This window comes from Neolamprologus brichardi, chromosome 13 (assembly GCF_056152115.1).
Source record: "Neolamprologus brichardi isolate AB-2024 chromosome 13, ASM5615211v1, whole genome shotgun sequence".
NCBI lineage: Eukaryota > Metazoa > Chordata > Actinopteri > Cichliformes > Cichlidae > Neolamprologus > Neolamprologus brichardi.
In genome coordinates, this window is record NC_142116.1 from 25014657 (window position 1) to 25278768 (window position 264112).

At 40.4% G+C, this 264112-nt stretch overlaps 5 protein-coding genes across 6 annotated transcripts; 3 read left to right on the forward strand and 2 right to left on the reverse strand.

Moving 5' to 3' along the window:
• Positions 1-1085: 1085 nt before the first annotated feature.
• On the reverse strand, positions 1086-6105 carry ccnj (cyclin J). Its single transcript, XM_006799050.3, has 6 exons — positions 5985-6105; positions 5645-5734; positions 5084-5294; positions 4692-4991; positions 2335-2494; positions 1086-2044 (listed from the first exon to the last, which is right to left on the reverse strand). The coding sequence occupies exons 2-6, from the start codon at positions 5711-5713 to the stop codon at positions 1720-1722; spliced, it is 1065 nt and encodes a 354-aa protein (XP_006799113.2). The 5' UTR covers positions 5714-5734; positions 5985-6105; the 3' UTR covers positions 1086-1719.
• Positions 6106-11022: 4917 nt separating this feature from the next.
• On the forward strand, positions 11023-16590 carry znf518a (zinc finger protein 518A). The gene is made up of 3 exons (XM_006799052.3): positions 11023-11134; positions 11940-14163; positions 14298-16590. The coding sequence occupies exons 2-3, from the start codon at positions 11967-11969 to the stop codon at positions 14960-14962; spliced, it is 2862 nt and encodes a 953-aa protein (XP_006799115.2). The 5' UTR covers positions 11023-11134; positions 11940-11966; the 3' UTR covers positions 14963-16590.
• blnk (B cell linker) lies at positions 16387-43231 on the reverse strand. Of its 2 annotated transcripts, XM_087850363.1 has the most exons (24): positions 43163-43231; positions 42872-42934; positions 35605-35651; positions 28107-28172; positions 27569-27615; positions 26633-26676; positions 26443-26554; positions 26083-26174; positions 25922-25985; positions 25700-25762; positions 23630-23655; positions 23509-23537; positions 22851-22907; positions 22706-22733; positions 22570-22621; positions 20761-20809; positions 20642-20669; positions 20450-20480; positions 19960-20035; positions 19847-19875; positions 19716-19750; positions 19552-19635; positions 19312-19467; positions 16387-17516 (listed from the first exon to the last, which is right to left on the reverse strand). In XM_087850363.1, exons 1-24 carry the CDS (start codon positions 43229-43231, stop codon positions 17400-17402), a joined length of 1464 nt encoding a protein of 487 aa, XP_087706489.1. In that variant the 3' UTR covers positions 16387-17399. The 2 variants fall into 2 exon arrangements, with proteins under 2 accessions (XP_087706489.1, XP_006799114.1); XM_006799051.2 differs by lacking the exons at positions 35605-35651; positions 42872-42934; positions 43163-43231 and adding an exon at positions 28548-28667.
• Positions 43232-46334: 3103 nt separating this feature from the next.
• On the forward strand, positions 46335-145369 carry dntt (deoxynucleotidyltransferase, terminal). Its single transcript, XM_006799053.3, has 11 exons — positions 46335-46528; positions 52648-52822; positions 55847-55957; positions 71753-71923; positions 77646-77717; positions 77920-78043; positions 80608-80740; positions 91127-91229; positions 105790-106038; positions 106383-106466; positions 145060-145369. Exons 1-11 carry the CDS (start codon positions 46335-46337, stop codon positions 145144-145146), a joined length of 1503 nt encoding a protein of 500 aa, XP_006799116.2. The 3' UTR covers positions 145147-145369.
• Positions 145370-205139: 59770 nt separating this feature from the next.
• Positions 205140-232242, forward strand: hs3st1l1 (heparan sulfate (glucosamine) 3-O-sulfotransferase 1-like1). The gene is made up of 2 exons (XM_006799054.3): positions 205140-205434; positions 230762-232242. The coding sequence occupies exon 2, from the start codon at positions 230931-230933 to the stop codon at positions 231861-231863; it is 933 nt and encodes a 310-aa protein (XP_006799117.1). The 5' UTR covers positions 205140-205434; positions 230762-230930; the 3' UTR covers positions 231864-232242.
• The last annotated feature ends 31870 nt before the right edge of the window (positions 232243-264112 follow it).

Genomic DNA, 264112 nt, shown 5'->3' on the forward strand with positions numbered 1-264112 from the left:
AGCAGTCAGCTGCTAGGGACAATCAGTATAATTAAGATAAAGCCACTTGACAATGACCTATAAATCATTCATTAACCTCTGTTGTTACTGACATCTTAGCAGAGAATCCGTTTTAAATAATTTTAGGCACTTTGTTACTTGAAACCTGTTACAAATTTGTTCCAATCTCTTTAGTTGAATCTTTGGAAAATGCCAAAGACACCAGTCTGATAGACATAAATAGGATTTTTGCAGGAACAAGATGATTCTCAAACAGCTATTACACTTCTGTTCATCCATCTACTGCTCACTGAAACCTCATCAGAGGCTTCATCAGGAAAACCGTCACCATGTTTCTCTTCTTAAGAAATGCCAAGGTATACAAAATTACACAAGAACTGCGCTGAGAACCAGTGTAAATACAAAACAGACTTACGGAGTGATGAATCTAGATTTGAAATTTTCCAATCAAATTAGGGTCATACATACAGAAGCTGTCAGGAGAGATACAATAATGAGTGTCTACAGCCGTAAAACATAGTAGAAGCTGTGTCATGGTTTGAGACCGCATTTGAACCAGTCTGTTGGGGATCTTATCAAAACTGATGAAATTAAGAATGGAGAAAAGTACCATCAGATTATAATCTAATTCAGTACCATCTGGAAATCATCTGATTGCCAACCGCTTCAATTTTTAGTACAACTACGATCCCCAAACAGTGCCAATACAATAAAAGCAATGCAACACCATCAACCATTGATGGGCCTCCTTAAAGCCCAGATTATTATAGCAGTGTAGGATCATCTTGACAAAGAACAGAATAAAAGGCAGCCAACACCCAAAGAAGAGCTTCTTCCAGAAGTGTGGAGAACTATTCCAAAAGAAATCACAAGGAGAGCTCAGAATGTGTTGAAGAATAAAGCTGGTCATATTTTTCTAGCAAAGTCAGAAATTAGTTTTTCCTAGATGATTACTACACCACATGTTGAACATTAAATCAGAGAATCAGAAGTGACGGTAAGTTGCAGTCATGCAAGCAGCAGATACACCTAATGATACATATTGCAACAAATCCGCTGGACTAGAATCACAGTTTAACACAGGTTTATATTTTATTTAAAACAGTCATTGTAGAATGCACTCTGTCCTCCATCCACATGAGAACATTTACTCTGCTAATACTGTACGTTGTGACATCTAGGGGGTATATTATTTCCTTGTCTTACAAATGACATTCATCCAAACAAACAAAAATAGTTTTTGTGGAAAAAACCCACAAAGCTACAGAAACATTAACTCTCACGTCAACTACAAAACAATGTCAATCCCCTTTTGTTACTGCAGTTTTAACTTATACTAATAGTCACGATGGCTAAAGGCACAAAGTAACTGTATATATAGTATTTCTGAAATACTTAGGCTTAACTGAATTCGAGACTTTTGGTCTGTAACGCAGTAACAGTGACAGTGGATACAGGGTGCAAACTGTGCCAATAGGCAATTCACGACTACATTCTTACTTGACCCATCTTGAAAAACAAATAAGAAAACTACAGCAGACTTGGCATATTGCACATTGTGTACTGTGATTCAAAGTGCTGCACCAATCTCATCAAGACTCTTCAAATTAAAAACAAGATTTTCTTTTTTCCTCCCTCTTCCTCTTGTTCTGATCCGGTGAAATGGATGGCAGTATCTTAACTCTACCTCTTCCAAAATGACTAAACCTTGGAAATCCATCATCTGTCAAAGCACGGAGCAGCGCAAGTATAGTGCATGCTGACTTGGAATGCCCTGTTGGGAATGTTAGACTTTGGCTCCAGCGACGTGGAGATGGTTTGGGTGTTGATGCTCTGGGGGCCGTTGGCAGTGGAGTGGCTGAGGTAGGAAGCAGGCAGGTGGTTAGGGGCTGTGACTGGCTGTGGAGCTTGCTGGGGGTACTGCGCATTTGTTCGGTTGAGGTACTGAGCTGAGGTGTGGTAAACTGTCTGACCCTGCTGCTGCTGCTGGTTGGGCTGCTGACACTTTTGCTTGTTGGCCTCTTTGACGTCACTGTCATGTGCACTGTGGAAAGAAGGGACAAAGAGTTGCACTGTTGATTAGCGAAAAGAGTCAATGCTAAACACCAAGTGCTGATGTAAATCTCTTGTATGTGTAAGGTGTGTGCTTCTGTTGTGCTTTGGCTTCTTTTGTTCTGCTGTGCCATTGTGAGGCATCAGTGTCAAAACACTCTCAAACCTGAAACGCAGCACCTAACTGTCCCAAGTCATTTTAATCAACCGTGTTGAGTGTTCACTTTCATATTCAGCACATATACAAGTCAACTTTGTGCGAGGTTATTGTTAGATACGCACATGAGTAGTTTCTCTGTACACGGGATTAGGTTCTCCCATGTGTAGCCCGTGAGGCGCTGCAGTCGGGGTGGCCATGTAGGTGACAGGTGAAGGATCAGGCGTGAGGCGGCCACACACGCAGCAGCCACCAGTGAAGGTGCAAAACACAAAAAGACATGATCTGAGGAGAAAAAAAAAAGCACCCCAGATTTAACACCCCAAAAACCCCAATCCTCATTTTTACATTTTTTTCTTCATGAAAACAGACATTATGTCCAAAATGAATTTAAAAACTGAGATCTACTACAGTAACTGCATTATGGCTTAACAGGAACTACACTAGTTTGCTAAACCGTCAGGCATCGATGCTACTTTCACAGACATTTCAAAAGACAAACAGATAAAGACCTAAAATATCTGTGCTAAGCTAAATACTGCGATAACCAGCATTTGCTAGCTTTAGCAATTGCTAGGACTGAGTTTTCTCAGTAACCCATTTATAACTTAAAATGCCAGACTGAAAAATTTAAATATACATAGAACCAACATGCTATAAAGTAAGTTTCTTATTCAAATAATCTAAATTAGCATGTAGAATCTAATTATGATAGATAAGATAAAACTAGCTAAATTGTTGCTAACGCTACATAGCCTTGGAAAGTAGAATTTAAACTGCTATTACTGCAGCTGTTATACTGTATTATTTTAGGATTCAAATTAATTTTAGAAGGATAAACACATAAAGAACAGTTATTTTCTCACTAGTCATGAATGACAATTAAAGTACATCTTCTCTTTAAAAAACTGGCCAAGCAAACTCAAAGATCAACTTTTGTGGGTGGACACTGTTATTTTCCACTTACATTTCCTTATTATTCAGAATGTGTAGGCATAAATGTGTTATTTTAAAAAAAAGCAGTTAGTGGAATTTCTTTAAAGGTAATATGGAAAGAGATGAGAAAGCAAACCTGTGATAAATAATTTAATTTAACTTTCCCTCAATGTTACAATACAACATTAAAAAAATTGTTAACTTTAAGTTTGAGATTTTAGTGCTATACAAATGTTAGATTTATGCTAAAATATTGATAAAACCTCAAAGTGTGATATCATTGCAGACATGGACAAGAAAACTAGGAGTACTGCACATTTGTCCAGTGTAGGCGCTGAGTTGGGGTGTGGTAAACAGTGGTGAATGTTTTTGAGCTGTTGTGGCTTGGGATGTGGCGTAATTGTTGGAATTGGTTCCAGACACACTGTACAGTATATTTTGGAAAATGCTGATGTACTGGGATTTTCACATGTGACCATCTCTAAGAGGCACCAGTAACTCAAATAACCGCTTGATACAACAAAGGCATGCAGAAGAGCATCTCTGAATGCAGAACACATTGAAACTGGAAACAGATGGACTACAGCAGCAGAAGACCCCACCGGGTGCCACTCCTGCTATCTGAGAACAGGAAACCAAGGCGAAGACTAAGAAAACATTCCCTTGGTTTAATGACACTGTTGTCGTTGCGGTGGTGATTTAATGGTGTTGCAGATATGTTCTTGGTGCAATTTGGTGCCCTTATTACTAATTTAGCATTGTTTTGCCTACTTGAGTAAAGTTGCTGACTGTACCCATGCCTTTATGGCTGCTCCCAGCTGGAAGCTCATAACAAACTGGTTTCTTGGACACGACAGTGAATTTATGGTATTTATATGACCTCCACAGTCACCAGATCAGACCAGAAGAGAATTAGAACACCTTAGGAATGTGGTGGAACAGGATATTTGCACCATGGAGTAACACTGTGATGCTATCATATCAACATATCAATAACCAAAATCTCAGAGGATTGTTTTCAGCACCATGTTGAAAGCGCCACAAAGATTTGTGGCAGTGCTGAAGCCATATAATCCTACATATGAAACAATGTAGGAGTGAATTCACCAAAAAGGACTTTAAACTAAACTTCCATAAAAAAAAAAAGAATAAACTCCTGCTTTAAAACAATGTAAAGTTATACATTGGTATTTACATGTTAAACCCTAATGTTTAAGGTTAGATATTTAATCTAATGTCTTCTGCAATACAATATTTGAAAATATTATTAGTAATTTGTTCTTTAATATCAGTTGAAATACCAGTGACGTCACACAGTGCTGTTTCAGTATTAACAGACGGTGCAAAACTGATAATCAACGTTGATTCAATTAAATGTAGGTTGACAGACGAATATTGATTTAACTGTTTCAACTACTGTTTGCTGTCTGGATAGGCTCTGAGGAGCTTCTGATAACTGGAAAATCAACGTTATCAGCTCCACTAGAAACTGATAATACTGATAAGCAAGACTGCACTGCACAAATACATCCAAAATGCATGGTACCTTGCAAGGAAACCTCAAGGAAGTAATCCACATATTTGGCCATGTATAGTTTAGTCTTTTCCAGGCATGTCATAGGCCAGCCATCATGCAGATCACCCTCATGGACCGCAATAGAGAGGTAGTAGTCTGTAAAATGGGCCGCCGTAGGGAGGTACAGGTTCCACTGGAAAGTTTCCAGCAGGAGCAGCTCCATATGCAGTAAGCCCTGCTTGGTCAGGACCAGGTTCATGGAGCTCATGCAACCCAGGTTGTTTAGTGTTTCCAGCTTCGGCACCCGGTCCTCCCTTTCCTCAAACTTACCTGTAAGCAAAGAATAATCACCCAATCTGTCACACCAGTGTGGACATTTACTAGTTAGATGTGTTGAAAAGTGAAGTCAGCTGCACACTTACTGGCCAGGAGAAGACACGAGAGCGAGACCATGTGAAGCTGCTGCACCGTGACGTCATAGCGGTCCATGAAGAGGTCCAACAAGTAGACGGCCAGGTGCCTGGCCGTAGGACAGAGCCTGAAGCGGTTGCTGACAATGGCTATGAGGTCTGCGAAGTATCGCCTCAAATTGAGCTGAGGGGACTGACCTTTGAAGGAAGGTAACTTGAGCTCCTATGGGACAACATGTGTTTTGAGATTTCAAAAAGACACATCTTTCATTGTAACTGAACTAGACTTTAGGTTTATTCTGCTGTAGTCCTATGAGATTACTCCAGCAGCAAGCAATTTAAAGCGAGCAAAGACAAGTTCATGCCTATTAAAATAAGGAATCAATTTCGTTTTCAAAAGTAACTCAGATTTCACTATTTACAGTTTTGCACTGCTGTTTCAGTATCAAAATGTGAAACAGCACGACAGAAGAAGTTACTGATGAATGTGAAGGATGACACTTCAGGTAACTTTTCTCATAGTTTTTGCATCATTTTTAGCAGCCACCACATAAATGACCCGGTGTGACTCACTTTGTATCGCAGCGCCTGGTATATATCTGCAGCAAGTTGTCCTTTCCACCATTGGTCCTCCAGCTCCATTTAATACAGTGCTTTGGAAACCTGGCAAAGACAAAACATCGGAAAGGCAGTTAATCAACTAAAACGTGTCTTAGAAAGAGCACAGGAAAAAAATGCCGCACAATGACACTAAATCTCCAAACACACAGCCATGTCACTTTTCACGATAGCGGATCAGAAGTGGGAACAGTGAAGTCAATCATCTTTCTCTCACTGCGTTTTTTCCTTCTTTTTCTGAGGTGAGAATGTGAAAAGAAACGCGACTCCTGTCCAACCCAAAGCGGAGACTCACCCAGAGAGCACATGTAGTGAAATATTACGGGCAGTTTCACTGAAGAAAACTTCAATTCAAACTAGCCAAACAAGCTCTGCTCGCACTCATTGTTGTAGCTGCTGAGAGTCGGCAACACGAGTCCAAACACTACTGGTGCGTTCAAGTGCTGTTCGAAAAGTCGCGATCCCTCGTGAACAACCAACCAACCGAGAGACAGCCGGGAAAACTGGAGGTGAAATATTACAACCACTACACTACACTACACTACACTACAACCAACATAGTAGCCGATAAAGTGCAACGGATGCGTGTTTTCAATTGAAAGATGTGCATTGTAAAACATTTTGGTGCAACATCTAGCTGTTTAACACAGTTTACCTGTGATATTTTGTTTTTGATTATCACTTGAAAGCATCATTCCATTGTCTTTACAAGTACTGCACAGGTTGCAACCAATTACGGATAAGCAACAACTGTCAACATCCAATCACTGCAAAGTCAGCTTAGCTGCTTTCCTATTGCAGCCAATGGTCAATGAATGGGAATGGCAACATCTAATTTGTGCCCACATCCCAATATTGCAGTTTCTATAGGCTATCTATATTGAATTGTAAAATGTTAAAACGGGCCAAACACAGCAAGCTAGTAAAAGAACAGTTTTCTAGCAGTTTCATTTTTTGTACTGCCCACATTTTCAGATAAACAATAAAGATGCATGGGAAGTGATTAGCTCATCATGCATTGCTTTGAAGCTGACAGCTGGTCCAGCTTGCCAACAGCCAAAAAAGGCAGGTGCTTGGGGCCCAACACCAGAAGAGGTCCCCCAAGTGCTGACAAACTTTAACCTACAGCAGTGGCAACCAGTGCCCTTGAATTAAAAGCAAACAAAAACAAAATTACAGAGACAGTCAAAGAGACTCGACCTCTTTAGGGGGGCCTGATGTGACTCCACTGACTCCCACTGCAAGCTGGCCACAAGGCAAGAGAGGTAACTGCTTGGTGGGCCATACTAGCAGGGTCTGGTTTACCCTACAGCATGGCGACATTGAAAGTTTGCAATTATACTCAGCACATTGGTCGTGTTGTGCACAAGCAGTGACGTCGCCACAACTCTTTACCATTTATATCAGTGCTGGAGCATGAGTACTCTGTGCAGTATTCTCCTGAACGATAGGTCTTGGCACAAAAACTCTACTTAAGTACTGGTATAAAAGAGGGGAAGAAGTTAAACTACCCTAACAACAACAACAGAAGACACTTGACAAATGAAGAGTAGTTAAACAATGAAGAAAAAAGGGAAGGTGGAGAAAACCGGCAAGACAGTTGTGAGTGGAGGAGATAATGAACCTAATGATGGTTAAATATAATGTGAAATAATTAATGCTGCTAGTCTAGCCTGAACAGTAGGGAGAGACACTTGAATAAAGTCAATTTTTTTGCCTAGGGCCCCTACAGATTCTAGCATCACCACTGTTTACTGCCAGGTCATAAGTCCATCAGTGGTATCCTGTGTCATTTACAGTAGCTTCAGTTAGTCACAAGTTGTTTGAGAACCCACCCACTTCTTGTCACTAATTTTTTTCTTATTCGTGTTCTCATAAATGTTTGACATGGGTTTACTTTCTCTGTTCTCAATTATTATATTATATTATATTATATTAGTTTTAGAGAAACTCATATCCGTCTTGTTTGTCTTGCTGTCTCACAGTAGTGCTGAGCCACTGTAACCATTCCTTCTAACCAGGTTGTTGGTTTCTAGGCTAGATGATACTGGTTTGTTCCATTGTCAATGGTTTGTTCCTTTCTCTCATGAAAGTGAAAATATCAAGTGAAAGTAAAAACTAAAATAGTGGGCCAATCCATCAGTGCGGCACATTCAATGAGTGAAATATGGTGAAAATCGAATAAAAAGAAAATGCTCATTAAATTTACATGTGCGTCACGTGTGTTTGTGTACACAGCTGTGATAACAAATGTGAAAGTGATTCTTTTCTTTGTGGCTACATTTACCTAACTGAGTTTTTTCTACTCCCAGGAGAGTGTGATGACCTCTAAAAACTTACAATAGAAGAATAATTGTTTTTCCAATATACATTTAAAAAAAATCCCTGTGCAGGCAAAGTAATTCAATCAGTCACTTTTTGTAATGCAACTCCAAAATGGGTCAGTTTGTCCCAGAGGCACAGGACCATTTCATTTAACCCAAATAGGTTAAAGTAACATCTGTTCCTCTATAACTTCAAGAGCAAGGGGAATTCTATGTAATGCACTTTTCCAGATTTTCCAGGTTAGCAGAAGAACACATTTTAGTGATGATGGTGAGGGAAATTGATTTGATATATATGTAAATGAGAGCATTCGGACAGCAGTGCAGATTTTTAGCTGGGGCTATGGAGGAATGTTGACTATTTTGAGCCACCAATGCTGGGGACAAGTTTTATCAGGTGACAAAGGAAGATCAAAGAAGTGTCGACTCCCCGGTGGCTTCCCGGGGGCTGTGATAAGGATGCCGGTACGACTGACTGAGCCACACCTAGTCCCTATCTTGCAACAATGGATCAGTAACTTGAAGATAACATTTTAAAGGTTAACATTAACATCACTTAAGACAACCTTTTTATTTTTTAAATATTGTCTGGCGCATAACAACTTTACATTTTACAAGAAAACACCACACTGCTTCCATGATGCATTTAAATAATGGAAAGAGCAGTCTGGGAGTGTAGCTGCATGCAGGGGGTGAGGGTTAAGAGGATTGTTAATGCTAACCACTCTGTGGTAGATATTGCTGAGGCGGTGGGAAGCCGTCTTTATAAAGGACTGAAACTGTCTGTCAGGGGAAACGAATGGTGTCCTGGGTGGAGGGAGCCAGTGGCTTTTTTCTTCTTCTTCTTCTTTGTTGTGTCATGCAGCTCCTACTTGGAGTGCAGCTGACAGCTATTGTCCGGCTCAGTAGTGTGACCAAGAGTCTGCAGAGTCTTTCAAAAAGCACATGGAGAGAAATGGCAGATGAATGTAAACAACCTTTAAGTTACTGATCCTATTTAAGGTTAGCATCATAAAGCTGTTTACTTCCTGGCATTGGTGTCTCAAAATAGGCAACATTCCTCTGGAGACCCAGCTAAAATCTGCAATGCTGCCCAGATGCATTCATTTAAACTCTGTTAGGGGGGCATTGTTCTGACAACTTTAAAATCTGAAAGTGATTTTTGTAAACTAATCATAAAGGACAGATGGCAAAGTTTGTAATTAAAAATCCATGGATAGGTTCATGTCGGTGGTTTAGAAAGTGTGGGTCAGCTCTGAAGAGTCAGCATTCTACTGTCTCATACTTGTAATACTTAAAAAGTCAGTCAGTAAAAGATGGCATACTAATTTGTATCTACATGAAGTCACTTATTAAAATCCCTATAGTGATTATGTCCATTTACAATTCAAATTAAAGAGTCTTATTAAAGATTGTCGAAAGGTCACAAGTGCGAATGAATCTACAGCCCATTAAGTAGCTGCAGTAAAGGGTGTCACATTTGCTCCACTCCAGGCCCAGTGGTCAAATTTTATAGCTGCTATTGAACTATACGAAGCCCTTCACTGTGTGTTAATTAAATTTGTGAAGTGCTCCACAAACCCAAAGGATATAGCAGGCAGAGCAGAGGCAACCTAAACTTTCACTTCTTCAGTGTTTTGCAGTATTATAAACTGCATTCAACGCTGTACCTGCCTGGAATAACAAATACAAACATATCCCTGCTTGAGTCTGACTGAGGCTATCAGCAGTTCAGATCTTTTTGTGTTGATTGACTACCACAGGGTTTTACTTCTTATACAAAACAAAACCGAAAGAAACAAAACCATCAGATTATACTTACATTGTGTAACATTCATAGATTTTTTTTTCAGTCACTGTTAATTGTATACACAGCACTTCATAGACATGTAGACTGTCTACTGGATACTCAGTAGAAGTTAAAATCATGAATGAATCAATAATTATGATCCAGTAACACACTATATATGATCGAAGAGACCTAAATACTTAAATAAAAAATATTAAGACACAAATTTCCTACATAGTTTTTATTTTTGTAATAATCCTCACCTTGCTTTTGGTCCATCCAAAAAAAATGATGTAGCTATCAATCAATAATTCTTAAAGTCCCATTTTAAAGACTTGAGTTGAGCATTTTCACAATTACCAACTTTCTATGTTGAAACTGGATGTGAGGAACAAGGTGTGGATGCGAGTGTGAAATTGAGGACATTACATAACTGTTATCTAACAACGCGTGGCTGTCGAATCCTTCTAAAAATGCACAAAATAAAGTTCATAGTATTTTCACTGTATTTGACACAGTATCCAAAACCAAGAGTAATATCCAAATTTTTCATTTTTTTGTTTCAAAAAGAAACATACATGCAAAAGTTGGCACCACACTTTTGGGGCTGAAATGTAAACAATCTTTAAAACTGTGAAATTTTGCTGTGACTAGCCTGGGATTATTTCTCAATTCCTAGGGTGTCCTTGGTTTGAGTGATGTAAATGTCTTCATTGGATGGTGAGCGTGAAGGTGTGTGGAGATTAGTTTTTTTGTGACCATGTGGACCAATCTGTGAAGGTCCTATTTGGGGGCAGTTTAACAATTTGCTTCACTTTAATCCACTCCTGTAGAAAAATAATTCTAGAAATGTTCATGTTGGAAAGGACATGAACAGCTTCCTTAAAAGTTTACATTCACATAGAAAGATATTGTATGAAAGCTCATAATACCATTTAAGACTACTCAGTGGAATTGTTACCGTCATACAAAACCCAGCATGCAAGCTGTGGGCTGCAGTAGTTAGCCGCGACCAGTTAATGTTGTTATTATTATTTTGCTAACAATTTTGGAAAATACGTGTTTTCATGTACGCCTTGTTATATTTCCACTATTTTCGGTTTTCTAGTCTTCTGCTAGCAGAAGTATTTTTTTTTTAAAACTACGCTACGTAGGCACATTGAGAGCTGTTTTCCCCATTAATCAGCTCGGCGTCTGTGCTTAGCTGTAGGCCCGGGACAGGACGGAGGCACTCGGCTAAAGGCTAAAAGCAGCTCAGAGGCTGTAATCCCCGGATGAAAAACCATCATGGCTGCCACTCGCTGAGCTGTCAAGCTCTCCACAAAAGAAAAGGTAAAAAAAAGAAAAAAAAAAGAAAAAAATTCAGAGACTACTAGTTAAACAGCTACGGCTTTATTAATGATTTATTCAACCGGTTGGGTCTTTGTGCAGTAAAAAGTCGACGCGAGATGAATAAACGGATGCGGTGTAACTTTGTTGGCACGCTTTGTATCCCTCAAGTTATTCCGTCTTTGTAAGCTCTTCTGCGTCACGTTAATTCAAATCACTTAAACGCCGCCTCAGTTTTAACAGTTAGCTTGGTCGCCAAATTAAAAACACTCCTGTTTGTGCGATAGCGGAGAGACTCGGGCGCTACGGTTTTGTCTAACTTTATTCCCGAGGCGGTCGTTGTCTCTCTACAAAGCGAGTCTTGTCACTTTGTTGTGGTCAAGTCAAACTGCACAATGGCCGCGCAGCACCCCTCTGTTTAATCTGCTAAAAAGTGCTAGCTCAGTCTATTCTTGTTTATGTGCGTCATTTATTTAATTTTTTGAGTCGAGAGGGATGTTTTTAGCTGCATCGCTTAGCATAGCACATATATGCTTGGTTTATGCAGCGCATGAAAGTTCATAAATGGAGCAGGTGGGTTTCCTGCACCTGGTAGTCGCAAATAGTTTATTATTATTGATATTATTATTGTACCATATGTGTAATTTTACATCCAGGTAGACACAGTTTGAACCATGGCCAGCAACAGGTGGACTTGTGTTAAATTAGGATGCAGAGCAGGACAGTGAATGCAGCAGCTGTAAAATGATGAAGCACAGAGAATAAAGTACAGTATGACCAAATTGCTTGTGTTTTTCTGCACTTTCAGAAATCTGGAAAAAAACAAAATAAAACCATGGATTCGGTGGGTATCTGCACAGCTACATCTGCAGGAGATAATAAACAGCGTACCAACAATAAGAACAGAGACCGCCACAAACAGCTCCACCTCAGGAAGAATGCCGTTCAGCCCCTAGCTATGCAAAATGAAGATAAGCGTGGACCAAAAAAGATATCAGAGGAGTGGGAGCAGAGCACGGTGCGGCCTTTATCAAAGAAGCCCTCACAGGAAGTGCCGCAAAGCCAGTGCGGGACAAATAACTGTGGGAATGCGCTCCGGTTCACCTGCTCTCAGTGCAGTGACAATTTGGAATATGTTCCCAAAGACTTAATGAGACACTTTGAGGAAAAACACAGAGGGATTGCCCCATTTTTTTCCTGTCATGTATGTAGTTTTAGCACAGACAAGTTCTCCTATCTTCAGGTCCACCTATTAAGCCACAAAGACACTTTTTCTAGCTGCAGCATATGCAATGATGACATTAGACGCACATGGCCTGAATTCAGTGCTCACCTGACTGCGTATCACTGCCCAAATGGCAAATACTCATGTGAAATGTGCCAGAAATTCTCCACAGGTGATGTTAGAGTATTTTTAGAGCATGTGTACGTACATAATTTGGACCTGGAAGGAGCCGATGATCTGTTGGTGCACACAAAGGACGTGAATCAGCTATCAACTACTCAAAGGTTACACTGTCATCTCTGTGGCTTTGAGGCATCTCAGAAATGGTTGATAACTAAGCACATTAAGACTGCCCATATGTGCCAGAATGGCAACCAGAAGAAAAAAAGGAAGGCGGTTCATTCTCTAGCAATACAACCAAATGATACAATCCCCAATGTGAAGCCCAGAACAAGAAGTGCAGTTAGGGAAATGCGCTGGCTGACGCCGGACTGCCTTTCTCTGCCCGGGAAAGAATTCTTGGATAAATACTGCCATCTGTCAGATCCACACACAACACTAGAGGAGACTCAACAGTTTCTGATGAAATCTGTCGCAGGAGAAACCGGTGACCAGAAATGGACCAAGGCCCTGAAAACTGTTCTGTCAAACATCCCGCAAGATATAAATCTTCTCCCCATGCAGGAGAACAGCATCGTGTCATCAGATCTTACTGTTCTGACGCTGAAGAACAAGATAACTGTAGCTCAGAACGGTGCTGCTTACGGCAAAAGGTTGAAAACGGTGGCATCGTCAGATAAGGAAGCTGAAAGTGCTGCTGGCGATGCTCAGTGCGTGGTCAACCAAAATGGATGTCACTCGACTTTGAACGAGTGTGCTCCGTGTCTGCATGCTGAAAATAAACTACATAATGATGTCTCGGCATCAGCCCACACTGAGCCAACGGAGTGCACTCGCATCCAGGAAAACCGAGAGAATCAGGAACTAAAGATTGTTCAGGAAACTGAAGAGCATATTAAAAAGCTGGAGGGGCCTGTTTATGGTGATGGCAATCATGTTTCCAGTGATCTGAAGTTGACAAAGGAGGCTGAGGAGCAAATGCCCAAATATAAAGTCATGCCAAAAAACAAGAGGAAATGTCGACGGCGTAAAAGGAAGACCAGGTTTAAAAAAGCAAATGAAAGGTCACCAGAGCTGTCGTTAAAGATAGTATTGAAAAAAAATCCTGTGAAGGACAAGCAGTGGGTGTCACAAACTTCTTTGTCTCCATCAGAGGGCAGTGGCCAGCATGGACTGCAATTTCCTAATACGGCAATGGAGGAGACTGTACAGATTGTCCAAACCGTGAGCCCATCAGAAGTACACCAGAAGAAATGGACCAAAGGTTCAGAGACTGAACTTTATGACCAATTTGAAGCCATTAGCTCAATTCAGCAATCAAAGCCAAAAGAGGACTTCACCCCAGGATGCACTGGAAAACCAACAAGTTCTAGAAATATGACTGCAAACACGCCAGATCTACGTGAATGTTTGATTCCGGCACATCAAGAACTGGAGGGTGATGCAGAGGAATTGCTGAACTTCAAGGAAGTTGACAAGAGCATTTCAGCCCTTTGGATAAGTCCAACAAATCCAAAGGCTGGGTCAGTGACTGAAGCAAGCCTTGAGAATGTAGGGCTTGGGCCATCGCAGAATGGCAGTCACTACCCTGAGTCGAATGATGAGATGAGTTCTGCTGCTGATGGAGTGACTCCTCAAATCAGCGCCCAGTCTTCCTCTATTTCCCGCCCGGCTCTTCCAACACGAGGTAAAATTAGAATTTCTACTTTCTCTACATAAAATGTCTGAAGATTTAATTTCCAATGGCATTTTATTCCCAATATTTGAACTTTGAGTTGTAATTTTAAGTATGCTGAGTGTTTTTTACTTTTTATTTTGCAGATAAGATGGGTTCCTGCTGTGGCCCATCTGCAAAGCTGAGTGATCGGAGCATTGAAGGGGTGAAATTTGGAGAAGTGCCTGTAGACTCCTTCACAAATATCCTCAACAAAAACCATTCACCTGCTGGTAAAGCCATCCAAGAAGAGCCCTCATCAGCCCCTGGCTGTCTGTGGCAGCCCGTTCCAAAAGATCTGGAGAGGACCTTGAAGTTGGTAGCCTTAAATCCCTCTCAGCTGGTAAAGCGTCCAACAGGAGACCAGCCTGTTGTAGTGCTAAATCATCCCGATGCTGACATTCCTGAGGTGGCCAGGATCATGGAGGTTGTGAACAGGTACAGAGGAGATGTGCAGAAGGTCATACTGTCACGCAGGACTCTGAACGCGCTCTCGGCTTTGAGCGGCGAGCTCCCTGCGGCAGACGACCTAACGGAAGCCGCGTGGAGCGGTAAAAACTCAGTGCAGGAAAGGTTCTCTTTGAAGTTCAAACTTCGCAGGCTGAGCAGGAAAAAGTACGAAATGGTGGGCATGATGTCTCCCAGCAGAGACGTCGTGACGAAGTTTCGCTGCTGGTTTTGCGGCAGGGTCTTCACCAGTCAGGAAATGTGGCTGGCCCACCGGCAGCGGCACCTGATGGAGTGGAATAGGCCAAACTGTGAAAACTCTTAAATGTCGCACACACTGGATTTAAAAAAAACAAAACAACCCAAAGCAAACTTAAAATAGTCTGGAAAAAGGTGAATTTGCAATAAGAGAACGCAATAATGGAAACCGTTTTTATTTTTACGTCTAAAAGGTTGTTGTTGTTTTTTTCTTCTTCTTTTCTTTGATAAGAATCAAGTCATGCTTCCTGGAGGGTTCACATTCTCAGGGTATTTTTACCTATTGTCTCTCCCAGTCTGAGTAGCTTGATGCACCTCTTTTTGGAGATGAGTGATTATTTGTAAAGCCACAAGGAAGTGGCGTTGATAATTTTGTTCTTTGTTTGTCTTATTGTCTACGCAATAGCTTTATTTAAGGTGACATAAGTACACTGTTGTATGAAATCTTTATAGAACACTGTAATATGTATATTTGCCATACCATCTGTTTTACGGATCAGTTTATGTACGGGTAGGCTATACAGTGTGGTAGCTGTAATATTTATGTTTTTTGGAAAGGGTCACAGGGACCCACAAGTTACTCAGATAAACCAAAACTGTGTGTTTAAAAAAAACAAACAAACAAAAAAACAAAACCCCAATAAGCTGTTTTATGAAACATTTATTTATGATACTTCGGTTTAGCCTTTATGTGCTTCCTATATGCGTTTCCTCCCCAGGCCATTAGCAAAATAAGCGTATTTGCCTTTTTTCTCCCTTTTGTATAAACTCCAAATTATGTTCAAATATAGTGTTAACTGCAAGAGAATATTTTGATGCGTTCGTTCATGCAGTGGGAGCTAATACACTGAGGACTACTTTCAAAACATACCTGTGTTGTCATGTTCAGTGACAAATTGAGTTCTTAAAAAAAATCAAACCTAGATTTTTGAACTTAAATAGGCCTCGATGATCTGATCATGGTTTTTATTTAATGAAATTTTTTTGATCCTCAGTACATTTCCTCTGTTTGACTTGAAATGATGATAATCTTATCCTTTGATTGCACTATGAAAGCAGGATATACATTTCCCGTTACCTCACCTTATCAGGCCGAAGCCTATGACAATCTCAACCGGTGTCCTACTGTGGCTCGACATTTCCTCATGCAGCCGTGATCCCTCAGTATTCACAGAGAGAAAGAGAGAAACGTGTGCCTGCTGTCTTGTTTGTTTGTGTCTGACTATTGAATGGATGTATGTATATAAATTGTGCATGAATCTCCGTTTCATAAGTGTGAATAATTCTTTTTCAGTTTAGCTTCTGAGATTTATAATTGTACATAGTCCCGCTAGAGGTACAAAATATTATATAACCTGAGAATTTTTCACAAAGTGCCTAGGAATTATTTTTATGCAACAAATGTACACGAGTGTGATAGCATTACATGTTGAAGAGAGAATAAATGGAAGACTTTGTAAGTTCCTGGTGGCATTTTGTTGTGACTGAATATACGAGACAAGAAAAGTTTTTTTTATTGAAACCAAATATACAACCTTGTAGAAATTGCTCCTTGAAGTATTGCTATCATAAGCCTACTGCTTCCTGTTTCTTTCTGCTTACAGCAAAGCTGTCTCATTCCTTGATTCATTTTAAAACACTGTTTACCAACTGAGCATTAAAAAAAAAAGTGAATAAAACATGAGTTTAAAAGTTCTCTGTGTCTGTGCTACTTCAGCTCTGCATGGCCAGCAGTGCAGGCAGGTCCAGTGTGCAGTCCTTCCACCATTGAAGAAGGGGAAAAGATAATGGGGCTGCTGCTCCTGCACAACATCCTAACCACAGATTAAGGGTTGGGATGGGTTTGAATTTGTGTTGTCTGGCTCACACGCTTATTGAAATCCCATTGCGTGCTCCTGCGGTTTATTCTGAACCTGGTTGGTGTCCCCTGTAGAGCTCAAAGTCCAGCTCTAGACACATTCTAATATTCTGTGTACATTATTTATGCCAATTCGGTAAGTTATAATTGTAGATTTACAGTTCGAGGTGTCATTGTGGACAGTAGAAAAAGGATTGCTTTTCACACACAGTTCTTAGTCAGTTTGGCAGAAATGCATACATAAAGTCATATACAGTGTATAGTGTCAGACCACTTGATACTGCATTAGGTCAAAAGGAAAAAAAAGAATTATCACAAGTGAGGAATTCTGTCAAGATAAGTTCTCAGAAAATTGGGGAAAGACGATTGATTATCAGTGTAACACTGATGTCACATCACTCGCCAGGGTGTCAATCTAAATAATCTTTAACATAACACGATGGAAGCTTCCGTGTTGGTGAGGTTCTCATGCACGTCTCATGCTTGTTTTGAAACAATCAAGCTCTGCACTCGGGTGTGTTTCCAACCTGCCTTTTTAAGTGACAGAGCAACAGCCCCAGTGACCTCTGTAAAGTCTGACAGCAAACACAGTGGACCGAGTCGCTCGGCACCAATCACTCTGCTGTTTGGAGTCACCGAGAGTCGCCTAGGGCTTCACTGGGTAGCATAGCTTGGTGGCTTCTTTGGCATTGCTCTGACTGTCAATCAGCACCAGGGGGTTTCTCTGGTGGTTCTCAATGATCTTAGAGATGCTGCTGAAGTGCTGCAATGAGAAAAAAAAAAACCCCACAAAGGAGAATATTCTGTTAGACTAAAGGAAAATGTTTACAGCATTAGGATGAGGCCTGAGATCATTTTAACCCTGTCCACCACTGTGTAGGTCTCTGTTTTAGGACATGGCCTTGTCTTTATGCGTGCATGTTGATGCCATTTTTGAAAACGTATTTGAATATGGCACATTTTACAACGATGCTGCCTAAAGACAAAAATATATCTATTCCCAAAATGCTGAAGTTTTTCATGTAGTTTTGTTACGTAAGTATAATGTGAAATGCTACATTTAATGGAATCGATTCCATTGATCAAGTGGAAGTAAAAGGTTCTTGAGGTTTGCTGGAGTTTTTTTTTTAAATCTCATGCTGTCCAGATCTCATGATGAGCATGATTTTGGAATTTTCATAAGACTCTCATATCATTGCTCTTTTTTGGCCACAGACTTGTGGCACTATAAATTAATGGTAAGGGTAAATGGACTGGTACTTATGTGTTGCCTTTCTACTCAATTTAAGCAATCAAAACACTTTCTACAAGTGTAATTCACTCAGTCACACACATTCATACAGCTCTTATCTATGTCTAAGACATTCACACACAAACCTGATGCTTTGACTAATGGACTAACCTACCAACCTTCTGATCGGTAAATACTACTATCTATCTATCTACTATCTAACCACAGTGGCCAACTTCACGAATCACTGGATGACCCTTTAGGTGAAAAAACAAGCTGATAGGTAGAAAGCGTTTTAATAATAATAATAATAATGTCTACAGTTTGTAGGCCCGGGGGCCAGGTGAGTTAAATTAACTTGTTAAAAAAGGCTTTAATATGGGACCTTTCATTTAGGAAGTTTATTCAAAAGGGAAATTTGCAAAAAGGTAAGAAAACAGTCATAGTGTTGTTGTTTCTTTAATATGAGTCTAATAATTATTAATAAAGCAGGGTACCTTTCTAATTCATAACACTACTGATTAAATTGGAAAATCTTTTTGGTTCATGTAGCTTGAAAAAGGAATAATTTCTCCTAGCTTTTGCCTGACACAGAAGAGCCCAAGAGGGCTCACAAGCCAATATACCTCTGTTGCTGGTCCTAAGCCCAGATGAAAGGGTAGGGTTTCATCATCAGGTAGGACAGCCAGCACAGAACCTGTGCCAAATCAGCTAGGCAGATCATTTGCTTGGGAAAATGATATCTTGGGTAAGACACAAACCTCAAGTTGCTCTCGATGCATCCATTAGAGCATAAATGTGTGTGAACATTAGATAAAAAACACTTACGTAGGAAAACGCACAGAAAAATATGCTTGTGTGAATGAGGCAAGTTGTATAAGGTGTTTAGGTAGTGTAGAAAAACACTATATAAAAAAATCTGTCCATTTACCGTAAACGCTGTAAGTAAGCAGAAAATTTCCAAACATTTTGAAAAGTAGACGTTTAAATAACAAAATGAATTCTAACCGAATTCCCAGCTATAGCCATATTTCTTTAGCATTTACTCTACTACTATTGTGCATGCTTACTATCCTCATCATATTTAGAATTTCTTAAATGTGGCTTAAATGAAGCATAAAGTATATCTGTTTTTATTTATTGTACCAAGTAGTGCAGTAAATAGTAAGTTTTGTGGTATTTGCCACACTAATGTGTTACCTGTAAAGTGTTGGGCACTTTTTGTGTCACAATTCTGACAAACAGCAGCCTAGACAGGCATAAAAGGGCTCTTACTAAAGTACAGATACACTTAAACTGAACAGACCTATCAAAGACATATATTTACCTCTTCCCCTTTCTTCTCTCTTCCCAGAGCATACTGCTGAGTGCTTGGTATATAGCGGATCGGGATGTTGTACACTCTGCCATTGTAAAACACCACTAACGTATACGGCTGCTGTGCGTCATGACCAGAGCTCTTTCTCACCATAAACGCTCCATCCTGAAACAGAAAAAGCTCAGAGTCAAACCCAGATTACAAAAATGACGGCTCAGCAGCTCTCTCTTCTCACAATAAGATTCTCACTTTATTCAAGCGAAACAAGGCATCGTCAGCAGTTTTTCGGTCGCACCCACCGGCATACCAGGGTTTCCTATAGATGTCTGCATCCTGAAATAAAGTGAAGGGAAATGAGGGTTACAAATGTATTACGAAAAATATCTTTGCAGTCTACTGTTTTAAGAGCACACCTTATCTTGATCTCCTGTGTCATTTTCATGAGGCTCTGCGAAAATAAACGGTAAGAATTTATGTCATTTTACATTGAAGTGCAAAATTCCCGTGTACGTGGATGTTAAACACAAGGGGGGCCCACACTTACTTGGGGAGGTAAACTGTGGAATAGGAATTCTGCAAGACAGAGTCCACAAACAGAGCAGACGTCAGTGAGTGCACAGTACAAAGCTGTGCTTAAAGATATTTTTTACCACTTACTTTGGTCGCTGAAAGTCCAGTGTAAAGGCTTTTGGAGGAGTCTTCTGTTCATTATGAGCCAAAGGCAGTGTTTTGCCTTGAAAAATACAGACATGCTGAAATTAGTCTGCTTACTGTTTAGGTATAAGTAGAAAATAAAGATAATTTTTCAGTAATCAGCAGTTTGTAAAATTTGTCAATATAGCATTTTCAGTCTGTATATTTAAGTCCTTATAACTGGAATAGATTTAATGTGAAAAATCTGTAAATGACTGTAAAATCTACGACAGTCCAACTCGTCTGTCACTCTTATGCACTGTCTGTACTGCTCGTGTGCTTCTGCAATTAAGTGATAATGGGAAAGCAAGTGGAAACCACAGAGGAAATGAGATGTGTGCTAAAGCTGTGCACACAATTATGGAAGCAGATTGCACTAATTGGCTGATTGTCCAGTGTTTATTAAAGGCTCAGTCAGGTGTGGCTAATAATGGGAGTTAATTAAAATACTTACTTTCAAAGTCCTTTGCTTTTAAATCTGGCCTCTGGAATGACAGTCATATTTAGTATTTCTTTCACTGTCATCAGTGAAAGTGAGTAATGTTGACAGGGATGAGTGTATTATATGGAAAAACTAGACATTTAATCAGATAATTATAATATTCTAGCATTGTGTGCATTGCTTTCATTTAAATTAAATTCCTACCGGTCCTAGAGGTGGTTTTGGTGACCTCCTGTGGAAAACAATGAAATGATCACTTATTCTATTCTTTGAGCTCATAGCTTTATGTTAACTGAAATAATGTTTGGGTAAGTGATGCTTACTCTCTGGGTATAGGCTTAGGTAGACGTGGAGGACGATTCCTCCCAGGACCTAGAAGAGCAAATACAAAGCAGTTATATGAGTGTATTACTGGGTACCCTATACAGTATAAATGCTAGTTATGTCAGTATTTTTGAAATTATAAATGAGTCATTCCATCGTAGAAAAGTGATTTGTCACTTGAGAGTGGCGTTCTTTACACCACTGCATCTGACGCTTTTTACTTGATCTTGACTAATACAAATGACCTGAACTGCAACCTTTGATCCTGTTTGTGGTGTAATGCCTTTTGTTGCAGTTCAATGGATTAACTTACAGATAGTAAGGATTACAGTGGTACTCCTTCAAAGGTTTGTGCTTCAACTTTGTTGAGTGAAAGTCTAGTATAATATCAGTATGTTATCGAGCACTGATCAACATTTATTTGCGTCTGTAACTGTAACATGTTTGGGTGTAGCTTTCTACTGAGCTTGCTAGTGTTAGCTTAGCACTCAAGCCACCTGTATATGGAAAGTTCTGGCCCTAAAAACCAACGTGGCAGCAGCCAAAATGCTAAAATAAAAAAATTTGTTCATAAAGGTCACAAAGACCTGAAAGCCCACTGATGACACCCAAAGTGCACATTGGGTCCATAGTTAAGAAGCACCCATTATTTACACTATGTGTAACATTGGAAAATTGTAAATTCAAGAGACACCTTCATTAATGCAAATACAGTGGGTTACAATAAAGTGCTAACCTTTGGCTATACTAAAGAACAAGAAGGCCAGATCATACTTGCCAGAAAACATCTAAAAGAGCCTGCATGGCACTAAAATCAGTTATTTGGACAGATTAAACTGCGATTAATTCGTATACGAAAGATCAGAAGAGAAAAGTATGAAGATGGAGAGAAACAGCTGGGATCCAAGCATGCCACATTATTTGTCATACTTGGTGGAGGCAATGTTATGGCATGGTCATGCATGGCTGCCAGTGGAAATGGGTCACTAGTGTTTTTTGATGATGTGACTATAGAAGTAACAGGATGATTGTGATGTGTAGAGGACTGGCTATACTCTCAGATTGAGCCAAATGCTAAAAACACCCCACAGTGCAAATGGATAATCACCCAAACCATACTGCAAACGCAACTCAAGAGGTTCTCAAGGCAAAAACGTGGTATATTCTTCGAATGTCAAGTGAGTTGCATGATCCCAACCTAATAAAGCATTTTTTTCAGTTACTGAAGATAGATCAGAGTGAAAAAATGAACAAATAGGCAACAAATTACAGTGGCAAAGCATCTTAAAGGAATAAACACAGCATTTGGTGATGTTTGTGGTTTCTAGCCTAATGGGAAAATTAAATTAAATATTTTAATCCAAGTATTGAAATCAATACTTGCATATAAAAAGAGTTTTTCCAAACAATTTTGGGTGCTTGAAAAAAATATTTATAAAAATTGCTCTAATTCTTAAATTCTTAGTTAATATATCTTTTTTGTAAAAAACCTTGAATGCACTTTAACATAATTATTGTTTGGTTTAAAATCCATTGTGGTGGCGTACAGAGGCAAAACTACAAAATGTGTTGCTCTGTCCAATAAGTTATATATACCTAACACAGTGTGCATACAGGCAGTTTGTTCGTAATGATACAGAGCAGGGGACCTTATCATAAAAGGGAACACCTAATCTAAAACTCCATCACTTTGATAACCAGTGAAACATTTCCAAGGTCTTTCAGGTGAACCCTGCCACAGCAATAGTACTAGTACATATTACTGGCCTTTCTGAACAAATAGTTCTTTTATTTCATTTCATACTCACTATCGTCTGGATCGCAAACTTCATATTCATCCCCATCAGTTGTCTCCTGGACCTGCATAATAACAACACCAATCCATTGGTATCCTTCTTAATGTCCAGTATTTTTTATGTGCCTTAAAAATTTGTAATCACTTACATGTGTGGGAGATTTCCTCATGTTCACTCTAAAAAACAACAAGAAGAAAAAGAAATCTCCAAAACATCACTATACGTCAAATATTAGAATAGAATGTAATGACAAAGAATTGGTCATGCCATAATTTGAGTTTTGGTAGTTGTACCTGGGGCTGGGTTTTGGTGGTAAAGATGATGAGTGTTTTGCTGGGGTTGGACATAATCTAAAAGAAAAATCCAAGGAAATCATTAATATTTGCAGTCAAAATAATTTCCAAATACTGTTATTTATTTGTTATTTATAACAAGTACTTTATAACAGCGTGCTCAGATAATTTACTCAAGTAAAAGTACCAATATTAAATAAAAGGGGAATTAATGCTCTATATTTAACATCATATTTAAGTAAAAGTACAAGTGTATTAGCCATACAGTTAAATTTAGTATAAACAATTCCTTGGAGAATTAGGCATTAGTGATACATACGCCTGGTTAGTTTTTGGAGTTGCAAAACAGTTTTATGTCTTTGGGGCTTGAAGGGTAGCAAGGTTAGGAACACTGATTTAACATTTAACCACTTGTTATAATATTAAATGCATGTTCTTAAATATATCAAGTCAATAACAAAGTACTGAAAAAGTAAAAGTGTTACAAAAAACTACTTTCTAAGAATCTTAATATTACACTTATATTTATTTATTTATTTATTTTTTATATAATATTACACTTATATACAGTACTTGAGTAAATTTACTTTGTTACATTCCACTGATTTGGACGTCTGTCTACATGAATGAATGTAACTCTGGAAAGTATTAAACTAACCTGCTTCCTGGATGAGCTGGAGAATTGTCCTGTGAGCATAAAATGCAAACAGTGTTCAGCTTCAAGTATTGAAGTATTCATGTAAAAAAAATGTGTAATTACATTTTACATAAACCTCTACCTCTTTGTCAGGAACTTCATAAAAATCTGAAAAATAACCACAGCATCAATTAGGCAGGCAGCAGAACCAAAAAAGCCACCTTTTGGTGCTGGTTTACATCGGCCTCTTCGGCTGCTTTTTAACTATCCTTTGCATTTGCATGCATTTACTAATAACCTGTTAAATACAAGAGTCACGACAGAGACTTCTTTTTTGTTCTTGCCTTTAGGCTGGAAAAGCAGATTGACGCAGTTGCGTGTAGTTTGCACGGAAGGTGCCAAATAAAACTGTGAAAAGTGTGACACTTAAGCCAGAAAAAGAATTTACCATTTACCACTGCTCAGCTACTCGTTCGCGTTTGCAGACAAATCGACTTCTTACATGCAAACTATGGGTCACCGCAGCAATCTGCTATCGACTAAATTACTCACAAGGTTTTTTGAGCAGCACTTTCTTTGTAACACCTATCTCATCTTTACCTTGTGGGGAGTGGTTTTATTAAAACCAATATTGTGGACAACTCTGAAGCAACTAAATAATGTGAGATACACGCCTCTATTCAAAGGGAATAGAGATGTGGTTGAGATGTGGTTGGTTCATTACCCTCTAAGATTTTATAACTTTTCGTCTGAATCCTCCCTTAGTTATGCTGCAATAGGTGTAGGCTGCTGGGGGATTCCCATGATGCATAGAGAGGTCTGTGCACTGAATCATACTTATTATCTCTGTCTCTCTTCCACAGCATGTCTTTTATCTTGTCTTCCTTCTCTCACCCCATCGGTCGCAGCAGATGGCCCCGCCCCTCCCTGAGCCTGGTTCTGCTGGAGGTTTCTTCCTGTTAAAAGGGAGTTTTTCCTTCCCATTGTTGCCAAAGTGCTTGCTCATAGGGGGTCATATGATTGTTGGGTTTTTCTCTGTATATATTATTGTAGGGGCTACCTTACAATATAAAACGCCTTGAGGTGACTGTTGTTGTGATTTGGCGCTGTATAAATAAAACTGAATTGAATTGAACTGAACTAAATCTAGTGCATAGTGAGGCTCTAATTTTAATAAACTTGATAATTTAGTTTACAAAACACATGCAAAATTTATTTACTACTAAAAATAACATAGTAAGATAGAATAACAAAGCAGCCTAGCCTCTAATCGCTAACGTTTCGACAAGTGCCCAAACTAATGTTTTTGCAACAAGAGGTAATAGCACACTACATGTTGTCAAGCTGACATTAGCGTTTAGCAGCAGATACTAATCAAGTACAAAATCATTTACACTTTTTGTTGCATCATCGTATGAGTAAAGTCCCATGACAATGAGGTGCACAGTTTGCACCGTTGCAACTTTACAGCTGGGCTTTGTTCACGATGTTAGTAAAGCCTAACTGCTTGCACATGTAAAATGTATTCACTCAGCAAAGAATGTACATTGCACTTGGCGCAAACCGTTTTAACCCATTAATCTTGCTTTGTAGTACAGTGGTCCCTCGGCATAAAGTGGTTCACCTTTTGCGGGTTCGCCGTTTCGCAGATTTTTTTTGTGTGTAATTTTGTACGTTTTTTTCTTTCTTTCTTTCTTTTTTTTTTTTTACAGCACATTTTATTCTGCGTTCTGATTGGCTGTAGACCATTGTCAGTCAATCTCGTGCCGTGTCTCCTGCACAGTACAGAATGTGTTCAGCTTGTCAAATTTACATAAATCTTAATAAGCTAGCAGTGTGACTTGGAAGTGCAGTACTGTATGTTTGTTTTCTCCCCAACAAACAACAATGTTGACGAGACGTTTTGCACCGTCAAAGCAACCGTGGGTGCCTTTGGTTTCATTCTATAATACTGGACTTATTGTTCTACCAAGGTTAAAACTTTGAAAGTGTTTAAACAAGAGAGAAAAGTGTGAAAATGTTCATGCCTGTGTGAGAAAAGTGTATAAAGTGTGTAGTGAGGGGTTTTACAGCCTTAAAACATCTATAATAATTGTAAAAAATAAAGCTGGCTACTTCGCAGATTTCACCGATCGCAAAATACGTTTAGAACGTAACCCCCGTGATAAACGATGGACCACTGCACACCCCTCTGGCCATGCGCTTTACCCACCGGGACTCGGAGTCCGCTGTGGTAACTTGGGAAGGTCTCTTGTAGCTTTCTTCCCACTGTTCACTGCGTATGAGGAAAAGCATAAAAAGGACTGTTATTATTTTTCCTGTAACTATTTGTATTTTATGTTGTTTTCAGGTTTAATTCAAATTCCAGCTGTTATTCAGCATATTGCAAAGCACAGATATTTTGTTTCTTCTCTATGTTTGACTTGTAGCTTACTGCTAGTAGAATTCTCTGAAGGTTCTATATAGTTGTCATTTTCCTCTGGATTTATGTAGTCCTCCTAAAAAGCAACAAAGGCAACATCCCCACATTCGTTGGAAGATATTTTAAAATATGTCGTGAAATGTAACTGAAATGACACATCAAAGTGGCCTTACTTCATCACTCCCCACGTTTCGGGGTTCAGGGGGTAGCTCTTTGAACTTAGTTGGGTGGAGGGGCTTCTTGGGTGGCCGCTTGGGCGGGCTGTCTGAAAAAGGAGAAGCAGAACCAGAAAAAGGGACATCATTTGCATGGAGACAGCTTGGTGTATTGCAACTCAATGTGTGCTTGTCACACTTCTGCAGAAATGTAGGGATGACTGCAAAAGAGTGAGTTTCAAGGCTATAGAAACTTTATAAAAAGAACTCAACATTGCGTAAATTTTCAAAAGCATCATCAGTGAAACAAACAAAAAAAAAGCAAAGAAAAAAAAAGCATGTATGTATAGTGACAAAAAAGGTCAAAGGACTACTGACCGACATACTCGCCCCTTGGGAAGGAACCAGAGAGAGGTGCGGTGAAGACTCTGTGGCTAGGAGGAGGTTCGTAGCTGTCATCATCACGTGGATCCTCATATGTGTCATTGTCCTGGAATAAACACGCTTTTAATAGCAAGCATATCAGCAAGTGTAAGAATCATTTAAAATGAGCATTTTTCTAACTTACGTAATCAGAATCCGACAGATGATCGTCGCTTTCCCAGTGGTCATCTGTAAACACAGAGGTTTAAGCCATTTTCGTAACAAAGAGGAAGAAATCAAGATGTGGAAACGCAATCTTTGCAATTGTTGCTGTTATTAAAGCCAAATTTCTAAAAACAGCAAAACCTGGCAACCAACGAAACTCAGCAGGTGTTAGAGCACAATTTTAGAGTAAAACCTCAAAACTCAGTGTTTCTGTTGTGGAGCCAGTGATGTGTGTCTCCTCACCTCTTGAACTGTAGACTAAAGTCTCTCAGTCGTTTAAAATGATGCAATTTTATCGTTCTGTATTTTTACACTTTACTGACGTTTTTGTGTAAGTTTTATGCAATTAAGCAAAGAGATTATCAAGCCAATATCTGAAAACAGGTGATTTGACTGAGCTGCAGTTTGTTTAATAGTAAATTTGTACCTTCAAGCATGGACACGGAGGCAAAAAAAATCAAAGATGTAAGTTAAAAAATAATAATCCAGCCTGATGACTTGTAATTCAAATGTAAACGTTTATGTCTATTGTGGTGATAGAGTCAAATTTGTGTTTCTAGAGTTAAAAATACACATGGCTGTATGTGTACAGATTGATTTCTTTAAGTTTCCCTTCCTACAGTTGCACAAAGGAGACACGTGGGACAAAGTCTGAAACCCCCACGCTGTACAAAAAATAAAAATCCCGTCCAAGATCATCAGAAGTCAAAAGAAACTTTGTGAGTCTTAATGAGATGAGTCAGAAAGGTCAAAGTTATTTTTTTTGTAGCAAGTGTCCCATTGATGTCTCTGTACTGGGATAGGAATAACACAAGGAGCCCCCCTCAGGTGAATCTTTGTACCCTGTACAGACATGTAGATTACAGTGACCTGTAATTCCTTCAGTGACTATATGGGCTAATGACTCAGTTCTTACCTCTGTAGTCTCTCGCTGGTACTGTGGGCACTGGTTTGCTTGTCAGCCTGTCTCACACACACACACACACACACACACACACACACACACACACACACACACACACGCAGAATCATTGACCACTTAAACTTAAGCAAATGTGTGTTCACTTCATGAAGGCTGTAAAACCACAAAAGGATGACACGCACAAATGCAGTTAGCAGTCTTTTGCAAACATAAGACACGAGTTTAATAAATGGTCTTTGTGTGTCAGTTTCTATCCTTGTGTGTTTTGAGGGGACTCATTTCAGGAAAGGAAAGTGAGAGAGATGCCATCTGTTTTAGTTATTTTTGCTTCGCGTCTCTTTTTCCAACGGTTGTGAAAGAGGAATCGACGTTCTCCACTGGTGCATGTACACAAACCGCATGGACTTTTTTTTTCTTTTGCTTTTAGATCACCAGGCTTTTTTTTTTCTTTGACTGAAGCAGGACAGATAAATTGAACAACTATGTAACTTTCTCAAGCAGAAAATCAAAGCTTTCATTCTAAGAAACTGACCTTTTTAGTTTATTCAGGAAGCTGCCATCATTTTTCTTGATATCTTGAACGATCTTCTGAAGCTGCCTGGAACGCAAACATAAGGTTTCATAAAGAAGTCATAAATAAATGCAGTTGTACATGCACATGTAATTTGTCTTGTTTCTCAGCTTAAAAAATTACTTTCCAAAGAAGCATTCACATAAGTTCCTCATTTCACTTTTCCAGCCACTTTTCCTACACTGAATACAAGTCTATTTGGACATTTCTGTAGTTTTACAATGTTTTGTAATGAATTGCAGGACATATTACCAAGCAGAACATAATAAAAATACATAAAAAAAATCATAGCTTTGTTTTTCTTTTTTTTTGTTGCTAATTGTACATTTGAAACAAACTAAAAAAAATTGGCTTAAAGCAACAACGCTCACGCAAAAGTTACAACAAAACCCATCTTCTTACCGGATCTTTGCTGTGGCAGGAGAAGCCAGTTTACCTAACGTATCCATGTTCATGTTTGATCCAAAAGTTTACATTTTTCGGGCCATATTCCTGTCATGCGGTAAAGGTCGACTGCCGAATTTTTCACAGAATTGTAAATGAACCCTGCCTTTGTTTAGTCACGTCCTTCTCACACAGGGGAGGGAATTTGCTCAAGCCACCTCTGTCAGACAAATCACTTCTCTTTTCCACTCCCCTCACACACACACACACACACACACGCACACACACACACACACACACACACACACACACACACACACACACACACACACGCACACACACACACACACTCTCAAAAATAGGTTTCAGTGGCCATACTTTCAGCAGCCCTCTTACATCACATCTGTCTTGACTCACTTCAATTCCACCCTTCCAAACACTGATATTTTACCAACTGTAGATAACTTCATATATAGGAAATTTCTAGAGAATGACTTCGAGTTATCGGTATGTTATACAACAGATTGAAAGGTGACTTGGAACTTGCCACAATTACACGTACAACTCTGCTAACTTCCTCTAACAGAGTGTTTTATTATTTAACACTCTGTTTCAACTAATATATCTTTGTTAATGCATGTCTAACTTATGCTTTTAGCATTAAAAATGATCTGTTGTTAAGGTCATCGTGTCATGGAAAGTACCATGTTGTAACCCTGTCCTATAAAGAAGGAGAAGAAAAATAACAAGTATGCCGCCTCTCATGTTAGCCTGGAAGGAAGTTGATTTACTACAGCATGTATGCGATCATCATGGGAATTTCTTTTCTCGGTTTTTGTTTTGCTAAAAAAACGTCTACTCTGCCTTTAATCATAGTCAGAGGAAGATGTAATATGAGGAAGTTGTGCATGGTAAAAAAATACCAAGAAGTAAAGAGACAACTTTGGACTTTTAAGGTAATATCTAAACAGATCTCGCAATGAGAACAGAAGTCAGCATACTGTATGAGGACAGTCATACCATAAGCCCCAAAGAAAATATCTGACATCATCATTACACCACCACCTCTCGGCTGAACAAGGCAGGACGGATCCATGACCTTACCATCTGAATGCACACCTTGCTTGGTACGATTTGTTAATTAAGTTACAGTTACCTTCCTATCAGCTCAAATCTCTGACCTCTGGCATTGAGTTGTTGAGTTTTCACCAAGAGAACGACCTGTCACACAGTTTCTTGCTTTTGGACCATTCTCTGTAAACCCTGAAGATGGTTGTGTGGGAAGATTGCAGTTGAGCAGCAGTTTCTCAGATAGTCAGACCCTCCTGATCTGACACCAACAACCACAGAAACACTCAAATAACATTTCTTCCCCATTTGAATACACTAGCTGAACTTCAGCAGGATATCTTGAATACCTAAATGCTTTGAGTTGCTGCCATGCGATTGGCTGTTTCAACATTTGTGGTAACACGCAGTTGTACCAGTGAGTGTATAAAAATACATGCGAACACAGTATGAGATATTTCGTCTGTCACTTTACCTTTGTCACTTTTTTCTTTCTATATACGGAAGCGTGTGTGCATTTCATGTTACATAACGTGTGAAAGTGTTGCAAAAAGTGGCTTTTCAGATTGGATTTCATGTACTCTGAATCATACTGTGCATAGTGTGGACCTACAAACTGCACGGTGCTGCTTTTTAAAGTAACTTTATGGTTTGACAAGTGAATGAGTGATGGGATAAAAGAAAATAAACGACCAAGTATGGAAGTTCAGGGCTTCCAGTTTTACATTTGAATTTGTAGTTGCTATTTTTACCAACTTTATTGGTAAATTGGTATTTACAGTGTGCAAATATCTGGAGACACTCTTCATTTCTTTATAGTTTGCAAGGAAAGAAGTGCACCCATTTATGGAAACAAGTGCAAACATATGGAAACACAGTATATAGGGCAAAGCAGTTTGAACAATTCTAATCAGTAATTGGTATGACCACCTTTATTTAAGAAAAAAAAAAAAGCAGGAACTCTCTTAGGAAAACTTGCATGTCATTCTTTTTAAGTAGTCTTCAAGAGTAGTTCTCCAGGTGTCTTGAAGGACATTCAAAGCTCTTCTTTGGCTGCTTCTTGTTTCGTTCTCTGTCAACATGATCCCACACTGTTTCAATAATGTTGAGGTCTCTGGGGAGGCCGATCCATGACTCATAGTGTGTTTTCTAACCCAGTGATGCTTCAGCGTTGGTGGACACACTGTACACTCACACAGAAATAAGCCAAGTTTTCTTTCTAGCTAATAAGTCTTTGTGAATCACCTTCTTGGTGCAAAAATACTATTTTAACCCTGTCAAACTGCGTTATTTTTATTTTTATTTTTATTATATTTCACTAAACAAATGGGAAGAAATTGTCTATTTTTTCTATTTTTCTAAAGAATATCTGAGAAGATGCAGATTTAAAGTGGTTATTTGGTAAGATGTGTTTTTTTTTCAGCTAATGACTTTTGTACATGCTGTCAAAATGATGAGATAAATATTTTTACATTTTACTCTAAGTACAATATGTTGTATTTATGTTACAATATTTGAATTTTCCACGCAAGAAAAGTTTCACTTAGATTTTAATAATGCATAATTTTCAAGAAACACGTAATAATTAATTTAATTTTTTATTTTCTAGTTTAATTTTTTTTTTACAGAGCATGCTGGTTGAAACGAGTAATTGTAGCTTAATGGTGTCTGTTTACACACGGGAATACATCAACGGGTACATACCATACAAACAAGAACACACATGCAGCCACATGTGCAGGTGCAGTCAGACACCTTAACTTCCCCAAACACATCTGTGCATGTACACAGATCCAGTGGAAACCAGCTGTACGCAAGCACACACACAAATATTGTAATTTCATTTCTGCTTCTTCTCTTATTTACATATGAGTACAAGCAGATCTGGGGCAGTCACACTTTATCACTTGGAGTCTACTGCTTCTATAGCTCAGTCTTCTAATGTCTAATTTTGGTTGGCCTGGGTGTAACCTTGGTTTCCTGTACTTACTTACAAGAGGGGCAACCAGTGTGGTTTTCTGCTAATGTAGCCCATCTGCAATAAGGTCTGATGTGCTCTGCGATCAGACACGCACTCCTGCACACTTTGTAATGAGTGCTTATATTGTTACTGTTAGCTTCCTTAATACAAATTTTATTTGTTGCATACACAGTACAACATTTATTGAACATGTAGTGAAATGCTTGTGTCCGAGCTGCAGACGTGGCCGCGCCATTCCAGGGCTTTTAGCATGGGGCTCTAGCCAGGACCCTTACTGGATACCGGGAGGGAACTGAACTTGTGTGGGAGTCACAAACAGAGATGGGCAGTAATCTGTAATCTGATTACTTTTTTCAAGTAACGAATAAAGTAAGGGATTACTATTGCAAAAAAGGTATTTAGATTACCGTTACTTTCCCGTAAGCACACTGTGTTACTGCGTTACTGCGTTACTAAAACCGGGATTCTTTTGTGAGTGTCTCATGACAGTGACGTAAGCTAGTGCGACGTTCGTGGCAACAGCTGTTTGCAGATCAAGAATGGATAATATATCAAGTGCAGGAGACAGTATGATACATTTTGAGATTATTATATCATCTTATGCCACGTTATACCCCTAATTAAAGATTGTGAAATTATTATGTAGTTTTAGTTTGCATTATTCTCCTGACTTAGAAGAAGGGGATAACTATTACAGTTATTAAAATGATTTGTGTTACATTAGACTGCTGATTTATTGTGAATGAGTGATATTGTTTTATGATGTATAATACTGCTGCATTATAAGAAATACTGTTTTCAGAGAATCATGGCCTTATTTGTCTGATTAGAAAAGAACAGAACATACTGCACAGGAAGCCAAGGTCATAACTTAGGCTCACTGAGAGAGAAAGAATGTGGATGTTTAGGTTTTATGACGTTGGAGGGGGGCTGAAGCTATAAGAATGTGAGAAATGGTCAGACACCTCGAGATCTGCTGTTACCCTCTTCGGCACATCTCCCATCCGGATGTATTGCGCAAAAGTGTTGTATGGAATAATGAGAATTGTATGGAATAAAATGACTGTTGATTGAGCATTTACACACCGAGTGTTGTTCTCCCTTCAGCCCAAAGATCAAAGAATTGGGAGGATTTAACACCATGCAGCGTTTAAAGCATGGAAGTACTGACCTTACTTTGAGTTTGATTCGTAAAAAGTGACAAAAACAGTAGCGTCCGCTGCTCACTGCGTGGGAAGAAAACTTCTTTTTACAGCGGAAAAACCCCTTAACTTCCGAGCAAGCACCGAGTGCGCTACCACGGAATGGTAAATTCACAAACTCTCGGATTCTTCCACTGACCGCTGTGGCACACCTGCACCAGGGCAAACCTCCGCCTGCCCCACTCCTGCTACAGGTAGATAGAGCAACAGAACCGCTAGTCTTTGATTTTATTTATTTTCTGCTGTGTTTTACTTGCATCTACAGTGGGGCAAAAAAGTATTTAGTCAGCCACCGATTGTGCAAGTTCCCCCACTTAAAATGATGACAGAGGTCAGTAATTTGCACCAGAGGTACACTTCAACTGTGAGAGACAGAATGTGAAAAAAAAATCCATGAATTCACATGGTAGGATTTGTAAAGAATTTATTCGTAAATCAGGGTGGAAAATAAGTATTTGGTCACCTCAAACAAGGAAAATCCCTGGCTCTCACAGACCTGTAACGTCTTCTGTAAGAAGCTTTTCTGTCCCCCACTCGTTACCTGTATGAATGGCACCTGTTTGACCTCATCATCTGTATAAAAGACACCTGTCCACAGCCTCAACCAGTCAGACTCCAAACTCCGCCATGGCCAAGACCAAAGAGCTTTCGAAGGACACCAGGAAAAGAATTGTAGACCTGCACCAGACTGGGAAGAGTGAATCTACAATAGGCAAGCAGCTTGGTGTGAAAAAATCAACTGTGGGAGCAATCATCAGAAAATGGAAGACATACAAGACCACTGATAATCTCCCTCGATCTGGGGCTCCACGCAAGATCTCATCCCGTGGGGTCAAAATGATCATGAGAACGGTGAGCAAAGATCCCAGAACCACACGGGGGGACCTGGTGAATGACCTGCAGAGAGCTGGGACCAAAGTAACAAAGGTCACCATCAGTAACACACTACAACGGCAGGGAATCAAATCCCGCAGTGCCAGACGTGTTCCGCTGCTGAAGCCAGTGCATGTCCAGGCCCGTCTGAAGTTTGCCAGAGAGCACATGGATGATACAGCAGAGGATTGGGAGAATGTCATGTGGTCAGATGAAACCAAAGTAGAACTTTTTGGTATAAACTCAACTCGTCGTGTTTGGAGGAAGAAGAATACTGAGTTGCATCCCAAGAACACCATACCTACTGTGAAGCATGGGGGTGGAAACATCATGCTATGGGGCTGTTTTTCTGCCAAGGGGACAGGACGACTGATCCGTGTTAAGGACAGAATGAATGGGGCCAAGTATCGTGAGATTTTGAGCCAAAACCTCCTTCCATCAGTGAGAACTTTGAAGATGAAACGAGGCTGGGTCTTCCAACATGACAATGATCCAAAACACACCGCCCGGGCAAGAAAGGAGTGGCTCCGTAAGAAGCATTTGAAAGTCCTGGAGTGGCCTAGCCAGTCTCCAGACCTCAACCCCATAGAAAATCTGTGGCGGGAGTTGAAAGTCCGTGTTGCTCGGCGACAGCCCCAAAACATCACTGCTCTTGAGAAGATCTGCATGGAGGAATGGGCCAAAATACCAGCTACTGTGTGTGCAAACCTGGTAAAGACCTATAGTAAACGTTTGACCTCTGTTATTGCCAACAAAGGTTATGTTACAAAGTATTGAGTTGTATTTTTGTTATTGACCAAATACTTATTTTCCACCCTGATTTACGAATAAATTCTTTACAAATCCTACCATGTGAATTCATGGATTTTTTTTTCACATTCTGTCTCTCACAGTTGAAGTGTACCTCTGGTGCAAATTACTGACCTCTGTCATCATTTTAAGTGGGGGAACTTGCACAATCGGTGGCTGACTAAATACTTTTTTGCCCCACTGTATTTGAAAGACTGAGTGTAAACACAAAAACCTATTTTATTTATTTTTATTTTTTATGTGCAGGAATGCACAGAAAATAGGTTTAAATGTTAAACAAATTTCTTCCAGTCAGAGAATGTTGCATATAATAATTTTTTTTGCTCAATGCATAAAGTTAAAAGATTAAAACTAATAAAACAAATTATAAAAAGAGACTTTTCCATTTGATTACATTTTATATGATGGATCAGGCAGAAAGTAGAATTGGGCATTGCTTTATCACCTATTCAGGTTGTAAATCATGTTTCTAAAAAGTAACTAAGTAACTAATTACTTTCGAAAATAAGTAAGTATAAATAAGTACTTTTTTGGGGAAGTAATCATTAATTAGTTACTGATTACTTTTTTCAAGTAACTTGACCAACACTGATCACAAACCTAGCCTTTAGCTGCATCTGTCCTCCAGGTGACGAGGTTATGAGGCTCAAACTCCTAACCTCGGCAACAGTACAGTGTTCTGTCATATAAGTACCGCGCGCTAACCGATTGCGCCACTGGAGCTTCCTGTCAGCTGAAAGCAGTCAGACCATTCTCCTCTGACCTCTGATGTCAAGAAGAGCTTTTCACTCAGAGAACATTCACTCACTGGATATTTTCTCTTTTTAAGAGAAAAAAATGCTTATGGTTTGCAGTTTGGCACCAGCTTCCATGGTGCTGCCCATGCAATCAGCTAATGAGATATTAGAGTTAATGAGCAGTCGAACAGGCGTACCTAATGAAATGGCCAGCTAGTGTTGTTGTGAAATGTTTTGTAGCTCTGGACAGAGAGATCAGTCAGCCTGTGGTTTGTTTTGTCAAACTGCAGCAGCAACAGTAAAAAAAATGAGAGAAAAGGAGAACTGAAGGACGGAGACGGGGGGAGAGAAAAGGAGGATATGATTGAGGGGTGTGATGACAGAGGTACGAGGGTGTTACTTACGGCTGGTGGATGAGACTAAACTTGCTCATGTCACTTTCACTCAGGTTCTGAAAGAACATCAGAGAAATCAACTGTTAACAAAAATGTGACAGGATGGGAGGAAAATAAGAGACTACAGAGATCACAGATCGCTGTGATTCCTCTCAGCAGAGATGATACGGCGAGGATGTCACCTTTACTGGAGCAGAAGAGACACGAATGCATTACCTCTTTAGAAACAAAAGATGGCAGCATCTCACTTAGGGCCTTTTTTGGAGGCACATGTGCTCAAACTTCACTGTAGCACAGGGCACAGTTTAGCCACATTCAGACACACTGACCTAAAAGCGCTGTTGGTAACATACTCCAGTAATTTCACAGGAAAGCTGTGGGCTGAGCGTCTTGCTTATGAGCCCAAATATCTACTAACACAGGAGTAACATATTTTTATTAACAGAGTGCTTTTATAAGAATGAATTCTAAACTAAAAGCTGATAGAAAATAATTTTGAAATCAACATTAAATGAACGTTGGCTGTTTTGTTTGTTGTCGCCCTTCAGGTTTGGCTCGCTCGTCTTAATACAAACAAATCCCAACCATATTATCATATTACCCAATTTTCTAAATGATCTCACATTAAAAAAAAGTTTAGCCGACTGCGCCTGTATTACAGTTTTTTTTTTGTCGTATTCATAATGTCTGTGTTGCAGTAAGGCGTTTGTGATTTGTAAATGAAAGGAAAATGATTACCATAAAATATGCAACAAATTCCACTAAATTATGTATTCCCCTCTTCATTCATAATTCATTGCTCCAGGTCGTTACTTGCTCTGTCTCTCTTCTGTTTTAAATTTGCTGTAATGTAATGAGGATCCACGGCCACAAATGTTTGGGAAAAGTTGGGAATTTTAGTTTGCGAGACGTCAAGTGACCCGACGGAGGCGTGTCATAACAGGCTGTAATATAAAGCGTCTGAATTTAACGTAAGAATGACGTATAATTGGTCCTTTATTCAATAAGTATGATGTGAAACTTGTGTAATGATATGCTGTTGAGCTGATTAAACAGTAGCTGTTTATTTATAAGAGAAATTAAACAGGGAGGGGAGTTAGTAATTCAGCTCACACTACCTTGATGTGTGTGTTTCGGTTGAACAAAAAGCCGCATCACCTCTAGGAATAAGCCCATAGCATAGTGGAAGCACTTTAAGACAGAGATTGGGATTTAATCATCTGTAAATTTAAAAGTGAGATCACTTAATATGAAAGACTGTGCCTCCTTCAAAGCACTGATCCTTGCCCTCGCAGTCTTGATCATCACGCAGTCTTACAGGAAGAAGAAAAAAAACATCTGTATAAAATCAGACTTAGCCTTTTGACACCGAATGAAATATCAAATAGTCTGCCCCAGTGGATACTCAGGCACAGCTCACACAGTGAATTATTTATAGGAGTGTCTGCGCTTGTTCAAATGAGACACAACAGCTCTACAAGGTGCATCCGTTCCCTTTTTCCAGTAGGCCCAGAGTCCACGTTTTATCATTTTAAAAATGCTCATGGTCACACTGCAATGCTTTACATGCTTTTAGATCTTCCGTCAGGCCTGTTAGTAAATGTGAATGGGGCATTTTTCCTTTTCCCAGTCTTCTTTTTAACCATTTTTTCATTGTCATGATGTGACATTTTTAACCTTGACGATACTGATAGTAGCATTAGCAAGATAAAGGCTATATCTGAAATTACTTCCCTGTGCAGTCATTCATGTGTATGTTATAACCCAAAGTGAGATTTTAGCTTTCATTTGTAGAAGTAGACAAGTATGTCACATGAACCAGGCAGCACACAACAGCATTCATAGTCTAACCTAGTTTGTAATGGCCCTCAAAATCAATACCATTCATATTCTATATAATAAATACACACATTAAAGAGGTGAAAGGGAAAAACTGCTAAAAAGGTGGAGAGCATGTTTAAAGCAAACAAGCCAAGCAGGCCTGGCAAAAACCAACCCTAGGGCGGGTTTTTTCTCGTAAGATAAATGAGGAAATTTTCCAACTGTTATTTAAATGTGACTCAAAACTATTGATGGTAATAAACACGTTAAAATCACAGAATATCCCATGGGAAAGTCTACATTGCGTCAGTGTGAAATCTCGGTTTCACCCTAAACCAGGTGCACAGACGACCACTATTCTTGTTTCTGTTCATGAGTGGTTTGCTGTCGGAGTGGCAAACAGCAAGGGCGAGGGTCTGACGCGCACAACATTTGTTAATACTTCTCGTTGAAACGAGTTTCATTTCACGATAGAGAGAACAGCTTCGCAGCTACACGGCCACAAAATTACCCCTCGGTTCTTTCACGGCAGCTGCTCAAGGTCTCATGACTGTCATTAGGTGAGAGACTTTCCACATGTTCACAAATCTTCACTGGATGTAGACAAGCTAATTCTGGTTTAAGGTGTTTTTCCTGCTTTGTGGCTCTGTTATCCATTACGAGGCAGCTGTGTCAAAATTCAAATTAGATTCAGTGAGGCTAAAGAATTACTGCTTATTACGCTGAGGATATATTATTGCAGAGTGCCAATGTAGATTTTTAAGGCCAACGGCAAAACAGAAATATACACTGCTTGCCCATATACAAGTCACTTTATTAGGTACACCCCACAGCTGCTCTATAACAGGTGGAAATGGGAGCATCGTATTACGGACACGAAGCTGTGATACTATCATGTCAGTATGGATTAAAATCTCTGAGGTATGTTTCCAGCACAAGACACTTCTGAATGCAAAAGGCAGTCCAACCCTGCACCTAATAAAGTGGCAACTATATGCAGATGTGCTATATGTGCTCCATAGGAAGCATCTGCAATGGAAGCATATGTGTTGTTTTTTTTTTTTTCGAGGGGCCTTTGTTTGTAATGTCAATGTGATACACAGAAGCTGAAAGTGGCTTCCCCACATAGCCGCCACACACAGGCGGCATCACAGAGATGGAAGCTGACAGTTCTTTTGATCTTCTGCTTCTACATATCGCTTTTAACCTGTCTACCTGTGTGAGCGAATGTGGCATCAAAAAGACAGAGATTACCTTTATCTGCGCTGCACTGACTGTCTGTCATTCCGCTCCGTACTGTATTATACAGCCATCCACCGCTCAGACGGAATAAAACTGTTTTTCTTTTCCCACCTTTCATTCTTACCGTTAAATCGTGACCGCGCGTTGTGGGTGCAATGGGAATAAGATGCATTCGAGCCAGGAGCTGACGATGACGTTGCCATATGAAAGCAGTTCAGATCTGTGTTGCATGCTTACACTTTTCTTTTTTTTAATGGATTTTATGACCTTTGCTCCAGCCGCTGTACATCACATGAATATGTAAAATAAGCCAAAGGCAATGCTCAGCAGAAGCATGCTCGCTGGATGACATTCAGATACCAAAGTGCAGGCCCTGCTCTGCTTCTGGACACACGCTGAGCTCCTGATGAGTCAAAAATAACTTACTACAAATGTTTCTTCTTCTTTGCTGAACTTTAAAAACCTGTAGAAGAGGCAAATAATGCCTTTAAAAATTCTCCGTTTATTAATAATTAGTTGTTTCAGTGATGTCGCTGGAGCGTTAAAAACACTGCAGTTGTTGTCAAATGTGATTTTAGGTCAACACAGGCAAACACAACCCCTTCAAACAATACAAAAACATATATTCGCATATTTTCAGAAGCACACTGATGATTCAACCACTGAATCTTTAAAAAAGGTTGCTCTTGTAAAATAAAGGAAGTGACATTACACTGCCAGGGGCGATTTCAGGATGTTTGTCAAAAATAGAAGAGGAACTGGATAGTTGCAATGAGCAGCGTCACTCGTAGTAGTAAAGAAAGTAAAGAGCACCATCTGCTGGATTTCGTCAACTGAAAATCCAAACAAAACCTTTCTCAAGAACACAAATGTCTTTACAGTAATGACTTTTTTCAGATATTTTCCAAATATATGTCTCTATGAAGCTATTCTGTCAAACACAGACAACTTTATACACTTTCTGTAAGCATGCTCATAAACACCAGTGAACATGTAGTGTCATAACTCTTCTGTAACTTTCCAGATCTGAAAAGTGAAGCTTCTGCATTCTTTATCATTACCATTAGGGGGCGACTTCTCTGGTTGTATGACAAAGACTGGTTGTCTATAGGAAAAGGATTCCACAAATAACTTCAGAAAACAGTTTCCTGACTGGGCTGTAGTATAAGTTGTGAGTTAGAAATCTTCTCAGTTACATCATGGTCGTTTTGTAAACAGTGTTGGGGAGTAACGGAATACATGTACCGCCGTTACGTATTTAAAATACAAAATATGAGTAACTGTATTCCGTTACAGTTACCGTTTAAAAAGGTGGTATTTAGAATACAGTTACTTTGTTAAAATAAATGGATTACACGGCGGTACTTTCCTGTTTCATACTGTGGCGGGTCAGGCCTGTTTGGGTTTTGTTTGACAGTAGTTTCAGGCGGCTGCGTTGCGGTTGCCATGGTTACAGGGTGACGCTCTCGCTCTGAGTGTTTCCTGGGTGAGAGAGCGCCTTTTCGTTGTTGTTGTGCTAAGCTAATCGCAGAATGCTACAAGCATAGCTCTAAAGAATGTAGCATCATGGGCGGTGTAGTCCGTGCTGCAGGGAATTCTCCCTGGACTGCCATACCCGTTATGTGTCTGTGAGCGAGGGAGGGAGAAAAAGGAGAGTCGAAAAGTACAAGTTGTCATCCAGCAAAAACGGGAGCTGGAAGCATGTAAATATAATAATAACCACTGCAGCCAAGAAGAGTGCCTGACGAGCCCAGTTGTAAGTAAGCTATTAAGACTTGACTGTACGCTTTGTTCGTGTTTTCCTCCTAAACAATAAGTTCCGTTGGAGCAGCCTTTCAACACCTCTCTCTGTCTCTTGCTAGCAAAGTTGACCCAGACAACAAAGTAAAGCTAGTTTTCGGCTACGAGCCCGACACAGAACCCACCGTATTAGTCAGAGGTCCCTTTACTACGGTTCAGAGCCGCGGACCTTCAGTAATCGTAATAAATCACACAGCAATAGTACATTCATGTAGTTGTAAAATGCATGATAATATATTAAGTAATCCAAAGTATTCAGAATACGTTACTCTCATTGAGTAACGTAACGGAATACGTTACAGAATACATTTTAGGGCATGTATTTTGTATTCTGTAATGGAATACATTTTAAAAGTAACCTTCCCAACACTGTTTGTAAGTTATGGCTACTTGTAGAGCCACTAATGCTTCAGGATCCACCTTGTGATTGACAAGAGAGCCCAGATTTTTCAGTCAAGGCCCTTGCTCATCACATCCCACTTCACTGTGACAGCCAACATGCTTAAAACCTTCACAAACTAGCAGGTGTCCATATTTTATATACAGTCATAACAGCCTAAATCAGCTAATGCTAATGTATTCCAGTGGCAATGCTAACAAGCTGATACTGATGGGAGCATTTGATTGGAGGAACAACCAGGAGGTAATCAAACCACAAATATCTGTACTGTAGAGCTTAAAATAGCAGATTATATAACATGAAGTATTATATACAGTCTATGATATGTGCAAATTGCTTGCATATGCTACACAATAGTTAAAAATGCCAACCTGCTTGTGGAGCAAATTATAAAGTCAAGAGCAAAACAAAGTCCTCTATTGACACAGAATATTTGCTGCAAATTTCATGCCCGTGCACCCAGTTGTTGCTGAGCCACTTTGCTCTGAACCACAAATGTCAACCTCCTCTTGCAGCACTGGAGAAAAAGTTAGACGTTTACAAAAGTCAGCATGATTAAGCCTCTGAGGACGCCGAACAGCAGAAGGAAATTTCATCCAAAAGCGATCCATCGAGAAGCTGGTTGGGGATTTTAGTTTATAGATCAAATCCCTTTGCTGCAGCAAAAATACTGGCTAAAAAAATAATCAACTAGACCGAAAAAAAAGCTTAAAAGTTTGACTGGGGAATGTCTGTCAGACACCGCAACCTTGAAGCTAGTTAAACTAAAAAGCTGGGCAGCCACTCAATAAAAGCATGGGTTTACTTAAGCGTGCACTGGCTGGATCCGTAGCTAAGGAGATCTATCAATCAATACACATACCGTATGTATATGTATATTTCAGATTGGTGATGTTAATGTGCACATCAAAGCCTCTGCTCTGAAGTATTAATCAATTTGACGGATAAAATCCGCATCTTTTTTTTTTTTTTAACTATGCAGGCCAAACACTTCAGTGATGCAATATCCCACCTAAAGTGGAGTTAGCTCAGGGTCATTGAATAATGAATAGGCGACTACGCCGCTGCTCTAATTTAGAGTGTGGCAAGAAGTGTGCATAAGCGTCCACTTAAAAGATGCATATGAGTGAAAGCTTCTTCAGGCTTGCCAGTGTGTGGGAGTTTTTTTACTGAAGTATTATGAAGATCCCCCAAAACACCAAATATTAGGGAGTTATAAACCCTCACTTCAGTTATTTGCTTCATAAAATCCTCTTTAAACAGCGTTCCCCCTCATGACTGAAGCAGATTTAGAGATACTTACTTAAGTAAGTGGGGATTACAGCTTTATTAGCCATGAGACTCATTTCACACTCCTTACTCTCTCCCGAACAGGGGCACTCAGCTGCGCTTAGTTTGGCAGCCTGCTTCTCGGTAGCTATGAGAAAGGCCTCAGAGATTGTACACACGGCGTGGATGATGGAGACAGAGCAGCGAGGGTGAAACCAAAGCAGAAGTTACAACAGATACACAGACTTCCACATTAGCAGGGCCACAGTTTACACAAAGAGCAAGTGTGGGAAGTAATGCAACCGGCTTTAGCCATGTTTCATATCCTGTGAACTCTCCTGTTTTTCAACTTAAAACGTGCTTTTAGATTCATAGTAAAAGTGTGTTCGTCAAGCAGTGACATTTTAACAAGAAAACAATTAAAAAAAAAAGTCTGCCAGAGTAACAGAGAGTGAGAGTGTTACAAATAAAACCAACCTCAACTGAATTTTTTTTTTTTTGTGTGTGTGTGTTTTCTAGCAAAATGGCATAAACAGCTCGAGGAAATGTAATTATTCTGCTGCTGTTAATGTCATAATCACAGTAATAACAACTGCTCGCCAGGATTTGACCATTTTAATTAGAATAACAAACTGAACACAACCACAACCCTGATATGATCCTGGGTGGATTAGTAGATTATGTAACTGCGTGGGAGAAAGAGCCATTTCTGGATTATTCAGGTACAAATGAGGAAAGACTCACCAGAAATCTCTGTCCATTAATGTTCAGTCTGTTTACGGTGACGGCGCATTCTTGCATATTATTCTGAGGAGAGTAAACATATCCATTCACTATTTTTAAATTACTAATTACACACACATATTAAAACAAGCAAACATTTAACTTCCAGTCATCTAATGTCCTGGTCTTACTTTAACACTTTAGCTGCTTATGTGCATTAACATTAACATTATACATGACCCTCAGAATGAACTGGTGAATGTTTAAAGTGCGACAAAACACAAGCATCTCTCCCATTTCCAGTGGACTCACCTTATACAGTAAGAAGGCTACTCTTGCCTGGTCCCACCCCTCGCACTCCTCTCTGGACGGCAGGTTCATTTCTGTCTCTACAGGGAACCTCTGAGTACAAGTGTGCTTTTGGAAGTACAGTAATAGACTGACCCGTCACGCACCGCGGCTCTAGCGCAACTTCAGCAGGGAGAAGTACACACAGCAAGGTCACCTCATTAAAACCAACACACGTTTCCCGTCTCTCTCTCTCTCTTAACCCATAAGTGGTGTGGCAATTCATGTCTCCATAAAGTTTTAAAGTTATCACATAGAATACAATGAGCCATTAATGAATAGGGAAGCGGGGACTTCCTCGTTCTATATCAATACTTCTGAAACAAAAGTTTCATAACAGTGGGACTTATTTTTTTTTACATCCTAGCTCATGCCTGCTTCATTTACAGTTAAAGGATGTAATCCACTCTGTGTTTATTTTGATTTCAGGGGGTGATCTTATTACACTCATGAGACTCTTTAGGCTTTTGGAAACTTTGATAAGTTTAAGTTAACCTAATTACATTTTTTGTTATATTTTTTTTTTGGGGGGGGGGGGGGGGGGGGGATGATACTTTCAGGTCAGACATCACTACTTGCCATCCTACCAATGCCATTTGAGTAGAGTGCAGTTACTCTTGCAATGCAAAGTGATATCAGATGAGGACATGGACAGAACAAGTGGTGGAATGTAACTTAATAGAGCCTGCTGATAATATTTGCTATTTGCATGATACACTGTATTGCCATATTTGTTCATCTGCCTTCACACACATATGAACTTCAGTAACATCCTATTTTTAAACCATAGGGTTTGCAGCTTTAACAGCTGACCACCAAACCCAGACTCGTCCTTCAGATTGCCAGATGGAGATACGTGATTCATCACTTTAGAGAACATCTCTCCACTGCTCTAGTGTCCATTGGTGGCGTTCTTTGTGCCATTGGGCTTGGTAATGTAAGGCTTGGATGCAGCTGCTCGGCCATCAAAACCCACTTCCTGGAATAAAAGTGGAGCTTCCATTCCACTGTTCTTGAGCTTTTAAAGACTTGTGTAGCTTTTTCAGTATGTTTTAACCATTTTTAACATTTTTTTGGAGCAGCAGAGCAGTGCAGTTAAAAAATTCTGGTAAACTGACTATACTGTCGTCTTACCAGAAAGAAGTTAAAACGAGTTTTAAGCTAAATGGAGCATGTATCCCATCCTGCCTTGTATCAAGGGCTCGGGGTGGTAGTGCAATGTTGTGGGGAATATTTTCCTGGTACTCTTTGGACCCTTTAGTGTCAACTGAGCATTGTTCAAAGGCCAAAGCCTACCTGGGTATTACTGCATACGCTGTCCATGCATGCACCCATGTTCTGATGGTTCTAACAATGCACATGTCACCACAAAGTGCATCATGTCAAACTGGTATCTTGAAACTTTATAAGTAAAAGTTGCAAAAGGTTTCTATCTACAAATTGTCTGTCTATCTATCCATCTATCTGTCTGTCTAATATGTGGAGGTCTGGCTACTTTTTTATTGTATTTCTTTTGATTCCAGTATTGTACGTGAACTTTCTTTGAGCACAGCGTGCGTTGTTTGAATATTTGTGTGCTTGTAGTGGCTTATTATAGTCTAACAAGACTATAAAACCCCAACACAAGAGTTGTGTTGGGGTAAATTAAAAAAAAAAAAAATCAAGATATGACTGTCACTTTGTCCTTTCTAAATGGAACTGAATATGCACCATAATTGTAATTATTAGACAATTTTCTCTTGCACCCACGGAGCTACACAAGAAAGGTGAAAGAGAAATTGGATTCATTGCTCGTGCAACGATTGCTGCTGGCAGTGTGAGAGCCATTTGTCTTAGTGATGTTAGAATTTCATCGCCCTCACGTTTGGATGGGGGCCAGCACCCTCATATACAACTGACTGATTGGGATGGCGGATGGGTGGGGGTAAACAGTCAAACAATTAGTGGCGTCTGCCCCGTGACACCCGTTAACCCCCAGAACTTGGCGGTAATGAGATCTGTGTAATAATTTCTGTGTAGCAGACAGAAACAAGGTGTGCTTATTAAAGTGACGAAATGAACAGAGCCTGTGGTAATTAGATGTAGAATAAAGGCCTGTAATGATTTCATCACCCTCGCCTAAATCAACAAATCATTGCTGTTTGGTCTACTGAAGCAGATCCATTATTGCAGATAATTACAGCAAAGACCCGCTGAAACCTTTTCTTTTACATTCCTCACCCCCATAGCACAGGAATCATAACAACAGGAGACAACGGCTCATGCTGTAATTACCTCTTTGGAAACAAAAGGAATAGATGAATTCAGCTGATTAAATCTATTTCAGTCTGCATTTCTGTCCAATCCATATGCAGCCGTATTCCCCAGATAAACACTCCTAATCATCAACGGCTTGCGTATAGAGTACCTGTATGTGTGCAAAGGCCGTGCATGAGCTTGCGGGCTCTCCGGGGAAATGCCCACATTTTTAGGCAGTAAGCTAATTAAAGCGGCAGAGCAGATGGTGCAGGCTTGGTCCGGACATAATGAGACGGTGAGTGGCGAGACGAACTGGACATGGCAGGACAGCTGTGAGGGGTTTGTGAGGTGACCAGAATTCAGGCGTCTCCCAGGAGCGAGAGGCCTCGCTGGCAGTCGAGAGGAGCAGAATTTAAAGTCCATAAAAACTTTATGAGCAGCTTTTTAAGAAGAAGAGGAAGAAGCAGCTACTGGATCAGTAATTGTTTACTTCCTCCAAGTGTGTGTTTGTAGAAAATACTCCACTGGAAATGAGTAATACCACGTCAGCACAGTGTTTTTCAAAAAAAAAGAAAAAAAAAAATTTTTTTTTTCTCTCGCTCACATCCTCAATCACTCGATCTTGGCAGGTGGTTTTTGGTAAACACCAAATCCTCAACACCTGTTGCCATTGGCTTTTTCTGTCTGCCAGCTCTCACCAACTCTGCTCCCAAATATAAAAAAAAAAAAAAGAGAGAGAGAGAGCCACAAGTGAAAAAAACAACAGCGCCATTACCAAAGTAGGTGTTTCTTTTTTTTCCTGGATGGAAGTTAAGTGGCGCACAACAACACCGACACAAACTCACAAAAGCGGCGATTCCTAGAGGTGCAGAAATACTTTGGAGAGCTCATCTCAGAGATGTTCCACACTCCTATTGTGCCTCGCGGGAGGAAGCGGTCAAGGCCGGCCGAAGCAAGCGCTCCCAGGCGTGAAGGGGTGAAGTTTGAGGATGTCAGGCTGTACCTGGTGGAGAGGAAAATGGGCCGCAGCAGGAGAAGCTTTCTGACCGAGCTGGCCAGGTCAAAGGGCTTTATTGTGGAAGACGTCCTCAGGTTTGGAAACCAAAAAAAAAAAGCTTGCCATTTGTGTCATTCACAGACTTAGCAGGGCTTGCCACCTAAAAGCTTTTCTCAATGTGAAGCTGAAAAGAGCTTTAGTGTAAGGGGAGGAGGGGAGTGGGTACACCTTTATTTTTTGGGTTTGTATTTCCTGGAAGCAAACAGAGTGGTTTGACCTGGCGGTTGACTTTTGAGGCCTCTAGTTTAACCCTAGAAGCATTCAGCAGAAGCATTTTCTGGCAGTCAAGCTTATGACTTCAAAATGAAATACTTTCCATGCCTACAAAACGTTTTATTATAGTCTGAAAAAAAAAAAACACAATTACAATTTTGTGGAATAATTGCCTGTTCACAGAATTTTTGACTGATTGGAGTGGGAAAAACATGCCAGGACTTCAACACTGAGACATCCAAAGTTACTTTTTGGCACTTTCCTGCAAACTTCTTTTTTTCTTAGAAGCTATGGCCCAATTAGCTAAATGGAGAGCGACTATTGTCTCATAAATAGTTAATTAAGAAGGGTTAGGGCATCCATCCTGCTTCCTCTACACCTTAGTGGATCCCCCCCCTAGCCATTACTCACAGCTCCACACATAAATACGTTAAAAGCAGGGGCAAGAAATTGGCTAAACCAGCTGCAGCTTGTTGGCAGCCAGAGAACTACAAACAATAGAAGAAAGGTAACAGAGCACACGCAAACTTTTTAATGAGTTTGGTGGAAGTTTTTTTTTTTTGTTAAGTCTCACTAAAGAAGAGATGTTCTGTGAGCTTGTTCCTTGGGATGATGATTCATGTATTGCACGGTAATTACAGACGCAGCGTGCCTCCGTCGTTTTTTCTGCCTCTAATTGAAAGTATCTTTTTAAAGTCCCAAACTGTGAGCACAGCAGAAGTCCTCCGCTTGACACCAGAGATGCTTTAGAGTCAGGCTTCTTTGTTAACGCAACATCCCGTTATTTAGAAGTCGACTTTGTTTTCAGTGCTGGGCGTTAAGCTCAGAGTTTGAGCTCCTCTGGTGAGCAGGTGTTTTTGTTTGTGTTTTTCACTGCTTTGCTTTCATGTAAAGTGAGGGCAATTTCTCCTTCTAAGTTAACATTAGCTCAAGGTTGAAAAATGGTTGAAGTTGAGCATATGATGTAGGGTGTATGTACAGGGTTTAGGCAAAGGGTCCCAATGAGTATGCTATAACCAGCGTAAGAGCCTGTGTGTGTTTGTGCGTGAGACAGAGAGAGAGTGTTTAAATGCGTGTCTAAGTGGGCCTGCCAGCCGTGCACCAGCTTGGCCATGGCAGCATTCCCAGAAACACAGCTTGAGCGCTCCTACGGTTACACTTGGCTTGATACAATTGTTTGAAACCAACGACAGGAAGTAGAGCGTGCCCGCCTCAAACTGACATTAATTCTGCAAGCCGACAAAACTGCTATCAGCTGCAGTTTGATAGCAACACCTCACGTGCCTAGTCTTACACACGTTATAGGCAGGCTGCCTCCAGCATATGGTCAGATGCGCTGCCTGCTTTCCTCCGAACATAAAGGAACACGCTCGTACACACACAGACACACACAATCACACGACGCACATACACAGAAGTTTCCACACTGTATGAATTTCAAGGCCTGCGCGCATGAACATGGATCAAAATATTGACATGTTTGTCCTGGGTGACTGATGAGCTGCATTACATGCTGTTTCGCAAATGGGAATATCACACCCACACACACACGTGCTTACCCCATAAGTTTAGGTCATAGGCACCATTTTCCAAACGCTTTGTTTTCTGAGGAATGATGTTTTATCCTTTAATTTGTCACAGCAGTTAGATATGATGTTGGATGTGACTGTGCACATGAGCCTTTGGTGCAGCTGCTGTAAAACAAAAATCAGTGGCAGAGAATTAAAAACATTTAGTTCAATATGCATCAATATTTATCGTATGCTCGTGTTCTAACATATGTTACCCGAGTTCCACTACTAACTATTCCCTCCCACTGAACCTTCATTCCCAATGAAAGCCGTACCTCGACACCCACGTCAATCTAGCAAGCTAGCAATCACTTCGCAGGCCACCTTCACATTCTTTTTGTTACTTTTTTGTGGACACTAACACACTTATTCATTTATTTGTTTTCACTGTACACTACCACACTGGATTTTAAATCAAACAATTTGTATGTAATTGAATTTGAGAATTTTTAACTTCAGGCAACAAAAGCGCTATATTAGCAGTGCTGTTTAAGACTTACCGCTACTTTCATAGGCTCAAAAGTAATTGGACAATGGTTTTGGCAGTTGCAACTGAGATTTACCAAAAATGGGAAAGGAGAAAGGTATGGAAAAGGAGAGAAACGTCTCATGATCTGAAGCATACCACATTATCTGTTAAAAATGGTAAGGGTATAGAAAGGGCATGTACGACTAGCATGTGGAACTGGGCCTCTAGTGTTTCTTGATGATGTGGCTGCTGATACGAGGAAGCAGGAGGAATTCTGCGGCTATACTGCAGTTTTGCAGTGCTTCCCAGTCTTTCTCTCTCCTCCTTGTGTCAAAACTACAAAAGTTGTGTCAACATCCAAAAAGATATGGACATAAACGAATGGCGGAGCATGGAGGTGGTGATGGCAGCTGGGTTGAGTGTAGTCTCTTTTTAAAAGTTATTGTCATACAACTACATATATCATGTTCTTGAAATGCACGTTGGAAGTCATGGCTTGGTCAATTACTATGCTTCTCTCCAGCTTTTATTTCAATAAGAGATATTTTTATTTATATAAAAAAAGTTGTCAGTTATTTGGAGTGATGGCAGGAGTTACTTTAGCAATACATTTAACATTTTTCACTAGTTTTTGTTTTAAGAGTAGGTCACACCTAGATCTACCGTTGGTTTTTAAATGTGCTCTATAAATAAAGTTATTGTATTGTATTGTAGATTTGCAACAAATAGTTCTTGAATAAATAAGCTGGATTGATGCCCTGCAGTTACTATATTACTGAGCACTGTGTTTTGGATGGTTATTATATTGTCAGCTGACATTTTCAGGCCATTTTGCCATCAGAGACAGACTAGGCAAAGAGCCTCGAACAACTGCCATTGCTTGAAAAGTACTATAAAAATATCTTCCTCTTATTGCTTCCTCTCCTCATGTGCATTTCCTACATTTAAAGGTTGACACCATTCTCATGGCGTCAGGGTCCCACAGGGAATACAGTGCACTGATCTAATCTATTTATACTTTATTTAAGACTAACCTTTCAGAGCTCCAGCTTTTTAAATGTGGATTAATAAAAGAAAAATTATTTTCCTTCCAGTAGCGATCATAATTAAGATATTTGGACTTTTGGATGGACAAAGCAAACACCGTAATGGTGTAATGGTGAACTCCAAGACTATTTTCAGATTTTATTACAGATAGTTCCTTTTAGGTGGGTACAGAGACCTGCTCTGTAACTATGCCTCTGTTCATTCAGTTAAAAATAACAGTTTGTATTTTAAAAAGCTTATTTAGGCTTCTTATCAACAAACAAGTTAGATAAAACTCTAAATCAAATTAGCCAAGTCCACAGCTTATCTCTTTGGTGCATTTATTTTATCATTATAATGAAAATATATTGCACTACTGATCATGTCTATGCAAACAAAAACCTCACTGTGGTGTAAAAGTCTGTTCCGGGCATTCGCAGTCTTTGATTAGCTTGTTTTCACTTTTGGAAAGGACAGAGGGAAGCTGCTGACAGGAACTGGGCACACAGATGACTCGAGAGAGTTCTCCATATCAAAGCCCATTGACTTTAGCCTGTCCTTGTGTCTGAGCTCAGAGTCCCAGTGATTTAGGGAAGAACAGTCTGGTTCTGGCTTTGCTTTCTTGCTCATTTGCATGTTAATCTGCCATTTCACATTCTGCTCAGCTACATATTAAGATAAGAATCTGAATTTTGGGGATATACAAACATATAGTTTGAAGGAAAAGAGTGTTTTTTTCTTCATAATTTTAAGTCTTGGTCCAAATAGACAATTCAAACCATTTTGATTTTTAAAAGAAAGCAACCCAAGAGCCAAATCTTGATGACTGTGGTTAGACAATCATTCACGTTGAGCCTTTGGAGATCATAGTTGTGCCGCTATAATGTGTCTGTTTGAGAAGCTCCTTCAGCATGTCTTTGCACTGAGGACAAGGAGGATTTTTCTGCAAAACACTAACAATCAGTGGCCAGACTGCCAGTGATTTGACCAATTAGGCTTCAGTCTGAGCTCTGCTGGGACCTCCCATAAGGAGTCTTTCCACCGTTTTATCCGTGCTAAGAGAGAAGAAGAAGAGGAGGAGCATGCCGAGCGTGATTATGCACAGCTGGGCAGCCTGATTGGGTTTGGTTGTTAGATTCTGAGGCAGGAAGCACAGGGGAGGAGGCCTTGATAAAAAGCCTGTTGAGATGGTCTCGGTGGAGATGCACTGGCTGAATGAGTTCAGCTATCAAACAATCGAGAGAGGCACAGGGGGTCTGTGGTGATTGTTGTTTACCCAGTGTCGATCCCCAAATGACACAAGTTAGACTGCAATGCTGACATCTGAGCTGCATTTCAAACGCTTTGCTTGCACCCCTTGCCCTTTCTAAAAGCTGCCGAGCCCTAGACGTGAACATTTTTTTGTTAAGACAAGCAGCGAAGGAAACCTTTCGATCAAATAAGATGAAGGCATCCCGTGAAGCAATCCTACTAATCCATAAAATGTCCCAGAAAGCTCCCGTGTCATTCAATTTTGACATTTGCTTTTGTGATTTTTGTTGTTGTTTGTGGTTAGAAAATGTTGGAAAATGTTTTATTTAATTTGTCAAAGATTAGCTAAAAATCATGAAAGATGATATGTCACTGGTTCTTGGTCAAATTTGGATAACATGCAAATTAGGGATATCTCAAAAACAAGCAGGATGCTGGCCCTCGAGGACCGGAGTTTGACACCCCTGGTTTAAAGTGTTGCAAAGGTCACCTGGTGGGAGGCAACCTTTCACCAAACAGCTGCCTGTTCAATTTGAACACACTGCAACCACTCTCAGACAGATTGGCAAAGGTTTCCAAATAACAGCTATTCAGTTTTTAAACAGAGAGGCAGATTGCAATCATGTTGCAATCAGTCTGAGGCAATCTGCACTGGTGCGATGTGCTTCTTTGTAGTAGGCAACTCGTTGGTTGTATTCTGGTTGTATTCCAGTATAAAAGAAAAGTTGCAGAGTGTCCATGCCATTCTGCAGTTAAACTATTGTTGCAAGGTATTTACGTTATATTTTATATTTAACTTACCAGAGTCACGACTTCATTAAACCTATGGTGGTGCTTAGCAATTGAATATGATGCTAAGCTAACCTTTAGTGAAGGAGAAGAAACTCAGAGGGGCAAAAGGGCAGACAGCAGGAGAAAGCTGCCAGTAGCGTGTTGTGTTAGTATCACATCTTGAGTTAATCTTTCCACGTCCAAAAATTCACAAAGTAGTGTTTCCACTTCAAAAATGTGAAAAAAGTTGTTCAGGTCAGTTCAGTTTTAGTTTGTCTATTTCAGTTTAGCTCTTATTGTTTCAGAGTGTTCAGTTTTAGTTGAGTTTTTATTAGTTCAGTGTTAGTTTTGGCTTTTGCTAATATGATATGTTTGATGACCTGATCTACAGAAAAATACTACACAGGATCCAACAGTTTATTAGTTTTAAAAACCCATTTTATTTTACATTTTTAGTCTTGAGTAAGGTGTTACTTCACTATAATAACCCTAAACACAAGAGGCTGCTTAGATTTTGATACAGTTTGCATTTCTGCATGTAATAACAGGATTTCTGCAGTTCCTCTCAGCTCTCAGCATTTTAGCTTGTTTTAAATGTTTCTTTTGGTTCTGTGGTGTTTCGTTCTCACCACCACCATTATACTATTTTCAACCAACCTGGGCAATGCAATCTAAAAAAAAAGGAAGAGATTTTAAGGTCTCTGAAATGAGAATATGAATATTCTTGGAGCAGAAATATATATATATGTATGTATATATATATATATATATATATATATATATTATTCCGGCATTCGCTGTATAGAATTTGCCAAACATGCTCTGAAACGGTTCTTTTTCCACTTCCCCACAGCGATGTGGTGACTCACGTGGTGTCGGAGGATAGCCAGGCCTCATCTCTTTGGGCGTGGCTAAAAGGGGGGCCTGTGAAGAATCTGCCCGTCATGCACGTTTTGGACATCAGCTGGTTCACTGACAGCATGAGAGAGGGGAAACCTGTTGCTGTGGAGACCAGACACCTTATACAGGTTTGTGTGTTGAAAATCAAGCACAATGGCTAATAAGTGTTTAGCACTAGATGGCACTACAAACAAAACAGGATATGATTACGTACTGAAAAATAACTTACCGGTCCGTTGCCATGCGTTGCCATGCGTTGCCATGGGTTACCGTCCGTTGCCATGTGTTGCCATGGGTTACCGGTCCGTTGCCATGCGTTGCCATGCGTTGCCATGGGTTACCGGTCCGTTGCCATGCGTTACCATGCATTGCCATGGGTTACCGGTCCGTTGCCATGCGTTACCATGGGTTACCAGTCCGTTGCCATGCGTTGCTATGCGTTGCCATGGGTTACCGGTCCGTTGCCATGCGTTGCCATGCGTTGCCATGCGTTGCCATGGGTTACCGGTCCGTTGTATGGGTTCAAAATGTGGTCATAAGTATTTTGTACTTGTAAATCAGTTTTGTACTTGTAAATCAGGATTTGTATGTGTAAAAAGAATTTGTGTGTGTGTAAAAAAGATTTGTGTGTGTGTAAAAAAGATTTTTGTGTGCGTAAAAAAGATTTGTGTGTGGACTAATGTGATACATTGAAAAAAAAAGAAAAGAAATACACTTATATTGTGAAGGTACACATTGGATATATTGCATTTAGGTTTTTCCTGCCACTGCAAATCTATAACGTCAACCCCCTAACAGGGAGCTCATATAAAAAGGACACTAACTCTCCCTCTGTCTCTGCTCATATTACTGCACTTCACCTCGCTGATAGCAAGAGAAACATCCTCCATATTGCGTAGGAGTGTCAAATGAACCCATCAGCTGGGTGTCAGGGCTCAGAGCAGCCCACTAACACAGACACATACACATGCTCGCAGACGCACATATTTTCCCCCTGTGAATGGCTCTACGAGAGCTTGGCAGCATATGTATCCAAAATAAAGAAATATGCTGTCTTCTTTTCCTTCCACCGTGGAGAAGGAGGGGTAAAAAACAAAACAAAGTGAAAAAAAACCCACAGTCAAGTTCTGCCAGTTTGCCAGGCTCCATCTATGCTTTCTCCTAACAGCCTGTGACGGCCTTAATGGTCACAATGAAATCTGCCGTGTTTGTGCCTCCACGTGAGAGACTGCTGTGGCAGTGTTTCCTCAGGGCCCACGTACGCGTGGCGCATCAATGGCACGACTCTTGTCTTGCTGCGTCATTAGGAGACGGGGCTAATGATGCCACGCTGACATTTATTGACCCATCTCCCCAGGTAACCGGCGAGGCCCCGTTCCTCTTGCTTGTTTTGTGATGCAGCTCCTCTCTGAAGCAAACGAGTTAACGCGCGGTGGCATTTATGCGTGTGGTGCTTCCAGAAGATTGTTTTTTATGAGTGATAAATCCATTTAAGGAGCTACCAGGAGGAGATAAAATATTCCCCAAACAGGCTACTTCTTGGGCACATTTGCCTGCGGCTCGTCATGATAGTCTGAAGATGCAATGTGTTTTTCGCTATCATAAATATTCTGCAGCAAGTCAGGGAGGAATTTTAAGTATTGAGCCCATTGAAATGTAATATTTTCTATTACTTCCTGGCTCGCAGAGAAGCTGTTTAGTGTGTTTGAGTGGAGATGTGGTAAGATGTGAGGATACTTTGCTTCAAAAGGAATAAAAGTGGAAGCAGGTGCTGGGGAGATTGTGAACGTGTGTCTGCCTTCATGCTTAGGAGATAGGTGGGCTGGGGATGATGTTTGGGGGATAGCGTGTGCGCAAAAGGCCAAGCAGTTTCCCTTATGATGTACGACCTCTGTGACCTTTGTGGTGCACGTTGGATCAAGTGGCTTTTATTAACTCACCCAAGTGGCCTCATCTGACCGTGTGACAGACGTTAACGTGGAGGGGAGGAGAAGGCCCGGAAGTGTCTCTACGCTTCACAGCGTAGAGGTTCTGCAATTCTTGCCGTACCTTTTCATCTCTGCAGATGGTGTGCGAAGAAATGAGGCCCCAGTGTGCAGACTGCACACATTAGTTTAGTAACATCTAAAGCCACACAGCAAAGGTGGAGAGAACGCTGGAGAGAAAGCCAGGAGGGGATACGGCGCCTCTGAGATCAGTGTGTGAGCTTTAACTTCCACACAGTTAAAGGCCTGTGTAATAACCGAGCCCAGATGGGAGGGGGGGAACCAACCTCTGCATGCTGATGCGGGTCTCCATGGACCCACAATCTCATATTGGATTAAACGAGCTGCAGCCGAGGTGGTAAAGTGATGAAGAACACCCGTGTTGTATTTAGAAGGAAAACAGTTAGAGAGTTTCACTTTTGATTGGCAGAAAATTTTCGCCGTGAAATATATTCAAAGTTATTCAATTTTTTTTTTTTGAAGAACAGGAAAGGCTCCTGGCAGAGAATAAATGATGAACGTTTTTTTTTTTAAAATCCCTTAGCTGTTGATGCAGCCCAGGCGTGTGAGAGGTACTACTCCTTTTCATTATCTGTTCAAGACGCCACTGTTCCTCCTGCAGCATCGGTACCAGTCAACGCTCTGTGGTGACAATCTCCTCCATCTTTCTCTTCCTCCTCTTCCTCCCCTCTCTGTGTCACTCTCCTGCCAAATCCACAGGCAATTTTATGGACACAATGTTCCCTTTTTGTGATGTCTAATTGTCTCCAAGAATATTAATATTACATTGGTAATCCTTTTGACACATATATTACAAATGGGAAACCATTTCTTATAGAATGAAAAGGCAATTTACAGGAGGCAAATTGGATGATGGCAAGCAGATTTGTAATGCCACGGGTTAGGCAGCATAATGGATTTGGATGCCACCAGACTGTGAGATGAGTGTCATTAGCCTGTTGCCCTGGAGACACAGTCATAAAAATAACTTCTCCAAGGCAAATGGCTACGTTTTTATGTAATTCAATTTGAACTCTTGGCTCTGCGCTCGTCAGGAATAGCCTCACATACATTTACACATTTAGCCTGTCAACAATTTGGGCTGAGAAATTAATGCACTTTATGTGTTTGGTTCATGCTTCTCCGGTTATTTTCTTTTGCACACAGGACACCTTGGCTGCATCGCCAGAAGCTACAACACCCACACCTGTGTCCACGGTGTCTCGATATGCCTGCCAGAGACGGACCACCACAAAGAACAACAACAAGATTTTCACGGTGGGAAATTGCTTCTCCAGCCTCACTCTGAACCACGCTTTTACATGTTGAGCCACCAGAGGCTCGTCGCTCTTACTTTGCAATGTAAAAAGCTCCCTAATCTGTTCTGCTCTAATTGGATGGCTGGCTCGCTTCACTCACGGGCGCTCTGACACAGCTCTCCCCCAAAATACATTAACCTGCAAATGAGTAGCATCTGCAGCTGCGGCACGTTCGAGGTGCAACAGCTGACATGCCTGCGAACCCTGGCACGGGGGCTGGCACGGACACGCCCAGAGGCGCTGCGTTACGCTGAAATGGGCAGCGGACGTGACACTCCTCACAAGCGATGATGGATCTATCCCTTCGCCATCTGGTGTGGGCGGGTGAAGGAGGGAAGGACAGAGGGGTGGGTAAATTGGGCTGCTGAAGAAGGGTTCACTCAGGGTACCCGACAGAATGGGAAAGTAGTTAATTGGCGTAAGTGTTGATGAGTGTGAAAGGAAGAAACGATGTTGCATTAATAACAGCAATGTAGCGGAGGGTGTTGAGAGCATCAGTCAGAAAACAGAAACAAGCCAGTGTCAGCAAACATTGCGTTTACCAAACTTCGTCAGCTATTGTCGAGTGGAACGCATTTGGGGTTCTGACCCTTGCTCAGAGAAAACAGTTTAAAGAGCTTGTGTTGGGGCCTTCTAACTTCTGAGCAACATTGTCTGACATTTTGTAGGCTAAACAATGAATCTCACAAGTAATTTGGCATGTAATGAACGGCAGATTAATCCATAATGAAAATAGCAATTACTTCTAAATTTAATAGTGCTACTGTGACCTGAAGGAACTTAAAAGAAGAAATGGAGAATGTATGCAGAAACACATCATTATTTATTTCCTCTTTTCTTTTTTTGGGCTGTCACAGAAGCACTTTTTTGTAACTAAAACTGGATGTGAATATGAATTTGAAGTTTTAAAATGTGCAATATTACCGTAAACTGAGTGGCTATGTGTGTGTTTATGTGGGACTGCGGAGACCCACTGATGAGTTTCCGTAAGACGTATTAAGCACAGCTCGCAGAGGGCCTGTGGAGCATCTGTTTCATAATGACTCTTTACTTCCCACTGATGGCAAATGGACATAAAAGATGCACACACGTGTATGGATATTGGCCCGCATGTACGTTCATGCGTGTGCTGCAACCTTCTAACACACACGCACAAAAGCACACGTGTTTTCCCACATGGACGAGCAATTACAGATGTGCATACCCACCTGCGTCTCACCTGGGGAGCGTTGCTGTTCAATTTCTTATCTCCCCAATTCTTTCCACAGCATTAACTGCATAATTAGCAATCCCACTCAATTTCCCTATCACAGGGATGAACTAATTATCTCTGCATAAGGAAGGCCGCATCAAAGCAGAATTTCTGATTAAAGTAAAAGGTTGTTCTAGCTGTGGACCGGAGAAAAACCACAGGTACAACTCCCCATAGTTAAGAAATATTTTAACTATCCAAATTGTAGAGAAATAATAATACTAATAATAAAATTTTGTCCTGTGACTGGAAACCAATCACCTGTAGTGACAGTGCTAAAGAGCAGCAAGCTATTGATCCACATTGGTGACGTAATCCTTGACCGGTCCTGCTGTCTGCCTGATTGCAAGGGGCAGTAATGATGTAACCTTGTGAATACCCATCTAATGAAAAAGCCTTTGAGTGTGTGAATTAGGGCTTCAGGGCTACGAACCTGACTGTGGTAACAACTACACCAATCAGACATGACATAATGCCCACTGACAGATGACGCGAATAACACTGATTATCTCTTAATCACAGCACCTGTTAGTGGGTGGGATATATTAGGGAGAAAGTGAACATTTTGCCCTGAAAGTTGATTTGTTAGAAGCAGGAAAAATGGACAAGCATGAGGATTTGAGCAAGTCTAATGAGAGCCAAACTGTGATGGCTAGACGACTGGGTCAGAGCATCTCCAAATCTCCAGCTCTTGTGGGGTGTTCCCGGTCTGCAGTGGTCAGTATTAGAGCAGGGCAATATGGCCAAAAATATTTATCACAATATATATATATTTGAAAATTTGCGATAACGATATAACTGACGATATAATTGGTGCGAGACAAAATACAACTCCACAACTTTACTAGCGCAAAAAACCCCCCTCCATCTATTTTCACTTAAACAAGCAGCTGTTATTTATGTGCATTAAAGCTATATAAAAATGTAACAGTGCAAATGCAAATTCCTTGCTGAAAGTTTAACCAAAAGGCATTTCAAGTAGAAATGGGCTGACATATCCTGAGCATAACCATGTTTAATATCCACTTGTTGTGTTTGCAGGCAATTTGGGCATCTTCGGTACAATCTGCTACCGAAGCAATTACAGGGAGGTTTTTTTGGTGAAACCTTGTTTACATTTTTGTGACCAAATTTACCTAGTGACTGCAAGCAACCTTGGGGAGTAAGGTTGGTGGAGTAATGCTTATTTTTTTTCCTATTTACTGGCTGTTACCAGGCAGTCACTAACCAGTCTCCATGCCTGTGTGACTGGTCACAAAGGGAGATTCCAATCTTCCAATCCTGAGAATCTGAGGTATTATGTTACTTAACATGTAACAATTTGCACAGTGGCATTTGTTGGTTGGCAGCCTTGGCATTAAATCGTCTGCCTTGCATTGATGGAAAGTGGCCAAATATGGATCAATGTTGCTCCTTCATGGACGTTTTCAATAACAAGTGCTTGAAAAGTTCACTCTTACTCATTAGCGAGTTCGATGTCAGCTGGCAGCACTGTGTTGTCAAATAGTCTCAGAGGAGAAGCTTGTATAAAGGCAAGGACAATTTGTAACTCTAAAGCTTTTGTAATGTTTCTTATAAAGGGATGTTAATATGCAGAACAGCTACAGAACACACTCACATTATTATCAGACGATAAAGCAGCCGGCATGGTGGCGCAGTGTTTTGCTCTGCAAGAAGGTCGCAGGAAGAAGGCCCTGGGTTCAAATCCAGTCTTGGGCCTTTCTATGTGGAATTAACTGTCAATTGACTGTCGTTGTGAATCCGAGTTATTGTGTTTGGTATATACACTGCTGTGTGCCATGGCTAGCCAGTGTTACCGTCACTCAGCAACATAATACCTTGTAACCAAAAATAAAAGTGAAAGACAGCCTCTACCAGTCAAGCATTTGCATGACTCTCAAAATCTGAGCTTCACTATGGCACTTTAGCAATTATTCAGAAGATTTGCATATTACATATAATATTTTAACATTATCTAACTTAATGTTTTTACCACTGTTCCCTTCAAGGTCATTTCCTTGCACAGGTTTAAACCAGTTCGAGTGCTGGTGCTATTTTCAGATCACTCCCTGGAGGTCAAGTTCTAAAGACTGTTACACACCTCCAACTTCTGCAAATATCAGTTTCAATCTGACCCGACCTTCGAGGATCGCAACTGGTGATAAGTGCCTGGTGTCCAGCTGTGACCCAGAGACCAAACAGCAGTAAAAGAGCCCAAAGTTACCAATCCTGAAGAAGGTTAGAAGGTTAGGATCGGGGGCATCACAGATTTCTGAACTGTCTACAGTCGGACTGCCAAACTCAGTTTTACTGAATGTCCTGAAAGGCCTCAAGAGGAACACTGAGAACAGAGGACCTGAACTGTGGCATGCTGTGCTTGCTCATGGTAGATATACTAGTTGCAGGATTGGATCCCTCACAGTTATCCTTCCCTAAGTTGACACAATGCAGGTGATAATGCCAAACGCGCCATTTGAAATGGTTATAAAGGGAATTCCTGGGAGTGATCTAAGGACTTTTTCCCACCTATAATTCATTTAATCTGGTCCAAAGGCGTTAATGAGTTTGTAAACTTGTAGCTTTTCCCCGTGTTTTTTTTTTTTTTTTTTTTTTTTTTTTTTTACACATGAATAAATCCAAGTGGCTCAAATTACATCACTAAAAGCCACATAAGAGTGTTCAGCCTGCTTATTGGCCAGATGCGTCTGGAGCAGGAGCAACAAAAGTAAATATAAGAAGAAGGTGGTGTGTAAGAAAACAGAGAGCTTGCATTCATTGTACGGCTAGTTGCCTTCCCGCACATCCCTTTGCACGTCCATAGTACCTTCTTGCATTGAGAATACAAAGCAGACGCTGTTACGGGATGTTTTTTAGCTCAAACTTGTAACATACACCTGGTAGTTAGTTTGGATCGGGGTCGGATCACGTTCACACTAAAAACAAACCACACTTGAGTTGTTCGGAACTGCACTGAGGCTACAACCCACAAGTTCTGGGTCTATAGGTTCAATTTTACTAGCTCCACAAAATGAAGCTAACAGGATGAAGCTAACAGGCTGCAACATATCTGCGTGGATGTTTAAAAATGTTTCTAAGACTTCTAAATTCCCCTCCTGATGCATACATGCCCGATAAGGGTTTTTCAAAAAGCAATCACTGAAAAACAGTCAGTACATTTTTCCTCACAAAGCATCCCAAAGTAGGTAAAACAAATCTTTCATTAAATTTGGTGGATTTGGTTCATTAAGGAAGAAAAGACATATGATTATTTAACCTCTGTAGTGCAAACCAATTATAAAGTCAATTATTCTTTGGATATTTGAAAAATGTTCCAAAAGCCCAGAAATGCAATTTTGTGATATCAGTACCCAGTGTAAAGTACAGACATACAGAGTATGAGGAATATAGGGCGAGTGGGTTTTCTAACTCAAATCTACAATAGGCCACACAACACAAAAGTAAACCTAGATACTGGTAAATTGTGGCTTTGGTGGGCAGTTTTCATTTAACTGAATGCATACTGTCTTTATGTCTGCCATCAGTTTGAGATATTAAATTAACCGTTCCAATCAAGCAGTAATCTGTAGGTATTAAAAAGATTAAGCATAGTGCTGAAAGCAGCAGGTGTTTGAGTGATCAGTTTAGTCTCCACAAGCAAGTCAGTCCACATAGACTACCCTGTTAAAATACCCAATTTTGCAGTGGAAACAAGTACTTTCCCAGCCTGGTACAGATGTGGTTTTGTCACAATAGGTATTTTAAAATGTTCACTTTTTTTTTTTGTTTTAATTAGAAAGGTTTACTCTTGTTGGGATTGTGGCTTCCTTGATAGACAGTTGGGTGCAGACACAAACTAGTACTTATAAAGCACTTGTCTTTTGAGCACTCAAAGGATTTTCCACTACAAGGTTCACTATCTTTTCCAAGGATACTTCAACACACAGACATGTGACGCTCCCCACTGTGTAGGGCAGCACGGCGGCATGGTGGTTAGCACTGTTGTTGTACCACAAGAAGGTCCTGAGTTCAATTCAGGCTGGGGTGTTTCTGTGTGGAGTTTGCATCTTTTGCGTGGGTACTCCGGCTTCCTCCCACAGTCCAAAGACATGCAGTTAGTGGCGATAGGTTAATTGATCAATCCAAATTGCCCATAGGGGTGAATGTGAGTGTGAATGGTTGTCTGTCTTTGTGTGTTAGCCCTGCGACAGACTGGCGATCTGTCCAGGGTGTACCCCGCCTCTTGCCCTATGACAGCTGGCATAGGCTCGAGTGCCCCCTGCAGCCCTGAAAAGTATAAGCAGAAGCAAATGGATGGATACATTAATAAGATGCCTGAATTGTTGAACATTTTTAGAAGGCATGACTTCTGTGAAGATATATTAGAGCAACAGGCAACATGACTGGCTGATATCTTGTTGTTGTTCCTTGGAAATTTTTAGGTGGAACCAAATATGGAAGTCTCCCATTAGTTCATTCTATTCAGGAATTGTGAGGTGTTGCATTACCACTAAATATAATGTGAAAAAATGGATAGGAAGCCATCATTTCACTTACAGATAAGTAACACCCCCCCCCCCCCCCCAATCATTTAAATCCCAGTTTCTGTGAGAGGGTGGGATTAATTTTTTTACTAAACTTTAAAACTATTGCTCACTACCCTTCTGACTACTGCAACACATGATGAGGCACACTGTGGGTGAACAACATCTGGATTTGTCTTAACATCCCCCTTTTGAAATAAAAACCCTTACTTTTTGTAGTAATACCCAAAAAATAACAGAAGAAAGTTGGTTATATTTCACTATTACACAAACTTTTTGTTTTCTTTTTTCTAATCAGACAAAACCAATTTATTTAGAAAAGTTACAATGTGGTGAAGCAAATAATCAACACCCATGGGCTTTAAATGATGCAGTTTCTTCTTACAGCTCTCTATATAGGGTAATCCGTTAGACAAACAAAGGAAGTGTGGGAAAACCTGCAGTGATCTCAGGAAGCAGGGATGAAGGAGCGTATCCGGAGGAGCAGTGTATGTGTTAGTGAAGCAGGAGGAAGTGGTGGTTCAGAGTGGTGTCAGAGTCATGAAGAGAGGATGAGCATCGTCCCAGCAACAGCACCCCAGTGAGGTGTCAACCACATGCTGGCAGCAAACGGCCCTTCATTCCACAGCCATGCACTATTGATTTATTCAACCCTGCTCCCTTTTTATCTCTCACCATCTCTGCCTCAAACTCTTTTATTCCCACATTACTTCTACATGCCCTTTTCTTATGTATAACACCACCCTAGCCACCTACCCATTCTTCCTGTGCTTTCTCCCACTCTCGCTGTCTTGCTGTGACTGGGAAATTCACAGCTTACTTACGCACATAAGTCAAGTTTACACTCTCTCTTTTTTCTATCTGCTTAGCCTCCAATTATCTGCTGTAATATGTCCACTATAAGTCTGATGCAGAGTGTTAAAAAAAATCAACACTTATGTCTTGGGTGAGCATCGGTTATTTTTTTTCTGATGGTAGCACACATACGTGCACTTATCGGCCCCTTTTGTGCATCGCTTGGATACTAATTGGATCGAGATATAGGGAGTTTTGGAAGCTGGATCAACACTTTGGGCTCTTTTTTGTGTTTTGGGAGCTGGTTCCCGGGCAATTTTTGTGATGTATGGGGTGAAGCTGCTGTTAAAGAGTACAGTTGCCATTTAATGCTCTGGTTGACTGGTGTATAACCTCAAGCAGATATATACCAGCAAACACAGGGGAAGAGAAGCAGGGAAACTAAACATCTTGACTTCTTTCTCTTGCAGTACAAGACCTCGAGTGCATTGATAACACTGACATGTCACAGATGAGGAGATGGTTGGAGGGGATATTGGAGCACTGAACCTTAAATGCATCACACTGAATACATCCTTTACCCGATGGAGTTCACAACTTACAGAGGAAACAAAGAAACGGCTCAGAGAGGATCAAAGCTGGAGCAAACAGCGAGGCCCTGTCTGTGCTTGGTTTTAGAGTTTTAGAGAGATTAAAGATAATAAATATTACAAAATGCCTTAAACGTCTCTTTCACAGCATGCATAAAAAGTAAATTCTTTTTTATTCATTGTTTGAACCATGAAACTTAATGTTACATGAAAAAAAAAGAAAAAGATGGAGGCATGTGCCCGCTACCCATTCATTAGATATGGGACAGATAAAATCCATCTCTTAGATGCTAATCGTGTTAAAACTCTTCTCAGTGGGTTCTCTGACCTTCTTTCATGGTTTCATTTTGAGCATGCGGTGAAGCGGGCTGCTGTGCGAACATGGTTTGCAGGCATGTTCATGATAGTCGGTGATGGGGGGTAAATCGGCGTGCTATATCAACGTCCCTGCACACCAAGTCTCCCTATCAGACTTAACTCCTCATTAATTAGATGAACACAATTGCAGGGTGGATTTTTAAGCCTGCAGTGCTGATTCCACACAGCTGCTTTGACAACATGACAGTTGACAGACTGGTGCCAAGGCTCCGTGCATGTTTATGTGTGTTTCTGTATATGACACTTTAAAGTTCTAGTTTTCCACAGGTGAGATTATTGTATATATAATGACTAGAAATTAGAGCCATTTTTATGCAGTTGTGGTCAAAACTTTATCATGGGCATGAATGGCTTTTTTTTTTTTTTTTGAACTAATCCTTTTCAAGGGTGGAATAATTACTAAGCATTCATCTTTGCAGGGCGATCGCGGCTCAAGAGTTCAGAGTTCGCCTTGTAATCGGAAGGTTGCCAGTTCGAGTCCCGGCTCGGACAGTCTTGGCCGTTGTGTCCTTGGGCAAGACACTTCACCCGTTGCCTACTGGTAGTGGTCAGAGGGCCTGGTGGCGCCAGTGTCCGACAGCCTCGCCTCTGTCAGTGCGCCCCAGGGTGGCTGTGGCTACAATGTAGCTTGCCATCACCAGTGTGTGAATGGGTGGATGACTGAATGTGTAAAGTGCTTTGGGGTCCTTAGGGACTAGTAAAGCACTATACAAATACAGGCCATTTACCATCTTTAATTCTTTTATTTGTTTTATTCGGTCTCGTTCCATTAAAATTAAACTACCATAAAAGTTAGAGACATGTTTATTTGTTTTTGCAAATTCAGCAGGAGATCAAATAATTGTACATAATCTACTTACTGTAGATACAGTGAGTAAATAAAGTTTATCATTAAAGCACTTTTCATTGACAAGTTGTCACAAGTGGTATACAACAAAAGAGAATAAAAGAAATTAGAAAAATGAAGTACTTTAATAGCAATACAAAGTAAAGTTAAGACATGGAATGACAGACATGAATGTACTTTTAAAAACAGTTTCAGTCAATAAAAAAACTTACACTAAAAAAATGGCTAAACACCAAAGTTTTAAACTAATATTTAAGATTTCACACAGTCAGCTAAATGCAGCTGTAGTGGGAGAACGTTCCAGTATCCTGTAACATTGATTAAAGACTTGTTCTTTGTAAAAGTCTTTGCAAGTACAAGTAGAGCCACTGCATTTTGTATCACTTGAAGATGTCAAATGGTCCTTTTCCACTAGTACCTGCTCAGGTCAACTCTGTGTGGCTCGACACAGTTGTCAGGATTTTCCATTAGGTGGCAGTACCTGGTACCTGGTACTTTTTTAGTACCTACTCGGCAAGAGTTCCAAGATGAACCGAAAATGTGATGTCAGCAGACGGCATAACACCAAATAGCAAGTCAGTGGCTACACTAGAGTATGTCCTTTACAAAAATCAAAGCAACATTTTTGAAATGTGGAAACAAGACAAATGGCTGCACAAAAACAACACCGTGATCCCAGAGTCTGACAAAAAGCCATACACCAAGCAGCAGGTATACCATCGCCACGATGTCCTCCTTTGTTGTGGTGTTCGTGTCACATAGAAATGATGTCATGCGACATTCAGCTGCATTGCTATAACAACCCCTCGCACATTAAGTGTAATGGAAAACGAGTCAAGCCCCATCGAGATTCTTCGAGCAGATCTAATGGAAACTAGGTACTAATGAAAAAGGGCTAAAAGAGATTGTTTAACTGAACACTACAGTAATATAAACACGATAACACAGATGCACTAATAACTTTCTTGAGTTCCTTGCATGAAGGAAAGAGAGAAGTAGATTTTACATGTGAATCAACGCCAATCAAATATTATGCAAATATCTCAAATGCTGGACATAGCAGTTGCATGAAAAAGAAGCAAGATCCTGACTGATTTTAGGATAAAAATTCAGGATCATTGTCTCAGTTTTGTTGGTGTTTAAGACAGGGAGCCAGTTCCTAATTTGGGTAAACAGTGGACTCAGGTAGACAACCTATCCAGCTGGTGAAGCTTAAAGACATATACAAGTGAATGTCATTGGCATAGAAATGTAAGAAAAACACTGAATAATGTCAAATGAAAAATGTAGAAAGAAAATAATAAGGGTCCCAGGACTGAACCTTGTGGAACTCCACAGATTATGGAGGCAAAGTCAGAGAAGAACTTGTTTATCCTAAGAGAGAAAGTCCTATCAGATACACATGAAGGAAAACAGTCTAATGGACAGTGACATACCAGCCAACCTCAACCCTGTTTAGTAAAATCGTATGGTTAACAGTATCAAAGACTGTGCTGAGGTCAAGTCGAATGATATATGATGAATGTTATAGACCTTCAAAATAATAGTCTCAATGAAGTACTGTTTTTGAAAACCAGACAAAATGGATACAAAATCTCCAATCTGTATAAGAAGGCTCTGAATTGACTTTCTACAATTTTTTACAATAATTTGCAGACAAATGGAAATTACAAAATATGGTGAAAATTACCAATAGCGCAGGGATCAAGATTACGTTTCTTTAGTAAAGGATTTACCTCAGCATGTTTAATATTGAAGGAAACACAGCCTTGCTTCAGGGAACTGTTAATAATAGACAGCAACAATGGACCAATGCTATTGAAAGTCCCGAAGGGAGGTAATTTCTCTAATGAGCATGATGAGGGTTTTATCTTGCCTATTACTGTGGTTAAGTCATTTAGTGCAATTAGAGAAAAAAGAAGTAAATGATTCAGGGCCCTGAGGACCATTTTCAAGCTCAAATATATACATACATCGCCACCAATATTTAGTTAAATGTCCCTTAGAGAGTTGCACCTCGATCAGATACTTTTGGTAACCAATAACAAGCTTCTGGCATTAATCTGGTGGAATATTTGACCATTCTTCTTGGTGAAATTGGTAAAGTTTATTTAAATTGGTTGATGTTGATGTTGCGAACATTTTTCTTATAATACAAAGGGGGGCCTAGTAAAAAAAGTTTGGGAACCACTGGTCTATGGTGAGCTAAAGCTCAATTCGCTGTGGACAGGGATGCAGGTATTTCAGCCATTTCCAGTTCATGACTGGTTTGAGACTTAGTAGTCCCTGGGCTGTTCCTCAACATTCTACCAAATTTCCTCTCGTCTGAGGGTGACAATTTGGATCTTCTTCCAGACCTTGGAAAGGTGGTTAAACAATTAAACAACTTATAACTTTTACTTATATACAAATGTTTGAACTGATGACTTTGGTATCTGCAGTTGTTCAGAAAATAGCTTTATAAGATCTTCCTTACTTATATAAATCTACAATTGTCCTTTATAGATCATCACTTTTCTTGACCTTACTCTTTGTGTACGTCGGTCCAGGGAGTTATTTTAAATAAATCCGTTTTATTCTAGCAAAGAGAATCTTCCACTTGTAGTCAATCATGGTGACTTACCAGAAGTTAATAGGTCTTGGCTGTGTCAAATTATGAGACACTGTGGAATCTTCAGCACCACTTGTCAGAAGATTTAAATGAGTGTACGTGTATATTTAAACCTGAATGTACTTTTGACTTCATGTGAACAATAAATTCAAACATGTAGACCCAATTTTAGTTTTTTCAAGACAATAAAAACGTGTGCTATACAACCATTCCACCCGCAAAAGTTTGCTCAAAAATCAGCTGAATTTGTCAAGAAATAAGAAGGGAACCTAAGGGAGCCTTTGAGTTAATCAACAATATTGATTGTTTGAAGTGGTGGTGTACAGAGGCAAAAGTACAGAAAAGTACCCTCTTTGTTTTTAGCTCTGTTTTGGTCGCCACCAACTAAATATTTGGAAATATTTGGCTCTTTAGCTGCTAAATATTTTCTGATTTAAGTCGTGTACATTTTTCCGACAATTATTGATCACTTTTTGATGCAAAATTCCTTCGAGATATTTGAAAGCTTTCTTTGAATCCTCCCTGCTTTTCATTTGATGATGAAATGAAGGAAGAGTCTTTTATAACTTTTGTTTACACTTTGGATAATCTGAAGTTTACACTGTGCGTTTTATGTCAAGTCTGATTCGGGTAGCCTCAGAGCACTGTTCCACACACATCTCCTGAAACTGCTAGTAACACATCCTTCTCACTAAACACTTGCACAATACCAACGTGCCCTTTCACCTATCCAGTAACAAGCTTGCTTTTCCAATTTGTCGCATGCTGTGAGGAGAACCTAGCTTCGTGTGTGTGTGTGTGTTTGTGTGCTGTAAAGGGTCATTCTTTTTCCATGTGCTGCAGTAAACGGGTCACTGCGTCTCCTGGGTGAGCTGGGCTTAAGTCTTGCTGCTCACTGATCTGATGCTGCATGTCTGCACAGAACTGCGGGTGATGCATTGACCTCAGATAGCGCCTTGACTAGAGGAGAGGAAATGAAGGTCTGCCCTGAGCTCTGATAACACTGAGCTGCATTAAAGTTCAGGTCTAGGATTTCAAATTCCTTACTTTTCAATATCTGTCCTTGGAGATGGTGGGTGGAAGATGGATAGGCTATATGATATTAAAGTGGCATCGGCTTTTATTATTATTCTTAAACATTATTGATTCATGCACCACATAAATGGCAGTATCACAACACATTAGAGTTAGTGTAATATGAAAAACTAACCTAAAATAACCCAGTTAAAAGCTTCTTATCAATGCTGAATTGAACAATGTAATATGAAAGGATAGATTTATGGGAGTGCATAAAAAAAAGGAAAACAGAAGCATCTGTGGTCCTTTTATTACACTACACACCTCTTCACAGCACTCAGAAGTGTTGTTGATAGTTCACAGGTCAGTAAAAAGAAAGATTCCAAAAGACACAGATATTTTTTTGTGTTTTTTTAAGATGCACATCAGATGGATGTGTGAGAAATTAGAAAAAAACAATGTGCTTAGAATGAAAAACAGAGTAAAAAAACTCCACGTGTGAATGTACTGAATAAAATATTCCTCTGTGCTTGCCAAGTGAATGGCATGGTGTCTGCATGCATCCTTCTTTTGAAACCTGTTTTACATAGAAAACAGCTTTGCAAGAGTTTGCCAAATTATAAATGCTACATTACATATTGTCCCAACTATACTGTTACAAGCCATTCATTATTTTTATCTAAACACACAATTTGATTTCCACCTTCCTACTTTCTCATGCAAGTAAAGTAAGTAAATTAATAACATAATTGACTGTAATGTAATACTGAATTTAGTAGCAATGAGTCAGATTACTTGTTGGTGACTGAATGGCTCTTTAGCAGTTACATATTGCAATTTCTAACAACCTTGTTTGCTTTATAGAGTAATTGGTCTAAGATATCCTGAATTGAACTTCTTTCTCACATTTGACTCTTTACAAATGTGTGAGTCACTTGGTGATAAATGAATTCAAAACTACAGGGCCCTGTCTGTCAAAAAGTGTGCCACTTTAGTCACGTGTAACCAGATCTTTTTAAGCAAACCTGGCCCTTGCTGTGGCGAAGAGAGTACTCAAATGGACAAATTTAATTGAGCACTCCAGTTTCACTCACAGTGTGCGTCAGTTCATTCAAGTCATTCGATTTGCCCTTTGTACATGCAGCTGGAAATGCATGCTGTGACATATAATAAAAGCGTTTTTTGTACAGGTAGCAGATTTGCACATTGTCTCAGTTTTGCATTACTGTCAATAGATAGACACTGACCTGATATCAAAACACAGCACTAGAGTTAGTGAGCAAGGCATTGTTTTTGGAGGTATGCACAGTAAAATAGTGACAGAACAGGGATGAGCTGAAAAACTAAACATTTTTTGTGATAACAAGGCAATTATCACATTTATATGATTTAGTAGCACATGCTTTGGGGTTTTGGCAGGAAGAATACTCAGAGGACTTTCATGCAGCAACACATTTCTATTTTGTATCTTCTGCTTCTATAAATGAGTTAATCGTGATAATTGCATCAAATTATGTTTCCTTGTCATTCTAGACAAGTTACATGATGCCTTTTTTGAGCAGCTTTAAAGCACACGGTGCTTTAAAGAATAATGCCATGTTGCGTCAATAAACTTATCTTATTTTTTCAGAAAAAGAGATGCATATTTGAAAGAAGAGTAATTCACACACAGTACTTTGAGTCCAGTCCTCAACTTGGGCTCTTTTCACTCCTCACTGCACCAAACCTGCTCCATCTCTGAGTCTTTTGACATGTTTTATCATAACCCACACAACAGCATTGCTTGTTTTAGCTAATGAATGACTGCAATAATGATGATGGTCCAACTTTTCTGTGGTGACATGTTTTCCTCTGCTTGGTTCCGCAATGGTAGCCCATCACTTCAAACTGTGAAGCGGTCCAGCTGAACATGTTGGCAAATGTACTGCCGCGTGCCAGTATACTCCAATATTAGAAAGTGTGACACTTGTTTCATGAGCTCTTTTCTCTCTCTCGTCATTCTGTTAATGTTAAGTAAAGGCTTAAATCTTGAGTGTGACTGATGTAGATCAAGTGTATTTTTCCTTTTCCACCTTTTCTTTCCCTTTTTTTAAAAACCACTATAGAGTTTCTGAGAGATTGAACCAATATAAATAATACTACTACTAATAATGAATGGCTATTTGGGATTTAGCAATGACTGTACCACCATGTGGCCATTTATTAACCACTTTCTAAGCTTTTTGAGTTAAGACGCCACAAAAAAAAAAAAAAAAACAATTCTTAAAGCCCACGCATGAGCTTAAGTACTATTGCTCCAGTCAGACGAGGCACCCTATTAGTTTTAAGTAAATTATATGTTGCACAGCAGTATTTGGAAGATCTGTTTCATTTCACTTTTGCTTTCTCTATGTAGTGCCAATTCAAAACATTTCCCTCAAGGTACATTAAATGGCAAAGTAAAGACCCTACAATACTAAAGAAAGCTGTACAATCAAATGATCCCCTATAAGGATCACCTGGTGACAGTGGAAAGGAAAAACTCCCTTTTATCAGGAAGAGATCTCGAACAGCACCAAGAGTCACGAAGAGTCAGACATCTGCAGCCACTGGTTGGCGGGTGATGGGAAAGAGAAGTGAGGCTTGTTAATGACACACCGTTTATAAATACAGATACAATGACTATGATTATGATTATTACTAGCAGTGATGTAATAGCACTGATAGCTGTATATGGTGTAACTATGTATAGGATGAATAAAATGCACTATTATGGATGAGTAATGATAAACAAATGATGAGTTATGCACATACTAATGCTTAATAGTGTGTGGCATTATTTTAAAGTGCTACGCCTTCACTCTCGTCAGTAATTGTTTCATTGACGTCTCTGTAACTGTAGCAAGATGATTAAGATTTCCTAATAAAGTGACCAGGTAGTGTATTTTAGTTTTAGTACAAAGTGGCCAATTATGGCATTAGAGTACTGTTGTTCCTTAAAACATTACCAGATTTTTTAAAACAGCTGTTAATAGTTTGTCTGTCTTTAAAGTGGATATGGCAAACTTGAGCATGTACAGTATATTTACCCATCATTTATGCACGTGCCTGCATCAGCCTTGTTTCCTGTGTCTGCGAACAATCCTCATGAGTAAAAAACAAAAAAAAAGACAACAAGATGAAAAACACTCATAGCCTCTTGATCAATTTGATTTTTAATGATGAAATAATGATTAAAGCAGCTTCTGATTTCAAAAATAGAGAGCTGTAAATGTGGTAGATTCTTCCTTTCTGTCAATCCAGGGTCCAAAAATCCTGCCTTTGTACAGAGAAAGTCTGGGGCTTGCCCCATGGGAGGCTGTGGTAAACAAGTGGAAAATAACAGGCTCCTGTCTGGTGTTTGCCAGCCTCTAATGTCTCTGTCCAGTCATCTAAAAGAAAAACAACATGCAGCAGGTTTCTACTGTACAGGGATGGTGACAGGGACAGGAGCAGAGACAGCCAGTACTGATAGAGGATGGGGGGAGGAAACCTCTCTCTCTGTCTGGTTTCCTTCTACGGGTCAATGCATCTCGCATGTGAATGCACACCTGACATATTTTTACTTGGCTTCTCTTTTTCTTCCCAGGTTTATATTCCTTTATTTGCAACAATATTGCCTTGTTATGCTTTTTAATCTACATCCTTTAGGTGTGCATAAGATCTGCTTTCTTAATTATTCCTTCACCTGTACTGCACCTGCAGGATGCATTTGAAGTGCTGGCAGAGAGCCATGAATTCAATGCCATGGAGGGTCCGTGCTTGGCCTTCAGGAGGGCTGCATCTGTGCTGAAGAGTCTGCCCTGGACGGTGCAGAATTTACGGGTCACAGAAGACCTGCCCTGCCTGGGGGAACACACTATGTGTGTCATAAAGGTAAGGCCCAGTTTCACTTAATCGACAGCAGTTCAGTTAATAGCCAATGCATTTTCCCTCTGTATTTTGGTTCTGGTGTCATGTGTCACTTAAAAACTAAATATAAACAAATGTCTAATGCCCTGAAAACTGAAACTGTTGCCCTCATTTTATCGTCTGGGTTGGATTTTCTGACAACACGTCTTTTGAATGTAACGTCGCAAAATCAAAGCTTTCAGATTAGGTGTGCAAACCATAACTCACGCACTTCCCGGACCCTATTTATACAGTTGTGCAATGATCTAAAAGAATTTGCTGCCATTAAGATACAGTTTAGTATTTTGGAAACACGCTTGGAAGACGTCGGCGATGATTCGAAACACACAGCATGTGATTTATGAGCTAAAGCGCTCAAAACCAGTGACCATTATTAATATTTATGCTTATGTGATATGACGTGACAGAATTAACTAACACCAGCGTAAAATATTGACACTGATTGATCCTTTGCAATAGCAAATAAGGGATCAATAAAGCCATTTGTATAAAACACCTAATTGAGTAGCGCATGTTGGCAACGGCCTCAAATGATTTCACTTCAAATACGATATGTTTTCTGGCACAACTATTACTACTCGTATTTTTTGCTCCTCTGCAAAGGAAGGCAAGAAAAAACCCAAGAATTTACTGCAGTGATCAAGACCGTGACCAACCCTCTGCATGGCCAATAGACTGTTTACATATTGACAATATCCCCACGGACCTGTGTGTGGGGGTTTGACAGTAGTTAGGCTCTAAGCATTTGAACTGTATAACGCACATGTGATCACTAAGTCCTTGTGAGCGTGAAGCGACAGCAGCTCACTGATGATGAGGACGAAAGCGTCGGCATTTCTTTTCCTTAATTGCAAACTTTCCAGGTTGAGTAGTTTGCTATAAATTCAATACATGGACGTGTTTTGGGGTTTGACATTACATTACTGTAAAATTAATGTTTTACCAAATGTCACCTCTGTAAACACCAGGCTCTGAAATAAATCAAAAATAAAATAAAGTAAGATGCAGCACATAACGGGGAGGGGGTGTAATTTCAGTGCCGATTGATGAGGACCCGTACGATAAATCACTATCTTTATTAATGTGCTGCTGGAAATAGTTTCCAACGAATGAACTTCTCCAGCTTCATTAGATTAAAATTCACATTAAGAAAAAAAGACACATCACATCAAGAGATGGACAAATACAAAACCTGGCAAACGCCACTCCTCATTACCTCCGCCGAGGAGGTTATATTTTTGGTTGCGTACGTGCGTGTCATTCTGTCTGTAAACACGATAGCTTGAAAAGTTTGGAATGAATTCAGGTCAAGCGTTGTAGTGGTGTGTAGTGGTGTCATGTTAACAATCTATTAAATCTGGCTATGCCCGCCAAGGTCTTCAAAGTCAACTTAATGGTTTAGTGGTTTGAAATGGACAAAAAGCCTTATAACTATGATTCTTGCAGTGTGGTGTGTATTGTCAACATATAGAAAGTACTGTATAAATATAAAAGATTTAATATCAAGGTCAATAGATTGAATTGAAGGTGAAAGTGATAATATTGCTATATAGAGCTATTTAAAACTGTGATCTCCAAACCTACAGTCTGAAATGCTGTCATGTTCCTGGGTCTGTTGACCCAGCGTTTTAAGTTTTGGTTTATTTGGATGTTGTTTATGTTTAAGTTCATTAGATTAGCGAAGTTCATTTGGTTATTAGACTTCTTGTGTTTTCTTCCCCTGTATTTAAGTTTCCCTCACCCTTTGTGTTTCATGCTGCGTGTCTTATGTTATCTCCAAAAGTTGATTCTGTTCATCTGGAGCGTAGCGTTTTCTGGGAGAAACGTTTCGTCACTCATCCAAGTGACTTCTTCAGTCTCAGCTGACTGCAGGTTTCCCAAAATCTTATAAACAGCGTCATTAGGACGCTACAACACAGAGCGAACACCATCCCCACTGACACAGCGGCCAGGGAGGCAGAAGAACAGCACATCAGAAGGCCCTGAGTAAATGTGGTTATCCCAGCTGGACTTTTGTCAAAGCTGGAAAGGCACCTAAAGAAAGCTCCAGCCGATCCAGGAGAGAAGGACAACTGCTGCCCAAGCGAAAACCTGTAGTGATCCCATATGTGTCAGGAGTATCGGAACAGTTGAGACGCATTTTTTCGAAACTGATCTCTGTGGCATTTAAACCCCAAAACACGCTGCGCCAACAATTGGTCCACCCCAAGGATCGGGTCCCCCGACACAAACAGAGTAACATAGTGTACGCTGTTAAGTGCCAGGAGGATTGCCAGGATTTATACATCGGGGAAACCAAACAACCTTTGGCGAAGCGGATGGCACAACACAGAAGAGCTACCTCGTCAGGCCAGGACTCTGCAGTATATTCACACCTACAGGTCAGTGGACTCTCTTTCAAGGATGAGGATGTAACATCCTGGACAGGGAGGAACGCTGGTTTGAGCATGGAGTCAAGGAGGCCATTTACGTGAAAAGGGAAAGACCATCTCTGAATCGAGGAGGGGGCCTAAGGGTACATCTTTTGCCATCTTACAATGCTGTGATTGCAGCCATTCTCCAACTCTCTGTGAATGGTACTCATGGCCATTGATCAGTGGTCTTTGATCTGTGGGTTTCGGTCAGTGGTTGTTGATCAATGGTCATGAGAATTTGCATAATTATGATTAAGGAACTGACCTCACAGCCCATTGTTCCTTCAGTGGGCTGGTTTCAGTCATTATGCAAATGTACTGTTTATAAGATTTGGGGAAACCTGCAGTCAGCTGAGACTGAAGAAGTCACTTGGATGAGTGACGAAACGTTTCTCCCAGAAAACGCTACGTCCAGATGAACAGAATCAACTTTTGGAGATTTATTTTCCTGGATGATTGAGAATGCATCAAGACGTCTTATGTTATCAAGTTTGTATTATCATGTCTGTCACATGTTTCCTGTTTTATTTTGAAGGAGTCGTGTGTTCTTTGTTCATTGTATTTAGTTTCACTTCCCTTGTCCTGTCATTAGGCTCATGTCAGTCAGCTGTTCCTCCATGTGTTCCCACTTCCCCTAATCACCTCCTGTGTATTTAAGTCCTCTGTTTTCAGTGTGTCATTGTCAGGTCGTCTGTTGTCCACGCCATGTTTCCTATGCCATGCCATGCCTCCAAGTTTCTTGTCTTGGTTTTTCTTATTGTTTGTTTAGATTTCCCAGTTTAGGTTTGTGTTAATTTCGCTTCAGTTTGTCTTGCCCTTTGTTTGTACCTTTTTTACCAGCCATATTAAACGGCTCACTTTTTGTTAACATTTCAAGTTCTGTTCCCTGTTCCTTGGAGTCTGCGTTTTGGGTCCTTTTGTCAACCTCTACAGTCTGCCCTCGCCAGACTGTGACAGATGCAAAGAAAATCAAATTTGAATTCCTCCATAAGACCTGTTGCCATCAATTGCCATTCCACTGCTTGTGTGATGTCACATCAAACAGCCTTTTCAGCCTGTTTCCCTTCCTTAAGATCACCATTTCTGGTGAGGCTTCAGTGAACAGTAGCTGGATCAGCTGAAGGGCCAGTTGGATCTCACAGGTCCTGTGTCAGGTCTTTTCTGTTCATCTGCTGTAGTTTGTTTTTCAGACCTGCACCTTATCGTTTACCCTCTGCTTGTCCATTCTCCTCAGTTTTCTTTTTCCAAGCACATACTGCACATCGTGCCAACACATTTACTGTGGACATTAAGAAATGAGGGATGGCTCAAGACTTTTGCACAGCGCTGTGTATTATTTCAGAAGGTTTTATTCCCTTTTTGTACGTATGTAGTGAGATCAGATGATCATTTTCAGAGACATAGCTCTGGTTGTGAGCAAAGAATCCCCACCCACCTGTCCAAACCTTTTGCTTGCGAGGGGCAGCGAATCAGAAAAAAGTTAACACAAAGGCTGATGAAAGGAAGTTAAAATGTCTGTTGAGAGGCTGCACCAAGGCACAGCATAGGTTTAATAAGGACTGTGAATCATGCAAAGCGTCTGCGGTGGAGTTCAAGAGTAAAAATATGGAGTTAAAAATGAATATAATAGGCCCACTTTAAATAAGGAGGCATTGATGTGACAGAAGTAGTTTAAACAGGCTGGCTCTATTGTATATGAAGCATTCCATTACTTAGAAATAGTTTTTTTTCTCTGTGCTAGCAAGAAGAATGTAGCTGAATCAGTAACCATCTGCACACATAAGCCTTTCTGGAGGAGATTCTCAATGCTGAGTTCAGTCTCTAAGAAATATATGAAAGAAAGACGTACAGACGTATGAATAAAAACTTTGCTGCACACATGCAGCACACGTTGATGGGTATCAGACAAATATATTTTGTCTCTGAGACAAAAAAAAAAAGTCTTATTGGGTCACTACATCTCCACATCTACACTCGAGCACAGGGCAGGAATCATGGCAGGTTGTCAGGGAAAGTGCGGATGCTCGCTCTGAGAGAACGCCAGGTCCCTGTAGGATAACAAGGTGAGCTCAGCAACCCGGCTCTCTCTGACACGTTAAACCTAACATACACGCTGCGCGACTCGCAGCGCGTTTCCGAATCTGTCAAAGCTGTCAGCGCCGAGTCAGATTCATTAAACAAAATAGCATAAATGTCCCGGAGAGACCAAATTAGACTGCCTGCAAGTGACCTCTCCTTCTCGTTCTCCTTGCACAATTCAGACGCACGCCTTTCGCTGGGGTTGTCTCTTTGAACAGTTTGCTGCTCAAAACACCAAAAATGACATGACACAAAAAACAAAGTGAAACCAAACAGAGTGAAAACAAAACGCTTGATGTGCCTGTGAACATCGGAGCGACACTCTGTCAGCAGCGACTGAACTGCTCACTGCTGACTGAACATCCAAAGTGGGGAAAAGATATAAACCTACTGACATGAAAGTCTGGGAGCACTGAGGCAGCGTTGGGGGATGAATAGTCAGTATATGTGTTTGCTGTATATGTGTGTGTGTGTTTGTGTGAGAGAGGGAGAGGAGCCGTGCATGTAAAGAAGCGTGTCTTTCCCAGAGCGTGTTGGAGCATTATCCGTGCGTTTTGAGGTTGGCCTTAGCTGGGGGCTTGAAAAGCAGAGGTGGACGGGTGGATGCATCACTGAGCAGTGAAGGCTGCTTCAAACTGCATTGTACTCACAGTGTGGATGTTAGGTTCACTGGCTCACCGATACAGGCTGTCATTCATTCATGCACAAGCTCAAAATGCACACGGATACGTATCCCAGAGCAAAAGCATCCAGGCTCATTTCCCCCTGGCCGATATTAACCAGATAGCTGCTACCTGATTCTTTTTACGCCTTCGCATAATGAAGACAGTTAAAATGTGACCAGCAAAATTGGCGGCACTCTCGCTGAGAGACGCAGGCAATTAAATGCAGAACAAAGCGGTTTTGGAGCAAACAACAGAATCTGGGGGAAAACATTACCTTGGGGTTTTTTTTATGATTGCCATAAAACAGGTATTAATCCTGGTTTCGCAACAACAAAGTCGTTATTTGTCAAAAGGAAAAGAAATGGAAATAAGGACGCCTGATATAAGTGGATGGTTTCTCAAATAAGCAGCGATTTGGGGCCCATTTGTTAATAGCCGGCTGGGGGGGAACCCAGGGGAAAAGACGCCGATGCTGACACAGACATTGCTTTCCTTGATGATAATATCATCCGCCTTTGTGCTTTGCAGGAGATCCTTCAACACGGCCGCTCGTTTGAAGTCGAGAAAATACTCTCGGATGAAAGGTATCAAATACTAAAGGTCAGTGGATGAATAACAACTCAGTCGATGGCTCGCTTTCTCCATTCTGGAGCTTTTAACTCGCTGTGGAAATGATGCGCTCTGTTGCTCCCTCTTAAGAACTCGGAGCTCTTGGAAACTTTGAATGCTTACCTCTTCTCAGAAGAACCTGTCATTTCAGAGCATGTCTCCTTGATTACATACTTACCTCGTTTCCTGCCAGCTGTTCACAAGTGTGTTTGGGGTTGGACCTAAGACAGCTGAGAAGTGGTACCGCAGAGGGCTGCGCTCATTCAGCGACGTTCTGGCGGAGCCCAGCATTCATCTCAACCGGATGCAACAAAGTGGTACATCAACATCTCACCATCCTCGCTCCGCCACTTTACAAATTATAGAGGAAAAATTTCAAGTCGAGCTCGCTTCCAAGAGAGACTCAAAGGCCTAATTGTTAAATCCCTCCGGGGGGGTGGGGCTGCGTGTCGTTTGGGACTTTATTTGTGCCTTTTTTTTTTGTTTACTCCCAAAGGATGTGAGCCTCTAGCGGTAATGTGTTTTCTCTAAAGTGAGATATGATCAGCAGGGAGTTTACTGTAAAAAAAAAAAAACACAACAGGAGAGTTTTTCTTACAAAAAAACCAACCTAAATCAATAAGTAGTGACTCTGAAGGGGAGGCATGGTGCAGACGTCTCACCACTCAGTCGTGCCAGAGCGGACCATCGAATTAAGTTGGTGCTAAAAAATTTTCAACAACATACAGCCCACGGCCACAAGAGTGGCTCTGTGAGGCTAAAAGAAAAGCAAACTGGACAAAAGCTGAAAATTCATTTTTCATTTGTGGTAGTTATTAGTTATTTTTGAGCCATTCTACAAAGATGCTTTTTCTGAGGGTGAGATATTTCATGCATTTATGCACAGAGGATGATTCTGAATGCGAGGACGCCCTGTTTTTGTTCGTAGCTCCAACAGCAGCTCAGATTCTTTACTTCTCCTGTGAAATACTTCATGGATTGACGCCTCGTCTTGTCTTGGTTTTCATAAAGCCCAGATGACGTGTTCTAAACAGTTTAACGACCACCAAACTTCACCTCCAGCAACTGTCGCCAGGCTGGTATTTGTGGTATAGCATAGCATAACAGCATAAATTTTAGCATATACCCCCACCTCCCCTCAATATTTATTCTGTCCACTAGTTTGGCTCGTTTGGCTTTTCAGTAAAATTACAACCGAGAGCATGTCACACATTATTGAGATGAACAACTCTTTTATGCCACTTAAAAATCAGCAAGCACGCAGCTGGGAGACACCGCTCCATCCTGCTGCTCACTTTGCAATTTACAACAACGTTTTTTTACGGCGCGCAGATGTGTGATGTTATGAGGATTTGCCGTGCTCTTCACACGATGAGGCCTCTCATCCATGATGAAAAAAACAGATGAAGCATCCAGGTTTTCCATGAAGGAGATAACATACACTTATTCGACCTCTAGTACTAGTAAGAGCTGTGAAATGAGCAAATTATTAGATGCTTCTGGTATTAGCGATCACACGAGGTCCCCTGGTAATTAAATATCTTGTGAATCTCCATCTTTGTGTTATAAAGCTAGCATTTGCTAATTAACATATAGAGCGCAGGTTTGTGTGGCCTTAGATGTTTTTCAGTTCAGGCGTGCTTCCACGACATGCCGTGACATGAACTCGGAGCCTCCGTGCAAATTTTCCGTGTGCCGTTGTCATTAATCTTAAATTCATTGTTTATTTTTGTCGGAGGAGTTTCTGACTACTAAACGCAGATTTGATGGATGCTTCACTCACAAGTGGGAGCTGAGGTCGGCCGAGGCTGATGAGAACGTCATTAATTTCCGCGGTCATAAACCGAAGTGCTCGGCGTAAAGTTTAAAATGATGACCTGATGAAAAGCGAGGGCCCGCATAAAATATAACAATCCACAGAGATGAAACCCACAAATGTGAACCTGTTGGTGGTGCTAAAGGAAAAAGTTTGCTTAGGCTTCATGCTTAAGAAACCATAAACAGACAGAATTAAAGGTGTTTGGAGTGCCTCTCTTAACAATATAAAAGAAACAGATGTGATCAAATGTGAAAGGAATACGTGAGTGAGAAATATGAAGAAATATACTAAGACAGAAGCAGCCAGACATGCAGATAGCATCAGCTTTCGACAGTGACATATACCCCACAGTGCTCTCACATATGAAAAACAAAATACTGATATTCAGCTTTTCATTCGTCTGCATCATTTCTCTGCTTCCTCTGCTGGATGGTAATTCAAAACACTGTATACTGCATCGCTCGCAGGTTTCCATTCACTTTCAAACTCCGTCCCATAATGTATTGCGCTGACAGACACCTTCATCAAACTGGTCGTAATCGATCACTCGGAACACTGCGGTGTCGACTCCGTGCGGAGAAATACCGTGTGAGTTTTTGACGTGGAAAATTTGTCTGAACCCTGAACCCTCCGTCGTGCTCGACGAGTCTTGAAAAAGAGCAGAAACACCAATAACCCCATTTAATTTACTTCATTGGAAGCAGAAATATCATTAAAGGTTTTCTAATTAATTGTTGGGGGAAGCTCCATTCTTCGGTGGGGGACAAAAAAAAGAAATGGATAATTAATGCTTTTCATGTAGCACAAAGACAGAAGAAAATACAAATCAATGAGATACCGATTGATCCACGAATTATAATTTTTGCACCGTTTCTGCGCACGCTGCAGTCGTTTTGTGTCTGCAGCGGTCGAACACCGGCGGCCGTCTTCTATCAGCCAGGAGAACACATCCCATTTTTACCGTACCTTTAATTCACTCTGACTCTCCAGTTCCCCGGAGCAAATGGCTATGATTGATGGCTGGCTTCCAGACTAATAACCACGTGGTCTTTTTCCCTGCAGGTTTTCTGCATTATGGAGACATCTCCAGGGCTGTCAGTAAAGCAGAGGCCCAAGCCCTGGGGAACATTATTGACGAAGCTGTCCGTGCGATCACACCGGACGCCGTACTCACACTGACAGGTGGCTTTCGCAGGTACAAGACTTGTCTCCTCCTTTCAGTGTTGATATTTGAAGATGAAATACAACGGCACCTTCAGTCTTTCCTCGCCCCTCCCCATCCCCCATTATTGTTCTGTTCATATTATACACAGGGAAAGCAAAGACATTAGCAAGGCCTCAAGAGGTCTGCTTGATTCCCAGGTGGATCTTATTACTGTTATTATTATTATTATCTGATATCAGAGCATAGAAGTCACAGAGTGAGTGTCTGGGTAGAAGCGTCAGAGCCGCTGGTGTCTAATTGCATCTTGCAGTTTTTGAGAGTTCTTAGACAAAACGGATTAATTGGACATTTACCACCGCAGAATATTCCCCATCTCACGCCTTTGTTCTTGACAGTAAAACAGAATGCCAGATAGCACGGGTTACTAACGTTTTGCATTTACATTAAGATGCTAAAGTGAATTACATTTGTCAGTCTCAGAGTGCACAGTGAGTGCACTTGTAAAGCTACCTGCTGAGTGCCACTCGCAGCCAGTGCCTCCCTCCATTGGCACGTCTTTGTGGTGCTGTTTCATTTATTTATTTATTTGTTTATTTTGTTATGCGCAGTGCTTTGTGGCTCAGTAAGTGTGGAGCACTCCGCTCTGTGGTGTTGTAAAAATCCAGCCGTAACCAGTGGCGTGTGAGGTAAATAATTCAAAAGCAGTCTGGCAGTAAGGACGGGCGCTTGCCTCTCTACAGGGGTAACAGAGCTGCCGCGGCTTAGCTGATGGTCTTTAATAGTGTCTGGGCTGCAAACATCACATGTTACTGGAGTTATTCCTGCTCCCTTAAAACCTTATTAAAGTTTTCCTTTTCTGCATTTGCTGTATTCTGTTTGTCAGAGTTTGGTAGAAAATTACTATACGCTAACTTTTATAACGGGGGAAAAAAGTCACTTTAGCTACAGGACCGGTATCGTGGCATTATCTCACATTTGTCAGGTGTAGCCAAATAGCAAAGCATTAAGGCTTTGCTCTGAGTCCAAATTCAACACACTTTGTAATATACAACACCGTTACATGCTGATCCTTATAGCATACTAGCTTTGCAGCAAATCACTACTTCACTATTTCATACTAGGAGGAAATATTTGCAGCACCAGATGCCGACTGCAACTCCAGGACACAATTGTCTAAACAAAGAGACAGCATGGTGCTTTTCCTGAAATCTGTTTCTTACCTCAAGCCGTTTAGCCCACGTCCACTGTTCATTTTGATTTCTCTTGCTGTGAGCATTTTCTTTGCGCATTGCAAAAAAAAAATAAAAAATTGTAAATCAACAGCCAAACCCTAAAATCATTTTGTAGGCCATACACATGTCCCTTCATGGATTTTTAGACCAGTGTTGAGACTGTAAATGAAATCTATTTTATTTGCAGTTCTTGTAGACCAATCAGAGGTTGACACAAAGTAACCTTTAACACTCAAACTAGCAGACAAGGACACCTTTATCAAAGAAATACCTGCTGCCTACACGAATCACACGAGTGTTTTATTAAAAATCACCTGAGAAAAATATGATATATACACTCAGTGGGCACTTTATTAGGGATGCCTTAACTTAATTTTATTAAGGAAATAGCATTATTTCTCTGCTGAAAATATACATTACATAAAAAACAAAACTATCCAAATGTACCTAGCCCTCTGATCCCCCCCCCCCCCCCCTTGTTAAATTATGAATTAATTGTGATTGACCACATTTTTTTGGGAAAAAATGAGTCCAATTTCACTACCCAAACCCAGGCCTGATTAATGCCAGAACTGTTGGATCAAGAAATTACCTAAGTAGAAACTGTCCGACAAAGTGAAGTAGGTTAAAAGATTTAAAAAAAAAAACAAACATCATAATGGATTGGATTTATACAGCGCTTTTCAAGGCACCCAAAGCGCTTTACAATGCCACTATTCATTCACTCTCACATTCACACACTGGTGGAGGCAAGCTACGGTTGTAGCCACAGCTGCCCTGGGGCAGACTGACAGAGGCGAGGCTGCCATATCGCGCCATCGGCCCCTCTGGCCAACACCAGTAGGCGGTAGGGTAAAGTGTCTTGCCCAAGGACACAACGACCAGGACAGAGAGCCTGGGGAACGAACCGGCGACCTTCCGGTTACAGATACACTTCCCAACCCCCTGAGCCACGGTTGGCCCTTAATCATGCCACCAAAGAAACAAAATCACTGACATCTATCAGTCTGTAAAGGGTTACGAAGCTATTTCTCAGGCTTTGGGACTCCAGTGAACGACGATGTAAGCCTCACAAATGGAGAAAACTTGCAACAGTGGTGAGCCTTCCCAGGAGTGTTGGGCTGACTAAAATTATTCCAAGAATCAGGAAGTCACAAAAGAACCCAGAACAACATCTAATGCACTGCAGACATCACTTGCTTCAGTTAAGGTCATTGTTTATGATTCAACAAAAAGAAAGACGCTGGGTAAAATGGCATGCATGGGACATTTCCAAAGCAAAATCTTTTGGGAAAAGATTTTGTGGACTGACAAACCAAATACCTTTTGGACGTTCTGGAAGTTTTGAGCCCCTTTACATCCGGCACAAAACCGACACAGCATTTCATAAAAAGAACATCATACCAGCCGTGGTGGTAGTGTGTTTTCCTGCTTTAGGACAACTTGCTGTAATTGCTGGAGCCATAAATTCTGCTCTCTACCAGGAAATCCTGAAGGAGAATGTCTGACTATCAGTTCATGCCCTGAAGCTCAAGCGCACTTGGGTTATGGAGCAGGACAATAATCCAAAACACACGAAAAGATGAAGGTTTTGGAGTGGCCTTGTCAAAGTCTGTACTTAAATCAGACTGATTTTTGGCATGATCTTAAACCCTCCAGGGTGGGAGAATTAAAACAATTAAAAGAATAGTAGACCAAAATTCCTCCACACTGATGTGAAAGACTCATCCCCAGTTATCAAAAACACTTGATTGACCAGGATCGTGCAACCAGGTGTCAGGTCCAGTGAGCAGCTGCTTTTTCACACAGGGAGAGGTAAGTTTGGATAACTTTTATTTAAACAAATGAAACCATCATTTAAAAAGTGCTTTTTGTATTCACTCGGGTTATTAAATTTCGATTGATGATCTGAAGCACGTAAATGTGGCAAATATGTAAAAAACAAGAACAACCTAAGAAATCAGGAGGGGTGGGCAAATGTGTAAATGGGAAGGATTCACAAATTTCCTAAATAAGGATGTTGTGAAAATCCACAAGGAAAAAAAAAAAAAACGCTCCAATCTTCAAATAGCTAAATGACAGCTGGAATGATGTCTGATTATGTAAATAACTGCTCAGAGGGGAAATGTGGTAAGAGAGTCGAGGAAGGTGATTAGAGCATCATGGATAGTTAACTTCAAGAATGAGGGAGAGGAACAGCTCAAGATTTATGGGCCAGGAGTCTGCTGCAAAGTGTAAAGGGGCCTGCGAGAGCGCCTTTATGGCTTCAAATTCGGGGAAATGAAACGCACATTTACTTCACCCCATATTTGGTGCAGACTTTGGAGAGAGAGAGCGAGATAGACCTAATTGGAATCATGCGGCGCTATAATTGAAGAACGATAACTTGTGCATTATCAGTAAGCAAGTAAGTAATTTACCTTTATCTTGTTGAAAGGCTGATTCTCCAGACATGGTTTAAACACAGTGGGAGGCAGTATGAGGTCTATTACACCAAAATAGTTCATATGCTTTCTAAGATGCCAGCAGTACCACTAATAATCCACTTACGCGTTTCACGGTGACATATTTGAAAATGTTCCCTTCTAAAGTCCTGTCAAAGCTCGATTTAATTACCTATAATTTTGAGCCTGGTGTAGAGTCTCTTATTAGCTTCATCTTTCTAGCCGATACCCCTTGTCAAAAATGGAAATGTGCATATCCTATATACCTCCTTAAATAGCTGCACCCGGCTCTGGCAAATCTTTCATCTCGGCGGAAGATGCACAAAAAGATACCGCGACTCCCAAAAGTTTCACAAAATAACTCGTGTGCTGGAATAAACTCAGGCTGTCATCCACTTCAGAGAGAAACAGCGTGGCGAGGATTTGTTGATGCCACTGACATTAGCCTTATTGAAAGGACAGCTGTGGAAGGCGGGTGACAAGTCTTAAAGCGGTTTTGTTGGAGGGGAGGATTAAAAATAGATTACACTTGAAAATACAGCTTCTTCCACAACTGCATGTGAAGGCTCACGCAGTGTCAGCGGAACACTGTGTTTATTTCAGTATGAGGCAGGCAAGTCCCCACTGAGGGACATCAAATTGTCTGGAATATGACTCAAAGTGACACTGATGAGGGGGGGGCATTGGTGTCTCCTCTCAAATCCGCAAACAGCCGCCGAGTCCCACCGCACAGTTTGCCTTGAACAACAGCTGAGATAAGTATTCCTTATCGGCTTAGTTCGAGGTGTCGTGATTCTAAAACAAACCTCATTATCAGCTTGCAGGGGAGGAAAGAGCAAAACAAGCCATCTGGTCACGAAGAATAGGCCACACTTAGCTGCTTTTTCTTGTTCTCATTCCGTATCTTCCTGATTATCGCCTCGCGCTGCTGTGTTAGCAAGAAATGTGGATGGGAAGGCTGATAGTAGGGGAAAATGATGCATAGTCACAAACAAAGCCTGGTTGCTTTTTTGTGACCTAAGTTTTGCAGAGCTTAGCCTGCAGACGCCTGCAGCCTAACACTTCGCAGATCTGTATTATTCATGCGTGTCGCCTTGTCGTCCACACAAAACTGTAAATAACCACGTGTATTTCATTGTCTTTGTGCAGTAACACTTAATAATTTAGCATTTTCCCTCACGCGATAAAAGACTAGATGGCCTAAATTCAAACCAGGTGTTTATCGACGTGCAGCTGTGCCCGACCGCCTATCAATTCTTCTGTTTTTACCCACATCTTCACATCCATCCATCCATCCCACTGAGCAGGAGTGGGTGTCTAATGCTAAACAGGAACAGAGCTCTGAAGTTGCACCGCTAAAGGCAGAGAAGAAGAAGAAGAAGGAGAACCCCTGGTATGCTGGAAGAATGTGCACGACATGCTGTCATCCGCCTTTCCGCTGACTGCTGCTGAATTATCTGCACTGACCTGACACATACTGATGCTCAAATGGGAGGGAGTTGAAAAGCGTAAATGCCGCTTCCCCTAAAATAACCACCAGTTCCCATGTTATCCCCTAACACACACACACACACAGACACAGACACGGAAAACCACTATTTGACAAGATTAGGTCGTTCTTAAGCTCTGATAGGAGGTAAACCCAATTTATGCTGATGATCTCTCTCTGTCTCCTTCCCGCTTTGGTTTCTTTGCTATTCTCGGCACACATTTATGCAGTGCACTCGAGTGGGTTTTGCCGGCGCAGCAGAGGCTAACAGCGAGACTCACTTAACAACTTAAGCGCACTCTACGAGCTGGAAGTGTTGCGGAATCTCAGCTTTGCCAATTAAAGCTGAGTGTTGGGAGATTTCGTAGGCAAAAGTTGCTCGGTCAGCAGATGGAAATCTGTGATGCATTCTCAAGTAGCGCTGTCCTAACAGTCAACTCATTAAAGAAGTGCCAACTCTTCACATCGAGGCCTATATATGTATATATATATACTGCAAAGTCTAAACACGAGTGTTAAAATGAATTCACTTAACAGCTTTTGATATTTAATACAAAATAATACAGGCTCTCAAGGCAAATTGAATAAGTGTTACCAAAGACGCAGCTGCAGAGTGAACCTGTAAACCAGGTGCTCATTCTGTAAATGCCACAGGGGTACACGCTGTCTACTGCTAATGCTAACCATTAACATTATCATGCCTTCTGCAGCTCTAATGGCTGTTTTCTATTACTTCCTTGCTCCCCGAATTAGCCACAGTGACCTTTGAAGCGTTCCCGCAAGCCATTCACAGCCTCTGCACCTTTCTTCACTCTCGCTGCTGTCAAGCAGCAGCAAAGAGAGATCAAACACCGAGCCTCACGGCTGCAGAGGCTTCTTTAGAGCTGTATCGCCCCCAACATTCATTGTCACTTTGCTTTGTTGTTTGCTGTGACACTGGTGCTTACGTATGTAGGATTTTTCGCTCGTTGTTTTTTCAAAAGCTTTTGTGTGTGTGTGAGTGGGTGTCGGGCAATGATTAGGCTGAAATAATGCAAGGCCTTCTGGCAGGTAGCGCTGGCATAGGCCAGAGCTAAACTTGACGACGGTCGGGGGTATCTTCTGTTATTTGAGGGCACAACTTTAGCCCTGGTTTTTTTGTTTCTGTGTATTTGTGTCTACACATCTTTCATGGCTGGTGGAAAAACCTGCCATATGAGGCAAGCTACTATAATCGCCAGAAACCCACAGTTTCTTGTCATCATTCTGTCTGACTGCTGTTTTTGAGTCATCCTGCAGCCTGTGACAGGATGCATTGTGTGAAAGGAAGGAAAACCCCTTGGACAGGTGGGCCAGTCCATCGCAGGGCTTACATTCAAACCCATTTGCAGTCATATTTACACTTCTGAGCAGCTCATCGTTTGTCTTGAAGGCTTAATTTTATTATTGTCTGGCTTGAATGCCAATGAGCACGCCAAAGTACTCTCAGAGCATCATTACTGGTAGATACACATACGTGATTGAGAATTTTAAAGGAAACCTCAAAGCAGTGAATATGCTTCTGTGAATATGATTGTAAGCACAGATGCTGCTCGTGGTGTAAGGCACACGTGGGTGTGTCCAACTGCTTTTGCGATTGTGTTGACTGGAAGCGCCTCTGAAACCCTGGCACAGCACGGACTGATCTTAACTGGCTGGAGGATGATAAATATATTGCTCGTTGGAGGAATGCATTATCAGCAGGTGGAACTGGAGTGGACCTCAGCCACAGCCACTAAATTGATCTCCTCTCAAGAGCTTCAAAGCACAGATATAAACCTCCTTTCAAGGACAGTCGTAAATTCCCATCAGTTTATGTTTTGAAAGTTAAATAATAATGGATATATATGATTAAATATTACTAAATTGATATGATAAAACCCAGTTCGAAGTTCACAAGCTAGTGTATATTGCTCGTGCTGGTCCCGAGCCCGGATAAATGGGAGGGTTATGTCAGGAAAGGCATCTGATGTAAAATCTGTGCCAAATCAAATGTGCAGATTTGTTTGCAGTTGCGACCCCCTGGGAAATAAAGGGGCAGTCCAAAGTGCCTTCTATTAAACTGATATGATAACAATATATCAGTATTATAATGTGCATGACTGCATATGTACAATGTAAATGTAATATAACTGTAATAAGATAGCATACTCGATGCAGAAATATAGTACATAAACCAGACCGCCACATCATAAAAAACACTTACAGGTGAATAACATTGATCATCCAATTATGATGCACAGTTCTGCCGGGAAGCTATGGCTCCTGGCTTTTCACTCTGATATTACTTTGACACCTATCACCTACTCATATACTAATGCAGACCAGCACTCCCCATATACATTGTGAAAAGGCTGTTAGACAGGTAGAACATATATATATATATATAACAAAACAAAATCCCCAATATATAGTATTGTCTTTATATATATATGTAACAAAAATTTTATGTTCTGAAAGAAGCAGAAACAGGCATAAACTTATATAATCCCACATCTTCTTTCTGTCTGATGAATGGCAGCACTATACTTCCTACTTTTGTACACGCACTTCTTTTATCCTGTTGATTTATGTAACTAATAATACATAAGCTCCATGTGTGTTAAACTGTAGGCCTGCTGTGTGTATCAAATCAGTTTCACTCATAATGAAAATTTGTTGAAAATGTTTTTTAGCTTCAAGTATGAAAATCGGACAGTGGGTGGTCCTCAAACAGAAAACAGGCAACCGGGTTTTAGAAAGCAAAAATCAGCCAAAAACAAGAGGGAGATGCTAATTTTCTGAAGACATTAAAACATTAAAATTGAAATAATTCTTGAACCAAAACTTTCTTCAGCATATCTGTGGTCACCGTATGGCTTTGATAACCAAAGATATGAATTTAGTGGTTCCTAGTAATAGCCTGTTCAAAAGTTGAGACAGTTTCCTGGAGATTAGGCAGGCGATCAGAGTAACAAATGCTCTCTGATCTCTATGTCTCTGATAAGTGGGAAAATAATAAAGCCCCCTGGAAAGATTCAGAATGCCACAAGGTTGCAGTGGAAAGATGATTCCCTTTACAGGCCGGTGTCCTGTATGGCAGTTTTTTGCTAGCCAAAATTAAATTGGATTTTAATATTACAGTGAGTTATTGCTAACAAAAATCAATCAAACAAACAAAAAATAAATGATAATATAGAGATGGCAAAAATGCCAGAACTCAAGGCTTAGTCAAAGGGGAACGATGCCACCACTGTGACAACACCCTTTGGTTAGTCTCATTGTGAAACCTCACAAAGGTTGTTTGTGGTTGATAATGCACACTTACAGTCTACTGACATGTCAGTCACATAGTGAAGCACAACCTGCTTAATTCTGCTTTTTGCCTCAATCCTGTTATATTTAGGAAGAATTGAAACAAGCAACTGAGACTGTAGACTCATAGCTCACGGGAGCAGGTTTCCAATACGGCTCGACTCAACCAGCAGTTCTCACTGACGTCACCCCCTGCTGGCCATTACAAAAAGTGAAAATTAGTCTATAGCTGGGAGTTAGAAAACTATATGGGACTGTATGTCTGCGAAGGTTCTCAGTAATCCAGGTCATCGTAGTCTAAGGAGCTTGGAAAGAAAAGCATCTGGACCTCTTTAAGTTGCTTGAAGACGTTTCACCTCTCATCCAAGAAGCTTCTTCAGTTCGAGGGTCAAATGGTGGAGAGTCCCAGATTTAAGTCCTATGGGAGTGACCCCCAAGAGGGACATGGACCTCAGGAAATCACATGATAGGTTGGGACTAGGTTTTACAGTGAGTTCACTCGAAACCTTGGCTGATTGTGACCTACACCCGTTTTCACACCTTGGCTCGTGTGATTAGATAGAGGATCAATTGGGGGTCCTTGTCCCTTTTGGGGGACACTCCCTTAGGGCTTAAATCTGGGACTCAACATCATTTGACCTTAGAAATGAAGAAGCTTCTCAGATGAGAGGTGAAATGTCTTCAAGCAACTTAAAGAAGTCCAGATGCTTTTCTTTCCAAGCTCCTTAGACTACGATGACCTGGATGACTGAGAACCTTCACAGACATACAGTCCCATATAGTTTTCTAACTCCCAGCTAGACTATATGGACTGTAATTAGACTCCTTAGACTATATGGACTGTAATTTCCAAAGAATATCTACACGCCGCATTCGCACCATCAAGCCCGGGTTTAGTACTAACTCCGAACCATGTGTATTCTGAGGAAGCCAACAACTAAGTCTAAATAAAAACAGTTGCTCAAAGTGTACACAAACTGACCAGTGACGCCAACACCCCAGTGTTTGCTTGGGTCCACATGTTTAAATTTGGTCACTCAGTCAGCCTGACAGTCCTTACTGTTTGATCAGGCTTCCCTAGTGTGGTTGGGTGTGACAGATTTGCGCATAGTGCAACACGCTTATTTGACATTCAAAAGATTTTGATAAACAAATGTTGTGATGCTCACTTCTGTAGCAGGACTGTTTCCTCTGAGCGGGGTACACGGGGATAAATTTCAGTAAGTCTACAATAGATTTCTGCATATTTCTTGCGTTTCCTCTGATTAGTCTGAATAACTCGCTGCTGTGCCGTGACTTAAAAGGATAGGCTTCTAATAAAAACGCTGCAGAGAAGTGTATGATAATTTACTTTTCAAGCGACAGAAAAGTAGGGTAGGAAAAAAAAAACTACATTTGCTCCTCCTGATTAAATAATGGGGATGCTTTTGCTTTTCTTGCTCCTCTGCTCAAGTGCCTATGGATCCAGTGAGCCAGACAGAGGCTTTGATATGCCTTTTGTGCACATATCTTCTGCCCATACAGCGGTTCCGTGCAGAGCTTTTTCTTCTGCCAGATAATCACTTGATAATCACTCAGTACTGCAACATCTCTTATGTGCAGTTGTGCTGACAGAGTAGATGCATTGTGCAAGCCTATTCAGGGTCCATATGGGTCCGCTTTATGACACCGATCCAAGTAGAAAATGATGATTCTCATAAAAGTTAAAGCTCTGACAGCTGAGGCAACAAAAAGGGTTTTTACACTTAGCTACTGAAGGGAAAAAAATACTTGTTTGAATAATGAAAAAAAAAGAGCCAGTGCCATTAGCTTGGCCTGTTCTTTTAATAGCACCGTCTGCCACCCTCCCTCTTCATCAGTTAAACGCTATGACTAAAAGATAATTCATTTCATTATTTCCAGAATACAGTGAGTAACTGTGCTATGTCTTTGTCTCCAGGGGGAAGGATTTTGGCCACGATGTAGACTTTATCGTGACCACACCACAACTGGGGAAGGAGGAGCGTCTTCTCACCAGCGTTATTGATAGACTAAAACAGCAAGTAAGTATGTTGTTTAGGTCTTTCTTAAAGCATAGTATTAGTATCCTGAATGAACACACTATAGGCTAAAGTAAATACAACGATCCAATATTCTTGAGAGGAACAATAGACTAAACAAAGCAATGCTAATATTTTTTTTTGAAACCTGTGTTTGTGGAGTGCCTGTGTGTTAAATTTTTAATAAGCGGGAGTTCAGAGCAACGTTTGAACACTGCTTTGCATTTGATGTTAAATCACTGAGACTGGTTTAGGTGTCCATCTGTGTTTCTATATCCTGCATTCATAAACAATCCCTTTTTAATTAAACCCACCTTACATCCTGGGCCACGGTGGCACAGCAAGCTCGCACCACTGCACCGTGATGAGGCACATGCAAATACAGAAAACATCTTTATTGACTGCACAATGCAAGGTTGGCTTTGAGGGGGGAAAATGAGCAAATGCAAAAATTCCCAGGGATATACATGAAGGTGCTAGCGGTAGTTCAGACTACAAGGCAAGTGTTTCCAGAGCAGCACCAAAACAGTGATAGACACGGCTGAGACAAGTGCTTGTTGTTGCTGCATGCTGAGTAATAGAGATACTGAAGCCAGCTATCTGTCGGCGGTGTGGGAAATGTGAGAATGTGGAAGGCTTTTGTTTGTTTTAACATTCTGGTGGCGTGATTCATACGTCATTGCAGACATCTGTAATTATGCTTATATTAAGTCTTAACCTAGATTGCTGAGACTATTCAAAGCTCAATTCAGGTTCGGCAGTCATGTGATTTCTAACCACATGTTATCTTGTCTGCCATGATGGAAGCGTGATGCTGTAAGGTCAAAAGAATAAGGAGCTACCCAGGCCTACAGGCTGGTCTGCAACCATCTGGCAACCACTGGTCTGGAGGGAAAAACATTTATCCCCCGTTGGTAAATTGTTGTTTGATGGCAGTTGCTGTGAAATCAGTTGCTAAAGCCTGAGTCATGCAGGCCTAGAGACCAATCAGTGACTTCCTGGCAACCATTAGCTGCTTAGGAAAAATGTATTTTTGTGTGTATTTCCCAAGCAGTTGTTGAAAACTTCCTTGCAATTGCTATGGTTGCTAGGAGAGCTCAAACACTTGGAAACTACTCCTTCAAAGTAAAAGGTTTCGTTTTACTTTGAAGGTGAATGTTCTCTGTTTTCTGTGGCTGTATCACTTCCACTACGCTGGACAACTCTTAAGCAATGCACATATGATGTGAAAAGTCTCTTAAGACAAAGTCATCAGTAATAGCCTGCGTTGGTATCCAAGTTACTGCATCTGAATCCCTGCTCAGGACTGACTGCTGTCATATGTTGATGCACATTTGACATCATTTTTCAGTGTGCACGGTAAAAGAGCAGTACGTCAGCCACCTGTTTTCCCAGCCCTAACCAATTTGTTTCAGTGATGAAATGGAACCATGTAGTTACCAAGATGTCTAGCCAAATAGCAACAAAACTAGACATCAAAGGATATCTTGCAAATCTAAACGTCAGTGGATTTTATGAAACAGCAGCATCTGATGCTTTTGCAATGAGGATGGATTGTGTCCTCCATGTTGCAATTTTTAAACATATCTGCAAGTTTTTAAAGGTAGTAGATGAATGATCAAAATCTGGTTTAATAAACCATGCGTTTGTGGTAGATAAACCCAATGATATCACATATTGTGGGTTCTGTTTCATGCTTACATTTGTGTATCTCATCAGACTGTTTTAAATGGCAGGCAAAGTGCTGAAAAACTCAACATGTTCGCTCATTCTCTAACACCACGTGAACATCCATCCATCCTTGTGAACATATTCAGGAATTTTTGTGCTGCTTTGGAAATAGATTTGAATTGTAATCTCTGCGTTTTGCAGCCGGTTGTATTATTTGTGTTTTGCCTATAGCATGGTTTCTCCTAATCGGTATGATGAGCCCCTCAAGGCTATAACAGTGCTGAAAAAGAAGTACAGAAAAAAACCCCAAAGAGCTGTGCTTAGGGTGCACACAAACATCAGTGCACCAAATAATGCAACCACGTTCAACATAACCACAGTCGTAACCATGGAGAATAACAGTAAGAGTAACAAACAAGCTTCTCATAAGATCATATTAAGTCCACTGTTATACTGGAGCTCAATACTTTGCTAAATTAAAAAAGGATGCACCACAAAATCTAGGTTGAGAATAAAATATGTTTCTTACACACCAATTTGCACATTCCTAAAATTGCCATTCCCTCTATGGCATGGTGTGTAGCATGGTGTTGCCCTCAGGCAACAAACCAAATTTTTGTTTATTACACTTTCCCTTAATCTTTTCAAATTTATTTACTTATTTTGTGACATAAAACACTTCAGTCTTCAGTTACATGATGAGTAGCAGAGGGTTTGACTTTTGACCTAGGGGTGGAGCAATCTTTTTAGGTGCCAAAGCTACATGTGACGGAGTGCCATCTACTGCTGAGAAGAATATCATTTTTATGCATGTTTGAATTGAAACAAAAATATATTTAAAAATTGTGCATGTTCAAAAACATCTGAAGAAGTATTTTATGTTGTTTATAGACAAATTCTGATTTAATGTATTTACTACTTAGTTTGTTGCCTGGGATGTGTAAGCAAATCATGCACTGGAAAAGCATGCAGAAAGTTGCAGGAAGTGAGGACGAGGACATTTTATGGGAGGAAAGAATTTGATTGAACAGTTAAGGTCATAAGGTCACTGCCTTGGTGAGGACAGCGAGTATGAAAGGATCCCAGAATCAGGTCTGAGGAACAGTTAGGAGATTATGGGTCAGTTAAAGGCTATACATATGCGATGTGTGTGGGGAAGCAATAGTATGTTCATGTTCATGTGTGTGTGGGAATCGGTAGTTTGGAGCAGACTTTATGAAGGGAGATATAAGGTACCAGGATGCAATACTACTCCAAATGACAGATATGTGACATCCACCTCTGATTCATAAAGTTCCACGCAGACTAATTAGATACATTCAGACACATAGAAACACATACAATCACACATACAAACCTATATGTAATGCATGGTATGGCAGATAACACAGACACACAAACAGCAACACACACAGCTATTTGTGATTTATTACTTGGGAGTGGTTGTGGCTCACCTCCTTGACCAAAACCACACCCAACTGATTTATAACATTCATACAAATCAGCTGCTGATTAAGTATCCTTGTAGCAAGATACTGAACCCAAGTTGCTCCCAGCGTGTTCAGGAGAGTCTGGATGTTAAATAGAAAGTACGTAGATGTAGAAAAGGGGCTTGTATGAATATGTATGCAAATAGGTGAATGCAGCATGTTGTATAAAGCGCTTTGAGCTCAGGTAGAGTAGAAAAGTGCTATATAAATGGCAGTCCATTTACCATTTATTTAGGGGATAATTTATTGATTCATATATAAACAAGGAGCCTCAAGCTCCCAAAAAGTAGGGAGAAATATTTTTTTTCTCTGAAAAACTAAAATTGATGCCATTGAGGATTAAATTCATTGAATTTTAAAGTTATTAGAACTTCTTTACATTTTGTCAGCAAGCCTCAAAGCCTAGTGAACAGGGTGTAGTATTTCCCTTTGCTGTATTACTGCACAAAATGGTTGCATGTTAATGCTGTTGTTCTTGAAGGAAAAGCACAAATTTATTTCATCTAAAGTTAAAAAAAAATGAGGCAAAATGCTATAAATAAAAAAATAAATCATTACTCAATAATCATTTGGGAATGATCCATGATTTAATGGAATATCTTCAAATATGGGTAAAAAAGGGCTAATTCTTAGCACCCATTTGAACATTTTCCCCTGACTTTATTCCTATGCTTGTGTGACCTACATCAATTCTGTTTGATTGGGATCTGATGGTTGTGGAGGAATCCAGTGAACTCATTTCCATTTTTAATAAACTAGTTTGAGAGGACATGAGCTTTCTGACCAGGGACCATTGTACCTTCATTCACTACTGCTCGTAGATGACAGTAGTGGTCCCGGTTACTTCTGCTGCTTTAACCCAACTGCTTCAAGGTTTGATTTGTTGTGCATGCAGAGATGCTCTTCTGCATAAGTGGGTATAATGAGTTACTGCTAGTTACTTGAGTTACTGTTTCCTAACTATCACCTTAGGTGTCTGGCCATTCCTCTCTGACCTCTGGCATCAACAAAGGATTTTCACCCAGAGAAATCCTGCTTGTTGGATAGGTTCCCTTTTTCAGACCATTCTCTGTAAATCCTAGAGATGAAAAATCAAGGTAGATAAGCAGTTTGTGAAATAAATAGACCATCCCATCTAACCCTATCCCTATTGTGGATAGGGTGAACTGATCTCTAGATCTTTCACTCATAGGGGTTTTTGAATCACTCTTTGTCTGGTCCCTCACCCAGGACCAATTTGCCAAGGGAGACCGTACTAGTGGGCAAAAGCCTCCCGACAACATAGCTCCTGTGGACCCCTCCACCACCATAAGTCAAGTCACAGAGGGAACATATGCATATTCTGCCACATAATATATATATAACTGTTGCACTATATGTTGAAAAACCTCCTGAAACCAAAAGCCAGTCTTTCACTCGCGGTCGCTGTAAGATACTGAAGTTTTCAGCATGATTCAAAACTAAATCACTTAAAGGAGTTGGTCACTTTTTCATGATTCAGAGCTGTGTCCTTGGAAACACAGCTCCCTTTTTTTTTTGTGAAAATTAGAGAGAAAGAAGTTATTTAGTTGCCTGCAATGAAAAGAGATTTGGAAGACGTGAGTGATTCTAGGAACAAAAAAGTACAATTTAGCAGTTACATAAGAACTTCTTTTAGGGCTTTCAAGGACCATGGTCAGCACTGGATGCCCCATGGTGGAAAATGGAGCCTTTAATGGAAAATGGGCAAAGAAAATGAGAAGTGGCTGAGAGGGGTGAAGAAAGAGAGACAGAGAAACAGACAGTGACTGTGAGCAGAGTGAGAAAATATACGAACAAGAGATAAAACAGAGAGACACAATGTTAATGTCGGATTATGTTTACATAAACACAGTGATTTAATTACTGACTGTACTCAAATGACAACAATTATTTGCTGCTAATATCATGGTAATGTGACAAATATCAGTGGGTTCCAGAAGTGCTCTACTTCAACTTGTTGCATAAAAGACATTTGCAATTACATGAAACTGGGGTGTTAAGCACAACAATTGAAACAAATATCCAGGGTGTTTAAATGATAGATAGACGTATGCAGTATTACACCTACCTCCTCTAGTTTTGAAGTTTTTATTCTGTGCATGGGAGGAGGAAATCAATGAAGTAGGCCAGGTTTATTCACCGTCTACTAGTTCATTCAGTTATGGAACTGCTCAACAGATTGGATACATAGTTAGATAACTCTGAGAAACAGGAACAAAATTCAAATGTGATGGAAAACTTTTTTTTTCATCCATGAATAATGTCCTTGTGATTCGTGATTATTGAAGAGCAGCAGGCTTTAAAGCTGTATTTCCTATCTTTCTCTAGTGACCTAGTTAGGCACCGTGAAAAGTCACGGTGCCAAGAGACACATGACATTTTTACTAACCTAACAGTCTTGAATAAAACTATTAACACAAGAAGACATTTTTAAATTCTGTGACTCACATTAATAACTTCTCTCACATCTCGCCTCACTGCGCCGATGTCACAAGGGCCAGATTATTTTAAAACACCTGATTATACGAGGCCAATAAACACAGGTGTTGTTTCCCACTGATCTAACAGACTTAACACGTGTCCTCGCGGGATCCTGAAGCTCTCTCCAGTCTGTACATATCTGAGAGTGTCACTTTTGTTCATGTTGTTTCTATCACTTTTGACTTTTCTTGCCTCGTTTCCAAATTTATTGGGGGAAAGTTACTGATTAAACCAAAGCCCTGTCCTTTTGCTGCTGCAAAGTTCTTCTTTTGGAGCCAGAATTGATTTTATTTGGGGAAGAGGGTGAAGTGGTAAGTAAGCAGTGAAAACAAGCTAGCTTGGTGTGCAAGCTTGGATTTATAAACCGATGCACGTACAGTACAAGTTTAAAACCACTTCTCATTTCTTCATATTTTGCTTCCAATGAGCCAGACTCATAATTTTTTTTAAAAGTGGTGTTGAGCAATAGTTCTGATGCTTTTTCAAGTTTTTCTTTGGAACTTGGCTGCTTTATCCTTTTAGCTCGGAAAACGCAGCTAGTTTCAGCTGGAGATATGTTTTTGTGTGCTTAACGTTCAGTCATTCAATCAACTGTATACTTGTACTCAGCTGTAAACATGGTTTTAATACTGTTTAGTTAGGCACAATAACACTGAGTCAAAGGTGACGGATTCACCTTTGGAGTCAGCCTCAAGTGGCCATTAAAGGAACTGCAGGTTTTGGCATTTCCTTAATGCTATATTCTGGTCAACCCCAGAGATTGCTGCAGGTTTGAAGCATAAAAGTCAAACATGTTATTGTTTTTTATCCCCCGCCAAAAACACATACATTAAGTCTATTGAGCTGAAAATGAATGAAATCCGTGGTGTTCTGTCTTGGTTTAAAAATCATGTCGAGTACATACCGTGGTCTCCTCAGTGGCTGTACATGAAGCTGAGTTCGCTGAATTGCATGTTTTGCTGCAGGTGTTTTGTCTGATACTCCCCAACAAAGAGACACTGCCCATGAAAACACCAAGAAAACATTTCCTACTAACAGGACTAAATGACATCCTAGTCATTATGCCTCCCTTCAGTGCTGCTTGCTAAAAAGTCCCTATTAGTATAATTGCAGGCAGATACCTCTCCTCTGAGCAGGGTGACACATGCAACAGAAAAACCTGATCTGTAAAAGGCCATCATGGACAGTGTTGGTTAGACTGGTTAGATAAAAACGGGCAGCACAAGAAAATGTGGATGTGGAAGGACTTTTCTTTGTCAACACTGTCTTCAACCTTGTATAAATGCATAGTTGAAGAGGGTCATGAAAAAGAGATGAGTGTTTGATAAAGAGCAGAATCACGCTGCCTATTCTAGTCTAGTCTAGCCACTGGCTTCTTTTTTGACATCCCTGGAGTTTAAAAATAAACCCTTCCGAACCCTCCAACCCTCCTCCATCCCCACCTCCGCATCTCTGCACTCCTTCAGAGGTCCATCCTGACGATAATTACCTCCTACTTATTGCATGTTATCGCGCGGAGCTCTCACCACTTGCAGCCACTTAAATCCACTATAGGCAGAGGCAGCGAGGTGAAGGTGTGAAAGGATGTGCGAATGTACGGGGATAGGGAGGCAGAATGGATGTGAGACAGTGAATTAGGCAGGTAAGGGCAGGTGTTAGAAAAGGCTTTTAGAAAGCCAAGAAGGGACGGCGTGATAAGACCGGAAGCTTTCTTCTCAGCAGGGTGGGCAGAATGGGGATGGAGAGGGGACCGTCTGGAGGGACGAGGACACAAGAGACAGTGATTAAGTGGAGGTAGCAGAGGTTGACTCTAAGTCGTGTAACCTTGTCATCTGCAATCGAGCCCCTGGGGGCAGACATGTCTTCACTCAGGCCTAATATCATAGGCAGCCCCTGGAACCCAACCCATCCCCCCTTCATCCAGCACCCCTCCACAGCCTGAAGGGAGTTAAAAATACATCCATCTCCAAACGTCCTTGTAAAAAGGGGTTCATCATTTTTTTTCCTCCTCCCCCCCCCCCCCCCTCATTGCCCACCCCCCTTCTACTGCTGAAATTCTGAAAGCATAACTTGGGGGCAGAAGCAAGGTCAGCCACCAGCTTCTGTGGCAGACAGATGAGATTCAGCTTGGCCCCGGCTATAGCGACGAAGAGACGGAGAGGGCCATGCCTCATCCTCCGTCCATCTATCATCTCTGTCTCTAAATACTGTTTAAGCACTGCTTTGCGAAGGCTGAGGTCTGCATGCGTTGCAGTCATTATGGTGCCATTCAACTAAGGCTTTATTGTTCTGTGTTTGGTCAGCATGCTTGGTAATTGGAGAGTTGGCTGTGGCTGAATCACTGATTCAGACAGAGCTGCCCATACGGCCGAGGTTATTCGGCAGTCACGGAGGCTTAGTCACTTTGAGATCTAAATAAAATTGGAGCAGTAATGGCTCCTCCGACTGACACTGAGAGGACGCACATGCGGACAGATGAACAAACCGCTTTGCTTTCATTTCACAAATCAGTTTCTTTCATTCTGGCGAGGCCCTGTATCAAAGTCAAAGTGCATTTCAGAGTGTCCTGGCTAACACGCTAATCTGCAACTTGAAGGCAGGTTTTGATGTCTCTTTTTTGCGAGTCAGAAAGAATTCAAGATGAGATCAGAGTGTGGCCGATAAGGATGCTGCTGTCCTCTGGATGCAGGTGGCTTCTGCGTCCACTCATCACACTCTCAAGAAAATACCTGGCGTAAATAATCAAATAAGAAAAACACTCAACCTTCTGATCACAATTTCAAAAGTCATGTTCACTTGAACCCCCCTCCACCCAGTGCTCAGAGGCAAAAGCTTTCAGGGGAAAGATTATCTCCCTGCTGTCCTCCTCTGTAATTCCCTCTGTAAACAGTTCTGGTGGAATAAGCTTACTCTCAGATGCTCGCTGACAGTACCTGCTGTGTAGGAGATGATTACAGAGCGCTATTGGGCTAAACAGCCCCCGGCGATGCTGAGATGGGGAACTTCATGACATCCTGTTTTTATGTTGGATTTGTGTGTGTCTGCGTGTCAGGATGAAAAGGGAGAGAGTGAGAGAAATCAGCGCCGCTGTACTGTACTGCATGTGTGTAGGCAGCAGGGCCGCAAACCTCATCCGGCGAAGGGCATCCGCATTCAGGTACTTAATGGTCTGTGCAACTGTCACCATAGCTCATTAATGCTTTCTCTGAAGGCATCAGCGTGATTCAAAGCTGGAGAAAAAAAAAACTTTTTTCAGGAGGGGTCGGAATCAGTGACCTACATTTGCGGCCTCCTGAATCAGATGCGCTGCAGACGTTCTCCCACAGCTCGTCTCAAGTGTGTGGCTCAGGGGGATTTTAATTTCAGATTAGTCAGTATTTAAGTGCTTTTATGCTGTCATTCTGCCCTCATTATCCAAGTGAGAACTGTCACTGCCTGTAGCTAAGCTATTACTAAATGGAAAGGGAACTTTCCTGTCCGTGCCTTTTATTAGAAGGCGAACGGTTATCTGTAATTGCACAGGGAGAGCGGTCCAGGGGTGCAGCAGCGGGTGACATCGTAGATTTCTTTTGCCTGCAGTTGCACAACACATGAGCTCACTCCTAAAGATAATTAGAGAAAAAGGGTGATTTCTTTGAGATCTGCTCCCTGGTGTGTCACCACCTAAGATACCTCAGCGCCCTCCATCTCGGTGGCCCCCGTGGGGAGAGCTGTCCTCGTCTGATAACTCGTGCCGTTCGGCGGTCAGGCAGGATTGTTTAGTAACGGCTATCTGGGCTATGCTGACAAGGTGTTTAATGTTTCGTGATTAACCTCAGTCATCAGTTGGACAGGCAGAGTGGCTGCTCACTGCACTCTCTTTCCCAATTATTGCTCTTTAAGGAGAGTGAAGCAAATTTATGGCCAGTGAGAGGAGAGTAGTATCCCAACAATTACTCTGGGTGCTGGAATTAAATTGACAATTTGTAATCTTAATCGCCTTAACACTGCTACACCCAGGGAGAAGCGAAATCGGCCAGGGCGAGGTCCCGGGAAATCAATTCATGGACTATCTGTCTTTTACCTCTCTTTCTTTCCCCTATCTACTCGTTTTTCTCCAACCCTCTTGCACTCACTCCATTTCACTCTCCTCTACTCTTATGGCTTTGTTTCTCATCAGTGATCCTCTCTCTTCAACGCACTGACATCTTACTTGGCAGAGATTTTCATTATCTAAGGAGTGGAGCCATTTACCAGAGAATGGGCTCCAGCCATCTACTATTGCTGACTGAAAGCTTGTTTCTCTATTGGGTCTTACACTCATCCATCCCCCCTTTTTTAGCACTCTCTAGGCCCATGACAAGTCTGAAAACATGCTCACATACTGGCCCGAGTTCTTTCCCTGGTATTCATAGCTTTACTGATGAAAGCCTGTGTGCACATTCACGACCACTGTTACCTTCTAGAGCTACTTTTTAGAGCTTTATTGAAACAGTTGAGACTTTCACACTAAGACTCTCAGTTTAACCAGTAGACATATTTCATTCTCTAATTATTTTATGAGTTTTAACCTGATGGATTACCACAACTCAAAGTCAGTGCTTTTTTTTGATCGTACAGTATAAATTTTAATAAATCAATGTAAATATTTAAAAGCGGAAACAAATGACTGAAAGAAGAAGCTTTACAGACTTGGTAATGATGCAGTGTTTTATTTCTTTTAACAATGACAACCAATTTCTCAGGATTTCGTCTAACGTCAGATTATACAGATATAGAGTTCTGTTTATTTTCCTTCTGAGATTTTTAAACATTTGATATGTAACTATTCAGATCAACAACAAAAACATCAACATGTGATGCTAGCATCCCAATGCATCAAGAATGTGCCTTGAATGAACTTTTCCCTAAGTAGGACACTTAGAAGGTACTTAGAGAGCTGACGGACAAGAACTAGTGTAGATGGGTGCCTCAGGTTTTCAGGATTTGTGAGGTTTTCCCAGTTATGCAATTTATTTGTGCTAAACTGCCACTACTTAATGTTTGTAATGGAAATTAGTTATTCATTTTTAAAGGTTCCAGTATTATGAGTATATTTTAAATCCATAGAAGATGTATGAAAAGGGTAATCCATCAAATTGTAACCACTGAACCAATGAATTCTGTTTTTGGGGCCAAATGTGTCCTTTGGCTGCTATTTGACTTGGTCTAAGCCCTGTGAGACTATGCCTCAGCACAACATTTGACACTACATGATAATGTTGCTAACACCATCACAATAAATGGGGATCTTTAGTGGGTGTAAAGATTGCACTGATGTGAATCCTTTTACAGTTTCTGAACGGAAATTACACGTAACTTCTAACTCATCACGCTGGCATCAGAAGTCAGAAAATCTCAGAGGCATTTACATTTAATTTAAGGAAATTGTGAATGACTATACCAATGTTCATGGCATTCTGTCCATTAAAACCTTAAATTAGTTTGCTCAAAACCATAGAATCAGTGTACTTCACACCCTTTACCAAATTGGTTTTAAATTGTCATTTCAGTCTGTTCTATTAGATTATTTAAAACAGACATATTTCCCACATAGCAGACAGGTCTGGCCCAAATCTGGTGTCAAACCGGTCCTGCTGGCTGACTTCTGGCAATGTAAGTGGTATGTCATCCAGATATGGGCCAGGCCTGGCATAGATGGCGCTGTTTATGTGATGACATCTGGCCCGAGTGTGGTTTGTTTTATGTGGCCCAGGCTCATAGAAAACAGGTCTGGCTCAGATCCGGCATCAAGCTGGCACTTCTGACTGACTGGTGTCATGGCAGAGTGTATGTCAACCAAATATGGGTCAGGTCTGGCAATGATGGCACTATTTATGTTCCTATTTTTATTTTAGTTAGAAGACCCAAATGCCATGTTGCAATACTATACTGCTATGGTAGCCAACTTTCAAATGCAGGTTTGACAGGTTTGTGAGTGTACACTTTATCCAAAACCTAGTGAGGGTTTACTCATGTTCAGCACTGGGTGGCTGTAGCTTATGAGTGGTTCAATCCCTGGCTCCTCCCGTCTACATCTCAAGAGTGTGAATGTGTATGAATGTAGTTAGGAAGCACTCAAGTTAAAGAAAGTGTGTGATTGGGTGACTGTGGCATGTTGTGTAGATCACTTAATAATGATGAATAATCCATGAGAGTAGAAAAGCGCTATATAAGAATCAGTCCATTCACTGTCTGAACAGAGTTTCTTCATGTTACTTTTGCACTATTATGTTCCGGCACATGTTGTTATTGCATGGCTTGATTAAGGTACACATTAGGCTGACATCTGGGGCCAGAGCTGAAACTGTTCTGGGCCAGCAGTGTGTCTGCAACTGGCCCGTGGCTGCACACAACTTACACATGGCCCACATCCCACAAAGAATGACGACCCTTTGGTGGGATGTGGCCCAGATCTGGTTTGCCAGAGGTTACACATGGGCCAGCACAGAACCAACAGCGTGTCTGCAACTGGCCTTGTGATGGCCCATGTGTGGGCCACCTCTGGCAAACCAGATCTGGGCCACCAAAGGGTCGTCATTCTTTGCGGTATGTGGGCCATGTGTAAGCACATTGCGTGGGCCAGATCTGGGCCATACCAATTTTGCTGTGTGGATTTAAGTTCCAGGTAAGAATTATTTTCTTTCAATCACTGCTGTCTTGACGTGAAAGTAAGCTAATCTGATGGGGCAATTTTAAATGTTTACATTGCTGGCAATAAACTGTGAAACATGAAACACAAAGGTGTACCACTTTAAGAACATAATGTGTCATGTCAGGAAATTTTAAGTGTTTTGCATGCCTTTTCATGTGGTTCTGTAAAGGTCAGCGGGATGATTCTTGCTTCTTATGTATTTTTTGTTTCCCCATCTTGGCTTGAGGAAGAAAATTGTATTAATGGATGTGATGGTACAGGAGAGCTCACCAAAGTCATTACGATTCGTCCTTCCTTCTATGGGGACCCTATATATTTTTGCTAGATTTATGGGCCAAACAATTTTTAATAATCTGGTCTGCACAGAAATGTTTAGCCTGTCCAACAGACACTTAACAAATCAGGAGTTCATAAGTTACTTCCCTTAAAATGACAAATGTGACCCTGACATTGATCACAGTTTAGGTGAAGACCCATTAGGTGATCATTGTGTGCAAGTTTCACTACTAATAATTCTTGTGATTGACCCTTCAGTCATTTTGAATATTAACTCTTATTCTCTGGCCATCAGTTTATCACATGGCTATCATCTATATTCTTCAACACTTGTGTGTGAAATTTACATCAAGTGTGAGCATGCAGCAATTTGTCATGTCAAGAAAAATGTTCTCATTCCTCAGCTCACTATTTTAAGAAGAGCAAAAATCCAGCACTGCTTAAAGAGACATTACCATGACTCAGTCTTTTCAATACCCTCAGGCCTGTGTCTAAGCAGCCTTTTATGAAGAATCAGGTTCTGAAGCAAGTCGTTCATGTAAAGCATGTAAAATACTTTTTGTTAGAATTTCATTCAGATTTCAGAGAGAACTACTTCACTCACCCTGTGCTGAACCATTTTGATAATATCAGAAATATGGTGGCGGTAAAGCATTGAAAAAATAAAAGAGTTTGGTCAATGCACAATATGGAACTCTTTAAGCTAAATAATACCGAATGAGGAAAATGTCACATCAAATTCCCGATCTGATATCTTTATTTGAAGAGTTGGGAATGAAACCTGGCTCTCTTCATAGCTTCAGTATGCTTAAAGACTCAATTCTTGGTAAGACAGGGATGCGATTACTGCTGTCAATGCTACACTGAGAATATCCAGCAAAATCCATCCATCCACTTCCGCTTATCCTTTTCAGGGTTGCGGGGGGTGCTGGAGCCTATCCCAGCTGTCATAGGGCGAGAGGCGGGGTACACCCTGGACAGGTCGCCAGTCTGTCGCAGGGCCAACACACAGGGACAGACAACCATTCACATTCACTCACACACTCACACCTCGTGGCAATTTGGATTATCCAATTAACCTATCCCCACAAGCTGCATGTCTTTGGACGGTGGGAGGAAGCCGGAGTACCCGGAGGGAACCCACGCAAACACGGGGAGAACATGCAAACTCCACACAGAAAGACCCCGGCCTGATGGTGGAATTGAACTCAGGACCTTCTTGCTGTGGGGCAACAGTGCTAACCACCGTGCCGCCCATCAGCAAAATCTTCCAATTAAATATTTTACCAAATTATATCAACACAAATTGAACCTTTTTTTGGCAAAGATATTAGAAAACTCTCCAGCTTATCTACAATAACAGAGAAGTTTGCACGGGGAAAAAAAATCTGTTGGTTATTAAGAAAAAAAACATTTCACCGTGAATTGAAGCATTTCACTCTAATTGTGCTTTTTGATCCAGGTTTAAACACTGAACAGGATTCTAGTAATTTAGTCCTTTTAAAATACAAATTACAAAATTCGATAGCTCGTGCCAGTCAGCGGAACACATAATAATGGAGGCTTTTATGTCCGTGTGTCTTAATTACTGCAACGCTGACAAGATATTATTCTGGTTGACAAGAATGTGGCTTTGTATTAGGACTAAGAGGACAAAATACTACAAATGTTACATTCTTATGTCAGTCTTAGAGTTTTTAATAGTTCAGTTTCTTTCACTTCTAATCTAATCTAACATCAGATTATTTAGAATAATACTTTATTATTTTATTTTATTGAGCCTGCAACATGTGCAAGCGATGCATCTTAGACATCGCCTGCACGTGTTGGTTGCTCTGAAGCCCAGGTCAACATATTAAGATATTACAGATGACATTTTATAAACTGTTTTGTATCTTTGAGAAGCAGATGGAAAAGACCGGTGAACACATCCTTATTTTATTTTCTACAGGGCATTCTTCTCTACTGTGAATACCAGGCCTCTACTTTCGATGAGTCGAAGCTTCCCAACCACAGGTTTGAGGCCATGGACCACTTTGCAAAGTGTTTCCTGATCCTGCGTCTGGAGGACAGCCAAGTAGAGGGAGGTCTCCAAACTGCTGAGGAAAACAGGAGAGGCTGGAGGGCTGTACGCGTGGACTTGGTATCTCCACCTGTGGATCGCTACGCCTTTACTCTTCTTGGCTGGAGCGGCTCCAGGGTAAGAAGGATTATAGAGAATGAATGAAAGTTAGGTAGCTGCAGGAAGAAGGTGTGAGTAGAAAGAAATGTACTAGTAGTTATTCAGTACATCTTAGAAGTGCTTGAACCACAATTTGAAACCACAATTTGGTATCTAAGGCCAAGTGTACATGATGAAAATCTGATTTCATATCAGCAAAGTCTCATATCCTAAAACCATCTTGCTAATAACAATAATGAAAAGGCATAGAAGTCCTCCAGGAATACAAAATGCATTTAGACATCGCTGTTTCCTTTTAAAGTCATATGGCTGACAAGGAAAATAGGTATTTAATTTCAGACTATCGATTCTTCCTTTCACAGCAGTTTGAGAGAGACCTGAGGAGGTTTGCTCGAATGGAGCGGCGAATGCTGTTGGACAATCACGCTTTGTATGACAAAACTAAGGTAACATTTAAATTAAAACATTTCATTTTTAGCTGATAATTTTAAATTTGGGCACATTTATGATAAACGTATGATTCAACTGCATGATCAACGTAAACCTTGTAGATTTTCATGAAGTGCTTTGCATTTCTATTCATTCTATTAGTGATTTATATTTATTCATTCATTAAAAAATTATTTGGTAAATAACTGTAAAAATAAGAAATTCTAACTGCACTTTACTGTTAATGTCAATAATGGTTGGAGTAGTTAATTCATACATGTACAATATTTAGCTTTATGACTCATTGACAGTCAGCTTATTTTGCTGATCCCCTGTAAGAAGGCGTCCACTTCTTCAGCAACTCATCTTTTACTTGCGATACTACAGATGTTGAGTTTTCACAGAACATTTCTGAAATGAGGGGGAAATCCACGGATTTGCATTTTGCAGATCTTTTCAACTTTTTGCACCGGCCGTTTTGAATGTGATATATTGCATGCGTCTTTTTTCTGTCACCTGCAGGTAAGTGGCATTTTACCATAAGGCAGTGTCTGTAAATCATTTATCTAAAGCATAAACAAAGAGCAGTGTCAGTATTTGTGACAGTACGTGATGTAGACATGACTGAAACCCATCCTGTGTAAGCTACAAGTCATATAATTAGAAAACAGCAGAAAGTAAGTTAAGTATTTTTAAGGTTCTCAGTCATCCAGGTCATCGTAGTCAAAGGAGCTTGCAAAGAAAAGCGTCTGGACTTCTTTAAGTTACTTGAAGACGTTTCACCTCTCATCCGAGAGGCTTCTTCAGTTCTAAGGTCAAATGGTGGAGAGTCCCAGATATAAACCTGGTGGGAGTGTCCCCCCACAGAGGGACAAAAGGACCCCCTGATGATCCTCTAATCGCCTGAGCCAAGGTGTGGAACTGGGTGTGGGTCCCAATCAGCCAGAGTTTCGGGTGGGTTCATTGTGAAACCTGGCCCCACCTTATCATGCGAATTCCTGAGGTCAGATGGCCCAGGATGTGAGTGGGCGTTAAGGCGTCTGGGAAGGGATCTCAAAACTGGATTATAGATGGCAGAGAGTTGGTGTCGTAAACCACCGCCTCTGTTCAAAGATGGTCGCTCACAGTGGACATAGATGGCTTCTTTCACTCCTCTTTCAAACCATCTGTCCTCTCTGTCCAAAATGTGAACATTGGCATCCTCGAAAGAGTGTCCTTTATCCTTAAGATGCAGATGGACAGCTGAATCTTGTCCTGTGGAGGTCGCTCTTCTGTGTTGTGCCATGCGCTTGTGAAGTGGCTGTTTGGTCTCTCCAATGTAGAGGTCTGGGCATTCCTCGCTGCACTGTACGGCATACACCACATTGTTAAGTCTGTGTTTTGGCGTTTTGTCTTTCGGGTGAACCAGTTTTTGTCTGAGTGTGTTGCTGGGTCTGAAGTACACCGGGATGTCATGCTTGGAGAAAACCCTCCTGAGTTTCTCTGATACACCGGCTACATAGGGGATGACAATGTTGTTGCGTCTGTCCTTCTTATCCTCCCTCGCTGGTGTCTGATCTTCTTTTCTGTGCCTCTTTGTTGACTTTAAGAATGCCCATTTAGGATAGCCGCACGTTTTGAGTGCTTCCTTTACATGTGTGTGTTCCTTCTTTTTCCCTTCAGACTTAGAGGGAACATGTTCTGCCCGGTGGTGTAGGGTCCTAATTACTCCAAGTTTGTGTTCCAGAGGGTGATGGGAGTCAAACAGGAGGTACTTTTTAGTCCTGGATATTGTCTCTTGCAAATTTCAAAAGTCTTAAATTCATTTCTGTGAAAAATTAACATTTAACTGTCCCAGAAAATAACTACCAAGTATTAAACTAAGAAATCAAAGGTCAAGAGATTTGTGTGTCATTCCCTTGCATTTCAAAATCTTTGTAAAGAATGGTTACCATGGAGGACATCGGCACAGAAATTAAAATTTCAATTGAATTATTTCTTATAATCGAGACAGCCCATAAAGAGGTGTCAGGTCTGATCACAGATAAAAGTTAAAGTTATGCAGACCGCACTTGAAATACGATAGTTTTAATTGTGCATACAAGGTTTTCTAAAACAGACAGCAATTTAAATATAACACTGTCAAACAAATGAGTTCAGTCAAACGTCTCTAACCCAAGACGCACAGCATGTTACTATGCAATGTACTGGACACCCTAAAGTGCACTATTCAATCTACCGGTTACCAACTCTTAGCATTAGTTGTATCATAACTGCTTAATTAGCGTAACCAGTGTTGAAGATGAAACAAATTCACGTGCAGTGTTTCTGTTCTTTGTTTTAACTCATCTCAGTTTAAATGTCTTTTTAAAAATAATAATTATGTCCTAATATTCCGCATACAAAAAAAATCTCGGGGTGTTTTTGACATTGCCCACAATATCCATGATGAACTGCAAATTTAATTAGAAGACAACCACAAACAGCTTGTCTGCAAGTTGTTTGCAAAGAGATGTCTCAACCAAATTAATACTGCAGCGAGTAGACTTAATTACTAACCTGGAAGCCAGTGTTAAATTGTATCTTATTATTTTCTTTTCCTTGCTTTTCTCTGTTTGACACAGATGGCTATCCTCCCTGAGCCAGGTTCCCTCTGAGGTTTCTCTCTGTTAAAAGGAAGTTTTTTTCTGTCTTTTTTGTCTCACAAAGCACTGTGCACAGGTTTTATGAACTGACATTAAGTATTGTCTTTGAAGAGGCAAAGGAATCAGTCTCAAATTTGCATGATTCAATTGAAACAAATAAAAAAAAACCCACACAAAACAAGGTTGGTTGATCTTCTAACAATGCACTAATATATAAATATAAGCCAAACTAAAGAAGGACCAAAGAACAAAAGAAGGAAAATTGTGTTTTCATTAGGGTGAAATGATGGAGACTGTGGAGGCTGGGCCAGGTATTCTCTGATAAGAAGAGATTAAGCCTGATTAAAAACAAATTTGCTGTCTAAACCTGAAATCTGTGCAAAAGACAAACGTAAAACATTATTTTCTTTAAGACTCGAGTAAACAACATGATAATTAAGTTGCTATAACTGTGTCATGTGCACATACAAAGTGTATTTTATAAAAAAAAATATTTATGTAAGTATTTATGTATGTAATAGATGTCTTAGTGAAACAATCTCAAAACACTGGAAACTGCTGAAAAAAATGAACTTTACTTGTGTGCGTGCCTTGTACATATCATGTGTTGCGCGACTATTTGTCATGAATCGCTGTGTGGCAGGCAGGCAAGCAGGAGTGGTGGACCCAAAATGCAGAACTCAGACACGGAAGTGAAACTTAAAGCGCAGCTTTATTGCTGGGAAAAACCTCGTACTAACTAAACTCACCAAAAGACAAACAAAAGTCTGAACAGAGGAACCAAGGACTGAAACACTGGAAAAGAAATACTAAACTGGAGCAGGAGACTAAACACTAGAAACATGGAAGCAGAACACACAGCTAGTTGAGGGTAAGAGGATGAACAGACGTTAACGACGCGACACCGAGTAGGGGAAGACACAGGCTGTATCCCAATTCAGGGTCTGCAGCCTTTAAGTACGCAGCCTCAACGATCCTCAAGGGCCGCGTACTTAAAGACCGCTAAGGCCGGAAGTGCGAGGCTTGTGAAATGGGACGGTCTAGCCTCCGTTGCGCTGCCCAGGTTGCCTAGCAACCATGACACTAACAGCTGGAAATGTTTCATACAGCTTTGTTTGACAGAAATGAAGGAGAAAATCTTTTGTTCATTTGTTTGTTTGTTTCTACATGAGCTTTGATCAATCTCTGTAAGATTAAGCTCAGCTATTGAACGGCGTATATTTTAAAGTAAAGGCTTTAAAACCAAGTTTGTACAAACGTCACTTATGTCACATAACTTTGCCGACATGTGGCCAACAGTAATGTTTTTATGTTCTTCGTTATTAAACATTTGCACATAAATAAGTGACATAATATTCAGTACTTACTTAGGGTTTACTCTTCGGGCGCCCCTCATCCACCGTTTTTTTTCGGCAAAATTATCCACACCCACCGCTGCGCTATGCATTCTGGGATATGTTGGGCCACGAAGTCTACACCGCCACGTCCTTAAAATTCAGGGAAATTAAGGACGCATTTAAGGGCCGCATTTCGAGCAGCCTTCGAATTGGGACAGCCTTCGTCACGTCGCGGTGACGTAATCGGCCTTAAAATGCGGCCTTTAAGGTTGCAGACCCTGAATTGGGATACAGCCACAGACACTAAATACACATAGCAGCAATCAAGGGATGAGCAACAGGAGGGGAACACACCTGGGGGAAATCAAAGCTGACGGGACAGGGGAAACGTAAATTGAACACACTCACATGAGACAGAGACCTTCAGAATAAAACAGGAAACTCACAGACACAGAACCAGGCAAGACACTGAACTAAACAGACAGATTCACAAGCAGACAGTGTGACACCATAGACAGACGGAGGGAACACAGAGAAGTGGGAGCACAGGCAACCTAAACTAAACATGAGGGCAAGATAACAAAACCTAAACCAGAAATAATAATCATCATCATCAGATAGCTAAAGAATCAGAATATAATTATAATCAAAACAGTATCACCAGAGAATAAGAGCTAATCCATAATGCAAAAATAAACCAAAACATAAGAAACTCAAAATGCTGGGTGGAACCGACCCAGGACCGTGACACTATTTTCCACAGCCTTTAAGTTCTTCTCTGTTACATTAAATGCCAGCATAACCAAGGATCTTAAATATGCGGGGCTTTGTTCTAGACATTCAAGGTAAGGACTCAGTGAAGGAGTACATGATGGACGTAGAGCTTTGGTGCCGCAATCTCAGCCTTGAGAAGACTGCCTGCAATAGTTATGCCTTGTTCTGCTAACATCTCCACTTAGCATTCCAGCTAAGTTAACAGTTCTAGCAACAACCGTCACAGCCATATCATTACACAAAGTGAGATAAGCTTTTTTGGTATCAATTATCTACTTAGAAAATCAGTTTGCATGATTCATTTATATATGCAAACGCATATGCTCACAGGAAAATTCATTACGTACGTCTTGCTAGTACTGGACTGGACCCTCTTTTGCCTTAAGAGCTGCCTCAGTTCTTTGTGGCATATATTCAGCAAGTTGATGTAACTAGTTGCTGCGGTGTCATGTTCAAGAAACCAGTTTTAGATGAATTGAACTCTGACCAGGCAGAATTGTAGCTTTAACATGATTTGAGCTTTGTGACATCAGAAAATTGGTGGACGTTGGTCATAAAGGGATGAGCCTGGCCAGCAACAGACAGGCTGTTTCATTTAAATGACACTCAGCTGGTACTGAAGGGAACAAAATGTGCCAGGAGAAAATATTCCCCATCATTACACCACCCACCTGAGTGGTTCATACACCGCAACATGGATCCATTCTTTCATGTTGTTTATGCCAGATTCTAAGCATACCATCTGAACATCACAGCAGAAATTGTGACTCACCAGGCAATATTTTCCCAGTCTTCTATTGTCCAGTTTTGGTGAGGTCACTTGAACAGCAGCCTCAGTTTCCTGTTAGTTGACAGGAGTGGCACTTGTTCGAAGCACATCTACTTCAGTGCTCGGTTTGAACTTCAAGAGGTGGTTTGGACTATGTCTAAGTGTACTGAGTTGCTACCATGTTTTATGGTGTACCAAATGTTTTGAGTTGGTGAAAGGTCTGGATTGCAGGCAGAATGTTCGGCACTTGGACTCTTCTACAACAGAGCCATGCTGTTGTGCCTTTTCAGATTTACAAGCTTCCATAGGAACTAATGCAACACCAAGAAGTTTGTTCATATATGGCTTCTTCATTTGCATTTCTTTGTGTGGATAGAAAAGCAAACTGTGTTCTGTAAGTTTTGCTGAGCCTGTGCAGTGATTGCAACAACAGAACTTCGATCACATTAAAATCTTGCCTGTTTTTTAAGCTTTAATTATTAATGTTTTAAGAACTGGAAGATTGTGGGCATTCGATATTGATATTTAACCTTGTCCCTTGCACACAAAGATTTCTTCCCAATGTTTGAATCTTTCGATGACACCTTTTTTTTTGCAGATTGGTGAACTTCTCTGCCTCTCCAAGATGCTCTTTATACCCCAATCATGTTACTCACCTGCTGGCAGTTAGCCTAACTAGTTACAAAACATTCCTCTTGCTGTTGTTTTTAGCACCACTTACGTTTCAGCCTTTTGTCGTCCCAGATTCCAGGAGATGTGTTGCTGCCATCAAATTCAAAATGCTACATTTTCTCATTTGTTTTCCGTGTTCTATTGTGAACAAAATATGGCTCTATGAAATTCACAAATCATTTCATTCTGCTTTTTTTCTTACATTTTTATATTGTGCAGATCAGTCAAGCTGCTTTGGAAGTGGGTTTATATATTGGCTATCATATTAACTGTAATTGTGGACACATAAAATTGAAGAAAAGGGAAATTACCTCATTGGTACGCCATAGCTTCAACATTATTTTACCATAAGCTGAATTTGATTTATTTGCCTGTAATGGGTCTTTGCTGTGTTGTGCCCGCTTTTTTATTTCAAGGGTCTGCTGCTGTGCTGGTGTAATGAGTACTTCTTGATCCTGTTTGCTAACACCAACAGAGATGTGCTTTGTCTGAAGACTTGATGTGCTTGGGTGGAAATACATGTAATGCAATTTGTGCACACAACCATGGTTTAATCTAAACTTCCATTTGGAAGCACTTTAAAATAAAAAAAGTCAAAGTGATCAAAAGTATCATCTACACAAACAGCAACACCCAAGCTTACGGAGCAGAACACTGTATTGTAATGAGACGATGTTACACTGTTGCTCACTTCACTGGTCGACGAGTTTTATTTGGATGGCGATCAGTGTGGATTATAGCTGTTGTGTTGAACAGCTACAGCGAAGAAAGCTCAAAGTTATTTACTGTAACACGAGTTTTCCTCTCCGAGCAAGAAGAAACTTAGAACAAGAGCGAGAACAACATTTTTTAATTATAGCACTGCGCTTCGTGGGAGGTGGGCAGAGTTTGGCAGGGCTCGATGCAGCGCTGCGCTCCATCTCCATCACACACGCATAAACAAATGAACGCAGTGCATATTCGAGTTCATCAGAGCAAGTTGAGTGAGCAAAAATATATCTTAATGTTTCAGTATACAAAAGCAAAAACCTTGTTAAAGTAAAGGTAATTGCATTTGGGAGCTCACGGTTCATTTACACATTTCCAAATTAAATAAACAGCATTATGTTTGGCACAGTCGTATGTAGGTGCACGGTGCAGAGGGAAAGCTTATTCACAGCATAACCTATGCAATTTAACAACCAATTAACTCTTTTCTTGCCTACAGCAGTAGATCTAATTAAAATTTGCTTAGGAACAACTTTTCTTTGTTGTAACTTTGTACCTAATTGGCTCTTGGGAAGAACAGAAGAGGACAGTAGGTGTGCTTCATCTTGTGAGCTGAATGTCTCATGTGGTGGTGGTAAAAGTGAGATGATAAGATGGGCTGTCATAATTAGTAACCTGTGAGAGAATCCACTTCACATCATGGCATGTGAGATATATTATAGGGTTTGTTTCACGCACGCAGAGAAGTCATTTTCCACATGTGAAAATTGGCTGTAACAACGTTTGATGAGATCGCAGGTAGGCAGTGGTGACAGACAGCTGGGTTATATTTACATTTTCCAGGCCAGCAACAACAAGTGAGGGTGTTTGAATACATACATAAGTGAAAACGAACCCTAAAATGACTTTGTGCCTTTAACACTGTGAACCCTGTTAACCCTAATCACATGCATGTTGTATTACCAGCAGGAAATGCGCTATCGCGGCTTTATTTATTCACACAAACCTCGGATTTACAGCCACAGCTCAGACTGAGTTATGCTCCTAAAAAAAGTACAAGTGCCTCAGCGTAATCCTAAAAAAAGAGATTGACACGACTCTTCAGCTGAAGGACTCAATTATTCAGCAGGGAAAAGTTTATAGTACTGACAAGACGACAACAAAAATTCCAGGGAACCATCAATCTTCATGACAGACGTCTTCGAAGCTCGTGTTTATCCTATCCTCGCTACTATTCATTGCATCCTGGTAGGCACCCGCGGCTCATTTCCAATGCATGGGGGAGACAGGCAAGCCGTTTGAGTCGCGAGTCAAGCGGGACAAGGGTGTAAGGCGTATCAGCGGGCAGATCGACAGGGAAGACACCCTGTCACCGCAACGTCCCATCAGCTGCTCCCCGGGGAAAGAGGTCAAAGTCCCCGAGATCACTGGGTGGCAGCTTCCTGACAGATAATATACGCATCCAGCCAACTCAGATGGTGTTTATTTAAATGCAAGGGCAGAATCAGGCTTGCTGACAGTGCAGCCATCCATGCACTGGTGTGGACAGGGGGAAATCACACACACACACTCACGCACGCACAGTAATTCTTGGAAAACCTTGCATGCTGGTTTTTCTTTTTGGAGTTTGATTCGCTAAGATGGTACGTTAAACACAAAACAGAGGCTCAGATTCTAGTATGTGAGAAAGGTGACAAAATGCATCCACAGGCCAGTGGGAACTCATCAGCCTGCTGAGGATTTAAAAGTGTGGTGAAAACAGGCCAAACACACACTCTGTTACTGAAGCCGTGTCACCACTTGCCAGGACTGTAGTTTCAAGGTCGTCACAAAGCTTAACAGGGGAACATCCGGGTGGAACTGTACAGCAGTGTGACCCGTTTTTCATTCCACGCTCCACTTTTCCACCATAATTAACGTAATGAAGATCAATTAACTGTCCCGTGTCTGTCCTGTTGCTGCCTTCACACAACGCTGACTGTTCCCTGTGTTCACGCCTTCGACTTGAGCAGGAGAGGAAGAGGATCCTCCCCCTTGTGTTATTTTGTCCACACTCACGTTGTTAATTGGTCCGACGTATGGCTGAGGACAGGGCGGTAATAGGGCTTTCATCTTTTTCCTGTCCCTTGTAATTGGCCAGCAGATTTGGAGAGGTTCTGCACCGCTAGTGTGACTGGTGTCAAGGAAACAGGGGAGCGGTGAGGACTGATGTCTGATTAAAAGGGTAGACATCCGTGCTTAGGACCAAAGGCGGTCATTTAGAGGACTTTAATCTTGCGAGCTTCAGAGTGGCTCTCAGTGGACACAAGCTGGTCTCTGTCTTATTATGAAATGCTTAAAAAAAGATTAGAGGGTGAAGCTCAAGCTAATGATCTCTTCCCAATTAAGACTAAGCTCAAGGGGAATCCATGAGTCACTGTGGGAGAGGTCTTCACAACTGCCTCAGTCATTCAGGGTTTATGTACACGACAGATGTTTCCAGGTTCAAACATTTGCCATAACAAAGTTTTATTAGACATAACGGAACAACACATTCTTTATCTGCTTTGTTGATGTAAGGTGATAGGTGTTGATAGCTGGAGCTCCTCATGGTTAAAAAAAGGCCTTACATAACACAGGGGGCCAAACTACACTGGAAAGAAGGGCTGAGTAGCAACTTTCACTGCTTCTTAAAAGAAACATCGCTCTATTGAGATGTTAAGCTACATTTTCCCTTATTTTTTAATCCTCTGAACTGGCAGCTTGACAGGTTTCCAAACATTTGCCCCTCTTCGTTCCCAGACAGTCCAAGGAAATAAAGAGCCCTAAGACGGAACTAATCAGTGTTTCCATCACACGACATCTGAAGAACTGTCGAGATTATGCAGCTTTAGAGGGGGAGATGCCATTTTCACACACAGTGACAGAGTTGTCATGTTGGGTTTTTTTTTTTTGTGGTTTTCTGTAACTCGTTGTGACATAAGCAGTAGAGAAGTGGAGAGAGCTTCTAAACACGCCGGTCTCCTAAATAACAAGGCATGTGTGTTGTGATCAGTTTATCATTGTTATTCCTGCTTTTATTGTGCAAGAAAAGTAAATAACAAATATGAAATTTTATTTTATTTTATTTTTTTGTGTCAGTCAACATATGACAAACATTTCTTGGATCCAGTTTGAGAGATTTGTTTTCCAAGGCAGAGAAAGCAAGCACTTTAATTAAAGATGCCTTCATGAGCTTTCTGAAGAAGTGCTGGTAATATTTCACCATGCACTGACATAATACAGCCTTTTCAGCAGATATGGTGAACCGGCGTGTTAGCAAACAGCTTCTTATCTCCTTATCCAGTGAGCAACAGTATCATTTATTTAAAGTTGTGTGTGTGTGTCCTATATTTACCCTTACTTAGCTTTGCTTTTTCCTGGTGGAAATGGGTAGCTTTTTAATGCTTGTTAATACTTCTGGTACCAATTTGCTTCTTTGGTTTGTTTGTAATGTTTGTTCTGAAAATAGATTTGAAAAAAATATGGGCGTGTTCTACAGATTAATGAATCATTGTAAAGCTTGGTAGCAGTAAATGAGACATGTATGTGGCTGTTGCAGCCCCGTTTCAATCCCTAAATCAAACTGGGTGCTAACACTTGCTTATTGTGTTAATGAATGCTGTACGACTATAGACCAGAAGGTCTATAGTTGGTGTGTCAGTGAACTTGGATGAGCAATTTCAGGAGTAGCAAACTGAAACTCCTAAGTGTAATTCAGCTATCACTACAACAGTGCAGTGGGTGTGTATCGTTATGGCTATTGTACACCTACTGTCCAAATAAAGCAGTTGTGGTTACAGGTCTTTATGTGCCTGTCTGTCAGGGGACAAGTTTTGCTGATGCAACAGTGTTGCAACAAGACAAGATACAGTGATGATATTTTTAAGATGTGTAGTTAAACCCACTAAAACTTAAACTTATATCTGAATAATGAAGTAGCCACATAAAGGAGTAATGAGTAACTGGTGCTTGTAATGTGTAATTAACCTACTGATTTACCATATGAGGTGTCTTTTATCTACACACATGAAATGTTTTAGGCGTTATTTTTTCATGAGAAGTCATTGATCTTTCTTCTGGTGTGATCTTTCTTCTCTTTGGTTTTCCTACTGCAAAATGTCAAAAGTTGTCTCAGATCCTTGGCTGTCTGGTTTTCTTAGAAATGTCCCCACTGAAAAGGCCTATTTTTCCAATAAAGAAGCTGCCAAGTCAGTTGGGTTTTCTAGTAATTGGTCAGCGTGAAGGGAAATGGACAAAACACAGGAAATCTTTGGCACCCCGGCGTGATCGATATGACTGCACCTCCACTGTCAAGTTTGGGTTGCGACACCCTGCTAGCAATAACTGACATCTAGTCGTCCTCTGAAAATACTCTGCTGACTTGTACTGCCACAGGCACTTACACCCAGCATCAGTTCCTCGCCACCACAGTTGAATTTTAACTGAGGTGCAAGTCGGAGGGGGCGGTTTGCGGAGGGAAATGTGTGTGTGTGTGTTTGTCTGCGTGCGTGTGTGTGTCCTCTGCTGTAAGTCTGAAGGTTTGTGATAATTAATATGTGTAGTGGGTTTGATGAATGAGGACAGGTGGAGGATTTCATCATGCCTAGACAGACTGACTCCCTCCCTGGGCAGGAGGGATCTATGACCCAGCCCAACACCTCCAAAAAAAACCTCGCCCCTCTATGTGTAGCAGTATCTACCCTTGAAAATTACCGAGTGTGTGTTGTGAATGTGCGGCGTGTTTGCAGTCTCCGAACCACAGTACACCTGTTAAAAATGTGTTCAGGTACATCAAACTCACTGTCGTTTATTCTGCCTTTTTGTGCGTACTTTGGCGTGTGCTCTCAAAGCGTGCTATATACTGCGAGAGTGTGTGTGTGTGTGTGTGTGTGTGTGTGTGTGTGTGTGTGTATCTGAATGTGTCTTTCTCAGAGGGTAATTACTCTATGTCATGTGTGGAGTGTGATTAATGAGGTTCTGGTCAAAAGGCTGGGAGCATAGATGTCCTGGCTTTGGTCCTAAAGCACATATACTGATATGAGAGGGCCATTCATATTCTCTTTCTACCTGACATCCAGCAGCTCTACACCACACTCCAGCGGACAGTAGGCCTCCACCAACCCAGTGTTAAGCAAAACGAGAAGACGGCGCCTAGGAGATATTGTACATCTCTGCTCCAGTGGGATCATTTTACTGAAATAACAGTGTTAAACATTTAAGAAAGGCTTACACCTACATAACACTCGTTTCCTTTCCGGGTGTATTTATCTTTCATCTATCAACCTCAGAAGGTACAAAATACAAAAATGAAAATTTAAATGATTTTTTTTTCTGTGATGAGAGCTGTGAGGATACATACATACAATATTAATTTTCACCGGCAATTTCTGAGGTCAAAATTCATTCTATTAGAAAAACGAAGGAAACGCTTTAATTAGAAGAATATTGCACATGCTCTGACTCCAAAGAGGGTCCATGAAGAACTTCTTTGCAGCTGTAATGTAATTGCAAATATAGCATTAACTTTGACCTCCAGGAGGGCCTTCATTCTTCAAAAGACCTGAAGGAAACATAAAAAATTCAAATGGATTTTATTTTGGTTGTACCATTATTGGATTCCTCAAGGATAGATTTTTATGTGTTAAAAAAGGAAGGGGCTTGCCTTATGAGTGCTTGCACATGCATTGCAGCACAAACAGTAGTATAAAAGTCCACAGGAGAGCCCTTTTTAAAGTGGTTTATGTACATAAAAGAAAATATTTCGGCAGGTGGCTCTCCTAACTCTTTTTGACAAACGTAAAATGTTTAAATGCGATGATAAAATCATGATGGTTGTGTTATCTGACACATGCTTTCCTTCACCACTGGGGTGAGAGCAGAATTTAATACGAAGCTTGCCGTCAAATTACAATATCTTGGATGTAGAGTGCTCACAGCTCTTTTGACCGCCCCTCCCAACCTCCTCCACCCTGTGAGCAGTGGATGAGTGGACAATAACAGGGCAATTGCACTGGGCTTTGGGGAGCCGTGGTTTTGAAAGCTCCCCTGGCCGGATGGCTGACGCTCACAGGCAGTGTTTGCGGTGAGAACAGGCAGCTGCCTGGAAGGAGGCCCCTTTTCATGAGCAGAGAGAGGGGGAGCAGAGGTTTAATTTAGCGATGGTGGACCCTCAGGGCGGCCCGCGGTGTAATACGCACACATGCTCGAACGTGCTTTGTGACAGACAATTGAGCCGAGGAGCGGGAAGGTCTTTGTCCTCTAAACATCCTGCTGGCAGGTGAACATAGTTGGGAAACTTTCCGTTTCTAAAGGGAAGCATTTGCGGAGTGAGTGGCGGGGATGGGGGTGAGCTGTTCTCTTACCATTCACATTTGCAAATGTTTCTTGTCGACCTTGGTGGCACGTCTGTTTTTATGAATTTTAATTAACAGAGGTAGATGAATAGACCTGATAGCTGCTGTTGAAAGAACACATCAAGATGTTTTTTTTCTCCCAAGGTCAGATGTTCTAGTTCAGTTCTGTACCTGGTGTTCAGCTATTAGCTTTGATGTAAAACAGAAACCTCTTACTGGTGATGCAGACAAGTGATAATAAAACGAAGATCTTTAGGAAAAGACAGTAAACCTGAGGTGAATGTGGTTCTGAACCAATTTCTAATTTGCACACATAAAGTCCTCCTTCTCAACCTATAATGTTGAGAATGTGGCACCATTCACACTCATCTTACTGGTGTTTTCATTAAACCTTTAGATTACAATCGAATTCTGTTTTTTACAATTAAAAATATCTTAAACTATTGCTGTTTATTGCCCGTATTTGTTAAAAAAAAAAAAAAACTAGTAGCAATAGTAGCATTTATTGAACAAGAAAAAGCTGAGGAGGATGAGTGTAGGTAAGCAACTAAGAGGAAAAGTTAATTTTTTCCTCGTCTCACACAGGTATAAACAATATGTTTATACACACTAAGAGGATTACAGGCTGCCTTATAGTCACTTGTTATTACTGCTGTGGAAACAGAGCATCCCAGGAACATTATTCCAGTAATTGCTACACTTGGTGTTCTAGTTTCAGATACAGAAATTGATTTCATCTTTTTCTTCTTTCTTTTATTTAACTTCTAGTTTGGGGATGGTCTGTTTTGTTATAAGCTGTGAGCGGGTTGCTAGTCGTTTATTTTGCAACCACTTTCATTTACTTTTAACCCTTATTCATCCAAGAACTCAGATCTGTTAGATCAAAGAGCAAGCAACATGTATATTTATACCTTGTAAGAAAACTTGTACAAGGATAAGAAAAAATAACTGTGTGTGACTTGATGCAGGAACAGCACGTTTAGTGGTGATTAGGACTGACAGGTAAAACCTTTTATATTTAAGTTCATTATTTCTTACTGTAATGATTAAATTGCACTAACTTCTCCTAGACACGTGAATCAATCTGGATAAAACAATAGATGAAGTACCTGTAGGTACTAGAATTATCAGTATTTATGTACATTGATCAGAAAGAAGCTGAAAAACAATCTAAAGATTTCATAAAGGAGGTGAAAAAGAAGCCAACAATCAATGTAACAGAGCCTCAGAAGCCTTGAATGAAACCTTGAACGAGACACAAACTGAACTCTAAGTATTACTAATGTAAAGAACTGGTGCGAACATGCCTGGAAGAATGAGATATATTGCCCAAATCCACATGTGCAAAGCTTGTATAGGATTTTATATTTCTGTATTAAAGCTGTTCTGCAGATATGTTGTAATCACAAACCCTTCTAAAAGCCTATGCTGTAACCTGTCTGAAATACAGCTCTTTAGAAGTGTTACTACACATTACCTCAACACAGCCTGCAAAGCTTTTGACTGAACGGTTTGGTGCTGTTGTTTCCTCCTACACATTTCAAGCTAGTTGCTCTTCTGCTACTATTTTTCAAATCAGCTGGCAGAGAATGAATCTGTTACGGCCGAGAGGGCCAGGCTGTGGGTGTGGACTCAAATGCAGACACAGAGGGAGGCCAAACGGGCGTGAAGACGAAGAAGTATTTACAGTGCCTAGTTAACTTACAAAGCAGGAAACTATGAATGATATGAACTGTGGAAGCTATGAACTGAGAACTATGAGGTCAGACTATGAACATGAAACTCTGAGTGCTATGACTAGGTGCTAGATTTCATGGATGGATCCTGGGAATGGAAAAAGGGGCAGCGGCTTGAATGGAGGTACGCAGTCACTATAATGAGAGGAGACAAGTAGTCAGTGGCAGTCTAGTGAATCACAGCTGAAGGATTAGACTATGGTGGTTAGGGCTTACGTGTTGCAGGTTAAAGTGTCATGCGAGGAGGGGGTGTCCAAGGGGTTCCGGGTGAGGAGTGTCCAGAGAGGATCCAGAATATACTTTGAGTGAGGGACTTGGCAGGGAGGCAGGCAGGTGTAGTCCAATGATGGAAAGGAAACAACTAGATGACAGAACCAGCGTCCAGGCGGAGATGTGAGTAGTTTAGCTTGGGAAGTGCGACTGCCAGGTGGGTCCTATGACAAAGAAAACACGGTGAGGAGAAAAGCAGTAGTTAAGGGCTCTCACAAGGGCTTGGCGGCCTAGCACTAACGTGAGTTAGCAGAAGATCTGGCAGAGGTCTGTTGTGAATGCTGGTCTTATATGCTGGTGACGTGATTGGAACCAGGTGTGGAAGCTGATTGGAGTCTCTGCCTGAAGGTGGAGCCCAGCAGAGTGGAAAAACCCCGTACTCACCCGGACCATGACAGAATCACCTCAAAGAGTGCGACCAAAACCCAACCAGTGTTTTGGCATTAAAACTGCAGACCAATGCATGCACGCCTAGCAAAATCATCAGCCACTTGCTTTGGTGCTGTTGTAGGTTCTGCATAGATTTATTGCAGAAGTAAAAATTAAAAATTAAAACTGCCTCTTCTAAAACAGCCTTTATAAACCAGTGAGGCTCTGAATACATTATTATATAAGAAGTTTTCATTTTTGACTTTTTTCACCTTTTCATCAGTCTGAATCAGTCTCATTTATAATTATTCTGCAACACAGTAAATTTTGTTAAATTGAATAAAGTGTGAAGTGGCTCTCTAAAGCGACATACATTCTTTTTTTAATTAAAAATGAAAAAAGGAATGTGCATTCTGAAATATCTAGACGCTTTACAGTAAAGCTTTTCACACTTGGAATAAGAGTAATGAAAGAAGTATCAGGACCAAATGTACACGCAGCAGAAATAAAAGATATTTCAGAGACATTCTTCTGGAAAAGCTCCCATTCAGTTTTGGCAAAGGGTTATGTCTGGGTAAAGTGTGCTGGAGGCAGAACACTGGCAATCCAGTTACACATCATGATCTGACTCAACTATTAGTTTTATACAAACCCTCATTTAAAACGTATCAATAAAAATCTTTGTCACTTGAACACAATGCAGAAATGTCAAATGACCAGAAGCGTCCTCATCATGGGGGAAGTAGGTATCACTGTAGGTGGAAACACCATCTATGCAGACATAAATGTCATCACTGCACGTGGAAACGTCATATTTGGCAATAAAGTACCAAGTCATTTATTGTAAATGGGTGATTATCATTTGTGGAGCCAACAAAAAAACGCTCTTTGATGTGACAGCACTGCCCACAAAAAATCAGGCAGTTATAAAAAAGACTGACATACAGCATGAAGACATCTTGCAGCAGAGAGCTGGATGAGGAATGGCTTCTTAAGAAGGGATCAGACTTCAGGATTTAAAAAATCTCAACATATCTTGTATTTACAGGCCGTCTGCTGCAGATTTCTCTCATAAAACCTCGTCTTGTGCTCCAAGAGAAGCTCCCACCTATACCGGGGAGATAAGGACAGGAAATGACAGATTACAAGATGCATTCGGATTTGAAAATAGGATTTAGAAAATTGGACCGTCCCAAATATTGCACGCATGTGCATTTTTGCAGTGTGTGGTGACAAACTCAAGACAAGCATGGAGCTACAGTGGGAATACGTTTTCATAAATGTTCTTAAAGGAAGTGAATATATTTGATATTAATCAATCTTAAGGCTCAAAAGGCACAAAAATTGAAATATTCCTAATGGCCACAGAATGCCTGTAGTCACTGATCAGATTCTATGAAATGTAAAATGGCTCAAACTGTGCACTCTTAAAAGAGGCCGCTGCATGGACATGTAACTGATTAGTTTCTGCAGTGAATTTCACCAACAAGTTAGCACCTACCATGATGCATACTGTGCTGCATGTACTGCAGAAGGTGCTGAGAGTCTTGTAAATTTTGAATAGTTGCTCTGCTGTACAGACTATGTTATCACAGAATTTTTAAATAGTGCGCTCATCATTTTGCTTCAATATATTCTGTTAAACAATAAGAAAAAATTATATTATATTAACATATAATATAGAACAATACCAGCTATTTCATGGTCCTGGGTCAGTGACCCAGTGTTTTGGATTTGTTTTGTTATTATTAATCTGTGACTTCATGGTTTATGATTACTAGTTTTTTGGTTTCTGTTTTTATCACTCTAGTCCTTCTTTGCTCTGTTAATTCTAGTTCTCAGGTTTTGTTCTGGTGCCCCTATGTTTGGTGTGGGTTAGTTCTGTCCTCGTGTTTGTCTTGTTCCCAGTCAGTCGTGTCTCATGGCGCTCCTGTCCCTGTACTCAGTGTTCCCTCTGTTCAGTGTCTTGCTGTGTGGTTTTTCCATGCTCCATGTTGCCTTGTATCTCCTAGTTTCCTGTTCCCTAGTCTTAGTTTCAAGTTTTCCGAGTTGGGTTTTGTTTGGTAGTATTGTAGTGTTTTACAGCAAAATAAAGCTGCCTTTTTGAGCTCATCCCCGTGTGTACCGAGTCCTGCATTTGGGTCCTTCCTCCTGCCTGCTACAGCTAGCCTTGACAAGGTTTCACTGGATACATTTTCATGTATGCAGATTATACCGAACTTTCCCACTAGCGTGACCATAGCGTGCATTTATGTCCACCTCTTTATTAATGTTAACTTTGATGCAATTTTTCATAAAGTTCAATCTTTAGGTATTTTTTTTTATTTAGTGTGATTTATAAACATATACATACAGCACTCACATTCCTATCAGCTGCTTTAAATATAGTGCTAATGTGCATATGGTAGAATATTCACACGTGGCACATAGAGGCACTGTAGGTGAGTAAAATTTTAATTATATAGCACTTTTCAAAACAAGGATCACAAAGTACTTTACAAAAAAATAAGAGATCCTAAAAAGAGTTAAGTAAATGCAAGTCTAAAAAGATTAGTATATAAGTTGTTCGGCTATGAGACTGTTTGAACGGTGCAGAATTTAGCATTAAGCATTTCTAATTATGAATCTAAGGACCACTTGGATGTTATCATGTTTTGGTATCTTTGCTTTGTCTTGTTTTAGATTTAAATACTAGGTAACAAAAAGGAAGGAAGTCCAACAGTACCAGATGCATGTGCAAGCGTCAGCATTCACAGATTCTATCTAATACTAAAGAAAGGATGACTCTGCTGCTGGATTGTGTGTGCCAGAGAGGTCTGAGTGTCGCAATGCAAAAGAGTTGCTTGGGAACCTTGTGGTGGCATTTGCAAAATACTGCTTCTGTGGCTGGCTGCCCTTGGAAGATGGATGTGAGAGATGGATCCAGTGGCTCAGGTCATAAGAAGTAAGATAACATCACAGTGCAGTTGTGGGATATAATAGCCAGTTTGACCTGGCCACCACACTCCTCTGATGTCAGTGCTAGCACACAACTGGGGATGAAATTGAATGAAGCAAGTGGAAAGTAGCATATGCCCATCAGATCTGATATTGTCATCATCGTTTTTAAAAACAGGGTACTCCAGGCCCTTTTCTGAGATACTACCATATCAGGTGGTGGGATATTTAAGTATGGAGCAGATTATTTACTTTGTTGGTCCCCGAGTACTTACTTACGTTTCATACAAGTCAGAATGATAAGACGTCCTTATATGTTCACTCCTATGGTACCACGACACTTCATAATTACATCTATCATTTGTTTCTGCCTAAAAACGAAAATTAAAAATCACCAAGGGTAAATTTCACTGTTAAACAAATCGCTTCTTTCTGCACGGCCTTTAATTTTGAAATGCCACTTTCTTCCTCACCATCTAACCTTTTCACCTGCCTTGCACTGTAGACGGAATACAAGTCAAGCAATGGAGATGGAATAACAGCAAATACCATCAGATTGTTCATGTTTTACTAAATCCAGATCCATATGGTATTTCTTGCAGTAAACAGCATATTTCTGGGATTGTCTTTAATGCTTAATAGTTGCTAAAAGACAATTCAGACAAAAGCTTTTGGCTTGACCATGTATTGCTGCACTTTGTTTGGCTTCTTATCTTTGGTTGATATTCATTTGCTTCCAGTCTGTGTCCAGGCATTGTAATTAGGATTTCCACTAAGAGCTTCAAATTTCCTTGCCGATCCTCTGACCGTGTTAATGCCTCACACAACAAGTCTCAGTGTCTTCTTGCATTTATTCTGATTAAAAACCCTGCTCTCCTTTAAGGGAGCTGCCACTCAGCATTACAAAGACTGGGGTTTGCATGTTTGCCATAAAAGCCCAGCACATATTTCCAATTTTTTCTCTGACAGTCAAAAAGGGTTCAAAGAATTTTTCATTTCAAGGATTTACTTTGATCAGTTTGGATGTTTTCTCTGGCAAGTCCCTGAGTCGGTCGTGAAAGGTTGTGACTGTAGTGGAATGCAGACAGTTAAATCGGGGTGAATTCACCATGAATTATACAGTGGCGGCATTCAGTTAGTGTAATGTGAAGGTGTTACATTGATGTCTGATTTCATTCCAGATATTTTCTGACCAGTCCGTGGACATTTGAGGATTTCTGAGAAACTGTAATACAAAACTGGAAGCAAGTTTATTTTGTGTTGGTTTGTTATATTTGAAGCACATGTGGTTTGTGTATATATACAGAGTATAAATACTGAGTTTTGATTTCTTAATCAATTGTAACTAATATTTCTTGAAGAGCTGTGGAATAAAAATCAGCTGTCCACCTTCTCATTGTGTAACATGGTAGACTAATGTGCCTGTGTTAATTCAGCTCCATATTATTGTGCGAAGTTGAACTGGGTTGGGAGTGGTTGTGTGTGTGTGTCACATTTTTGGTGAGCCAATGGCTGGAATGGGGTTGGACTAATTAGAGGCAGGTGTACTTGATTGCACTGATACACTGGTCTACTTATAGCCCACACTACAAACACTGCTGTGTTGTTTTGTCTCTCTGTGCGGGCCAGGGCCTATTATATGCCACAACCTAAAGGCAGCAGAGTTGCAGAAGCTGGAGTGACCACTGGCTATATGCTTGCAGGGTGGTGGGTCTCTCCGAGGACAACTTCTAACCCTGTTAAAGGCAACACGTGGAGTGCAGCTGGCCGTGTGGCATAGCTGGCTCTGGCCTTGGGACTGTGTGTTTTTATTTGATTCATAAATGGGACACTGGACTGTTTTATCTTTTATCTCTTGATTTTTTTTGTCAATAAATTATCTTTTAGAATTTTATTGACTGTCATCTTTTTGCCCACGACTGAGACGGTGGGTCAGACCTAGAATCTTTCTTTGGGTGTGTTACAACTGGCGTTGTCGACAGGATCTGGCCACCATAATCTGTAGTGGGCAAAAGTAAGATGACTGATCAGAGTGAATCACAGTCTGGCCCAAATAGAGAAGCATCAGTTTCTAGTGCAGGGTTTAGGCTCTTTGGTATGATCCCTATGTTTAATATGGTCATAACTAAATTTAGAGGGAAGGATTCAGATATTAGTCTAGGTGAATGGAAAAGTAATTTGCAGACAACATTTGCTTTGCAAGGAGTTCCTGTAGATTTTAGAGCAGAATTAACACAGGCACATTAGTCTACCATGTTACAATTGTGAAAGGTCTTCTTTTGACCTCCTTCCCCTTGAATAAGATTCCTGTTTTCTCCAGCCACTAAATTAATGACACCCTAATGAAAAGTGAACAATGCAAATATGGACATTCATTTCAGGATACATTGGCTATTTGATTGGGTCGTTCCACACAGAGGTCAGGGAAACAATTAAGGGACTTTAATGGGATGAACTGGGGAGTGTGGAGTGGGATGGCTGGCATAATAATGGTCCAAGCTGATGAAGATTAGTGGTGCAGAGCCAGTTAAAAAGTAGTCAACCAGTTTATGATTTTATCTGTTTTTACTTGCATTACTGATGGAAGTACGGTATTACATATTTTTGCTTTTTTTGTATGTATTTTTAAAATGTGTTTTTATATTTAAATTCAGAATTTTGGTAAAGCATTTGAGAAAAGAATAAAGACTTGCGATCCTTTGAAGTGGAGCTCAGGACACTGCAAAGCTCTAAGCTAAATCCTAACAGGCTGACAGTATTTTAGAACAGGAAAAATCGCTACAGTTCTCCAGCTTAAGTTAGCAATATAACAATATGTAATAAGTATAAGATAGCTGAAGCTGAAGTAAATGTCATTTGTTTTCATCCAAAACGGTTCTGCTAAATAACTGTCGACTCCAAGTTGACACTTGATGAAAAATTGAGCCTGTTTCCAAATCAGGAAGATGGCCTTTGGTTAACCAAAGATAAAGATATTTTCACATTTTGTTAAACAATATATATTGCTCTGAGTGTCACTGAGAAGGTGTTTAACTAAATGAGAAGGGACAGAACTTATTCAACATCATCGCACTGAACACAGAAGTTTAGTGATGGTGACACTGAAGTCGTGTCATGCATTGAGAAAAAACGGCCAGCGCACACATGGCGTGAATCCAGTCGCGTGTGCAAATTCATTTTTTGCCTAGTGTAGGAATGTTGCTACGCAAATATTAGTGAATGAGGCCCAAAAGTTGAGATATAAGAAAATCACAATTTGATGCGAGTCGCTATGAGTTTCATATTATTGAATCATTAGTCATTATTAACTCCAGTCCAAACACATGCAGTTAGTGGGGTTAGGTTAATTGTTGATTCTCAGTTGTCCATGTGAATGTGAGTGCAAATGGTTGTCTGCTCCTCTACGTTAGCCCTGCGACAGACTGGCGACCTGTCCAGGGTGTACGCCGCCTCTCGCCCTATGATAGCTCAGATCGGCTTCAGACTCCCCACGACCCTGATAATGATAAGCAGAAGAGAATGGATAGAGAGTTATTATCAGTCTCTGGCTAACGTCAAAAGTGTCTCTTTTGCCCCTCTCTGAGCCTGGTTCTAATAGAGGCTTCTTTAATTTCCCTTCCCACTGTCTCAAATACTTGCATCTGATTGTTGCTGTTTCTCAGTCTTATTGTAGGGTCTTTACCTTACAATATTAAGCACCAGGATGAGACTGTTGTTTTGATTTGGCACTATATAAATAAATCAAATTGAATATTAGTGAATTTGTAGCCATACAATGCTTGCTATAAAGGGCAACATAATGCTGAATCCTACTTTCTGGTGATGGAGTGCTTCTAAGTGCTTCTTGACAAACAGTTTGTGCTTTGGTCTTGTGTTCCAATTTATCATTTTCTGTAGATGGAGTAGAATTTGTTTATGTCTAACACCTGCAGTTTTTCTGGGGCATATAGGGCAAATCTACAGCACTGTAAAGAAAGGGAACGGGCTTCAAAAAAATCAGCTGTAATTTTCAATTTATGCGGACAGTTTTCAGAGGCTGATGTTCGACGCTAACACTCAATATGGAAATTCACTAAAGGGAAGGCAAACAGCAATGACAATGAAACAAGGGAGGGAAAAAAGCAAGAGTGACACATGAAGAGAAGGGCAGAGACAGGGCAATGCTGTTACCGTTCTTGAAGACTGTAGTCCCTGACAAGGCTGTATCAGCAGGATGGTCATCTAATCAGCCTTCACAGTAGGACAACTACATCAGTTAGCATCACTGATAAATCATATTGACAGCTACTGCTTGACAGAAGGGGGTAATGATAGAGGAGGGAATGTGGAACTGTTGAAAAATAGACTGAAATTAAGGGGAATTAGGGGTGAAACGAGTGATGGACATGTTTAGAGGAAGGAGCATTTCTAAAAGAAGAAAAGTACATCCAGGATAATTGCATGAATATTATCTGTTCACTTACTGTATTTTAATTCTCTTACCTCTCTCCCCCTGACACCCTTTTCACCACCGCCACCACCACACCAGTGTACATCTGCCTCCACTTCTCCAGCCTCCCATCCACCCACACAGTGCCTGTTACCAGCGCTTAATTGGTGAAAAAAAGGATGGGAAGTATTTATAGATTCTATTGAGGCTGTGTTTTTGCATTACTAAAAAAAAAAGGAAAAAAAAAGAAAAATTCAATAGAAGGCTATTATCCCTGAATCCTGCAACCTGCAATCTATTTTGCTGGAATTACACAAAGAGAAGAAATGAGTTGCTCTGTAAACTTGGGAGATGGGGACAAAAAAAGAGAAAATAATGAGAGATAGAGCTGATCCAGGATGTGCTGGCTCACTCAAGAGACAGATCCTCGTCCATTATTGATGAAAGTGAATGGCAGAAGGTTTCAGGAAGGCCTGGTGTTGGACCTTGTCTGCTTGTCATCTAACATTAATTGACACAGCCCTTGCGGTGGTGCAGGCATCCGTCCATTCAGGCTCTCGTTTCAGTTTACCCGATGATTTATTTACAGGGACACTTGAGTAAAAAGGCACTGGGATTCTCCAGCCTTGTCTTGTGGTTTTTGGTTCTCTAAAATATGGTTCTCTAAAATATATATAAACATATTTTTCACAGTAAAGTGGCTTTGCTGAATCTCAATTATTACTAAATGAATCTGCAGTGGAGCTCCACACTAGTGGCTGAGTTACTGTCAGCTCCAACCCCTTCTAGACATGCACTCCGACAGCATATAATCATGTCAGCTGCAGTCTGAATGTGCACCGCGGTTACTTTTCGTAACCTTGTACCATTTTTGCATCACATCCAACGGAGCATTAAGTCCCGATGCGTGCCTCACATTAATAGACTCTCACAGACTGTGCATGTGTCTCTCCAGCATCTGGAATTGTTCAGCTCGCTAAAATACAGCGTTCTTCAAGAGAACGCTCGATACGGCAACAACATGAGACACCTGATGCCAGTCTCCCTCTCATGGTCCCGCTTGTAGTTTATCACATACCTGCAGCATCACATGCGAGTGTTTTCAAACAAGTGTTAAGTGCATTCGCTGTGCTATAATAGCGGCAATGTGACAGAATGATGAAAGTAAAAATTTACTCACCCTAAATTTACATGTAGGATGACTTTGTGAATGATCAAAATAAACTTACCGTGGTAAAAAAAAAAACCCAAAAGAAATCCCAACTTTAATCTTGCTTTGATTTACTGTCAAAAATTGCACAACGTACTACAATATTACTCATGCACTATGTCTTGTTATGTCAGTGCCGTGGGTATATCTAAATTGGGAATGTTAATATACAAGTGATCTATATTTGAATAACTGAATCACAGCATGCTGTCACTTTAAAATACTGATGTAGACGGCAGTGTTATGTAGTTCAGGCTTTACTTTCAGCAGACCATCATACACAGAATAGCATGTGGTGCAATAGCATTTTTTTTGTGTTTATATGGGGTAGTTAGCTAATTGTGTATATTATCTGTTGTGGTTGTGCCAGGGTCAAGTCTACATGTTAGCAGCAAAACCATCTATTCAAATTAGCTGAACTTTGACCCGAGCTGTGCTGACTTTTGAGAGCACAGTTATTAAGTGAAGGCTACTGCTGTTATTGTAATTATAACAGGACAGGTTAAAAACACCTTTTGCTGTTACTGCAAACTGTTAGTCGTCAGTAAGGTTGCTTCCACAAATGCCCCACTGCGGGGCTACAGAGTGTCTGCTATTGCTAATGACTACAAGTCATTAGAAAACAGTTGAGGTTAACTTTGATTTCAGTTGTAGTGTGATTATTTTCCCATTGAGGCAGCAATTAGCCCATTTATGACTTGTGAACGAACTAGAATGAACCGTGCAAAGATTATATTTGCGCTTTGTCCAATATACATTTTTTCAAACAAAATGCCACTGGGGCCAATCGTGGCTCAAAGAGTTGGCAGTTCGTCTTGTAACCGGAAGGTTGCCGGTTCGAGCCCCGGCTCAGACAGTCTCGGTCGTTGTGTCCTTGGGCAAGACACTTCACCTACCGCCTACTGGTGTTGGCCAGAGGGGCCAATGGCGCGTTAAGGCAGCCTCGCTTCTGTCAGTCTGCCCCAGGGCAGCTGTGGCTACAACTGTAGCTGCCTCCACCAGTGTGTGAATGAATAGTGGAATTGTACAGCGTGTTGAGGGCCCCGAAAAGCGCTATATAAATGCAATCCATTATTATTATTATTATTTTACAAGAAAAAAGTTTCAAGGGTGCTTTCAAGATGGACTGAATGGTTTCGCACCTCTGGTTAACTTTTTTCTTTACAAGAAAAAAGTTTCAAGGGTGCTTTCAAGATGGACTGAATGGTTTCGCACCTCTGGTTAACTTTCCATGTCTGATAAAGCTGTGCATTGCTGCCTGCTTGAGAGAAAGTGTCACCAACTTCCAGATGTTTGCTCCAGATGGAGCTGGTTTGTAAAGAACAAACGTAACAGGTAAAAAAAAAATCTACTGACTGAATTGAAAGACATAAATGTTCTGGTATTATAGGCTGGGATGTGTTTAGGTGCCAGTGTACATTGTAAAGTGCACTGAATGGTGATATAAGTGCAAGAGTTTGAAAAACAAGGCTTAGAAATTTATGTAAAAAGTGTTAAGCAACTCTGTCGTCAGTAGATGTCGTAATGTGATGATTCAGCCTGTACCAAGTTCATGAAGGGTTATTTAGGAGCTATTCTGAGCACTGTTTGTTGATCAGAGTCCGCCTGCTCAGAGGTGATGCATTTTCTGTGTGCAGAACCAACACTTGGACAAAATATGGGGGGGCAAAGCAAAGATGACAAGCTACAGTTCCTCCAGAGCTCCATATGTGTAATGATGTAGGAAACAGGATGTGGTGACTGATTTTTTTTTTGTCACCTTTTGGGAACAATGACACTGTTTTAGAACCAGGGTGTGATGAGGAGGAATCCATTAATCCGGCCGTGCATTGGATTCAACATGTCAAATAGGAACGCTTTCATTGCTTTTAAAATGAGTCTGCTTTGATCAATCGCACTGAGGCAGTTTTGTAATGGAGTAAAACTCTAGCACAAAAGACTCACTGCCATAAACGATTCTCCCAGTGGGACTCTGAGGTACATATATGGTACTTTAAATCAAACCGCTTTTAGAGGAGATAACATATTTGACTACATGTTCTCAGATCCCAAGAGAAGAGTAGGAAACTGTACATGAGCTGCAAGACGAAGGATGGCTCGACAGCCTATTAACTCTGGGCGTCACGATGCATAGCTCTGCATTGGATGATGAAGTGCTGTAGAATTAAACATGTTGTTTGTTAGAATCAATTGATATGCAGACTAAAGCCATGAAAATATTAGAAAATGGCTGCCTTCACTTTCATGAAACTCTGATTCTCCGTAAGCGCACGATTCAAGGCTCTGACATCCAAATTACCCTGCACTGCATGATTATGACTGACACACACTATTGCACACCTTTGACCCTCCAGTGGTACATTTACCACCACAATGATTTCCCAAAATACAAAATGAGTTCTATTAACAAAATACAGCTATGGGCGTCTGGGAAAAATGCACACTGTTATAAAAACAGAACCCCGTGTGCCCTCATGCCTGATTTATTTGGTCTCACCGTATCCAGAATCAGGCACTAGGGTTAATCACAGTGAATAATTACCCAACACTCAACAGTCCAAATTTTTCATTTTAAAGTCTCAAAAGTCGCATTAAGAATGGTAAAACATTTACATTATTGTCTTATCAGCAGAACCTAGATGTAAAAAGGGTTTTTATTAAGCCTTTCTGATGATGTCCTTGATTTTATAGAAAGAACTCAATTTTATTTCAAGTTTTCTTTCAGTATAAAGGGGGTGAGTGTGCAGTAATAATAGTATGATATTAGTAATATATAGAGTACTGTGCACAAGTCTTGAGATGCCCCTCTTTTCCTTTCTAGGAAAAAGGGAAATAGCTGCAGTGATTTATTGAAACCCACAAAAATAAATGGAAAACCAGTATGACATTTGTACAGTTCTAATGAGCTTCAGAGTAAATATTTGATATGACCCTATTCTTCAACACAGCTTGAAGTCTCTTAGGCGAGCTTTTCTTGTAATATCTTTAAGTAGCTTCCAAAGATGAACTTTGAAGGATCTTCAGAAAGCATGGAGAACTATTACAAGACCACTTTTAGAAAGGTCTGCCGCTGCCTTTGAACTGAAAAATAAAGAGAGGACAAATAGCTCAATACTTGCATTGTACTCTACACTCACTGCCCACGTCATTAGGTACTGTTGTTATGTTAACCTATATGTCTAAAGAACCAGTCACATGGGAGCAACTAAATGCATTTAGGCATGTAGACATGGTCAAGACAACACAGTGAAGTTTAAAATGAGCATCAGAATAGGATTTAAGTGATTTTCTTTGCAGCTGGTGCCAGACTGGCTGGTCTGAGTTATTCAGACATCCCTGATCAACTTGGATTCTCCTGCACAACCATCTCTAGAATCTAAAGAGAACAGTCCAAAATATATCCAATGAGTAGCTGATGGGTTATAGCAGCAGAAGACAACAACATGATCGGCATTTTTGTCAGCACTAAATTTGGACAACAGAAGATTAGAAAAATAAATATTTGTTGGTCTGATGAGTCCACTGTGAAATTCAGATGGTGGGGTTAGAATTGAGAATAGATAGCATGAGACATGCTGATCCACACTGCCTTGAGTCAATGGCTTATAGGCTTCTGGTGGTGTAATGGCATACGGCATATTTTTTGGAACATCTAGTGCATCTGTTAAACACCACAACCTACCTGAGTATTGTTGCCGACTGTGTCCATCCCCTTATGACCACAGGGTTTCCAACTTCTGATGTTTGCTACCAGCAGGATAATGCACCATGTCACAAATTGTAAATTATCTCAAGCCGGTGTCTTGAACATGACAATGAGTTCCCTGTATTTAAATGGCCTCCACCGCCATCAGATCTCAACTCAGCAGAACACCTTTGGGATGTAATGGAACAGGAGATTAGCACCAACCCTTTATCACCTCACTAAATCTCTTCCACGAAGAATTAAAGCAACTCTGAAGACAAAAATGGACCTAATAAAGTGTAATATTGGCAGTGCATAATATAAGCAAAGATGGCTTGGATGCATGTCCAAAACTGTGATTAGGTATAGAGAAGCTTGCATGTCTAACCTTCAGATGTTCTCTGCTTGTATAATATTCCATTTTTTTCAGTGTAATGCCCAATGAAATGATTCCTGAGCTCTCTGCTCCTATCAATGAGAAAATGTGTCATAAAAACATTCTAAACAAAGCTCATATTTCACTAATGTGCTGTTTCTAATTGACCAGAATAAGCGGATTGCTGAGTCAGCAGCATCTGATCACACTGTCTGTAGCAGGAAGCAAATTGGTCATGCTAAACCATCCCCTCGCCAACAAACCAATTAATTATTTATGGGCTTCAGTGGAGCAGAAAAACTTAATTTATTGTTATCATTAGAAGAGGTTTCTGTTTGGGTCCACATGAGGATGAGTCAAGCTACAATTACAGGAGCTGCAAATTTGTACAGTTGTGGGAGAAATCTCCTACAATCCACAAGACACCTGCCAAGTGATGAACTTCGTGTCAGTGGTTATGGAGCAAATGGAAATGACATGCCTGGCAGCAAATAAACATCAAGGAGTGCAAAGGTTGTTTTAAAATACTATTAGATGGCCAGCAGTGTTATTTTTATTTGTGTTTAAAAGAAAAATAATATTTTAAGCGTGATTCACATGTGGCTTGGCCTTGTTGGGTTTAGCTATGCATGATATTTTGAGTGCCTAACAAATGTCGAGGGGCAAACTGACAGTAGATACTGGACAGAAGAAAAGAGCAAAGAAAGAAAATTAAGGCCCAACATATGTCAGACATAGGAGTCAAACCTATCACTCAGGCAGTTGCATGAGCCCAATCTCCATTCCTAGGACCCTTGGGCAAGATCCCCTTGGCATCACACCATAGTGTCACTTCTCTGAACTCATATAAACATAATTTTTTCTCTAACCTAACTAAACAGTTTGGTTGTAAATAACTAAGACCTCAGTAGCACAGACTAGTCAGACACCCTTTGGCAATCTGCAGTCACCAGGGAAAAATGTGTATTCCCTGACTGGTTGGCAAGTGGTTGCTGAAGGTTTGCAGATAGTCAAAAATTTGGTGTAACAAAAATGTCTTTGTGATTGTTATGGTCGCTTGCAGAATATCTACCTTCAAAATAAAGGCTTTAGCTTACCATGACCACAAAATCCTTCAAAAGATGCAACTTTTATTTTGAAGGTGAAGGATACTGTTTCCAGTTTGCGTTAGATTTACTTTTATTTATTTCAATATTTTATTTATTTTAATACCGCTCAGTGGTGGTGAGTAATCATAGAGAAGTCAGCATCTTGCATAGAGACTACGGGTGAACGTGGGGATCTTCTTTTATCAGTGCAGCTCCATAAAAGTTTTTACGACCACTTTTAGCTAGCAACTACCAGCAATCTCCAGCAACCACTTGCCAATTGGTCAGGTGCGTCTTTCCGTAGTGATCACTAGTTTCTATGCAGTCTCTGTGCTAAGCAAATTCAAAACTGACAAACTGGTTTCCTGGTACGCCTCAGTGTGGCTCGAGAAGTGCAAGAAAAGCTGCTGTTTATTTTTTTTTAAAAATATTGCAAATCACTGAATTGTACTCATGAGCTTAGTCTGACTTTAATTAGAGGTGAAGTATTTTTTAATTTAGATTTAATATGCTAACTGTAGCATAGAAAAACAAAGGATTTTCTATGACTAAGCATGTTCCCTCTGCGGCTAAGAAAATTATTTACATTACCAGATTGTCTTCGAACATTCTCTCTGTGTTCCTAGTCAGGCTTTTGTTTGTACTGCGTTCGTAACTTTTGCATATTTTTGGGTTTTTGTCTCATTCGTTGCCTTTTGCCAGTACATCTGCGAGCACATTACTGTACATAAGTATTCAGTCATCTTCCGTAATGTTAAAGGCAAATATTTGGAATACTGCTAGGACATTTGCTGAAGGAAATCATGCCCACTGAAGTATCTGCAGCATATTAAAATGCCTGCTTGTAAGTAGGAGGATAAATAGACAGGTTTTATAACTCGCTTGTGCTATAGAAGTAATGCCAGCTGAATTCTGGGTGTGAATACTATCTGTACAACTTATACTATAAAATCATCATGTTTGTTTTTGCTTTAGGTTATTGTCAGTCTCCCTTTTAGCCTTCTTTGCCTCTTCCAACAGCAGGGATATTTTGTTTTTTTTAGCAATTCCTTCAGTTCTTCACCCAGTCTCAATTTCAGCTACCTGTGCATAACTACCAAGGAAATCAAAAAACATCACCCTCTTCCTAGTTTGGCTGCGCTATTGATTTTTCCAGCTGGAATAGGCTCCAGCCCTCCCGCAGATGCGAATTGGATAAGCAGAAGAAAATGGAAGGATGGATTTTGTTTCTGGTGGCAGACAGAATTGTGTAATGAAAGCAAGGCTCACAGAGAGTCTGTCTAGAGGCCGATGGTGTTATTATTTCATAGCAATGCAAACAACATTTACTTTATAATGACATGTTAAAGCAAAAAAATTGCCACTGCAAACTATTAAAGCGCCAAGTGACCACTTTTCACTACTCAGTCAGAGTAGAAAAGCTTTCAGTCATCTAAAAATGGGGTCTTAACATTATATCACATTATATCACTTTCATGCATATAGTATGTCGGCACTGTTCATGTGGATTTTTCTGCATACAGGCACTTGAGAATGTTTGAAGCTTGTTTTAAATGGGTTACGCTATCCATAAAAATGGGCAGGCGTTAAATGCGCTGACTAATAATTTATCTTGCATTCATGCTGAGCAAGACACAATAGTGCTCAAGTGTAGCATTGTGCAAACATTTGTTAGAAACTGTCATTCCTACTTCCTTTAATCAGTGGCAAAATAGGCAAATGGAAATATAATTTTTTTAAAGTGTCAAACTGCTGCTGCTTTGGCAACATTGTCAGTGCACAGAAAAAAAAAAAGAATCTTATCCAACACTTCTCTCAGACTCTTTGATGTGTCTTTTCATTGCCTTTGGGCAGCCTAATCAACGAAATAACTTTGATTTGCAAATGTTTACTCCTCCACGGGAGCAGAGAGCCATAACACCAGGGACGTCGAGTGAGAGTCCCATTGTTTCTGATTAGGAATTTATTATTTTCTACCCGTCTGCCTCTCTGCCCGGTGCACGAGCTGATTAGCAAGCCGGGGAAGGATGGGTAATGACGATAACACTAAACTCAATAGCTGTTTTATAGGCAGCGGTGCTTTATGATGCTTGCACTAATTGCTGGTGTGATTAGTGAGGTGTCTGTGCCCTCTTTGGTTGCTCAGGCTGTCCTGTGCACTGAGCTCTTGCAGACCGGAGCACAGGGGAAGTGTGGGTGTGCGGATCGTTGGGGGAGGCAGACACAGGAGCGTAATCGACTTCCCACTTTTTCTGCCCCTGTCAGCCCTTTCCCTTGTGCTGCAATAAAGACAAATTAACTTAGAGGCAATCAGAGTTTTTTTTTCTTGATCTCTTGGCAATAAAGTGATCTATTTCTAACTATTTCTAACTGTCAGAGAAAAGACGAAAGTGCAAAAAAAAAAAAAAAAAAAAAAGCAGACTGAGAACATTAGTTGATTTCATAATCTTAAATTTATGCGGGGGAAAAAGCCGTCCTCTTCCTTTCTGCCCTTTGAGTGTGCTTTCTGTGATGGAAGAGTACCTTGTACTCTTTATTTAAAGGTTGATGGACTCACACATTAAATACTTTACTCTGAATGTGCTCATTGTACCATTAGAGCCGCGAAAATACAACATGGTGAAATGGATGCTTTTGAAAGCTTTGTCTGTGTCTGCCATTCAGTCTGACCTCCACACTCGTGTTCTTGATACATGGTCATTGCTCCTGCGGCTGAGCAGACAGTCAGTACTGAAAGTGAGTTGACAGCACTGTCTAGTTTTGTTCAGATACATTTCCCCTACTAAAGGGCTTATACAACGTGGGTGAATTTGCATAGATTTCAGGTCGTGTTTGCATACTTGTCTGCATGACCTTTAGCTCAGTTCTCTTCTGTTTTTTTAAAGCTATTTTTCCGTCTAATAGAGAAGAGTTAGGTAAGACAATTTTCCACATATTAAATTGTTATTTATGATTTAAGTTCTTAATTGCATGTCCTAGTAGCTGACATTGCTAGCTGAACAGCCATCCGTGGCTGACCAAGCACTGGGTGCAACAATCAACACCTGCACTATGAAACATTTTATGTCTGCATCAAATGTTTTTTGTCAAGTGGCTCAACAAGCTGTGAAACACTGACATGATAATGCCTGTAAAGGGTTTGGTTTAAAAGCTGTGGCTTGTTTACACACTGTTTACACATTCAACTATGACATGATAGAACTCCTCTAGATGCAACTTTCTGGCCATATGGTTATCCAACATCAGCTTTTTTCGGACCTGGTTTTGTATTTTTTGGGGAAGCAAACTGCACTTTTCTTTTTTTAAAGAACCAACTTGCTGCAGCACTTAAATAAGCACAGAAACTAAAACGTGGTAGTGAATTTTCAGTCAGCTCAAATAGGCTGAAGCTGAAAGGAACTGGTAGTTAAGTAGTAAAAGCTTTATTTCTATAAGCAGGTCCGGCTCTTGCAGGATCTACATTGAACTGCAACATGTATTATTTTAAATTCCATTCAAACTCATTATGGTCTGGCAGCTGGACTGCTTTGACGTATAGTCGCTCCGTATGAGACTGAACTCATGTAGTTCCACTTCACTAACTCTTGATTCTTGTGTTAATCAAAAAGCGTTAGGAAAGATGAGCAGCAGGGGCTTCATTCATAAAGGGTTTGATGTAGAGCACTGTGCAAATGTCTTAGGCCACCTTTCATTTCTTTTACTAGAAAAATGGGAAACAAGTGATTTATTGAAATATGCATAAACATACATGAAAACACACTATATCAGGCAAACGCAGAGCTTACACAATTCCAATTAGCTTCATTCTTCAAAACAGACTGAGCTCGCTCTGACAGCTTTCTCGTCATTTCTTTAAGTAGTCTTTAATAATAGGTCTCCAGGCTTCTTCAAGGATATTGAAGATGCCTTTTGTTGTGTTATCTGTCAACATGATACCACATTGTTAATCTTGACGTCCTCGTCAAGGGAGGCCAATCCATGGCTGACAGCGAGTGTGTGTTTTCTATCCAGGTTTGCGTTTACTCCACTGACGCTGTGTTTGGGATCATTGTGATGCTGAAAAACGAAGCCGTTGCCAGTCAGAAACTTTCCAGATGATGTTACATGATGAATCAAACCTGATTGTACTTTTTCACATTCAAAATTCAATCAAGTTTGACAAGATCCCCAACACTACTGGCTGAAATGGAGCCACAAATGATGACAGAGCCTGTTTTACAGATGGTGCTTCGGATAATATTTCTACCAGCTGCAAAGCTAACTGGCCCTCAAGTTAAATTAATATCATAAATAATAATAAAAGAATACAATCTTATTTAAGCTCTTAATATAATTCTAATGGGGAGAATACAAGCTAAGAAAAAGAAAGCTCAGTTTACTGTTGCCTGTAATGTAGATACCTTATACTGGATGACTTTGGCTTCACACCAAACAGGAAAATAAGAATAGTCAAAGGTTAAAGTGAGATTTGGCAGGTGTGGGATCGGTAAGATTGGTTGTATAGTACTAGTGTTGTGTGGGGAAAGAAATCACTTAGAAATGGGCCACAATAATTTTTCAATTGTGTGCTTTAATAGATTTTTTTGTGTGTGTACAGGCTGTGATAGGTGAGCTGTACTCCTGCGCTTTGTGTAAAGAAAATCAGCAAGATATAGGCAGATGCTACACGAGCTATTGTGGCTAATTAATCACTGCTAGACAATATAAAGCTAGTATAAAGGTGGAATTCATTGAGTTTATCTAATTATCATCTTAAATTCAAATTGGTGTCTGTAACCGTTGAAACCAAACACTGGTCATGATCACACCACAGCTTCTCTACACCAGTCTAAAATAGTCTCTAAACTTCAGCACAGTACCGAAAGGTGACCAGTGTAGCCTGTGTTGTATTTTCATCCAGCCGTAAAACTTTAAAACTTCACTTTTCAAACACTTTTCAGACTTCAATTTGTTTTTCAGGATGTTTCACAATATGAAAAAACCCGCCTACAACACATCACGTACCGATCCATTAATGTACATGATAAAAAGTAAACTCTAAAATGAAATCAGAAAGTTTATGCATGCTTTAAATTTCCAGTCTATAAAATGTGACTGAGCAGTCTTTACCTTTAAAAACAAACGATTTTCCTCTTTCTCCATCGCTGAATGAATTTATGTCTCATTCTTTTCTCTCCCTGTGAAATACAACAGCTATGGCTTTAGCTAGCATACACAAACTGCACATAACCCGTTTGTTTGTTTGCTGATATTTGTTGAGCCCTTTGAAAAAGCTTCATTCATTCCGGATCATTCCGGCCCATTTCAACTCCATCAGCTCCATAGTGCAATAAATAATGTATAAATTAGGTATTCTGTGTCTCTTTCATCTCTGTGTCTTTTATGTCAGTCATGTGTAATAAGCCCTGATAATGGATACACCAATAGGGTTGTCTTTTATGTATTATTGTTCCCTCCATTTAGGTTCAATCGATTTGATGTTTTTAAAGTGCACAATAGTCCGGAAAAAAGACTTTCATCAAATGTGTTGAATGTAAAGTAACAAGCTTGTTGTAGAAATGTAAAGAGTAGAAAGTACAGATATTTGTCTGAAAATATAGGAAGTAAAACGGAAAAGTTAATATAAATATTCAAGTAAAGTTCAGATACCTGGAGATTCTACCTAATATTTGTACTTTATTACTCACCACATCTGGTTTTAAGCAAACAAGATGAAGTATACATTTTAGAGCATATGCAAATGCGTTCACTTGATGAGGTAAAGTTATTGGATGTCCCTAACTTTGAATATTTTACTGCCGGTATGTTGTAGCTGTGGAGGTTTTTGATTTTTCAGTGGTGAGACTATTGTGCCAGTTTGGAGTAATATTGAGCTTCCTTCATGATTCTGTCCTTTGGATGCTTGCTGGCTGGGTAGGTGTGAACAGCTATCCAAGTTTTCCCTCTCGTCTCTTTGTCTCAGTGTCTCTCGGTCTCCCTTTCTCTCTTTGATATGTCAGTTGAGTAAAGCCGGAGTAGGGCAGGCAGCCATATCCATCAGCTCCATCCATCAAGCAGTGGGACGGGTGGCAGAGAGAGGATGACGGGCAGCAGAGAAGGGGCAGATGTTTTGCAGGAACTGATATGCTCTCACATCCATGAGGGATGTCATTACGCGGCCGACAGAGAAACATGTAGCTGATTAGCACCTTATTAAGTCAAGGACACTGGCTCGCAGTAACATACACCGGTGCCATTTTGGCTTGTGGTGCTGATGGCTTGCCAGTCACTGACAACATGAGTGCCTCAGACAGATAACCTCTCTTTCTAATTAACTGCTTCTCTGTTCTTCAACTCCAAGTTCCTTTTTTTATCCATCAAGCAGCTCTGGAATAAAGCTTGCCATTTCAAGTATTATTTCCTTTTTCTTGCTCAAATGGAAGAACCCAGAGGTGCACGAGGCTTGTGCATTTCTCTCTGAGAACCACACTGTGTTGTGGTAAGTAAATAAAGCAACGTCTCCCTGAGGGCGTGTAAGGATTGTAGGAACTGAGAAATGTGGACAGTGCAGCTTTAGCCCTGATCCAGCACAGTGGCTAAAATGATAATGTTGAGAATCTCATCTGTGTCTTGTGTTTTCTCCTTTAGTCGGATCTTTCGAGTTGTCCTCTGTTTCCTCTCGACAATAAATCCTGCCATGTGTTGTTAGAAATATGTATTTACTTCAAATCACATTGGCTTTGTTCAGCACTCTCCTTTGTTCTCTCTTTTCTTCTCCTGCTTCTAAGTTTTTATCAGCTGTATGTTTAATACACTATAGCTTGCCACATCATAAACTGCAGCGATGTGCGTCTGCATTTCATGTGTTTTGAGTGGTTAGAGCAATAAATGGGCTCAGGGTTATGAGAACAGTGAAAAATACAGGCAATGGTGGACTAGTTAATGGGCCTCAGGATGGCTTTACTGAAATGTAATACTGTTTCACCAACAGCACACTTTTATTTGGAAAAGAGAGATAATATTTCTTTGGACAGTGCTGATTAAATGTGTTTTGCAAGAGAAAAAATGAGTGCTACTGAAGAGACTAGCCACAGATATTAATCTAATTTTAGGAAACATGATTATTGAATCTGGACTTGTTTTGCCCATTTTTTTTTCAAACATCCCCAAGGTACTGCAACATCAAGACCAACAACACAAGGAACTAAAGATGTCAGAGGATAATAGATGCTCCAACCTGACTAAAAATGACAAATGACTTTAAAAAATGACTAAAAAGAGAAAATGTGTCTTTTTTCTTGTGCGCTTGCAGTGAAATCTGCTGATTTTGGTCTGTGTGAAGGGAGGAGGACGGCGCTTGAGGGGTCTATAACTTTCGGGGAATGGACATTACTTTTATTTTGTTGAATGCACGAAAAGACAGGTGATGCAAACTTCATCCATCACAGAAACAGCTGCATTATTTTACCGTCAGGCTCAGTCTCTGCTGATGAGTTCAAAGTCTCAGACGTTCATCTGAAGTTAGAGTCAAAAAGATGGATAATTCAGAGTATGGTTCAACATGACGAGCCTCCAGTCTGTGAATGTAAAGTTGGTGTCTTAGGTTTTAGTTGCACAGGCTTAGCACCATCTGAAACCACAGGTCATGATGGAAAAAACTTCCCAAACTGGATACAAATGGTTGCTGGTAGTCACTGTGAAATCAATTGCTAATGTCCCATTCATGGAGGCCTAGACTTGTTAGTGACCCCCGGTAACCACTGGTTGATAGGGAATAAACTCTGTAGCCAGTTGGAGAGTGGTTGCTGAAGATTGCTGGCAATCACTGGCGTAAAACTGGTTGCAATAAAGGTACAGCATCAAAAACCTCTGCAATCACTTTGGCCACCTGTAGTTTTCATACAGCACACACATCTTTTCAGCAGAAGGGCACAGCTTTCACTTTTAATTTCTGATTTTCACCCTGTAGTTTCACTACAGCTCAGAGAGTCAAAGGGAACGTATTTGCCATGGTGCACAAAGTTTTTGATGTAGCATGCTCTTTGCCAGTAATTTCACCTGGAAACTGCCACTAACCTCCAGCAATGTCATATGGTTGGGGAATCTGCATATTTCCCCTTTAACTGGAGGTTGGCAGCAGATAGATGTTGAGTATGGTTTGGCTGGAGGTTTCTTCCTCTTGAAAAGGAGTTTTTTTTCACACTGTTGCCAAGTGCTTGCTCATAGAGAGTCGTCTGATTCTTGGGGTTTTCTCTGTATTATTGTACGGTCTTTTTCTTAAAGTGACTGTTGTTGTGATTTGTTGCTATATGAATAAAATTGAAGCGACTCCACATATTTTACTTGCAGTCTATGGTTAGCTGAGGATCATAGACTGCAAACCACTTCTGAAAATTTATACTGTAGATCAGTGAAATGCAAAAACATTGGTATACTTTTTTTAGTGCATTATTTGACAGTTGGGTAATCACAGTTGTGCTCACTGACACTTTAACTTCCAAATAGAGGCTAAGGTGATCTATTTAAACTGCTTGTTTCATCTTAAACTTTGCTGAACAAAGAAACCATTCCTGATAGAAATGATGGCAAAAACTGCAAGTTGAAAAAGTCCACCCAAACGTGTCATTTGCATTAACAAGCCATTATAGAGGGAGCTGTGCCTTATAGTGTTTTTCCCTTCTCTTCATTTCCTACTTGCTGCTCTCGGTTATCTCTGCCTTTGGCTGGCTGTGGGAGCTGACTTGCTCTTGATTTTTCCACCATATCTCAGCACGTGTCAGGTCCAGTTTAGCACTTGAGGGCAGAACGTGTCAGAATCACAGCCCCCTCTCTCTCCAGGCTGTCTCGAACCCAAGGTGAGTCAGGCCTTGTCACCACTCCTATAAAGACATAACCCATCACATGGCACTGGTAGATGGCCAGTAGTTAATAGCCCTGTTGTGATTTGCCAGGGAAAATACTCATCTGCTGAAGAGAGCAATCACTTAGAGCAAGGTTGGGGTTTTATGGGTTTAGAAGAGAGGTGGATGCTCAAATGTAAATCTGCAGAATCACAGCATGTCTGAGCTTTGGCACACACTAGGCGAATAAAATCCTAAATCGAAAGACAGCTTGTGGTGGAGATATGAGTTGAAATACAAGCACAGTTGAGGCTGCAAGCGCAAGGCACGAACATTTTGTGGAATGGCGAAACCTCAAGTTGAGAATCCACGGATCTGCACTGGTGACTTAGAGACAAGTCACTGACTTTGTGTTTGTGTGTCCTCTCTCTAGAAAGAGTTCCTGGCAGCTACAACTGAAAAGGACATCTTTGCCCATCTGGGTCTCGAGTACATCGAGCCTTGGCAGAGAAATGCGTAGGCCTCCGCTCCTCCTTGGCTGGATGATACCCTGTGCATACATCAGTGTTTATCCCATCTGCTTGCCGTTATGTGGCTCTCCTGTGATTCACTTTCAAACAGCTTTTGATTTCCATACACTTTTGTGTTGTTGTTGTTGCCAATATTGTTGTTGTCTAGATTACGTGACGACGTGTGATTCATAATTCTGCTTATTCACTATTGTCTGCCAGCAAATAAACATTCTCCCGTACCATTCACAGGCTCCTGTCTCTAAGTGTTGCAATCATAGGCAGGATAAAAAGACTAATCAGTCAGTATGAGTCGCCTGGGGTGCCTGTGAGGTGCAGGAGAAAGGGAGCCTGAAAGAAACAAGGCAGTAAAGGGGGTGACCACTGAGAAAAAGGGAGGGAGAGGAAGAAGACAGGAAACGATGAGAAAAGTGAGGGGGAAGGGAGCTCTTTGTCGAGCAAAATGTTGTAATCACCCTCCTCCTGGCAGGAAAGTGCTCAGTGTGAAGCTGAGCCAGGTCTCTGGGGAATTGAGAGGCGGGTAATGAGCTTCAGATAGAGGAGCGTTCCGCGTCGCCATTTAGCCTCCATTTAAGCCTACGTCCACCGGAGATCATTTAACTGGCATTCCCCTATCCAAAGACCAGTCGTCTCCTCTCTTTGTTCCCCGATGAATCCACTTCCCCAGATGCTTGGCTGAAATTAGAGGCAATCAGCTACAGTGGGAAATCAGGAAGAATTCAGATGGAAGGTAAACGAGCTTGCTGAACACACAAATGGAGTTTGGCTGCCAAAGCGATTCTGTCTCCCCAGCATCCATTATCTTATTGCTTTGACATTGCTTATGTTTTATGTATGGCGGTTGTTTATCAGGATTTGTGTCCTTTTTTCAGGACGGTGATCCTCTAATGAAGAACCTTTATTGATCCCCGCGGGCTGTTTGGGTACGTCTGATTTGCTCCTTTAGTGATGACATGACCTGCCCTGCTGTTCATTCCCCAACCCACTTTCCTCTTGATGCTCAGCCTCCGGTTTATCCCAGGATGCTGCAACAAGAGCAGAGACAGATGAGAGCAAAGCATTCTAGTGAATCACCCTATTTAAAGATTTTTAAGTAGAACAGTCCGGCGCTTTGAGGACTCGACCCAGGCCTCCCCCTCTCCCACCTCTTTCTACTTTCTCCCTCTTGGCCTCTGTCTTTCTCTCCCGCTGAGCTGCTCTTTCAACCTTGCTGACACAAAACAAACTCTAAAGCTTCTGAGCTGCAGCGTTAACCAGATGGAACAGGCTCCCTGATCTCCAGGGTTATCTAATGTTTTCACTTTTAAAACGAAGGCGGATCCCCTCTACCCCAACCCCCACAGAAATCGTCTCCAAATTTCTCTAGAGTAAAATAAAAACCAATCTGACCTCAATAAATGTACATTTGTTCACCTCTCTTTTTCCTAATTGTTGTTCAAGTGCAAATTGGATCTTCTGCTACTTTCACATTAAAAATTCACAAGTGTAAAGGGATTAAAAGGCTATAGTTCTCAATTTAACAACAACATTGTTGTTGTGCTCTCAGAAGACCTTAAACTGTTTGCAAAGCTGAAAAGCAAAGATTTGAGTACAGCGGGGTAATGCTGCGTGCTTCTATAAGAGTTAATTTCCTGTGGAGCAATACAAGGTTTGATCAAAAGTTTATTAAAAAAATCAAAACCCATACCTGATTTAACTTTAAAAAACTGTTTTTCATTTCTTTGCACACATATGGACGACTTCCAGTGCTTCTGTTATATTTGAAGTGCTCCCTGGAAGTCTAATCACTTGTATGAGTTCACCTGCAACTTTGCAGTGGTCCTAATCAAACAGCAGTTGCACAGTAACTGAAAGAGTCAGCAGTCACGTGATAAGAGCAGCATGAGCTAGTTGGTTTTTTTGACATGAACATTGATTTTGCACAGTAAATTTGTCCCCAGAAATCAGGCTACCTACACTCAAAAAATGAAATTGGGTGGTTGTTACATGCACAAGATCCAAACTTGCAATTTGAACTAAATAATTCCATGTTTCTATGGTGAACGTAATTAAGTCTTGTAGCATCTGCATGAAATTCAGCAACTTAATTTGTTCTTGTTGAGATGACATCATACAATCTAGTAAGAGTGGTTAGTTGCCTGGATCCAGCCACTCTTACTGGATTGTATGATGTCAAATTCACAAGATCACATTAGATGTCAAATCATAGGAAAATCAGTGGGGTTACAAGAGGCAGACAACCACACCACGTGTATGCTGTTACTATTTCTTATGGTTTAACTTGTCAAGGACAATGACATAAAGCATCATCAAGCATAGCTTTCCTACTTTTGTTAAGTCTGTATTGACAGATTAATGCCATGGTTCGTGCTGTTGCCTCAGAGCAAGAAGATCCTGGGTTCAAATCCACAATGTGGCGAAGTTTGCAGTTGGTTCTCTCTGCGTACTCTGGTTTCCTCCACAGTTAAAAGTCATGCAGTTGTAAGGGTAACTGGTTATTCTAAATTACGCAAAGGTGTTGAAGTGCAAATGGTTGTTTGTCTCTGTATGATAGACTAGCGACCTGTCCAGTCTGTACCCTGCCCCTGTTACTCTATCACTTCTGCAGCCCACATAAAGATAAGAAGATGGGTGTATTGGAAGTTGCTGTAAATCTCTTGAATTTTTTTGTTGAACATTATATAATATGAATACAACATATACTAAAGACATAAGTTACATTTCATTCATTCAACAAGATTATCATTGGTGTAACAAACAAATATTTTACTAGTTCCTGTAACAAGACTGACTTTTGATGTGCCAAAGTGTTTAAACAATATAAGATGAATTTAAATAAATCTAATTAGACTAATGTGGTACAAACATGTTGATTGAACAAAAGTCAAATGAATTGAATGTTAATGTTAATATTATGTTAAACCTACACACATATATCGTGTTGACACAACACAACCAAGATGGATTAATATAACATGATTTGTTTAGATGGAATATAAGTGGCAAGATAAAATTATGCTCGTCCAATGAATTATTTTTTTGAGTGTATTTTCTACCTGGAGCAAAGCAGTTCACATATGGCCCGTATTGTGGAGGGGGAGCATCGTGTGGAGCATCGTGTGTACCCTCTTACATTACTTTGACCTATCAAACATAAACAGTTTACCACCCAACCAGAAAGCATGCTTTGGTCCTCTGCGTCTTCTCTTCCTCCAAAATGAATAATCATGTCAACAACTTCTAGTTTCACACCTTCCACTGAGTAAAAAGTAGAGGCTTCTTTGGAAGATGTCCATATGTATGAGGAGACTACTTTGAAAACTAGCTCAACTAAACAGTTTTTGTTTAGTCTGGTTCTGCAGGAAGTTTCTTCCTGTTCAAAGGAGGTTTTTCCTTCCCACTGTTACCAAGTGGTTGCTCAGAGGGGTCAATTGATTGTTAAGGTTTTCTCTGTATCATTGTAGCATCCTTACCTTGCAATATAAAGCACCTTGAGGTGACTGTTGTTATATAATATATATATTATATAATATTAATATTATATATAATATTATTATTATATATGAACACAACTGAACTGAATTGAAACTATAAGTGCCTAAGAATAGACTTATGGCTCAAGTATCAGTCCAGTCAGGTTATACCTAATTTAAGTGCATAGTATGAATACACCATCCAGTCATAGGGTGAGAGGCAGGGTACACCCTGGCCAGGTTAACAATCTTTTGTAGGTCTAACACAGACAGACATAACATGACCGTCCATGCTCACCTTCACGCCCACAGCCAGCCTAATCTGAAAAACTGAAGAAATACCCCATAGATGCCAGTTGTGTAGCATAAATGTTTCCCACCTGTCATGAGCACTTCACAGGTTGGGCTTTTGTAGTATGGAGTTTTACAATGTGGATGTTGTTTATATGATAAATCAGTAACAGTGTGCCCAGCTTGTTTGCCAGTGTAAATGATCATTTCATTATCTGAAAAAATCCTGGCATTTATAGCTGAACTGCCACAGTATGAGCACAGCCAGCTGACTGACAGATTTTACTATAAACTCTGATATAAGGCAAATTTCTGACCAGTCCATGAATTGATTAAATATGGACAAGGATATATTAGCCATATTTAGGATGGTTAAAAGATTAGCTGAATGAAACTATTACGCACCACTGCACAAATTAAAAAAACGGAAAAATTCACAAAGTAACACAGGAGTGTTCTGACAGCTTGTATTAACTAGCTATTGTCCAAAGAGACTGATTTTGCAAAGGTCCAACTCTAAAACCTCAGATCTAGCTAATTTGTTTATTCATCACTTTCAGCCAATCGCATGTGGCCATTTTCTATGCAAATTGTCGCCTTTGGCTCCTCGCTGTCTGGCAAACACTGCCTTTTTTTGCATGCTTGATGTCTGAGGTCTGACTGAGATGACAGATGTGTGAATAAATGAAAAATTGCTCGCCCGAATTTGCATAAAAGTGCTTGATTTGCTGACAAAAACGTATTTTGCCATCCAATCGGTTTTCATTTCTACCTATGCAATCATTTCCATTCCCCAGTTTTCTCTCGGTGACATTCCAGCTCCAAACACCTTCAATCATCTCCATCTGACACCCATTCTTTTAAGTTGAGCAGATCCATCACGGCACAGGAGCTTTGTATTGACATTTTGATGGTATATGCCAGCCGGGTCTCATTCATTTGCTGCATTGCAGCCCAACTCCTGAATTTAACTAGCATGTGCCTTGTGATACATTCATGGATGGATTACTGAATGGACCCTTCGAAAGAGACAAAGAATTAATTTCAACAGTGCAAAAACTATCAGCAAAGACAAAATATTACATGGGCAGGGAAAGTGCAAACAAAAGAAATGCATTGGAGCTATAAATGATCAAAAAGTTAGAAACACAAGCTTGTTTTTAAAGCCCTAATGTCATGTACAGTATGACTGTAGACCAAAACCCATTATAAATAAAAACGTCTGCAACTTTGAGTCTGGGTGTCTTCCTCCTAGTGGGCCTCCTTCTTATTCATGTCTCGTAAGTCATCCATGGATACATTGCAATGTAAATTGACATTGGGTCATTCTACAGCTCTACCAATTTGTCACTGCATATATGATGAGGTTGGCTGTGAGAGCTGATGATATTGCATAGATGGGGAGTGCTCAAAGATTAATGGGTGACTCTTTGAGGAGGACACATGTACCTGGGGGAACATCCATCAGCCATAAAGCTTCCCTGGAGATGGTCTTGAGATAGAATATGAAGTGCCACTCTCATCTCAGTTACATGACAAAAGGTCACGATGTGTAAGTGCGCGCACATCATGTGAATAATCATGTGGACACATTCCTCAGAGGTGAGAGCAAGCATCTGTGGATGAAATGCCAGAAACAAAAAGAAAGAGCTCTTTGATTATCGTCCGCAGCGTTAATGCAGCAAAGAACATCAGTTTTCATCACAGTTTGAGCCACTGGCGCAGCTATCCTTTCATGCCAGGCATACAGCAACTGAAAAGGAGAGGACCAAAATAGATCAGGACCAAACACTGATAACGTCTGAGCTGAGCTCCTTGAGCAAACTTTCTCTTGTATTGTATCAGAAGACAGTGATTTATTGGCTGTGCTGTAGGGGCTTGAATGCAAGTGTTAGGGCCAGTCAAAGCCAATGGGGGAAGGTGACAGAATAAGGACACTGTGTATCCTTGCGTCTCAAGGCCTGTCACAACGTCAAATCAGCCGATGCATGGCAGTGGCCGACTCTGAAACATTAAAAAAAAAGAGTGAGAAGAGAAGAGCACTGAGACATCTGCATTAAACAGACATTAGAAAGACTTTTAAAGGCTGCCATCATGATAAACATTTCTATTTTAAGCTAATACTGTCTGGCAAGAAGACTGGTTCAAACTGGATTTGAATTTCTCCTGAGTTTCTGATGAAAATGAGCAATTTTAATTTGCTTTAGAAAAACAAATGAAATTGGAGACGTGGGTGATCAGCAGAGATGTTTACGGTGGATTCTTGGGGATAATTTCCTCGCAAAGGCATACCCTCCACTGGTGTCACAGTGACTTTCAGCCTCCTTCAGGCTTATAAAATCAAGAGTGATGCACAGAGAGCATGAGAAAAAATCATGCGCTCCCTCACAGGGAACTTTAATTCGAGGTGACCCGCTCCCTTCATGATAAATGACCTACATCCTTGATTTCTGGGAGGGCGGACGGGTTCGGAGAGTGTGTGTCCTCCTCCACAGGTGGCAGAGGAATGGGAGGAGAAGAGGAGGATGAAGAGGAGGAGATTAGCCATCTGCTGCAACATGTCACTGCACTCCACTCCTTCCTGTGCTTTCTGCTTTGTGGCAAGCAGGCGTGGGAGAGAATCTCATCTGTTTGTCTTTCTATGCATTTGCACTTTTTTATACTTGTGTGCACACACGCACGCAGCTGAAAGTCCTTCCTAATGGTTGTTTACATCGGCATTTATGAATGCATATATGAGGATATCCACATGTCAGCCTGTGTCTCTTTGCTCTTTGCTTTTGTCTGTGTTGTAAAGATCACTGATGTATAATCTCTGCAAGGTTGCATCTGTCACTAACTAACGGAGAGCAACATTTTGCTACAATGAGTTAATAATTCTCATTGTAATTCCAGAAAAATAAACTGTAAGCATCTATGTTGTAGTAAATGTACAAATGGAATAGAATGAGCCTGTAAACTGATGATGGGAAGTTTAAGTTAATTATGGCCTTATTTAAAGATGCTAATACATTATATACTATGATGGCTGAGAGTTTAGATGCACTGCAACTGAAGAAATTCAGCTAATTGACAAATTCTGCATAAGCACACAAAACAATGGATGTAGACAAGCAAAACAAAAAGAAAAGCAGAAAAAGAAGAAGCCAAACACAACTGAAGACAATAATGTGCCGCAGGAGCTGTGGAAGTGACAAGCTAACAATAAGCGGCTAACGGTAAACATGCAGCTACAGTATTATTATATGAATCATATGATTAAAACACACATTACCTTGCATCATTTTCTCCCTGACAGCACTGATGAATCCACTGCTTCCAAAATATGTGGTCCATAACTGTAAGATGACACTAATATGATGGTTATGTGCATGTTTTACATAAAGTCTATAAATATATGCAGTTACCAGTGGTATGCAATACTGTAAATTTCAGGATTGATACCAAATAAATTCAGGGTTAGTGTTGCCAATACCAATACTTTTAACTTATGAATGCAGCGTATGTAGGGGAGACCAGTGTGTCCTGATTTTAGTGATGAAATATTATCGATTTGGAAATTCTAAACACATTTTAATAGCAACGAAATCACTGTGATTTTTACTTTCCACATAATTACACACCTTTAAGCTATTCATCTGTTTCCAGCTATTCACCTGGGCTTTTGTTTGAGAGCTGGAATGTAAATGTGTCTGTCTCTAAAGCACTTTGGGTCAGCTTCTGTTATTTAAATGTTCTATAGGCTATAAATAAAACAGACGTGACAGTCAACACAAAAAGGTTCAGACATTTTTCACAGAGCATGCTTGAGGTATCGTTTTTAATTTAACCTAATTCAGTGGACTACATACTGAACTTAGAGGATAGAAACAAAGTATCAGTCCTATCAGACTAGTATTTTTCTGATACCAATACCAGAGTTGATGCTATCAATATTTGGATTGATCCACCCACCTCTCGCAGTTATGGCCACAGTGATATTTCTAATGGTCAGAGCTCACTTCTTTTCAACAACCCTGAGCTGTGGCTGTATATTGGACTGTTTTCATTTGACTTTCACACCCAGTATATCAGCATTTTCACAGTGTTAACTTAAGATGACCTGAGACTCACTATATATTGGTCTATAGTGATTGGTTAGGAGAAACGGAAACTCTTCCCTCATGCAAATGAGTATCAGACTGAAGATGGAAATGGAGTGGGGAAAACAAATACTCTTTCTATACTCAATCTGTGGTGTGAAATCACAATTTGCACTGCATATACTGGAATTCTTTTCCTTGCAGCTTTTGCTCCAGTCCTGTCAGACCCATTAAAGGCTATCTGCCAACGTGATTGAAGGGTTTGGAAGGAAAAAAAAATCACCCACATTTGGTGGGTGGCGGATGTGGAGCTTACAAGATTAAGGTAGTGGGGAAGGTGAGTGTGTGTATGTGTGTGTGTGTGTTGAATTAATGTTGCTGCTGTACTCGTAATAGTTACAGTAAACTCTCTGGTGGTACTACTGATGATACTGCGGGAATGGAAGAATGAAGATTAGAGAGATAGGTGATTTGGGACTGTTCCCGAGTAGTTGTGGATAATCCCCGGTCATTCCACAAAAAGTCTGTAAAACTACTTGTTACAAAATGACCACAGCTGTTGGTAATGATAGCCAGCACTATATCCACCTCATCTTCACCTTATCATTCTTAGAAAGTTAAAATTAGTTTTCATCAGTGCAGCAAGCACACATTTCCAAGATGTTCTAAGATCAAGGATTTTTGTACCAACACGTTCTCACTCCCAAAGCGTAACATTTTACGCTAGGTGACAAATCGTCAACATATTACGTTTTCGGCTACCCACCACGTTCCTAAATGACGATCTGGGAAAAATGAGGAAATATGAGAACCGTATGGACTCTATCTACACATGTTCGCTCTTTTTCTTCAAATCGCTTAGAAACACGCTATTTAACATCATTAAAGTCCTGGTTAAGCTCAGGAAAAAGGTTATGGTTAGGGCTAGGGATAAGGTTAGGTTTAGGGCTGGAATACAGGGCTGGAACGCCTATTACCGCGGGAGCGTCATTGCACTGGATTTCGGCCATAACCCGCCGCGTACCATAAGAACGCCAAAGGTCTCCTTTTGCGTTCCTCAGGAACGCCGCGGGACGTGACAAAACGTCGGCATGTTACGCCTCGGGAGTGAGAACGGGCTCTTTGTACCTATAATTAAGAAGTACGATTAGTATCTAAGCACCTGCTTCGTCAGGTTTATACAGCACTTTTAAAAAAGGTCTCTCTCATGAGACCTCCAATTTACTGAAGGGCAACAATTAATTGCTGCTGTGACCCTATTCAAGCATGACAACTCAGAGAGAGAAATCAGTGGAAGGCACAGTCAGTATTTGGGAAAATTGCATGATACTGTGCGGGCTTAAAATATTTTAAAAACAAACAAACAAAAAACAATCACATTTGTAATATTCTGGACTGGAAAAATGAGCAAATCAGTAAATCTATTATTGCCTATGTTCTATGTGCAAATGTGCTCGAGTTACTGAAAATGAGTGTGTCTGAGCTTCTTATCACTTTCTTTGTCTTTTTTCTCTCTGTTCTTGTGCGTGTCTGTGTGTGTATGTGCACTGCGGTCAGTCTGTTCATTTTTCAGCTATTTCTGACCCCTCTCCCTCTGTGCTGAGTCCCAGTCTCTCCTGTTGCTCTTCCCGCTATTCCAGATGGACCTGCTTCCGTATCAGGCTGCTAATGAGGCGGCGCTCTTCATTCTGTGGTTCTTTGAATGGAGGGCCAACCATTTAACCCTACCCAGCTGCCCTCATGACCCCCATGTATTTTTAGGCTTCACCTCATTTCATGCTGAATAAACACCTATGTCTGGACACCCTCGAGGGCCACGCCACATGCCTTCCTAGTGGACTGAGCTGATGATGCAGGCTGACAAAATCTGGTAAATACTACCTTTAGACTTCTTGGATAAGAACACACTTTTTCACAAGGGAAAAAGGTACAACATCTAGAGTTTTGCTTTCTTCATTTTCTTGGATTTCTAACTTGCTAAAGGCAGCACTTTAAAAATGTACCATCACTAAATCATCATTTTAAAAAGAGATCATTGTCAACATGTCTGGCAGCTTCTGCGTAGTCAGTTTTACTCCATGGAGAGAGAGTAGGTGTGAAATCTGTTGCATTACAAAACGGCAACAGCTTTGATTTTTCAGTTAATGTTTGTTTGAGTCCCACTGTTATAATCCTATCAGTTTGGCCTAATTTAACCTAAAGTTGCATTGATCAGTTTCAACTTTTTTCTGTCCTCCTCAAAGGCTAACGTTATCCTCACACACAAAAAGAAGCACTGGTTGGTCTCAATGCTTAAAAGATTAGTACGCTGATTTAACCTTGTGGAGCTGTAACACTGATGTAACACTGTAACACTGCTGATGTTACTTCTTCCTCTTTTACGTACATTAACTCAGTCAGTTTGATCAGACTTTTAGGCGTGTAATGCTAGTAGCGGCTAACATAGCCTCAGGCCTCTTTGCCTTTAGCAGAGATAAGGAGCAGGCTACGATGATCTGGAAAGCCCTCTTCTGTCTAATTCCACACCCTTAGATCTTTTCCATTTTAAAACTTGTCTTCAGACCCTCAAATGCTAAGTGACATTGCTTGAGGATATAGCAGACTTCACGGAACTCCCTCTGGATCCACCAAAGACTTTATACAACTTTTTGCTTTCATAAGAAGTGCAAAACATACTGTGTGCGTAAAATTGGTAGAGTATCCCTTCAAATAAGCTAGATTAAACATGAGCTGTTATGCTACTGTACTTTCTGTCATATATTACATATATTGCTATCACTGTTGCTCATATTAAACAGTTTTAAGGTTTCTGATATTGAGGGTAGAATTGAATAGAATGCCTTTAGTGTCACTATAGAGATTTACAGTTTGGGTTATTGCATGTAAAATTAAGTATTGCACAGTGGTGGTTTATAGTGGGAAGTCCTTGGAATGAGGGGTGGAACTGTGTTACGAGTGCATGTGTGAGTTCAGGCTGGTTATGACTTTCGGGAAGAAACTGTTCTTGAGTCTTTGTGCTGATGCACCTGTAGCTGTTCCCTGAGTGAAGCAGGTTGAAGCAGGTTGAACGGGTTAAAATAAGTTCTCAGCGTGGGAACTGACCTCGGTAATGTTTGTTTCTCTGCTGAGGCAGTGGGAGGAATAGATGTCCATCAGGGAGGGGAGAGGGCAGCCGATGATCTTCTGTGCTGCCTTGACTGCTCTCTGAAGCCTCACTCTATTCGCCTTAGTGTATCTGCCGTACCATACTGTGATGCAGTATCTCAGCAGGTTCTCTATGGATGAGCGGTAGACGGTCAGCAGCAGGTTGGAGTCCAGCTTGTACTTCCTCAGAACCCTCAGGAAGTGCAGCCGCTGTTGGGCATCACAGCCTTGATGACCGCTGTGATGTTGTCTGTCCAGGAGATGTCCAGGAGATGTCAGCAGAGATGAGGACGCCAAGGAGCCGGAAGGTGTGGACCTTCTTGACCCACTCCCCGTTGATGTATAGGGGGGCTAAGTCAGTGCTGTGCCTCCTAAAGTCGACAGTGACTTTGGTTTTCTTGGTGTTCAGTGGCAGGTTGTTCTCTGAACACCATGCTGCCAACTTCAGGACTTCCTCCCTGTAGGCTGCCTCGTCTCCCTTTGAGATGAGTCCAACTACCATGGTGTCATCAGCAAACTTCATGATGAGGTTGATGATGTGGGCTTGAACTGCAGTAGTGGCTATAGAGACAATACATAAGGGGGGTTAAGCACACAGGCCTGTGGGGAGCCAGTGCTCAGCATGTGAGTGAAGGAGACATGAGGTCTGAGTCCCACAGTCTGGAGCCAGTTTGTAAAAAAGTCTTTTATTCAGGCACACGTGAGAAGGGGGAGGCCAAGAGTGACCAGTTTGATGATTATATTGAAGGCTGAGCTGTAGTCCACAAAGAGCATCTGCACATAGCTTTGCCGCTGGTCTAGGTGACTCAGCACAGAGTGGAGGGCTATGGCGATGGTGTCTTCTGTGGATCTGTTTGCATGATATGCAAACTGTTTAGTGTTTGCACAAGTAATACCTCTGAGTCTAAAGCTTGGGCTACAGACTGCTCTAAATGCTCCATTACTGAAAATTTTCTTCTTCTTCTTTGGGCTCTATATGATGTCTTTGAGCAGAAATCCAAAATCTCTGTGATCATCTGAGGCACACAGCTCCAGCTGTGAATGCAGAAGCTCCACCTACCCGCTGTTCACATCTTTTGTTAGTAAGAGGCCGGCAGAGATATAAAGCAGCTTGTTTCAGATGCTGGACTGTGCACTGATGGGCTACACCAGGGCCCAATGAATAAATATCAAATAAAAATATAAATTTGGAAATGAGTTGATGGGCATTCTTAACCTGGCATCATTTCTCCTTTAAACTTTGGCTGCCATTTATGAAGGTGAAAGTGGAAGCAGTGTGATGTAAGAACTGTGTAAAACATCAGTTTGAAGCGGTTGTTTGATATCTAAGGCCCTGGCATTAGGCATCGCACTCCTGACCTTACGTGACCCGACCTGGATCCTGTTTCAAGATGTCTGCACTGTGCAAGATGTCATCTTAAATATTAGGCCTTATTTCACTTTAATTTCATCAAGTTCATCAGCAAATTGAAAGCAGCAATCACTAGTGAAGCAGTATCCTGGCATTGTTTGCAATGTGCATGTAAGAAGAGTATACAAATGGCTTTTATGAAAGATGCCCGTGATTTAAAGACCATGTGTGTTTCCAGAGTTCCTGCTCCCTCCCCTCAAACTTCAGATTCAACAATTTTTTGATCTGTTCATGCTTCAAATTTAGTATGGAAAAATATCAAAACAAAATGAATAACTAAATAAATAAAATAAAGTGCAAAAACATTTTTTTATAATTGGTTAATGAGATTTAAGAGTGGTATCAATCTTCCCGTATAAGTCATCTGTCACCCTATGTCCTAAACTTCCAAAGTATTTTTCCATAGTAGACAGAGGAAACTAGATAATTGAACATTAGTTCAAGTAGACATGTGATGTGATCTTTTTTCATAAGCACTCATTGTGTCAATCTCCTTGATTGCTGCCTGTTTAATGGAGTAAAGGAGAAGATGGATGTTATCACTGGGTGAATCCCAAGGCATCTTTAATTGTCAGTCTGGCACAAAATGAGTCCCCGTCCTAATTTATTTGGCTTAATTTATCAACACACTGCCTTTCCATTCACATGGGAGCTGTTGCAGCCACTGAATCAGTTTTAGCCTCCTCACTACTTCTAATGCAAATCTTTCCCGAGCTTTGACAAGACCTCTCTACATGCGCCGCATCCTACATTCAGTGCTGATCACAAAGTAAGCCATTATATTATCCATCGGCTTCAAAAACGCAGATCTGAGGCACGATGACAAGGTGCAATCAAAGAGGAAGACCGACAAGGATCAGATAGCCACCTCCAATCAGTCTCATACTCCCAATTGACTTCATCTTTTTTACTTCGTCCTTATATCTCATTTCCTTCCTCATCAGAGTCTCCCTCTCGTCTCACTGCTTCCGATTAGCACGGCGGCCAGAGCAGATGAAATTTTGTGTAATGGTGAACTGTAATGGTAACTTTGAGGGATTGCTGAATCTCTGACTTTTCAAGAGGTCGCAGTGAACATTTTCTAATCACAGTGTTTATCTTTCCAGCCCGCCCCATAAAAACAGTCTGGGTGAGATTAACAAAGTAAATGATATGTTCTGAATGACTAAATGTTTGGTCTGACATTGCTGCCTTTTTAAAGTCAGCAAAGCGTTCAGTGGCTCAACACACCACAAGATCGTAAAACAGGAATAACCATTTACACTTTGCACGTAACCAGAGGTGATAATGAACACTCTGAGCAAGCTAATAATACCGGTCCTGTCCATCTGCTTTGGAATAATGCTAAAAGGAGACAAGTGCATGAAAGGAACCGAATCTAAAGTGGCTTTTATTTGTGAGCAAGCATGACCATTTGCATTACGGTGTTAAAACCTTAAAATACAAGTAAATAAGGTTAAAAATAATAATTTTAAATCCATTACAAGATGGTTAAAAACATCTAAAATTCCAAGTTATGTTTGATAGTAAAGGTTCTAATTAATTTTTTTTTCTGATGTTGGCAACATTTTGGACGTCAAATTGTGAAACCAGATGTTCAAACACATTTATTAAAAGAAATTGGTGAACTTTCCATCCATATATATGGAAACTATTTATATTTATTTCAGAAATATAAAAGATATCTATTATTACCTAAGGTTTTTAATAAATATTTACAAAGAGGTGTTTTCCCTGAAGATATTAAATAAACAAAGGTCATTCCCACATTAAAAAAGAGACAAACAACACCTATCCTCTGGGAAGAAGGATGTCGGCTGTATTACATGGTAACTTCAATTAAAGTATCAAGCATTTCATATAGTTTATGGATAGCTTATACTTCTTATCTTAGCTCATTGTTTGACAAGGGTGGAACTAAATGCATGATTCTGTAACAGACAGAATAATTAAAAGTGAGCCTTTTACTACGACTGGTACAGAATCTTCAGAATGTAAAAGTCCAGAGGCGAATGAAAACAGAATTAAAAATATACAGGCACACAATAGATGCCCTGAGAAAGGATAAAGTGATATAGGGGCTACAAATACACATACTAAGCAAGGAATGAGACATAGCTGGAGAGGCACAGGTGAAGCTAATTAGGATAACAACACAATAAACGCAAAGCACGGGAGACAACTAACAAGCAAACTAAAATAGGAAACAAGTAAACAGAGAAACTCAGACACAACTGAAACCTTAATACGAGGAAATGACAGAGGGGGACACAAAAGGAAAACTGAAACTGAGACTGAAACTAAACTCTTATATTAACAGTACATGCAACTAGGAATACTAAAGGTGCTAATATCATTTACCATTTAATATCAACATATTAATAATCAAACTGGAAGTCACACTGACTGTCTGTCAGCTCAGACTAAAAGGTCACATGGATGAGTGACTTTAAAACGGTAACATCCAGATCAACAGCTCCTCACTCACTACTCAATACCCAGATTGTAGGCTTTGTTTACTGCTAATGCTACCTGTGCTTATTGTATTATACGTGATGGCTGAAGAAACACAAAGAAGAAACACAATGATACAGAATTTATAGTGCAATCCATGACACTGATCCACACCCCCTCACCAAGCTTGCCAGTTGGTTTGAGGCTCTTCTGAAAATGTTAGTCTGTGCCAAACATGTCACTGTAGCCAAACAACTCTAACCTTTATTCATCTGTCCAGAGCACATTGTTCCAGATGGCCAGTTCTTTGCCTGTATGTTTGCTGAAAAACTGCAATGTGCTGCTCTAATGTTCTTTTTGCTTAACAAAGGCTTTTCCCTGCCAAGAATCTCAGGCAGGTCAAATCTGTTCGTACAAAGGAAACGACTTCTGCTACATCTACGTTGTGATTGAAATGACTCTTTATCATCTTAGTAATTTAAGTAAAGCGACCCATTAACATCACTATTTAATGGTGAAGCAGGTCCAATCATACTTATTTCGATCCATTATATTCATTTCCTGATAACATCAGTGCATTTAGATTAAACTGGGGTTATAAAAAGTGACTGAAAGGAATAAAAAATAAGCAAGAAGAGTAACTATAGCACATGGTTATGAAAAAAGTAGCAGAAAGTAATTATAAAAAGTTTTGAATCAAAGCAGCCAAAAATATCTCGACTAGATACAAATCTCATTTCAGGTTTTTAAGAAAGCCACAGTCTTTTGACCACAGCGCTCTGAGTGGTTTGTTGTCAGCAAAATATGCAGTAATATCCAATTTTTTCATTTGATTAGGTATTGAAATAGATGCAGTGAAGTGCTAAAGTAATGTGTTACACTAATTAATCATGCATGCTCAAAATCAGTACGAGAGAAAGTATAAAGTATCCCATTTTTGATATCGTTTTAATGTTCAAAGTTAAGGCCCAGCACAGTTACCATTGTCACGGACCCGGCTCTGGAGGACTCAGGGGTCCGTGAGCAGGATGGACCATTATTATTATTATTATTATTATTATTATTATTATTATTAGTGTTGTTGTTGTTATTTGGGGATGTGTGTTTTTCTGCACTATGCTGTGTTCGGTGTTCCACTCATATGTAGAGGCAGGGTGTGTACATGTGTGGCTGGAGGACAGCCACATGCAGGCCTGATGGGTGTGGCCCTGCAGGAGGACTGGCCACACCTGAAGTTCCTGCCACGCACCTGTTGGTGATCAGGGCTCGTCGGGGGAGCTACTTAGGAGAGTGTTGGAGCTCCCACCGGCGCGGGATCATTAAGCGAAGACTCCAAGTCAGTGTGTGTAGTATTAGGAAGTGCGGATCGTGTGTGCGTGCGGTTTCAGTGTTTAACGGCTGCTTCTGTTATTGTCCTGCAGGTGGAACGAGGGACCAGAAGGGCAGCACGCACAGGGTGTGCAGAAACACAACTGCCGGGAGCACGAGCACGGACGTCGGAGGGGAACACACACATGGGAGTCTTGGGAGCAAAGGGGATTTATTGTGCATCTGTTACCTCACTGTAAATAAACGCACTGTCTACACATAGAGCTCCGCGCCTGGGTCCTCCTTTTCCCCCATACCCCCACGGTCTGCCAGCCAGACCGTGAAAACCATAGCAATATAACTAAAGGCATACAGTATAAGTATAGCAAATATTTTATGATGGACGCTTGATTTTGTTTTCAGTTTCTTGACAGAGTGGCTCAAACTCTTTTTTAAAACATAATGTCAGGTTATTTGATCTTGTTGAAAATACAGAAGAAGATGCTGAGTTCAGTCTGATAAAGAAAATTAAATTAATGCTTATTCTCCACATACTTGAGAGCTAATATTCAAGTAAAAGCATGAATAAACAAAGTCTGCTTACTATTAAAGGCTAAGAGGAGGCAAGATTAGAATCCTCCATTTTTACAGCACTAATTCCATCAGCACGAGGCTTTTTCTTCTTCTTCTTCTTTTCTTTTAAAGAAAAGAAATGTGTTTTTTAAATTAAAAGTATATTTATTGCTTCCAGTCTTTTGGTATTTTAAAACTTTTCTTGCAGATGTCCTAAATTAAAAGCTTGCCGATAAGTTTTTAGACTTTTAATTTGAAAATGGTACAGGTAGAGGAAACATGTGATTTCATGAATGTGAGTAAGGGCAGCATACGGCTTCTCAACACTCAATGTAAAGATTCAGTAGCAGTATAGAATTTTTTCCTTTTCCTGTTCGTCTTTAACTTCTGAGTGAAAACGGTGAAAATATGGTCAAAAATTTTCCACTGGCGCTGGTTTCGGTTTTCTTGACTCCTATCCATCATTATAAGTGTCAACTATGCTTTGAACATTATATGGGCCCTTGACTGTGGGTCTGCAGGCTACGTGCGACAGCTAGAGGTAATTCACTTTGCTTCGTTTTGCTTGCTGTTAACAGCTCATGGGATGATAACGGAAGCGCAAAGAGCTTTAATCATATTCTCTGCCTTCAAGAGAGATATTGCTTTTTCTCACAGTTTATTGAGTGAATATGGGAGGGGAGTGTGTGTGTGTGTGGGACAGAGTAAAAAGGCCTGGCAGGGTGGAGGGATGTGTGTGCCTGTGGTTGGTAGGTGTCATGGGTGGCTGGGGGACATGTATCATCGATCTGCTACTCTGGGCTTCCTGTACACTGGCTGGCATTAAAATGATCCATGGCCTCTTTCTCGGGCTAATACCAGTGATATTGAGATATCAAACCTCTGTTTTCTGTCCCTGGCAATGGGGGGCACACACCCACGCCAGCACAACACGCACACATACACACGACAAGAGTAGAGAGTTCTTCCTCGGGAGCTGAGGTGATAACCTAATGGGGACATTTGTTTTTGTCTCCCGCTCGCTCCCTGCCTCTTCGCCTCCTCTCTTCCTTTCAAGCTCCGAAAACAAAAGCTTTCGTCGAGGAGGCCCCGCCGCTGCCGCTGCCTGTGTGGCGAATAAATAACAGCGGCACAACGGCAAAACAAGTGAAACACGCACCATCTGGCCCCTCCACCGGTGTCTGCCTCAGTCACAGAGATAGACTGGAGCGGTGGATCACCTCAAGAGGGATGTGACATGGATTCCAGGAGGGAATGTTCTGTTTTAGGCTTCTTTAAAATAATGCGAAAGCCCGGTTTCTTTTTTAGCATGCAACAAAACACGCTTCATAAAGCTGAATTTAATGTGTAGTAGAGGGTTTATCTAAAGGTGCAGTGTGCATTATCTACCATATGTATAATCACTTCTGGCTACAAATCAAATGACTCATTATAAATCTGTCCACAAGCAGGATGTGGGCTGGATGCAAGCTGCCCACGTACAGTAGAATTTTGCACATCAAGCTGTATGGAAGAATTAGCTGTGTAGATTTTCTACATTTGGGGCAAAAAATAGCAACTGCTTGTGTGTGTGTGTGCGCGTGTGTGTGTGCGCATTTTGTTTTTTTAACGTTACATCTGTTTCTGCTCCGTCAAGTCAGGACATCTAGAGAAGGCAGCGGCTCGTTGGGCCCCCTGTGATTGTCCTTTAATTCATTTATCTCATATCAGCCAGATACTTTTTCATCACTTCCATGAATCCCGATCGATTGTTCGAGCATGTTCCATTACCAAGAATTACTCATCCATTGATGGGCGAGAAGGGATATTAATCAATGTAACCTTTGAAACTAACAACCTTGTTATTCTTTCAAAGCCAAACAAAATGAGAATTTGGCTGTGGTCGGTGCTCATTATTAAGACTGGAGGAGAGCAGACGTTATACATCGCTACTGATCATGTGTGAAGACAAGCCTACACAGTCAATATCCTCAGCCGATGAAATATGGCCTTTTTTTATGACTGCATCCTGCAGAGAAAGGCAGTCTTTCTTTGCAATATGTGCTGTGCGAGAGCTGCAGAGTCAGTGAGCCCCTTTATCAGATGTACACAGTTCTGGGAACATTTGATCAGAGCTTCAGAGGTACGCTTTCTTTGAGTTTGAGGTGCTGCTGCTTTTCCATGCAGTCTATTTCCCAACTTTATTCTTTTTTTGCCCTCCTCAACCTGAAAGTTGTATCTTGTTTCTAAATGGACTGTATTCACTACAAACTATAGGGTTTCTATTCAATGCAAGCTCTCTCTTCCACTTCACTCACTTTCACACAGCGATGCAAGTGACCAGGTGCTGGACTCCAGTGTTGGGTGTACCGTGTTCCAAAGCAACATGTTACTTTAGTCACATTATGTGCTAGAGTTCAATACGACTTTTGATGGATGTTTCATTGATTTTTAAGTAAGTAAACTTTATTTATTAAGCGCTTTTCACAGACAGACAATCACAAAGCGCTGTACACAAATATTAAAATAAACAATAAAATCAATAGACAATATATACAATGTAAAAGATCAAATGTAAATAATGTAAAAAATATAAAATATGTAGATCAACAAAAGGCTTGTTTGAACAGAAGAGTTTTTAACTGTTTTTTTAAAAGAATCCACAGAGTCAAGCAAACGTAATTGTAGTTCCACAGCCTTGGTGCAACAGACTGAAAGGCTCTGTCCCCTTTTGTCTTCAGTCGTGTACGGGGAACAACTAAGAGACTCTGAGTCTGTGAGCGGAGATGACGAGCAGCAGTGTATTTTATAAGAAGCTTGGATAAGTAATCGGGAGCCTGGCCATTTAGTGCTCTGTATGTTAAAACAAGAATTTTAAAGCAAATTCTAAACTCTATTGGGAGCCAATGTAAAGAATATAAGATGGGAGTAATGTGAACACGCTTGGTAGAGCGTGTTTTTATTGCGTGGAAAGACAAAAGCACAATGATATACTTGCATTATACTGCTAACACAAAGCTCTTTGGAAGCATCAGCAAAGACAACAAGCTAACACAATGCTAGCAAACAACCCAGGGAGATGTTAAAGCTGAGTGCATCCTGACCCAAGCCTTTACTTTCTCTGAGGTGGGTGTAAGTAACATAATGCATGAACGTATAATTTGTGATAGATTGCTTTTATGAGCGATGACTGCAACACTGCTGACCTCATTTTTAGGCCGTCAGTGTCTTGCATGGAAAACACTTCAACAAGTGAACTGGGGAGCAAGGGCTCAAACCACAGGGTCTGTGATCAGTGGACAGCCTGCTGCTTTACTGAGTGTTTACCCCCTTATTAATTTCTTCTTCTTTTTTGCATATTTTTCAAATGTAAATGTTTCAACAAGTATTAGTCAAAGATAATGAGTAATGAGTAAATACAAAATTTAGTTTTTAAATGATTATTTTATTTAAGTGAAAAAAGCTATCCAAACCTACCTGGCCTGTGTGAAAAAGTAAATGCGCTCCTTTTTAAAACACTAATTAACTGTGATTAATCACATTTTTTGGAAAGCTGAGTTCAATTTCACCAGCTACACCCAGGCCTGATTACTGCCAGACCTGTTGAATCAAGAAATCAATGAAACAGAACCTGTCAAACAAAGAGAAGTAGGCTTAAAAAGCAACACTTCAAGCCACAATTTAAAGAAACTCAAGAATAGGTAAGAAACAAAGTCACTGACATCTGGTTTTGGGACTCCAATTTGTCTCTTATTCATCTTTTCTTTTAATACACACGTATCACTGCATAACTATCATGTGCCAAACATAATATTTTACATAAATTATCTCAAACTAATAATTTTGTGACACCCACAAATGTGTATTTTATCTGTTACATTGCTGGACGGGCAGATTATAGGTTAAAAAACCTCAGTCTTCATGCTGCCCTAAACACTAATGGTCCAGTGACGGCATAAAGGCATTTTTTTCACAATTATCAAAGTAATAAATTTCAAAATAAGACTGATGGATTCTTGTACTGTTAAAGGTACAACCTCCAGTGCCACTTTCTTTGCCACTTTCACCACTGCTACAACTCCACCGGTTATTTGGTAGGTCACACATTGACTTTTTCAACACGTACACTCACAGCAGCACATATATCTTAAAGATCTTGCTGAGAAATCTTCTGATCCTTTTCAGTGACCTCCTTTGTGCACTTCTCTAGCCACTGCCTGAAACTCTGTCAGTTATGTGAACAGCAGGTAAGCTTTCAGTTGCTGGACGCTTTGTCAAGCGAAGCCGTGGCAGCTGAAGGACCATTATCATTATGTGTCTCTTCATCAGTGCGGATGGAGGTGCTTTGCTGCCGATGCCACCTTTGTTGACACACTCATAGGGTGCCTCAGTTTGTGTCAGTGTGAGGAATGACGAGAAATGAGTGGGTGAAAGAATAAGCGCAAAAATCAATATGAAGTCAACTAGCTGAACATTTGATCTAATAAATCATTCTCCTTTGTATTTAAGTAAAATGCACAAAAAGCATGATAACTTTCTGACAGCTGTCCTCTTTGGTGAAGAAATACTGTTAGTTTTCATCCAGACAACAATGCTTCTGCACACTGTAAGGAATCTTCCAAAATGCCAAATTTCAGTGAAATAAAAGTGTCTGCTTGTGGATGAAAGGTCAGCATACACAGAAAAATATATTTGAAAACTCTCTCTGTCCATGTGGTTAAAGTCATAGAGGTAAGTAGCTATTTCCTTTACAATCTGATAAACTTCTCCTCATATGTTTCCACATCTGGGTACAGCTGGAATTGGAAACATATTTCACATATATCTAAAAACACCCACTTCCTGACTTACAGATGAATGAAATTAGATGTCACATCCACAGTACAAAGACTACCTACCATCACCAGGTCAAACAGATTGTTGAACTTGGTTGTATTGTCTCTCTGAGGTGGGAATCCAGTCCCAACTCTGTAATTCCAGGCATCTAAAAAGCAGACAACGCATTTGAGATCCATTAAAAAATTAATATAATTTAGCCCTAGACGGATTTGTACACAGACTGATTCGAGTGTTTCTATGTAAGATCAGAGTGGAAATTTGAAGTGTTCATCTTGGGAGAGAATACCAGACAGAAAATACAACAGTACACCATCAGTGATGCTAAATTAAATCCACTGTGGTGGACTAAACTCAGAGTGCACCCTGCCTCTTGCCTGCTATGAGCCTGGATACTTGTAAAAGGTCTGCACTTACATAGTGCCTTTTAACTGTAGCTTTACAGTGTTTTCTATTCTTCCACTGATAAGCCAGTGGCTAACACTGAGTGCAACTTGGGCTATATTTCCCAAGCATTTATATACATTTAGGCTTGATGTATATCAACAGTGAATACTGGCTAAGCACAGATAGATCACATCTATTGCCTCTGATACTAAAAGACCCAGAACAACATCAGGATACCTCAGTGTGGAAGGCAAGAATGGGTAGGGGAGACCAGGGATAGTTGTAACGTGGGTCAGTTGTAACACTTCCAATTTCTCCAATCAGGGCTAAGTTTCAAATGATGTGACTCATCCTGTGCATGCCCAATTCAGAACTGCTATCACATGTGAAAAATCAGCACATTTTTTCAAACACAGACAATTTTACACGAAAAAAAGTAATTTGTATGCCAAAAAGTACGTTTTTCTACTTTATTTCAATTTCTAATAGCATTATCTGCTTTGCAGTTAAACTCATCAAACCTAAATTATGCTATTTGTATGTCTATGGGGATATATTCTGTGTAGGTCTTTAGTGCTAATATTTTAGCCGTTGGCTGTAATGTTAGCTAGTTCATGGCTATAGGAGTCTGGGTCAGTTGTAACAGCAACAGTCTGGGTTAGTTGTAACAATAATGCAGATGTTAAAACTTACCACACTATTACTTTAACTTATATTAAACAAGTTGGGGCAACGACATCAGCAGAGAGAGGTTCACTGGTCACCTTTGTATATGCGGTTAATGCCATTGGCAACACAATTCCTCCACTGTTTGTGTTCCCACACATACATTATGCAGACCACTGTGTCAGAGATGGACCAGTAGGAAGTACTGGTAATGGAAATAAATCAGGAGGGTGCAAGAAACAGATTTCCTCATCTTTCTGAAGCACTTTGCAAACCACACCAAGGTAAGCCGTGATAAAAAGTAATGGAATTGCGATGCTGGTGAACAACTACATTTTTTCAGCTTCATTGTTATGTTCAAAATTGGTGCAAGAGTTGTAGGTTATAATGCCCACTCAGCCAACGAGGCCAAACTCAAGGAAGACCAACCAAAATTAATGAAATATTCAGTTGCAGAAAATTCCATAATTTGTCTTTTTTGGGGGGTTGGAATATGTTCAAAAGCTAGATTTCTGCATTCTGTCACACACACACATAGCTACATACAGATTACATGTTAATGTTTTGTTAGTACCCTTATTTCATTGTGTTACATTTCACCCCAGGATATGTTACAACTAACCCAGACTATGGGGTTAATTGTAACATTTCACTCTTTGTGTTTGAGACCATACCATGCAATGGGTAATTGTGCTGCAGAGAAAATAGCTGCACTATTTAATAGCCGAGACATGTAAATACTTTGCATTACATTTTGAATCCACTACCTTAAAAGAGCTCCAATTTACAGACAGAAATGTCAAAAATGTTACAACTATCCCCGGTCTCCCCTACTTTGAATCCTTTTTTTTTTGCAAAGTTTTACATATAAATGATGTTGGCAACCAATCAGATTACCCACAGAAGACCAAAAGTAACAACCAAAACAGGCTGCACGATGTGGCTGTGCTCGACACCAGCAGCTTTGATGACTGAGCCAAGTTTGACTCTTAAGAGCTGGACTATCTGGTTTACCAGCATGATATTATTGCTGGTTTAATATTTGTGTGAATGATGCCAGCAGTCTTTGGAGCAGCTGGAGGGACAGAGGAAGAAATGAAAGCTGACTTTTATTGTTCACATATTGGTTGGCCTCTCCCATCGATGTATATTTCAGTAGATATTGCTCGCTGATTAAATCTGCATACCTGCTCTGTCGTGGGTTTTATCTCCTAAAGAGAAGGTGGGTGGCAATGTTGCTTCTTTAGCAGTGTGTGTAAAGTCATGTCTGGCATTTCAAACACTGGACAAGTTTGCCCTTTGTGTTCCAAGTCATCAAAGAACAAAACAGTGTTGGCAGGATCTAGGACATGGATCGTGTTCAGCACAGTCAGCTGGAGGGAGAATGGAAATGTTTTCCCTTTAAAAAAAAATCTTTAGGTTTGACTTTAAAGCAGTTTCCAAACATGGATCTACAAAAATGCTATTCATTACATCTCCTGGACAGCACGTCCCAGAGATGGATCTCCGAGTCATCAGGTCCTGATGGCTCAAACACGAGAAGAAAATGTTTTAAATCAAATGTGATATCGTGGAATCAGATGTGTAGTATGACATGGAAAATGGATAGTGTGATTAGCACACTGCATCTGGCACGTTTCATTTTTTAAAGAGTGCTAGAAGAAAAACGATAAGGTTAAAAGACAGAGTGTAACGTATTTCAATTAAAAATACATAAAAGCAACATTTTGATTGATTTGTTGTTTCAGGTATTGTATTTGTGAATAATTAAACCCTAGACTCTGTTCTGATATACTACAGCATGATTTCACACACATAACAGAACTCACACTAACTAAAACACAGATGACTGCAGGCCACTTATATGAGGCTTATTCAAAAACATTTAACACATTAATTACAAGCGTAAAATTAGATACAAAAATTGTACATGATACTTAGTAAGTATCACTTACATGATACTTATATTGACACTGTAATGGTCTGAAATCTTGCGACGCCTTCAAGGTCCCCTGCTCAAGAAGGCACATCACGTGTGCAGACCCATCTCAAGCTTGCCAATGAACACCTAGTGCAAAGGCTTGGGAGAAAGTGCTGTGGTCAACAAAAAGACCAAAACAAAACTCAAGTCCTTTGACATCAACTTGACCTGCTGTGTTTGGAAGAAGAAAAATGATTCAAAGAACAGCATCCCCACTGTTCTTTGAATGGGGATGCTTGGAGGTGGAAAATATGCTATGGGGCTGATTTTCTGCTGAGGGTATAGTGCAGCATCTTGGACGAGATCGTCCATCCCTCAGTCAGAACATTGAAGATGGGTCACAGATGGGTCTTCAAGCATGACATGATCCAAAACAGACCTCTAAGGCAATGAAGGAGTGGCTAAAGAAGAAGCACGTTAAGGTCATGACATGACCCCAAAGTTACAATTCAATAGGGGATCAAATCTTTTGTTTCCTCAACTGTAAGAAGGTTAAAATGAGGACGAGAGTGGACAGATAGCTCCTGTAAAGGTTAGTGCGCATAATATCTGTAACGTTTCACATTTAAATGAAAGGTAAATAATGCTATATTTTAGCAAACTAAATGATGCATTTTGTTTGTATAAAATGTATTTGTATAACTTTAAAACTGCTTAATTTCTTGCAGGATCAAATGTTGATATGTGTGACTAACTTGCACAAGACGATCCAGGTTTTTAATCCTTTATTCCTGCATTTATCACCCTAAATATAACATACCTGCCAGTTAAACACATTATAAAGGGAATCAAATTGGCCGGATGCTACTAAAGTATAATGTTATAAAAAGCCAGTCTTGGTTTCAACGAGACACATTTCTAGACCTAATTTGCCTCAAATCTATAAGATCAAGGCAAGACAGAAAAATAATGAGACTTTCCTGACAGTTTTTATTTGCTGTAACAGAACAGCACAGAATGGGAGGAAACTATTTTGCCCTGGCAATAGAAAACCCACATATGGTTACACAAAACAATTGGATTTCCTTTATGCTTAGCTTTTTCATTCCCCTTGTAAATATCTCTCCTGCTCAACTCCTCCAAATTCTACAGCTAATGATGCATTTATAGAGTAGTGGCATCAAAGGCTCATCTCCCCCGTATCTCTCCTAATCAGTGTCTTTACAAGGTAAAATCACGAGATACTGAAAGCAGCAGGACTTCTTCATTCTTCTGCCTGTGATATCTGGCAGGATTTGACACGGTGCTTAGAGTCTTGCTGACATAAATATTAATGAGTTCATAGGCAAGTTGGTAGGAGTAGCAGTTGTATGGAATGATAATGTTGATCTGAGGGGATATATCACTATTCACTGTATACAGAGTCCCTTCAGTGGGTTGACAATAAAAAAAGATCAGGTGGATTTATGGTTAAAATGAGAGGTCTTATTTTGCAGTAAGTAAACATATTAAGACAAAAAAACCCACTTTTTGCATCTCATATTTGGGAAATTTCTTTTGTTTCAGCAGTTGAAATGATGATAATAATCATCATAATAATAACATCATCTGGCAGATGGGTCTCTGCTAGAGAAATATATTGTATTACAGACAGTGATAGCATGTGGTGTAAAAGATTTCCCGTGTCTGTGCAGGTGGCAGCAGAGCTGAATCATTCTGTAATGCCATTAACAAAAACACACAAATAAAAAATGTTGGTTGGTGTTGTGACCATGTGCAGTGATCTTGTTGGCTGAAGGTGAAAGACGGTCACAACAGATGATAGAGGGAGTGGTGAGTCTTTCTGGACATTTGCATGCTACACCCAAAGAAAAATGATGGACATAAAAGAAGCTGTGAACGGCAGGTGTGGCTGTTCATTCCTTAGAGGTAAAGTGTTGCCTTTTGAGGCATTTCCACCTTAATTTCTACGTTTACAGTTAAAAACAGGTTTAAGATTTATAGGCAGGTGAAAGTTATAAAATTAACAGAAAATTTATGTATAATGATCAACATAAATAGCTGAAGACTGTGTTAGAATTCACTGTTCCTATTGGATTTCTAATGGTTTTAAATTGTTAGTAGTTAAATGTGTCTTCCTTAAAATTCTCAGCTGCACCAAGTTTCATGCAGCCCTACTAGTATACTTAAAGAGCCCAATCAGAACCTCGTGGATTTGAAACTGAAATTCCTCTACAAATGCAGTTAGATTTAAAAAAAATGGCAACATGGCCCACGTCTGGCAACCTCCTAGAGGATATGAGATTTGCATGCTCAGATTTTGGGCGGTCAAACTGACTACTTGAAATAATCTCCCAAAAACTAAATAAATAAAATCACTGAGCAACCACAATTGTTCCTAGTTAAAGATAGATTCATATTTTTACTGTAGTGTGACCGAACCATTAGATAATTTGCTTCTCTGCATATCCAGCAAGTGGTGCAGAGGGTGGTCAGGATTATCAATGATGGATCACAGTTTGACCAGGAACCGTTTTCTTCCTCAGAGCTTCAAAAGTGTCCAGTTTGCAGCTAATCACAGTACCACCTTTCCTGATCACTTTAATTTGGAGGTGTCGCCATTCCCGATCTATTCCCCTGATGTGGCCGACCAGAATTTAAACCCCATAATCAACCTGTCCCAGGATGGACATCCCTGTTCAGAAACATGTTATTTGTTGCCTGTTAACACTGGTAGCTGGCACAGATGAACATTAACATCAACAACATCACCAATGAGAGCACTAAAAGGCTGTAGACGAACACAGAACCAGGCTCTCTGTGGCTGCTGTGTGAATGTTCACCAGCAAAGTGTTCAATTCTATCTGCTGTTTGGTGTTGGAAAGCTTCTGTGCAGCGGGGTTATTAAAATCGCATAGATGAAAGCAACTGCCTCTTGCTGTTGGCATTGTATTTAATGGAAACTATGAGAACAAATCAAAATCACAAAGCTGTGAGCAAATAAAAACTCAAAGCAAACAAGCTAAAATATGACAAACCTACCTGTGCTAATGTGCAATAGATTCTTTTTAGACTCTTTTAATGGCATTCTTCAACATAGTAGACAGAGAGTAATTATCTTTTTAAATGTAATAATAATAATAATGGATTGGATTTATATAGCGCTTTTCAAGGCACCCAAAGCTTTACAATGCCACTATTCATTCACTCTCGCATTCACACACTGGTGGAGGCAGCTACAGTTGTAGCCACAGCTGCCCTGGGGCAGACTGACAGAAGCGAGGCTTCCATATCGCGCCATCGGCCCCTCTGGCCAACACCAGTAGGCGGTAGGTAAAGTGTCTTGCCCAAGGACACAACGACCAGGACAGAGAGCCCGGGGATCGAACCGGCAACCTTCCGGTTACCAACCCCCTGAGCCACGGTCGCCCAATGTATTACTTCTTAATGATAAGACTCTTTTAAAGGTCACTCAGCTGATTGGTTTATTATTGTTTTTGAAATCATGGAAGAAAAAAAAAAAAATTTTATGACCAGTGACCAGGGTCAGAAGTTAATGGGGTCGAGGTCGGGTTCAGAAAATACCCATAAAATGAAAATGAGACAAGAAATGCCTGAGTAATTAGGAGTAACTGTTTCTGCATGGCACTCCTGCTCAGCTCCTCTTTTTAAATATGTTAAATATTCACAAACGACCGTGACCTCTGACTTCTTTGGGCCACTTAAGTGAACTGTGGAAATTTATGACTGATGGAGTTTTGAAGTCTCCGCTGTGACTTCAAATATAGATGGAGCACAAGTAGGACAGTAGGGCTGATCTATTTACGTGTTTGTTTGCCAAAATAAGGAAAGATTTGTGAATATCTCAATATTTTTTAAAAAAAGGAAAAATACCTTTATAACCTAGAAGCCTGTAATAGATTAGCGCTCTCATCACATCATGAGTCAATCGCTCTGGCTGTGAAAGAGACCTTTAACAGATAACGTTGGCAATCTGAGCAGTGGAGATAATCGTGTCAGTAATTCAGTGGGAATATAAGTGACACAGATGAATGGTGCCTGTTACTTATGGGGTTAAAGCAACCTAAGATTTATTTTCCACCGAGTGAAAAGAAAAAAAAATCAATTTACATCATCTGAGTTGCTGCAGTCTGATTCCTCTGAGGATGTGTGTGTATCCAGTTAATACTGCCGGAGTGTTTGTGCTAATGAATGACAAATTTATTCTCCTCATATATTAGTCAAATACCACAGGATTATCTGCACGTATACACCGCTGGCGAAACGTATTTGGAGTCGTACAGAGTATTTATGACATCACAGGAATTCACACCACGTGTGTGCACTTGAAGCCACTGAGAGGTGGATCGGTGGGGGTGGGTGACAAGTTTAATCAGGAGGACGGCGTAAGACATAGCCTCACATACAAAGTGTTTGCTCCCTCAAACTCATAATCTTCAATAAACAGTGTAAACTCAGAAAGCCAAATATTTATCCCTCATACCCCCGTGCTTCTGGTCCTCCTCCAGTGCACGCTGCTGTGGATAAGCAAGCTCTCATATTACCAGGGAGAACTGTCGATAAAGTTTAATAACACGAGTGTCGCTTCATAATCTGGATCTAATAAGAAGCTACCACCCTTATAGCACAGGACGGAATAAAAGTATGGAATTGCCTTTTTACCTCCCAGTGGTCTTGGGATAACTCTAATTGTACTGCGGTGCAGAGCTGTTATGCTCAGTGGGGATTGGAGTCCAATTTAGCATCTGCTGTTCTGATCATGTTTTGTCTTGTCCCGTGTTTTAGGCAACGAGGCGTCCTGTCCTGGCCGCATTTCATCTTGTACTTGCATTTAGAATCTAAAGCTCCTAACGCTCTACTCTGATCATGTTTTGTTTTTAAATATTCAAATGGATGTGTTTGCCACCCTGCTGCTATAGTGCCTAATATAAGTATATATACATATATATTTGCATTTAGAAAACCAAATGATGCCATCTCTATGCCAATTATCAACTGATAAAACAAGACGCCTGACTCGCTTTGAATGAACTCAGACTGCAGCGCTCAGCATGTTTAAACTCAGGGGAGATTCAGGGTTTCAGTATGACTTGGCATATTAGGTAGAGGTGAAAATACATCAATCATGATCTGCTTGTCAGTTACGTAACTGGATGGCTGCTGAGAATGCATTAGGCTCAGAGATAACAGGCAGTAAAACAGGGCGTTTCAGGTTTTCTCCTACACATACAGCGAGGCGTGTCATGTAAACACCCACAATAAAAGGACAGCATGCACAGTCGCAGTCTTGTGTTGTTAGGAATCAACCCTGAACTATTATAAGCCCATTACTTATTTATTTATTTAATTTTGCCCAGGAAGTTTTGAGTGAAATGGAATTGCTGCATGAGAGCAGACAGCCGCCTGCGAGCGTCTAAAAACTGTAATCAGATCAAATTACTCTGAATTATGGTGCACCGCTATCTTTCACCGTCAGAATATTGAAAGTACAGCTGTTGCCTAAAAATGTAAGACCGACAGATTTGGTCCACAGCACAATTACTAAAAAGCACAGCCGACCGTCTTCCCTATAGTTAAACCAGTTTACTCTCTTGCTTTAAAAAGCGCCATCGTCACAGGGACGATAAAACCTAATCAAATCTCAGCACGACAACCTGAGAGAAAGTGAAAGAAAGAACCTGAATGCAAAACTTTTTAAAACCAGGTGAAAGTTGGCAGTTTTTCCTGAAGGACAGCAATACACACAAAGTCAATCCAGCTGGGCAAATACAACCAGATGGAACAGGCTGAGACAAAAGCTAGTAAACACATTAAGGTCGAGCACATGGGAATCCTAACACAAGAAAACCAGTGCTGGAAAGCTAAGTACATGACAAAGATGATCTGGCAGAGGATAAGGGGAATGCACACACACACACAGCTTATATACACAGAGGAGGGGAGACAATTAGACACAGGTGCAGCACATTAGGGCAGGTAATCACACAGGCAGGAAGCACAGGGGGGAGAGGAAGTGAAGGACCTGGAATAAAAGAAAAGGGGGAATGCTAATATAAAAGAGCAAATAAGAGGAATAAGGGAGAAGAATACAAAACATTATGGGTCCTGATGGGGTCACGCATTCAGTTTGGTCATTACAGTCGTCAAACCAAACCCGACCCGTGTTAGATAAACGGGTGTAACTGTTTTGATACACACAAAAAAGGGCTGGGTAGAGCTCTGTTTGATCAGGAGAGGAGCTAATGACGCATGAGAGCTCGAATTGTCCAGTACATCCTGGTGTCTGACCGACTGCAATGTCCACATGAAAAGGCCCCCCCCCATCCAAAAAAATCCTTTGCAGATCATTGCAGAAACTATGAGGAAAAAAAATGCCAATTAGAAAATTAGCCACCATCCTCGCATAAGAAATAGATTTCTGTGCCACTGCATGACTGAACAAGTGTTCCAGGTGTAGGGATCCATATTGCAGGAAACTAATTTCTGTGTTTACAATCCAGTCCTGGAAGTTTTACTGTGATTCCTGAAAAGAACGATGTTTTTGTAAAAGTTTCACTATATCCATCAGTATGTCTAAACGTCATGTTGTGTGTGACTTCCGCAATCATAACAACAAAGGTAGAGAATTCAGCATAAAGCTGCAATAATGGGAAAATACATTTTAGATTCCGAAAACTTGATTTATCCCACCAATGAGCAATGCAGTTTCACAGAACCCAGAATGAATAAACAACACAAGAAACTGAAGTAAATAAAGAAATGATTTATTTGACTGGTGTGTGATTACTTGTAAAATGGTTTACCAGGAATCACATAGCAGCCAAAATCTAACATTCAACATTAAAATTCAACTCGTCATTGACAGCAGTTCAATGTTAAAGTCGCACACACACACACACACACACACACACACACACACACACACACACACACGGACTTATAGACAAGCTGATGAAAATAAGAAATGAAAATAAGAGATGCTCAGAGAGCACAAGCCGCTGCCAAGGCAGCTAACTCTGTGGGCAGTATTTACTTTTAAGTTAATAGTAATGAATATGATATAGTAATGAATAGTAATGAATTTGATATATATATATATATATTCATTTTGTTTTGTTTGGTCTTTATAAATATACTTGATGTTTGTAGTGCAGTAAAGATAAGATCAGATAAGAGTGTGCATGACAGATGTTTACTCAGACTACACAAACATTATGTAGGAGTAGATCATGGATGATAGTGACTGATTTGTAAATAACTGGACATGCATAACTCAAACTTATTATATATTATTATTTTAATACAGTATATTTCTAACTAACCGTCATACAGGCAGCTCACTCCCTTTCTCTGGACAATACTTTCTTAAAATAACTCTGTATAGCATTATTATTACGATTATCACGTAACCTTCATATCAATCTATTGACCTTGAAGGAGAGGTCAGAGGTCAAATGTGACATGATATTTTAAATCTTGACATGGTGCCTTCTACATGTTGACAACACAAACCACAGCTATAAGAATCCTAGTTTCTAAGTTATAAGGCTTTTTGTCCATTTTTGACCAACAAATCATTAAGTTGACCTTGCAGAGCACGGTGGATGTAAGCCAAATTTTAATGGATCGTTAACGCGACCTCGCTCTACGCCCCTACAAAGTTTGATGAGAATTCATTCAAAAGTTTTCAAGCAGAATGACACGCCCACACTCAAAATCTACCCCAAATAAGGATAACTAACCTCCTAGGTAATAAAAACAAACCATTACTCTTGACATGTTTAAATATGAATTATGGCAGTTTGATTAAAATATTATTGGTGCTGTTTTGATAATAGTGTAGTTTTCATAGTAATCTCTTTTCAGTGGTATTGGTGAACCAGCTGTAGCAAAAACACCACAGAGGATATTGTCACCAGCTCAGTTTCCTCTGTGGAATTTGCTTCATGTATACATATGTATGTTCTTTATAAAAGAAAGTAATATAAAGAAAATATATAAGATATAAAGAAAGTGAAATTTGCAGCCACTGCACAGCACCCCAAGAAACTCTGACAACTTTGGACATTTTATGCAATGGGAGAAAAAGTAATTTCCTGTTTTCTGTTATGCAGTTCTTGCACAAATTGAACAGTGGAAAACAAGCAGACTCGTGCGACTGTTAATGTAGCAAAGATTGTTTATTGGAATTTTGTTGCGTTGCTTTATGCATCATCAATACATTAACATGTGCAAAATAAAATATCCCATTGCACATACAGGATAAAGAGAACCGATGCCACTCAGGCAGAGATCTATACAAAAGATTCAAACCTGTAAAAATGTCCGCGTGATGCCATTTTATTAGAGTGTTATAAACTTGATCACCAAGTGAATGTGTTTTATTGACTGAAATAAGAAGAATGGCTATAATTCTATTGCTGCAGACACGCAGCCTTCCAGAAGAGACACCGATAAACAACACCAGCCTCTCCAGAACTGTTTCATGCTGTGTTTATCTGATATAAATGTGTGACATGAAGGCTTCTTCAACAGCTATTGCCTATTATGACTTTAATTCAATGGCAGTTTGCAGTTTAGGTGGAATAATTACATCTTTGCCTCTCAATTTGACCGGCATTAAGCTGTCTCACTATTTGTGAGGCCTCTTCTGGGCCTTTTAGTGACACATAAAATTAAGGTGAGAAAATGGAAAGTAATGGGATTTTCACTAACAAGGATATCTGTTCACTGCAGTACTTTCTGTGGCAAACACTGTGAGATTAAACAGCTTCAAACCTGTTAAAAGTCCCCTGCCTGCTTTGACTTCATCTTGATGAAATTGCTGTCTAGAGTCATTAAAATTTCTCAACTTAGTCTTTTTCTTCAGAGAATAATAATAATAATAAAAAAAGTGAAAAGTGAAAAAAACTAATAGGCCTAAGGAATATTAAGTTCCACTTTTATGTGCTTTATCACAGAGACTCATAGAGCACATTTGGGCTCTGATATGCAATTGTGTTAGCTGTTTAAACATGCTAAAGGTTTAAAGTCTGTTTGCAGGACAATGACCACTAAATCATCAGATGTGCAATTTGAAGAGAACGACAAGCAGAAAAAGTCACAGACTGAGTAGATTTGTGACCCTGGGTCAATGCTCTTTTTAGGAAAAACCCTGCTGCCACATGCAATTTGAGCAGATGGTCCACTACCATACACAAGGAGTGCCATCCCAAAGGAAATGACCCAATATTTGGCAACAATCTCAGAGATGTCACGTTGAACTGGGCTGTATTTCCTCAGGTAATTCTTCACTGGGTATCGTACAGCAGGTTAAGTGGGCAGAATTTCTACTGGTGAGAGCATTAGCAGTCCATAAAAATTACTGTCATGGCAGATTCAGACGGGACTAAAATTGCCGACATGCTCTGGTAATGATTACATCACCCCCACCTCTACTTCCTAAAACTAATGCTGCCGAAATAGAGCTGTATCAAGTGAAGACTTTCACAAGGTGGTTAGTGATAGATGAAGGCTTTCAACTATAAAAACTCCAAAACTATTGATTTCCATTAGCTGTAACAGATGGTATTTAATGACGTTATTATTAAACATTAGCTTAACGTTGCACACAGTGAATAAAGATAAGTATGTCTCACGATCTCATTATATACTGAGTTCACACTCAGTATATTATATCTCAGCTACGCATGCAATGAGCTGACAAATAATGCTGTCACTGAGGTATCACCGAACCTGTGATCTGAACCTAATATCACCCAGAACATGCAGTTTTAGGCTGTTTTCTGTGCAGCACTTTTCTGTGGGACATGTGTATACAATAGCCATAGTCAGTTTTTGAAACCATTCATGATCAAAGATTGAATTTGAATCATAAAGATCCATCTCTCTCCGTTAATCCTTTCATGTTCCTGTAATTTCTGTGGGAAGTTTGGAGGTTTAGATACATTTAAGAAGAAAGTACGCCCTTACTGCATTCATAGGAAGAGGGTAAGTAGCAGGCAGGTAATCAAATACACCTGATTAAGTGTGAGCATACGTTTTGGTAGTTCACTGCTCTGGAGGATTTAGATATGTGCTAACAAAATACCACAATTTTACCACAAGTGGATATCCCATAAAATGTACTGCAAGGTCAGACTATGCAATAACTGGAGAAACTGCAAAAACAAAACAAAACTGTGGAACAGTGGAAAAGAGCCTCGGGAAGTGGAGGTACACTCTGGAGAGAAATGTGTACATTAGAAGGACAGCTCAGGTTGAGTGGTTTAAAAACAAAGTTAGAGATAATGGATATGTGCAGTGGAGGGAATAGTAGATATAGCCTCCTGTGGAACACAGAGCTGCCAGGCAGGAGGAAAAGAGGAAGACCACAGAGAAGATTCATGGATGTAGTGGAAGAGGACATGCAGGGGGTTGTTGGGAGAGAGGAGGATGCAAGGAATATAGGGTGAGATGGAGGCAGGCAGATGGACGCGGAAAGGGACCATCCAAAACAAGAAAAAGTAAAGTCCAGCTATGGCAATAACATGGTCTACTCTAATATGCAGAATATAGAAACCATTTGTCATAATTTATCATTTAAATTGGAGAATGAAATAAAACCAAAATAAACCAAATAATCCAAAATGATGCTTATAAGGTCTCAAAAGACTCAAAACAACAAATGTAACAAATATAATTCAAATTTTATATGAAAAACAATTTTACTGCATTGTAATTATAATTTACTGTATTATAAATGTAGCTGTAGGTCAAATATTAGTGATGTAAGTATTATTTTTAAATACTAGGAAAGAGTTCAGCCCTCTGTTAGTCACCACATTGTGCTTTCACTGGTTAGTTGCCAGGAGTCAAAGTGTTTGAATCCTTCAACAGAACGCTGAATGTGAATAAGAGCATGCCTGCTCAGCAAACTCTCCCTAAAGGTAATAAAAAAAGATTTCTCAAGGGTAATGGCTGAAATTAGCTCATCACTGTAGTAAAAGAAGGGGCTCACATTATTAGGCCTATCTCCACTTTCTGCCTAATGTAGTGTGGAAAAGGCTCATGCAAATGCAGAGTAAATCCAGTTACAGGCACAGAGGCTTCCTCCCTTGGATTCCCTACTTATTGCTGGCTGTATAGAAAAAGAACAAGGATTGTTATGTTTATTCTGCTGCTGCATTGTATGTATGTTTCCCCAGCATGAAGTAAATAGATTATAAAAATTGCTTAATATCTAAAACACTTGGACATGGTTTACTTCTCTGTGTGATTTATCCTTGTGCCTTCTTTACAAAGCTTGCCAGGGACAAACACAAGCTTAACCTGTAGGAAATTAGTCTCAGTGAGGATTTATTGATACCGCTTTGATGTAAATACTCTTCTCTGAGGGTGTTGAAGATTGTTTTCAGGATTTACTGAAAGCCTTTTCCACCGTGTATCAACTGAATCTCAGCAAAATTATTGCTGAATCGCTTTACATTTTTCAGATTTTTGCACTTCTAAAAGGAGGAAAGATAAACAGTGTTGGAATTAAAGATGTGTTTTGCTTGCATCCTCCAGCTTGTGATCTTAGGACCACTCCCAAGCGCCACACGCACACACACATACACTCAAACACACTGATCAAAACACCAGCATCCTCACTCTACCATTCTTGTTTGGCATTCTGCTCTAGTCCTGATGCAGGCAGGGGTTTGGACCTTTACTGACCAGGAATCCTCCATCCATTACAATGCACACATCATTAAATCTTCAGAATTTATTACTTATTCACACCTATAAATACACTTTAGCCTGATGTCATTGTCATTATGTCTCTATGCTCGGTGAGTGCACATGGTAGGAAGAACATCCTATACATTCATAATCATACTGAGGAACTCTTACAGTGTTTTTTTTTCTTTTGCAGAGACACCATAGATTTGAGTGCCTGTGGCTACAAGACTGTCATAGTTATAGTCAGACTACCTGTGACAGAAAAGTGCCATCAATACATATTTATCTCCTAAAATCGATGGAGATATAATTGTGAAAAAACAAACCCTGTGGTCTGTGGTGTGACTACATGTGTTAAGAGTTATATTCTAAAACACTTCTTCAGCAAGAGAATCAGAGAGGAGAAACACACAGATTTTCTTGCTTTTCTTGCTAGCAAGGGCAGTTATCAGAACTCACATACCAAGAGTGAGGCTCAGAGACTAACAACTGAGGACTGCCCTGGTCTTTATTTATACACTTCAGAGATATGTGTGTGTGTGTGTGTGTCAGAGTGTCACCCCATAAACGAAACCTGCTGGTCTGGAAGTACAGCAGTTCATCTAAACAAAAGGCACTTAGCCATTACAATGCACACATGGTAGGATAGCTATGTTTATCCTACCATAAAACAATAAGACAAGGTACGACCTTTCCCATGCTCCTAGGATGTGGGGGTGAATGCCAGAAGAATGTACACAACGTTGTTACAGACCTCCTAGGATGAGACATTCTTTCAATATGCCACCAACTATATGGTAAATGGCCTGCATTTATATAGCGCTTTTCTAGTCCTTAAGGACCCCAAAGCGCTTTATACTACATTCAGTCATTCACCCATTCACACACGCATTCACACACTGGCGATGGCAGCTACATTGTAGCCACAGCTGACAGAGGACACAGGACACAGGCGCCACAGGGCCCTCTGACCACCACCAGTAGTGGGGTTAGTATCTTGCCCAAGGATATTTGGCATGCAGCCAGGAGGCAGCCTGGGATCGAACCACCGACCTTCTGATTAGTGGCTGACCTGCTCTGCCACCTGAGCTACAGCCACCCATATACTTCTAAACACAAATGATTACATGTATTCTACCATATGCAAACTTATATATATAAAATATATAAAAGATTATACTGACTACTAAATACAATTTTCCATTGACAACATGTGACTGACAGTGGTCTGGTGCATCATCAGATTCTGATTTAAGATTAACCTGGATCTTAATTGGTGGAAATCAGTGAGAGGAACACAGAGATAAATACATAAATGAGAGCCCAGTTTACAAACCAACAACAGTTATTGTTTTTTTCCCTACCCAAAGCTGTAGAAAATACAATTTTGTTAATGTGGAACAAGGTATATGGTTGGAAAGAGGTATCTGGAAATCATTAATTCCTTATATTAAGGAGCCTGAACAAGCAGCACATAAAATAATCTGCATTAAAATTAATGATCAAGGATGTCATCAATTTTTATGTTATTCATCACTCATATAAAAAGTAATGGAACAAGGAGAGATCCCTGTGGAACACCATTATTGGTGATGTCTGCCTTGCAATCACAATGAGTTCTCTTAAAAAGGGACTCAAGGAAACAATATAAAGCACTGTCATCATCTAAACCTAGACTATGTTTTTTATATAATTAATTTTAAGGGTGTCAAATGCTTTTAAGAATTTGTGACTTACAGCAAATGTTTTACTTTTACTTGTGCTGCCTCTTTCGAATGGAGGAAAGGAAACTGGTGAATAAAAACCTACTTGAAGCAGGTTACTTGTTACCTTATACTGTGGAGGAACTTTTAACAATGCACTATGTCAACACAGTGTTGATTTACACACTACAACCTGGGTTTGCCTCTTATCTGTATTTAATTTTATTTAATTTTAATAACTGTACAGTACTCTGTTTTTGGTAACTATTGTCCTTGATGTAAATATGTATCTTGCTGCTGTTACAACCAAATTACCCCTTGTGGCACAATTAAAAAATATTCTATTCTATTCTATTCTATTCTATTCTATTCTATTCTATTCTATTCTATTCCATTCTATCTTCTCCAGGTTACACACTACCAAAGTTGAAACACTGCACAAATAAAACTTACTAGGGTTGGTTTTTATTGACCACATTCAGCATCCCCCCCACACCACAAGATAAAACTGCATTTGGAACGAGTATAAACTTTTTATGTGACTCTTCGAACAAAGCAGAATTAATCAAAGCACAATCTTGTGACAATTCTCACTCTCTGATCTGCTGGCTTGTCACACAGTGCTGAAATGAAGCGTTGTTAAAAGATTTTGATCTGACTGACGTTAACTCAGTCACGGGACATTTTTTTTAATATTGAAGGGACACAGAAGAAAAAGCTGTTGCAGTCTTCTCTATTATATGCTAACCACAATTAAAGCTAAGCAACCACATTTTTAAACCATTAACCACTGAGGCTTTGCTGAGCATATATGCGCTTTCTAAGAAATGCCTAAAATAGAAAAAAGGGGGAGTAGCAGATATTTAACTTGGACCCATTATGGATTCACTCTGCCCATCTGTGTCTGGGAGACGATCCCAATCCCAGCCTCCTTTTCACTAAATCAGAGGACCATTCATTTTTAATGGAAGATTTTCAAAGAGGAGAATACAGCAGTTCTGTCGTCGCCCCCTTCGCTGTTTTCAAAGGGAGGCCAGGAAGAAATTGAGAATATGAATAAATTAGCTTCAGGATTTGAAGTTTTTCTTAGGGTAGAGCAATAAGAACACTGTGGAGTTGAATGCATTGACCTCTTCTGTGTTTTAGAGCAAGGCAGGCGGTTCCACCGAGCTATAGATGGCCAGCTGGTGGGTCCAGAAGATGATGTGAGGAAATATGCCGGGGATCATCAGAATGAGCTGTATTATGTTGTACAACAACAGTGATTAATTCACTAGATTGAACAGCTCAGAGACTTAAACAGCATGTGTGCTTCAATGAAGGTGTTTCACAGACTATAATTCACCCTGCAGGCATCTTGCCTATTGTTGATAACGCTGACTCCCACCGAAGAAAGAGAAGCCTTCTCTAAACTTTCTGTTTTGAAGGGTGAAATTATTTTGGTTATTTTGGTTTACAGTAATAAACCTATTTTGTTTGATTTTAAAATATTATGACAAAGGATCTTTGCGTTATTTTTAGGATATGTTTATTTAGTATGTATGCCATTTGTACATAGCCAATAAGAACTACATTCTCAATCTATATGTATATGCATATGTACATGCATTAGCTATATCTACACAGCCTACATGGAAAAAGTAGGAGGCCACAAGAGCTGCTTGTCCTTGGAAAGCCATGCCATTAAGTTCCTGGTGCACAGTTTTTGTGCTGATGTTAATGACAGTGGAGGTTTAAAAAGCTTAGGAATTACTGAGAGGGTGACTCTTAAGCACTATGCACTTCAGGATTTCAACCCTCGGTGTAACTTTATGTGATCTGCCACTCTGTGGCTTTTTTGGTGCGGTTCCTAAATGCTTCCATAGAATCTGTAGTAGGCAAGTAATTTCACAAACTTGTTGCAATGGTGCCATGCTATTGCAGTACCACATTCAGTGACCTCTTTAGAATTGTGTAAAAGCAGACTGCATGACACAGAATTCAAGGCGTGACCCAATACTTTTGTTCGTAGTGCGTTTTTAAATGTCATGGATCATTAGGTGCAAGGCAAGGTACACATTTTGTTGGCTCACCTATCACAATAGCATTGGCTTGAATGAATTTGGAAGGAGAAGCTACAAGTAGCTAGCCTCGCTAGGTATTTCACTATCCATCTTTCTGTTAATATAGGACTGTTGGAATAAGTCAGCAATGTCTGATCTATAACAGAATTTTTATAGATTTTTTTTTAAAATAGACAAGCCCCCTCCAGATCTGAGCCAGTAATGTGGAAGGAACTCCTGGAAAAAGCTTCCGCAAAAACAGGAAGAAGAACACAAATTTATATTATTAAATCTTTATGTTCAAAATTGGATTGAAGAAGGTGTACACCATGTGTTTGTGTCAGCTGGGAGAGGATCAAGCCTCCGTGCAAACTTGGATGGATGACAAAGAATATTTATGGATGGTTGAATGGATGGATGGATGATGTCAGCCATCCAGACATGGTTTCAATAAATGTAAACATGTCATACACCTGTGATGCACAAATCCATTTTATTCCAACCACATGCAAACAGTATATCTCTGTGGCACTTGCTGAAACAGCCTAGAACAAACCTCAGGACACACATGTTTGCAATTCAAACCCAAATCATGTTCGTCACTCAGGAAGAAAGGACAAACCATTCCTGTGTCACTGTAGCTGTCACACCCGTGACACAGACCGCCCAGTGGCTGCAAAAGCACGACTTGTCCTTGGTTATTCTTGCTTCTTGGAAAGACAATACAAGCCTGCAAGCTTTTATGGAATCTATTGTCATTTACAATATCTCAGACATGAATAATTCAACACTTCACTCCGATAACAGAAAAATCATTTTCGTTATCTGAGTGAAGTTATGTAAAAATCTGAGTGATGTAAAAGTTTACATCTCGAAAAACAAGAAGGATAAGATGGGATTATACGTGTTTCTGACTTATAGGCACTGTGACACTCATAATTGGAAAAATGCGCTCACCTAAGAAACACATTTTAAAGGCTATTTTTATTTATTTTTTCTATAAAACATAAGTGTGTTAAAGCTTATAGTTAGGGCTGGACCAGGTGACCCTGAACCCCACCTTAGTTATGCTACAATAAGTCTAGGTTGCTGCGGGCTTCCCATTATGCAATATTTAAACACCGCTCTGCATTTATTCATTATTTTTTCTTAATCTCTGGCTCTCTTCCACAGTGTGTCTTTTGTCCTTAGTCCAGGTCGCATTAAAGCAGTGGTGTTGAACTCCAGGCCTCAAGGGCCGGTGTCCTGCAGGTTTTAGATCTGGATCAGGGCGATCCTGGCTCAAGAGTTGGCAGTTTGTCTTGTAATCGGAAGGTTTCCGGTTCGAGCCCTGGCTCGGACAGTCTCGGTCATTGTGTCCTTGGGCAAGATACTTCACCTACCGCCTGCTGGTGATGGCCAGAGGGGCCGATGGCGCAATATGGCAGCCTCGCTTCTGTCAGTCTGCCCCAGGGCAGCTGTGGCTATAACTGTAGCTGCCTCCACCAGTGTATGAATGTCAGAGTGAATGAATAGTGGTATTGTGAAGCGCTTTGAGGGGTCCCGAAAAGCGCTATATAAATGCAATCCATTATTATTATTATTATTATTATAGAGGGCCGGTGTCCTGCAGGTTTTAGATCTCACACTGGGTCAACACACCTGAATCACATGATTAGTTCACTACCAGGCCTGGAGAACTTCAAGACAGTCATGTTGGATCAAGGACACATCTAAAACCTGCAGGACACCGACCCTCGAGGCCTGGAGTTCGACACCTGTGCGTTAAAGGGTTAAAAGGGAATTTTTCCTTCCCACTGTCACCAAATGCTTGCTTATAGGGGGTTGTCTGATTGTCTCTCTTTTACTGTATCGTCTTTACCTTACAAAACAAAACATCTTGAGGTGACTGTTGTTGTGATTTGACACTATAGAAATAAAATAGAATTGAAATGACCTGAAGTGAAGTGAATGTCACAGTATCTGCTGAGCATGATGGGCATTTGGTATGCGTAATATCTCGAACACTATGGGGAGTAAATGCACAATATATGCCTGGTATTTAAACCATCTATCTCTAACATTCCTTGAGGTCATACAGCGTCAAATTTCATTTGCTGGGTGCCTCTATGATGTTAGCAAGAGATCCCTGTTTTCCTAAATTCATTTTTTTTGAAATGCATTCATAGTGAATGCTGATTATAATGTTCAAAGCAATTAAACTGGTGCTCATTTGCTCAAGTGTATGTGTGTTATATATGCTATCTAAAATGGAAAGCGACCGAGTGAAATAAACTACTAGTTTAAGCCTCAAAGAAATGAAACAGTGGATTCTATTGGATGTTAAGTTCTAGACAAAAGATGTGCAAAACTTTGAGCTCCATTGTTGCTCATTAACTAAAAAAAAAGACTAAAAGTTTCTTCTTAATTACAAAAATGCATCAATAATACAGAAAAATGAAAAAAACATATGGAAGTAGCAAAGTGGGAAACCACAGACTGGTAAGCTCTATTGCAATTCTGCCAAGTAGAGGTGTTTATCCCACAGTGATTTATGTTAATATTGGGTTAAATGGGCTGTGAACCCAACATTTTTCTCTAAGCTTTGGCTCACCAGAAGATCTATCTGTGAGACTGCTTAAGCCTGCAGATGGCCCAGGCTGATCAGGCATCCAGACAGGTGGGTGAGACCCTTTTTAATTGATAATCCCATTGTTCCCACTTAGTCAAGCATGGATCAGTAATATCAGTGGAGAAAACACCGGCAATGGATGTGCTACAATTCACAAAGTATAAAAGCAACAACACTTTACATCTTTGTGATGTATAGGCTTACGTGGTGGAAATGAACTCAGCTCTGATTATACTTTACTATGGAGTAATATCTCATTAGGCACCTTAATCTTTTGGTAATGGTTAATCTTGTGCTGCTATAAGAAATGAATGGTGTTCCATGCAAGAAGTTACCCAAGTACTACAGGTATTATAAAGCAGTGTGCATCGCTTTCTCTGCAGAGCAACACAAAGCTCTAACTAAGACTTCCTTGTGTAGCAATATCTCATTAGGCAAAAATAATTGTTTGATAATGGTTTCTGTTTTGCTGCATAAGCAGTTAATGCTATTCCAGACCAGCAGTTGTCAAAGATCCAAAGATGTTCTACAATATGCAGCTTGTATTTTTTAAATCTTTGCTTTATGGACACTCTCAAAGTCCCCCTCTTTCAGGGGGACTTTGAGACTACAATCAAAACATAATGTTTGATGTAATGTGCCACTGGAACACAGGAACGAGTCCTTAATTTTGGCCTTTATATTACTATGCTGACATTCCATTAAAAATATAAAGTAATTTATGATTGACCAGCTCAATTAAATATGAATTGGTATTGAAATTTCTGATTATTTTCATTAAAAAAATGTTTTTTCTTTCAAAAACAAAGACATTCCTTAGCAAGTCCAATCTTTAGAGCCAAGGTGTATATGTCAAGATATTAGTCTTTTTTCCTAAGGCATGTACTATTAGTCTGAATCACAAAATACAGGATCCAAAGACTAATATTTACAAACAGCATATCATTTATTCCACTCAGAGAAGTTTTTCTTTCAGTGGGAGCATAAACAGATGATGTTCCTGCTGCTGATGATACGTGCAATGTTTACAATGACCAATATTTGAATAAGCCCAGCATATGTGTATATATCAGTCAAACCAAATGGTTTGGAAAACACCCGAAGAGCGGCGTATAATTTATTAAACACATGCGCACTGTCTTTTTTCTTTCATCATAGCAGCCCCAGATGCATGAAATGTGGACCAGTTGAGATTGCAGAGCAAAGTGCCTCTCTGAAGGGCTAGGAGACTATTTAGCCCAGTTGAGCTGGCAGCCCACAAATTATTCAGGGATGAATGCCGCGGCGCATTCACACGTTGGTGTCACGTAGAGTTCACAACCTAGCTGCTCTGCACAGGTGGACTCTGAAACGCCCGCAGATAGCCTGAGGGGCTATTGGCACCTGTTAATTTGAATTTGACTGTGTGGGTGTTTGCATGAGCAGCATCAAATTGTTTGCGGTCAAAGTGAACAGGCTTTTGAATCTTTGCTGTTTGAATAAGCCTTTTGTTCACGAGTACACCAGAAAGTATGCAGTGTGCAGCGCATTTGCTTGCTTTCCTTTCACACATCGAGCAGTAATAACATTTTGGTGGAAGGACACACACATACATAAGCTTTGAATCAAATAAATGCTGTTCCTCCTACATCTTTTACTTTCTTATTTTTATAAACTCAAGCCCTAAATCGGACACAACAAAGTGCTGTTTGACAAAAACTAGTACTGTATTTACATTTTATAAAATTATGAACTGTAAATGACACTGGCTTCAGAAACATCAGGGATTGGTCAATCTCAGCAGTGGCTTTTATGGGTAAAAACTCACAGCTTACAAGTGATTTGTAAGCATCGTAACACCATGTTATACCAGCCTTTTACTTCCCTCTTTAAGGCGGAAAAGAGTGTTTTCATGCTATTCGGTGTCCTTACCTACAATTTATGGGTAAAATTCAATGTTTGCCCTGAAAACATGCACTGTTGAATATTAGAGTAGTATTAATAATACCCTTGTGAATCACTTCCTAGAATACCTACTTGTGTTTGCAGAATTGAAATTCTGCTCATAAACAAACCCCTACAACCGTGATCTGCTGTAGGGAATGAGCTGAACGGATTTTTGATGTTAAGCACCAAAATGTCAGACGCATCTTCTTTTCTTGGTATTGTATATGTCTTTCACCTTTTTCTGCTGTTAGCCATTTTCCTCCAGAGCCTCACAAACACTGTGTTAGACGATAAGTAATATCACACAATCATATGAATGTACATAAATTATATTTTCATGTGATCTGTTCCTGGTCAGTTTACGTCACATTCGCCCATTTTCTTCTTCTTCGTTACATATTCATGGCGTCCCTTTTCATCGCCCTTGGTGCCTGAAGAAGCGCACTGAGCTTGAAACATGTTTCTAGCCTATCTGCATGATTGCTACATCCTCTTTGATGTCCTTCCTTGCGCTTACGGCGAGCTTTTCTGTGGCTGTATTAGAAGCATTCTTTGAAAAGGAAACGGCAACAACAACAACAGTAATAACGTTCATAATATTAATGCTGTTTGACACGCGCACTAGAACGTCTATATTTTTGACATTAAAAAAAAATTAATTGCCCAACTTCTTTGTACAGTGAATGACAAGCCACACCACTCTTTAATCAAAGAATCCTAATTGCTAAAAATGAATGAAGGCTTAAGCGAGCATTAATTATTTTCTGTAACTTCATTACAGTGTTTCTTTGTTAAGTTCCCCATTAATTAATGACGTGATAAGCTGGGGGAAGGTATATTGAACATGATTTTTTTTTTTCATTGATTCAAAGTTTCATCTTTGTGGAACTTGGCCTCAGCCAGCTGTGGGAAGAAGCCTGAATGGCAGTGGACTGGAGTGAGGTAAAGAAATTGTTAAAATGCTATATTTCTTCTAATGTGAAGGAGTACATGATTACAAGAGGATGAAGTTGAAGGAAGAAGAAAAGCAGTTGACTGAGGCTTTATGAGTCTAATTTTAGTAATAAACACATCACTGAAATAGCTAAGTCAATAGCACTTACAGTTATACAACAGGGTGGTAACTAAGATTGTTTTTGATTTTTTTTGTAGTTCAGGGAACAATCACTCTCTAATCAAGAGGATTATAAACTGTGGGAGTCGGTTTTGTGGGAAAGGAGACTCAGATGACAATCAGCGTTTCAGCAGGCACAAAACAACTGGTAAATTCCAGTTGCCCTCTCAATCTGACTTACCTCAGCACATGCATGTTTTGTCAATCATACAAGTTTGTGACAAACGCCGTATATCATGAATATCATGACGCATGCCGTCAATCTTATTCTTAACTGAACATGGTGCATCACATCTACTTTTTAGAAAACAATGACCCTTTTCCTCCAGAGCCATTCTCATGATTTCTTTTTTATGAGATCTGGTTGCAAAGCAGGCTGAAATTTTCCACCACATGCACGTTGGTTTGATAGATCAAAGTACAAAGTGAAACATGTTGTGCTTTGACAGGAAAACGAAATCTCTTTTTCATTTGTAAAATTGTGCTTTTTATTGTAAATATACAATTTTAATATTGGAATTCGTGTGCTTCTTGTCTCTGAGATATGGTCACCTTATATAGTTGTTTGTGTTTTGCAGTGTCTTACATGTCTCTGAAGATGATTTGGCCATTTGTGCCCCTTTGTAGTTCAGGGTTGCTATGCAACATTGAAATTAAAGACACACTTTGGCAGATCTTCAGTGTTAAATATTGATTAATATTAAAAATGAAAAAAAAAAAGCATATTCAGGATGCCTCTCATTTTATCTGCTCTTTTAATTAAGCTGTAGTGTTAGAGTTCCCGCGTCTCTGAGTTTGTTACAGTCGGCTTGGGTCTGAATTTTGTCTTCAGACTGGGAGCGTACCTGTGACCTCACATCATAATGTACCAACTATACTTGCACCCCTCAAGCGTACTTCAAAGATGTCTAAGAAGAATGAATACTTCACTGTGATATCTTCAGCTGTCTGTGACCACAAAAGAATATGATTGCTCTCTAACTGTCACTTTACACATGCAGGCCTTTTCAGTAATCCATACTTGGCTGTTTAAAGAAGGGCTGGGTCATCCAGAGAGCCGAGCCAAGCAAATGCTTGCACAGCCGACACCCAAAAAAGATTCTCAGTGACACAAAAACACCTACGAAACACTTTAAACTTCTACTAAAGGCACTTTAAAGTGCAACATCACTGAGCTGTTTAGGGGTCTGTGCAAAGACTCCCTCTTCTGTGGAGAATCTCTGTGTATGCCTATGAAGTAACCTACGTAAGTGGCCGAAATCATAGCCAGTGCTGGTACAAGTGCTGCTTGTGCTGGTAAATCACATGATTGACTGTGCCAGCCAAAAGAAAAAAAAAAAATCCTGGGTCCTGCTCTTTGTTGTGGTCAGTTTGTTTAGGGGATACGTATATTTGTCCCTCTAGTATTTATACTGCTTTGTACATTATAGTTTCAGCAATCTCGCTCTAGGATTTTGCTACCATTTGCTAATCCTTATATTAATGCTGTGATTATAAGTCCTTATACTGAGGCGATGATCATTATTCTCTCACTGATAAATTCAAAAACTGTGGTGAAAAAATACCCAGAAGTGCATTACAGCACTGACACAATCGCAACATATGTGGGATGCATCAACCCGATATGTAGTTAAATATCTCAGGAGGTGCAGGTCAGGTTATGCGGTAGGTTACGGCGCTGGGTTCACAGGGGTTTGCGGTTATGTCATAGGTTACAGGTTTGTTTCAGGTATTATAAAGTGGCATATTTAACATTCATTTAAAAATCTTCTCTATACACAGTCTCAGTGCTGATCAGAACTGCACTCAACCTTGATGAAGATGGAATTTATACTCGTATGTTCAATAAATGCCTTTGAACTTTGATTATAAATAACCCACTGAGACACATAAAAGCCAAAATCTCAATACGCTTTTAAGCTCTGAAGGGTTTTTTTTTCAGCCTGGGGAAATAGTTGATCAAACTGCTGTAAACAACCTAGATTGGAAGGTTTGTAGAGTATGAAGTGCGTTCTTAAGTTGATAGCACAGGATGGGTTCGATTATAACTGATCAGCTAAAACTGTATTTGTTGTGAGTCCCCCTGCTGAGATGATATGTAACCAAAACTGTGTTTACAAGCTAATTATGAGCCATTTGATCTAAAATCCCTGCTAGTTCAATCATGATCATTCACAAACATACAAATGTCAATGTTTCTTCGTTCACATTCACAGATATGTACAGTTTTTTAATTACCAATCCATCAGGATAACAGATTACTGTGTGCATATCATTCCTGGACAAAATAAGTCAATTAACTGTTCATAGTTAATGCTAGATTAACTCAATATCAATTAAAAATAAATCAATAAATAAATGTAAATTTATTCCTTACAGTTTATGCCCAAGGAGCACTTCCTTAGCATGCAGAAAAACTAAAAAATACTAACAGTATTAAGACATCTCAGCTAAATGTGTAGTAAAACTATCAGAAAAGGTAGTTTCATTGGAGATCAATATGTGGCCCACAATGTAAAAATGAGTTTGACATTCTTGAACATTCCTGAACTTGTTGTTCTTGTGACCTTTCTTGTAATTGCCAAACAAGTTTTGGTTTTTAATGAAAGATTTTCACCACCATTAGATCAAATTCTATCGCTGTCCATGGTACCTAAAGTGTGAATCCCAATGTAAAATAAGAAACCCCTTGGAATTGTTAGTATATTATTGGTCTGATGGTGAACATTTTAACATTACCAGCTAAACACTGCCATGTTAAGAAAGTTAGCACATTGATGGCGGAATTTAGCCAAATATGTTGCAGAGGTAAACAAAAACCAGAGTGAAAACAAATATTTTATCTATTTATAGATTACCAGCTGAATGTCAAAGTTTTACATGGACACCAAGTAATTCCCACTCTATCTTGGCAACCTGACTAACTGATTTGTTATCTGATTACTACATTATCTTGCTTCGTCGTCATGATTGTCTGATATTAAGCACCGGTGTGGATATTTCTAAAAGAAAAACTCATGCAATGGAGAGAACAAACAGCTTAAAGCTTCCAGTGCGAAGTTCTATGATATTAGTCAAACCTAACAAATGTTTTGGAGGTTTTCTACAACAAATAGTCAAGAAACCTGTGTCTAAAGTTGATAGACTTTAGAGACAAAATAGGTTTACAAAGAATAAACAAAAAAACGAACCCTGTGAGCAGGACAGTCAAGAGGCCATGTGTCATGTTCCTTCATCCCTTCACTGGCTTTTTGCTCAGTGTTATTTTGATCTTTACTGGTATAACCTAGTGTCCCTAAAGGGTGCACTTGGCACTCAGACAAGCTCTAACTCCCTGAGGCTCAGCTGCCATCAGTGTATCTAAAATATGCAGTGCTGCATAAAAAAGTTGCGAAAAGAAACAAAACAAAAACTAAATCTTACAATGAATAAAAAGCTATCACACTTGGTACTTTTGCTTTGCCTGAGGACACAAATAACTTCAAAGATCTGTCAGAGAAAAGGCAAAGATGGGATTTTTCCCCCTCTTAAATGTACTACCCTACCTCTTTTTGTGCTTCTTTTATTTCCAGGGATGAGGGCAGAGCTGAATGCAGGACAAGCCTATCATGTTTGGTGATTTGGTGATTATAGAAGTGATCAAAGTGAGCGTGGACAGCTCCAAGCTCCAGCACGAGAACAATTTGACCACAAAAGACAAGGAGAAAAAAAGTTAACCCGAGGCAAAGCTTTACTATCGATATGACTTAGCTTTGCATTTCTCTGGCAATCCTGCCCTTCCAGCCGCCAGAATAATTAGGATATTGTATGCATATTATAAGACAAATCCATCAAAAGCCTTTGCATACGCGCATTTGCATTATGGTTTTGTGCATTGTGTTGTCAAATTACGGGCCACAGAGTGAGTTATAGACCCAGTGAAATGAGTGATAAATGTACAACTAGTGCATTTGCAGAGGCCAATACTTTCCCATAATCACAACTTTACTGAATCTGTGAGCCATCAACACAGTTGTTTGTTGAGCCTTAAAAGCAAATAAATATGCAAACACATCATATCCAGAAAGAAGCCTTTACATACCATTAAATATTTATCCTCTGCATAAAATAGTTATACACTATGTAAACAAAAGACAAACGTGAGCAAGTGCTTACACGTGCAATCGGCTGTACTCTCAGTTCCAACTTCCTGCAGTAAATGTATTCACTGGGTCTTTTTTTTATGTGTATTTAGGCCTTTTATCCACTCTCCCGCTTCCTTTCTCTTTATCTGCACCATTTGTCGTTTGCGGCAGCTGACATCATGTTTACCGTTATTAATGCAGAAAACTTTTATAGGCGTCAAACTTCAAACGGGCTTCTAATCAAACGGAAGCGACAGTACTGTCACCGTTAGCAAAATGTCACAATGTACAGCATTAGCTCTCTTTAATGATGCTCTTTCCTTTTAAATAGCACACCTGATCCCTTATTCTTTTCTTATACTGTAAACATACGACATCTTTCAGCACCGAGTCATTTATTATCAATTTGCTTTTCCTAATGTTGAATTATCTCTGTAAATTTACACTTTTTCGCCTGATTGCAAAAATAGCTGTTTAAATGTCATCATGTAATGAAATAATGAAACAAATCTGAGCAATAATGCCTGGTTGGCTTTAAGGCGGATGTACCATGCCCTACTGAGAGCTTGGCAACAACTGTGGAAAAACCAAAAAAACCCAAAGTATAGACTCTGTAGGGAATGAGTCTTTTGGAAGGCTCCTACATGAATTAATTGGCAATTAGCATGTAAAAAAACCTCAGTAAGTTCAAAGCAAAGAAGATGTTACACAAATGAGAAATTACTAATGTAAGGGTGAAAACGCCCCTGCAGCTTGTCTATCAAACTGTTCCACAAATACAACATTTCTGATCATTTAGAATTTTGTTATCATGATAAAAGTGCTTCTGAAATGCAAATATTTTTTCTGGGTTTTTTTTCTTGTTTTGTTTCGCGATTTCACTATTACGTTGCTGGTAAGCATTCCCAGCACTTTGTGCTTTTCTTAACATGCCTCTCCCCTCCTCCTTTGATTGACCTACTTTTCAGGATGCTAATAAGTCAGGAGGGAAATGTTTGGTGTAGCCCTGTCGAATTTGCTCTCAGTGGGCCTACATCACACTCCTGTCAGCCTGTTTATTGTTGATGAAGTGTCCTTTTTTTTCCCAAGGAGCCAAGGTGTGAAACGGAAATATGCTGAAGGATGTATGTTTTTAAGACGAGAAACAAAATACCTTTTGGCGCCGCTGCTTTTGTCAAGAAGCTGCGCAGGTGATAAGTTCAGGAACGTGCAGCTCTGTTTAATTCAAGTTGTAGGCCTAATCAGTTTCAATCAAGGAAGACATTTTATGTTTTTTTGTGTGTGTTTTTTTAAGGCTTGATTGACAGGGAAGCTGTTCACTTTAGTCACTTCCAAATAACATGTCTAAAAATAGCACACAAACTGGGGCTCATGGAGAAGCTGAATATGCTGCAGTAAATGAGTTAAACTTGTGTGGAGATGTGTGGTCATCTGATCTCACTGCCTGCCACTGTGTGGAAAGCTCATGCTCATCTGAAAGTGATCTAAAACCTTCCCAGAGGTTGACTCTCTAAACGGCACCAAGCCAAGGATAACAGACTCCAGTAGCTAGGCCACATTTCATATTATAGTGAAATGATACACTTCTACACCGCGAAGGCTCTAATTTCAGATTTCAAATATCTTGATAGCTTGAATTTACAGTCTGATATTTAAATATGCTTAGTCCCAAGACATTTAATATGCCACTATTAGCAAAGATCGAGTTCCTAACGTCTAATGAGTCTATTTGCAAAGTATCTCTGAATTGTTATATTAGTAGTACTATATATGTAATGTGTAACTAATTCTAGGTGAAAACTACATGGCAAGTACAGGCAGTGTATTGTCAGCGTGTGATTCACACAGTGGCAGGTGGTACATTGTCAGCTGTGAATGTGTGAACAAAAGCACAATTATAACTTTCCCACATCACCTGCTCCAAATTAGCTTGGCTGATCCTCGGATTTATCCTTGCTGCTGGACACAAAGAGAAAATGACAGCTTGGAAATGGTTTCTGTCACACAAAAAGTGAATCATTTAAAGCCAGACATCTCTTCTTTCTCTTTTTTTCTTGTTTATAATGTTGTTTATCCTTAAGTAGCAAAACAAATCTGCACAGTCTGAACACTGAGATGTTCTTCAGTAGTAATATATAAAAATGTTAACTTCGACCTTTCAGATACTTATTTACATAGATAGAACAAAAAACAAGTATTTGCAATTGTTAGGAGTTATTAGACATTTTAGGAAATATGCTCATTTTAACTGCTTGCTCAGATGCACCACTGCTATATCTGTGGAGCAAATATCAAGCTACAGTAGGAACTGGTTAGCAACAAGAAAGCTAAGCTATCTCTATTCACAAAACAAAACAGCAGCCAAAAACTCCCTATTTAACAATTTAATACTGTTTAATTCAGACAGAAAACGGTTATAAAACAACAACAATCCTACAAAGTATTACTTATGATGGGGTTTGAGTAAGTTACAGTGTTTTGCTAGGCTAAGGCCTCAGTCATACAGATCTAAAGGTCAGTCAGTAGCCCCTGGTCACTCAAGAGAAATGTGTATTCCCTGACTGGAGGTTTCCATTTGTTTCTAGTTGTAAAGATGGGGCTGCTCCCAAAGCCTCCTTGTTATGCTTTGCTTGCTAGCAGATTAGTGTGGACACTAGCTAACTAGCCAAGCTAAACTTGAAAAAGTGCTACGGAAACCAGAAACATAGTCTATTCACCTCCATTGCTGAAACCAACATGTGAAAAGGTACTACAAACTACTTTGAAGGCAAAATGTGTCAGTTTGCTCACTTTTCACAGTTTAAAAATTGCTTAGCCAGTAGTTAGTGAGTATTTGCTCACGTCTGCATCTTCAGTACAAACTACTACCACTTACCACGCCCATCTACTGGCAATCAAGGTAAATCACAAGCAGGTGTTCAGTACCGCACGGTATCCCTCAGGGTGATTGATTTAACCTTGCAACAACAAGAAACTTCCTTCAACCCTTTTCCGATCAGCTGGGAATACACATTATTTTCCATTTCAACAGGCTGTTGCCAATTGGTCTCTAGCCCTATGTGACTGGGCCCTCTGTATTTTTAGTCTGGACATATAAGTGGTATTTTTTATTATACAGATGAGTGTTAAAAACTATACTTTGTGCTACTGACATTTTTGAAAGTAGGTTGTACATGCATCCCTTTGCCTGCTTGCTGAGAGTAAAGCGAGAGGACTAAATGCCAGGTCTGGATGGTAAATATGAAGCTATAGCAAGCAGCTTGTTTACTTGCATTGAAATAGGGAGATGGGATCATGCTGAATGTTCTAAAGCCAACAGAATCTACAGGTAACTCCAAATCTTCATAGTTAATACACAAAAAAGTAAAAACAACACTTCATTTGTTTTGCGTTTTCTGTTGTTTGCCAACTGTCTCCAGTATTTATGCTAAGGCTAAGCAAGGCTAAGCTATTTCTTTATCTTCACTGATGTGAAAGTGGCATCTTCTCTTCAAGCTAAGTGTTTATTTTTAAATAGCTTTTAAGAGCTTCCAACCAGTTCAAACCTATCGCCCAGTTATTTTGAAGTCATAGTCACAGCTCTGTAATCAATTTTGATGCATCTTCAGCTCCTCCGGTGAAACACGTGGCTTCAAATATACCTCGTGCATAGGTCAACACTTCAGTCTCCTACGTGATTTGGCTTTGTTCGCTGGATAATCAGGGCTCTGTGCATTTTGAATCATCAGTCGTGGGTGAATGAAAAGCCAGGTGGGAGGTCAAAGCTCTCCATCCCATTCTTTGCCAGGCAAATAAAACATTTCAGCACCAAGCACGGGACTGATGGTTTGGCCTCCCCTGTCACCATGGTGATTGAGTCACCTCACGCTAGGAGGTGGCTCCAGCTCACAGAGTTGTTCCCTTCATACTCAGCAGTGAGCAATCACAATGACTGACCTGGAGTGTTGCCTTTTTTCTCTCGTAGAAATTCATAGTAAGACCCAAGACTGGAGTTGGACTCATAATGGAGGTGTGAGTTATTTCAAAATACCCAAGCTCTTTGGGTTCAAGATAAGCATTAACCAAGGTTTAGCGCGAGTTCATTTCCATAAAAAAAGCAATAAACGCTGACAGATGCAAATTAATCCCAGGAGTCACAGATTAAAGCTATACTAATCAAAGTTTGGTTTTCTTTCTTGCTACTTCACTTTTAATATCAGAAAAATAGGAGACAGAATGAAATTCTTTATTTGTGTTGGAGTTCTGGCAAACAAGTTAGCGACATGACCTTAATGCATAATGTGATCCTATGACTGATGCCCCAAAGTTAAGATGCATTCTCACAAGTTATTTCCCCTCATAAATGAACTATGGAAAATAAACTTACACAAATTTACCAAAATTGGGCGGTAGAGGGCTGGAAAAATGTTGCCTGGTCTGATGAGTCTTGATTTCTGCTGTGACATCAGGCCAGAATTAGGTAAAGAACATAAAACTATGGATGCATCCTTTGTTATAGAAATGGTTCAGGGTGGTGGTGTTATAGTGGTGTGGGGGAACCTTAGTATTGTTGCTGACCATGTCCATGTATCTATCTTCTGACAGTTGCTTCCAGAAAGATAACGTGCCATGTCAAGAAGTAGCTGATTACATGCTTTTTTGTTGTTGTTGTTGTTGTTTTTTAATGAACATAGATGGCCTAGGTGTTTCAGTTTCTCACTGAGCCTTCACAGTCTTATGTGCTTGTCAGCAGTGCCAGTGGACATACATGGTTAAAAGCCAACCATATGACACTGCAGTACATTCTCCAAATGAGATAACACTAAATAAATTTTTCACAACCAGTGTAGTACCAAAAAAAAAAAGAAGACATTTTCTGAAAACAGCTCTGTTTTTGCCCTTTTGCTGATATCTCAGCATACTGTCAATATGCTGAGACATCTTTGCCAGTGACAGCTATCTTGTGTGCAGTTGGGCCATGGGTTATTCAGAGCAAATAAATATAGTAAAGTGTAATTCCATGATTTTGACTGTAGAATTAAACTGAGATACATCATTTTAATTACATTTTTATTTGTGTTTTTATTTTTTAAAGTTTTTATACATACTGTATAAAAAATGTAGAGGAATAAAAAGGAAAATCTGTGGTTTACTGATTGGGTCCTTGCCACTAAGGTAAAAAAAAAATAATCTGAAGCCTTTTTGTCCAAATACTGAGGAAGAATGACGCTCCAGCTTTCATAAACATGAAATGCAAAGAAAAGACTGGCTCAGTGTCGACTAAGTGCTTCCATTGACATCCAGAGTTTTAAATCAACACTGGTAACAGTTTGGAAAGGCACATGATGCCGAAAGCACTAAAAACACAGCATTGTTTTTACTCCACTGTTTAATTTACTGAACATGTTCAAAGTTTTGTAAAAAGATGCTCTAATTCTGAAAATAGTTTTTTAAAAAAAAAGGAAATATGGCAAAACGACTCATTGGTATCTCTAGCGCGTCCCTAAACAAACTAACATCTTGATGTATGACCGAGCCAACTATAAATCTCAAGCATGTCTGCAGGTTTGAGTCAGCATTAAATTTTAAACACACTGCTAGAGGATTTCACAAGTAAATACTATACATAAAGGAGCAGCGGGGGATTAAAAACCCTGAGGTAGCAGAATATGGATCCCACCATTATGCTCTTTTTAAAGAAACAATTGCTATTAAAATATGCACCTGCTCTTGACAGATACCAGCCTGTTGCGTCTTCAAAGTTGGTCATCAGTTAGTCACATCAACCAGAAAGCGTCGTTGTGTTGGTGGTTGAGGCACAATGAAATGATCTGAACCAGAAACTGTCACTTCTAACCAAAATAACATCTCAATCATGTGTAGTCCAAATCCCCAGCAATGTGGAGGATCGCCCCCTCTCAAACAGAATAAGTTCCCCTGGCTATCAAGACATCAGATCTGCTTTTAGTGGGTCTTGATAGAACGATATCAGTACGAGCTGATGCAACTCACTGGGGAATTATGAAACTACGCTCACGCTTCATCTGCTCAATGAAAATTTCATCAGCGGGAGCCTTTTCCAGGCCATGATGGGACAAGTCTGAACAGCACCAATGCAGCTCTCTGGCTGTGAAATGGAGAAGAAAAAAAAAAGAGATTACACAACAGACAACAATGACAAACGCTGCGCATTCAAATGACATAAAAACACAGGAGCAGCAGAGGAGCTACATATACAGAGGTGTCACATATAAGCCATCCAGGGTGGGGGAAGTGGTTAAAATACCAGTGAAACTACTACAACCATTACAAAATCCCCTTTCAATGAATAATAGCTTGCTCTGCAGATTTAACGTGCGAGTCTCCTCTAAAAATTTAAAGTTAAATATGACTTTGAAATATTGCCTTTATCTACCAAAATATTATTGAGTCAGCGTGAAAAGTTCATTTTGAACTTGAGACCTCGTGACTTAGGGTGTCTGGCTGGCTGTGGGCTGTAGGTAATCACTGCAGCTCTGCTCAGGCACCTGATAAATTATCAAATACATCGGCACTCCACAAAGTGCAGCCTGCAACTATTCCCATCTTTTACACTCCAGTACTCCTCAAAGTAGGGTCAGAACCCCTTGGGGGGTCCTAGATTTCCCATTTCCCAACATTTTTTTTTTAATCTAGCACAGCACTATATTTTATTAAGAAGGACAGAATTTTAGTTTCCACTCCTCCAAACTGTTACCCCGTCACTTGAAAGTTCTCTTTTGTGCTCAATTAGAGCTAAAAGTGACTTTTTTTCCCCGAGTCAGACTCCCACGTCAGCTCCATTGGTGCTGACTAGGCTGCGACTTGTTCAGCGCCCCCATTTCTCTGTATTAAAATCTACATACAGCCGCCATCCTTCGTCCTACAAACACCATACATTTTTAAGCACTCAAATATGATCTCTGTCTTCCCCTCGCTCCCCCTCTCTCTAAAGGTTGACTGAGCTATTGAAATATAAATGCGCCCTTCACTTGCCCGGGCATTGGCTCTCATTTTAGGAATCCAGCTACAACAGCCAGGATTCTGAGACAGCCTCCTGTAGGAAGTGCAGTCAATGGGGATGTTAGACACACACATACACTTCAATTATGGATGGGGATTTTGGATTCTCATGATGCTCCCGGGCATATCTGACCCTTTCTTTGTAAAAAGAGCTTTGTCTTTTGTGGACATTATGTCCCAGCTGTGAAATGGCGAGCCTGTTTTTAGACTTGTTCGTGCAGATGTTAAAAAGAGGGTGAGAGATTGACTGATTTGGCTATGTTCTCATGTAAATGAGGTTAGAAAAGGTTCTAGGTTAAAATCAGATGCTTTAAAACGAGGGATGGGGAGGGCGGGCTAAATATCAGTAATATGAGACATCCGTAACATGTGGAAATATTTCATGAAGAGCAAGAGAATAGCAGTAACCACAACAGCACAGACATTCTAATGCTGTTATGTATGTCTTAGGGAAAAGTCTGAATGAATTACTGGTGGGAAAAAAAAGATGGTATATTTTGAGTTGCCTATGGTGTCTGATAATAACAATAATGTAGAAAAGCAAAGGATGAACACATTTGCTTCCTTTTCACATTTCTTCCACACACTCAGGTGTCTATAATGAAGCATTCAACATTCACTGAAGTGAGTGGTTTCTGCATGTATGCCCATCCATAGGAGCATGAGGGGTCGCCGAACTTTTTGATGAGTGCGAAAATGACTCGAGTCGCGACCCATTTGAGCACTCATGAGTTTTTGGAGTGACGTGTTAGGCGGGGCTTTCTCAAATCAGAAAAAAAAAAACAAACAAACACTAAACTAAACACTCTGGTGACCCGTTGTCTTATTATTAGGCACCGATTGTTTATTTTTTCCTCTTATTCATAGGCTGGGATTATATGTTTGCATATTTTTACTGATGACATGAGGACTGCTGGTCACTGAAACGAATATGTGCAGTAGCTTGAAAGCCAAGGTGCAGCAAAAGCTTAATCAACCAATCATTTTTCTTAATGTGCACGTCTGCAGACTTTTCTATGTTCATCTCTGCAGAAGTATACAGTATTGTGCAAAAGTCTTGAGTCTTCATTACTGTAATTAGCTTCCAGTGAGCCAGACTTTCTTGTAATTTTTTATGTTGTCTTGAGCAATAGTTCTCCTGTGTTTCTGAAAGTCTTTCAAAGTTGTTCTTTCTTTTCTTTGGACATTGTTTGTTGAACCACTTAACACTGACCTATGAATCATTCATGGATGAAAGAGACACCTAACTCACAAAAGAAATGGTGGTGGACAAAAGAAGAGGTGGCAAACTATCTGGAGCAGATGGATAGTGTCTGGAAGTCGTGTCTTTAAGAAGTAGGAACAATAGGAAGGAAGAAACAATAGAAAATAGAAACAAAGTCCACTAAAGACCTGACACAGGACCTGAGAGATGCACCCGAGCCTTCAGTTGATCCATCAACTGTTTGCAGAAAGCCTTGTTAGAAATGGGTTCAGAGGAAGGGTGGTCGTCAGGAAGCCGTTCTTAAAGAAGGGAAACAGGAAGAAAAGGCTGAACTGCCAAATTACACAAGAACTGGACTGTCAAAGTGGTGATAGGTGTTATGGAGTGATGAAACCAAATGCGAAATTTGGGTTCAAATTGTTGTCAACATGCATTGAGGAGGTCAGAAGAAATGTACATATCTACACCCATCTGTAAAAACACGGTGGAAACTATGTCATGATTTGGGGATCTTGCCAAAATTGATGGAATTATAAATGTAGAAATACACTGTCGGATTATTATCCACCATTCAGAACCATCTGGAACGAGTCTGATTGGCAAGAGCTTCATTTTTCAGCATGACAATGATCCCAAGCACAGTGCCAATGCAGTAAATCCATACTTGGATAGAAACACACAATGGAACATGTCCAGTCAGTCACCTCGACATAATTGAAGCAGTCAATGGTCATGTGGTTAGAGAACAGCCAACATCCAAAGCCACAATCCAAAGAAGAGAATTGAATGTACTTCAAGAAGCCTGCAGAGCTATTCCTGAAGACGTTTTTAAAAAAAATTGCCTAAGAGAGTTCAGGCTGTGAATGATTGTAACCATGTCAAATATTGACTTTCAAGCTTGTTAGAATCTCTTTTTGTAATTTATGTTTGTACATTTTTTACATTTTTCAGTAATTTACTGCACCTATATTCTATTTTCCTAGCAAAAATATGGATGGTGATTTTTGCACAGTACTGTGCATCCACCATGAGACATCTAAATGTAATACTTAATAATAAATATGAACACTTAGGTTCAAGTAAGGGGCAAGCTTCTTTTCTCCTTCTTTTAAACCCTAGATAAGAAGATCTGTTTCTTTAAATTTCCAAAGGCAACAACATTACCCCTCCCCCCTTTTTACAATTTCACTAATATTTAGGGTAGTTTTAATTTGAACAATGAAATCCAGCACTTTGACTGTCTTCCAAGAGACACTGTCTGAAAATGTGCGCCTTCATCTCCATATTTAAATGATCACCCATGAAATCTGGCTTCTCCCTGTGCCAGAATGGCCATTTGGAGCGGCTATAAACACGTCTGATTTCCAGTGTGACTAGACAACTCATCACCCTTCTTTTCTAACAGAACCAAGACTTTAATCAAGAAAAGAAAGAAAAGGCCTCATGTATAGATTGTAAATCAGTCTACTGTTAAGTCTGGTGCCAAGGCTTTCAAGAAACGCTCCTTTAGTGCTTTGTCTTGGGCACATTTCTCATAATAATGTGATAGGGCGAATAGTGTAATGGCATTGGTCGAATTTTTCTGTTGGAAGTATAATATGTCTGTTTGAAACTGAAGTTACGCATTTTCCAGCATATCTGCTGTTTGTTCAAGGTACTAATATAGAGTCATATAACAGTTTAATATCACTGCTCTGTCTTCTTTAGGCATGTAATTATTGTCTATAATGGTAAAGCCTATTGTTTATTAGGCAAACCCAATCGTCTATAGTCACAGAAAGGCACAAGTCTGACAAAACAGAGAGAATAAAACGAATTATAGATAATAAATACGATTAGGGTGGGAGGCTATTGTGTTTGGGTCTGAGCTGGAGCTCTCCCTTAAAGCTCAGGATTGCAGAGCATCAGTGAGGAGAGCACCTTTCCCTGATCATCTGACGGCAGACGGCTCCTCCCCGCTCCCTCCTGTCTGCTACGCAAAGCAGTGGCTCGGGCACAACTCTGCCCGCGTTTCTATCCACGGGGTTCGTCTACGTGAGCAGGAGACCGGAGTCGAGTTCTCCACTTTGAATAAACAAGGACTGCGTTCCTGCACTCGTGTCGGCTTTCCAGTGAATCAGTGATGAGAGTGGCCGAGAGCACAGGCGGACGCTTTTCTCCCGTGCGGACCCGCCGAGCGCAAAAGTGCGCGCCCTGGTTCGTCTTCGTCTCCATCCTCCGCTCCTGAGATCAACCCAAATCCAAAGAGGCGCGCTGAGATCCCCCACGAACCCCCCTCGTGCGAGGTAACCGGATTTTCTCTCAAGATTTCCACTCACTTTGAGGACACACTGCTTCTCAGCAGCTCACACACATGCGTTACGCTTTCATGCAACACTTGAATCTCCTGGCGTCTGAGAAAAGGATGCTGCTTTTTAAATTGAATTTTTATTCTTTTCAATTCACGGGTGATTCATTTCTCAGTTGTCAAGCTCGAACAAATCCAGTTGTCGCCTCGCAGCGAGCCGATCCTCTGACATTTTGAAATATGATTAGTCACTCATGTGAAATAGGTGCCTCGTCGTTTTTCTGAACCTCACATTTAAATTCTTTTTAATAGAGTATTGATCAAACTAATTAAAAAAAATAAACGCTGCATCCAATAAATTAACTTTAAGCGCTCACGGGAGCACCGTCTTTTCTAAACCCTGTGGGCTTTGACATTTATAGTAAGCTTTCCAATAACACTTCTAACACATTAAAAGTTTGGGGCAAAATTTGCGAAGTTAGTGTTTTTTTTTCCTTTTAAGGGATTAAAATGCGAACTCAAACAGAGACGTTTGCAGAACTCCCCCCCAGCTCCTGATTGAAACTGAAAGCTCTTATATTCCATTTTAAAGAGTCGCCGTGTAAACTCAATCAGACAAGAGCAGCTAATGATAATTACCCCTCTCCTGTACTCGGGGAAACGTAGCCTTGATGTGGCATTGTTTCCTTCCTCGGCATCATTTCATCTCCTGTATCTGCTATCACAACCAAAGCAAGTGAAATTCCAGCAGCCACATATTATAACGTCACAGGATGCAAATTGCCATGGGCTGTGCAATTCACCTTTGATTATGAGCATGTGGGTGTTGGCTTATGTGAGCTGGTGCTTCTAGCAGCAGGATTTCCTCCAAGGCATAAACCGTTGTTTGAGTGGAATAAGTTCTGTGATGAAATTCAAATGAAACATAATGGCTTTTTTTCCCCAGCTGAAACCCTGTCCTATCTCTTTTGCTTCAAGTGGGCTTTAATTGCTCTGTATTTAAAATAGGTTCAATCTTTAGGCTACATAACCATGCTCTGGAAAGTAATGTGGTGGTGTTAATGTTCTGACAATTACTTTTTGGGTGTAGACTGCTCATTATATTGAGATGTGCTGTAGTCTTTTTATTATTTTTTTCCACTGAAAATCCCCCTTTTAAAGATTTTATTTGAAATACATAGTGAGCGCGTGCAAAAAAGGCTTTCTAGATGTACACTTGTTAATCAAGAGGCAAATGTATGGAAATGGTGAAAATGCTACACAATGAGTTCTCTGTAAGCTGGCTAGAAAATTGGAATTAAAGGGCAAAAGGTTGACATGAAAAAGGGGTCACCCTCATTATTTTCATACCCGACTAATCAACATGAATGTGGTGACTGTGCATCTGTTGCTAAGCCAGAACGGATATTTTGTTTGCTCCATTCCATGCTCGAACCAAACGTGTAAGTATTGCAGAAAGCAGTGAAGCCGGGTGGTCTATGAGATCATCTTGACAGTAAGCGTGTACGAGTTAGGTTGTAAAGACAATGGTGAGATAGGGAGGCGGTTATGATTTCTAAATCCGCAGAGAAAACAAAAGGTGTCTCTGTGGTGTAGGAGTGGACAAACACGCAGGGTCAGTTGTTTTTTTACACCACAGCGTGAGGGGTTCGTGTGGTAAGCATAGAAGAAGGAGGAGGAGGTGGGAGAGAAACAGTTTCAATTGCCTGTTATTACATTTTTTTTTTCTTTTTTGTGTTTGATGGAGTTTATCCAGTTGGCTCCACTTGAGCAAAGCGGGGGACGAGGGGTGGGGTGGGGTGGAGGAGGAGAAGAACAATAAAACAGAAGTGAATTTTCTCCTCCTCAAGTTTTGCTAATCAAGAGCAATAAAAAATAACACGAGCGTAGAGTTAATATTTGATGAGGTTATGTTCGCTGAATTAAAGGATGAAAACTATTAGCTGAGGCATATGAGACTTTTGTTAAAAATGCAAATGAAATCCAGGCTTTGGCTTTTATGTGTTTGTGTGTGTGTGGTTGTGAGAGGATGTAGGTTTTCCCTCAAGAGATCCAACTTTTACGAAACACTTTTTAAAAAAATGCTTTTAAATTGGCACAATTCAGCCTCAAGGCTCTAAATTCTGTATCAAAGTCAAATGTCAATGAAACCATTAAACTATTTATCCCTAATTTTTATTTTTATTTGTGAACAATTGTGACAAAAACAATATTTTTAATCGAGATTTCTTGTACTGTATGGTGACATCCTCTATTTTTAAGTCATGGAATTTATGCTTGTGTAATGGCCAGACTGGCCAGGACAATATCATGAAATGTATGAAATGCATGTTTGTTAAATGGCCTGTATTTGTATAGCGCTTTACTTAGTTTCTAAGGACCGCAATACGCTTTACACTACATTCAGTCATTCACACACACTGGTGACGGCAAGCTACATTGTAACCATAGCTGCCCTGGGGCGCACTGACAGAGGCGAGGCTGCCAGACACTGGCGCCACCGGGCCCTCTGGGCCTCTGACCACCACCAGTAGGCAACAGGTGAAGTGTCTTGCCCAAGGACACAACGACGAGACTGTCGGAGCCGGGGCTCGAACTGGCAACCTTCCGATTACAAGACGAACTGCCAACTGTTGAGCCACGATCGCACCGTTAACCTTGACCGTGACCCAAAGTCTTAACTGTTTAATTGTCATAAAATGGCTTGAAAAAGGCTTCAAAATGCCACTCTGTCAGAAATGCCTGATTGGTGTGCTAATTATACAGCAATGACTGTTAGTGGAGAGTGTAATTCAGATTATTTTCTGTAACTATGTCGCTTCACACTAAGTGTAACAGCAAAAGTTTTTAGCCACAATAGATACTGCCCATCTAAATAACTTCAGATTTAAAGCTGCACTTCCTTCAGTCCCCAGCAGTGTACCCGTTCCGTATGGAGCAGAACGGATACATAGCTGTCGAGACACACACTGACATATGTGGCTCTGTATCCACTATGAAAGGTGATAGCCCTATCATATTGCACAGGCAGGTAACCAGATTGGAGGTATTGTTGGCCATTGCTTTGTAGCACCTGTGATTTGAGCACTCTCAGCACTGCTGAATACATTTGCATATTAGCTACTTCCTGTGATTTGCATCCTGGAATTACAGGCTGAGTTAAGAGGTTGCAGAACTCCCCACTGCACAGTTATGACAGGTGCTAACTAGTCTCCTTGGTACAATGTGAAAAAAACATCACAGAGTGATAAGTAGCCGCCAGAAACTCTGAAGGTGTGAACATAACATGCATGAAAAGACATTTCTAGAGAGAATTGCTGCGATTGTTAGCATGCTGAGCTAGCTATAGCAAGCTAGCCAGCCGAGCTCAGTGGTTGCTACTTTCAAAGTGAAATACAGACTCCAAGGCACAATGAATCTTCTAAAGTTCCCAATGTGGAAAGAGTAAGAAACAATCTTTTATCTATGTAGTGCAGCTAAGCGTTCATAAGGCCATCTGCTGTCAGTGGTTGCTCTTAGTCATCAGTTAGCCTGCTTTCTTCCTACCCAGGGGCCTGAAGCTCTCTGTCTCCAATTAGGCCCAAAAAGTTGTGTTGTTGTGAAAAAGAATATAATATAAAATACATCAATTAAACGGAGGTATAACTTTATTTTTTAATAAATATTGAAGGCTGTTTTCCTGACTGATATGGGGCAGTGAAGGAGTGGTTTATTCATGTTAGCATCGTGAATGGAGTGACTTGCTAGTGATAAGATTTACAAGGCCCAGGCATCATTATTTCCCTGCACCCAGTTAAATAGAAGTTGTCAGCTGTCATGTGCTTTGTGATCGACTTTGATCCTGCCTAATGATCACTGTGTTCATCTTGGAGCCGTAGGACATCGCTCGTCATGCTCTCAGCCTGATATAATATGCACATGATTTCAAAACTGAGCCTCTTGACCTAGTGGATTCTCAGTTCTGCTGGCTTTTTGATTTTGGATATTTACACCCCTGTGATTAGGTCACCCAAGTACAATCACTCATCCAGCATTGTGATGGTAATGTCATACAGAGGCTGATTTATGTGTGTGTGTGTCTGTAGAATTGGCTGGATCCCCTGTCTGCCTCCCCCGTGGACTGATTACTGATCAGACTAGCATTTCATATCAGCCTTGTGGGGGGAAATTAGAGGATTAGCAACAACTTCATGCTTATTCCCTACATATCTCCCAGGCCTCCAAATCCTCTGGAAGCCATTGTTATTTTAAGTAGCTTGGCAATTGAGCATGGAAGCAAGTTCTAATTCTCCCAAGTCTTTGGAGATGCTGAGCTGCAGAAAGTTAACATTTTGGAGCTACTTCCCCTGCTATTCATGTTCTTTCATGATGTGAAAATGAGTAACTGAGAGAGGGCCGTGAAGCTGGCTGCCAGGACCTCTTCACTCCAATCCTTGGTTCATTCATAATAGATAAGTCACTGTAACTTACAGTACAGGGCCATAACTAGGCTAATGCTTAGATTTGCATATTTGTGCCGGATTCCATAATTCATGACGTGCAGCAGGCAGACAGATCCATGCTGCAAACCTTGGTCCACATGATGAGCACCATATATATCTATCCAACATATCCAACATGCGTACCAACAACATTAAAAGGGTGTACAGAAGCTGTCTTTTCCAGGCACATGAGAGCTTTGTCTTCATCATCAAAAGCTTCAGAGTCTGAACTCTGCCTTTGGGGAAGCCTTATTAAAGGCATGCAGATGAGAGAATCAGACAACAGGCTTTCTCCCGCTTAATTTACTGCAATTCTGAAATAATAGGACAGGGTGAGAGCGGATGAAAGAAGAGACAGCAGAGGGCAGCGACACCTTGTAGTGAACAGATTTCACGAGCCACTTTTTCATCAAGGGGTTCAAGAAAGCCAGACACCCTCATCATTGGCAAGTGTTATGAAGCAGATTTATCATTCCACTTGATGATGGGACAAGTCATTTATTCATTAAGTTTTTGCTCTGTTTCTTGCATATACACACACACATATATATGTATATATATATATATATGTGTGTGTGTGTGTGTGTGCGTGCAATGATAGTTTGAATATCTTGTCATATTTTTCAGTCTTGTGTTGCTTTGGAGGGAGCACAACCCTGTCATGTAGAGTGAGTCTTGCTTTGATTCAGATGCCTTTTCCATACATATCAATTTATTTTGTGTGGACGCGTCGACGTGTGGGTGTGTGCGCCTGTGGCTGTGTAGTGGTGAGATTTTCTGTTTGTGACACGGTTCCAGTGTGCGTCTGGTGACCTGAGTGCAGATTATTTCACATTTTAATGAAACGATTTTCTGCATCGCAACGTTTTACCATTAATTTAGAGATTTTAAAGTAATCTGGGGAGCTAACGAAGGAATTCACACAAAGACGACCTTATGGTCCACATTTTCAAAGAAGTCTGCTGAGCTGTTAGTCGTCTGTCAGTGTGGACATCATCATTACTCCTAAGGAATACATTTTCTGCATTTGTCCACGTTTCCTTTTCTTTTCACATCACTGGTTGTAATTTTAAAGGAACAAATGAATACTCATGAGAACAAAATGTCAAGCATTGGTCGGTCCTACTGACTTGCGCTCTTGCCACCACCAGAAGCAACACTTGACATTTGTTCCAAAGGCGAAGATCTGGGTTAGTCTAAATATGAAATTTGATCTTTAGAGACACCGATTTAGATTTATTGTTGGAAGGTCAAACACCTAACGAAGGCAGCTCAGAGGATGTTTTCAAAGTTAAGCGGAGAGGAGATGAAAATAATGACACACTGTTGAGTATTTAACAGTGGCTCGGCACAGCGTGGCCCAGTAGAAAGCTATCTGACCAGTATTAATAATGTCTCACTTGTGCTTACTGGCGAAGAGTTTAGCAGCAATCTCTCGCGGTAATGTGGGGAGCTGTCCATGGTGCTGAATGAGACTGTTCATCTTGTGTTCTGGAAAAGAGAAAGCCCAGATGAGTACTTCTCGTTTTTTTCCACCTCCAGAGGAAACACTGCTCATCTCAAACTTGAAATTGAACCTTGAAAGATTCTGTTTCTCCTTTTCTGACTTAAAGGCAAAGGGGTGACACGAGGTGTAGTTACTGAGCTATATGAAGCTGAATCTGAAAATAGTCACAATTATGACACAATTCAAAAGCGAGGATTCAGTGCTTGTATATTTAAAAACAATTATTTATTGTGATTTGTAGTCTTATATCAGCAGGGTGAAACACAGTACAGTGTAATGCAACTTGCATTTGTACTTGTGCTAAAAGCCTGCTTTTTAATTTTCAATATCATTTTTGTGTGGTTTTGGAGTACCTTTTTTAGCCAAATAAATATTGCTCCCATATCTTGTTCATTCTCTGTCCTTTATTGGATGGCTAATTGAATATAATGGGGCTGGGGACTGTGAACCTTTCAAAACGAGCAACTCACAGTCTATTGTGCAACACAAATCTGAAAGGCTAATAATAAAAGCCATGTCACAAATGAAAGATAAGTGTTTTTATTATTATTATTTTTTTTACAGGCAAACGGTAAAAGGTAACATGGTCTTTTTATTTTCCCACCCTAGAAAAAATATTTGTGCTTTTTCACTATTATGTTTAATTAACAATTAACAGATTTTTAATACTAATCAATAATGAATCAATTGCTCTAACATTGCTTAAAATATAAAAACTCTTGAGGTGAATATTTTTGTAAATTAAATGTATAAATAATTATAAATAAATAGGCAATACATTGACCATTTAAAAGTGGTTATCAGTTGCAGCACAATTATTCTACTACAGTGCAAGTTAATCATTGATAACTAGCTCCAGTTTTATAAGAAAACATTGTTAATCAAACACCCTAACACTTAACCAACAGAAAAACAAACAAACAAAAACTTATTACGTATTTCAGAAGGAAATATATTTAAAATGTGTTAATAAATTGGAAATTCCTAGTTAATTACACCTTAGTAAACACTTAACTTTAAGGTTTAGATTTATGTGTCTCTATGTTAATAATACTAAAAACTCTGTATAGTACAATTTATAGTGCTGTAAGTAGCTGATAGCAGTTGACAAGGATTACATTTTGATGACACTGGCACAAAAGTACTGTAGCTGACTTGAAGCGGCTGAATTTTCAGATATATGCACAAAGTTTTTCAGTGTTGGTTCTGTGATGCACTATTTGTGGCTATGGTGAGACTAAGGATGTCACTACATATAAGCTATTTGCTACCAAAACTCGAAAAGCACAGCGTATTAGCGTATTAGCTGCTACAATAGTGTTGCTCCAAATAATTGATAAGAAAGACAGTATGGAAGTACTTTGTGGTGTTAATCTGAAATAAACATTACCATTTTGTTTGAAAGAGCTAGCAATGCTGCTGTGAAATGAATGTTCCACAGGCTGAAATGTTTGCAATGGAAAATGCTACATAGATGCTTAAGCTAATGTAACAGCTGTAGACAACTCAGCACCAAATCTAACATTTCAGTGACAACATAATACTAACATTTTTAAATGACTTTTTTCAGAGAGATTTTAAGTACTGCAAGTCCAAATACATGCAGTTAGTGGAGATAGGCTCCAGCCCCCCCATGACCCTGACAGAAGTGGAAGCGAATGGATAGATGAATTAATTTGAAACATATCATGTTATAATAATGAAGGTTTTTACACTGCTTATGCCAAATGTTCCTGCTAGTGCAAATTCCCAGATGTGACTCAACCCATATAAAACACAACAATGCTACATCCTGTGCAGCCCTTTTATTGATGGTGCCATACAACCTTAAAATGGCAGCTAGTTGCATTTTAAATAAAAGATGTGACCTGGTTTCACTACAGGAAACGCAAGAGTGGAACAGGTTAAGTATCCAGAACAATGCATATATATATATATATATATATATATATATATATATATATATATATATATATATATATATATATAAACAAGACTATTGAACAGACTTACATTTCTATCTTTGGGGTCAGTCACTGTAGAAGCTGAAAGAATTTCATTGTTTTCTAAGAGCAGAAATTCCATTAAAAACTGCTAATGTTTGACTATTGATTGTCCTAAATCTACTCATGTATTCTTACTTATGCGCTGTGTATGTTGTGTGTTTGGTAATTGGCTCTGCATTAGTTTCTGAACCCTAAGGCCATGTCCTAGCCCCTTTTCTGTAACACTGCCACTGTAACATTTCCGTGTCAGAGTGCTCTCCAACCCTGAAATGAAAATCCACAGCGACTGGTGAATGTGCCGTATCATTATCTGGGGATATAAAGATGTAATCTGTATGGATAATTCTAATTTCACTCAACTATTGGAGAGATTCACATGAGCTTCTTCTTAATTTATCCATATTCTTTTTCAGATTTTCCATTTCACTTCACAACACATTTGTACACTCCTAATCTTGTAATTACAGCATTTGCTTCTTTCCCACAAATCTACAGTATGTGTGTAACAGATGTTCATTATGTTTTGATTGTTTGATCAGTCAGCGATAACTTAGGGCGTAAGAGGATAATGGTGATTATTTTTATATTTGCTTTCAGTTTTTTCCCATCTAGATAAACAAGCCAAAATGTTACATAAAATGGGATTAAATATAATTACATGCAGCCTGAAATGCTTGAAAAAGCTTTATTTTTGTTTTTGTTACCAGTGTGTTTATGTAAAGAGGACGATTTGCAATGCATGTCACTGAAATTGTATATTGTAATCAATATTCATGCATCACTGTAAATTAACCCACTAAAAAAAGGCTTCGCTTTAGTGTCAGGTAAATATTTAATGGCATGTATGCTTAACATATGTTCATTTTGTATGCATACTTTGGCTCCTGGCATTTTTCTACACAGTCACTCACATTTTAGTAGCTGCCAAACAGATTTGTACAAATTTGTAGAGTGGAGCATTTATTATACAGTGCACATGGAGTGTATTTTTAATTATTATTATTTTAATTTCAAAGCAGATCTATTCTTTGGTTTAAAGAGTGAGCGTGTGATAAAACCTGTGCCATTTAACAGGATTTAACTCGAGGCTATCTCGACTCGATAAAAACTGGACAGAGTTTGGCTCTCACCTTGAGAATGACTTTTCAGCACATGGCTTCTTCTTTACATCATATCCTCTTCAGTTAACTGCAGTAGGGTCCACAGTTGTGGAATACTGCGAGGATTAGCGAGGGCATTTGATGTTGGCATTCAGGGTTTCAAAGAACTTACCAATTCTCATTCTGCATGTGTCAGAATACAGAGCTGGTGGTTTCAGTCATTGTCTGAAATGACACTCAATCTGAGGATGAATTCTTTTGGTTCAGCTTTGAGGGCGAGTTGAAAATCTGAAATTAAATTAATTAGCAATAGTCGAATAAATTGACAGACATCACTGGGATCCATCTTTTGAGTTTTGAACAATCTGTTATACTAAATAGTGCAAAATAAAACATTTTAGACACAAAAAACGCATCATACTGTTAAATAAACACTCTTTATTAATGTTATAGTAAGGAAAGACTGAAAACCTTTGCTTAGATTAGCTCCAACGTTATCATTTGGCTGTTAGCCTTAATGTTAACAGTAGGCTGATGTGTTCATCAGGTAATTGTTAATAGTTAAATGGCTAATGTTAATGTGTGAGCTGACCAGGCTAACATGTTAAATACTTATAAGTATAATAAGTGGGGGCTCTGCTGACCTCTTGAAATTCCTCACAGAGGTTTGCTCCATATTGTGAATATACTATGTTCAGCTCCTAGTGGTGGGTGGGGTTGAAATAATGTGTAAACTGGAGGAGGTGCAGATGATGCTGTTGCAAATGAACATCTAATATGATATTAATTTTTAGTCTGGATTAGTATCTGGGTATTTTTTGCAACCCTAGTGCATATATGCTGTAAGGGAACATTTATACCAAGCTAAGAAAACTCCCTCTCGCGCGATATAGACTAATAGATTGTGACAAATCATGTCAGTGTGTCAGGAAATTACCAACCTCTGTAAGGATGCTACAAAGCTGCATAGCATGGCTTATTTGGAAGCTAGCTAGCAAGCGTAGAAAGATTATTTGAGTAAGTTCACATCAACAAGTGACGTTAAGCCCAAACTCATTAAATTGACATTAGGATTATGTAAGGTTTATGTGCCCTGTGAGGGCTCCTTGCCCCCAAGAAGGTTTGAGAGCTCCTGCAGAAAACCACTAGCTTGGGTTTGATTTTTATATCTTTGGATGGCTGAAGTCACTAGATATTAAATTTGTTTTGAGTGTTAGAGAAGTCTGTAGGGGTGTATCTGTGCATTGATAATTTCCAGAGCAACAGATGCAGTTGTATTGCAGTGTAATTTAATGCAAGAAGTACTCCACATAGGAAAACTCATTGCCCAGCAAATTAAACCATTACCTCCCCGGTTGGAGTTAAATATGGAGAAATTACTCATTTAATGTCTGATTACTCCCTAATAGAGCCATCTAAACAATGGTATCCACACATTCCCACAAGTAAATCCTGCTTCTCTGCAGCATACGGGTGGCAATTGCTTGTCAGGGTCAGAGGGAAGTTTTATTAAAAGATGCATGCTAAGAAGTCAAAAGAATTCATCTGTTTGGATTCATTATAAGATGGCTCTCTAGTCTGAAGATTTGTCTTCATTATCCAGCCAAACACCAGGCAGATAACACTCTGCCTCATTTGCTTTCCCAGCCTCAATTTTCCCTGAATGATAATGCAGCATCTCTTTTGTGTGGCTGTGGTAAAGACAAGCAAGCCATTTCCAATATGCACACAGGATTACAAAGGTTAATCATCAATTTAAAGCTAATCTTTGTTAAATACCAATAGAAGCTTGGTCTGTGCTCGAGACAGATATAATCAGGCAAACCCCCAAACAATCCTCCATCTAAATGAAGTGAAAGATGGTTAATCTAGGCTGTACGGTACAAGTTGATGAGCGAATACGGCGGAGGATTGCACCACAACTCTCAGCTAATGTTCCACTGTTTGCTAAATTTAGTTGTCAATTCTACGGGGCGAACCACAGAAATGCTCCCAATTCTCGTATTTACTTTGAATAGAATCCAATAGAAAGAGACCCCCAATAAAACGAATGCCACTTTCCAACTGAGGCATTTCATTTTAACCCCATCCTGCTCAGAGATCGTAATTCTCGTGTATTTATCCTTGCTTCATTGTTGCTGTGGAGTTGAGATAATTATGGAGTTTTAAAATTATGCAATCCCTTTTCCCTATTCTGGGAAAATGAGTAATTAAATTTCTCCTTTTTTCCTCAGTTAATACGCAGACGACTGGGATCACAGGGTCCTAGTCATTATCTGGTCTGGTCTGCTCTGGTGAAACATGTCTGCCAAGTTGGCTAATTAAAATTTGAGTTTCCTTCCATTACAGGCTGTTCATATTTGTCAAAAGTGGCACTTCATGATATTAGAATAAAATGATTAAAGATTTTTAAAAGCTCATCCTCACATGCAGGTGTGCGGCACATTCACACACAGATTAAAGGCAGCCTTGCAGCTAGCCGGTCCTCATTAAGTTAAAGGCCAAGGGATATGTGGAGACCTTATTGATTACATCATGCTGGTGGTATTACATGTACTATTCATAACGATGTAGTCGATGCATAATCACCACGTGAACGAATCACTAGGAACACCCAAAAAATATCTGTTTAATAAAACCTTGTATTTTTTAAATTTCTATATGTCCCATATAACATCTAACTGAACCGATCGCTTTATGTCCTAATCTACGGAATTCAAGGGGGCAACATTTAACAGGAATTATGGTAAAGTAAAATAAAACTAAAATATTCATGACATGGTGGTATCGACTTTTAAATGCACAGGAAGTAAAGTTCTATATGTTATTTCTTTCAAACTTCTTGACTAGCGAGATAAGCTTAGGACAAAACATTGCGTTTCCCATTAACCTAAGCCATTTCAAGTCTGGGCAGGAATTTACAATAATGGGAAATAGAATCAGCTCACCTTAATGGCAGAGGCATAATTCCATTGACAAGGCAGGCTCCTTTAATAAAGATAAGCCCCGAAGAAAATCAATAACCTGAACTAATTTCAAATGGACTCAGACGAACATAACATTCGCACCCAAGCAAACATTTTTAAAAGGCCTTTTTCATTGCTATTGCTTAGAGAACAAACCGAGGCTGTTTTCCAATCTTCGCTACATGACACAGTAACAAAGCAAGCCAACAAGTAATCTTGCAGATGCCCTTTCTCTGATTCTTTTTATTCCCCCATTAGGCCTCCGATGCTGGGTCCACAAACTTCTCTAATTAAGAATTCGTCTTCAGCACATTCGCCCATAAAACGGGCCTTGCTGCAGAACGTGGGGTGATAAAAGGAGTTATTGGGCCTGCGACCTCCTTTGCCTCTTATCTCCCATAAACACTTCAGTTGGTTTTTACAAGACCGTGGAGGCGGTGGTACGAGCAATAAGCCAAAGGGGAATGGCCAAAAGGCTGGGGTGGTGGGGGGTGGTGATGATGTCTTATTCATGAAGAACGGCTCAACAAGGGGGCGCAGATGAAATTGACAGCGAGAAGTCATCGTCATCATACTACAGGCGGTAATGTGGCTCCGATAAGGCCCGTCTCGTAGTTGAAGTTGATTAATCTTTGCGCCGGGCTTCATTTCACCGTGTGCCGTGGTGATTTTTAAAGCGGTAAAATACAGAGTGCTTAAGCTCTTTTGGGAGGGAAATAAAAAATAATATTGCACACTCATTAGCTTTACCGGGGGTTCTTACATTAGCTTGTGGGTTTAGCGACACACCAGCAGAAGACAAAGCTCTGCTCTGCTATGAAAGTCACCCCGCTGAAGTGACACGTTTTATTCCCTCTATCTTCTTAACCTGATTCTGTCACACACCCAGGACTACACACGCACAGATATTTTCATTAAGTTGCAGACAGGTTTCTTACAGCCATCAAAATGAGCCTGAAGTCTTGTACGTCACCTACTCTGGTTTTCTTTCCACACACATTAAATTCAGTTAAAGCAAACAGTGGGTTTTTTTCAATAACATTTTTTTTCTTTTCTTTTCTTTTTAACCCACACCTCATTTCAGTGTGCGCATGCTCTGGTGATTTGAACCGATGGTGGATCCCTTCCTGCTATGCAGGCTGAACACAAGAAAGTGTACGGTGAGATTGCATTCAAACCGCTGCCAGTGTTGTGTTCTCAAATAAGAACAAGAGCAGAAAGAGTATAAAGTAACAGAGGCTGCCAATACTTGTGGTTAGCCTTCCTTGAAAATGTCTGTAAACGGTGCCTCACTGGTGGAGGAATCTCAGCTTAAAAGCGCGTGTGGAGCCCAACTGGCGCTGGAGTTTTCGTCTGCTCTCATGCACGGGGAAGATTTTGCAGAGGTTACGCTAAAAAAAGCAGCTCGGTGCTTCACGGGCAACGGTGTGGAGCGGTGCGAAGGCAAACGCGGTAAACAATGTAATGATAGAACGAACGACAGCCGCGCGGAGCTATGGTGGTTTATGTCCTCCCTCACCTCTGCCCAGTCAGGCCTCTGAAGCACACCCCTGCCAGAGAAGCAGGGGGCCGTGCACGGGGAAATGGAGCTGGAGATTGTTATTATAGATAAACACTTCTCTTACGATCGAGTTTGCCCTGCAACCAGGAAATTACAAGGATGTTGCTCAAAGCTGAGCGCAGAGGCAACTGGTTTTATTTGCCTCCGAGGTGCCAGTATGCACAGTCACAAACTGCGCTCAATAAATGATGCTGAGTCGCATGTGGGAAATTGATGGTCTTTTTTAGAGTACTTTTATAAATTTGTATATATGGATGATGTTTATTGATAGAAAAGTAACTGGGGGTTGTTTGTATAACTGATGCCTTTCAGTTGCTTAATTGCTGCAGTATAATTTGCAATATACCATGTGTTTAAATATGAAGATTTGCATTCTGTTCTATTAACATAAGGTTAATAGAACATAAGGTATTGACATGATGACGTCCATTGAGATAATATATTTAACCAATTGACTCATTATAAAAGCAACGGTTAGTCGAAACCTTGTGCCTTAATCCAAGAGCATACGTGTGGCGGAGGTGTGGTCCCAGGCGCGGCTGCAGGGGAGGAGTGGTGCGGTGAGCTCAACGGGGCGGTGCTGGAGACGCAGGTGAGAACAGCTGATGGCGTTTTGGACTGATGATGGTTTCCTTCCCTTTTATAGTGAGACGGGAGAGGAGCGGAGGGGAGCTGGAAATCAGCTGAGACCGACAGCTGTCAGACTGTGGTCGGTCATAACACAGGAAACTATAAATAAACGTGGCATCTGGAGACAAAGACCTGTGCGTGTGTGTACCTGTGTGTAGTGCATCACAATACGTTATTTTGCAGTTAATAAACAAAGTCTTGCCTGAATCTTAATATATATATTTAAATGCAATATGAACTAGGCATGCCACATTTTAAATGATACTGAAGATTACAACAGAGTTGCTCTAACCAGTCGTCCTGTTTATTCTGGAAGTTAAGAGATGCCTCTCCACTGCACTTCAAATGAACTCAAAGTGATGAACGATGCAACTTTGAAAAATACTTGTTTTGTATTCTTGGGGGAGGAGGGGAGAGTATTTTTTTTTATGCCTATCATTAATTAAAAAAGCAAAAACTAGAATATGCCTGTACACAGAAAATAGACTGAAGAAACACTTAGTGTGCAGTAGGAACAGAAGGAATGACTACATCAAGTCTGCTTCCACATTAAAATGAGTAGATTTTGCCTCTCTTAAAGGTTTTGTGTCTGATAGAGTCGGTAAAAAGGATGACTTAGCAGGTTTTAAACTTAGCACCGTCTCAGCCCACACCGTCTGATCCGTCCGATTGTGTTACGATCCGTGAGCCACATTCGAGGCGACAACTTGAATTACTTATGCAGATGATGTAGCTCGATACCTTGAAAGTTCAAGTTCAAGGTCCTTCGCTGCGGCTAAAGCGACATCCCAGAAATGGGCGTCTGTCACCGCCAATCTGATGCTCCTTGCATTTCCCATCTCCGTATCTCTCAGTCACGCTTGACTGATTCGTCATCCGCACGTACTGCACAAACAAATCAAGACGATCCTGGCTCTGCACTAATATGATAGCCGAGCCGGTCGAGCTGACCGCTGCTCCCTGACTTTGCTGAACTCCATCACAGTTTGCTAATTGTCAGGTGTCTATTTTTATTGCCTCTTATGGGATACATTGAATTCCTACCTGAGCATGCTTTATTTGTGCTCACTGTGTTTCCAGAGCGCACTTCTGCTTGTTTATTTACTGCACATACGCCAGTGATATCCCAGTGTAACCACTACTGACACATCTAACTGCATAATGCTTGGATGCAAGTGAATGCAGGACACCTCTGTGCTAAATGGTTTTAAGATGAATGTGTTATTATTAGCTTGCTAACTGCCGCCTGGTGTTGAATCACTCCAGCGCTTGGCAGCCAACAGCAAATCACAGAAGGTCCAAATACTAAACCTCGAGTTCTGCAGTACTGAATACATATTTGTGATGGCAGGAAAACACTGGCAGATCCGTGGCGTGTGCCTTCCAATAGAACGCTGCTTTGCCAGATCGTGAAAGGTTTTCCAACTGCACACACCAGCTGTAGTGTGGGAAAATAAACACAAGATATAAGTTGACCTCTTGGAGGAAAACAGCATGCCCCTAGTGTGTGTGTGTGTGTGTGTGCGTGCGTGTACACCTTAGTTAATATGTATTACGCGCTTTGCCCTCGAGTACAGTTTACTCTCTGCATAACTCAACACTTGGCAAGGTAGGATTACGTTCAGTGTATTCTGTAATGCTGTGTATGAGCTGTAAGATTGATGCCATTTAATAAACAACGGTAAGGAAAAAAAAATCATAAAATTCTCTAAACGTTGCACATTTTTCTCACTTTACTCATCAGAGCTTTGATATCATCGTTTGATATCATACCCAACAGGCCTTGCCGTAGTTTTTTCTCATTAAACTATTCATCACATCGGCCTCATCAAAGATTAAGAGTATCCTCGCTGTTCATTACAAGATGGCCTGCTTTTTATTTGATGAAGTAATTCATCCATAATGTATGTGTATATTGGTGTTTGCAGGATGCCTGCGTGACTGGGGGCGAAAGCGCTGGCGTTCCGCAGACTTAGACCCACGAAGGGAGCACGAAGCCGGTGCGTTTGTTTTGATTAAGTCGGCATTTCGCAGTGTTCCCTCTGCGATGAACCGCAGATCAATTACTTTACACAGAGAAGATCAGACTCATTGTGAAAAGCAGAAAAAAGGTGTGATGGGAAAAGAATTACAGCAGCATTAAATTGGGGCACAGCAAAATTAGCTTTATCTTCGTGAGATGAGGAGGCTATTGCGGAGCGGGGAGCTTGATTCTGTGGAAAGCATAGGTGCTTTATCAGAAGTGGCAGGCTGAATGAGGATCATCAGGCCACACTCTGATTGAATTCCTTCTCATAGTCTGTTGTTGTTTCTGACGGACCGCGGAACACTTCCCTGAGTGAGTCAGTGTCCCTGGGATTGGTTGCCTCCACTCATCCAAGGGTGATGAACAAGTCAGCCTATTTTATCTGTGAAAATGCCTTCTGGGAATCCAGACAATGTCAGTTGGTGCTTGAAATAAATCTCAGAGCATTGACAAATGTCAGGGCTAAACTGGAGGAGGCCTGGGCCGAAGACTGCGGGACTGCGAGAGCAATCCCGTGGCAGTTGAACAATGGTGCATTTAGGCTGGGTAACTGGAGGGGTGTTGCCATAGCGAAATGACAGTGCTCCACGGCATTGTTTGACTCGGGCAATCGGGAAAAGCAACAGCATTTTATATAAAATGCTACGATGCGTTGTTTGTCGATAAAGATGCTTATTCAAACGTTGCCAATCTAGCAGAAACATACATTTGTTTATGTGGCGCAGGCCTTCGTCAAGTTGGGTGGCTCATGTTCGTGTGCACAGATGGCAGTGGGCAGAAGGATTGGTAATTGGAAGAGCTTACGTTGCACACTGAACCACTCTACGGGTGGAAAAAAAAAAGCTGAAACGACTGCTATACAGAGAAAGTTTAACTCAACTTATAGAAACTCACAGATAAAAGACTGTAATTAGGGCCTGAGGCCACATGCGTTTGAGTGTAAAAGCAAATGACAGATTACATCCTCTGTTAATGAATGCCTTTGCTGACATGTGGGTGTGGATTAGGTCATTGTCTTACTCATGCGCTCCAAAAATAGCTCGATACTGCTTCCCATCAGAGCTGCAGTCCTCTCAAAACAGGGAAATATTGTTTCTCCAGCATCAATGTTTGTAAAATGCCGCTTAGTTGTCTGCATCAATAGTTTGTCATAGTTATGGCATTTTATCACACTTCCAGGGCCTGATTTAAAGACTGAAAGTTAAGCAAGGATTAAATTAACATGGCATTCCAAGGCTGCCATTAATACAGCTTTAAAACGTGCATTTTTTACGAACTGAATACATTACACTTAAGTTTGAAACACTGTTGAATCAGGCAGTTGCCCTGCATCAACACTAAACCAGGCAGAAACCCTGTGAGTTCACTCAGAAAACAAGTCAAGGCTGGCACAGAAATCCGAGAGAAAAAGGGTTTAAAACACACCTACATAGGCTGGCATGGGAAAAATAATGAGAGCACCGTGTGCTCTTTGTTCCTGAACGTGAAGAGAGACTGAAGAAAAGGTAAAAAAAAAGAACCAAAGAGTACTTTTGTAATCTGATTTACAGAGCTTAATTTTCCCTCTGAGAATACAGAGCTGATATGTTTTACCAGAAGAAAGAAGAAACAAAAAAGCTTTAATTTGGTTTCATGTGTCCAAAGTACATCCTTTCACAAGCATTGCAGCTTGTAAACATGCATTTCTACCAAACACCAGTCAGGCTTTTTTATGTTTGTCTTTCAAAAAGTGTACTCTTCCAGGGTCTTATTTTATCGAAACCACTTTCATTATGAAAGGGATGCATGCAACGAGCGGACACAATCACGAAGGTTAGCTTAGTGTTTCAAACTCTCCTACTGTTCAGTGTGGGGTTAGTTTTCGATGGAAGGTTGGTCACAGCCCAAATGGACATTAAATTTTCTCATTATATCAGCAGCTGTGGCTACAGGAGTATCAAAAAGGCTTGGAGAGGGTGTTGAAGTCTTTCCTTGACCATGATCAGTGAAAGTTTCTTTCTTCTTTTTTCTTGTGTTGATCCTTTGGAACACAGGAAGTGCTCAGTTTACTTTACCAGCAGGTGGCCCCATAGGAGAGGATTACTCTGATGCTTTTGCCACTGCCAAATGTCACTTTGATAGGTACATCTAGCCCAAATTAATGCATATATGTTATATGTAAAGCAGTGCTGCAACAAATCCTCCTTTTTGAAGGCTTCTGTTGAAACTGTCATAATCACCACAAACTGTCTTCTCAGAAAGACCTGATGAAAACGGATTCATCATCCTCTTCTTCTTCTATTCTAGTTATTGAATAAGCTGTGGAAAAAAGCACACATGACAACAATCGCCCAATGCTAACAGCTCCGTGTAAACACGCCTCCACATTAACCTTGGATAATGCCAACATCACAATAGGCTCAAACGCTCTCTCTCCTAGTCAGGGGTTAAATGCCTTGCGTATGGGCACATCTGTTGGCTTTCTAATGAGAAGAAAGCATTGCTCTTCCCCGATTATATTTTCTTTACCAGCCTGGAGATTAAAAGTGGCAACACTGTGTTCTCGAGCTACCCCACAGCCTTCTTCTCTTATACTCACCAGTTAACAGCTGTAATATACCATTATTGTAAACAGAGGGGGGATACTCACTCATTATTTGTTCACATCATGATGAAGCTAGCTTTGAACAGGGATTGGAATGCTTCACAGGGCTCAAGGTGTCCCTTCAAAACCCCTTTGCATGCTGATGCAGCACAGGGTTGGAAGTTAAGGATTTTACATCTGAGAAACTAAACGTGTGAGTTTCTTAAAGCTCTGCTGGCTTTCATGCCGTCTGTTTATACTGCATCTATGCAGTTTAGGTTAAGAAAGAAAGAAAAGCTCTGTCTTTGTCCTCGGTACGTAGCTGAAGCCTGAAGTTGTTGCAATAGAAATTAATCAAGTGAGCCAGGAATCCCACTGCGAACCAAAATGCATCCATAATTTAAAGTCAGTCCTGCATGTGGGAGTGAAGTTTCAGAGTTCCAGTTTGGATGTGGGTGGGTGGGAAAAAAAATATATTGTAGTGGTTTCTGAAGCCCTACTGGAGAGGATGGGTGAGGAATGGAAGTGGGAAAGTGCAAAACAAAAACAGAGTGAAAGTGCATGTGTTTCTGTGTCCAAAGTGACTGGACGGACGGGTCAGAGCCTCTCACATGGGATCGTCTAACAATGCTTTACGACAGCGAAGTGGAGACGCAAGAGTGTGGGATGGAATGAAGTCAAATAAACAAGCGGTAGATAAGAGCAACGGCAGATTCTTATGCTTAGATCAAACAAGTAAAACAATCTGTGTGTGTTTATGTTTACTTGTGGTGCTAAATGATTTAAAATGTGTGACCACACAAGAAAAATGGATAGTAATATTGATTCATTTTTTTTAACTTCCTCACTTGAATCCGTTTAATAGCAAAAGCCACCCTTTGTAATCAAGCTTTATTGCAGTAATAATTATTTTGTAGTAACGTCTCTAATGAGCAGCCATTAAAAAAACAAAGCACCCTGTGCAATACCTGCTGCCTGCCACAGTTAATGGCAGGGGGGCCTGTTGAATATGAATGAGGCTTTTTTTTTTCCCGCTGTAGATGTATAGAGGCGGCTGTTTGGGTTAATTAGTGGGAACCTGGCTTCCCGTGGTGCCTAGAACCTGTGGAGCCCTCCTCTTAGCCTGGTGGGATATAATGAATAGTGCAGAACTGTTGGCGGAGCTGTCTGCTCAGGTGGTACGCTGCACTTTTGCTCCGGTGCCAGAATAGTTTTAAAGTCTGGATAATGGTCAGCAAAGGGCAGCTCTCGTACGTGTGTGTACGCGTGTGTGCAGAGGTTCGGAATTATGGGTTCGAGTGTCGAGTGTGGTGCAGAGTTTTAGATTTTTGTTATCTCAGCAACTGTGCCTCCGACTTTACCGAGTTCAATTTCCATACCCACTTATACATAATCAGGGTCAAAAAGAGGATGGAGAATATCCCAGTGTGCGGGGCAGGGAGACATCTTCAGCACGAGTGGACACTCACAGAGCTAATGCATGTAAAACGAATTCAGTAAAAGTGTGGTCGTTGCTTCCCGTCCAAAGCTGCCCCCCACCCCCACCCCAATCTAATTAAAAATGTCTCACCATTTTTGAAAGAGAGGGAGGGATTGACTCTAATTCATGAGGTATTAATGGTTCATATTAGTAATGCACTGATAGTTCGATACCTTAATTCTGGCTATCTGGGAATATTAAGTATTAAATGTTACTTTTTCATCAGGTATCATCAGGTTAAGGAGTAGCGCTGCAGTGCTAAAGGATTAAAGATGGTCACGTCATGGCTTAGGTCAGAATGGTGCCAGTGTCTATTTAGCACAGCAAATCAGGATATGTCTGGCTCAAGATGAAAAATGCAAACAACAGAACAGGTTTAAAAGCATTTCCACCGCCTTGACATCCGTGGCCTGGCGGCACTGTTATGCCTTTAGAGTGCCTGAAGAAGGTTAGCCAGAGGAAAACATCAAAACTCTATACTGAAAAAATGGATTTTTTCACCCTCAATAAAAATGAAGCAATGAGTTTGAGTAAAATGTAACTAAAATGTAAAAAATGAAACATTTATTTTTGTTGTGGCAGATGGTTGCCCATCCCTGATCCTCTCATGGAGGTTTTTTCCTGTTGAAAGGGAGTTTGTCCTTCCCACTGTCATCAAGTACAGTGGGGCAAAAAAGTATTTAGTCAGCCACCGATTGTGCAAGTTCCCCCACTTAAAATGATGACAGAGGTCAGTAATTTGCACCAGAGGTACACTTCAACTGTGAGAGACAGAATGTGAAAAAAAAAATCCATGAATTCACATGGTAGGATTTGTAAAGAATTTATTCGTAAATCAGGGTGGAAAATAAGTATTTGGTCAATAACAAAAATACAACTCAATACTTTGTAACATAACCTTTGTTGGCAATAACAGAGGTCAAACGTTTACTATAGGTCTTTACCAGGTTTGCACACACAGTAGCTGGTATTTTGGCCCATTCCTCCATGCAGATCTTCTCAAGAGCAGTGATGTTTTGGGGCTGTCGCCGAGCAACACGGACTTTCAACTCCCGCCACAGATTTTCTATGGGGTTGAGGTCTGGAGACTGGCTAGGCCACTCCAGGACTTTCAAATGCTTCTTACGAAGCCACTCCTTTGTTGCCCGGGCGGTGTGTTTTGGATCATTGTCATGTTGGAAGACCCAGCCTCGTTTCATCTTCAAAGTTCTCACTGATGGAAGGAGGTTTTGGCTCAAAATCTCACGATACTTGGCCCCATTCATTCTGTCCTTAACACGGGTCAGTCGTCCTGTCCCCTTGGCAGAAAAACAGCCCCATAGCATGATGTTTCCACCCCCATGCTTCACAGTAGGTATGGTGTTCTTGAGATGCAACTCAGTATTCTTCTTCCTCCAAACACGACGAGTTGAGTTTATACCAAAAAGTTCTACTTTGGTTTCATCTGACCACATGACTTTCTCCCAATCCTCTGCTGTATCATCCATGTGCTCTCTGGCAAACTTCAGACGGGCCTGGACATGCACTGGCTTCAGCAGCGGAACACGTCTGGCACTGCGGGATTTGATTCCCTGCCGTTGTAGTGTGTTACTGATGGTGACCTTTGTTACTTTGGTCCCAGCTCTCTGCAGGTCATTCACCAGGTCCCCCCGTGTGGTTCTGGGATCTTTGCTCACCGTTCTCATGATCATTTTGACCCCACGGGATGAGATCTTGCGTGGAGCCCCAGATCGAGGGAGATTATCAGTGGTCTTGTATGTCTTCCATTTCCTGATGATTGCTCCCACAGTTGATTTTTTCACACCAAGCTGCTTGCCTATTGTAGATTCACTCTTCCCAGTCTGGTGCAGGTCTACAATTCTTTTCCTGGTGTCCTTCGAAAGCTCTTTGGTCTTGGCCATGGCGGAGTTTGGAGTCTGACTGGTTGAGGCTGTGGACAGGTGTCTTTTATACAGATGATGAGGTCAAACAGGTGCCATTCATACAGGTAACGAGTGGGGGACAGAAAAGCTTCTTACAGAAGACGTTACAGGTCTGTGAGAGCCAGGGATTTTCCTTGTTTGAGGTGACCAAATACTTATTTTCCACCCTGATTTACGAATAAATTCTTTACAAATCCTACCATGTGAATTCATGGATTTTTTTTTCACATTCTGTCTCTCACAGTTGAAGTGTACCTCTGGTGCAAATTACTGACCTCTGTCATCATTTTAAGTGGGGGAACTTGCACAATCGGTGGCTGACTAAATACTTTTTTGCCCCACTGTACTTGCTCATAGGGGGTCATGTGGTTGCTGGGGTGTATTTTTATTCCAGTTATTGTAGGGTCTTTACCTGACAAAATAAAGCACCTCGAGGTAACTGTGCATTTGAGCAGATTCTGTTCAGTTTAACATTTTACATTATAGAACAAAGTTACAAAAAATGAATATGCAATTCAATTATTTAAAGTCAGCAATTTAGATTTTTTTTTTGAGTCTTCAAGCAAAAATCTGTCCAGTTCTACAATCTGAATCTAGGTTCTGATGCTGTGAAGCAGCAATGAGACACCAAACAGATGCTATATCTGCACACAAAACTCAGTGTGGCCATAGTTATCCCCTGCCAGCCCTTTGCTGTATAACTTTCCACTGGTTCCTGCAGTCTTCAGCGGATATATTCTTGGTTAAGTGGTCTGCCAGATATTGTGGTTGCCATGTGCCGATTGAAAAGCTGGAAAGATACACATCAAGTGCAGAATAAAGCAATAAGGCCCGGTGGAATGCGAAACAATGGCTCCTTCCAGGTGGTGCTGTACTGTGAGAGGTGTGGGGGGAATTGGATGAGACAGAAAGCTCGTCTGGCTGCCTGGCTGTTAGCATTGGACTTGGCAGCTCTCTGCCAGGGAAACGCTGACAGGCAGGCGAGGCTGTCACAGCACATAAGTGCCTCCTCACACCATCCCCGCTCCTGTAGGGCAGGTCAGCTCTCCCGCGTTCAGAACACGGGCCCAGTCCCACACTCAGACCACAGATCATAATGTGTAACTGGGGAGGGGGAGGCATGTGTCACAGGCTTTATATGGTTGAAAGACTCTGTAAGGTGAGAGAAAGCCACTGGTGACACCGCAGAAATGTGCTCTGCGCGTTGGTAGTTACACTCTTCACTTAATTAAGAGACGGCTTCTGTGATTAAATTGTGCTGAAGGCTGAGCATTTCTGCAAGCAGAGGATTAATGATAACAGTTGGCCCGCTAAAAACAACTCAAGTGCGCAGATTTAGATCGTCCATGCGCGCCTCACAAATCTATGATCCCCTCACAATGTGTTGACAGTTTCTATGCAAAGATTACACTTTCATACTTTCATCAGTCCGGAATGAGCGTGTCCCACAAACTTATCTTAAATTATTGTAATGGCTGATCATTCTGGAGTCCAGCTGATCGTTGTTTCACACTGCTGGCTTGGTGCATAAATTAGGTAGGGAAATGACTTTTTTCAGCCTTTCTTTAAACATAAAATAAATTACTGAGTGTTTGATTTTCTCTAAAAAAATATATATATATTGGTGGTGGTGGTGGTGGTGGTGGGGGGGGGGGCTTGGAAGAAAAAGATTGCTGAGAAAAATAACTGCCGAAACAGGCAGCCTCCCTGCTGTTATCAAAGAAATGAAAGATCAAATTTATTTTAAAAAATATCCTTTCCTCCTTGAAAACTCCAATAGATGTAATTACAGTAAATGGCACCTACAGACTGTGAGCCAGGAATTCAGCGTCTTAGTTGGGAGGGAAATTATCCCCAGTGTGCTGAAACGTGCAAAAGGTGACGAAGTTACTTCCACAGAAACACCCAGATTTTAAATTGCATTTGAAAGAAACCCATTTGTGGTCTACATTATGAGGGACGAGGTAGGGAGAAAATTGTCTACTGTAGGCATTTGAAATAATGTGTGTGTGTGTGTGTGTGTGTGTGTGTGCGCACGTGTGTGTGTGTGCAGCCAAGTGTTCCCAGGATGGGAATATATGTGCTTGTTTGGATTGCCTTACCATGACCTTTGCTGTTGAATCTGGATGTTTGCATAGCCCATCCCTGTTGTTTTGACTAGCACAGAGTAAGCACCAGCTCTCTCGGCTGCCTTTCCTCGTGAAAAATATCTGAAGACTTTTGCCATTTCAATTAATTCCATGGCGTTAAATATATATATATATATATATATATATATGTATACATTTATTGCTACAGAGATGTTTTTTTTCCCTTTTTTCTTGCTGAAGTTGAGGCACACCATTTGACTAGCGCTTGTTGAAGGCAAGAAAAACAAGGCAAATATTAAAATATTTAAAAGGCCTTATAGAAAGGATCAAAAGTTAAAAAAGACGAGGCAGCGACATTCAATTTTCCCATGCTCTTGAAGGGCTCCTCAGCAAGATTATAAGTCAAACCTAACACCCTAAATCCTTTTCCTTGTTGTTTGGTGGATTTCACTGCTCTGGTATCGATCTTTCTCAGCTCGTATGGAAAATCAAAGCCACCTAGAGTGGGAACTCATCTGATTTCCGGCAATAAATTTGTCTTTACAATCTCTTGGTTTCAGCGCTGTGGGTAGGTGCATATTGATACAGGTGTGGATTTTTCACCTGCTGAAGGAAGACAAAGAAATCTGGTCTCATCTTTTGGCCTTCAGACTCAATTGCATATTTCAGACACATTTTCTGATGAGCTGTCTGGCTAAATGTTTTTCGCACCGAGACATTACAGTATCAATTGAAAGTGACTTTATAGAGTGAGAAGAGAAAGCAGATGGGAAGAGGGAGAATTAAAAGAGACTCAAAGAAAGATGAATTGAGATAATCCTTTTGAGATCATACACTTATAACTGATGTGGATTGTATTTATGGCTGGATTGCTTTTCATGGGAATGAGAAAGGTGCCATTTCAGTATAATACAGACATTCATTCTTCATTATATGCCTGAAACCTAAAAGCCCTTTCTTCTTTCTCTTTTTTTTCTTTGTTCTTCCCTGCAGATGTGCCGCAGACTGATTCGTCCTCTGTCTCCAGTTCATATTCAATGGCAGACAAAGACTGCATTTCTTAGCACCACTGAGTTCAGACAGTCAGCTTTGGTCCACAGCTAAGCCACAGCCTTCTTTCTTGCTACTGACTCTTTGCAAGTCTCCACTTCAGTCCATCACCATGGCCTGTTTTCTGGCATCAGCCTTTCTCCTGGTTCTTCAGACATACGCTGCCCCACCTGAGGCAGGATTTGGGATTACACTGGACACCGTGGACCTTGACACCGGCCTACTAGCGAATGTCTCTGGAGATGTAACCACATCTCCACCCCCGGGAACAAGCAAACGAGCCCCACATAGTATCATTATTGGGGTACGCAAAGGTGGCACAAGAGCGCTGTTGGAGATGCTGGACATACACCCTGAAGTGGCTGCCGCCGCCACCGAGGTGCACTTCTTTGACTGGGATGAGAACTACGCCAAGGGCTTTGAGTGGTACCGTGAGTTAATGCCCTACTCTTACCCACACCAGATCACAATAGAGAAAACTCCAGGCTATTTCACTTCAGCCCTTGCACCTGAACGCATCTGTGCCATGAACTCTTCCATTAAGCTGCTGCTGATCTTGCGAGACCCAGCTGAGCGGGTCATCTCCGACTACACCCAGGTGTACTTTAACCGGCTGGAGAACCACAAGCCGGTTCAAGCCATTGAAAACCTGCTAGTGCGCAACGGAGCGCTGAATATGAGGTACAAGGCCATTCAGAGGAGCCTGTACGACGTCCACATGCGTAACTGGCTGCGCCACTTTCCCTTAGAACAGATACACATAGTAGACGGTGACGCTCTGATCCGTGACCCCCTCCCAGAGCTTCAGAGGGTGGAGCGTTTCCTTAACTTGCCACCCAGGATAGTATCCACCAACTTCTACTTCAATCAGACCAAGGGGTTTTACTGCATCCGCAGTGATGGCCGAGAGCGCTGTCTGCACGAGTCTAAGGGACGACCTCATCCTGCTGTTAACAGCACTGTGCTCCAGCAGCTCCGCTCCTACCTTCAAGAACACAACCGCACCTTCTTCAGGCTGGTGAAGCGCACCTTCGACTGGCAATAGAAAAAACCCAGTTCGCATTCTTAACAGAGCCACTATCTTGTCTGTGACGAGGACAAAACATTTTCAAAAATGCGGGAGGCTATGAAGCACTTTAAGGACGTTTAAAAACTTTTGAATAGCCTCTTAATAACTACTGTTGTAATCTCTGGTTTCAGCAGAGGAGTTCTATATTTACACGATAACGGCAAAAAATGTGAAAAACTGTAACTACAGGCGTAAGATTAAAAAGAAGAACCTTCAAGCTTAATAAGTCATTCTCTCTGTGCTGGAAGTGTTAAGTGGTGAAATTGCAGTGAATACAAGTTTATGAAACAGATGAAGTTTTTTTCCCCCTCTCCTTTGATATTCTTGTTCTTGATAATAAATTGTTCTGCTTTGAAATGTACAAAAAATGGCACGTTCTCCGTTTCATTCTGACCATTGCATAGCCCCTCAGCCTTCTAACCTGTGATATTTAGAGAGTATGCTAAGATAGGCAAAGGCATTAGATATGCCTTTGATTTGCTGCGGTGGAAGGTAGACATTAATGCAAGGAAATGGGTACCCCGGAGCAGCGCTTTAGTAGTACAAGAATCACTAATAGCTCTGGACATTAAATGCAGCCTGTGCCTGCAGCTAAATAAGTCAGATCTTCACAGTCAGCAAGCTAAAATCCACAGAGCTTCTATTGCGTTTTGCCGCTGTTCAACAATTTGCTCAGGTGTAAAGTGTAGTCATTAAATTATATGCCTAACAGTGCTGTAAATCTTTTACGAAGGATACTGTATCCATTGCGGATCCTTTTCCTATTTTCTCCCTTTCCTGAATCATGCACATCATGCGGTCTTCCAAGAAACAGCTTGTCGCCCTATGCACAACAGATAGACGCGGGTCATGTTTCTTTCATTGATTGGGCTTTAAACAGCAGCCAAAGCTACAGCTCCGCCGGGATCTGATATTCATGTGATCTCCTTGCTCTGTCTGCTGGAATAAGCACTACAACTCTCCCGAGGCAAACAAGTCATTGATGCTATGCTGGATCTATATCCAGAACGAAGCAGGGGTGGGGGGTGGGGGTGTGAAGCTGTGGGCTATATAGAAATATGCTGAATATTTATATTAGTAGTGTAGTTCGTGGGCCATCTGGGGTTTTAAATTATAATTAGGCAGGAAAATTCTGTGTATAGCCAAGTTTGGTTTGATGACAAAGTGCTAAATAAAAATCAGCCCTAGCTCATCTCGCTCAGGGACTTTTCTCGCTTCTGCTCGCCAGGGGGCACTTGGAGCCCAGAGTAACTGACGGAGGACCCGGTGGAAGGAAATGTGTCTGGACATGATCTCTTTAGGATCTAGTCTCTCGGCACACACGCAGGTGACAGTCACCCCGTGACCCTGGCCGACGCCTGTCTGCTTGGGTATGTATCACCCAGCCGCTCATCTGAGAGATAACGAACTGTCCTACAGCACAAGCAGCCTGGCGCACACAAACACAAGCGCGCACGTAAGCAATCATTCCCAAGGTGTTACACTGGCGCAGCGCAGTGTTTCCATTAGACAGGTGGGCCAGAAGGACAAAAGGGCATGCTTTGCTCGCAATGTGAGTGCATACTGAACAAAGTCCTTTTATACCCTTTATTTGTTTGAGGCAAAGTTTACTTAGTGTGCTTGCTGGGAGCTGCATAGTGCATCTGTAGCTGTCAAATTCTCAGACCCCAAAGCAGAGGAGTTGAGCAAAGGTTGTTTAAGGAAAAGATTTTCTTTTTTTTCATGTTTTTTCAACAAATGTAAAAATGTGACTCTTACATCGAGTCCTGTAAGAATGAGCTTACAATATTTTTAAGCTGTGAGTGCACATTTTTTTGTGTAGGAGAATCCAGTTTTCATCTTGTCTCGGTTATGTCATGGAGCGTGTAGATGTTAGGAAAATTAGAAAATAGTACTGACGTGTCAAATTTGTCATTTTTAATCATTCTTACTGTAGAAATGGTAGAAACCACCACTGACCTGCTAGCATTCATTGTGTTATCCTTGAACAGAAGCCCTTTACCACTGGCCTGAGTATGATGGTTACCTGGTACTCATCTTTGTGCAGCATATTAACCACATAAAATATGATCGCAGCCAAAATTATATCCCAAAAAGGTGTATGGAGCACTCGGCTTCAGCCATGTTGGTTTTTTGAAAGCAAATATGCTAAGTGAGATGAAAATTTTAGATAAGTAAACATACATATGTATATAAATGAACAACATAAACATGAATAAGCTCTACTATATGTGTTATATGAAACCGGAAACTCATTAAATGCTTACATGCTGAAAGTTAAACTAAAGCTAAGCTAAAAACTCAAACAAGCTGTGGAAACACATTTTACTTAACTAAAATAAAAATAAAAATTTGACTAACGGTTAAAAGAACATATACTCTCAATGAAAAATACTCTCTATATAATAATAACATGAAAATAGAAAACTATAATAACTGTTACTGAGGTATTAAATCATGTTAAGAGCATGATACTTGTGTCACAGACAATCGGATGCTAGTATGTTAGCATGAAAATATTTCCTAATTAGCACTAAACACAAACTGCAGCTGAGAATTTGAAAAGTTCAAAGTTTGAAACGAGCGTTACAGTAGATAAAAGGTTAGCCAATCATGAAAGTTCACTCTGAGGGAAATTAAACATCTGTGCTAAATGTCAGGGGGAGCTACGCTAAGAAATTTACCTTTAACAAGCAACTCTTGGTTTTTATCAGCTAAACCGAAGTCGGCATCATCTTTGTGGCTCTAACCCACGCTGACAGGGGCGTCAGCGCGGCAACCATCTGGATGCAAAGTCCACCACTTAAATCTGAAGCCCGAAACAATTGAGCTGGAGCTCTGTTATTAAAAACGGCACTGTGCTGTGGAGCAAGTAATCTCCTCGATGAGCCACTTCGAGCATTACCTTTTCTGTCATACAGAAACACACAGGTTTTTTGAGGGACGCCGACATAGTGCAAGTCATTTAAAACTCTGACACTAACAAGTTTCTTTAAGTAATGGCTACTATTGAGTGAGTCACTTATCACTGCATGTCTTTGATATCTGCCAACCTCGGGCGTAATTAAAGGTTTGAGGGGTGGTCTGGGGCAATCTGCTGTAGATGTTTTGGCTGGTCTTGTCATCCTAGAAGCCTCTAATGATCTGTCTGGGATTGTGATTGATGAAGCACTTAGCATCAAATCAAAGCACAAGGAACGCTTGTAGCTTGCTAAGCTGTTTGCAAACTAGCAGCCGCTGTATTTGCGTGATAAAAGTCTATTACAGAGGTGTCCTTGATGTGAATTAATGACCTCCATGTTTACATTAGAAGCAAAAACCTAATGCACATTAGGAGTTGATTGACATGGCTCAGCAGATATGCACAAGCTACAAACAGCATGGGTCAGTAAATCTGGCTGCAGCTCAGTAACAAGCAGAGTTGGTTTCTTCTTTTTTTTAACTTTTGAACACTGTGCCATTTGAAGTATCTCTAGAAATAATTAAATGCACACTGAATGGTTTACAGTCTTAACGATATTACAGCGTTTTTATAGGACTTCAAAAGTAACCCCGCTGCCAGTTGAATGAGCTCCATTGCTCTTATTTCTCTATTAAATTTACAGCTCTTTCCCACAGCTGTGCACATAGGTGTGACCATCTGGATGATCCCTCTGAAATCTTATCACAGCGAAGCTATTTCGAAAACATCAAGGTACGGAGCTGTTTCGCAGGATGAAAGAAACCCTCTACTATATTCAACTGTTCATGCAAAGACATAACCCAACATCAAAAAAAGGTGTTTTCACTCCTATATTGCTGGCTCAAATGCAAAAAGCCTGTGGGGAATGAGGAACACTGTGCATCCAACATTGCCGTACATAAAATCAACCCACTAAAGCCTTTTTACATCTTCTTAGATCAGGAAAAGAACAATGAACATAAATCTAATGAGATCAGGGAGCCAGCATGTTTCCCAAAATACACGCTGGATTATCGCAAACACAAAAGGCTCAGAAACAGAAGAACTGTGCAGAAAAATGCATTTTTTCACACATATTTTAAAGGTTCCTTGTGTTTTTTATTCCCCCCCCCTTTGTGATTACTTATTCATTTGTTTGTTGATTTGTTTTTCATTGCCTCGGGTGCAGAGGGCATGTGTTTGATGTGCTCCCATGGCAGTCTTTACTAAAGGGGAAGGAAGGTTTCTGCTGCATACAGGTCAAAGGGAGGAGAAGGAGACATGTCTGCTTATTTGCAGCTGGATTTTAAAAGCCTCTGATTGATCCTTTGAGGCGATGGAATGAAAAGGATATTTTAAAAAAAACAACTTAAGTGCGTTCAGGTCTAAGAGTGCACATCGCATTGTAAATACTGCCAGTGCAAGCGCGTGAGGTGGCAAGAGAAGCACACATGCCAAGTCCACACACACACACCGATGTTCCTTCCAGTGTTGTGAAAGTTGACCTCTTCCTGGTTTAGAGGAGACAGATGAGTCACTGGTGCAATGTTTCACTGTTACTCTTGACTGGCATCCTTTTGCACCAGCTTTTCTCCAGCTTTGCCATTAAAACAGTCTCTGTTTATGTGAATCAGGTCCCATACACCCTCAAAATAATTAAATATACTCAGGTAGCTTACTAGTTAGTTACACCAATAGCTTTAGGTTATGGAGTCAGATATAAACAGATATTTCTGTCGCAGGGATGTACGACAGAAAGTGATCTAGTACAACTAACCCACTGTGGCATCAAAATAAAATTCTGTTCAATGTGTAGGCTGACATATAACGAATCTATAAGATCTGCATCACTATATTCCTGCGAGAAAAGAAGACTTCTGCCAGCACTGCTCACCTGACAGAACAGTGTCTCCTTACTCTTTGAGCCCTGGTAGCGTTCCTGCTACATTTATGTAACATTACATTTCTAAGAGTATCCCTACCTTCTTCCATATATTATTGCTGGAGGTACCGTTAGTACTTGTTGCTGCAGCTAATAGCAACACATCTGCAAGCATAAAGAAGAAGCAATGTGAAGTGTTATGAGTTTGTGTCCTTTTTGCAAAGGCATTTGTCTACACAAAGAGGTATGCAACAATGCAAACACGCTGGGTACTTGGAGGACTACAGCTTGATGTGGACGGCTATGCGTAGGTTGAATGTTGATTGTTTGAAAAGTGAGTTGGTGTTGTGACACAAAGTAACACTCTTAAAAAGTGATTTCGAATGCTTATGTGTTTTCTTTGGCAATATCTTTGCTAATATCGATAAATAAGCAGTACTCAACAGGATTTTAGATAAAGGGGTTTTATCTCAAATAAAGAGATGCCCTGTTTCTCAAGAATTTTAGTCTTTTTGGCCACTTATCTTGATAAAACTGTAGTTAACACGTTTTACCTGGATAAACAAAGGAGATATAAGTCATGACTTGATATCACTCATTAGAGATATGTTCAAATTCAGGCATCATCTTGTAACTACTACTAGAAATCTCTTTTTGGCACAACACCGCAACATAGAAGAGAGCAACAGCAAAGCTTACCATTAACGGGAGAAGCACAAAGAAATATCAGTGATTTAAAAGAAGAAAGTAACAAAAATACTGCATGGCAACAACAGTCTTTTCCGATGGCTGGAACACAAGCGAGAGTTGCCCATAAATCAGCTATTTGTGAGACTGCCCCCTGGTGACCGCTAACAGCTACAACATGTAGACGATGGTATGCAAAGCCGTCCGTGGGACCTTCACAGAGCCAGAGAATTTATTATGAGAATATTGTATGAGCTATATTAGTTTTGTCTCTGTATACATAATAAACCAGTTTAATCTAGAAAAAGCCCAAGTATGTTTCACTAATGTTTTATTTTCTCAGTATTTAAATTTGCTAATGCCAGTAATGACAAATGAGATTAAAAAAAACAAAAACAGGAAATGGAGCAACAGAGTGATAAGCAGGTAGGAATCTTTCCCAACTGCATGTAACATATCAACTGTGACCGAGTCGTGTCACATGTCTAGTTTTTAGCATTTTTAGCATTCAAAGTATTTTATGCTAAATTCATTCAATTTGATACCTAACTGGCCTCTTTAGTCTAGCGATGGGTGTTGCAGTATGCATTATAACCTATAGCCATGCAGGATGGACACAAAAATAAAGCTGTAATATAAACATAAAGTTATTTTATCATTCAGGAGAAGTAAGTATTATATAGAGAGATAGAGTAGAAAAAAACTCCATAAAGCTGTAAACAAACTCCCCTAACATTGTATTTTCAGTTTTCTAGCTAACTTAATAAGACAGAGTCTCTTTTAGTGTCACTTCACACTCAGCGCTCCGTTTCTCCATATGTCTGACTGCTGATGCAGCGTATAGACTGTGCGTCTGTTCTTGAGGCTCCAGTCACTTTCCTCCCTCAGCCTCTTTTATCCCTCAATCCTCCCCAGAAGCTCTTGTCTATTCAAATCAAGGGCTGGCGGAACAGTGCCAGAAGGCATTTCACTCTGGAATATGACATCTACTCTCCTTTGGGTGTACAGTAGAACCCCGAGTCCCCGCTCTGATTCCGCCGCAGCCAAACAACAACAACAGTTGGAGTGCAAAGGCATGGCAGCGAGCATCACATTTCACTGCTGGCTCACAGCACCCGGGGCCCGCAGGAGCCAAGTGTCACACAATTGCTATTTCTAGCCATCCTGCTTTAGTGGGCAAGAGGGACCCACTAAAACAGCAAGGTCTCCCGAGTTCCCTTGAAGTCTGTCAGTCTTTTTTTTTTTTGACTCCCTTTTTTTGGTCAGCTGGGATTCCAGCTAGCGTTAGATGCTCAGCGCCTCTCTCGTTCATTCATCTTCTTCCTCTGTTCTTTTGGTTGCCTGGCTGTGGCACTTCAGGGGGGAAGGTGACATTTTGACTCTGCTAATTTTTCAATGTCGCACCTCATCACTGTCTGAGTCTTATTGTTTCAAGCTCTCCTTGAGCCCCCTTAAAGGGTGTGCGCGAGTATTATTTTTAGAACATTAATTTGTGTTGTACAAATTAAGTATGCGTCGCAAGTGACTCGGGCACCTTCCTATTGCTAATTCATATCAAAGAAGCCCCTGTGTGGTGCTCCATTTGCAGGCGAGTGCAGAGATGTGAAGATAAAGAGTGTTCAAAGGCATAGCACAGACTTGAGAGGAAACCATATAAAGTGAACAGCCTACCCCTTGGGGCGGTTGCTAATCCAGCAGCCTTGTGGCAGCTCAAACAGGTAAATAAGCCAAATGGAAGGAGAGGGAAGCTAAAAGGATATAAACAACCTTATTTTCACTACTTGAGAATGACTCCCCAAATTATTTTTATTTATAAAGCTGGCATCAAACCTAGCAGCACTTGCTAAACATCTGAGGGACACAGAGGTGCAACGCTTTCAGCTAATTTATCATTAGTGTGTTTCCATTATGATACTTTTGTTCTACCGGTTAATCTGGCTGTATTTAAAAAAGAAAATTCAAAATGACATGCAACTCCAGCATAATTAAAGCAATAAACAGTCATCCAAATGTAGTTTGAAGTTTCTACTTAATGGAACCTGCAGCAGGCACAATACTTAGCCTTCTCTTATCAGACAACACCACAAAGTGGAGCTACAGCAGGGACGAAACTTCCGTCGCTCCTCTGCGGCTGGGGCACATTTATGATATTCAAAACTGCTGTTCATTTTGGCGACTGGTGTGAAATCTTCTCTTCCTGCTGTGCAATATAAAACTGTCTCCTCGAAATTAGCGAGCGAGTGATCTACAGACGGTTGGATTGGCAAGCGTTTGAGCTTTCGCCTCTCGGGTGTCTTTGGCGTCACTCGGTATCAGAGCAGCCACGTACTGCGTCCAGTTAGCTGGTGCTGGTTGGATTTCTGGCTTGTTAGAATTTGGAACATTTGTTTTTCTTTGTTTGTTTTTTTATCTGCTGATTCTTTTTGGTGACACCAAACTAACAGAAAAGCTGCTATTGTTTTCTTTCTTATGCATCTTTTAAAAACTGGCTGAAATCCAATTAAATACATCAGAAAATACGCTGTAGTGCATGCAGAGGTGTTTTGCTTTAGTGTAGCATTGTTTGGTATGAGCAAGAAGTTACACTGGCAAATGGTTCATTTTAGATTAAGAGAAAAACTTCAAGTTAAGAAGTTAAACTTTTTAGCCTTGTTTCTAATATGTAGTTGCTTTATTAGAGACATTTTTTTACATTTGTGGTTGGTTGAATTTGCTGTTCCAAGGTCAGCAATGGGTTTGCTTTCCAAAGACACGAAGATACTTGGAGATACTTGTCTTACAAAGATACTCTTTGAGGAAAAATAAATGTCTTATGTAGTCACAACATTACTTGATATCAGATGTTTGTAGCATTGTTTTTTTATGTATCTTTCATATTAATTTAGAAGATAAACATATAGTGGACACATATTAAGATATATTTAAAACCGTATTTCAAACCAGTAGTCTCTGCCATACACAGTCATGTGAAAAAGAAAGTTTTCATAAGATTTATACAGATCACGTGAAAAACTAAATACACCCTTACAATTTCCATACATATTAAGAGGGTAGGTAGCAGCCAATCACTGCTAATCAAATGCACTTGGTTAATTAATCATCAACAAGTGTAAACACTTTTAAAAAAGCGTTTGCAGTTTGCTGGTTTGGAGCATTCCTGTGTTACACAATCTCCTGGTTTTCCCAGGAGTGATCCTGGCAAATTCACCCCTGAAGTCAGACTGCAATGCTCAGAGAACCTGCAGAAAACCTGCATCTCACTCATGCCTCAGCTAGCACGTTAAAGTTCATGACAGCATGATTAGAAAACAAGTATGGCTTTTTTTTGGACAACAGAAAGCCTCTTAAAAGAAAATGTTAGCAAAGCTCAGGTTTCCAAAGTTGAATATGAACACGCTACAAGACTTCTGGAGCAATGTCATGTGGACAGACGACACCAAAGCAAAGATGTCTGGCCTTGGTGCACAGTGCCATTTTCGGTGAAAACCAAACACAGCATATCAGCATAAACACCTCATACTATTTGTCAAGCACAGACATGGAGGGGAGATGATTTAGGCTGGGTGCAGCCACAGGACGCGGGCACCCTGCATGTGCATATATTTGTATACCAAAATATTCTAGAGATAAATGTTGGGTCATTCGGTCATGGTAACAGCAAAACAATCCAAAGCACGGCAGTAAATCTGCAAAGGAATGGCTGAAAAAGAAAAGAATCAAGAATGCTTAAGAGAGCTGTACAGAAATGATTGCCCAAAACACCAATGCACTGAGGTCACACTGTAAAGCAATGGGCCAAATTCCTCCTCAACCACGTGAGACACTGATAAAGTCATTTAGAAAACGATTACGTGAAGTTATTGCAAGGATGGCACAGAGTCCCATGGAAACACGTGACTTTATGTTGTCCTTGTGGTATAATAAAGTGGTGATCCAGCCTGGACCCGGTAAGTGAAAACCTTAGTGTGGACGTTCAAACAAATCAGTGATTGGTTGATTACCGTTCCAAATGATGGTCCTCGTACAGGTTCTCACTAGGACTTAATAACAATAGCTTGAAATAATTTACTCCACATACACCCTAGAGGGTGTTTTCATTTCAGTCAGATGCATTATTCAGTTTGACCTCCCCTGACAGAAAGCGAGGGGTTGCCATTATCATGCATATAACCATGTTGTTCATTTATGCTCCTCTGCACATAGCTCATTGATTCAGAAATTGGGAGCATTTTGAACACGCATGCACAAAGGGTTTTAATGAGTTTCCAACCACAGCCAATAAGAGAAGTGTATATATGTGTGTGTGAGTGGTAGTTTGGAACGGAGGCGTGTAGCTGGTCAACTTGAACACAGCCTTGTTAAAAAGTCAATTAAAGAGAAACAAAAAGGAAACGAGGAGAAAGAATTGTTTCTCCTCGCAGCTGTTTTTCGATTGCAAGGCGTCGAGCAGCCTTAGCGAATGGGAAGCGAGGATTATTTATAGGCAAAGCCCGGCTCTCTGTGAAAGGAAAGAAGTCTGAGTCCAAGATTATGACCTTCTTTTCTGTGGAATTCGACATAAAAACCCAATTGTTGCAACGTACAATTTCACACGTACTCCCCAGTCTTCTTCAGTCGTCATAAAAAATAAAAAAAATTTGAGTCTCGAGATTCCTAAACTGTGACAGATTTTTACAATGAATGGCTGTGGAGATAGTCGAAAACAAACACACACTTTAGATGATAAAGCTGTGTATACTACACTTTAAATTCAATCGACCAGAAGCATCCACAGACACTTTCAGGGACAGAGCTGCTAGTAAAAAGGGCAGCTTGAACAGAGCGCTCATAAATCTGTCAAGTGTTCACCTCAGTTGGTAGATGCAAGTGATCTGTGAGGGGAAAAGGACTTTTTATTTTTTTGTCCATTGTGTATTCTTTTAAATTATAATTCTAACTGTAAAGCAATCATTTATAAAGTATTTGGCAATATATTGGATGGGCTGGCCATATTTGTCTCTGTGAACATCCTGTGCAGTAAGTGGTAAATAGTGCAAAATATCCACGTCCCTTGTGACTGCACCAAAAGTGAATTCCTCCCAACTCTGCTACTATTTCCTGCTGCTGTCTCCACTGCCTCTTCTTTCATCCTCCCAGAGTTGGGCGCTGACATGTCGATAGAGCAGAAAAAGAGAAGCAGCTAACAGTCAGCTGTAATTGCTGGCCTGTGGATGTGCACAGGGAGACAGCTTCTCTTTAAGGGCACAGAGGGCACCGGCGAGCCCCTTTTATTTATCACACCACTGCTCAGCGCCCAGTCCTCAGTGACCACTGCTAAATTATTCTGCTTTGAAGTTGTGATTAGATGAGTCAGTCCCTGGCTTCAAATCCACTGTTAACCCGATTGTAATTAAATAGGCCATAAACAACTGTCATTAAAAAGCACGCTCTAACCTTAAAAGCCACATATATGTCTGGATTTGAACTTTTATGAAGACAGCGAAGGTCATCTCAGAACTTGTTTTGCAAGAATGCATCACTTACAATCCGTTCAACAGAAAGTAGCCAAAGGTTACTCGAAATTCACTAAATCTTGCGAGATGATATTGTACTCTAATTAGCACATTCATACAGTTTATTTGTTATTGTAGTAGGAGTAGAAGTAATGACAGAAATGTTGCCCGTAACAATAAATGTTTGACAGCACTCACTTATGAGCCATTTTAAAGCTATTACTCTGGATTCACGATGCTTCATTTGTCTCATGCACATGTTTTAAACATGCAGGTGAATTAACGAGATTCTTATTTTTTGAAATCAGATAAAAATAAGATGGAATAGAATACTAATGCTAATAAAGAATTATAAACTGTGATTTCTTTTTCTTTTTTGGAAGCTCTTTTATTGCTCTGTCAGCTGCCAAACGTTCAACTAAATATGCGGCTCACATCCTGGGAATTAGACGGAGAAAGATGTTTGCAGTGGGAAAGCACAACCGAAAAATAAAGGTGATTTTCATTAATCGAAATTATGAATGACTATCCTCTGGAAAACAAGCTGTAAAAACTGTTATGCCTTTTTCCTATCAAAGTTAATCAGGTGACTCGGCTTGTCTGATTCTAGAAACAGATCACAGCCTGTGCGGACATCTGTCCACATTTAGGTCTTTGCAAGCACTTCACATTAAAAAGGTTTGTTACTTGGTGGTTTATTTTGCCTGTTTGTTCCTACCGTGCATTATGCCCAAACTGCTTTTCACATGTGTATGTTTTTAATAAATCGATCACGTAAAAGCACTCTAATGGAAAAAACAAAAATGAGTTATTTGCCTATCTGGATGTTCTCTCCAAAGATCACCTTGGCTCACAGTAATTCAGATATGTTGCCTTTTCTAAATAGAGGAGAGGATTTTCACCAGAATTTTTATAATTAGAAAGGCTTTTTGGCATTGGGGAGCTGTGCAATTAATAAATATGAGATAATCGATGAACTATAATTACAATCTCAGATTTTGGCCCACAATTTGAAATAATTAAACAGGATAAGCATTAACCTGAACCTTGGTGGAAAATAACTTAAAAAAGGTTAATGGGAAAGGGTTGAGAATGAGTCCTGAAGAAGAGATATGCAAATTGGAGGTGAAATACTGAAAAAAGATAACTTTAATGAAATTAGTAGATTGTAGAACTTCTAAATCTAAGCTGTCAACTTTTCCTCTGGAGTTTTTTACTCATTCCATGGACAGGTTTGATTAAATACTTGGATAGCACACAAACCTATATTTTCAAGTATTATACCATGAATGAACTGAATTATGTTCTAACAGCACTTTTCCTGATTGGTTTTGCTTCGGTTAAAAGTCCTCTAATTATTTTTAGGTAATCAAAACATGATTTTAGTCATTATATTTAAGGATTTCAGTCAAGCCGATCGGACAACACCTGTGAGTTTCATGGTTAGCATGGTTGAGTAAAAACTAGCAGACAAACTGCTAGTTTTTGCATACACAAAGATCTGATTGGTCCATGTCAAAGAGGTATAACAGCAAAAACCTACAACAGCTCAGTGCAGTCACTTCTCTTTTAAGATCAACCTCGAAAAATATATAATAAATTGTGAAAAAACACATACAGTACTACTTATGACATCAGCAGTAGTAATGATAGTAGTAGTACTTAATCTAAATAATAACAGCCAGAGAAAAGAGTGAACAGGAATTAAAGGCAACTGTTCTTAGACTGCAAAACTTGCTCAGTTTGTGTTAGTGCAGTGTGATGCTTTTGGTATCGATCTTATACCAAGTAAATACAGGCCCAATATCAATATTGATACTTCAGTGAAAGCAGTGTGTCATGACATGTGACATGAGTCATAATCAATTTGCAAATTCTGAACACGTTTTAAAGACCACTAAATCAACAGTAATCAGTAGCACAATGAAAAACACATCTTTTAGTTGGGTTTTTTTTTGAGGGGTTGTGGGCTGGAATCTAAATGTGCCTGTCTTTAAAGGACTTTACATCAACTTCTGTTTAAATGTTCTAAAGGGGATAAATAAAATAGGTGTGACAGTCAACACAAAAGGGTTCATGTTTGAGGTAGATTTTTTTCATTTCCAGTAAATAAGTACATAACAATTCAGTAGGCTATGTACTGAACATAGAGGACAGAAACAAAGTATTGATCCTGTCACACTAGTATCGATCCACAACCAAAACCAGTGTTGGCATCAATACTGTCGACATTTGGATCAATCTGCCCACCTCTAGTTTGCGTCTAAGGCAACGTCCACACTAGCCCGGATAGATTTGAAAACGGCGTCCACACTAGCGTTTTCAGTCATTTTCACAGACTTGTGCGTCCGCATTGAAAAGGCCCAAAACGCTTACGTTCCAGTCCTGCACATGCGCAAAAGCGAGTGAGAATTAAAGAATTTGAAGAAAAGCTATCTGGAGCATTTACAAACTGATATTAATCTTTTTTTAGGGCTGTCAAAATTGAGAACAATCAAAACAACTGCTGTAACAAATTTCCCAGGTGTGGGACTAATAAAGGTTATCTTATCTTATCTTATAATGCCCTCCGCTATCTTTATTTAATTGGTCACATGACTGCATCACATGACTAAAATGCTCATCCTTTTAGAAAGTCTGCGTTTTTCGAGCGTCCACACTGTGACGGGACAGCTCCGTTTTGAAATGTATGCGTTTTCAAAACGCTGTCTCAGTGTGGACGGGAGGCCAAAACGGAGAGAAAACTATGTGTTTTCAAACAAAAACGCATTAGTTTTCGTTTCAAAAATACACGTACCCGGGTATGTTTGAAAACGCAGATTTGTCTATGCGTTTGCACCTTTGTCACTGAAAACTGAGATTTTTAAAAACTCCGGCCAGGGTGGATATTTTTCAAAACTCAGTTTTTGCATTTACGTGTGGATGAGAAAAACGGAGAAAACGCAGCATCAAAGGTGTGCGCATTTTTTGAAGTCACACTGTGCGCCACGTTATTGTTTCGGTGAAATACATTTCTACAATACTATTACAGTTAATTGTACTCTCTGCAGTGTTTAAATGCTTACATATACACACACAGTTACTGTCCCTCCACACATACGACTCGGTTCTGCTTCTATGCCCCATCCTTGTTTACTTTTTCCCACCGAGGCTTCTAGACTTCTGATTGGCCAACATTTCTGCACGGTTAGAAATATAGCGCCACCTGTTGCTTTGGCATGTTCCTAGCAGCTTTTTCCTTCCTTTCTGCCTTTACGTGTGGACGGGATTATTTTTTAAAACGAAAACGGAAAATCTCCGTTTTCAAAAATACCCGTGTACGTGTGGACGTAGCCTAAGTGAAAAGTATTGGGGCTTGACTATAACATAAGCGTAGAGCACTTACACCTACAATATTATCAGCAGTAAATTTGTGCTTTTTGTGGATCGATACCAGAAGTACAGAAAACTATAAATGCTCAGAGCTTAAAGTATAGTATACAGCCAGTGTGAGCTCCAGTTTTGCTGAGCAACATACTTTGATTATTCTCCTAATAAAATGTCTTTTTCATTTTTATTATTTTCTGCTTCGCAAGTTGGTAATGATGAATTCAGAAGAGGCAGACTCATGCTTCCACAGGGTAGAATAACAGAATATCAAATATTCTAATCACGGATAAACAATGGTATCCACTTAACAGCAGCAGCAGGGCCCTGAATATGTTATGCAGCTACAAGATCTCTTTTATAATGACGTTGCAGGCAGGTGACAGGTCATTACTTCTGCTATTAATCATTTTTGTTTCTGTTTATCTGCATAATTGTTTTGACATTACTTGCTGTAATTGGTTATCTTTATTAACTACACAAGTTGAATTAAAATGTAAGATGAAAGCTAAGACTGTTTTAATGTTATTGAATTTGAGCCTTTACTTCAATTTTTCTTTACTCCAGTGGAAAGGAGCACTTTTTTCTGGTGAAAGGCAGAAGCATTAGATGACACTGCAGAGGGACTTTCTCTATGTGCAGCACTCTTTATTGTGCTGGTTTAGGAAAAGCGAACAGCCACTTTACACCTGTCGTCATCATCTTGATATTTCACACAGACCGGACAGCTATTAGCTGAAAAGTGGATCCTGAAGTTTTGAGTTCCTCTTCTCCAAACCACAATCTAACACCTCCTCCGTGTAGCAGTGAGGAGCTGATAAATATATTACATCTGTCCGCCTCTAAAACTACCTGTGTGTGTGTGTGGCTGTGCGCTGTGAGAACATGAGCACGAGGCACCTTGACAGGAGGTTTGTGCGTGACAGCATCACCAACACCTGGCCTCCCCCAGCAGGAAGCGGTGTATCTAATAATGAGAGAAAGTGTCAGGGACACATAAGGCGCATCCAGCTGAGAGCAGGGTATGACGATGACCACAGACTTTGTGTGAGCCGCCGCCCAACCGTGCACGCACATCTCGTCTCTCTTTCCCTACGGTAAACCACAGGAGAGGAAGCGATAATCACATTTTCTGTCAAACTGAATAGGTGATGGCAGCTCACGCACACACACACACATATGGATGCATGCGCGCACACACACTCAAAACAATACAGTGATGCAAATGTGGCTGTTTGTTTCTTTCATCAGCTGTCGGTGCATTTCAGGTTTCACTGGAGAAATAACTCCGTCCTCCATGGAAGCTACCCATGAATCAAACCCTGGTCATTTGATTGACAGCTCATTACCCTCCCTTTAACACAGACAACAACCTTGGAAAATAGAGGTAAAGCCGGCAGAATCACGTTAAATTTAGTATTCCAGCTGGGCTGAGACGCACTCGGGGACGCGAGCACAGAGGTTGACGATATGTGTTCTCTCACTTCATGAGTTCTCACGCCAGCTTTTGTATTCTGCGACTTTAATTTTCTCGAGATAAGAGATCAGATTAATGAGTAGCCTCCCATGACACGGTCTATATTTTTGTTAATAAGACTATAAAAAGAATCACTGACAACTTTAAAAAAAAAAAAATTATTAGCCCCCAAAGCCACACAGTTATTCAAGGGCAAATCTTTGAGGCAGAATATGTCTGAAAGTGATTTATCACTCACTCTGACTTGAGTAATTACTCTGACTGTTCGTATGACTTGAGAAAAATATACGTGAGCTAAGCACTCGTTTTCCTTCACAGTGCATTTCAGCGCTCTTCCCGGAACCACTGAGGGCTACAGCAAGTCAAGGTCGAGGCATGAAGGGCCATCGTGAACTCTGTTTTGGTTAACCTTCATCAGATACACAGTGTTGTGCTGCCACTGTAAGATACTCAAGGATGCAGCAGGCAGTCTGAGGTTAAAGTATTTTGGGAGCTAACATTTGTTTGAATGAAACTTGAGGGAAGTTTTTTTTTTTTTGTCTGTCAAGCTGCGACATTGCTGCATGAGAAAAATGCCACATTTATTCAGGGTTTCAAACTAACGCACGCACACAAATGCTCAGTGAACACACGCAAATGCATGCCCTGCAACCTTCATTCCCTCTGCACAACAGTATCAGAGGAGTCTGAGAACTCCCTGTTCCCTGGAGAAGGCCCAGCAGCTGCCACATCGCCCACCTTATCATCAGAGTTCCCACCACCCGAGGAAAGGAAGGTCTTTCATGTGACTCTTATCAGTCGACCAGAGGGTAGAGAAGGAGGTGGGAGGAAAAGGAGGGGAGAGCCAAGAGGTGAGAGCCCCCACAGCGCAAGGCCACAAACCTGCTTTCCCATGCCCGCGTCTGATCGTGAGTCCTGCCAGGGAGCACCGTACAAAAACCGAGCGAAAAAGAGAGGGAGAGAGATCACACCTCACTTGGAGTGAGACATTCACATATAGAGGAGGCGAGGGAGGGAGGGAGGGAGAGAGAGGAAGCAGGAGACATGTCTAAAACTAGAAACAACCCGACGACCCTCACATCTCCCCTTTGCAACCCCTGCACAGCACGGGCACTGCATAAAGCTGGATATAGAAAGGCAAAGCCCTGCAGAGCTTCACATTTCCATTTCTATCACAGATCTAGGTTGGTTCCTACTTTTTATACCTACCTAAAGTCAGCACATTTAGTTGTTGTTGATTTTACAGCACTAGCTGGAATACTGTGGGGGCACAAGTTGAGGTCCTTGTGAGTCTAGACTGCTTTTTGGGAATTAGGTCAGGGGCTAAGGTTCGGTTAATGATTAAGCTGTGAGGGCACTGGCGCTGAATGCATTAGGTCAAAAAGTGGGGACTCAGTGGGGATATAAAAACAGGTTTGTGTGAACATACAGTTTGCTTGCAACAGGAGTTACACACACAGTGGACCAGAGGAACGTTCTACAAAAGAAGCAATGTTGACATTTTTAGCATTCAGTGATGCAAAGGTAACAAAAATTAGAATGCTATGAATCAAAATGATCAACAATGTGGTACAACTTTGCCTTTCTGTCCCATGATCATCAGTGAAAAGAGAACAAAATGTTTGTCCTTCCTGATCAGCACCGACGCAGGGACTGTGTGTGCTTTGTTTGAGCCATTTTAATCGTTTAAATTATCATCTTTGTGATGCTGAAATGACAACTAGCATATGAGAAGATAATGCATCAGCTGTACAACTACACAATTCATTAGTCATGTTTTGATCTTAGAGTGCATCAACAGAAAATGCCCCATATGGGACGAAAGCTGTCAACATGTAAAATATATGACAAATAAGACAGTTACTGCTATTTTGGGGTGTTAAAACACATTTCCTGGAAGCATGGCTGGGCTACACAGCTGCCCACGGTGGGCCACGCACTCATGAAAACAGCAAATGTCCCACCTTCCAGAAATGACTTGTCAGACTTGCATTATTGTTGCAAAGGCAACATTGTTCCTGAATATGGTCACACAGCATAGTTTTACCTGCAGGCCTTCTGTAGCAGGATGTAAATGAGCTTTCACCATTTGGGCTGAAATCCCATTTTAATCCAATTTATGTTGAAGCATGTTTTTCTTTATATACACACAAGTCAAATAACAACTAATCTCAGTTTTCAGGCTTTCTTAACAGTGTTATGCTGCATTTCATTTCACACGCCTACACCTGGAGGAAAAGGACCTCGGGACTCAGTTCACTCACTGATTTAGAAGACCTGCAGCAGCCAAGTCAAAAGCCCAGAGAGGGCACGGTTGAAGGACGTGTAAACACTAAATATTTCATTCAGCAGAGGTTGATCTTTCATTGCCATATTAACGTGCCATTAACCTCGATCAAACCCTACAGAACCGTTCAACAGCAGTGCGCAACATTAAAGCGGTGGTGCTGCCTGGCAGCGCCGAGTGTCAGTCAGCTCAGACAATAGTGCCGTTTCACTCACTGTCAGCTCCCTGCCAAGCTCTGTAACGTCTGATTTAGTCACCGCGAGGCTTTATTACCCTCTCTGCAACATTACAAGAGAAGCTGCACGTGCTCATTTAAAGAGCAAAACAAAAACGTACAGAGTGGAACAACAGAAGTATCACTCAAATCAGTCTTCTCACTGCGTTGAGGGAGCTACTTCTTCACTTCATGTCTTTGTGCTACAGGTAATACCTCCAGTCATTTATATCTCATATTACACTTTAGGGTCTTGGCTGATGTCTTCAGTTTCAGTACGGGGAGTGTTATGGCCTGCAGGCTCACCTTTGAGAAAAACAACTCAAGTGAGGACTCATGCACGCAAATATGCCAGTGTGACTTTCGCTGATCCAGATTAACACCGACAGTGTGTTGACAAAGGCAAAAGGGGGAATATGGTAAAATAGATTTATGATATGCTGTCTCCAAAACAACAAGACCATTACATAAGTGAGACCCTTAGCAGTGCTTAGTGTGTCTGTGCCACAAAATGGGCTTCTTAATTAAACAACTCATCAAAAAAGAATCTCACTTTGACGTGTAAATGGAGAGCTGTGTACGATAACTTAAAATGCCAGTTAATGGCTGTTGTCAGCTGTTAAACAGATTCCGCATGTGCGTTCATTAAGAAACACGAGGCAAAGAGAAAAATCACCGTATGGTTTAAAGAAAATGCAAAATGATAACGACAGATGATACAACCTGCACTGACAAAGAGACAAAGATCCGTGTCTCAAATTTTAATTAAAAACAAGGTGACAGATGGTTAGAGAACATCAACGGTGCAAAAATAGCCCTGTAATTAATCTGCAAGACTATTCAGATGACTGTAGTTGCTTTTTTCAACTACCCCAAAACCTCAGTCTTCCAGTATCCTTGGTTATATTAAAGCATTCACATTTAAAAACAATAGTAAGGTATTCATATAAGCCGAAATCAATTTAATTCAGTTCAGTTCAGTTTATATAACACCAAATCACAACAACAGTCGCTTCAAGGCACTTTATATTGTAAGGTAAAAAGCCTACAAAAATGCAGACCACCCCCTATGAGCACTTAGCAACAGTGGGAAGGAAAAAACTCCCTTTTAACGGGAAGAAACCTCCAGCAGAACTGGGCGGTGATGGGCGGCTGTGACCGGTTGAGGGTGATGGGAGGAAGACAGAAGAGAAGACACACTGTGAAACAGAGGAAGAGATGAATAATAACTAATGATTAAATCGAGAGAAGTGCGTAAACTCATACAGAAATTTTGAATCTTTAAATATATATTTTTTTAAAAAAGTAAAAATCTACTCCATTCCTTTTAAGGTACATGAACAGGATGTGGAAATGTATAACTTTTGACATTTCTATAGGACACCAATACAAAAAAACAGTAATATTTTGAAAGTTGTATGAATTAATGGGACTCTAAATAAAGAGTAAAAAATAGATACATTAGCATATTAGAAGTTGTGATTATTGTAGGCTGTGTTAACTTTGCAGCCATACAATATGATGGGTACATATTTTATCAGGGTGTAGAGCCCAAAGCTTAATGTAGTTTTTAGGTGATTTTAATTTGAACTTTTGTTTTTGACTCTGAGAAAAGCTGTCAATTTTTGCCAGCTGTCTTAGGGATCTCCTTCCAGCACTGGTTTGTCAGTGACTGTGGGTCTTTAATCATCTCTGAATACACAGACAAGGTGCCGCAGCTGAAGCAGAATAACAAAACCATCCTGAAGGGCAGGTGGAGTTTGTGTGATCACTGGTCTGTGGACCTGGGGAGCTGGTTTTGTGGGCTGATTAGCTCATTAAGAGAACTTCCTGAATGAGAGCCTGATTTTAGTAAGCAAAAATCACAAATAATTTCTTTGTTTACTTTTTGTTATGATGATTAGCATAAAAATCATTTTGCTTCCACTGCTCACCAGATTCACTCTTTTTTATCTTTTGAGTTTTTCTTCGCCTCCCTCCTTTAAGGTTCAATGAGTTTAAAAAAACATATATGAAAATGCTACATGAGTTACAACTCAAGTCAACAAATAATAAATTTCTTTGTTAGCCTAAAAGTTAATGTGTCTGTGGCTGAACTGTTAAGCACCCGCCTAACCTGAATAAAGACATCGTTCTATTCTGAGGAATAACAAAGCATCCTCCCGCTCCTCCTTCACAGCATCTTGTTTAGATTGGAGAGACAAGCGTGCTCAGCGGGGCCTGGGCCCTCATCAGCATTGCTGAACAGCAGGTTGGAGTGGGGTGGGGGTGGTGGTGGTTGGGGCGTGTACTAGGCCAGCCTCACTGGGAGCGACCTGGGGACTCGCAGCCTTTTGAAGTGGTAATGTGCCCGGACTCGTGGGAGGGCCGCCAAATTGAAATGTCTTTTGACAACGGCAGACAGCCACTGTTGTCATCTGATTGAGCCACCTTCGGGGAGTGAGAAAGAGAGGAAGACAGGCAGGAAGAGACTGGGAGAGAAAAGTGCAAGTCACAAGGACACAAAGAGGACGTCATTTCAAATTGATAGGTGAATTAAATTTCATAGGAATCACTGTTATTTGTGGCAGTGAGCCCAAAGGTATCACAGTGGTGACATGAAGCACTATCAGTGCCCCTTTTTACTGCTTGTCTAACTTTTTAATTGCATCATGTCCACTGATGTAAAATGTCTAGCTTTTTACAGCAATATTTCCAGGAGAAATGGGGGAATGAACGGCTCATGAATGGAGAGAACAAAAGGAAGAAGAAGCCTCCACCAAACAGAGCTCATGCTTAGAGTTCTGCTCTCTCTGTCAGCAACCCTGTCAGAGCCAGTAAACAGCCAGAGAGAGAGAGGGTGGGGTGGGGGGGTGGGGGTGGTGGGGTGGTGGTGGTTTGTGGTAGGCAGCGTTATCTCCAGCCTTGAACAGCATTAGCTTATGAATTAGGAATCGTAGAGGGAAAAAAAGGCTAGCGGTCAAACAGCGTCTGGTTTCCATTACCTACTACAAACAGACACCTGCAGAGGCAATTTACAAAACATAGAAGCAGGAAAATTAAGCAGGAGACACTTATTTAAATATCAGATTAGGGTCTGCAGTGAAAATGTTCACAGCCAGGGCTCAGAAGTGCATTTTGCCTCCTGCTCATTCTTATCCTTGACCATTCCTTCCCTCCCCTCTTCATCCTTCATCAACTTCCTCCTCCTCCTCCTCCTCCTGTCAGGCACAAACACACCTATGCAGAACAGAAGAGAAGAGCTGGCGTGGAGAACTTTTGGCCATGGATGCTTGAACTCACAAGCCCCCTATTGGGAACCAGGTGGCTTCGTGGTGGCCCAACTCCCGGGAGGATCTGGTTGCAGTGCTTGTCTCTCCACCCCGTGGCCTTATTCTGTCAGTCCCTGCTCCTGATGCAGATTGGGCCCCATTTGGGGGGGGGGGCACTAAGTCCCCCCACCCTCCCTGTCCCCATCTGTTTCACTGTGTCTCCAGCATCATGCACCAAAGCACAGCACGGGGAAATGATGGGAGGAGAAGTTAAAATTTGCTAACTGTTGAGAGATGCAAAGGGAAGAGGGAGTATCAGTCTCACGAAAATCACACTTTTTCAGACCGAAGCAGATTTTTGGGCTTCGCTACTGAAAGCATTCCGACCTTGAACAAGTGCGCTTCAACACAGACATCACTGTGAATTAATTCAGCATGGTGCTACTTAATTACAACAAAGCTTCTGGGCTTTAACTGAAAACAAGGCGAGCAAGTGTTTGTCCAGGAGAGTGTACGAGGTTATTACACTTGTTTTGAAGTTGGCAGGTAACAGGAGAGGTCCAGCAAGTATCTGTATCCTGGCTGAAAAAAAGTCTCAGATATTTAATTTTTAAATCATTTTTTAAATGTTTTGCTGCTTGTAAAGCAAATCCTGTTGTGTAAAAGTTAGATAATCACCTTTTGTAATGGGGTTGAATTTTTGCATAAAATAGGGTTGAATTGACTTCAGTTTAACAGTTGCCATGGTGACTTTATTTGTTTCACTTCATTTTTTCTTCAAAAGAATTCCTCTTAAAAAATCTGGGTTAGTTTTAGTTTTTTGTTTTGCCGTTATTAATCTAAAACATTTTTGCCCACTTCCTCATCCTTGTACTAGGGGGAAAGGTGACCAAATTGTCAGTAACTAGGACTACAGACATTTCCTTTGCTCTTGATTTAATTAAATTTTGTTTAGTTTGAACAAAATATCTTTTTCATCTAAAGATTGGATTTTCTTTTAATCAGCATTTGCAGTAAAACTCACACACTCGTAGTTAGAGAGGAAAATGTTTTCTTAATGGTTGTTTTTATATATTTAGCAGAAATGTGTAAGTTTAGTAAAAAGGGGATTTTAAGTGGGGTTTGTTATTTGTAGATATTCATTCAGTAACCATAAATGTTTGGTGGTTTGCTGGTGACTCTGTGGTGTAGGCCTGCGAGGAGACACATACCCAGTCAAAGGGCATCGCAAGCCCAAGTGATTGTGAAGGTTGCCTCATGAAGAGAATCTGGTGTCAAAATGTGCACCCAATCAAAAAGATGCGATCCACAGTTGGTGTGGTGACCTCTGAACTAAGGGAGCAGCTGAAAGATGGTCTTCATTCTGTTTAAAAACAACTTTTTTGTTTTAAATTTTATCACAATCAGAATTAGAATACTGGAGAAGAAAAAAACAAGAGCAATGCTTTCCAACAGCCTTTTCAGTTTTATTCCTCCTTTTTTATATATATCTTTTTCTCCTTCCACTGGCATGTTTTTGTCACATTATACAGTATTTTTCATCTGTTTTGTGTTAATATCCTTGACTACAGGGCCAAATTACAGAGAACATTTTCCCCAAGCTAAAAGGGATGTATTAAAAATAAAAGAAAGACAGAGAAAAGAAAAAAGTAGCATAGCCCAAGGCTAACTCTGAACTGATTCTGACAAATGACATAACAACGCACACACACAAAAGAGTAACGAACGTCTCTAAAATGGCAGTTTTAGAACAATATTGTGAAGTGAGTCATGAGATGGTAATGAGTTTTCAGAGAGTGCAGTAACCTGAAAATAAACTGAAATGAGCACTCTGTCAATTTTATTTGTCCAAAGAAAATCCTGAGTCGGACTGACAAGCTATCAGAATTACTGGGCGGCTCAGAGAAGCGTCTCAACTCGGATGCTGATGTGTACCGCACTGATTTTTTACACTAATGGACCTTTTCTTATATATATTGCTACACTCTGTTGCATTCTCCCAGTAAAATGTTCCTGTAACTTTTGAATTCTTCCAGCAGGAAAACATCTGCTGGAGTTTCCAGTCAACCATGCTTTTTTTGATTGAAAAAGGAGCCTTAATGTGCCCGGAGTTGATGTGATATCATATCTACTTAAGATAGCTGAAATGTAAACTTTTTGTTTTGTTTCAGTGAAGCTATAGTCTCACTTTATCAGATGAATCTCTTACCATGCTGACTTAGTGGTTGTGCAAATTTAAAAGTCAGGGGTTCTCCAAAATCAGCTGGACTCTGGATTCTTCCTAGTTGGTGTCTGACCTGAACTGTGCATCTTTGCTGATTTGATGAAAGCCCAAAAGAGCTTTCTTTACGTGTGTGTGTGTGTGTGTGTGTGTTTCATTTCTTTCCCTTCTGGCTTAGAAGGAGTGTTTTTTGCCCAGTGTTGCAGGGTCCTGATACCCCAAGTTTGTGTTCCGCAGGGTGGTGGGAATCAAAGAGTGGGTACTGGTCCATGTGTGTGGGCTTCCAGTGAACTTCAGTGTTAAGATTTCCATTTCCCTCAATGTGCACAGCTCAGTCCAGAAACAGCAAACTATTATCCTTTGTGTCTTCCCTGGTGAATTTATGTTTCTATCCACTGAGTTGATGTGAACAGTGAAGGCTTCTCCTTCTTGGGTTTTGATTTTGATGTGAAATCCTTGTATCCACGTATCTGTACCAGTGGCTAGGTGCTGTCCCTTTAAAAGAGCCAAGTCCTTTACTTTCCACTTCTTCCATCTAAAGGTTGGCCACAACAGGTGACACCTGGGAGCCAATGGCTCATCCATGGTTTTTGTCTATAGAAACCCTCTTTGCATTTAAAATATGTGGTGGTAAGGCAGCCTCAGCTGTAGGTATGCAAGTGGAGAGTGACACCACATCAAAGGACACTATGGATCCAGTGTAAGTCTCTGGACCATGTTGGTGAAGTCGGTGGGGTTTTTGATATGATGTGGGGTGTTCCCCACAAGGGGCAGTAGTATTGTAGGTGGCTGACTTTATACTGCTTACAATAGGTATGAATGGGGGTCCTTCTTTGCAGTTCTTTGGAACACCATACATACAGGGTATAGCATCCCCTGGGCAGATGATGGTATACAGGGTGGTCAGTGATTTTATCCTTTACAAGCTGTTGTAGGTAACTGATGACTTTGTTTTTGTAGATGCTTGTGGGGTCTCGTTTTAAGGCTTCATAGGTATAGTTGTCACTGAGGAGCGTAGTCATTTCTGTGTGATAATCTGTTGTGTTTAGAACAACAGTGCACCTCTCCTTGACAGCTAGTAATATGGTGATGTTTTGGTCTTTGCTCAGGGAAGCGACGGCCTTCTTTTCTTGTATTGTGAAGTTAGACGGAGGAATGTTTGCACTGGAGAGGGTAGCTAAAACATTTTTATACTCATTATGTTCATTATGATGGCTGTTCTACTCATCCCTTTATTTTCGCAACGTAAAAGCAGACTGTTGTCCCTCACCAAATAAAAGAAAAAAAACAAAATACATCAAAGCCTGCAGGCTTATGTGAGCTTATAATGACGGAGTGAAATCTAACGTATTTTCTTTCTTTCACGATCACTGTTCAAACATAACTTTGAAAAGGAAATAGAAGAAAGGAGTTTCTCCTTCCCTATTAAATAGCTGGAAGTTAGACAAGGCTAAGTCACTCCATAATACTGCTCTTGCCTCAGAAAGTACAGTCCACCTTGGATGTAACAAGGGGAAGTATTTCTTGTTTTTCCACAAAATTAGCATGAAATTAAGTGGGAATTACAATTACATATGCAGTACTGAAAATTACTTACAGAATGGTTTGTGTCTCCTTCTCTGTAAACTACCCAAAGATGTGCAATATTTAATTTACTCATGCATTACCTAAAATTACTGACAAACTACTTAAAATCAAAACTATTTCTTTATGTCCTGTAAAAACGTGACTTGTATTCTTGTTCCTACCTTTAAGTTTATAATGACTTAATTAATAAATAACTTAATACACATGTAACATATTTAAATAAAATTACATTGTAATTTCAAATAAAATACAATGAAATGCAATATAATGACAGGGGAATTAGTCCCTTAGTCACAGATCCTGTTATAAAGTAATCACTTGAATTGCCAATTTAAGCTTAAAGACAACTTTCCCGTCTGACTAGAGACACCTGACTAAAGCATGATAATAGTTTATTTTATGATGCACATGCTTACAGTTGTGTACATCTAGAAGTAATTTGCATTTTTTCCTACAAAGACATAAAAACTGCACAGTAGGTAGTATTTTCGAGACAAGCACTGTGTTTACAGAGTGCACCTAACCTCTGTTTTCCTCTAATGAACATGATGGATTTCCCAAATTGCCAATTTAAGCTTAAAGACAACTACAGGTGTTTGTTGTGTTGTGATTCTGGAAACATCATACGCTCACCCTGTCGAAGTGTCAAAATGTAAAACCTCGTTTCGCCTTCCGAGAGAACCCGCTCCTGCTCCGTGGCAGATGTGTTTAGATGAACAAGCAGCTTTTGTTGCCTTTTTTCTGCAGAGTGAGACATTTCTGCTTAACTCTGCAAATTCGCTCTTCTCAAACGGAACACTCTGCAAGAAAGGGGAAAAAAAGAAGACGGAGAAAACATGAGTGGATTTTAAAAGCCGCATGTTAAAGTACACCCAATTAAAAGCATGCGGGCCCTCGTGAGACACGGTGGGAATGAGTTTGACATGTTGATGTAGAGGGAACTGCTGGAGTATAGAGTACACTTGTTTGCCTTGTTTGAAAAGCCTTTTGAGTAGAGGATCCTGTACCTTAAATCACTGCAAGTAAGGCACATATTGATAAGAGAAACTGATAACTGCATATTTGACAATCAGAGCACTAATACTCCACAGCCCGTCCGACCTTGACTGAATTGTTGTGGTTATCTCACCCAAAAAAAAAAAAAATAGACAAAAGGGCTGAGCTACCAGCACCACTCAGTTCACCTCAGTGCAGTATGACTCCTTGCACTGTATATACTGTAACCCTTACCTATAAGTTATTTGCTTTAAAACAAATAGACATTATTACATTGTATCCTTAAAGTGACCTCAGGCTGCTGCCAGTCAACGTTTGAGACTGCTGCCACCAAGTGGTGGTGTGGAGGATTAATGTGTCTGACCAGTTAGAAACAGTTTCAGAACTTGGATGTGGCTAAAACATCCATCCATCCTTTCATTCTCTTCCACTTATCCTTAAAAATAATGAGAAACAACTTTATTAAGTGACAAAAAAAGTGAAAAAGTTTTTTTCTCATTACTTTTAAGTGTTGCTGGAGTCTCTGTGTAGTTAGATCTTTATCTTCTCCATGCACCTTGGAAGTAGGTGAAGTTGTGCCAGAAATGTGTGTTGCTTCCACTTATCCTTATCAGGGTCATGGGTGGGGTGCAGCCTGTCCCAGCCACTATAGGGTTAGCGGTGGGGTACACCCTGGACGGGTCGTCAGTCTGTTTTCTTATGGCAAAAACATATTAGAACGTAATATATGAACTTAGTTCAAGTAAAGATGATCAAAATGTTTTTGTTGTTTTTTGTGAACACTAGTTTATAAAACACCAAATATCATTGATCTGTTTTTCTTAACTGCTTATCCTACTAGGGCCTATCTGTGCTGGGGCAGGGTACAGCCTGAAAAGGGTCATCAGCCAATCACAGAGTCAACACAGAGATACAGATAATCATTCAGACTCTCACCCAAACTTATGGTGAGTTTAGAATCTAACTGCTATATCTCTGGACTGAAGAACAAACCCATTGAAAGCTTCGCTTCACTCCAGGAGCTGTGATGCATCGGTGCTAACCAAATGCCCCGCCATGCAAACCCTTTCATCAGAAAAAGCCATTGATTTATTGTTGCACTAATGTATTTCTTAAGGATTTATCTATATCCATTTTGATGAATATAGATTCGTCAGCTGCTACCAAGAAAACAAGAAGCAAAGTAATTGGTTAGTCTCAATCAAATGTCCAGACCTTTGATGTGCACGGCACTGTGGACTCATTAACTTCTCGTGACATCAAATTTATACAACTTAAATACATAAAATATAAAGAGAAAGAGAGAGACAGAGAAAAAAGAATCCTCTCCACATCAGAACATAGCTGATTATTTGGAGACGTGATTCAGGGCCATGAAAGAAAAAGAGTGGATTTAACGCTGCGAGATAAATGACTCCTGTCGCTATGCGGCACATCAGCTTCCTCCAACACTGAGTTGGGTCAACGCAAATTTATGCTCTATTAAAAACGTCATACACACACAACAAGGCTGAGACTCAACAATGAGATGTATGATGCTTCTAAGTAACTTTCGGTGCTCATTAGCAGCATTTTTGCCAGACATTTTTTTTTCAGCTACGTTGGGATGTGAGGTGACCTCAGCTGGTCCAGGGTGCTCATTTAAAGATAGATCTTCCTTTACCAAAACGTGTGATATACGACTGCTGCCCACAAGCGCTGCAAACACAGTGGTTCAGAGAAAAGAGAGCAGTTTCATCTTCAGCCCGGTGCACCGGCCTTGACATGCCATAACACTCCCTCAGCTACACACCACACAACCTGTGCACGTGTGTGTGTGTGTGTGTGTGCGTCAGCGTCTCACTTCAGCACACCCTGAGAGTCCTTGTCTAGAGACCTTGAGTTCTAAAAAGCACGGGGGCCTCTCTTCTGGGAGAGGGAAAGAGAACGAAAAAAAAAAAACCCTGAACAGATAAGAAACTTTTCCACCATCAGGAACAGGGCGTCCTGAATATTTCCCTTCTTCCGTGAGCTGCTTCTGGCGTCCAGCTTGTGTCAGATAGGAGATAATAACTGTAACAAGTTCACTCGTAGCTGAAAGATTTGGAGCAAAACAAGACAAAGTATTTTTGCAGAAGAAACCAACCTTTGTATGCCACTGTACTGTAGAATTTGTTTGTTTTTTTTCTCAGTGTCTACAGGCATCTTCCCAGATGTGTCGCCATGGCTTGAAACCAAAGAGGGAGGAGAAGTGCTGAGTGAGCACGCACAACAGCTACTCTGTCTTTGTTAAACATCTTCAAGGTCCCTGTGGAGGGATAAATGGCCAACAGGAGGTGCTTTCCTGGGAGACATGCATGGAGATCTATACGGGGTAAGTCCTCTTCACGCCTTCCACGCATTTTATGAACTTAATCTTTTAATTAAAACGACATCTTGGCAACTATAAAGCGTGTGACTGCTGTATGTGCATTTTATTTCGATATTACAGTATTTTTAATACCTGGAAGTAATGCAATTTCAGCCAGTCAGACAGGAGAAGAATATAAGAGTCATTTCTTGTGTTGTGCATCCAGTCATGCATCTTTATGCCTTTTGTCATCCCTGCCCTCCAGGTTCCAGTGTCCAGAATCGGGGCAGTGGGGCTTGTTGCACTCGCTGTTCCTTTTTCCTATGCACATACTTCTTTGAGATTTAACTTTAAAGAGGCATAAGGCATGGGAAAATGGGGCTGCAGAGGTATTCCACCAGGCAGACAGCCATTTCATCATCTTCTCCGCATGACAGCTGACCTCAAAGTGTGCATTCGCACACTCACACACACACATACATTGGAATTCTAGCCTGTCTTGGGCTTACAAAGAAAATCTGCAAAGCACAGACTGTGATACACTGGATGCAGGTATTTTTATGCCCCTCTGATTATTATTGATTTATTTATTAAAGCGCAAATTTGATCTTAATCATATGTGTTTTATTGCATTTATGTGACATTATTGTTCATGTGTGTTTGCCCTGAATATTTGCTGAATAAAGAAAGTTGAGCCATTAAACACTGGATTTGAAGTATTTGTATGCACTGTAAGTTTTTGTGGGATTGGACACTTAATCATACAGTACAGACTTTTACATAATAATAACAAATAACAAAATAATGATATGAGAAATAGTGCTCATAAAAACTGATTTAATGCGATAGAAGAGGACGTTTTTTGTGCTTTTTTATAAATCTTTCCATCATTTTATTTGCTTTTTTAAAGTTACATTTTCACTCTTCAAAACATTAAAAGGTAGCAAAAAAAAAAGCAAAATAGCATTTCTCTGGTTGAGGTGGAACTTGTTTTGACTATAAATACAATTAGGTGGTGTAAGGTCATAAAAGGTCGTAAAAGGGTCATAAAGATCAAAGGGGCCGTAAAATAATTAACAGTCCGGTCTTTAACAATATACCTGCCAAGTCTGAGATAGATCAAATGAGCAGGGAGAAAGAGAAGACACTCATACAGGGATTTCCTCAGAGACATGAGAAAGTGGATATTTTAATAAAAAAACCTGAAAGATTTTGATGGAGAAGGGTTGCTCTTTACTATAGCTATAACTATAGTGCTTTTTATTACTTTTTTGTAAGAGGTCACAAGCCAAAAAGGGCTGAAAGTGTCATTAGACCAAGTGGTAACAGAATAGTTTTAGTGCTCCCAGGCATTGATTATTCCAAAATATTTTCTGTCATTGCGTGTATTGATAGAGAAAAGAGAACTGTCTAATGTGTCAATCAAAAATCTCCTATAGGCGCTCGCCACAGTGGAGATTTGCAGAATGTGGAGGCCACAACCAATTCATGCTAATCAAACTGCTGAACGACACTTCTTACTCAGTGGATGGAAGCGAGCTCGTCCATCAGAGAGGAATGTTTGCTCATAGCATAATGGCACTGAATCGATTCACTGTAGTGCTGCCCTGTAAAGTGCTGGGACTGATGGAGCCAGACCATGCCATCTAAATGCCACCCACAGCATCACACAGACACTTCACTGTCAATGTAGTGAACTTTAAAAGGCAAAAAATATGATTTCTAGGGGTCGGTGCCATTCATGAGAGTCAAAATCTGGGGGTCATGACATAATTAAGCATATAAGAGGTTGTTTTTAAATATGCGCATCAAACGATTTTGCTTTTATTTTGGAATGTGTTAAGCTGTGAAGCACTGTAATAATGATAGCTTTCACCTCCTTGGCCTCAAACTTAAAGCAAATTAAATGAAATATTTTTTTAAAGCTTGACTTAAAAAATAATAATTATGAATCCTTGGTATTTTTCAAAGGGGTTACAAACCAGAAAGGTTGATAACTACTGATCTCACATTTTTAAATCTTGTGTCAAGCACATTTCATTAGTAAAACGTTGTTCTTTTAGTGTAAAAGTAGCTGTTTCTTGTGTAGGTTTAGGGAAGCGGGCAAAATTAGCTGGAGTTAAATGTATTAATGGGACTCCTATCAGTCTATCTGCAGCCACTGTTGACACCTCTTCACCTACTCACTCACCTTTTTCAAAAGGTATCAGGGAAACACTCATTGTCATTTAATTCACCACATCTTTGCCCTCTCACAATGGATCCTTGATTGATGTTGATGTCTCAACTAGGAACTATCCCTGCTAATGCTGCAGACCGAGGCTTTCCTCTGTCTGGAGGACTGAACAGAGGCACCGCATAAATAGTGGTCCAGTAAGCCTTTAAATGAATGTGTCCTTCTCATTATTCTAGTTACTGATGCTTGCAGGTCTAATAATCCCTTTTTTTAAATAATTGTGCCTCCTGGTGGGAAATGACAGCATTTATTTTCTTTGCCGATTGTTTGTGTGCGCTGGCTTTAGGCCCTGCCAAATAACTCAGAAAATCCTGTGTGCTGCTGAATGTAGAGCCAGCCGATAATCCACATACATCACATGTCTGATCACCAGGAGTTTCTTTTAAATATGAGGAGTAGATTCTAGAGTTCAGATGTTAGATTATAGATTAGAGTTTACCAGAAAACATCTCAAAGAGTTCAGGTCAGGAGAGATTAACTTCCCAAAGTATAGAGAAGAAAACGTGGCTCATGATTGGAAGCACACCATCTGTTCAACATGGTGGACACATTGTTATGACATAGGGCTTCCACTGGTGTTTATTCTGAAGGGCTATCGTCTCTGCTCAGATACAAGCAAATACTGCTAAATGAATCAGACAGCAGTAAATGGATAACAACCCAAAGATTACTGCAAAAGCAACTCACGAGTTTCTTAATGCAAATAAATATTTAATATTCTCCAACAATTAAGTCAGCCACTTGATCTCAGTCCAACAGATCATGCTTTTTAGTTACTGAAGACAAAACTGAAGCCACAGAAACAACTGCAGCGAAGGCAATAGCCGAGCATATGAAGGAAGAAAAAACAGCATTCAGTGATGTCCATGGACAGACTTCAGGCAGTTACAGACTCCAAAGCATCTTCATCCATGTATGAAACACATCGTCACATATTTAAAAAGATGTTAGTTGGTCCCATGAGTTCTGAACCTCTAGAAATGGGGTCCTGTGGATAAAAAACTGTCTTTTTTGAACAGTTCTGCCTTAAAGCTCAAAGTCTGCACTTCAATCACATTTTGATTGCCTGATTTCAAATGCACTGTGGTGAAGTACAGAGGCCAAACTGCAAAAAACTGCCCCTGTCCAAATACTTATGGACCTAACTGTATTTAGCTGGAGCCAACTAATGACTTTAAGGTGAGCCAATATACACCTTTGGCAGACTCAGTGGCGCCTTCCCTCTGTCTTTCGAGTAAGTGCGAACAGCTGAATGGTCA

Excerpts from the sequence above, each read along its gene's own strand:
- ccnj (XM_006799050.3), bottom strand. The coding sequence starts at position 5,713 with ATGGAGCTGGAGGACCAATGGTGGAAAGGACAACTTGCTGCAGATATA. Across the intron at positions 2,495-4,691 it reads CCTTGAGGTTTCCTTGCAAG|ATCATGTCTTTTTGTGTTTT; the intron begins GTACCATGCATT and ends TTTTCTCCTCAG. Across the intron at positions 2,045-2,334 it reads TGTACAGAGAAACTACTCAT|TGCACATGACAGTGACGTCA; the intron begins GTGCGTATCTAA and ends TTCTTTCCACAG.
- znf518a (XM_006799052.3), top strand. The coding sequence starts at position 11,967 with ATGGATTCGGTGGGTATCTGCACAGCTACATCTGCAGGAGATAATAAA. Across the intron at positions 14,164-14,297 it reads CCCGGCTCTTCCAACACGAG|ATAAGATGGGTTCCTGCTGT; the intron begins GTAAAATTAGAA and ends TTTATTTTGCAG.
- blnk (XM_087850363.1), bottom strand. The coding sequence starts at position 43,231 with ATGAACCTGCCGTCCAGAGAGGAGTGCGAGGGGTGGGACCAGGCAAGA. Across the intron at positions 23,656-25,699 it reads ACAGCGGACTCCGAGTCCCG|ATTTTTATGAAGTTCCTGAC; the intron begins GTGGGTAAAGCG and ends GTTATTTTTCAG. Across the intron at positions 22,908-23,508 it reads CCAGCTCATCCAGGAAGCAG|ATTATGTCCAACCCCAGCAA; the intron begins GTTAGTTTAATA and ends TTTTTCTTTTAG.
- dntt (XM_006799053.3), top strand. The coding sequence starts at position 46,335 with ATGTTCCACACTCCTATTGTGCCTCGCGGGAGGAAGCGGTCAAGGCCG. Across the intron at positions 46,529-52,647 it reads ATTGTGGAAGACGTCCTCAG|CGATGTGGTGACTCACGTGG; the intron begins GTTTGGAAACCA and ends ACTTCCCCACAG. Across the intron at positions 55,958-71,752 it reads ACAACAACAAGATTTTCACG|GATGCATTTGAAGTGCTGGC; the intron begins GTGGGAAATTGC and ends CTGCACCTGCAG.
- hs3st1l1 (XM_006799054.3), top strand. The coding sequence starts at position 230,931 with ATGGCCTGTTTTCTGGCATCAGCCTTTCTCCTGGTTCTTCAGACATAC.